This window comes from Apodemus sylvaticus, chromosome 6 (genome assembly GCF_947179515.1).
Source record: "Apodemus sylvaticus chromosome 6, mApoSyl1.1, whole genome shotgun sequence".
Taxonomy (NCBI): Eukaryota; Metazoa; Chordata; class Mammalia; order Rodentia; family Muridae; genus Apodemus; species Apodemus sylvaticus.
In genome coordinates, this window is record NC_067477.1 from 88,531,546 (window position 1) to 88,819,903 (window position 288,358).

Genomic DNA, 288,358 nt, shown 5'->3' on the forward strand with positions numbered 1-288,358 from the left:
GTGTCTGGCTTTATGTGGAGGTCCTTGATCCATTTGGATTTGAGCTTAGTACAAGGAGACAACCAACAAATTGGGAAAAGATCTTCTCCAATCCTACATCAGATAGAGGGCTAATATCCAATTATATAAAGAACTCAAGAAGTTAGACTCCAGAAAACCAAACAACCCTATTAAAAAATGGGGTACAGAGTTAAAGAATTCTCACATGAAGAACGTCGGATGGCAGAGAAACATCTTAAAAAACGCTCAACTTCATTAGTCATTAGGGAAATGCAAATCAAAACAACCCTGAGATTTCACCTTATACCAGTCAGAATGGCTAAGATTAAAAATTCAGGAGACAGCAGGTGTTGGCGAGGATGTGGAGAAAGAGGAACACTCCTCCATTGCTGGTGGGGTTGCAAATTGGTACAACCACTCTGGAAATCAGTCTGGCGGTTCCTCCAAAAACTGGGCACCTCACTTCCAGAATATCCTGCTATACCACTCCTGGGCATATACCCAGAGGATTCCCCACCATGTAATAAGGATACATGCTCTACTATGTTCATAGCAGCCCTATTTATAATTGCCAGAAGTTGGAAAGAACCCAGGTATCCCTCAACAGAAGAGTGGATGCAAAAAATGTGGTATATATACACAATGGAGTACTATTCAGCCATTAGAAACAACGAATTCATGAAATTCTTAGGCAAATGGATGGAGCTGGAGAACATCATACTAAGTGAGGTAACCCAGACTCAAAAGATGAATCATGGTACGCACTCACTAATAAGTGGATATTAACCTAGAAAACTGGAATACCCAAAACATAATCCACACATCAAATGAAGTACAAGAAGAATGGAGGAGGGGCCCCTTGTTCTGAAAAGACTCAGTGAAGCAGTATAGAGCAAAATCAGGGAAGTGGGAAGGGTTGGGTGGGAAAACAGGGGGAGGGAAGGGGACTGATGGGACTTTCGGGGAGTGGGGGGGGTCCAGAAAAGGGGAAATCATTTGAAATGTAAATAAATACATCAATAAATTTAAAAAAAAAGAAAAAAAGAAAAAAAAGAAAAAAAGGAAGACAATGATCTTTCATAAATTAAAAAAAAGAAAGAAAGAATAACTAGGAAAATGATTTAAAAGAGAATCAAAAATGAGAGTTTGTGTTTTGAAGAGATAGGGGAAATTTATAAAACTTTATTTAAAGTTATAAATAAGGTGAAGAGATTCAGACAGAGATAAGTATAAGCAAGAGAGGTGTCACTGCTTTTGTCATTTGATGGTACAGCAGAGAGCATTGTGAGCAATTTAACACCAATGGGAACACTCAGGGGATAAGCTCCTCGGGACAGACCTGCCAAGAACACAGCAAGGAGACATGGAAGATTTGAGCAGACAGATAATAAATAAGAAAATTGAAATGTTAACTAAAGATATCACAGTAAAGTAAAACACATGGCTTCACTGATAACTTGCAAAACAATCTTATTTTTTTTATTTGTGTGTATGTTTGTGTGAGTGTGTGTGTGTGTGTGTGTGTGTGTGTGTGTGTGTGTGTGTGTCCATCATATATGTACAGTGCCCATGAAGACCAGAAAAGGCCATTAGGTCTCCTGAAACTGGAGTTACAGGGATTGTGAGCTGCTTGGTATGGGGACCGAGAATCTAACGGATGTATAGCTGGAATGAGGAGTGGAAGGGATTTAGGGTTAGTCACTATAGCCCAGACCTGGACTAGTTCCACAAGACTGTAGCATGCCCAGGATTGCTTCTAGCTCTGAAACATGATGGCCTCTATAAATGATAGGTGGTAAACATTTGTAAGACATTTTAACAATCTTCTCTACCTCCCGCCCCAGAGCTAGGGCACTGGCAGGTTAGGGTGCCAGGGTGAGAGCTCCCAAGGCAGGGTGACAATCAAGCTGACACGTCCCTTCCTGTTAGTACTGTAAAGGACCCCATCCTCAGCATTCCTTTAAATTCTTAGCAAAACAAATATCATTTTGAAGTTAATCACTGAACTTAAAGGTCTGTACACTATAGGAAACAAAAGCAATTAGATTAAACGCAATTTAACCAGTTCATGGTCACTTCATTTTTTTATTCAAACTAAAATAAAAAATAAGTCCTTCTTACCTTTAAACCCATTGGGGGTGGGGAGTGTTCTCATCTTATAACTCCTTTATTGCACCTTATCTACTACAGATAAAAGCCTGTAGTGGATGATGAAAGCACTTGGTTGTATTCATAAAGAAACAATTTTCACAAAATAGTAATACAAAGAAGCCACGTGTTCTTTAATTCTTATCTAAAAAAGATGGCGGCTGCTCTGCTGCCAACTAAAGGTCACACACCCCTTCCATGCACCATGGGCACTGTGCACTCCAGGCTCTGGAGAACCGGAAGTCAGAGACTGCAGCCAATGCCAAGATTGCTGACTTCTCCTGAGACCACCTTTGGAAGGATGCTATAATTAATGACATCATTCAGCTTCTGAGCCTGGAAAAAGTAGGCACTAAATTTAACTCTCTGGTTTTCCAACTCCCCACTCCTCACCATGGAGTCTATCATGCAAATCAAAGCTCATCTCTGCATCCCACACTTCCACTGATGACTACCTCAAAAACCAAGCTGTGATGATAAAAAAAAATGGTGTCTTGCTAAATATGAATCAAGGTGATGATAGTTATAAAACTTTATTATAGTGAGAGGGCCTTTACATATTCTCAACCACAAAATCAAAGAACAAAACAGAGAAAAGAAAGGTCATTGTATAAGATGATGGGTAGTTTGGTTAGCTGGACTGCCCAAATCATTTCATGTTAAATGTGCATAAACAAACCTCACACTGTATGTCTTGAATATATAAAATTTATATTTTAAGTATTCTTTAATAAATGGATGAAGAGAAAGTAATGTCCTTAATATTTAAATCATACATGTTTTATCTGTGCAGCTGACATGAATCAGCAAGAATTTGGACTCTGTTTCATGGCAGTAAAGTGGCTCTGAAGATGTGAAAATGACTTTGAGCTAGGGAAGGAGAAGACAAAGGTCTTGGTCCTGCCACAGTCCTCTTCATTGTCTCACCACAAGCTCATGGTTCACATGTCTTCCCGACTCAGCACCAGGAAGGTCAGGTTTATAGCTTATACCAGATATGCTCATGGGGGAAGTAGTTATACCACAAAGCCTGAAAAGCTTCCAGTCAGGATCAGGGCTTGGTTTTGATTTTCTTTGGTTCTTTCCTTACCCTTCGAACAATCGTTCAGCACTGAGCAGTACACTATTGGGAGAGGGAGCAGGTGAGCATATGAAGGCGTGAAGCGATTCCTGAACACATGAAATATGCAGAAGGAGTGAGCTACATAGGTAATGCTAACAGTATTCTAGGAATCATTAGTGTTTTCTTAGGACACTAAGAAAACTCCACTGAGTCACAGAAGAGTCCAAAAGTTAATTGAACCCTACTAAACTGACTTTACTGATGACTATGCAAAGTACCAGAGCTGAGTGATCTAAATATGGTTGAGGGTTCCAGGCAGTTGTGTTCAAAAACTCTTGAGAGAAGAAAAGTTAATTACTGACTTACTCCAATACTCACTTCATAGATTCAAAGGAAGGCTTCCACAATAAACTTGGTTTTAAATCACCCTTTAGTCCTAAAATATAGACGTGAAAGAATACATATATGTGAAATCAAGTTCATGTCATGTTTTAGCCATATACATATCGCTGTTTGAATCACCCAAAGAAAAACCTTCAAACATTCCTATCTAACACTCCTGACCTCTGTAATTATTCTCTCCAATCAAAGATCAAAGCTTTTTTCAACACTGAAGAACTTAAGCTAAATAGGGTAGAGTGGCATAAAGAATCACAAGAAAGCAAAGGACTGTCATAAAGTTTCCGTGTTCCCAGTGGAAAACTCTTCAGGCTGGCCGAACTCATGTTACATCCTAAAGCTATATTAAATTTGACATCACTCACTACTGAAACTATAAACTTCCTGGTAAATAGCTCAGGGCAAGAGACAGGCATTTGGTTTATTTCCTCTCGTGGATGCAAAACCCAAAAGTCATTGCCTCAGTTTTCCAGGTTCCTCTAAGAAAATTTCATATGAATTCCTGTAACAGAAATAGTCATGTCAAATAGTCAAGAAGAACTACTAACCAAAATAGAGATTGAATTTGCAATGCCCACATTTTTTTCTATAGATTTTTGTCTTGTTTTGTTTTTGGTAAAAATTCCCTATTATAATATAAGATGTGAGTTTAAAATGAAGTATTTAGAGATATACAAGGCTGTTCTTTATTTGGGTTTTTCTTTTGTTTAATATGCCACTTTCTAGTATCATGGCTTTGGACAGGATACTCAAAAGGTTTTTCATTTGCTTAATAATGTCTGGCCCTATTAGAGGACCAGTGCTCACAATCAATTCAGTTAGTGACTATCAAAAGTGCTAACAAGAATAAACCCTTAGCCATCATGGCTCTCCCAGTGAGTTTTCTATAACTGGGTCACCATATTGAGAGTGACTGTCTTTACCTCCTGGGATACAAATCATCGGAGTACTGTTGATCTCTGGTACACAGGCATACATCTATTCCTGCTAACTACAGAAAAGATACAATCTTTGTTCCTGAATCTGGGACTTGACTCATACTGAGATCATAAACACTTTTGATGAACTGCAGTTATACCTATCTACATTTAAGTAATAGACCAGAGTCAAAATTCTAAATCTCTAGGCTCTCTGAAAAATTGCTTCTTGTTTAATATATTTATGTTCTCTATAAAATCAATTAAATTCACAGTTCATAAATGATGGGTTGGAAAATACCATTTCTACATTTGATCATATTCAAGAGACAAAAAGGCAAAGAAAATACCATTTCTATAAAAACTAAAATGGATGAGTATAAATAAATCTTAAGAAATGTTTATAATGAGAAGCCACTAGAAAATTTCAATGCTAATATAAAGGTAATGAAGAGTTACTGAAAATAAGATAGAATGGTGTGTGTGTGTGTGTGTGTGTGTGTGTGTGTGTGTCTGTGTGTGTGTCTCTGTGTGTGTGTCTGAGTGTCTGTGTGTCTGAGTGTCTGTCTGTGTGTGTGTGTGTGTCTAAAATATGATTGCATTGATAATTGAATCTATCTTGGTGGGTAAAGGGGGGCGTGTTGATCAAAGGACAGGGCTTAGTTCTATGCCATTAGGCAGATTACATGACCTCTGCTCTAAAATGGGGATGTACATCAAACTCTGAAGGCCTAAGTTTAGATCTCAGTATTTTAGGGCCTTTTCTAACTCAGCTCGAACTGGTTTTCATAACAAGTAGGAAGACCTGCAAAGAGCAAAGAAAACTTAACACCTCCTACAGATGGGGCAATGACAAGTCTAAGCACTCAGAGGGGCTCATTTGACGGTATTAACATGGCAACAATTCCCAGGACATGCACCACTCTTTTGGGGCAGGGCTGAGGCCGAGCTCAGACTTGTGAGCTTGTGAGGTGTCCTGCTTCCTTACCTTTCAATTCCACATCATTATAGAGAACCTATATAACTCATGGAAATCTAGAGTTGATTCTTGTCTAATTTAATAAAAAAAAAATCTACATTAATGAGCTGCTGGGGACACGAATCTATAGTCTCAAGGTAAGCCAAGTCCCAGATTCAGTAGCAAAGCTTGATGATTTTTTGTCTTGCTAATACAACACATTCAAAAGAAAATGTTTTCAAATCCCTGCAAGGCCTTGACACAAGCACCCTCCTTTTCTGGCTTTGTCTCATTGTATAATAATCATTGGAAAAGAACAGCTTTTTATAATGTGACATTATAGCCATTTGCCGGAGATAATCATCTAGTCCCATTAACCAGATCCTCAAGGCCCTGGGCAACCGCCAATAAAATGAAATGAGATTCATCAAGATCAATTTGTTAATTGTTAATGAGGCTTCAAAATGTCCCAGTAAATTACTTGATCGCTTTAAGAATGCACTGATGCTTTTTCTCTCATCCTTTCTGTACATGAAAAAGTTAATTTATTTTTAATCATTTCCATTTCTTCTTTCATCCCCCCTGGAGGCTACAATAATTCTCCGCTATTACCACCACTAATCAAAGCAGCCCATAAAATTGAAGACCAAGCGTAATGAAAGAACACTTAAATAGCATGACAGGATCTTCAAAGCAACCATATTATTTCATTCCATTTACAAAATGGTGAAGATAATAGTAACTCACAGCTTTACCATAAAGAGCTACCATGTGGTAGGGCCCCACTTTTGGAAATGATGGACTGAGCTGTTCAGGATGTTCCTGAACATGCTAGCAGGCTACAAATGTATTATACCACATACAAGACATCCTTTTAATTGCTTGTATTGACTAATTAGCAAAACTTGGCAGGAAGCCTAGCTCAATTATGAGAAAACACTTAGAACTGAGCTATTGACAAAGTGATGTACGTCTACCATTCTTTCGCTGGGTAGTCCATGACTGTGCAGTACAGGCATACAGAGGTGATCAAAACTATCTGCCGCATAGAATGCATTTTTTTATAACTCAAAATAATTAAAATCAGATCTTTTGCCAATTCTACATTAGTAAATTAAGGACTTGAAAAAATATTTTCACACACACACACACAAAGCCACTTTAAGGGACCATGCAGGACACCTTGCAAAAATTATCACAAGATCCCTATATAAATTCACAAGGATGGAGGTCAGCACCTATCTGTTCATCAATTTTCCTAGCAACCAAGATCCATAGAGAAGCTGGATTCTAATTCCTCTATATCTGTCTCAATAGTGTAGCATGAAAGTTTTTCTGAGTTTGGTTTCCCTACTCCACAAAAAAATAATGCCTGTCTCATAGAGTACTGTGATGATGCATACCCAGTGTGGATGGCAGGGAAGAGAAAATTTTTAATTCAAAGGTATAAATCATTACTGTAAATATCTGTCTGTTCTAAAAAAAAAAAGTGTGTATGCTCATCTCTTGATCCTATAGTCTATACCTATAGAATCCTATAGTCAGGCTGATATAGACACATATCAACAAAATCTGCCTTCACATAAGTAGGCTAGAAGAATAGGTGAGCATGTGGAGATTTTTTTTTTATTTGATATAATTTATTTACATTTCAAATGATTTCCGCTTTTCTAGCCCCCCCCCCACTCCCCGAAAGTCCCGTAAGCCCCCTTCTCTTCCCCTGTCCTCCCTCCCACCCCTTCCCAGTTCCCCGTTCTGGTTTTGCCAAATACTGTTTCACTGAGTCTTTCCAGAACCAGGGACCACTCCTGCTTTCTTCTTGTATCTCATTTGATGTGTGGATTATGTTTTGGGTATTCCAGTTTTCTAGGTTAATAACCACTTATTAGTGAGTGCATACCATGATTCACCTTTTGAGTCTGGGTTACCTCACTTAGTATGATGTTCTCTAGCTCCATCCATTTGCCTAAGAATTTCATGAATTCATTGTTTCTAATGGCTGAATAGTACTCCATTGTGTAGATATACCACATTTTTTGTATCCACTCTTCTGTTGAGGGATACCTGGGTTCTTTCCAGCATCTGGCAATTATAAATAGGGCTGCTATGAACATAGTAGAGCATGTATCCTTATTACATGGTGGGGAATCCTCTGGGTATATGCCCAGGAGTGGTATAGCAGGATCTTCTGGAAGTGAGGTGCCCAGTTTTCGGAGGAACCGCCAGACTGCTTTCCAGAGTGGTTGTACCAATTTGCAACCCCACCAGCAGTGGAGGAGTGTTCCTCTTTCTCCGCACCCTCTCCAACACCTGCTGTCTCCTGAATTTTTAATCTTAGCCATTCTGACTGGTGTAAGATGAAATCTTAGGGTTGTTTTGATTTGCATTTCCCTAATGACTAATGAAGTGGAGCATTTTTTAAGATGCTTCTCCGCCATCCGAAGTTCTTCAGGTGAGAATTCTTTGTTTAACTCTGTACCCCATTTTTTAATAGGGTTGTTCGGTTTTCTGGAGTCTAACTTCTTGAGTTCTTTATATATATTGGATATTAGCCCTCTATCTGATGTAGGATTGGTGAAGATCTTTTCCCAATTTGTTGGTTGCCGATCTGTCCTCTTGATGGTGTCCTTTGCCTTACAGAAACTCTGTAACTTTATGAGGTCCCATTTGTCAATTCTTGCTCTTAGAGCATACGCTATTGGTGTTCTGTTCAGAAACTTTCTCCCTGTACCGATGTCCTCAAGGGTCTTCCCCAGTTTCTTTTCTATTAGCTTCAGAGTGTCTGGCTTTATGTGGAGGTCCTTGATCCATTTGGATTTGAGCTTAGTACAAGGAGACAAGGATGGATCAATTCGCATTCTTCTGCATGCTGACCTCCAGTTGAACCAGCACCATTTGTTGAAAAGGCTATCTTTTTTCCATTGGATGTTTTCAGCCTCTTTGTCGAGGATCAAGTGGCCATAGGTGTGTGGGTTCATTTCTGGATCTTCAATCCTGTTCCATTGATCCTCCTGCCTGTCACTGTACCAATACCATGCAGTTTTTAACACTATTGCTCTGTAGTATTGCTTGAGGTCAGGGATACTGATTCCCCCAGATTTTCTTTTGTTGCTGAGAATAGTTTTAGCTATCCTGGGTTTTTTGTTGTTCCAGATGAATTTGATAATTGCTCTTTCTAACTCTGTGAAGAATTGAGTTGGGATTTTGATGGGTATTGCATTGAATCTGTATAGTGCTTTAGGCAAAATGGCCATTTTAACTATATTGATTCTACCGATCCATGAGCATGGGAGGTTTTCCCATTTTTTGAGGTCTTCTTCCATTTCCTTCTTCAGAGTCTTGAAGTTCTTGCCATACAGATCTTTCGCATGTTTGGTAAGAGTCACCCCAAGATACTTTATACTGTTTGTGGCTATTGTGAAGGGGGTCATTTCCCTAATTTCTTTCTCAGCCTGCTTATCCTTTGAGTATAGGAAGGCCACTGATTTGCTTGAGTTGATTTTGTAACCTGCCACTTTGCTGAAGTTGTTTATCAGCTGTAGGAGCTCTCTAGTGGAGTTCTTTGGGTCACTTAGGTAGACGATCATGTCGTCTGCAAATAATGATAGTTTGACTTCCTCCTTTCCAATTTGTATTCCTTTGACCTCCTTATGTTGTCGAATTGCCCGAGCTAGTACCTCAAGTACAATATTGAAAAGATAAGGAGAAAGGGGGCAGCCTTGTCTGGTCCCTGATTTCAGTGGGATTGCTTCAAGTTTCTCTCCGTTTAGTTTGATGCTGGCTACCGGTTTGCTGTATATTGCTTTTACTATGTTTAGGTATGGGCCTTGAATTCCTGTTCTCTCCAAGACTTTAAGCATGAAAGGATGCTGAATTTTGTCAAATGCTTTTTCAGCATCCAATGAAATGACCATGTGGTTTTGTTCTTTGAGTTTGTTTATGTAGTGGATTGTATTGATGGATTTCCGTATATTGAACCAACCCTGCATTCCCGGGATAAAGCCTACTTGATCATGGTGGATGATCGTTTTGATGTGTTCTTGGATTCGGTTGGCAAGAATTTTGTTGAGTATTTTTGCATCGATGTTCATAAGGGAAATTGGTCTGAAGTTCTCTTTCTTTGTTGGATCTTTGTGTGGCTTTGGTATCAGCGTAATTGTGGCTTCGTAGAAGGAATTGGGTAGTGTTCCTTCTGTTTCTATTTTGTGGAATAGTTTGAAGAGTATTGGTGTTAACTCTTCTTTGAAGGTCTGGTAGAATTCTGCACTGAAACCATCTGGTCCTGTGCTTTTTTTGGTTGGAAGACTTTCTATGACTCCTTCTATTTCTTTAGGCTTTATGGGACTGTTTAGATGGTCTAGTTGGTCCTGATTTAATTTTGGTATTTGGTATCTGTCAAGGAAATTGTCCATTTCCTCCAGATTCTCCAGTTGTGTTGAGTACAGGCTCTTGTAGTAGGATCTGATGATTTTTTGGATTTCCTCAGTTTCCGTTGTTATGTCTCCCTTTTCATTTCTAAGTTTGTTAATTTGGATACTTTCTCTGTGCCCTTTGGTCAGTCTGGCTAAGGGTTTATCTATCTTGTTGATTTTCTCAAAGAACCAGCTCCTAGTTTTGTTGATTTTTTGTATGGTTCTCTTTGTTTCTACTTGATTGATTTCGGCCCTGAGTTTGATGATTTCCTGCCTTCTACTCCTCCTGGGTGAAATAGCTTCTTTTTGTTCTAGGGCTTTCAGGTGTGTCATTAAGTTGGTAATGTATGCTCTCTCCATTTTCTTTTTGGAGGCACTCAGGGCTATGAGTTTTCCTCTTAGCACTGCTTTCATTGTGTCCCATAGATTTGGGTATGTTGTGTTTTCATTTTCATTGTGTTCTAAAAAGTCTTTAATTTCTTTCTTTATTTCTTCCTTGACCAAGGTGTCATTGAGTAGAGTATTGTTCAATCTCCACGTGTTTGTGGGTTTTCTGTTGTTTCTGTTGCTATTGAAGACCACTTTTATTCCATAGTGATCAGATAGGAGGCATGGGATTAGTTCTATCTTTTTATATTTGTTGAGGTCTGTCTTGTGACCAATTATATGGTCGATTTTGGAGAAGGTACCATGAGGTGCTGAAAAAAAGGTATATTCTTTTGTTTTAGGATAGAATGTTCTATATATATCAGTTAAATCTAATTGGTCCAAAGCTTCAATTAGTTTCATTGTGTCCTTGTTTAGTTTCTGTTTTCCTGATCTGTCCATTGAGGAAAGTGCAGTGTTGAAGTCACCCACAATTATTGTGTTAGGTGCAATGTGTGCTTTGAGTTTTAATAAAGTTTCTTTGATGAAAGAGGGTGCCCTTGCATTTGGAGCACAGATGTTCAGGATTGAGAGTTCTTCTTGTTGTATTTTTCCTTTGACCAGCAAGAAGTGTCCCTCAGAGTCTCTTTTGATGACTTTGGGTTGAAAGTCAATTTTATCTGATATTAAAATGGCTACTCCAGCTTGTTTCCTGAGACCATTTGCTTGTAAAATTGTCTTCCAGCCTTTTACTCTAAGGTAGTGTTTGTCTTTGACCCTGAGGTGTGTTTCCTGTAAGCAGCAAAATGTAGGGTCCTGTTTACGTATCCAGTCAGTTAGTCTGTGTCTTTTTATTGGGGCATTGAGTCCATTGATGTTAAGAGATATTAAGGAATAGTGATTGTTACTTCCTATCATTTTTGACGTTATTTTTTTAAATTTGATTGTTTAACTTATTTGGGTTTGATGAAAGGTTACTATCTTGCTTTTTTCAGGGTGGAGTTTCCCTCCTTGTATTGGCGTTGTCCTCCTATTATCCTTTTTAGGGCTGGGTTTGTGGATAGATATTGGGTGAACTTGGTTTTGTCGTGAAATATCTTAGTTTCTCCATCTATGGTGATTGAGAGTTTTGCTGGATATAGTAGTTTTGGTTGGCATTTGTGTTCTCTTAGAGTCTGCATGAGATCTGCCCAGGACCTTCTAGCCTTCATAGTCTCAGGTGAAAAGTCTGCTGTGATTCTGATAGGTCTTCCTTTATATGTTACTTGGCCTTTTTCTCTTACTGCCTTTAGTATTCTTTCTTTGTTTAGAACATTTGGTGTTTTGATTATTATGTGACGGGAAGTATTTCTGTTCTGGTCCAGTCTGTTTGGAGTTCTGTAGGCTTCTTGTATATTCATGGGCATCTCTCTCTTTAGGTTAGGGAAGTTTTCTTCCATAATTTTATTGAAGATATTTGCTGGCCCTTTAAGTTGTAAATCTTCACTCTCATCTATGCCTATAATCCTTAGGTTTGGTCTTCTCATTGTGTCCTGGATTTCCTGGATATTTTGGGTTACAAGCTTTTTGCACTTTGCATTTTCTTTAACTGTTGAGTCCATGGTTTCTATGGAATCTTCAGCATCTGAGATTCTTTCTTCTATCTCTTGTATTCTGTTGTTGATATTTGCATCTCTGTCCCCTGATTTCTTCCCAAGGCTTTCTATCTCCAAAGTTGTCTCCCTTTGAGTTTTCTTAGTTGTTTCTACTTCTGATTTTAGATCCTGGATGGTTTTGCTTAGCTCCCTCCCTTGCATGTTTGTGTTTTCCTGTAATTCTTTAAGAGATTTTTGTGTTTCCTCTTTCATGAGCTCAGCCTGTTGACCAAAGTTCTCCTGTATTTCTTTAAGAGATTTTTGTGTTTCGTCTTTCATGACCTCAGCCTGTTGAGCAAAGTTCTCCTGTATTTCTTTAAGTGTTTTTTGCATTTCCTCCTTGTTGGCTTTTGTATTCTCCTGGATTTCTTTCAATGATTTTTGTGTTTCCCTTGCAAGGGCTTCTAACTTTTGATCCATTTTCTCCTCAATGTCCTTCATGTGTTCCTGTACCAGCATCATGACCAGTGATTTTAAATCCAAATCTTGTTTTACTGGTGTGATGGGGTATCCAGGACTTGCTGGTAGAGGAGAATTTGGTTCAGATGTTGCCATATTGCCTTGATTTCTGTTAGTGACGTTTCTGCGTTTGCCTTTTGCCATCTAGCTCTCACTGGTGTTACTTGGTCTTGTCAGTGCTGGACTCACCAGTGCAAGCTGCCCCTTCCCCGTTGGCCTCTGGTGCACAGCTTACACTCTGCACTGCCTATAGACAGGGTGCTGTTGTCCAGGCTGTTCAGATCCCGAAGCAGGCACCTGAAGGCTCCCGCTGGGGCCCGCAGGATTTATTGGAGCACACTGACTTCTCCCAGCTGGCCGCCCGGAAGCCCCCACTAGCCTCTTGAGGGACCTGGAGATGTGGCGGCCACCCAGGCTGATCTGAAGCGGAGAGAGTTGAGCTGGGGGCTTCTGCCTGAGGCCTTGCCCCAGATTGTGTCTGTGGACCAGGTGGAACCCGTGTGCACCCCCAGGGAGCTCCGAAGGTGAATGTTGCTGTGACCTCCCCTGTGCTCCGCTCACTCCGCTGGGCAGCCGATTTCCCCAACCGGGCTGGCGCACACTAGGTTAGCCTTGTCGCCCGGGCCCTGAGTCCAGGCAAACGCCTGGGAGGCCAAGGTCCGAGCAAAGTTCCCCTAGGGCTATGTCTGTTATTTGGGTCCGCCAGGTGACCCGGATGGCGGGCGTGCGCGTCCGCGCTCCGCGAAAGCACCGGGAGAGTCTGTTGTGCTAATACCCTCCTGGGCTGGTTGACACACAGATGGCCCACCAAGCCGCCCAGTTCTTGGGGTCAGTCCTGTGCCTTTTGGGGCCTAGACCCCCGTTTTGTTAGCCTCAGGCTACGCTTGTTAGCAGTCTCTGCCCTCCCGAGCACTCTGGCTCCTGTAGGCAAAATGGCGGCGCGTGCACCGGCCGGGGCAAAAAAAAAACTCCTGGCTGGGTTGGCGCCCCGATGGCCACTCGAACAGCCCAGGGCCTGGGTGCAGGCCAACGCCCGTCTGGCTCAGACCCCTGCGGTGTTGGGCCTAGGATTATGTTTGTGTACCTCAGTCTGACCGATCTCTGGAGCCCGGGATCAAGATGGCGGTGAGTCTCTCCTGACTGGCGGGCAGCCGAGTTCTGAAGTGGCTTCCGTGCAGCGAAAGGCTCCGCAGAACCGCAGTTGCTTGCCGCCCGGCTGGTCAGCGAAGGTCAGTGGTCGTGGGCGCAGGGCCTAACTGGACCCTGTGTCGCCTTGGTTCCACTGCTGATGGCCCTTCAGCTGGAGCAGCCACTGCTACCGCCGCCGCCGCCGCCGCCCGGATCCTAGAAATCGCATGTGGAGATTTTAAGCTTGTATGTCTGTATATAGATTTTCATGTATTGTGAAGGGGATTTCTGGCTTTTAAAGTCTTATGAGGGTATGGATCAGAAACCAGAACTTTCTAATCAGTATTACTGAACATCCAAAGTACTAGAGCTATTTTTAATATGATATTATTAAATATTTAATTGATATTTAATATGATATTAAAGTAACATGATATTCTCAAAACAAAAAAATGAATTAGGTGGTGTGTCTGTATGTGTGTGAGCTTGCGAACACGTATGCATGTGTGATATGTATGAAAGCATATTCACTTGCAAGAGTACACACTTAGTGTGCTGCACATGCACCTGTTTATGCATGTGTCTGAATGTGTGATATGTATGAATGCATATTCACTTGCACGAACACACACTGGTGTGTGCACAGCACATGCACCTGCTTATGCATGTGTCTGAATGTGTGATATGTATGAATGCATATTCACTTGCACGAACACACACTGGTGTGTGCAGCACATGCACCTGCTTATGCATGTGTCTGAAGGCCTAAAGCTGACATGTGTTGTCCTCCTCAATTGCTCTTCATTTTTTTGGTTGAGGCAGAGACTCTTACCCAACCTGAAGCTCCCAGATTCTAGGTAGCAAAGTCAGCAAGCTTGCCCTGGGGATCCCGTTTCTGCATCCTGAGTGCTGGAATTAAAGGTGGCTGCCCAACTTTGCCCAGCTTTAATGTGGAATGTAGAGTTCCAAACTCAAGAACCCACATTTGTAAAACAAGTATGTTATCCACTAAGCCAGATCTCCATCCTAAAATTAGTTTTAAAATAAATATGTTTCAATGAGAATTTTTAAAAAGGTGATGTCATGAAACTTCCATAAAAAAAAAAACCACAAAAATTTAAGTCATTTAGTGTGTAGGCACTTAATAGCTTAAAACTGAAAAAATCATTACATTACAGAAACATAGGGAAAGCCAAGTGACAATCACCACAATATGTCCTTATCTAAGGCACAAAGTTCTATTTTCAACAATCAAAAGCATTTTAAGAATAGTAAGCACTGCACTAAGGATGCTGAGGCAGGAGGATCAAGAATTTAAGATCAACCTAGACTACATAGTTCTACATAGTGACATCTCAAGAGAAACAAAAACTTAGAGCAATAAATTCCCGAAGGCAACTTATGACCAAAGTCTATTTTCTAGATAATATGCAACAAAGCTTTGCTTTACATGTGAAAAACCAGTCACCATCACTGAAGTGACAGCCATAGGCGACATACTGCTATGCTGGTCCACAGTTGCTCACCCCACCATAGCCTCAGCTATATTCCCTTCCACCGTGCCACTCAGGATTTCTCTCTGACACACTTTGGATTTCTTCAATAAGCAAGTCATTTGACATCAGTTTTAAAACAGACATTTAGAAAGTCATTTTGAAAGCATGTATACTGAACAAGTCAGGACAATACGAAGCAAATACCTTTTTTATTTCTTTAGTGGCCAGTAAACAGGTGCTTGTGCTGTCCCAACACGGAAACCAAAGTGTCATCTCAGCAGCATCTCAGTGTGACAAGTTGGAAACCAACACACACTGAATGCTGGTTCTGCTCAGAAACTGGCTCACTGCTCTTAATTTTGTGTCAACATATTCACACATATTCATGGCCAGGTTTCAGGGAAGACATGCTCATTTGCTGCAAACTGTGATTCTATGTATCTTAGATCTTTCTTATCAGAGGAGAGAACTTTCTGTTCACATTATGGTTCCAAGAATGTTCCTAACCCATTTTAAAAAAAGGCTGAGATAGCTAAGCCTGTCAGATAATTAAGCCACTTATTCAAATCCTAAATGTCTATCTCTTTCCATGATAACCACACCCACTTGAAAAATTATTGTAAATTCAAGTAAATGCACTGTCCAGCATTTCAAAGTATTGACTTAATAAGTGGTGGCTTTATCAATGCATATTTTAAAAAGAATAACTACTCTTAATCTCTCAAATAGCCTGTTCATTAACAAATAGCCTGAGTCTCTGTTTCACTTTAGTCCTGCCACCCGGGACACAGGAAGATGGTCTTTACCTTCCACATCAGTCCCAGTAATTCCATTTTTCTTAATTGTCCCCCTGTACTCTCGCTAGCACCTTCCCTCCTCTTACTCCAATTTCCTCCTCTCCATAATAACTCTCCACTTTCCTAAAATGTCCTCCACTTTGCTACATTTCCACCAGTAATTTTCACCTACTTGATCTCACATCATCTTTTCAAGTGTGTGGTCTATACCAGTTTCCAGGTTGGTTGGTTGGTTTCTGTCTCATTCATTTTTAGTTAGATGGCTTGTTTGTTTGTTTGTTTGTTTGAACTTGATCCAAATATCAACATATCTGGGAAGAAGGGATTTTTGTTGGAAAAAATACTTACATAATATTGCTTTGTGTGAAAATGAATGTGGGAGGGGCTAACATACTTTGGGCAGTGTCACCACTGGGCAGGTGGTCCTGGAATGTTTAAGAAAGCAGGCTGAGTAAGCCACAAGGAGCAAGCCAGCAAGTCGTGGTCCTCCATGACTTTTGGTCCATTTCCTGCTTCCAGGTTCCTGTAGAGACAACATATTATGTCTGTATGGGTGTGGTACCTGCCAATAATACGTCTGGTAGCCTATGGCTTAGTCAGGAAAATAGAAGGTGGGACATCTTGGAGGCAGAAAAAATTCTGGGATACACCCCGGCGCAGGAGATTCATGCAGGAAGATATGACAAGTTGGACACATGCTACCTGAGGCCAGGTGACCAGCCACATGGTAGAATGTAGATCAGAATAAATGGGCTATATTAAGTTATGATAGTCAGAGAAGAGCCTAGCTATATGGCCAAAGAGACTGTAAATGTAGTTTTGAGTCTGAGTCTTATTTCTGGGAAGATGGAGCAGGGAGGAAGAACCAGACCTAACTTCTACAGGTTCCTGGCCAGATTTACCTCAGTGGTGGACTGTAATATGGAACTGCAAATTGAAATAAACCCTTTCCTCCCAAAGTTGCTTTTAGTCAGGGTGTTTTATCACAGCGATAGAAGCTAAAGTAGGACAGTTAGCATGTAAGTCATGGATTTAATCATTGTTTCCAGTTTTCAACTCTCAAGTACCATGTACTGCTCTACACATGCATTTAATCAGCTCCTAAATGTTAGCAGCCATGCCTCCAGGAGATGACTTCTACTAAAAAAAAGTTATGGGCACAAAAGGAGAGTGGCAAACAACTCTAGTGAGGTCTTGGGTATTCTCTTATACCCGGTGGTATAAGATCTGTAGCTGTTTGCCTGACTAAGCCGTTCCTATTCCCTTGCTTCATCTGTGGAATCAAGACAAGCTCTGTCATATCTACACTATGATTCTCCTTTCCAGATACATGGCATTAAATGCTCCAGATGAATTCACAAACCACATGAAGCTTAAAAAAGAAGACAAAAGTGTGGGTACTTTGGTCCTTCTTAGATAGGGTACAAAATACCCACGGGAGGAAAAATAGGACAGAGTGTGGAGCAGAGACTAAAGGAAAGACCATCCAGAAACTGCCCCACCTGGGGATCCATCCCATATACAGTTCCCAAACACAGACTCTATTGTGGATGGCAACAAGCGCTTACTGACAGGAGCCTGATATAACTGTCTCCTGAGAGGCTCTGCCAGTGCCTGACAAATACAGAGGGGGATGCTCACAGCCAACCATTGAACTGAGCACAGGGTCCCCAATGGAGGAGCTAGAGAAAGGACCCAAGGAGCTGAAGGGGTTTACAGCCCCATAGGAGGAACAACACTATGAACCAACCAGCACCCCCTGCAGAGCTCCCAGGGACTAAAGCACCAACCAAAGAGAACACATGGGAGGGACCCATGACTCCAGCCACATGAGTAGCAGAGGATGGCCTGGTCTGACATGGATGACAGGAGAAGCCCTTGGGCCCATGAAGGCTCATTGTCCCAGGACAAGGGAATGTCAGGTCAGGGAAGCTAGAGTGGGTGGGTTAATGAGCAGGGGAAGGGGCAATGGGATGGGGGTTTTCAGAGGGAAATGAGGAAAGAGGATAACATTTGAAATGTAAATAAAGAAAATATCTAATACAAAAATCCTCCAAATGAACAGAGATCAAGAGTGACTTCGAAGAGCTTTTCACTCACAGCCTGTGTGGCTTCTTACTGGGTACTGCCAGTTGCCCATTTATCCCCATGACCTATTACTCCAACTCCTAGACACATCCACTTAAATATGTATAACCAGGGACTGGAGAGATGGCTCAGTGGTTAAGAGCACTGACTGTTCCTCTGAAGGCCCTGAGTTCAAACCCCAGCAACCACATGGTGGCTCACAACCATCCGTAATGAGATCTGATGCCTTCTGATATAATAATAAATAAATCTTTGGACCAGAGTGAGCAGAGGTCCTGAACTCAATTCCTAGCAACCACATAATGGCTCACAACCAGTGAGTGACAGTATGTACTCATATACATAAAAAAATAAATCTGTAATATGTATAACCAGAATTGAAAACTGCCCAATTGCATTTTCTTCCTCAAAACTATATCATCTGGACTAACTAACCCTGTGTGCTTCCTGCTTGCTAGTTGCTAATTTTAGTGCTCACAAAGGTCAGTGATTTCATTCCTTAAGACAATACTGTAGTGGGTAGTATTATAGATGTGCAGGTCTTAGAGATTCCAGGTGCCTTGCATAAGCCTGTATGTTGAAAGACACTTCAAACCCAAGTCTGTCTAGTCTGGACTGCAAACTTCTGTCACATTTTTTTTCTGTTTAAACTACTACAGGAACAGGCTGGAGAGATGGTTTAGTGGTTAAGAGCACTACTGCTCTTCCAGAGGTCCTGAGTTCAATTCCCAGCAACCACCTGGTGGCTCACAACAATCTGTAAGGGGATCTGATGCCTTCTTATGGTATGTCTGAAGATAGCAACAGTGTACTCATATATATTAAATGAATAAATAAATCTTTAAAAAATACTACAGGAACAAAGAGGCAAAAATAATTCCATGAGGTGGAAACGTGGAGGCATGATCCTACTCCACAGGAAGCCAGGGTATTACAGACATATGGGAAGCTGACTGCACTACCAGCAAAGCTTGAGATGTGAATGGAAGCAAGAACAAGAATGGCTAGGCTGTTGGCTCTGGTTGACCTATGCCCCTGGGCAGCTCCAAGCTGCCACAGGCCACAGGAGACTCTTGTGTCTCCCTTTGTAGCCTGGGCTCCTCTGTGTCTCAGACCCTGGATGTGGGTTGTCCTTCTACAATATCACCACAGCATGATTCTCTGCTTTCCCATCCTGATCTTTTAAACCAGTAATAAAGTATTCCACATCCATTTTACACTAGTCAGTTGCACTGAGACTGAGGAACAACTAATATAGAGTTATATAACAAGACACTGAAGTGAGATGGATCTAGCATGTGCCTTTTAGAGCCTTCTTTGGGTGTTGGGTAGAATTACCAGCTCTGCTTTGACCTCTTTCTAGAAGGCATGATGAATATCTAATTACATTCATGTACCTCTCACAAACACTTCTTGATACCATAATATGTCTTACCAGAGGAACTCAAAGTTCCTTAACCAAAAATTGTTTTTGTGAAAAGCAACTATGTATCTGGACCTGCTCTGGGTAGTGAGGATAGAGACATGAACACACACAAAATGAAATAACAGCCTTCAGAAATCTTACTTGCAAATGTAACTGATTAAAAGTATAACAGCTTAACATCCTGGCAGTCAGCTTTACAGAGAGATAATGGAAAAACAAAAGTTATAACAGTTATAGATAAGATGACTTGGTGAGTAGGTGAGGTGGTTGTAAGTTAGTGTAAATGGCAGAAATGCGTGCAGTAGAAAGAGACATGAGTTTATTAATCTATCAGAGTACTGAAATAATGGAAGCTAAAGGAATGAGTATTTCCCTAGAAATCTCATTCTGAGAGAAGGAAAACAGTACCAGTTTTCCAAGAATTGAGGTTAACACAGAGACCCACAACAGGTCAACATGCAGAGAATAAAAGACTATACAGTGCTAAGGTCTGAATGGGATATCTGTATTACAAATGTATACACACACACACACACACACACACACTGAGGTTCAAGAATCAACCCAGAGGAGGGAAAGAAAGAATATAAGAGACAGGGGTAGTAGGCAACTTCAGAGAAAGACTTTTTCCTAGACACAGCAGGGTCATTACACACATAAACTCACAATGATTTTTGACTGCGTGTGCAAGCACTACACCAGATGAAGGCAGGCAAAATCCCCATAGTCAGGAAAGGGTTCATGAAATCCCAGCATTCACTGAAATGCTACTGGCAATTGATGGCTGCTAGGGGCAGGAACAATCAGTTTTCTTCAAGGATGTGTTTTATGAGAGGCTACCCTTGCCTGATTGTTCTTGCACACACAGTGAGCTTAAAAATTGAACATATGAAGTTGGGAAGGAAAACTGGTGAGGGAGATAGAAAAGGAACTGGAAATAAGAAGAGTGGATTTTATCAAAACATGCTACATGCACATATAAAATTCTCAATCAATAATAAAAATGGTGCTTCTCTCTGGAGGGGACCCAGCTAGGAGCACACAGGGCCTAAGATCAGTGGAGCAGCTGGGACAGAAGTCTTCCCGCCTGCTGCCATTTGCACTGGAGAGCATGGAAACTCCACAGTCTTCTGTGTATAGCCCACCAGGAGAGAGAAATCTCCCAGCAGTGCTTTCACTTTTGAGCTCAGAGCAGTAAGGACACAGGCTTACAGGCCCAGAGGAGGAACAAATTCTAGCCAGAGACAAGAATACCAACTAGTACCAGATGGTGAAATGCAAGCACAAGAACCCTACCAACAGAAAACAAGAATACATAGCAACATCATAACCTAGTTCTCCCACCACAACAACCCAGATACCCCAATACATCAGAAAAGCAAGAGTTGGATTTAAAATCGTATCTCATGATGCTGAGAGAGGGCTTCAAGAAAGACTTAAGTAACTCCCTTAAAAAAAATACAGCAGAACATTGGTCAATAGGTAAAAGCCCTTAAGGAGGAAACACAAAAATCCCTTAAAGAAATACAGGAGATCATGGGTCAATAGGTAAAAGCCCTTAAGGAGGAAACACAAAAATCCCTTAAAGAATTACAGGAGATCATGGGTCAATAGGCAGAAGCCCTTAAAGAAGAAACACAAAAATCCCTTAAAGAATTACAGGAAAACACAAGCAATCAAGTGAAGGAACTGAACAAAACCATCCAGGATCTAAAAGTGGAAGTAGAAAAAATAAAGAAATCACAAAGAGAGATATCTCTGGAGATAGAAAATCTTGGAAAGAATTCAGGAGTCATAGATGCAAGCATCAACAACAGAATACAAGAGATAGAAGAAAGAACTTTAGGTGCTCAAGATACCATAGAAAACATTGACTCAACAGTCAAAGAAAATACAAAATGCATAAAGCTGGTAACCCAAAACATCCAGGAACTACAGGACACAATGAGAAAACCAAACCTAAGAATTATAGGTATATACATGGGCAAGGATTTACATCTTAAAGGCCAGTAAATATCTTCAACAAAATTATAGAGGAAAACTTCCCTAACCTAGAGAAAGAGATGCCCATGAACATACAAGAAGCCTTCAGAACTCCAAACAAACTAGACCAGAACAGAAAATTCTCCTGGCACATAATAATCAAAACACCAAATTCACTAAACAATGAAAGAATATTAAAAGCAGTAAGGAAAAAAGGACAAGTAACTTATAAAGGCAGACCTATCAGAATCACACCAGACTTCTCACCAGAGACCATGAAAGCTAGAAGATCCTGGGCAGACCTCATACAGACCCTAAGAGAACACAAATGCCAGGTCAGGCTACTATACCCAGCAAAACTCTCAATCATCATAGATGGAAAAACCAAGATATTCCATGATTAAAACCAAATTTATACAATATCTGTCCACAAATCCAGCCCTACAAAGGATAATTGATGGGAAAATGCCAACACAAGGAGGGAAGCTACACCCTAGAAAAAGCAAGAAAGTAATCTTCTTCCAACAAACTCAAAAGAAGATACCCACACAAACATAAAAATAATATCAAAAATAACAGGAAGCAACAATCACTATCCCCTAATATCTCTTAACAACAATGGACCCAACTCCCCAATAAAAAGACATAGACTAACGAAATATTTCCGTTGTAAATCTTCAATCTTATCAGAAAATGTTTGTAATTCCCCTTTTAATTAATTTTATAATTTCTTTTATATCTACCATTTTATCTGCATTATTTTTCATAATAATCTTTAATTTTAATGTCTTTTTTATATACTTCCTCTATTTTATCAGAAATGTTTTCAATGTAAATCTTTGATTTTATCACAAATATTTCTAATTCTATCTTCAATTAATTTAGAAAGAGTTTTTACATCAATCATTCTTTATGTAAAATTTTCCATGAAATAGTCAATTTTAACATGTTAGTTATTTATTTCTTGAATTTTACCAGAAATATTTTCCATGTAAATCTTTAATGTTATCTGAAAATGTTTATAATTCCACCTTTAATCAACTTGGAATTATCTTTATGCCTATCATTTTAATCTATATAATTTCCATGATATTTAACTTTAACATGCTTTTCAATATATTTCTACAATTTTATCAGAAATATTTTCCATGTAAATCTTCAAGTTAATCAGAAAATGTTTATAATTACACTTTTAATCAACTTAGGAATACTTTTATGTCTACTATTATTATATCTATATAAAACTTTCCATGATAATCTTCAATTCTAACATGTTTTTCTACATTTTTCTACAATTTTATCAGAAATATTTTCCACGTAAATCTTCAATTCTATCATAAAATGTTTCTATCCCATATTTCAATTAATTTAGCAATTCTTTACATGTCTACCACTTTACTCCTTAATTTTCCATGAAAATTGTCAATTTTAACATGTTTATCTGAAATATTTTCCATGTAAATCTTTAATTTTATAATAAATTGTTTTTACTTCCCTTTACTTCCCTTTTCAATAAATAAAAAATTAAAATAAATAAAAATGGTATCTGGATGAGGTCATGGCTATATTAGTTTGTCACCCCTTATTTCACAGTGTATCTGCATATCAAAATATCACCTTGGTCTCCCTAAACATATGTGATTGTATTTGCCCACTATAACCCCACATGCTTGTCACTTGTGTACAGCGAGAAAGTTCTGTCTTTTAAGTATCACTGTCAGCATGTTATCTTTCCCACAGCAGTCAACTCCCAGAAGTGGGCTTGGATGCTGTCATGGTTGCTGCTTATGTGGTGTGTGTGTGTGTGTGTGTGTGTGTGTGCTTTTTCCAAGGCACAGGACTGTGGCTTTCATCAGATTCTCAGAGCAGTTCCTGATGCCAAGATGTTTTAAATCTCAGTTTCACAAATTGGATGTGCTTGTGGTTTGGAGAATCGAAATTATACAGTTAGACAGGAGCCAAAGAAATCATTTAGAAGCCCAGCAATGGTACATCCAGGAGAGAGAAATAATTATCCTCTTCTGGAAGTGTCTTAGCTGTGACTAAACAGCAGCTTCTATCTGTCAAAAACAGTAGGCTCAAGCTGAGGAAGGCTGTCTGATGAACTGCCTAGACTGCCTCCTCATGGCTTCTGGTGAAGGGAAACAGGAAGGAGGCAACTGGGTAGAACTTTTAAAACTGAACTTGCAGCTATTTACCAGGATGATCTTCATAAATAAAACACACCAAATAGGTGTGTCACATGACAGAGTGAGGAGGGTCTTATAAGTTAACAGCTTGACTGCCTGGGCCATCTCTGAGATCGTGGGGTTCCAGATTCATCTGACAGGGAAGATGGATTCCTGTGTTCAGTACTGTGAGCCACAAACTCATCGCATCACCCCAGTATGGCACAGGGGATTTATGGGGAAAGGAACTATCTTTATCATGAGTATGCATAAGGGACCAGGCAGAAAACAGAGGTGGTCTATTGATGTCTTCACTGCAGAGATTAAAATTCTCTGACTCGAAAAGAGAAATATTTTCTTCAAGGTTCATTAATATGAGTCACAGAACTGAAATTCAAACCAACTCCCTTTAAAAAACAAGATAAAAGCTGTCTTTTAGGCAGTTTTAAGTGTGTGTGTGTGTGTGTGTGTGTGTGTGTGTGTGTATGAGAGAGAGAGACAGAGAGAGAGAGAGAGAGAGAGAGAGAGAGAGAGAGAGAGAGAGAGAGAGAGAGAGAGAGAGGAGAGAGAGGCTAGTTCTCACATCTCCCCAGTCCTCCCACGTACACTTCTGATCTCCATTCCCCCACCCCCACACATGTTCACATGAGACTGATTTCCTTTTTTTCCACAAAAAGCTTCCAGTTACATGGAAGCAGATGGGTTATGTGACTCTCACTTTTAAATAAGATTTATTACTGATTTTTTTTAAAATGTATTGTTGCAAAAAGAATAATGGAAAACTACTTCATTGCTTATTTCTTGTATGTATGCAATGCTTCCCATATGGAATTTTCTTCCAGTTTGGCAACACTATCAAGGCTCAGCCAATAGGATAAAATGACCCTCCTGATGGTCTATCATGTACTGGATCATATTTCTCTGTATATTTTGATATATAAATATGAATATCACTTACTTATATCATTTCTAAACTGTCCTCATCTCAGTAAAGTTCCTTTAAAAGATATCAGATTATCTGGCCTTGCATCAGGTCTAGAGCCACTCAAGTGGGAATACCCAACCTGAAGGGGCAAGAGATACACTAAGACCTTACTAATACTTTACTAAGCATTCAAAAATATGAAAGTATTTGCGGTTTGAGGAAGCGCTAAAGAAGGGTTGAACTGTTCCAACTTCCGTTTCCTCATGTGTAGAACGTGGATGGTGATAAGATCTCCTGCATGGGACTATGTGATGACTGAGCAGGACAGTAGGGGAGAGGCAGGGCCTGGAACCGAGGCTGTCCAGCCCCGCTCCAAGTCCACATCATGGAGCTGTCAGACATTTCCACCTTTAACTGAAAGCGGCAAATGGGCATCTGTAGCTGTGAATGAGGAATGGACCACCTTGAAGGATTTGAGCAAAGCATGTAGGGGTCAGGGTGGACTTCATTATATTTTTCCCTGAGAACCTGCTGTTTGCTCTTTTCTTACAACAATATTATTTCAATTCAAAAGATTAAATCAATGTAAGGCTTCAAGGGGGAAGCAAAACACACTAGCCAGCAAGCAGTGTGCATATAGCCTGTGCTATCTGTTCTACCAGATTAAAATCACTTGGCCAAAATTCACTGGGAGTAGAAGATGAGGGGCTCTCTGCCAAGGTTTGATGAAATCTCACCCCCAAAGTAATACCCTACAGACAGAAAAAGAGGAGAGTCAGAATCCTGGCATGAGGCTGCAAAGTCAAAGATCAATCCCATTTTCAAATGTGCCTGGAGTTGCACAGGGAATTCTCCCCAGATGCTGGAATTCAGCAATGGAAAACTCTTTAAGGTTCATGGGAGCAATTTATTCTTACCCTTTTAGAAGAACATCCTGCTCTTTGAAATATGAATTATGTGTGCCCGCTGTAACTAAATTTCTTTGGTATAAAGTATATGTCCATTGGAATCTGTTTTTCCACTTGCTATATCTAAGAGGGTATACTCTCTCTGATAACTGCTTCTTCCTCTCAAGCTGCCCACCATTTTCTTTTACCAGATGCTGGGGATGGGGCTTTGCTTACAGTATGGAAAAAAGCCAGTGTAGACTTTTTAGACAAGGTTAAATGTGGTCTAGGTTGACCTAAACATTAAATGAACAGAGATTGGTTGTCCGGTTTAACTCTGATATCCTACTCATGCTCTGATAAATAAGCATGGATCTCCCTTGGATCTCCAGAGTTCCACCCACCCCTTTGACAAAATATGTCTCTCCTACTTGAAGTCTAAAGCTTGATAAAATTGTTGATTGCCACATGGACAGTACTAAAATTCCTATAAATTTTTCATCTTTAGTTAACTCTCTGGCATATGATGTATGGTTCTGAATTTTAGAAAAGGCTTCCTCAATGAATTACAGTTTTTATCATCCAGTTGAGGCCTAGGAAAATGGCTCGGTAAGTAAAATGCTTGCCTGTTTAGCCTGAAAATCCAAATTCTGATCTCCAATGCACACATAAAAACTTCTCTGATGCTATCCACCTATAATCTCAGCTAGAATATGGAACCAGGTGCATCCCAGTGTATTTTTGGCACCAGTTTCGCCAGAGCAGTGAACTCCAGGTTTGTTGAGAGAACCTGTGTCAAAGAATAAAGTGGAGAAGTGACTCAGGGAAACAACTCAACATCAATCTTTGGCTTCCACATGCACCTACACTGGCAAACATGTATGCATGTACACACACACACACAGAGATACACACACATAAAAAGGTGGGGGGACATATATCACAGACAAATAAGTAAATGAGTAAAGATACATGAATACATTTAAAATCTAATCAAGCAATGAAAAGGCCATAGTGGCTTAAGAAGTTCTTAAATATTAAAAGAAAAATTCCAAGATGAAATCATCATAGAAAATAAAAAAGAATCACTATATGCCCACATGAAACCAAATGAAAATTTAGACTGACTTCCATTTGAATTTAGAGAGAATAAGCCAATATGCACCGCCTTCCCCTCACCTCACCCACTATTTCCTCCCCTCCTTATCCCTTCCTATCCCTGAGGTGATGGGGAGGAACTATCTTCCACCTGAAATTAATGTGTGTAAAATAACATAACATAACTCAGGCAATTCCAACATAACTTTGCTCTTTTTCAGATAAGTCCCAGCTATGTACTTTGCTGCGCATGGCAGGAGCACATAACTGTGCCCATCTATGATTGTGCTCACCTGCAATTTCTCTTCGTCATTGAGAATGTGTGGTCAAGAACTGGTGATGCAGCCCATTTGACACGACAGATCTCTCACACTACCTGTGGATCTATCTATACCCCTGTCTCCCCTAAACTTCATTTCTGTCCTATACATTACACTGCCCCATGGCCGCTGCTAAGCTGGGAGGCCCATTCACCAGCCAGGATGCAACGCTGAAGCTCTTCTCTTATGTATATTGAGGATTAGATATAATATTCCAATGGCAGACAGGAATCCTTGCAGGCTATTTACATCTATGAGACAGCCTCCAGCATGGTGAGACCACAAGAAATTAAATCCATCACCCACCACACACATCATCACTACAGGAAATGTCTATTTGTACTTCTAAAAGTGCCTTGCTGAACAAGTCTGCCTTATGATGACATCTGCTGGGAGACTCTGGCATTGAGTGGAAACCAAGCCAAATATTTAATGTCAATAATTGCCTAGGGAGGTGGGAGATTTGTGCCAAGATCTGTCTTTTAAAATGGCCTTCAAAGCTAGAAATCATATTGTTAAAAGAATGAACCAAACCTAAGGTGAGCCCGTAACAAATACCAGATGCAGAACTATGAAATGGAATCCCAAATACAAGTTAACACCCTAATGCAGTGCTATTCCACTTTTAAATACTTCATCTAGCATTCAGCGTAGATGGCATTCATCAAATGTATTTCAATACATTTACACTACTACAACACTTCTCACTGCTGAAGGATTCTCATTTTCTTTAACAAACATCAAAGGATTAGTTGAACATAAAGCATCTTTATCTTTTTGGGAATGCTACTATACATTTTTGGCCAGACTTTCATGGCCAATGAGTACATAGATCTACTCCTGTGTTTGAATTCCAGTTGATGATGTAAGCAGCATCTGGAGTAAAAGGACTCCAGCAGAAATGATCTTTCAGTAAGCTACTGTTATTTCCAATGGTATAACCTTCCAGAAGAAAGCAAAAGTAACCTTAGCCATAAAACGTTTCCTAGTATCCTCTACCATGACAAGTAGACATGTGAATAAAATAAGAATTGCAGAAGTTAACAGAACTGAAAATACAAAAGAAATTATGACATGAATAGTCATAATTCATGCTACAATTAACTTAAGTATTGTTAGCACAAAGCCCTGTCTGCAATTGCTGTTCAAGCAAAAGACTTTTGCATTGAAATAGAACATCTCTCTCATTCATTGAGGAAAATTCATATTGTCATGGTTATATTTGAAAATATGATAGACAAGTTATCTTTCTCCCCGTGTTGTTCATAGTAATAATTGAAGCCAATTTTTAACATAGGATTGGAGAGAGATCACAACTACAAAATTCCTGAGGTTATTACAACCTCTGGGAATATTCAAAGAGAACATACATCATATATGTATACATATATACACATACTCATGCACATGCACATACACATACACATATACATATGACAGGACTTCTGAAAAAAGTTCCTTGAACTTTTTTAAACATAAAAGACAAAGAAAAATTTATTTTATCCTTGAGACTACAGCATAGGTCTGTGACAGTCAGATGCAGTTTTGCGTTTAAAGTGTATAAAAAAACTCATTGGCTCTAATCATCCAAAGACTTTGTTTCTAACAAGGCTCAAGTCATGGCAGCAAAGATGGCTCAAGATTAATGCATATGATGAGTTGCCTTATATTTTATAATCTCTTTCACTTCATAAATTGAGATTATTTAGAGGCAAACCTCTACAAGAAGCAACACTACACTCAGCATCCCTAGGTGCTGTGTTCTTGGTGCTAGTCCACAGACTGCCTAAACAATCTCTAAGAGGAGTTTCCATATATCTAACCTTCCATACACCTGTATATCCTACCACTTTATTATCCCACCTCACTCCTACACACACACACACACACACACACACACACACACACACACACACACACACGCTAGACTGGTTCATGCCTTCTTGACTCAAACTTCCTGCCCGATCATTCTGAAATGTTGCTTCCCATGCATTATCCTTTGCTCTCTTCATAGAGCATGTGACTCCAGTTGCCATTTTAATCCCTCCATTCATTTTGTTTTCTCACCTAGAGTGCTCTGTTCCCTATACTCGTCCTCATTCTTCTAGGTTGACTTTAAGCTGTAACTAAGAGCTCTTGTATGTTTCAATTGTTAAAGCTCTCCCCTGCACATCTCACTGGGCTTTCTGAATATCACTAAACATCTATGGATCAAATAAAAAGTAAACATCTTAGCTAAGAAATTTTGATTTCTGTATCAGTGTTATGAATCCATTGGTACGCAATTTCAGTTAATCAATTCTCGTCACCATTAGTACAAAACAGAAAGTCTCAAAATTAGCTGGGGTTTTTTTTTTAATCAACTGAGGCTTATATAAGAATGGAACTTGTACTCTCTTTTTTTTTCTTTTTTTATTTATTTTTTCTCCTGTACTCTTCTTAAGATTATGACTGAGTAGGTTTTCAGAATATGTACTTTCAAGAAGCTCCATGGGTTCTCAGTATCTATCCAGTGCCAGGAAATTATTTTTCCTAAGAGGATTCCATCTGACTACTTCAGCTGACCATGAGGAGTCAAGGAATCCATGCAAACCACAGGAGATTTAGGGATAATCTATAGATTGAACAAAAAACAGGAGTTCTGCCTTCACATGTCGAATCCAGCAGCATCTACATAGTTGATCAAACAATTCATAATGTTTTCATTGTTGCCACGGTTATAAAATGGCAACTAGGGCCAGAATTTCCCAGGTATGACAATATCCAGAACAATCTAGAGGAGAAACAAAGGAGTCAATAAACTGTCATGCCAAAACAGAAACTCAAAGAATGGAATCTGAGTATCTATACTTTTTAAATCTCTAGGTAAGTATTTTAAACAGAAGGGCCTGGAAATATCTTTTCAATATAAATTTGTGGCATATTTGTTGTAGGTAGTGAAGAATGTCATTAGAATATTTTTTATGCCAGTATAGCACATACTTTGAACAGACTCCAGCTTCCTCCCCCTCTCACTGGTCCCATTCATTCTCTTGGACAGCCTATCTTCTACCTTCATAGCACAGATGGGATGGATGGATGCATGCATGCATGGATGGATGCATGGATACATGGATGGGTAGTATGTCTATTTAAAATCTAGAATCCACCAATGACTAAAACAAGCACTATTTGTCCTCTGAGTCTGACTTACTTTTTGTTATAAGTCCTACCCATTTTCCTATAAACATCATTTAGTCCTTTGTGTCACTGAGTCAGGCATTCCAGATTAATACCTGTATCAACCTCTTTGCTAGTCAGAACTTGCCTGGAAAGAAACACTTGGCAAGTTAAGCCTCGACACAATTCTAATAATTTCTCCTTGCCCAAGTCTTTCTACAGCATTCCAGAGGTCAGTACGTGGAACTCAAGTGACATAAGGAAGTAATAAAGGGACTAGAGTGGAATGAGACAAAGCTTGTTTGGGGTTAGTTGATGGTCTTTAATCTTCTCAAAGATCATCACAATGATAACTCAACCAAGTCATTTTATGCATAAGAATTTCTGTGGTTTTATGACTTCCATGAGATATGACTCCAGTGTGGAAGGCATTAGTTTTGCCCACCTAGAATATCCTTTGTGTACAAAGGATAGAAAGCAGTGAATGGCTTACTGTTAGCAAATGATTGGGTAAAAATCTCAGCTGGACACTTACTTCAGGAGCTAGTCTCTCTTTAAATACCCTTGGAGATAATTTTCTTTCAAATGGAAAAAAAAAAAACAAACCTCGTGATGTGTCTTCCTTTTTCATTTTAGCACAGTAGATACTTTGATACCCATCAACCAAAAATAAAAGAGGATATTTGTCAGTTGGGATTTTGCTCTTGTATAAAATTGGAGGTGGAAACTGTGGTTTTGATGAAAACATCGAAATTCCAGTAAGTGGGATTAATCAGACTTTTATGTTCCAAAGTTAGATTACAAATAGCAAGTAAAAGTTCCCTGACCTATCAATGGAAACAAACTTTCTCAAATTAAAATAAAATGGACTGTACAGACATAGCAGAAGCAATGCTATAATGAGTAACATTTGACATTTGGAAGGCTGGAATCTCAGCTCACAACTCTCTCCCACAGGAGATACTTCTCACCGAATAGTTGGCTCACTGTGGGATCTAGCTTTCTTTGAAACACCAAGCTTAGAGTCTTTAGGGAGAAGGAAAATTAATGCAAACCTTTTTGGCTTAGCTCCCATGGCCTGAGAACTGTCACAATCTAGAGTCAACAAGTACAGACTGAAAATGAGTTTTTTTAAGTCCAAGTGTCTGAGAAATGGGAATAATATCAATGGGAATAGACTGTTGACAGGCCTGGGCGCTCCACTGGCCACAGAAACTCACTTAGTACATATCTTGGGACTTTTTTCTTGACATTTTTAATAAAGTCTCCTTGTTTTGGAGTAACATTTGAACGTCCTTATTATTTTATCCACCAGGACAGTTGCCATTTTAAATGCAATGAAATGTTGCCTGACAATGAGAACAGCCAAACAATGAAGCAACTGCTTAAGGGTGAGTCAGGGGTGAGACCCTTCTGCACTGTCACCAGCATCATTCATACAGATAAAGACAGACATCCCAGCAGATAGAGAAATGACATAGGGGAAGTTACTAGAAGTCCTAACAATGAGCTAAAAAATAAGATTTATGTGTGTTCTATGCCCCTCTCAATGCTTCAGAGCTGTGGAGTTCAAATAACCTTGTTGCTTAAGAGCAGATAGAAAATTGACCATGTCCATATTTTTTCTTTAAACAATCTTCGCATCCCAAGCAATCCCTGTTAGAATCTCAGAATCTTCCCATGACTCACACAGAAAAGCCTAGCTTCATTCCACTCTTCACAGCACCTCTTGGTCTGATGAACATAAAGCAATAACATTTAGCAAGCCTTCCACAGCTGTCTGCCTCCTTGACCTACTCGACACAGTGCAGGTGGCATTTGTATCTATTCACAAAATGCCAATGTATAAGGGTCACTGGCACTCTGAGAACCAGGGTTGGCAGATCAACTGAACCAACAATCACCTGGTTTATATCTTTCATAGGCTAATGACAGAATTATCTTCCTAAAGCTCCTGCAAAGAAAATACATGAAATTCAGTCAATATGATTACCCATAAAACACTTTTCTTCTACATTTGACAGGTTCTTTATTATACTATGAGACAACAAACCTAAAGCCACAGAAAGGAATGATCTATGAGTATAATAAACTTGGTCCTTCCTTTATCATCTTTTTCTTAGTCAAATAAGATAATTTGTACATGAAATACTGAAGCCATGACCTAATTGTATGACGCTTAAGCATGACTCTCCAAATCCTTTATCTCTCCTAGTTACACAACCATAACGTCAACAACCATCATCATGGAAATTAGGTGTTCTCTCTAAGGGATTTGACCACAGCCTTCTAAAACTCCCATAGACAAGGCACAGAGACTGGTGGCTTTGCTCCATTGCCTGTTGATAATGTGGTTAGCGTTTTCTCTTATAAAGCTCTTATTTTGGAAGACACCTTTACTGAGCCAAGAAGGAAGAAGGCTACAGTTCTCAAACAAATTACAAACCCAGTTAAAGAAACTAAGAAAAATAGAGGTACCAAATAACCAGATTAATGATGATAGGTAGGGAGAGCTAGTTAAAGCTTGAGATCATCACAAATGTCTTAAGATTTCCCGCGTGCCATTTAAAGCATCACTTAATACAGAAAGCATCCACCATTGTGGCCAATCATGCACTAAAAGTAAGGAGCTGGCCTGCCAGAGTCTGTTCTCCTCAACTGGCCACAATTAGAAATATTAAAAGTTGAATCATACAAATCATATAGGTTATATATGATTAAAGTTTCCAGTTTTATGTGGTTCAATTGAATTCCAGTTTTCATGCATTTCTTGAACTCTTCCAAAATTCCTGTAGAGTCTTCCATTGTCAGGGCTCTGCCCTGGAATTGCATGAAGTCTGTACTAAGAAGATTTTCAGAACAAATAAACAAAAACTTACCTTAGGTCATAACAAGCCTGAAATTCTCCTTCCTCTGTAAGCAACTAGAGGAAGAAATAAAGGAAATAACTATTATTGACATTAAACCAGAGGCAGCAGAGAACTGGGACTCAAAGCAGAAATGAAATTATGCAGTGAATATTGTTCAGGCTTTCATATAAAAGTACTCTATGGCTTTTGGAGCAATTTCTCTTGAAACTTCTGCCTTACTGGGGAGAAGAGACAAGAGCCTGAGGTGCTCTCCTTTGTATGTTCAGAATATCTGAGAAATGGGATTCCACGGAGACACAGCAGAAGTCCACATAAGGCAATGCTACAGTATGTGGCAAACATCATCTGCACTTCAGAGTATTAAAAATCAAGCCAGAGATTATCTTATGAGAAAAGAAAATGTACTAGGGTAGAGGGCTACAGAGGGGTTTCCAGAACTCACTCAAAGTGAGGAAGAGTTCAAGTCCCTACAGTGAGAAACAACTACTCTGTAGGTCCATGCAACAGTCAGAAGAGACCACACAGGCCAGCCTAAATTGAGCTTGTTGGTCTTAAAGGTTATCCTAGATAACAACTCTCTTTAAATGATTCAAACACATGGAGGGGCCCATGGCTCTAGCTGTATATGTAGCAGAGGATGGCCTTGTCGGCGGGAATCAATGGGAGGAGAGGCCCTTGGTCCCGTGAAGGCTCAGTGTCCCAGTGTAGGGCAATGCAAGGGTGGGGAAGAGGGAATGGGTGGGGGAGTCACACCCTCATAGAAGCAGGAGGAGGGGGGATGGAATGGGGGTTTCTGGGGGGTCATCAGGAAAGGGGGTAACAACTGGAATGTAAAAAAAGAAAATATCCAATTAAAAAAAAAAGTTTCAAACAAGTAACCCTGGTTTACAATCTGATCCAAACAAAAAAACACCAGGCATGTGAAGAACTAAAAGGTAATAAATAATAAGCCAAAAGCAATGGAAGCAAATCAATCACTAGAAAAAAAAGATGAAAATATTACAAATGAAATTACAATATAACTAGCTAAAACTTCTGGCAAAGTAGAAAATGTACAAGAAAACATCAGTGAATTTGAATATAGAAGTAGAAATTAGCCAAAATCAAACATGGAAAATTTCCTGGAAAAAATTCATATCCTTAACCTTAATTAAGTATAGTTGTGGATCAAAAAGAAAGAAAGAAAAATTATTTAATAAATCATACTTTAAAATATTCCAGTGTTGAGGAAAATGTTAAATTCACAAAGAGGCTTAGGAAAACCCTATGCAGGAGAAATGAAGAAGGGAGACAGACAGAGAGAATCCATACTAAAGATAGTTTGGCTAAAGAATAACATAATAAAAATCATTCAAAGCCAGCAATAAAGCAAGAAATCTTTGCAAAAACAGAGAAGAAACTGCCACATAAAATACAGAAAAAGGGATAATAACATCACATATTTTTCTTTTAAAAATATATAAGCTGGAAAATAATATACCACAATCTTTGTTTAAAAAAACTGTTAAATATTTGTGTGTGTGTGTGTGTGTGTGTGTGTGTGTATAGTGTGCACATGCATGTGTGTAGGTATGTGTGTGTGTAGTGGAAGGGGTGTGCATGTGTGTACATATGCATATATGTAGATATGTTTTATGTGGGGGGAGGATATGTAGGTGTATGTGTGTGTTCAAGTGCACACAAGCATTCATGTATGCAGAGGATCAAGGATGAGATCTTCCTCCATCTCCATGCTTCTCTATTTTATTTACTGAGGTAGAGAGTCTCTCAATGACCTCAACACTCACCATTTTAACTTGCCTGCTAGAGTCATAGTCTCTGCTTAATATCCACACTGTGATTAGTGGTGACTGAACTGTCCGCTCAGCGGTAACATTAGCAATCTGAACTCTAGCTCTCCTGTTTCCACAGCAAGCCCTTTGCCTGCTGAGCCATCTCTAGCCAAGAACAGAACTGACATACAGTCCAGCGATCTAACTTTCAGACATCTATACAAAATACCTGACATCAGCATCCGTAGAGGATTCTATGGAACATGAGTGACAAAAATCACAAGACATAAGCAACTCACATGTCTACCAGTGGATGAATAAATCCACTAAATGTATTCTGGTTAAGTGGGCTGAATGAATTACGGTTCACACACAGAACATACAACCTAGAAAGAAAGGGAAGCTTCCCACATGCTTCAACATAGACAAACATGGATGCTATTGCCAAATTTAAATAATGACCAATACTGTCTGGCAAGACTTATATGGAATAGAAATAGAAGGTAGAGGACCAGTGCTTGCAGTCAGTAAAGAATGGAATTGTTAGCAGAGGACCCCTGAAGCTTCCTGTATGATTTGTAGTGTAGCTGGCTGGGGCATCCCTACTATCCAGCAGTTGTTACTACTTATATACAATGTGAGAGACATTATAAATCATAGAAATTTTAGAGCTTCCTGATTCTTGTAAACTTTGTTTAGTTCTCGAGACTTACAAGTTTTCATTTGCTTTCTGAGTTTTATGGTCACTGTTCCTTCTCTACAAAAGGGAACTTTTTAATTTTTAAGAAGTAGCCACATAACATGGTGATAGAAGTAAAATCAAACCAAATCAACCAACCACCCAAACAAACAAACAATAACTAATCCAAAAGAAAGTGGAAAAGTAGAAAATGAATAAATAGGGCACATGAATAAATAGTGCAAAAATGGTTACACTTAAAAGTTAACCATACTGCCAATTTCATTAAACATAAATCTTGAAACACTCCAGTGAACAGAATAGAGAATTGAGGTTTATCTCAGTGACAGAGCCATTGCCTCAGCATGCACAAAACCCAGTAGGTAGAGGCATGGCTGCAAATTAACTTTCAACTATACAGTACCAAGAAATTCATCTAAAAAATGATACTAACCCATCACAATGGTATATACACACAATACCAGAACTCGGAGGCTAAGCTAGAGGAATGAGCAGCTCAAGGCAGACAATGTAGACTATATAATAATAATATGTTGCAGAAAAATAAAAAACCCATCATGAGAAAAAGGAAAAGGTAGATTTTCAGTTTACTGACAGATAATAAAATGAGCAACCCTAACCTAATAATGTCTGTCCATAAAACGTTTGCACAAGTTCAAAGATTATTGCATGCTCATGTAGTTATCTTTCCAAGAAATAAGAACTATTATGGAATGAGAACTTAAGAATTAAAACCAGAGGCCTGTAGAAATGGCTCCATGATTGATAGAACTCAGAGAACCCAGGTTCAAATCCCAGCACCAACATGGCAGATCACAACTGTCTATAACTCCAATGTCCTCTTCTGGATTCCATGACACCAGCTATATGTGATACATAGATATACATGCAATACATAAGTAAATTATCCTTTTTGAATTAATTTAAAGGAGCATGATGACATAGATTAATAAACTCAACACATGTACATTCTTTCCTTATTGTATGTATTGAACAAAGTAAAAGCTCACAAACTCACTTGAGACTATGATAAGCAAAATGGATGTGGGTCTGCTGAGAATTTTCAGAAAATACCATAAATCCCTCATTATGGAAATATAGAATGTCCCTTGGCACACTTAGGACCTAATGGAACTCCACTGTTAAGCAACAGTCTGTTTCCCTGTTAAGCTTTCTGGGTTTCTGTCATACATATACTCTGATGCTGCAACAATTCCTTCCAACAGAAGCAGGCCTGTGCTCGTCAGAGCCCACAAACAAAGGACTAGTTTATTCTGCTTACTTCCTTCTTAGAGGAAAGGCCTTCCCTCAGCTGAGGCAAGCAACCCCGTCCCCAAAGCAGTTTTGAGTCTAAGTGATGGTAGTGTGTATTACTGTACACATGGTAGTATACAAAGTAGAGAGCTATGCTTTGAGGGCAACCGTAGCCTGTAATGCTAGATCTCCCAACTGAAGCTTTGTGGGAGGGAGAGTTAGGTTTTGGGTTTCACTCTTTTGGTTTTTCAAGACAGGGTTTCTCTGCGTGTACTTGGCTGTCCTGGAACTCAACTGTGTAGACCAGCTTGACCTTAAACTCACAGAGAGCCACCTTCCAGAGAGGAGCGATTTAAAGCATGGGCCACCACTACCTGGCTACCCTTTCCTTTTTATCCAGGTATGCATTCTTGTACACACACACACACACACACACACACATATCACACAACACAAACACATCACAACACAAACACACACTCATACTCAAAGAGGTGGGAGATGAGAGTTATTTTCAAAAATCGCCATACGAAGAACAAAGGAACTACATGTTTCATATTCAACTTCTGAAAGTGGTGCCATGATTCCTAGTGCTTTCTATGCCTGGTGACAATAACTGAACACACACACACACACACACACACACACACACTGACAAAGAGAAAAGAGAAGTCTTTGGCTGGTCTCCTAGCTTATTCTAACAGTAAATCCAGCATGAGTCAAGGAAGTGCACATTGTTCTCTGTCAGACAACTTGTGGGGGCCAATGATGAGATCAGGGTGCTGGTGACTATACCAGGACAGGCTCTCAAGAACCTCTGACTCAGCTGCACATCAAAGGGACTGGTTATGTAGGCACATGGGCAGATCCCCCTAGAGGCATCTGGGTGGTCAGCTTTCTGGCATCTAGAGCAGGCTTTCCCCAGCACTACAGTCATGGCTGAGGGTAGGGTGAAGAGAAGATGAGGGGATAGAAGGAATGGAGCAGCTGCATCGATGTTTAGGATGAATGTTCAAGTGTTTATTAAAAACCTGATAGCAATCAATACCACATGGGCAGATACAACAGATAAATGCTGAAACCACAGCCTGGGTTTAATCATAATGCTCCCACTTCTGATGATGTAGCTTTCAGGAAATCTACTTAATTTGGTCTAAGTTTCAGTTTTCTCATTTGTAAAATGTTGATAAAAACTATTGCCTATCTCCGAGAACTGCTACATCGGGGCACATGAACATCAAGTGCTTTTGAGCACTGCCAGGCACACAGTGTAAGCTCAGGGTGTGTCAGTGCTCAAAATTGCTATGTGTGCAGTGAGAAGGAAACACTGAGTGCCTGGTATTATGAGGTGTGTACTTTACTGGTGATGACAACAGTCAATAAATAATCAAGGAAATATGATAACAAACAATATTGGAGAAAAGCAAAGGAGAGATTAGGAGTGCTGAAATGACTTGAACCCCACTGCCATTGAGAGCAGGACAGATGAGATCGATAGAAGGCAAGCACTCAGCATTCTCTATCACACCAAATCCCTAGCCTCAAAAAGGAGCAAATCAATCTAGGTAACCTGCCCCCTTCTTTATCATGAAGAATAAAAACTATCTGGAGAGATGCCCCTGCTAACTTCTGGCACCCAGACATGGGAAGTTGCTCTGTTTCCCTCTGAGATTGATATTTAGCATCTTCTAAGGACAAATATTTTGTATCCCAAAGTCCTTGTTCTTTTAACTATAATAATGATAAAAAATTCTAGGACCAGTGTACATATAGTCACCTACCCCAAGCAGCCACATAGAACTCTATTACCTTTAATAGAAGCAGCACGAGAACTCTATTACCTTTGCAAGAAAGAGCATTCTTAAGCTTAAGAGGAAAAGCAGCTGCAAGATGGTACAGAACACAACTCATTTCTCATATCTATACAGTCCTTATACCTTCAAGTGCCTACGAAATGGAATTATCTGTTCAGTAGAAACTTCAAGGAATGGAGAATGCCCAGTCACAATTTTCCTCACCCTTGTATGTGTTGCTTGCTGCTTCCAGTCTGTTTAAAGTCTTGATCCTGTCTTCTGTGTTTGGGCTGTTTTGTAGCCACACATGGAAGTGCTACATATCCACATCAAATGTGACCCATGCCATTTCCCTTGAATTAAGCAATTCGGACCTGGTGAGCATGTGACATTTAAGTATGCAAGGAGTCATCAAGGAAAAGAAATCCTTAATGAGTCCACATGGAGGAGCAGCGACACTGGCAGCTCCTATGTTGCACTTTATCATCACTATTCATCTCCAAAGGAAGAGGAAGAGGAGGAGAAGGAAGAAGAGGAAGAAGAGGAGGAAGAGGAGGAGGAGGAAGAAGAGAAGGAGAAGAGGAGGAGGAAGAGGAGGAGGAGGAAGAAGAGAAGGAGAAGAGGAGGAGGAAGAGGAGGAGGAAGAAGAAGAGAAGGAAAAGAGGAGGAGGAAGAGGAGGAGGAAGAGGAGGAGAAGGAGGAAGAGGAGGAGGAGAAGGAGGAAGAGGAGAAGGAAAAGGAGGAGGAGAAGGAGGAAGAGGAGGAGGAGAAGGAGGAGGAAGAGAAGGAGAGAAGAAGAAGAAGAAGAAGAAGAAGAAGAAGAAGAAGAAGAAGAAGAAGAAGAAGAAGAAGAAGAAGAAGAAGAAGAAGAAGAGGAGGAGGAGGAGGAGGAGGAGGAGGAGGAGGAGGAGGAGGAGGAGGAGGAGGAGGAGGAGGAGGAGGAGGAGGAGGAAGAAGAAGAAGAGGAAGAAGAAGGAGAGGAAGAAGAAGAAGAAGAAAAGAGGGGAAAGGGAGATGGGGGCAAGAGAAGATAAAAAGCATATAATGATTTGTAATATTACTTTACCCAAACCTTATTTTTCTTTCTTCTTTCAAGAGCAGTGAATGACACACTTAACACCCACTAAAAGTTGGAAACCCCAAAGTTCTCTCAGTGCCCTCAGAAAGGGCCAAAAGGATCATTCCCAGATTTCTCTGAAAGACATTGAAGTAATTTCCAGTCACAGGTAAATAACAGACTCAGTTCTTTAAGGTCAAGTCAGTTACCTCTGAACACCTCTAGCTAAGTAGCAAGGACAGTGGAGATGCTCAAGGAATGTGTGCCGTGAATGGACAGGAATGAGCAAATGTCTCTAAAGCAGCATTTTAATGTTTTCCCTGTAATTATGTGTCCAAATGGCAGAGGGGAAAGGCTGTGAGTGCCCAGCTGTGAGGCTTGCTTGCTAATGTTCCACTTAATTGAAATAGTTTCATGTCCTTGGTATTCAGATGGAGTTATGCTGTTCAAGGAAAATAATGAAAAGTTGCCAAAATTCTTGGCCAAATGCATTTCTTATGAAAATACTTAAGATTTGGGACCTCTCCTGAACAGTCATCAGATACTTCAAGCTGCAAGTCATAGATGGCTCTTGAGAAAAGCATGTTCCATTGAATATAATAACCCACTCTTACACTGCTATCAATGCCGTTAGCACACTGCAAATGTGTGCACATACACATACACACCAACACGCATGCACGCACAGCATCAGCAAAGTGATGATTGGAGCTCAGGAACTGTCATTTGCAGGCCCAAAAGAGCTTGGCTCACACAGGGATTACATCTCCTATGCACAGATACAGCCCTGGGGGGTATGGGACTCCATTCCCATCTCCTGACTGTAGTTTGCACTTGCCGGAGCTCTACAGGCAACACCTCAAAGAGGAAGTTTCTCAAGAGCCTTCTCAAAGTGATTCTCAGCTGCCTGAGCACTGAGCCCTACCTAAGCCAGCTATGGAAGCTGTGAAGTTTCATTATTCTGTTTCTTCCCACATGTTTCTGCACTGGGAGTTCCGCCCCTCTTTCAATGTATTACTTTTTCCAACCCTAAAGCTCTTCCTGGCATCGTTTCATAAGCTTGGCTTGCCTCCCTTCTGCTTGTTCAATCTCTGCCTCTGACCTCCCACTCATTGTTTAAAACAGGGCAAACATTCATTCCTTTCTGGAAGTCTGGCCCCTTCCTCAGGGCAGTTGTATTTCCTCAATGAGGAGATGGGCTCTTTTCTTTAGGGCGGCTCTATGATTGTATGAAAATGTGTAGGCAGATAGTCCAGGGGTGGATTTTATCTTTTCCTTACTAGCCCAGGCAAGTGCCTTCATCTGACTGAGTGTCTGTTCCCTGCTGTTCTGTTCGTGGAAATAACTATACATGCCTTAGAGTTCCTGGAAATGACAAGAACTCAGGAATTGATAAACTGAGCCCACAAAGATTAGAAGCCTTGTGATTAGAACACTCGAATTATTTTCTATGAAAAAGAGACTTTTTTTCATACAACATACTTTTATCACAGTTCCCCTCCTCCAGCCCCTCCCACATCCTCTTCACTCCCTCCCCACACAAATCCACACACTTTGGTTCCTTCTTCATTAGAAAAACAAAACAAGCACCTTAAAAATTAACAATGAAAATTAAAAATAAGATAAAATATAAACAAACAACCCTAAATAGAAGAAAACAAAGAAATGGAAAAAAGAGTCAAAGAAAAAGCACAAGAAGACATAGAGAGACACATTTGCACACATAAATGCCTACAAAGACACAAAACCAGAAACCATAGTATATAAAAGACACAAAATTTGAAACCATAGTTTATAAGCAAAAGGCTTGCAGAGTTGAAAACAAAACAAGCAAAAAAGCCCAGGCAAAGAATTATAAGACAAAAAAAAAAAAAAAAAAAAAAAAAAAACCTCCAAAAATTACTGCTGAGTTCACTCTGTATTGACCATCTACTGCTAAGCATGGGACTTGTATACCCAGTGAATCTTCACTGGAGAAAACAAAACAAACTTTTCCTATGTAAGTGGTTACCAATTGTACATAGCTTCTAGCTTATGGTTGGACTAGGCTATGATTGAACTATGGTTGGACTAGGCTAAGGTTGAACTATGCTTCTAGGTTACGCTTGTGTCCACCTCCCCTCTCTGTGCCGGAACTCCATCTGACGTAGACTAGAGTGCAAGCTGCCACTGTCTCTGTGAGTTTCTGTGTGTGTCAGGCCTGCTGTGTCTAAGGGCTTTGTTTCCTTTGTGCTGCTCATCCACAGTGGCTCTTACAATCTTTCTGCCTGCTCTTCCACAGGATTCCCTGAGCCCTGAAAGGAGGAATTTGATGGAGACATTCTACTGAGCACCAACTATTCCAAGGTCTCTCACTTTCTTAAGAAGCAGAGAAAGCTTGTCTTCTGTTACTAGGTCTCCTTTTGAGATTTTTCTTCTCAAAGAATGTAAGACTCTGCTTTTGCTCAAGCCAACCTTTCCTCTTCCTCACACCTATTTACAGGTGAGTCCTCCATCTTCAGAATGGTCCTAGTCAACATGACACAAGCTAGAGTCTCCAGGGGAAAAGGAACCTCAATTCAGTAAATACCTCCATCAGATTCTCTACAGACAATTCCATGGAACATTTTCTTAGTGACTGGTGCAGTAGGGTGCAGTCCACTGCGGGCAGTGCCACCCCTGGGCAGTTAGTTGGTCCTGGATTATATAAGAAAGCAGGCTGAGCAAGCCATAAAGAGCAGGCCAGTAAGCAGCACTCCTCCGTGTCCCTGCTTCAGGCTCTGCTTCCACACTCCTTCCACAGTGTCTGCCCTGACTTCCCTCCTTGATGGATTATGATAAAGTATTGTAAGCCAAAAATCCACTTTCCTCTACAAGTTGTTTTTTGCCAAGGTCTTTATCAGAGCAATATAAATATAACCCATATAGAAACCATTTGTCTTCACAATAGGGTCTGGAACAGTACACTGGCATTATAAGAATTCAGTCATGATGTTCCCTCTTTCCCAACTCCTTCCAGGATTGGTACCCTAGCCATGTAGCCTCCATCATTGGAAACTGGGTAGGGTTATATTGTGAGACAATATGGAGGTACCACCACCCTGACATAGAAAAAGGACAATACAAGAGACCAAGTGTTTCTTGCTGGACTTAACTACTCCCCTCTGCCTATCCCTGATCAACAACAATACTAAAAATCACTGTTGTCATAGCCCACTATGGTCTCCTTTGGAGCCATAACTGCAAGGGATCACAGAGCTTGAGGAGCACTGAGGGTTCTTGATGGGAAGTGTGTAGCAAGTAAAGACCAAGGGAGCATTGCGTGACCCTGTAAACTATGCATGTTAGCGCATCTTTCTGTGTAAAAGGACAACGCCAGCCTCATGGCCAGGTAGCTGCTCTCATGTTACTGAGAGGTTGAAGAGGTGTTGCAAACCCCAATAGCAATCAGTACATGTATACATTACTCAGTACGTCCCAGCTTTTAAGTGTGTGAGTAGTCAGTCAAGACGCACACTGTGAGTCATTCATTACCAACCAGAGTCCTGGAGGTTCCAGAAAATGGCCTTTAAAAACCCGCAAAGATATGTTTGTCCATGCTAGCACGTTGTCCATATTCTTATGTTGTTGTGAGTAGGCAAGAAGGAGGTGGAGTCATGGCCAGCTCCTAAGGGACGGAGTTTAAGCACAATTGCACAAATGGTGTGGGGATGATTTACATATGTGCTACGACACAAAAGCAAGGTTGCACTCACTTGTCTAAACCACAGCCATATTTATAACTTCCACATTGCTGTGAACAGTTGCATATGTGTTCTTGCTGGCCAGACAGTGCACACAGAGAACCAAAGCTGTATTTCCTTCCTCGTGAAACCATTTGGCACAGATGGGGAACAGTTCATGAAGGGCCGTCCATTCAAAGGGCATTGGGGGTCATGCCTAATGATGGTTACATGTAACAAAAAGTTATATGGCAACATGTGGCACGAAGCACTTCATCTATACATTTCTAAGGTATAAATAGAGGGAAGTAATGTAAGAGTTTCCCAATGCATCTCACAGACATCTGAGAATAGAAGGTTTCTTTAAATTATGATCACAGTTGGGATAAAGCATTTGCTATGCAAGTGTGAGAACTAGAGCTTTGGAATCCTAAACCTGCATAAACACCAACAGACATGGAGGCCTGCCTATACTTTCTGCACTCCAGAGACAAAGAATTCCTTAAATGAGCTGCCCACATAGACCAGCCAAATCAGTGTATTACAGAGACTACATGAGGGCCTACATCAATACATGAGGTAAAGAGCAATTGATGAAGACACCTAATATCAACCTCTGGCTTCACATGTGTGTGCATACACATGGACCCACACATATGCAAGCATATGCATACATGCACATACGCCACATACTTGACTAATAGTAGTAGTAGTAGTAGCAGCAGCAGCAGCAGCAGCAGCAGCAGCAGCAGCAGCAGCAGTAGTGGTAGTAGTAGTAGTAGTAAGCATTTCACACTACCAGGAAAGAATTAGCTTTGGTGAATTTGTCCAGATTACAAGAAGTTAGGTTGTGGGCAATATCTAATGATAAGTTTTTTCCATCCTTTGACTCAGGACTTGGGGTGGGAGGTGATGTCTTCACACCAGTGTTTTCTAGAAAGGCGAGTAACAAGAGGAAGGTCCATCCTTCCAATCAGAGACACTGATTTAAATGGGTCCTTTAGGATCCCCTGCATCCCTTAGATCTCTAACTAGAAGCCACTTGGCATGCTCAGAAAGGAGACAACTGAGAGAGTGCACCCTCCCTCAGAATCATTCTGTGAACTTTTGGGGGTATGTGGGGAGCCCCAGAGGGCAATAAGGCTAAGGTCAGAAACATAGTGTGGGCTTGACAGTCTGGGACGCTTAGTGCTTCCCATGGGGGACTGCATGACTGTCAGGGGTTCTTCACAGTCACAACCAAATTAAATAATTGCTCTCTTTTAGTTATGGAGGATGAGGTTTAGAGAATAAATTGTCTAAGTTTGCATATTCTGAATTTAGATCTCCTCAAATTCAAACCCTCTTATTTATAACCACTTACTTTGTCCAAGAATTTTACTTACAGTCAGTAACCGCCTTTGCCTGAAGATCAGGGAAAAGAGGACTCACGGCAATTGGGAGAATCTAAGGATGCAAGAAAAAAAAAGAGATACAGGGTTCATTGTATTGGCCTTTGTACATTTTTTAGAATATTGTGCCATTAATTTTCATTCTTTGTGGGTTCCGTATTTATACATTTGCCTACTGGCTACAACTTATTTGTAACTTTTTAATACGTGGTTGCACATTTCAAGTATCATTTGCTGACATGTGTGGAGCGACAGACTCTGAGATGCTCCAGCAAGCACATTGTTGGCTGAGGGAGAGCCGGGTTAGGCTGGGCCTTCCAGCTTTAGTTCTGGTTTAGGAATGAGTCAAAGATGGAGGCAAACCCCACCGAGGCCATTGTCCTGGGCCAGTTGAACCACCTCAGTTTGAACCTCGGCTCTGGCACCTGTCAGCATAACCTCAGGCAAGTCTCTTAATACTTTCGAATTTATTTTCCATTTTGAAAAATTAAAAAATAGAATCTACTCCAATGAGCAGGCTTTGGAATTTAAGATTGTAATCTATGTAAGATTCCATGTGACTGCAATTACACTTTTTGAAGCTGCCATGACTCTATGCCTTCTAGTTCAGTGTTCACAGCAACTTTACAAAACATGCCAAATACACAGCTATAAGAATGATAAGAATCAGCACGTATAAAAGTTCAATGTTCTGTGTGGGAGGACTCAGGCGTGCATGTGATGTGTGTAATTACATGAGCATAAGGATTGCCGGGGCATAAAAAGATGGTCTGTATCCTCAGGCCTGACAGACAAACTCTAGACAGCAGCATAGTTCAGATCCTCAACTCCAAATTACAGAGAAAGGTCCCATCAAAAATAAAGAAGATGGGAAAAGGTTCTCTCTGACCAAGAGGAGGACACTATTAATGGTACAATTAATGCAGAAGTAACTTTGCCTTCCAGATGTGTGGGAGTTAGCATCCAGGGTGGACTCTGAGCTCTGAGGCTGGAAAAGGACTCCACCAAGGCCTCGAAAGCCAGAGAGCCAGAAAGCCAAGATAGCAAGATTCTGAGCCAAGGACCTCTCCCCTGCCCCCCATCCCCGACTTGAGAGCATCTGCAGTTGTGAGGTTTTATGTTCATCTGAGAGGCAGGATGAGAGGAGACAAACAGAAGGAACCCCTATGCCAACTCCAGAAAGAACAATGCAGCAGACACTGGGGGGGGGGGCAAACTGTGGAAAGGGGGGAGGCTTGAAAAACTGTGATAAGACTTTGCAGCATTGCTAGCACGGGCTCCCATGTGTACTTAGGATGTTTTCTGGGGAGAGGCCATGGTGAAATCCCAAGTCCTCAAGGGTTTTCCTAACCCAGTACAAGGCAAAGAACTTCACACATAAAATGCATAAGATATCTTGTCTTTTTAGTTCCATCACCAGGCCTAGTCAGGATTTGTTATTTTTGTTGTTGTTTTCCTGATCTATTTTTAAATAAAATTGAGACTGTCGTGGGAAATTGCTAAGAGTGGAGCAGTGGGCCATTCCTGTAGCTTTCAGACCCATCATGATGACTGGGCTCAGGTCCTGCTTCCTGCTGTGAGGCTGGGGCACTACAACAGGCAGAACCCTGATCCTGGGACAGAGGTGACTTGGTAAACACTTTCCCGGTGGCTTTTCTGAACCTTTCTCTAGATAGCACAGTGACTGAGAGTGCTGCCACAAGGACACCTCTGTCTCTCCTTAAAGTGCCTCCGGATCTGAAGGCCTCACCCTGCACTCTCTCATAGGTAGCTCCTCTAATAAAATCCTTACGTGTTTAATCCTGCCTTGGGAGCCGCTTCTCAGATGACCCGGACCAACAAAAGAAGCAGCTTTCTTTTGCATGGTGAGAACAAGAACAACAGAGATTGCTCTCGCTGCCACATGACCCTCTTCCCTTCCAAGACTCAAAGCCACGTGGATTCAGGGCTGGAACAAATTACAGGTTAGTGTATGCTTCTGGCTGTGTGCTTAGCTCAAAACCTTTGGAGCACACACGTAATAGGACTTGAATTTCCAAACAACCAAGACTGTGTCTAAACTAACAAAGGGAGTCTAGGAAGGCATGGCCTCCTCGCCTCTGAGTCAGTTTGCGGTACCCTTCTCCCCCACAATTCCCTGCAGTTTCTACTAGTTCTTTTCCTCCTTGTTTTTGCAAACACCGCTCCAAGTTTTTTCTCTCCCAAAGACAGTGTCCCTATTTCCATGACAAAGGATTACCCAATATTACAGAACAAAGGTCCTGGAGGGAGCTTTGCCAATTGTTTCCTGTTTCCTCCACGGTGATCAAGTGTCACCCCTTTTCTGACTGCCCATCAGTCATCCCCAATGATTCAGAAATGTTGCCCTTCAGGCTGATCAATCATCATGCCAAAACCCCAACCACAGCAGGATAAAGGATGTGTTGTACTCATGGTCTCTTCTGGTCTTTCATCAGCAAAGCAGGACCTTCCAAGAGTCCGCCCCCTTTCTGAGAAAAGTCTACCTTTTCTCCCATTGGTCAGAAACAGTCACATGGCCATTGCAGTCAATCACGGCAAAGGGTAATAGGGTTTCACATTTGGTTGAATCCAATGATTTCGTTTCTTCAGTGGAGTTTTCTTTTCTTTTTTTCTTTTTTCCCCCCATCACAAGAGGTGTATTTTTTTTTCTTTTACAATGTAAGCTCCTCAAGAGCAGGGACAATGTTTTCTGGATCTTTCTTTCAAGATATTACTGTTCCTCCTCCTCCTCACTCCCCGCCTTCCTTCTTAGCACTGACTCAGAGATTGCCCCTTACCCTCCTCTTTCTGCCCCACACTGAGTCATCTCTGGGGAGCCAGGGTGGGGCTCGTTCTTTCCATCACCTGCAACCAAACACATTCAGTAGAGGGTTTGCTAAGCAAATTATGGACTCTCTTGCACATTGAATGCAAAATGCAGTACACATGGGAACTCGATGATACTGAAAATACACATCTTAAGTCAAATATCAGACTAATCTTCCAGGGCTCCCCTGAAAGAGTATGAATTCCATTTCACTTCTCAAGAGCAGGAGGCTTAGGCCAGGAGTAGCTAACCACAGTAGAAGGTTATGAACATCTGATACAGCCCGCGCTTTAAACTCTAGACGATAGTCAGGCCACCACCATGGTCTCCTCCTATTTTGTCATCTCCTCCTGTTCCTCCTCCTCCCCTCCCTTTTCATGTTTTGTTTTGTTTTGAAACAGGATCCTTCTATTTAAAATTGCCTTAAACTTGGAATAATCCTCCTGCCTCAGCCTCCCAAGTGCTGGGATTAACATTCATGTTCCTCGAGGTTTGGCTGCCTCACTGGTTTCCAGATTAGATAGTTTCACACTTAGAGATACAATTATTTAAATAATGACAGTGGAATACATTCTGTACCAAGACATGTTTTCATTAGATAAAACAATTTTTGATAAATTGTATTGGAAAACACAAACAACCATAAGCAAAGGGTTTGATTACACGTGAGATGAACTACATACTAAAAGCCTTCGCACGAAATGTTTTGACTTGAGTTACAAACTAGATCTTTCTGGATTATTTTCATTACACCTTCTTGGGTTTGATCATCTTGTTTTTTGGGGGAGGGGTGTTGTTTTTGTTGGTATTATGTGTTCTTAACCTTCTTTCCCCTTATTCTAGGTCTTTAGAAAAAATAACTCTCCAAATGTCGTGGTTTTGCTGCTGTAAAGAGACACCATGGGGCTGGGAGTTTTTAGGGAGGGGGGAAACTGGGAAAGGTTTTATCATTTGAAATGCAATGAAGATTATATTCAATAAGAGAGAGAGAGAGAGAGGGAGAGAGAGAGAGAGAGAGAGAGAGAGAGAGAGAGAGAGAGAGAGAGAGAGACCATGACCATGACAACTCTTATAGAGGAAAATATTTGGAGGTTGCCCAAAGCTTGAGCAGTTTAGTCCATTCTTTTCATGGTGACGAGTACGGCAGCTTGCAGGCAGACATGGCACTGGAAAAAGAGCTGGGAGTTTTACATCTTGATTCACAGGCAGCAGGAGAGACGGTGTCACACTGGCTAGACTTAAGCTTAAAAGACCTCAAAGTCGAACCCCAGTGATACACTTCCTCCAACAAGACCACACCTACTCTCCAACAAGGCTATATACTTCCTAATAGTACCAGTCCCTATGGCCAAGCATTCCCACACATGAGTCTATGGGGGCCATTCCCATAACACCTCAGATAGTGAGCATGAAAATACATCACTGCGCAAACTCAAGTCATGGTGGGGGAGAGAAAGACATAAAAATAAAAGGAGGGTTGGATTCCTGAGGGTGTGGCGAGCAAGAGGGCACAAGTCCAGTACAAGAGAGAGGCACGTGTGTCTGTCTTAATGAAGCCCGTTATACAGTCAAAGCAATTGAATATAAAAACATCACCCCACAAACTGAAGTGTGCTTCTGCACGGTCTCCTGTTAGACTGCATAGGGACTACCTCCAAAAAGATGAGATGAATATTTCTGTGGCTCCCATTCATGGTGAAACAATGCACCAGTGGAAATCTGAGGTCTGGAAGGATTTGTATGTGGATGACTGTGACCTAAGGGCATCTATAGAGTTTCACAGGTAGTCCAGGCAAGTCACAAACTAACTATCCCCCTTGCTTAGCTTCTCAAGAGCTAGAATTCAAAGACATGTTTCTTTTGTCATTAATCACAATGCACACTGTCAATAATTTATTCAGCTAGAATTTATTTTGTGTCTTCTTAGACCATTCCAAGATGAAGATTTTGTCTTTTACAAAGTACACACACACACACACCTGATACAGTCTTAAAATTTTAATTGTTTATTTTATTTAATCTTTTTTTTTCTTTTTTTATTCAATATAATTTTTTATTTACATTTCAAATGATTTCCCCTTTTCTAGCCCCCCACTCCCCGAAAGTCCCATAAGCCCCTTTCTGTCTGATGATCCAGGTGTAGAACTCTTAGCTCCTGCAGCACCGTGCCCGCTTACACACTGGCATGCTTCCCACCATGATAACAGTGGACTAAACCTCTGGGCTGTTAGTCAGCCCCAATGAAATGTTTTCCTTTATAAGGGTTGCCCTGGCCATGGCATCTCTTCACAGCAATAAAAACCCTTACTACCACTGATCTTACTGCTTTAAGCTGTGCACACAGAAGCAATTTCACACAGTGACCTTCCTTACTCTAGGTATAATGCTGTCCAGCAAAAAACACGTTTTCCCCAATATTCCTCGTTGATCCAGATACAGCTTGCAGTTCCAGGCTTCCTTCTTCGGACATGGTTAGAGAGAGAACCGTTTTGTTCTGATTGCTTTCCGCTGCTGTGATAGAGCATTCTGAGCAAAAATACCTTGGGAGGGAAGGGTTCGAGGCTGTGTTGTCTATGCTTGTTTCTTTCTTTTGCTGCTTCTCATCTGCGTGTTCACTTGGTTTTGGCTTTTACATCCCCACCACAGTCCATCATAGAGGAAAGCTGCGACAGAAACTCAAGCAGGCTAGGAACCTGAAGGCAGAAGCTAAAGCAGCACCAATGCAAAACCATGGCTTACTGGATTGCTCTTCATGAACGGCCCATGATGCTTTCTTGTACAAAACTGGAGCGCCAGGCCCAGGGTTGTGCTACCCATTGTGGGTGGGGCCCCTGTTCGTGCATCGCTACCCCAGAAAATGACCCCACAGACTTGCCTACAATCCAACCTGATGAGAGCGTTTTCTCAGTTGACATTCCCTCCTGTCATATGACATCGACTTGATTCGGGTTGACAATACTAGCCAGTGCAACTTTTCATGTTACATCAGTCATTAATTAAATAGAAATTTGAAGTTACCAAGGATGTGGTCACTGTTGTCTAAGGTTCTGAGCAGCGGTGGCAGCATTTTTAGGAAACTCGATGGCGATTTAGAGTCTCAGATTCTATCCCAGTCTGCCTAAAGCTGTACAACTATGGCTAGCTGACACACAAAGAACTGGAATAATTTACCACACCAAAACAGACAACAGAGAGAAAGAAAATGCTCTCAGACTTGCAAGCCACCCTGAAAGAGTTAGAAAAGGGGACAAAAGAAGTGTTTCAAAAACAAATGTGCTGGAGTGGTGCCTGGGGGGTAGAGGGGAGCACTAGGTCCTGTGCTCAGTCCTGGAAACCGAAAACAAAGTGTTGGGGTGCCGGGTGGCAAGGGCGCTAGCGTCTGTCAGTAGTTTTGTTTTAGTTTATGGTTACCTCAGGGAGTACACACACTGAGTCAGAATGTTTAAAACTTGAAAGAAAAAACTAAGTGAGCACACAACATCATAAGAACAAATATGGAAGGTCGGGTGGGGAGGACAGGATGGGAGAGTGACAAGAAGCTATAATCAGGATCCAGGGATTGTCAGCCAAGTCATTAGCCATAAGGTCCTAAAGTCCAGCACTTATGATTTTCCATAAGACTCTGTGTCCTTGTGTTCGATATGAGCTTCTGGACATGAGTCACTGTTGGGGTCTCTTGCTCAATTTTTTTTTTAATTTTTTTTTTGTTGGGTATTTTATTTATTTACATTTCAAATGCTATCTCCTTTCCCGGTCCACTGTCCCCTCTCCCCAAACCCCCTATCCCATCCCCTCTCCCCTTGATTCCATGAGGGTGTTACCCTACCCACCGACCCACTCCTGCCTCCCCCCTCCAATTCCCCTACTCCAGGGCATCCATCAAGCCTTCACCAGACCAAGAGCCTCTCCTCCCACTGATGCCTGGCAAGGCCATCCTCTGCTACGTGTGCAGCTGGAGCCATGAGTCCCTCCATGTGTACTCCTTAGTTGGCGTCTTAGTCCCTGGGAGCTTTGGGTGTGTGGGGGGTGGGGGTGTCTGGTTGGTTGATATTGTTGATCTTCCTATGGGGCTGCAAACCCTTTCAGTTCCTTGCTCAATTTTTTACCATTCAAACACCTTAGGTATGATAGGCAATCACAGTGAAGTCCTTCGGCTTTATGAATCAGTTTGCCACTAGGTGGCAATGTTGATACATAAATGCTAGAAAGCAAGGCTAACCATGAAAGAAATAAACCCTTTAGTTGTGGCCAGCCAACATCTGTTTTCCAAAAGTCAGAACAAATGACATATTCAGCAAAAACATAACTAAAACATGAAATCACACAAAGTCATCAGTAAGGGATCAGCTGAATAGTTGGAAAGAGACAGGGTTCAGGTGACACACAGAGAGGGCTGAAGAATACAGCAGGCCAAGAGTACCCAGAAACATCAGCCTGGGGGAAAATCCAGCAAGCCTGGACACCTGACCATGGCAGTGCCCCCAGGGAGGCTGGCACCCGAGAGGGCGAGTGTGGTTTGGATATAAAATGTCCTCATAGCCTCAGGTGTTTGCACACTTGGACTCCAGCTGCAGCGACGCCATTTGGGGAGTTTGTGGAACCTTTAAGACTTAGAGAAGGCCTGGGCCAATATGGATGCCGGATAGACCTCCCGGCATTTATTAGACATCTCTGCTTCCAGGTCTGCACCCCAGGAAGGCTGCCACCACTCCTGCCTTGACCTTCGCCCCTTAAGCAGTCTGTCAAAACAAACATTCTCACCTTTTCTCAGAGATGAAGGATGTAGCTCTCACAGGGCTGAGTGCCTCCTGGTGACAAGCCCGTGATTCTCCACAGCTTTCCCAATGTTCCTCCTCTGGCTTCTAAGTCCCATCTACAGGGTCAAGGGGTGTGTGTGAGGGGACTCTGAGTTCCCCCGATTTTGCTGAACTGTGGGTCTCCACTGCCTCATTTAGATTCTGCCTTCTACACAGAATATAACTTGCCTTTCTGGACTCTAAACCCTGCTAAACCCTGAGATGTCTCACTCAGATATCTGAGCAAAGAATCGTCAAATGTTTGGAAGACAAATATAGAGGCATCACACCCATCAATCCCTTCTTGTCAAGAGACGTTCAAAGGATCAGAATAGCAATAGTTAGGATTTGTGAACTCTGGCCACAAAGGTGGGTGGCCTCCTATAATAGAAGCCCCACACACCTGGGGACAGCCAGGGACAAGGTGGAGGCACAGTCAGGAACTCAAAGCAGCAGCTTCTGCAGAGGAGTTGGACACACAGCTGGATGCATATAATGCAAGGATGGATACCAGCTAAACAAGAGAGCAAATCTGCACAAGTAAAGGGACCCAGAAGCCTCGTCTGCGATGCCCAGAGGGACGGCTGGCAACTGAACTGTGAAGACAAGGGTGGATTTGGCTTTTTGTTTGTTTCTTTCTTTCTTTTTATCCTGTTTTAAATTTAAAATAGGATCTCAAAAGGCATGTAAAGGTTTTTTTTTTTCCTTTGTTTGTTTTTAAATTCTGAAACAGACCTGTTTTGTACTGAGTTATTTTGGGGATGAATTTTACTGGCTGCTATTGTGGAGAACGTGGCATTTTTCACCTTTGGCATAATAAAATAGAAATGTGTGTAGGAAAAAAAAAGTCCCTCACAGACTGCTAATGGTTAATTTCAATGATCCTGCAACCTTATCCGAGAGCCCAGGGCCGCCTTTCTACACGCCGTTACTCTTGATGCAGATGCCTTCCTAAGGCCTAGCAAACTGCCTTAGTTCCAAGCTCCACATTGTCATACATCACAGCTCAGGACTATCTATGATCAGGATCGAACACTGAAAATGAGAAGGAAATTTTCCTAGAAACCCAGCAGCATATACCTTCCCAATAGATTAGCCAGAACTGGGTCACCTGCCTAGCCTTCTGAGTTACTCTTGAGAGAACAGAGGCCCCATAAACAGCTTTGACAAGCAGATCTGACTTAGCTGGAAGATGGTGACATGGAGTAAATCAGAGCGTTACTGGCACGCCAGCAAAGCAAGCCCAGAAAGTGCATGTGTGGACCTCAGGGAGTGCTGTGTCTTATTACATTAGATGAATAGAAGAGATCAGAAAACAAGATATCCAGGTCAGGTAGCACCAAGGAATATTCCCTTGCCATGGGACATTTGTTCCAACACACTCACACTCACACTCACACACACACATACACACACACACTCACACACACACACACACACACTGCATCAGCTCATTGGCATAACTGCACTCTGCTGACAGATGCAGCACTGTTTACATGGTTTCTCACAACCAACCAGATGTGGACACAAGGTCATAGATTCACAGATGTGTTCCTCTCGGTCAACAATGGATTGATCCACTGAGAATGTTCCTATTGAGTAGAGAGTGATGCCTCTACTCAGCCATTTTGTAACCGTAGAAATGGTTCTGGCAGCCAAGCTGGGCCAGTCAGACTGACCTCCTCAGAGACTGGGTGGAGGATACTGGCCTTTGCTGTTAGACTGGCCTGTGTAGTTCTGGGAGACAGTGACACTGCTGTTCCAAGGGCCCCACTCAGAGGTGGTAGCTCTAGACAAGTCAAAGGACTCCAAAACGATTCATGGCACCTAGAATAGACACAGAGAACATTTTCTTAATTAGTGACTGGTGCAGTAGGGCCCAGTCCACTGCAGGCAGTGCCATCCCTGGGCAGTTAGTTGGTCCTGGATTACATAAGAAAGCAGGCTGAGCAAGCCATAAAGAGCAGGCCAGTAAGCAGCACTCCTCCGTGTCCCTGCTTCAGGCTCTGCTTCCACACTCCTTCCACAGTGTCTGCCCTGACTTCCCTCCTTGATGGACTAAGATGAAAAAGTATAAGCCCCCAGCCCTCCCCTGCAAAAAAACCACTTTCCTCTCCAAGTTGCTTTGGTCAAGGTCTTTGTCCTGAGGATAGAGATAGGACCGATACAGAAGCCATGCGTCTTCACAATGGGCTCTGACATAGCACATATGCAGAGCTAACCCCCCTCAGTGCTCCTCAAGCTGTGACCCCACTCAGTTACGGCTCCACAGGAGACCAGAGTGGGTCATTACAGCCGTGGGTTTTATTGTTGTTGCTGCTCTGTTTTAGACAGGAGGGGTAGTTAGGCTGTCGAGAAACTCTTGGTCTTTTTTTTTTTTTTATGATTTCTATGACTAAAATTTGTTACATTCCAAAGTTTCCTAAGACCTGACCTGTGCCAACTTGAGTTAATTTCTCTCTATTTAAAAGGTAAAAGACCTCAATGGTTTTCTAACAGTGGAGGAGATCAGGGGGTTATCAATATCTCTTCTCTTATTAGGCCATTAACATTATCAATGTGGGACCCTGTACTGGCTAGTTTCGTGTGTCAACTTGACACAGGCTGGAGTTATCACAGAGAAAGGAGCTTCAGTTGGGGAAGTGCCTCCATGAGATCCAGCTGTGGGGCATTTTCTCAATTAGTGATCAAGGGGGGAGGGCCCCTTGTGGGTGGTTCCACCTTTGGGCTGGTGCTCTTGGGTTCTATAAGAGAGCAGGCTAAGCAAGCCAGGGGAAGCAAGCCAATATGAAACATCCCTCCATGGCCTCTGCATCAGCTCCTGCTTCCTGACCTGCTTGAGTTCCAGTCCTGACTTCCTTTTGTGATAAACTGCAACGTGGAAGTGTAAGCTCAATAAACCCTTTCCTCCCCAACTTGCTTCTTGGTCATGATGTTTGTGCTGGAATAGAGACCCTGACTAAGACAGACCTCTACCTTAATCACCTCCTTAATGTTTTGAAGGGACACAAGCTGGTCCCTAGCATCTACTTTAGAGCCTCTATGATCCTACCTACCTTCCCAAAATGAATCTCAGGGCACATCCTCAAGTTCCCTTTTCATCCACTTTGATAAGTGAATTTACATGGAGAAAACTGCTGCACTCTGACCTACAGATCCTTAGGAGCGCTCCAAAGCTCTGCAAATTGACTGGAACTCTAAACAGTTGCAGGTGCAGGCTAATTTGCTGCTTTCCATAACCCCTATGTGGCATGGTAGACTCAGGTACTCTGGGAACACTGGGAATTTCCAACCTCTACCTGAGACACAAACCAACCATGAGAACTAAGAAAGATGGCTCCGGTTAAATGGAGGTCGCAGTATACTGGTGTCCAGCTTTGTAAGTTCCCATGTTTCCACACATTGACGCCATTGTCCTAGACCAGTGAGAGAAAGGCACAGCCCCTCCCTTCCACTGAATCCATCTGCTCAGGGTTGGCGTGTCCCAGGGACTCCCCAATGCTCTAACAAGACCTTAGCAGCCTTCACAGATAAGTCATACAGACTTATCATACAGGACCTGAGTTTGGTTCTCAGCACCCATGTTGGACAGTTTTTAAGCAAGCCCACCTTAACTTCAGTGCCAGGGTGTTTAATGCTCTCTTCTGACTTCCTTGGGCACCCAAACACATGTGGCAAACACACACAGACACATAAATAAAGCTCTTCAATGTTAAAAACAAAATTAAACTACTCTATTCTATATCTGAAGGGAAGGCACTGCCTTGTGTCCACGGTGTGAGCTGTGCCGTGTTACTAGTACATAGTATTGTCCTGACTTCCTCATGGGCCCAAGATCATGTCTAGCTATATGTATGCTTTATTAACTCATAAAATGTTAAATGGATATTTATCCCAGATAGTATACTAGGCTTTTCTGGAGGGACACAGGCCACACCTGGAAAATGATAAAGGAAAAAAAATATGGAGACATAATGTCAGTACCACGTAATCCGTGGAGCAGCCACAGACAATGCGCTGTGAGGTACACTGAGGTACAAGAGCAGAGAGTCACTGATTAAAATTAATTAAGCAGGTGATATCATCGGGAAGACGATCGCTGAGCTGTACCCACACAAGGATAACCAGGAGTGAGGCAAAGGACTCTGAGCCAAGGCCACTTCAAGTACAGGAGCAGAGGGACTGTGGTTTGGGAAGACACTCCAGAATCACAGTATTGACATGGCAGTGCATCTGTTGGGTCTGCCTGGCTCGCCTCAGGACGCACACTCTGGAGTGAGGACCAAGGGCACCAAGAATGCATGACAGCATCCCCTCACCATCAGTCATCAGGAAAAAAATCATTCTTAGGTACAAAGTAGGTTCCTTGTGTCTAACACACACACACACACACACACACACACACACACACATATACTGGGTGCAATGGGAAACACAAAGCCTCACAGATAATGGGCAGGTGTCTCCCAGGATGCCCAAAATACACTGATACCCACATCAGATTCCCATAACAACCCTGTAATATTCTCAGCAGCCTTGCCTCAGAATCCTCATAAGCCTGTGTCCTTGTTAGACAAAGCTTCCCAGGTAGGTGTCATGTAAAAAACGTGCCCTTTGTGTTGGCCTCATATATTATATCCCAAGGCTTTGGCCATTCCATTCCCAATAGATACTTTACATAAAACATGGGAGGGGCAAGAGTGTTAGAGCTGGGCTGGAGAGATGGCTCAGCAGTTAAGAGGCTGCTCTTCCAGAGGTCCTGAGTTCAATTCCCAGCAACCACATGGTAGCTCACAAGCACCTGTAATGGGACCCAATGCTCTCTTCTGGTACAGTGTACTCACATACACAAAATAAATAAATCTGAAAAGAAAGGAATGTGAGTGCTGTCCCATGCAGTGTCTGTGTCCACATCCTGATGTGAAGTTATTGGCCAGACGAACAGGAGGCAACCAGACACCAGCTTTGTCCCATACTTACCATTAAGCTTTAACATTAAAGATTTAAGTCATTTTTTAAAGATTTATTTCTCTATTTGTATAAGTACACTATCCACTGTCGTTGTCTTCAGACACATCGGAAGAGGGCATCGGATCCCATTACAGATGGTTGTGAGCCAACATGTGGTTGCCGGGAACTGAACTCAGGACCTCTGGAGGAGCAGTCAGTGCTCTTAACTGCTGATCCATCTCTCCGGCCCCAGGTTTAAGTCATTTTTAAGATGTATTTATTTTGAAATCTCTAAGCACAGGTCATTTGTGTGCAGGTAGGGTGCCCTCAGAAGTCAGATGAGGGCTTCTGAAGAGTTACAGGCCATTGTGAGCTGCCCCATGTGTGTGCTGAGAACCAATAACCGGTTTTTTTTTTTTTGAAGAGTAGCAAGTGCTCTTAACCAATGAACCACCGTCTGTCTCCCCAATCCCTTTCGTCAGTTCTCAGTCTCATCAAATGTTCAAAGTTAACATCTGGAAGATTTAATTCTTTAAAAACTGTTATTATATATATATATATATATATATGGAAGGGTTGCCTGAATGTATATCTGTGCGCCGTGAACGTGCCTGGTGTCTCTGGAGGTTAGAATAGGGCATCTGATATCCAGGAACTGGAGTTATCGACAGCTGTGAGCCTCACGCCCATGCTTGGAATTGAACTTTGTTCAACCCAGAAGAACAGCAAGTGCTCCTAACCTCTGAACCATCTCTCCAGCCCCTAAAATCCCGTAGATTATTCTAAGAACGATTCCTGGTCTCCCGCACCATGTTCAATACAAAGCCTGATGTTGTGAAAAACAAACAACTGTCAAATAAAACTATCACTATGCATGAGTGCATGCTCTACAGCGAGGGGACTAATCATAGAGGACAATCCAGAACTACTTAGGCACTGTTTCTTTAGAATGTTTTCAAATGGGAGTTATAAAATGTGAAATCATCGGTTTTAGAGAAAGAAACATTTTTAGAGATACATGGGGGAAATAATATCTTCAAGGTGAGTTTTGCTAATATTTTATTGTTGAAAAGAACAGCAGGCCGCACTCCTTGCTTACAAAAATAGATCATTTGCCACTGCTAAGAGCAAAGAGATGAAAGAAAAGAAAGGGAGCCTTTGGCAGAAGACACTTGCCCATCTCAAAACTTCCTAAATCAGTCATTCTGTCCTTCACTTCACCTGTAAGTCTCTTGGTTTCGCTGGACCAACTGCCTATCTTTCCCACTGCCTCCATTTCTCAGGACGTGCACTAAGGTTCAGATCACGTCCACCTAGGAAATGCCAATAATGAAGCAGAAATTGGAGAGGTTCAGCCTGTGCCCACAAAGTACATTTACAACTCCCTGGAGCAAGACAGGTTGAAGCTAAAAGTATCATTATTTTTATAGTTAGAAAGTTAGAATCCCTCCCCCATCACTATGCCTTTGAAAGAGCTCCTTGTTTTCTGCCTGCTCTCTGGCCCACGGGGGGAAATATTCTATCTTTCAAAGAGTTTCTTTCATAAACAGGTCATTCTTTTTAAGTGGGTCCCACTGACTGTGTTTATTAACATGTAGTCACACTTAAGGAAGGTTTCATTTGGTGCTGGGAATGAAGTGGTGTAGGCACTCAGCCATGCCTTAGCCTAAAAAAGCAATGGTGTGCAGAAAAGGCCTGGGGCATCTAGAGAGGCCAACATAGCGACAGCTTGCTGAGGGGTTCTTGAACCACTCACACCGAGCACTGCACACAATGAGAGGGAAATCCCAGAAGCCCTTCTCCCAGCTGGCCTCAAAGACACTGCCATGATCTCACCTGAGAGACTTCTCTGTCAATACAAGAGAAGCTGAAGATACTCAGATATTTGCTGATAAGCAGCAAACTAATTTAACAAGCCCCTTTATTACGTTTCTCTTCCGGTATGAGGTTACATCCCCTCTGTTTTCTATACAGGACATCCCTACTTTTGATTTACATCCTGACTCAGTTGGCTAGCTCTCCCTGTCATCTTCCTCTGATGTCACACATCACCACTTGTCTTAATTCTTTTGCTCCCCCCTCCCCCAGGGTGGAGGGCACAGAAACAGAAATCCATTACAAGAATGCTATCTCTAGAGATTTCTAGGCTTCAATAAATTTTCCAGCAAGGTCACCCTTGAAATTCTTTACAAAGGTAAAATGAGGTCGAAATGTGTGTACAGAGTAGCCAGTCAGATGGGAGCACTGGCTGACCAGGGGTGGATGGTAAGCAAAGGCCAGGTTACACGGGCTTCTGGAGCACAAACCGAGTTAGAAGCAAAGCAGCCAAGGGTTCTTTCCCCTGTCCCCTCCTCCCGACTAGCAAGGCAAGGGCAAGCAGGCAAGAGCGAAAGCTTCCTTTTCGCATTTCCTTGTATAGACTTCCAGCAGAAAGTGTGGACAGATTAAAACTGTTTTACCACCTCAAGATCTGGATTAAAGAGGTGTGTGTGTGTGTGTGTGTGTGTGTGTGTCTTTTCCCCTCAAAGGTGTCTAAAGGTGGGTTTACCCACTTCAAACCAAACAGAAAATCTCTCACAGGTATGCCCTCCCTTTCTAGATTGTAGCTAATCCCAGATGTTGTCAAGTTGACAACCAAAGTCAGCCATTACGCCACCAAATGACTGTCATTGGTTTGGTTTGATCATAGTAAGGCTCTCTGCTGAAACAGTGGTGTGGAAGGTGCTCCAAAGAGCAGGATTTTCTAGCATGTTAGACACAGAGTCGATGTATTTCTTTATTATTTGTTTCTTGAGCGTGTAAAGTATTTCAAGTGAGGCTTTCTCTTCATCTTAGTGCAATGAGATCTTTCTCAGTCCAGTGGTGTTTTGCCCAAGGACTTAGAATAACAGACACTGGTGGTTATCAAAAGATAGAACCGGGACAGTGACTGGTTAACTGTCTCACATCAATGAGGGGTAGATGGAGGAACAGAGGGAGGGAAGAGGGCTTATGGGACTTGAGGGGAGTGGGGACGCAGAAAAGGGGAAATCATTTGAAATGTAAAGAAAAATATATATCAATAAAAAAATTTTAAAAAAAGAAAAACTGACAAAAAAATGAAGAGACTTACATAAGTATGCAGATCAGAAGAAAGCTTTATTATTAAGGGGACTTACCAAAAGTGATAAATTGAGAAAAAATGAGAGGGTGGCATGGAGACCAAAAAGTGGAAATGGTTGCCAAGAGAGGGAAAATCCATCTTTGTGTGGTTTTTAGAAGAGTATGTCAGAAGCTAGACCAAGATTAGGGTAATAGTCTTGGAATTAGTAAGGATTCTGGGCTATTACAGGCCAAGCCAACTGAGTGTCCACATGCTCTACGCATGTTCCTCTGAACCAACCATGAAGATGATCATGTGCTGATCATAAACAGCCAACTGAAGCAGAGGCTACTGCAATCCATCTATGACTTGTTCTTCATTAGCTTCTGGCCTTGTCTGCTACCTGTTAGTCACCGACAGGTGTTGCTATCCCCTGACCTTTAATGCGTTCAAGTGCTGGTAATTATATTACACTCTGTTTCCACAACAACCAATTCAAGTAAGTACTTGAATCTGTCCTTCATAACCAATTGCCTACAGGATATTCTTGAGTAGAGAATTTCTCAGGAGCCGTTCTTACTTAGTTTAATATTAGCTGTATTTAGAGCATGAATATCTAAAAATGCCTTACACCTGCTCACTAGGGGTAGAAAGTTGAGGAGTCAATATGCCATCGCTGCCATGGCTTCTCAGAGCCTCTGTGTGTCTTCAATCTGATCTGCTTGGCTACTGTAACATGACCAACTATGGGTCTTTGTTTTTGACTCTTGGTATTCCCAAACTCACCATTTTAACCTCCTAATAGTGCTATTCCCTATAACCAAGCATTGAAATACATGAATTTGTGGGGGCCAAACCTACTCAAAACCACCACAGCATATATTATTCAAGGCACAAGAAGCATTTAGAAATAGAAAGGGGAAAAAGACAACATAGAGTTTTCAGGAACTGCAAGAAAAATTACAGGACTTGACAGCTGAATATTTTTTAAGAGTTCAGATTGTACAGGAATTAACACCACAGAAAGATTTATCTCACATGTTTTGAAAGCAATTTTTATCCCAGGGATGAGACACAAAAGGAAGATTTTTAGACAGGGCCCAAAATGGTCAGTTCTGCACTTTATAGAATCGATTTGACTAAGGTTGATAATGAGCAGTGAGCAGGAAGAACTGTTGTGATCTAATTCAACCAAGACAATAAAGAGGTGGTCAGTAGTCTTGAGAAATATTTGCATCCCTTAGGAAAAAGTCACCAGGCTCCTGCTTCTGGACACTTAAATTAGAGAAAAAGGAACATTTCTGAACAATGCAGTCTGCAGGAACTCGGATGTAAAGAGAAATGATTTGCAAAAGCAGAGATACCTTTTCTTCAGTGTGCAGAGGTGGAGGGAGGCTTAATACGAGATTCTAGCTCCAGTCACTCTGTTATCTAGTTGTCTTTACTCAAACCATGAACTTCACAGGTCGATGGGAAATGGCAGTGGTGACACAGAGGGAATGGATTCATATAGCAGCAACTGATTGGATAATGGATGGATATGCCTACAATGATCTTAGATCCCTGCCCTGTATTCTAGAACACAGACGATGAGTGAGTCTAGACTCTGAATCAAAACATCCAGACAGGCTGTTGGTTGTGGCTTCTTTCCTTTTAGAAAGTATGATCTGTTAGACTAGAGAATGTTTTAGTCAAACAACAACCCAAATTGAATGACAACAGAAGATAGCTCAGCAATAAACCTTTAGTCCCTTAAAATAAACCGTGCAGGCAGTCCCTTCTTCGCCTGCCTCATCTTTATTTCTTTCTCTTTCCTAAGAAGAGACAGACTAAGGACAAAGCTCGGGCCCTTGTACATTTCAGGCAAGTGCTATTCCGTTAAGCTAGGTCTCCACCTGCTTCCTCGGCAACCCCAATTTCTGTTCCAGTCAAACATATATTTCCACTAAGAACTGGCCATTTTCTTTTTCTTCTTTTCTTTTTCTTTTCTTTTCTTTCTTTCTTTTTTTTTTTTGGAGTCTTGCTTTTTTTATTCCATATATTTTTTATTTACATTTCAAATGATTTCCCCTTTCCTGGCTCCCCACTCCCCGGAAGTCCCGTAAGCCCTCTTCCCTTCCCCTGTTCCCCCATCCACCCATTCCCACTTCCCTGTTCTGGTATTACCCTATACTGCTGCACTGAGTCTTTCCAGGAGCAGGGGCCACTCCTCCGTTCTTCTTGGGCATCATTTAATATGTGGATTATGTCTTGGGTATTCCAAGTTTCTAGGCTAATATCCACTTATCAGTGAGTGCATACCATGATTGATCTTTTGAGACTGGGTTACCTCACTTAGTATGATGTTCTCCAGCTCCATCCATTTGTCTAAGAATTTCATGAATTCATTGTTTCTAATGGCTGAATAGTACTCCATTGTGTATATATACCACATTTTTTTGCATCTATTCCTTCGTTGAGGGACACCTGGGTTCTTTCCAGCTTCTGGCTATTATAAATAAGACTGCTATGAACATAGTGGAACATGTATCCTTATTACATGCTGGGGAATCCTCTGGGTATATGCCCAGGAGTGGTATAGCAGGATCCTCCGGAAGTGTCGTGCCAAGTTTTCTGAGGAACCAACAGACTGATTTCTAAAGTGGTCGTACCAATTTGCAACCCTACCAGCAGTGGAGGAATGTTCCTCTTTCTCCACATCCTCAAGAACTGGACATTTTCATTAGAGACTGAGAGCTGGAAGATGGCAAAGGAAAACTAAGGTGAGTCAAACCAATGGGCACGGGAGGAATGACAATATAATCCTGTGTGTATTTGTGAGGGTTTTCTGGATTCACAGAGCTTATGGAATGAATCTCTCTCTCTCTCTCTCTCTCTCTCTCTCTCTCTCTCTCTCTCTCTCTCTCTCTCTCCACATCTACATAAAATGACTTTTACAGGCTGCATTCCAACCAATCCAAAAATTGGCAGCTGTGACCAGAGAGTCTAAGAGTCTAGTAGTTACTGCTCAGTACCACAGGCTGGGTGCTTCGGCTGGTCTTTTGTATAAGCTGGAAAACCAAGGCGTGGATGTGTTGGCAAAGTGAGTGCAAGCAGGCAAAGAAGGAACAACCCCTTCCTTCTTGTCCATATATGGGCCCCAGCAAACGGTAGGGCCCAGATTAAGGGTATTCTTCAAGTTCTGGATTAAAAGTGTGTGTCTCTCTGGAGTAAAAGCATATGTCATCACACCTCAAGCTCTGGACCGAAACCTGTGTCTTCCAGCCTCAAGATCCAGATCACAGGCGTGTTGTCTTCTTGCCTGAAGGTCCACATCACAGGTGTGCAGTCCATTTCTGGATTGTTGTTCATTCCAGATATAGTTAAACTGACCACCAAGAACAGCCATCACAGTGTGAGCTGATAGGTTTTTTTTTTTTAAATAATTTAATCAACAAGTTAAAAGTAGAACGATGGGGCTAGATATGGTGACCACAACTGTGGTCCCAGTACTTGAGGACAGAACAAGAGGACAGAGAACATGTAAGTTCACATAAGTTGGAACTCAATCTAGTCTACATGGTGAGTTCAAGGACAGCCAGGTTACATAAGGAGACCATGTCTCAAAAATAAATAAGTAAATAAATAAATATCAAGAAGGAAATGAATGAGCAGGGACGCAAAGGGAGATCAGCAGACAACACCACAGGAGTACAAAGAGGGAACGGGAAGCACTCTCTCTCTCTCTTTTTCTGTTCTATAATTATAACTCTCCTTTTTTACCTCAGAAAATGTCAGTTTAGTATCACTTTATAAGCGGTTCATTGGTGGTGGTAATGGTGGTTTCCTTTAGTTTTGCTGTTGAATTGTAGGTGAGTCGAACATTTTGGATAGTAACTTCTTATCCGATGTATCTTGGCAAGTGCTCTCTCCTATTCTGTTTGCTTCTTTACTTGGTTTGATTAGGTTTCTCTTACCACATGTGCAAGCAAACCTCCTAAAGTCACTCCTGAGGTCCAGAGCAACCGAAGACTACAAATGGCTGGCAAAGGACGGTGCAGACATCACTGAGAATCAAGTGCTGATCTGAGAGGGAGTCACTCCAAGAGATGTGTGCACAGGGAGGGGACCAGGCCATGAGACCTAGGCGCCTCTTACCCATCAGTCTCCACTTGCCACTGATTCCCAGGATGTGTGCACTGCCCTCCAGGGACCTGACACAGCAGGAGCACCTGTCTATGAGAGGTCACCTGGCCCTGTCTCTGGGCCTCCCAGCTCCTAAGGTACAGCCTGATGACTGTGATTTTGTAGGTGGATTGAGAGACTCTGTCTTTGGAATACTGTGCTCTGGATTGCCCTTCTGGTTACTATAGCATTATTATTTGACCAAGCTTCTCTCCCATACACTGTTTCAATTCTAGAGAGTTCTTGGCCACCTATAGGTATCTACCTCTTTGTGAAAGATGAATTAAGGAACACTGCAGACTCCTGTCCTAAAATACAGAATTACTGTGCAAAAATGTATGTACCAGTATAAGTTCAAAGGAGACAGTTCCTTCCACTTCAGTTAGAATATACTGGAGGCGGAATGAAGAAGGAGGCAGGGGAATGCTTAAATGGTACCTACAATCATGTAGTCAGTAACACGATGGAAACTAAACACCAGATCTGGTTTCTAGTCCAACAGCATCACACAACCTCCCAAACTACACTTGTCTGAAGCAGCCTCCGAGAAAACAGCGTTTAGGAAATTCACTAATTAATCCCCTCTACTAAAGGGTAATTGTAAGGAAACATAAACCTTTATTGGTTGTGCTGAGACCCCATCCCTTCCTGAGTGTGGCTGCTACTCACAGTTCACGTAAGCGGTTTCACCAAGTGAGGCAACGCGCCATGGGAGGAACCAAAATTAAAGTATACAGGAGTAAACTCTGCAGCTAACACAGTGGTGGTTATGACCGTGGCCAAGCAGGTGCATAAAAGGGCGTTCAGCATCATTAACTGTCAGGGAAAGGCAAAGCAAACCACAATGACCTCACGCCTGTCAAACAGGCCAACGTCAAAAGTTTACAAGCCCACAGGGGTTGGCAAGGATGTAGAAGCAAAACTGTCCTTCAATGCCATTTCTTGAACAGAAACTTGGATAGCCATTATGGAAACCTATAAGGATTGCAATTAAAGCAGAGCTTTCACACAGATCCTGGTAATCTCAGTGCTGCAATCCATTCACAGGAAATAAAATCACAATCACCAGGAAGTGACTATACTTCCATAGTTGTGGCAATGTTATGCACAGTTAAAATATGGAAATATAAATGAATGCACATATGTGCATGTGTATACAGGTATATAGTTAGGCATATATACACATATATACACGGATGTCTATACATATGTATAAATACAGAATTTGCCTAACATGACTCCAAAGCGTCCAAACTTTTCATTATAAAAGAATAAATGTTGCAGAAGGAGTTAAGAGAAAGGGGTAGGAGGGGGATTTGCTCAACACAGGATATGTACCTGTAAAACTTAAAAAAAAAAAGACAGGGAATCAGTGTAGGTGACCATTGGCAGGTGATAAATTCAAGGAAATATCTATAGACTTGAGATAGACAGACAGACAGACAGACAGACAGAATACGTTCTGAAGGTTTCATGCACAGCACACTGACACGAAAGCAAGCACACAGCCCGTACTTTATATTCTCTAAATCAGAAGCATGAACGAATGTGAGATGATAAATGTGGTAATTAGCTTGGTTAGAGCAATCACTTCACAATGCCTAGCATCAAAACTTCACCTTACAGGCATAATTTGCCAGCAAAATAGCTCGGTGGTGAGGGCACTCGCCACCACCTGAGCTGAATCTCCAGAACCCACGTGGTGGAAGGAGAGGATTGGTTGCTACAAACAGTGACCCCCTGACCTCCATGTGTGTGCACTGTGGCACACATCTAGCCCTCCTCCTCACACATATGCACACGTGTCATACCCACATATAACTCACTACGTAGATAAATTTAAAATAGATTTTGTTGTCTCAACCATAGCTCAACAAAGCCAAAAAAAAAAAAAAAAAAAAAACTAAAGCAGAGAAAAACAACTTGTCAAATATAAGTAGAAGAAAAAGAGCATTCATTCTCTCTCAAGCCTGAGTACTTTCCAGCCAACCCTTTCATGTGACGCACACATGTAAGTTTATAAAATGACCCAAGGCTAAGAAAGGCCAAAATGAACATACGTAATAAATCAAAGAAGGAAAAGCAGCCCTCTGGCGTGGCATCTGCCAGTGAGCGGATTGCAAGCACCGCCCACGGCACTAAATGCCTCCTGGTGGGAAACTAAGCACCTTGCCTTCTGACCTGATGAGTAAGACAGAGATGAGAGCAAGAAAGAAGCAGGTGTATCAAGAGGTCCATCCACCAGGCTGGCCGGCCTCACGACATGCAAGCCTAGAATAAATGCTTACTGAACGGGAAACCTGCCTAGGAAATGGGACATGAGGCATGGGTGCCAACGGCGGATGGTGCTCGTTTATTTATTAAAGGAGGGTGTGAGTTAGGCAGGAATAATCCCTACTGTCTATACTCTATATTCAATTGATTTACTAGTTTCATAACTTTTTAAAATGAAGAAAAAAAGATTGTTCTGTTTCTTGAGATAGTGCGGTGCTATGTACCTAAGGCTGGTCCCCAGCTCGTAATCCTCCCTCATCAGACATTGTGAGTGCTAGACTTCTAAGCACGTGCTATCACAGTTAGCTAACAATAAGACAAACAATATAAGCAAAACAATGGCTCAGCAAGTAAAGGCACAGGGGCTTCCCACAAAGTGGATCTGAGGGACACACATGGTGGAAGAGAGAACCGGCTTCAGAACGCCGTTATCCTCCACCAGTGGGCACGCGCACCGTGTGTGCGCCTTCCCATCCGACCCACACACATACATAAATAGGCGTCAACAACAAAACCTCTTTTTAATGGTCAAGTTAAGTCCCAACCTATCAGAAAGACAGAAATGTTACTTAAGCGACCTTTTACAGCTTGTCACATTCTGCCTGGAGAACAAGTCTGACCCTGGCGCAAGGACCATGATTTCCAGTCACGTGCTTTGATGAGGCTTGCTCTCTGCGCCTCTGGTTCCTCAGTCCCGAAAGCAATGATTCTCAAGTTGGGGGTCACATGCCAGCTATTTATACTAGAATTTATAACAGTAGCAAACTTATAAAAGCAAAGAAATAATTTTATGGTTGGGGGTCAACATGAGGTACTAAAGGGTCGCAGGGTTTGGAAGGCTGAGATCTGCTGCCCTAAAGGAAGCTAACGGTCACATCCCTTCTCTCAGGATCTTCACTTTTCTCTGCTTCCTGCTGTGGGAGTGTGCTTGCAGAGGACAGAGCCACAGCTGATGTTTAGCACATTTTGTGCGGCACATCCAAGATTTAGAAATATAAGAAATACTAGCACTGGGAGCAGTAAGGGGAAAGCGATCGTGACTGTTACCCACTGGGAATGTTCTGGCACTTAAGCTGACGACTATCGGAGGCACTGTGAACTTGTGTTGACAAATCTTTGACAGACCAAGGTGGTTCCAAACTTTAGGTTTCCATTGTGAACAGACCAACCCATCACAGTGAGCTGTATATTTCGATTTGGCCACTAGAGGGTGGTGCTGCTTAACAGTTGGAGTCTTCCGCTCTAAGGCACGGTTTACAGAGCAGGCTGGTTCCCCCAACTGTTTATCCCAGCACAGGCCAACAACTAAGAATCAGCTTAGTTTTCAGTTATGGTGAGCCCCTGTCACTTCGTAAAGAAAATCTGAGCAAAAGGTACTTTTTGTCTTCATTGAAACACATAGAATGAAACCAGCTCCAGTTACGCCACAAATTCTTCCCCACCCTCAAGCCCTCCCTCCACCCCCCTGAAAAGATGGTTATTTAAACAACAGTGTCATCTGCTTAGGGCTGAAGAGGATCTCTGAGAGATGCTCACTGCTTATCTAATGTCTGTTACTGTAATTTTGAAAGCTGTCCTACGTCATAAGAGAGACAATTGGGACAATTACCCAATATGTAAACACTTAAGGTATATTTTATAGAAGAAATGTATATAATAGTTTGGACAAAAGGAAAGCCATTAATTATATAATTAAAGCTTGAAGGATAAAATGATTATTTGGGGACAAAAGGTTTTTGAGTGTCTTCCCTACAGTGTAAATAGCACAGAGGGCCCCTTGCTGGAAGCCCCTAGGAAATGCAACCCGGAGGAGTACAAGCTCACATGAGATGATGCACTCGTGTGACCTGGGTGTCCTCTCTAACTTCTTTATGCCACAAAGTAATTTGAGAATGAATTCTTGAAGAATTCCACTCATTATGAAAGCTAATTCTTGGACAAAATATAATAGTCTCACTAAAGTTTTAAAATTCCTCTCATAATAGCATCAAAGCAAATATGAAAGTTTTAAGTGGAAAAAAATCTGCTAAGGGCTGTGGAGAGAGCTGAGCCAGTAAAGTGCTTGAACAGACATGAGGGCTTGAGTTTGGTCCCCAGTATCCACCTAAAAAGCGGGGTGTGGTAGCAGGTACTTGTAGTCTCAGTGCTGGGAAGGCAGAGAAGGGAGGGGGCCTGGGGTTGCGTGTGCAGCCAGCCTACACGAATTAGTGAGTCCCAGATCTCAGTAAGAAAGTCTGTCTAAAAAACAAAGTGTAAGGCCTGGGGAGATGACTTCAGTGGGTAAGAGCATTCGATGTGCAAACCACAGGACTTGAGGACCTGAGTTCAAATCCCCAGCACACACATTCAAAACAAAACAAAATAAAGAAACAGAAAAAACACCTGGAGGTCAGGGAGATCTTGAGAGATTTCTATAGAGTCAGCTTAGCCAGGTCTGTTGATTTCCACTTTAGTAAGAAACCCTTTCTCAAAGCAGTAACATAGAGAGTGATAAAAAAAAAACCAACAGCTCTCTCTCTCTCTCTCTCTCTCTCTCTCTCTCTCTCTCTCTCTCTCTCTCTCTCTCTCTCTCGTGTGTGCACGTGCACACACACACACACATACACACCACACATATCCCACAAATATATACACATACCATGCCCCACATACAAATAAATAAATTACTTCTTTAAAATGTGTGTGGTTGTGCATGCACACCCACATGCTTGTAGAAAAAAAAAAAGAGGGCACTGGGTTTCCTCTATTGTTCTCCACCTATCCTGTTGAGGCAATATCTCTGAAGAAACCTAAAGTAGTAGGAAGTCTCTTTGTAACCCTGGGGTTGGTTCCTAGTTCCTCAGCTAGCCTAAAAGCCAAAAAACAAAACAAAACAAAAAAACCCAGATCCTCTTGTCTGCACCCCACATAACAGGAATGTACCCGATACTCAGGGATCTGGGTTTCTGCGCTCAAATACTCTGGTATTCAGGGTTGTACAGCAAGAATTTTAACCACTGAGCATTTTCTATCACTCTACAATGTCTTACTTTTAAGTGGTTGACTCTAAAGGAATAGCGCTTAAGATTACCCTCCTGCCTACAAATATGTGTGCCCATGTATTTGAGCACGCATACTCACACACCGAAACACACCATACACACATGCATGCAAAATAAATAAAACCTGCTAGACCTGTGCACTGGAAATTATAACATGCCGTTGAAAGACACGGAGAAAACCTAAAGAAGTAGGAAAGAATCTCAGGTTCACGTGCCGGAAGACATTCGTTAAGATCGTAAAGACCTTTAGGTTTCCTAAGTAGACCTCCAGATTCAACCCTGTTCCTACTCAACTCTCAGTTAGTTATGGCTTTCAGAGGTTCCACGGACATTCAAGGAATGCTTAGTAGCCAGACTGGCCAGAAACAGGACAACAGAGCTGATCATTGCACACTTCCCAATTGTACAGTTCACTGCAAAGCTTCACTGGTCCGCATGCACGGTGTAGGCACAGACACAGCAGGCACAGACACAGATACACAGACACAGCAGGCACAGACACAGATACACAGACACAGCAGGCACAGACACAGATACACAGACACAGGCACAGACACAGCAGACACAGACACAGATACACAGACACAGACACAGGCACAGACACAGATACACAGACACAGCAGGCACAGACACAGATACACAGACACAGGCACAGACACAGATACACAGACACAGCAGGCACAGACACAGATACACAGACACAGGCACAGACACACGCACAGACACAGGCACAGACACACACATAGACACATGCACAGATACATGCACAGATACACGCACAGACAAAATAGAGCGGAGAGTCCAGAAATAAATCTGAGCATTTGTGATTGACTGGTTTATGGCGAGCATGCCAACACGATACAACAGAAGAGGACTTCAGCAAATGGAGCTGGTACAACTGCTGTCCACGGGCAAAAGAATTCTCACATCACAGAAATGTAGCTGAGAATGGATGAGAACACAATAGCTGAATGTACAGGAGGGCAAAACATCTGGCTGGGCAGTGCAGCTGGAAACATCCCAACTTTGAATTAAGTAATAGTTTCTTATGTGTGGCAGAGAAAAGAGGAGGAAGAAACACAAAAATGGCCGTTCGTAAAAATTAAATTAATTTGCACTAGGAAATGAACTATTAGGAAAAAGTTTTAAAAGACTACCTACAGAGTTGGAGACAATATTTAAAATGCATAGATGAGTCTACTACCTAGAATTTATAAAGTCCTAGACATCAGTAGTAAGACAGAAAGCAATGCCGTTTTTGATGCGCAAGAATTTGAAAGCATTGCCAGTGAGCTTGAAAAGACATTCAGTATCCTTACTCATCAGCAGAAATGTAAGTGAGGGACCACTTGTGCCCCCACTAGGATGGTGTGCTAAGGCATACGCGTAGAAAGATGCGCAGAGGAACCAAACCCATACACCGCTGATGGAAAATGTCATATCCTTTACCAAGCAGTTTGCCCACACTGGGGTCAGGGGTGGGGGTGAGGAACTGAACCCAACAATCCTGTTCCTCAGATGCCTGGGGTAACTGATGACTGAGAGTGAATGCGGGATAACTGGAAATAAGCGAATACAAATCCTTGCACGTGAACTTGTATATGAGTGCCCGTGGTGGCACTGTCGTGGTCCCCAGCATTTTTAACTAATCTAAATCCCCACAATGGACATGGAGGCATATGTGGTGAATTAAAAACAGACCCACATAGAGAATTGATGCAAGATATTTCCTATCCATTCACATTGAGGCAGTGAGAGGCCAGTGATTGGAGGGGAGAGAGGAGGAGGAGCTAAGAGGAGGGGCGGAGAGAGGAGCTAAGAGAAGGAGGGGCGGAGAGAGGAGGAGGAGCTAAGAGAAAGAGGGGCGGAGAGAGAGGCAGTGAGAGGCCAGTGTTTGGAGGGGAGAGAGAGGAGGAGCTAAAAGAAGGAGGGGCAGAGAGAGGAGGAGGAGCTAAGAGAAGGAGGGGCGGAGAGAGAGGGAGCCTGGGATCAGCAGGAGGGAGCAGAGGAGGAGACTCAGATCCAGATGGCATCAGATGTGTTTCTGCTGTGCTGGGAGGTTAGAGATATTGGGATAAAACTTTATCATTGTAATTTGGCATTATGTAATTGGGAGTTACATATACATAAATATATTTTGTTAACAACTCAAGTTTAAGAGTCATGCTTTGCGGGGTACTTGGAAGGAGTGGGATTCCAGGCAGGAGAGTGGGGCCCGCCCAGACTTGGAGCAGAGTATATATACTCTGTGGTACTATGTTTTAACAATTCCCCACTACAGAGAATAATTCAAGAGTCAAGCTTTTTAGCATCTATGTAAATTTATATAACTATCCCTACTCATTTTTGTCTTCCCATGAGAAAAGTTACCATTTGGAAGTACTTAAAAAGTTTGTGTGTGTGTGTGTGTGTGTGTGTGTGTATGTGTGTACGCACTATGAGTATAACTGAGTTGATATTTTTTGCTTCATTTTATAGTTCTTATAGACTCTAATATACATAGTAAAGTCCAGTCCCTCAAGCTTGCTAGTATGTAGTGACACAGGCAAATTGCTGTGGAAAAATTAAATAGCAAAAACCCAGTGGAGCAGGCAGAGTACAATTGTCAAACCACAGGGCTCTTGTCAATAATATATTTGTAGGCATCAGTCCGGAAAATAGGGTCAGAGGAATAGATATCTGAGAGATGTTGAGGGCCACAGCATCATCTTCCTTGTCTAAAGCTAAAGAAATTTATAAAACTTCCATATAGCCCAGGTGTTGAAGCAGCAATTCTGCAGAACACTGGCAGCACTGGCTATGAACAGTTCCTCTTCCCCGCTGTGTCTTCATATCCTGCCCGGCAGACTAACAGTGATCGCAAAAGGGGAATGGAGCTGGAACTCAGGTGATGACATCCTCCAGACACAAATGAAATGTCTTGCCAATGCTTAACAACTACCACATCTAGTGCTTCCTCGATAAACAAGGCCTGACCAATGGAGGAGGAGACTCAGTAGCAGCAGTCTACGAGCGGAGGGAAGAAATGAGATCAGAGAAGACAGAATCCCTCTGTCAGTCTACTACATTGGATTGCACGGTATGTTATTATTCAAATAAAGCCAATATAGAAAACCACATATCTTAGAAGTAAGCAGTTTGATGGCCTTTCTCATACTCTCCCATGATTGGTCCAGATGTAGAGCATCCATGTGACACCCAAAGCTTGTCACCACTCCTGCAAAGGCAGCATGTCAGCTCCCTAACATTGTCTATAACTTTTACCTCACTTTTTTTCTTTCTTTTTTTTTCTTTTCTATATTCTTTGTTTACATTCCAAATGATTTTCTCTTCCCCAGTCCCCCCCCCATAAGTCCCAAAAGCTCTCTTCCCTCTGCCCTTTCCCCAATCAACTCCTTCCCACTTCTCTGTCCTGGTAATCCACGACATTGCTGCATCAAGCCTTTCCAGGACCAGGGTCCTCTCCTTCTTTCTTCTTGGGAATGATTTGATATGTTGAGTTGTGTCTTGGGTATTCAGAGCTTCTGGGCTAATATCCACTTATCAGTGACTGCATTCCATGTGTGTTCTTTTGTGAATGAGTTACCTCACTTAGGATGATATTTTCAAGTTCCAACCATTTGCCTAAGAATTTCATTGTTTTTAATTGCTGAGTAGTATTCCATTATGTAAATATTCCACATTTTCTATATCCATTCCTCCATTGAGGGACATCTGGACCTGGTCATTTCATTAGATGATGAAAAAGCATTTGACAAAATTCAGCATCCTTTTATGCTGAAAGGATAAAGGAATTCTTTGGAAAGAACAGGAATTCAAGACCCATATCTAAACATAGTAAAAGCAATATACAGCAAACCAGTAGCCAACATCAGACTAAATAGAGAGAAACTTGAAGCAATCCTACTAAAATCAGGGACTAGAAAAGGTTGCCCCCTCTCTCATATCTTTTCAATATAGTACTTGAAGTTCTAGCTAGAGCAATTAGACAACATAAGGAGGTCAAAGGGATACAAACTGGAAAGGAAGAAGTCAAACTATCACTATTTGCAGATGATATGATAGTATACTTAAGTGACCCAAAAAACTCCACTAGAGAACTCCTACAGCTGATAAACAACTTCAGCAAAGTGGCTGGTTATAAAATCAACTCAAGAAAATCAGTGGCCTTCCTATACTCAAAGGATAAGCAGGCTGAGAAAGAAATTAGGGAAATGACACCCTTTACAATAGCCACAAACAATATAAAGTATTTTACCCTACTTTAAAGTTGAAATGGGGCATCTAGATGTTGCACAGCAACAGAGCACTTGCCTAGCATATGCAGAGGCCACGTTTGATCTCCAGCATAGCGGAAATACACAGAGGCATCTGAGTGTCCTATTTGTATTCGCCACTTTTGTCAAGAACTAAGGTCCCTCCAAATCCATGTACATGGTGAGCAAGGTTGTTGCTATGGACGTGTGGTGCTGCTACCTGTAACCTGAACATCAGGTTTCATGTCCATTCATCTCTCTACAACTCTTCTCAAGGCAGATACAGCGCTACACATTGGTCAACTAAGTAGATTCTGTTGATTACCCTGGGTTCATACATCTTGATTTTTCTCACTTCTCTGTTTTAAGATCTGTTACAGTGTTCACAGAAACACATCAAGGTAATCGTCATAACTAGCAGTGCAAATGTGTTTTGGTTCTAGGATCCAGGGCAATCACTCTTGGCTTGCAAAGGACTTTCTCTTTACAGGAGCCTGGCCCCAGATCCCTCGACTCCAACGTTGCCCTTAGCACATTCCCATTATAACCAGTAGGAAACTAACAGTGTGAGCCCAGGTGATGGTTGAATGAGACAACCTAGAGGGCAAAGCTTGTCCCTATGCCCACACCGTCCATAAACCACCACAGGAACCCTAGCTGCAGAGGTTCTTGGGAAATGCAGTCAGGCTGAGAAGCCATTGAACAGGGGTTGGGGTGAGCAGCTGGCATCTGTCCCTGGGGAGAAGTCGGCTATGGTCAACCATTCTAAAGTGTAGTCACAGGCCAGTCAGCAGCACCGGGTTGTGCCATCAAGTAAGTGCAAGCACAAGCCCTGTTCTGATGCCACCACCCGATGGGGCCACATGGGGCAGGTGTGGGGCTGCATTAGATACACGTGTACGTCAAGTCCCTATGTGCGTAACCTGGTGCGTAGTAGGTCTACAGTACATGCCAGTTTCCTTTCAAACATTTTCTGACCCAGTTTTGATAAATTTTATTTTCCACTCTTCCATGTCCTTCTGTTTGGTGCACAAGGGTATTTTTATGAAAAGCTATGTCTTCTTTTGCTCTGAGATGACACGCATCATTTCCAAGAGTTTATCTTGGGTCCAAACTTTGGTTTTCCTCTTGCAGTCTCCTGTTCAGCATCTTTAAGTACCATCGAGTCCTCTCCAGATGTCAGTTAGGACAAATGCCTGTGCCCCGGGGATCTCTGTCCCCAGGCCCTCCCTACCTCCTGCCTTTCTTGTCTTGTGTCCCTAGTCCTTCCCTGCCACTTTGCGTTCCTTGTGTCCCTCATCTCCTTCTCCTCAGTCACCGTGAAACAGACTCTAACGACAAGATTTCTGATCCAGAGGGTCTTACTATACCGCATTTGCATTTTAATAAGGATCGAGAGTGACCCATAAAATATCTAATTCCATGCTTGGGAAAAGTGGCTTAACTCCTCTGAGAAACAGATCACATAAGGTCTTTATGGCAAAATGATAAGTTCAGTAATAATAATGGCATCTTTCCAGACAAGTAATGGTGGTTAATGAGGTGTTCTCTGGGCTGGGTGTGTATAGTTAAATGGTGCCATTTTATGCTCTAAGCTCTGGGTCAAATCTGAGAGCGACACTGGCCAATGGCCGTGTTGTTTTTAGAGAGAACAGATGCCTATGCACATAAAATTGCATTTATCTTCCCCTGAGTTACCACATTGTACTGACTATTTTGTTTACAGCTAAGATAAACACTTAGTGCCTGCTGGCTTATCCAAAGTCAAACTGAGTACTCTGCAGACAATTCCTGTGTGGTTACATAACTGGTATCTAAGGACTAACATGGCCAGGGGTCATCCCTGTGTGATGCACTAATAATCTACTAGTCTCACCACTTGGGCAAGGGATCATGGAAAAATATCAAGTTCCATGTGCAAATGCACATCTCTGAATTATATATATACATACATATATCATCAGTATCATTATTGAGTCCTTTAACAACTTTTTCATTTAAAAAGAAAAAGAAAAAAGGAAAGTGTTTTTAATTATTTGCTATTAAAACAAAATATAGATCATTAAATAGCATATGGCCATTGTCTTTCTTACCACATAACAACTATACCCCCCCACCCGTCTCCTACTGGAAAGAGAGAGGGAGTAAAGCAAAATAGAAAACCTTGCTTCACCCCACAGCTGGTGTTGACTGCAGAGGAACCCTGGGAGAGCATGGGGCAGGCAGAGCTCCCCCCAGCACCTGTAGCTTTTCACCCAGAGTGACTCACGGTCATTTCAGGCATCATCCCTGCACAGACTCAATCTCAAAAGAACCGGGGAAAGGACAGCAGCAGCAGGGATGAGATTCCAGTGTGGAAGAGACCTTTGTGCTAACACGGTGGGGCAGAACCCAGGGCGAAGACCTTTGGCTATAAATATCCTCCCGAGAGCTCTCTAAGATGCCTATGACAGAATTATTAGTGGCTCTGTTTGATCATCAAATGGAGGGCTGTCAGGAATCATGGAGATAAAAGACAGTTTCATCCAGAAGACTGTGCTGTCCTCAAACATCTGGCCTGCAAAGGATCAGGGGTGAGTGTCACTCAGATGTCCTGCTGGGAAATGGGCTGCTGGACTACAGGTGACATGGGCCAACTGTCAGGGCTCAGGGATTAATGACCAGACAGGAGAGCTAGTGACCCAGGCACACCCTTATCATTCAGTCTGGCTGGTAGAAATCACTTCGGGGTTAGCCCTTTGCCCTGTGTTGCTCTGTATATTAAGCTAATTAAATTTTTCTCCTTAAAAGGAAAAATTATGTTTCCCTCCTCGCTTCATCAGTTTTTAAATTTTAATTATAAAATGCACAGCAGAAGCTTCACCCTCTTATCCACGTCCAGCTGCAGTGCTGAAAGCAGCACTGTGGTGCTTCCTCGGGGAATCAAGAGTGGAATAATCTCTCCACCCCTTAACACGAAGATGAGGCAGGCAAAATAGCCCAGCAGGGTGAAGCAAACAGGAAAGAAGTCTCCGGCTGTGTCTTCATCTACACCTTAGGATCCTGAGCCAACAGCATAAAAGGGCTAAGTTAATCTGTACACACATGCACACATGCATACACATACACACACATACATAAACACACACACATAAACACACAGACATAAATATACACACATAAACACACACATACACCCTATAACACACACACCCTGAAACATATACACACTAAAATACACACACACACACACAAACACACACACACACACGTACATACACATACACCCTAAAACACACAAACCCTGAAACACACACACACACACACACACACACACACACTGTGAAACACACACACACACACATACATACACATACACCTTGAAACATATACACCCTGAAACTCACCCACTAATACACACATATACACATATACCCTGAAACACACACATATATAAATATACACCCTGAAACATACACACCCTGAAACTTACACACTAAAACATACACACATATACCCTGAAATACACACACACATACATACACATACAACCTGAAATATACACACACACACATACATACACATACACCCTGAAACACACACACACATACATACACACATGCAAGCTCCACAGAGCCATGGTTCTGGTCCCCAAAGTATTTTAATTGACATAGGAAATATTACAACCATTGGACACATACAGTAAATTTGGTGATTTAAAACTGATAGAAAACCAATTTAAACAAACAAACAAACGAACAAACAAACAAACAAAAACCTCACAGAAGTAATAGCTGTGTTGAGGGAGACTCCATGAATAAAGTAGCAGTCCCTCCAGGTGCTGTACTGTTTGTATTAAAAAGTAAAAAAGTAGAAAGGCACAGATAGGGGCTGGGGAAATGGCTCGGTGTTCAAGAGTAGCTGTTGCCCATGCAAAGGACCCAAGTGCAGTTCCCAGCAGCCACGCAGTGACTGACAATTATGTGCAACTGCAGTTCTGGGGGAAATGATGCCCTTTTCTGCCCTCTGTGGGAACCAGGCCCAAATGTAATGCACACACATACATGCAGGTAAACATTCATGCACATAAAATAAGACTGGCTAAAAACAGTACATGCAGCATTCTGTCTGTTGTATAAAGTAGATAAAGGTATGGAGAATACATGTTTTGGCTATAAGAAATGCACGAAAGATTAAACTAGAAACTACAAAATCACCACAAATACAGTTCATGGGAACACATCAGTAAAGGTAAAGTTGGAACAAAACTTTTCCAAGTTAAATTTGGTTTTTGGTTTTGACTTTTTTTTTTTTTTTTGGCTTTGACTTTCACAATCAGAAATTTGGTGGAAGGTAAAAATCTAAAGAAAGAAATTATTCTAATCATATATATAATTTAGTAACAATCACACAGAGGAAATAAATCCACACTAGAACATAGTGTTAATTGACAGTGTCAGCACAAAGAGAGCTGTAACACTTGATGCAGTGTTGGTGTCTGTGTCTCTGAAAGGGTAATGTACTGCAACTAGGAACAAAGTAACAAATCTAAGGACACTGTCAAGAAGCAGAAGTTCCAGAGGCTGACAAATGGCTCCTCGGGTGAAGAGGCTGCTGTTTGAGTCCAGAACCCACATTTTTAAATGCCAGACTTGGCAGTGTATGCACACATATGAATCCCCAGCATTCCCCTAAAGACAGACAGAAGAATGGCCTGATATGCAGCTGTGAACTACAAAGGGGAGACCTGTCTCAAGCAAGGAGGAGTATAAGGAGTCATGCCCAAGGTTGCCCTCTGACACCATAAGCCCACTGTGACGTGGGCACTTACACACATACACACATTAGTTAGAAATATCAATGTGGCTGATAACATAGAATCCTAACTTAAAAGGTCTACATCAGTCTCAATTAAAATGAAGCAGCAGTCTGTTTGAATAAATAATTGGTTACCAGATTTGAATCAGTCTTGAACAAAGCATTGTACCAGAAACCAAGTAGCCAACGTTAATGAGGTCCTGATAATAAGACACAGGAACTGGCCACTAAAAAGAATACCAAGTTTAGAGGACACCATGTCTAGACTATCCCAAGGAAACAGTCATCAAGAAGAGTGTGAGGCCAGATAACTGGATATTAGCCCAAAAGTTCAAAATAAACAAGTTACAATTTATAAACCACAGAGAGCTCAAGAAGAAGGAAGACTGAAGTGGGGGTGTCTTGGTTCCTATGAGAAAGGGAACAAAATACAGGAGCAATTATGGAGACAAAGTGTGGAACAGAGACTGAAAGAAAGGCCACCCAGAGACTGTTCTATCTGGGCATTCATCCTATAAACAGTCACCAAACTCCAACACTATTATGGACGACAAAAGTGCATACCAAAAGGAGCCTGTTATGAGTGTCTCCGGAGGGGGCCCTGCCAGAGTCTTACAGATACAGAGGTGAATACTAGCAGCTTACCATTGGACTGAGCGTGGGGTCCCCAATGGAGGAGTTGGAGGGTGGTCCAGAAGAACTGAAGGGGTTTGCAGCCCCATGGGAAGAACACGATGTTGGCCACCCAGACACCCCAGGACTCCCAGGGACTAAGCCATCAACCAAGCGGTACACATGTTTCCAGCCAAAAATGTGGCAGAGGAATGCCTTGTCAGTCATCAGTGGGAGGAGTGGTCCTTGGTCAGGTAAAGGCTCAACAGATATCTCAACAAAAGGGAATCGAAGGGGGGGGTGGGAGTGGGTCAGGTGGAGGGGCATATACTTGGAGGCAGGGCGGTGGGAGGAGGGGTTGGGGGTTTTCAGGGAGGGGGAAAACCAGGAAAGGTTTTAGCATTTGAAATGTAAATGAAGAATATATTCAATAAAAAATATTACTAAAAAATAAAAGAAGAAGAAGAAGAGTGTGAGGAAGCAGATTGTTATAGACTGAGGGAAGACCAGAGAAGTGTGTAAAGGAACAAAGTGATGAACATAAACATAACAAAAATGTCCTTTCCTTTAGAAAGGGTGTGAGTTTACCAAGTTTATTTGATTACTTAGTAAACTCGATACCCTTACCAAGGAAGAAGCATGGCCCCAGAGTCTGAAGTCAATTCTTGGGATACTTACTGTTGTTGGAGAACCCATTCCCCACAAAACAAAAAGACTTTGGTGTGCCATGCTAAAAAACAAGCAAAAAGGGCTGGAGGGGTGGTTGCTTTTCTTCATCTCAGGTCCTGCGTTCAATTCCCAGCAACCACATGGTGGCTCATTGCCTTCTATACTGTGATCTGATTAATGCCCTCTTCTGGCATGCAGGTGTTCATGCAGATACAGTGCTCCCAGATACAAAAACAAATAACTCTTTAAAAAAAAAAAAAGGTACAAAACAAACAAAAAGACTTTTCTGAGGTTTTGAATTACATCAGTGAGGTTATCAGTTCCGGTACAAATTAAACTGGTTTTGATCGTCCAAGAAACCATTTTCCTTCTTAAGTTAAGGGCTCTACACAGGAATTTGTGTGTTTAAAAAGTATCTAGTGGAAAACAGCATGAATTTGCCCTAAGGAGTGGAAAATGGAATTATTGTAAAATGTCTGCCAGGACTGCTGAGTGGTCCCAGCATGGAGACAGCGGGAACCTGTTTGGGCAGAGCATGATACATGCCTATGAACATGTTTGGGCAGAGCATGATACATGCCTGTGAACATGTTTGGGCAGAGCATGATACATGCCTGTGAACATGTTTGGGCAGAGCATGATACATGCCTATGAACATGTTTGGGCAGAGCATGATACATGCCTGTGAACATGTTTGGGCAGAGCATGATACATGCCTGTGAATATGTTTGGGCAGAGCATGATACATGCCTATGAACATGTTTGGGCAGAGCATGATACATGCCTGTGAACATGTTTGGGCAGAGCATGATACATGCCTGTGAACATGTTTGGGCAGAGCATGCTACATGCCTGTGAACCTGTTTGGGCAGAGCATGCTACATGCCTGTGAACCTGTTTGGGCAGAGCATGATACATGCCTATGAACATGTTTGGGCAGAGCATGATACATGCCTGTGAACATGTTTGGGCAGAGCATGATACATGCCTGTGAACATGTTTGGGCAGAGCATGCTACATGCCTGTGAACCTGTTTGGGCAGAGTATGCTACATGCCTGTGAACCTGTTTGGGCAGAGCATGATACATGCCTATGAACATGTTTGGGCAGAGCATGATACATGACTGTGAACCTGTTTGGGCAGAGCATGCTACATGCCCGTGAACCTGTTTGGGCAGAGCATGATACATGCCTGTGAACCTTTTTGGGCAGAGCATGATACATGCTTGTGACGCCTACACTCTGGACACTGAGCCACGAGAGACAAGGATTCCAGGCCAGCCTGGGCTACCCAGAGACAGCATGAGCTGAGGATGCAGCTCAGTGGCAGAACCCCATCTCCCCTTCTTCATCTCAGCAAGAAGAATTTAGCACAAACCCCACCAGCCTCTGGCTTTACCTATGAGCAGATTCTGGATTCTTGCCATAACTTTTGGAGAGCCATTATATGGAAACAGGTGGTCTCCTTTGATCGATTGGTTGGTTGGTTGACTGACAGATTCACAAGCCTGACGATCTTATAGCCTGGAAAGCAAATGAAGGACCTGCTACCCTGATTGGAATTGGCTTTAAAACACAAAGTTGGAGACCAGGAGAGAAAAAGGTCTCCAGTTTCCACCTAGATTTTGTGTTCCGTAACAAAGCTATTAAATAAATGATTAAATGATTTGGTAAATTTTTTAAAAAATCACTCAAAAATTAGGAGTGAGTCCATATGAATGTTACAATAGTGTTCTTGTAACTAAGGGGAAACATGACCTTTCAGTCACGGTGAAGAATCTGGTATTAGTGCCTATAAGTGGCTCTAAGGTGCTATATAAAACAGAGGCTTGATTTAATAATGTTTATTTGATTATTTTCCGGGTTTTAAACATACTTTTCTTTGGGAAATCAAAACACAAAGTGACTATATAAATTTCCCCAGTGTGAACTACAAACCTAGGGTTTTTTAAGTGGGACAGGGAAGGTTGGGAGAACAGATGAGTGATGGGCGCCCCTGAAAGGAAGCCTTTGCTTCACTTCAGGAACTTCAAAGGGGGCGCTGGGAAGCAGGTGGGCTGCCGCTGGGGAAGGTGAGGGGCAGTTGCTCCGTTGGAATGCACATGTGGCCAGGCGGCAAGGAAGGGTCCAGAAGATCAAAAGGAGACCTGAAAATCACAAGTCACCCCAATCTGTCCCTCTCCACTAGGATTACAGCACCAGGCATCTGAAAGCAAGCACCTGATCCTTTCAAGGTCAGGAGCCAGGACTCCAGCGCATCTGTAACGGATGCAAGACAGTCCCGTTTCACCTCTGCCAGGCACAGAATGCAGGGCAGCTGCAGAACTCAGCTCCAAGAGCTTCAGAGTTCAAGAAAGAAACTTGCATTCATTCCAGAGGTTCTGTGCTTGTCGGAAGCATCTCTATAAGTGAAAGGATCCTTTAACTCTGCTCACTCACGGCAACTGCTCAACAGCAGTAACTACCATTTCCCCCAAACTAGGCCTGCTTTGCTTGCTGGCATCCAGGCTGGCACACAGGATGACAAGGGTGACAGCCTTGTGGCCGTCTGCCCTGCAGAATAGTCACACACTGCAATAAACAAACAAACAAAAAACAAATCCTTCCATGCATAAATGCGGTCCAGTTCCAGTATCTTACTTGTTAAGCCCTAGTCTTTTTCCAGACAGACATAGAAAAAGAAAAAGGGGATGAAGGGAGGGAGGAAAAGAAGAAAGAAAGAAGGAAGGGAAGGAGGGAGGGAGGAAGGGAGATACTTTTTTAGGTTGATTTAGATTTAATTTCCCATATGCAGTGTTAGCAGAATCAGGGAGTAAGCAGCCTCTGAGATACAGCAAAGGGCCTGGTGGGAACTATTTCCTTGAACATTATGAAAAGCAAAATAACCTAGTCATTGATTCTGCTAATTACCTCTGTGAATACAAGCAATACATACGATACACTGCACGGTAGGTTTCTCAACTTTCTCGAAGCTTTGAGTCCCAATGGTGCATATGAAAAATGTTGACTAGGTCAACAGAACATCTTAAACGGTGGCTCACAGATTAAAAAGTCAATCAATTTTTTTGCTCATGTGTCGTAATAGATCCCATTTCCAAAATTAAATGTTTGATGGACTTCTACTATTTTTTTTCTTTAAGTACTAACATTGAAAACACATGTAGAATATAGTCACAGTTTGGAATCCCTTGGAGGAAAGCGCCTAATTTTCTTCTAGTTGAAATCATACTTGCATGAGTATTACAAAGACCATTACGTAGGGCTTTTCCTCCTCAGCTAATGCTACAGTGTCTGGACAGGTTAGTCAAAAGCAGGCTTAGTTCTGTGGCTAACGTGTGTGGTTTATTACACGTCCTATCTCATCTTGCATGGCCCAGTGTGTCCGTCAGCAAAATTTCACAAAATAACAAATCCAGTTCAATAAATGTTTAAGTCATGTTCTCTCTGCTGAGGTTCCTAGTAATATTTGTCCATTTGATTTGATTACAAAAGAGCGAATCAATAAAATGCTACTGCCAGAAAATAGCAAGCTGTGCCTACTCAATAAATGTATTCATCCAGTAGTCGGAAAACATGGCAAATCATCTGGCAGAAAATCCATGTTAGCTGACTGTATGGGGCTTGCTACTGAAGCACACCGGAAGAGGAACCAATGGTCCTGTGTCTGAAAACTCTGGTAGGGAAGCTCCAATCACAGGACAGTCAAGTTTTCTGTTGGGGAATGTGTAAAATCCATTATTTAGAAGCTTTAAAGAAAATAGGGTCTATAACTCGGTTATAGAGGTCTCTACACAGAGAGTATAGGTGCCACTGTCTTTTGGTGACTGCCACAAAAGAATAATAATGAAGATTTCATCACTAAGTGGACAAGAGGTGGTGCACTAAGGTGGGGTGAAGGGCTTGGCAGGGACAGCAAAAGTGCAAGGTGGCATGGCGTCACAGAGACATCCTTGCTGGCCATATAGTATCAAGGATATATACAACTTGACTGTCTACTCACTGCTTTCCAGAATTCCCATAGGCTTTGTTAGTCTGCATATGTTTCTGATAGTTGCCATCTCTCCTAAACCACAAGGCTCACTGGTACCCTGACTCCTACAAGTGCAAAATCTGATCAAGGTAGCAATGTACTGGATTGGAATCCAAGGAATGGAAGTGTTGATCAGAGTAGGGGACTAGGAAAGAAAGAAGCAAGAAACCACTGGAAACTGGCTACTTATCTCAAGTGGGACAGCTGCTGACTAAAGAGTTCAGTTTTACAGATTGAAGGACTGAGGCTACATCAGCAGGAAATGAAGAAAATGTATTATGTTGGCCTATCCTGATAACACAGCAGTAGCTGGGGGGCAGGAATCTGGGCAAGATGGTAGCCTGTTTGAAAGCAGAAGATTCTCATTGCTTGGCTGCTGAATGTAATCATATCTGGGTCCCTCTCTGTCAGTGTAAAATCCCATCCTTCACAAGGCATCCTTTTGACTCATCCATGACTTTCTATCAAGTCCATCTCAGTAGAGCACTAAGAAAACCGAGTGCTTGTCTAAGTCCTGGATACATATCATGTCCCTAAAAGGAGCATGTGAGGAGCCCCCATTCTTGGCTCTCTCCTCATAGGAACTAGATTTTTCTTGATTCAAGTTGTGATCCCTGGCATCCAAATGCTGGATGGCCTAGGCATAACCACCCTATCCCTTATTCCTATGGTTCAACCATAGTCACTACCACAGACCCTTGGTGGCCACCTTCCTTTGAATTAGCTTGAAATGTACAATCCCTCAATGCCTGGCCTCAGGCTCCAGCTCACTCTCCTTTTTTTCCTCCAGCTTTTCCATTGTGGTTGAACTGAGAGAAGCCAGGGTCTTCAGTGGTCAAGGGTTTGCATCCTGGAAGTGTTAAGACCAAGCGAGGCAATCTTTTCCTCAGAAATCCTGTTCTAAAGCTTGCTAGCTCATACGGCCTCTCAGAAGCCAGGCCTGTGAGACAGAGCCGTCAGCTGCACTGGTATCAAATGAGAGCATGCTCAGGGTGCCATGCCTTGAACGGTTCTTCCTCGGCAGCATCGTTCCTATTCCTTCACCTCTACTTCTCTGGGATTGTTCTCCCAAATAATGCACTGATAAAATATATGAAACATGGGTTTTGCTGGCTGTATTTTTATCTAGAAGCTAATCTTAAACATCCCTGGTATTTTAAACTATATCATTCCAATCCTCACCTCTTAGATCTCAGCCTTACCTCTTAATTTCCCCCCATATTGAAGACATCCTATACTTAAGGTGTGTCATCTAGCTTGATAGTCACATTGAGGGAGGGTCTAGTCGCTAACCTCTGGTTTTGTTTTGTTTCTCTCTGCCTTGTTCTTGCCAGAGTTGTTCTTCCCTCAGTCTACCTTAAAGTCCAGGATCACCAAAGATGTCACTTCTTTTCATAATGCTCTCCAGTGTTGACAGAGCTCTCCCCTTTCTGGTTCTTGGAAAGCCCTTCAGTATTTACAAAATACCTTTTCAGTCCTGTACCTCTACTTATGCTGACTGACTTTACTCATGGTTTCCCATGACCTCTGAAGCGTGGGTCTCAGAACCCAGAAGAAAGAACATACACACAGAGACATGTGCGAAGCTGGGACCAGATGGGGCTCGTTAGGTACAGCAGAAGAGAGGGTAGGTGGTCTTGGTAGGAGAACTGTGTGGGCACTCTCAGTCTGTAAACATGGAGAGAAGGCTGCTGCACAGCTAGTTTTTGCATACTCTAATACATCATTCATACATCCAACACTCATAGTGAGCCTGCTGGCCTCTCTACAGCCTGACTGATACTGTCAATGGCTTTTGTGATCTAGTTGGTTGTTTTATAATGCATGTACTTTTGCCATGGGGAGATGGCTGAATGAAAAGCCAGCCGTATATAATGATGCCAAGTTCCCACATTCTAGTATTATGGCCTGTCTTAGGGTTTCTACTGCTGTGATGAAATACTATCACAAAGTGTCACTTGGGGAGGAAAGGATTTATTCAGTTATGTTTCCATACCCACTCTACAGGAACTCAAGAAGGGCAGGAACATGGAGGTAGGAACTGCTGTGGAGGCCCACAGAGGAGTACTGTTTACTGGCTTGCTCCTCGTGACTTGCTGAACCTGATTTCACATAGAACCCAAGACCAACAGCCCAGGAGTCTGGGCCCTCCCCTATAGATCACTAGCTAAGAAAATTGCCTAGAGCCCAATCCTATGGAGGCATTTTCTCAACTGAGGCTTCCTCCTCTCTGATGACTCTAGCTTGTGTTAAATTGACATAAAAGTAGTTAGCAGAGGGCCACTGTGGAAGATCCTGCTTAAAGCTAGTCTGAGCTCTACGTAGAAAATATAAGGTCTGGGCACACAGCTCAGCATCCATGTGCGTACCTGTCACTCACATAGGCCTGGGTTTGATCCCCAGCACTAGAAGGCAACAATGAAGCCCTTATTCTGCTTCAAGTCTTCTGTGCCAGAGACGACCACAGTCCCAGAAGTCAGCCTGTGCTTGCCTAGATCCTGTCTGAGGCTGTCACAGTGATCTTACAGTTACTTATTAACACAATGGTAATAATGATGTAACCAGGGTGCAGGCGACTAAGGTCCAGATAGCACTGCTCTTCCCCACCTTACCTTCAGATCCTAGAATCCAAGGATATAGAAGGGCAGAGGAGGGCACAGAGATGTTGAGTGTGCTCTTAGCCACTCATTCTATGTATTTCTTGCATTTGAGCAAAGTGATGTCCATAGCCAATGAGGCAATGAGAGATTGCCTTGTTGAGAGGTTTGCATCAGACTAAAGATACACTGCAGGTAAATTATCAAGAATAAACCTCTCCTCTACAGTAGAAACCTATGTCTATCCCCCGACTAGGCTGTGGCTAAGAGCACACCCTGCAGGTAGATTGTCAAGAATAAACCTCTCCTCTACAGGGGAAGACTATGCCTATCCCAGACTAGGCTGTTGAGGAGAGCGAGTGAAACATTTACATGTAAAATAAGCACAGAGATTATCCAAAGCAATTCATCAACAATTAATTTATGACATGATTGATATGAAAAAATCACATATGGACTCACAGTGTTTATCTCAGGATATCTGTATCACTGCCAGGGACTTCAGTTCTCCGTATCAGTGCCAATAAGACAGTTGCATATTCTGGCTTTTCGAGAACAGAAACCAACTGTTATACTGCCTTGATGGGTGAAAGCTGGGGCTATGGTCACACTAGTTATAATATATATATGCATATCCCACTTGATAATAATATATGCATAAATTGGTACAACCACTATGGAAATCAGTCTGGCAGTTCCTCCGAAAACTGGGCACCTCACTTCCAGAAGATCCAGCTATACCACTCCTGGGCATATACCCAGAGGATTCCCCACCATGTAATAAGGATACATGCTCTACTATGTTCCTAGGAGCCCTATTTATAATTGCCAGAAGTTGGAAAGAACCCAGGTATCCCTCAATAGAAGAGTGGATGCAAAAAATGTGGTATATCTACACAATGGAGTACTATTCAGCCATTAGAAACAATGAATTCATGAAATTCTTAGGCAAATGGATGGAGCTAGAGAATATCATACTAAGTGAGGTAACCCAGACTCAAAAGGTGAATCATGGTATGCACTCACTAATAATTGGATATTAACCTAGAAAACTGGAATACCCAAAACATAATCCACACATCAAATGAGGTACAAGAAGAACGGAGGAGTGGTCCCTGGTTCTGGAAAGACTCAGTGAAACAGTATTCGGCAAAACCAGAACGGGGAAGTGGGAAGGGGTGGGAGGGAGGACAGGGGGAGAGAAGGGGGCTTACGGGACTTTCGGGGAGTGGGGGGCTAGAAAAGGGGAAATCATTTGAAATGTAAATAAAAAATATATCGAAAAAATATATTCATAATCGCACTCTCCTCAGTGAGGACAGTGGGGTTTGTGAATTTGATTGTCTCAAAAACAAGGGAGCCGTGCTGACATTCAGGGAGAACAGGGATTCCAGGTAAGCTAACAATACATAAAGATGTTCCACGTTCCTCAGAATGCAAATAGTGATCCATTTCCACCAATAAGCAACTACTACCCTACCTTGCAACTGTCTATGAACACTCAACATGGGATCTACTCATTTTTGAATTATAAACTCCAGTGAATATCAACATACTTCTCTGAAAACTCAGAATCTTGGGAGGCTATGTGCTCACTGCAGGGGGAACACTTCAGCATTTTAACAGTTGCTAGGTCCAGACTGGTCCAGACCAGCTAAGGCTCTCAACGCATTCCTCTGCTTTGTCAGTGTGTCAAGGGGTCTCTGCCTCCCGTCCTTTGCTCTGGTGTTCAGAATATAAAGCTGTAGTACTGAACTTACAAAGGCCTTTCTGTGTGGATCTTAACACCTCACTTTGCAGTAGATGTGATAATTAGGAAGCAATCAGAGATTTTTACTCTCTCAGACTCGCAAAGCTTTCAGGATAATGAATTTGTATCATAGCCCCTAACTTGCAATTAAATTGTCATTTCTTTTAATACTAATTCCTATCAGAGTAACTGGATCACAGAGATCACATTTCCTGTCAGAAGGATAATTATCAGAGGCAGGGCTATATGTTTATTTTAAACTTTTATCATTTAATTAAAATTGAAATTTTCATTTGAATATGAAAGTATGTTTTCCATAATAGCTAACTATACTATAAATTTTTATATTTTGTGTATGCATGTATATATGAATTCACATAGGTATATATGGTCTATTATGAGTTATATATGTACATGCTACAGTGTGAAGGTCAGAGACCACCATGCAGGAATCAATTCTCTCCTTCCACCATGCATGTTCCAGGGAAAGGACTCATGTAATCAGTTTGGTAGCAAACTCCATCTACGCTGAGCCATCTTCGCGATCCAATATACTATACCATATATACTTTTAAAACCCAAAATGTAATATATAGGTTGTTCTCAAAATTTTATACCTCAATAAATTATGTAAAAGAGCTGAGTATTCCCTAGCAATGGTCACTTCAGAAGGCACCATGGTCTGTCCAGGGATCCTCAGACATCCATTTTTGTCCCTCTGTATTGCTATAGCACTTCTGTGGCACTCATGGTGACATTGTTCCAACATCAAGTGGAAAGTGGACAGTCCTTACTTGTGTCAGCCTATTCAAGCAATGTGGTGATCTCAGGACACACTTCCATGAGCAATGCTTTTACTGTCTGGAGCCCCATCTCAGGATGGCAATGAACCCTCAACCCCAGCCATATGCAAAAGGCTCAGGTGCACCCTTGTTTCTTTTCTTGACAGTTGAGTGGCCTGTGCTATCTATAAGAATTATTAAAACACAATCTGACAATTTTTTATGAAAAATAAAGATCTCATTCTAAATAGGCAGGCATCCTTAAAGCCTAGATAGGTTTCTAATCCTGTGTCTCAGTATTCTTCTCTTTGCAACACATGACCAAGTGAAGAATTCTCATCCTATGTTTAATGGCACAGAGGTGCAACATTCAAAGGAAACTCTCTGAATTCTGTTGGCAAACGTGGAAGCTTTTTATCAGGTTTGGTTAGCTTACAACAAGAGGGAAATTACAACGGCAGAAGCTTGAGGAGTTGACTATATCATATCCATAAGAATCAATGAATACATCAGCTTGCTTCCTCAACTGTTACACAGCTCATCATCCCCTTGCTATCCATGGAGCGAGTGAGTTTTCCACCTCAATTTTTAAAAACAATCAGTGTTTCACTCATGCAATAGACTTTATCTAGACAACTCTCTATCAGGCTGACAAGGAATCCCTTTATTTTGACAAAATATTTTTTTTATTAGATACTATTAAGGGTTTTATTCTGTCACCACTTGCTAAGACTGCTAGAAGTATACGATAGAATGGTTTGGTTCCTAACGTTGACCTTTTCGACACAGAGACCATCTCCTCTGCCTCTCAGGCCTAACCCCAGGCCATGGCCAACACAGTCAACACAAATACCAAATCCTGCACACCATGGACCCTGTGCATCCAGGGGGCCCTCTGGGGCGTGTGAAAACAAAACCAAACAGGTTTGAAGTAATTTGCATGCCTGTGCTTTTTAAGGAAAGTTTAATTCTCATGTTTGTCAAGTCCTCCAATTATAAGGGCAGAGGTGATAACAGGCAGACAGGTTACACTGTGCGCAAATCCCCCTGGAATTGCAAATGTTGTTTGGCTATTTATGGATATCCCAAAAGAATTTTAATACTGTCTGTGGGGAGGAAAATATCTCTGAAAATAGAATATAAGTTCACACATAGGAAAAGGCACTTAGATGTGGATTGAGAGTATTAAACATATTTTTATAGTTAAATGCCTCATCGCTTGGTAGGAGCTTTATTCAGGATGGTTTCTGAATCCTCCCTAACAGCCCCCTTATCCAGGAATGATAATTTGCCCTTTTCTGTTATTTCTGCACATCAAGCAAGCATTTCTCTTGCGGTACAGTGTTACTTTGCAATGCTCCTTTTGCAGTGTTACTGGAACTGGGGCCACCCCGTGCTGGGGTTGCAGTTTGCAGCACCATACCTGGTGAAGCAGGCTGTGTTTCAGAGGAAATTTCCTTCCACCTCGTTTCATTTTGAGGTCAACTTTTGCTTCTCTGTCTTGAGTGTGCATACCCAACAGGAAAGCAGAAAATTCTGAATGGTTTTAGCCTACAGTGGTGGCCTCTGAAATGGCGAGCCTTTCTGTCACTAAGCTCTCCTTGGGCATTTTCATGTGTGTGTTACAAAGCCTAGTGAAGCTTACAGAATAGATTATATTATTGTTATTATTATTTTGCTTCAGAATAATTTTGGAATTGCAAGGCAACTGAAGGACAGCAACTAATACAGTATGATGTCATATATGTTAAATAAAATCATAAACACCACAATCATCATTTGTACAGGCCTTTATACACTGTGTCTTTAGAAAAGTTTCCAAAAAATTTTGCCCATAGGCTTCCCAGCATCTTAAAGTCTGGGACAAATACCTATCACTGAGCTACATCCCAACCCTCTGCAGTTTTAACTTTGAGACACTAAATTAGCCAGGCAGGCCTTGATGTATACCCTCTTCTTCATTAGATCTTTTGTAAGAATTAGTCTTGTAGGACACAGGGACAGAGGGATGTGTTGATTTGATTTATAACCTTCAAGAGGAATGTTAGTGGTTTCTCTGCTTCAGGTACAACGGTGAATGGCAGGAATTTATAAAGCTGACAACAGGTGTATATGACACCATGTATTAATAGTAACCCCACCTGCAATTTATGTAAAACTGCCCAAGTATATCTTTACATGCAGGTCTAGAATTATGACCCCTTTAGCTCTCAGAACATCCAAGTATACATTAATAATTTGGTTCATACTTAGGGTAAATATATTTAAAACTTCCTATTATCATAATTGATTTACTCTGAGGAAGGAAAAGTCATGGTGTAGAACGGTAATACCACTACTTGGAAGGCTGAGACAGAAAGGTCTGGCGTTCAGGAACAGCCTGGTTAACATAGTGATTGTGTCCTACAAACACATGGGACATATGTTAGTATAACATTAAAGCCAGAACATGTTTTGAGTCCCTGAGATAAACATGCTTCTTCATGAGCCCTGCTCTGGAATCTCCACACAATGTCACAAGGTATTCAACTCCCTGCCCACACCAGCCTGCTGCCCTCCGAGAGTTTTCCAAAGGCCAGGGTGAGCGCAGCTTCCCCTTGAGCTCTGTGGTCAGTGCCCTGCATACAGAGACCCACCAGTGACCACCAGATTCTCTAGCCTCACCCCACCTAGAAGGAGGAAGTCCTATGGTGTTCTGTTTTTGAGTCAGTACACTGGGAATGCAGTCAAGGTGTCTGATGCTTCAGTGGGGTCATCCAATGATTCTATCAATGTGTCATCATGTGTCAAAGTATCTAGACCAGTACCCCAGGACATGTCCTCTGTGATGGATTGGGAATTTCTAGGTCCTCAGCATCAGTCTGCCTCTGTATCCTCAGACTACCCCTCAATAAAATGGTAAACCAGAGCAATGTATATTAGAATTCAGGCTCCCCATCAGGTTTAAGGACATAGATCATCATGAGCATCACAAATACTCTGGTCAGAATCCAGGCTTTACAGCTGATGACTGCTTTTGAGTCCGGATTCATCATTAGCATGATGTCATGAATAAATACTGGTCCTTCAGCCATTAAATGGATGCATTATCTATTGCATGGTATTAATTCTTTTAATAGTCAATTTTACTGAGATTTAGTTACATATGATGCATTTAAAAATACAGTTTAAGCCCTGTAAACTGGCTCAGTACACAGAGACACTGACATGCTGACCTGACAGTATGAATTAAGTTACCAGGCCCCACAAGGTGGCAGGCAGGAGAGAACCAATTCTTGAGATCTGCCCTCTGACCTTGAGTGTGCACTTTGACATATAAATGTGTGCCTGCTCCAGTACTCAACTTCACCCACAGACTCACTCAATGAGCTGAAGAAAGTTTCTCAACATTTTCAGACTAAGAATTGATAATCTGGAGTTTGGGATTGAACTATTACAATAATGCATATAACTTTGTGTCGTACCATCAATTTCAATTTTATAGCACAATAGTAAGGCTTAAAGCTTTAAACATCTCCTTTTCTGTAGTATCTCAAAGCAGCATTATAATATTAACATAATTGTGTCAACACCAGGCTTGGGGTTAGAAATACAGTTCCCTGACCTCCACATAAGTTAGGATGAAAACCATAGATGAGCACGGTGCTGAAGAGTTACAAAGTGACTGCACCTCAATAAAGCCAGCAACGTAAACTCTGGAACCTACTAGTCCTGTCTCCTCGGGACTGGTTTATGATGTTATAGAAAACCCGTGGCTTACATTTTAAAGAACTTGAAACTGACCAATTCCCTTAAGGCCTTATACTTGAACACCAGAGTCATCCACCCAGGGGACCATTCCTTAAGATGCTGCTGCTGATTGCAGTGCAATCCCAAAGCAAGTTCATTAAAATGCAGCTTCCAGAGCCTGGCCTCCCACTGAAAGGATCCCTGCTGGTGCACTTTCTGAGCAGCTCTTCTCTGGAAAGGAAGAAAGCATAGGAGGTTATTGCCTCACCATGGGGCTCACTTTGCCCCAGTAAGGAAATAACATCTCCCTTCAACTTCTCAGGGTTGGCACCTCAACATCATAAAGACAGATTGTGTCGATTGTGTCGTGATTTTCTCAGGGAAATAAATTCTGCTCATCACAGACAAGAGGCCATGATGAGAGCAAAGCAATTATGGGGGAAATTTTTATCAGAAGTGGGCTGGTTAAAAAAAAAAAACATTCTCCCAATGAAACACACCATGAGAAACTACTAGACACCCTCATTGGGCTAAGGAGCAAGGTGAGGATGTATACCACACATCCTGTCTAGTTTCAGGAATACCAAGGAATTCTCTTTTTTTCTGGTGCTCCTAAGGTTTCTTTACAATGTGACTTTATAGAGTACTTTAAGATTGTCATGACATACATGTGGGACATAAACAGGCCTACTTATGACAACTCGCATTGTTGACTTGCCTCCTTCCTCTGTCCCCTGCTCCCCACCTCCAGTTCGAGATGCCTTTTCTTGTGAAGTAAACAAATTTCAGTCCAGTCATGGCCTCATTTTATTTCAAGGGAGGGTTTTGGTTGTTTTTTGTTTTTTTTTTAAATTTCTGAAGCACCCTGAGGTTTTTGCAGTCAACTATCATTTTATCCCTTGAGATAAACTCATGGTGTACTGCGCTTTTACCAACTTTCCCTATCAGCCTGGAAAAGTCACAGAAGTGCCCTTATACCATGCTTTCACCAGAAACAGACTTCGAGAAATATTTTCCTGGCCAAGTGATCGGACCTCTCTCCGGATGACTTTCACATTTGTATTTTACCTTAATTCTATAGGTAGCTGGCCTTTTGGAAAATAGCAGTAATAAGAATCTGGACTAAATTTTCTGTGTGTGGCTTGGAGAAGAAAGTCTAGATGGCCTCTTGAGGTTCTGCTTTATAATGGTACAAAGGCAAGAGGTGTTCAACAGAAAGCAAGCTGGGACATTTGACACTGGGCCTCTTTCCTGTATAGCAATATGCAGTACATGGTAATGCTGGGTGGCAGTACAAGCCACGCCCACAAGTCAGTCTCAGTCACAGTGACTGTACTGGTTGGTTTTGTGTGTCAACTTGACACAGGTTGGAGTTATCACAGAGAAAGAAGATTCAGTTGGGGAAGTGCCTCCATGAGATCCAGCTGTGGGGCATTTTCTAAATTAGTGATCAAGAGGGGAGGGCCCCTTGTGGGTGGCCTGACCATGTTTTGGAGAGGACTGTAGAAGGACTTTGGAACTTTGGGCTAGATGATCCATTCGGTATTAAGAGCTCAGTGGAAAGTTCTGTAGGAGCTTGGAAGACAATGTTAAGAACAGTGCAGAAGATGGAGGCTTGGCTTGTGAAATTTCAGAGGGAAGATTAAAGACTCTTACAGTGGCCATGTTTTGATTGTGAAGATTCTGTGGTTTTGGTTAGCTGGGGCTGAAGAATCAGCTGTGATTAACAAGACATCAGAACCACTAAAGCAACCCTTTGTGTTACTGGGACTATGGATGCTGGTTAGCTGGAGCTAAGAAATTAGTGGTGATTAAGAAGAGACCAGCAAAAAAAAAAAAAAAAAAAAGAAAGAAAAAAGAAAAGAAAAGAAACCAGCATCACTGAGGTGAAATCTTCTGGGAAGTGTTTTCTGAGAGCACAGAGAGTGTGTTCCAGAGATAGCCACAGTTGTATTTTGTGCTGTGGCTGGACTTGGTACTGTGTAAGAGTCACCCAGATGGTACTGGTTTTGAAGGCATGAAGGGGTCATGAAGAGCAGCTGAGGCTCTTGGCACAGTGAGAAGCCACAGAAGGCCATTGGTGAAGGTGCAGCCTCAGTTGCAATTGATGGAGTCATGCATCAAAGTTGGACTTGAAGGGGTCATGCATAGGAGAAGAGGCCTGTCACCATGAAGAGAGCCTATGAGAGGCTATTGGTGAAGCCTAATTACAGTGGAAGATAGCAGTGTTTTAGAGATGCCTGTACCATGCGATGACCACCAAGAACAGCAGCAGCAGTGGAGTACAGGCAGCTAGAGCCTAGAAGACAAGCTGTGTGCTACAAAGGGCAGAGATGGAGAAGTGATCCAAGCCCTTGGAGGAGCCCAGAAGATCGTGAGTTGGATCCCAGACATTGAACCATTGGAGTTTGAGTTTTGCCTTTGATTGTGATTTTGATTGTGCCCTGATATGTTTCCCTCTTGAAGGAAGAAAGTATTTTAGTGGAGCCCACAATTAAGAGACTGAATTTTTTTTTTTTTTTTTTGATTTGGTTTTTTTGAGAGAGGGTTTCTCTGTATAGCCCTGGCTGTCCTGGAACTCACTCTGTAGACCAGGCTGGCCTCGAACTCAGAAATCTGCCTGCCTCTGCCTCCCAGAGTGCTGGGATTACAGGCGTGCACCACCACCACCCGGCTTTTTTCTTTTTTCTTTCTTTCTTTCTTTCTTTCTTTCTTTCTTTCTTTCTTTCTTTCTTTCTTTCTTTCTTTCTTTCTTTCTTTCTTTCTTTCTTTTTTTGAGACTAAATTTTTAAAAGACTTTGAATTTTAAAGATATTGGACATTTTAAAGTGATTGAACTCTTAATATGTAAAGACTGTGCAACTTTTAAAGTAATTTAGATCTTGGGGATGAATAAGAAAGTAAGGGTTGAGGCTTAATAGTGATGTGTTTGTGTGTCAAGTTGACAAGGGGTCAATTGTACTCGTTGGTTTTGTGTGTCAACTTGACACAGGTTGGAGTTATCACAGAGAAAGGAGCTTCAGTTGGGGAAGTGTCTCCATGAGATCCAGCTGTGGAGCATTTTCTAAATTAGTGATCAAGAGGGGAGGGTCCCTTGTGGGTGGTACCATCTCTGCTCTGGTATTTTTGGGTTCTATAAGACAGCAGGCTGAGCAAGCCAGGGGAAGCAAGCCAGTAAGGAACATCTCTCCATGGCCTCTGCATCAGCTCCTGCTTCCTGACCTGCTTGAGTTCCAGTCCTGACTTACTTTTGTGATGAACAGCAATGCAGAAGTGTAAGCTGAATAAACCCTTTCCTCCCCAACTTGCTTCTTGGTCATGATGTTTGTGCAGGAATACAAATCCTGACTAAGACAGTGACCAACACCCTGCACAGTGGTTACATCAGTGTCTGGATGTGAATTGAGCACATTCTCAGCTCACAGTGACTTCAACTTAGAATGTGTTTAAGGACACGATCCATACTATCTCTGTTCGTCTCTATCTACCTGGCCTTGTAGGAAAGCTCAACACTCAAAGCAATCTTTTTAAATACCTAAGTATGTACATCACATTCTCCAAAAAGTCCACCAAAATTACAACTTCAGAATGTTCCCATATTCTCTAAAAAGTCCACCAAAATTACAGCTTCAGAAGCAGGAGGAGGTCATGAAGGCTACTCTAATCAAAGTCAATTTCATATTACAAAGGAGAGCGATGTAACACAGTATGAGAACTTGCTAGCATTACAAGGTCCTGGGTTCAATTATAGAAACGGAGGGAGGGAAGGAACAGAGGAGGGAGGATAGAGCATGACTACTCACACTGTGAAGCTCATCATGGGCCACTCGTTGACCCAATGTTCCTTTAAAGTCCTTTATAAACCTCTGTTTGAATACAATAATCATCCTGAGATTTTGAGCTTTGCACAGTACACAAAAGATCCACAATCACAAGTTACCAGTAAAGGGATGAGGCACTGTTCTTGCTGGTCCTCAGTCTTGATGTAATGTGGCCAGAGCTCTTTGCTTAATCCCTGAGCCATGTCAAGCTTCAACATCACCAGCTGCAGTGAGAGATTGTGTGTGTGTGTGTGTGTGTGTGTGTGTGTGTGTGCATGTGCTAGTTCTCACACACATATGTGTGCATCCTCCCCCCTCTGCCTCCCTTTCCCTACCCCCACCCTCTCAGGCTGGGCAGCTGGGAAGACAGGCAGCCACAAACAAATTAAGTTAAAAGGTGTAAAATTTGATCAAAGAAAAAAAAAAAAACCAAAAAACAAAAACAGGTGCCAAAGGGCTTTTGCACACAACTCCCCAGTTGCAGTTTTTGTGTGTAACTAACAGCTTGGCTACAGCAGGGCACATTTCATGCTGATTTGCTCTTTTGATCTCCTGGAAAGAAGAAACAGCACCTGCTGCTGCTGAGTCTTCCAAGACAATCTCCAATGCAACTGTTCACTAGGCAGAGTCCTGGATACTGGTCTTTCAGAAGCTCTTCAACAAAGATGGTTGAACTATGTAATGGTGCCCCTTACTGTGACATATTGACTTGTGAGGTGAATATCTAAACCCTTAGCTTTCCATTAGAAAGCTGTAAGCTTTCCACGACCAAGCATTGACTGGCTTGTCACAATCCAGTAGTCTCTAAGATGTTCTGATGATCCATAAATTCTGAGCCCACTCTGAAGACAATAGCACTTCAATTGCTTCCTATGCTCTTAGGCACTGGCCATGTCACCTGCACAATTCCAATGTTGCTGTCTGGCTGTTGTCAGGACTGGAAGCTTTAGTTATGCCTCAATTCTCCCGGAATTGGTCTAATGTCTGGAACCCTTCCTTCCTCACCTGCTCAGGCTTGCTGCATTCATTGTGTTAGCTGCCACCCATGGAATGTCCACCATGACTGCCCAGGATCTTTCTATCCTTCCTACACCTTATAAACTCTGGGTCAAAGGGCTGTCTCTTTGTGCTAGCATTCTAATTTCTGACACCATTTGTTCTCAGCATGCTGGAATGACTTGTTTTGACCTATCCTGGCACAAAAGCCTTCACCTTTTGGATTCAGAGTAGGATTTAAAATAATCTAATGAGCATCAGGTATGCCACTCTTCTCTTAGAAATCTACCAGGCTGTCCTCTTCCTTCTCACGGGGCACACTGCATTCCAGAAGGCTCTCAGTCCATGCTGGGAGTACAGCTCTGGCGTGCCTACTCACTCATTCAGTCCTCAGTTCAGCAGACCCAAACCAAACATTGCTGGTCTTCTCTTCACAGCTATCCAAGATGTGCCTGTACAGCAATCCTGCTGGTGAGAATTTATTTTGGCCCCATCTCTGGGCAGCACAGCTCCTAAATAATTGTCCTGTGAGTAAGATTTTATAGTTTGAAAAAGTCTGTCCAAAACAATGCCCCCCATTATTTCTTCATCTGAGCAATGTGGTTTGGCAGACACTCCCTCACTTGCCTTAGGGATTTCTCTTGTAAGAATTCTAGTAACCTGCCTGAGAATAATTTTGGTCAGTGACCAGAGAACTCACTGTTAGCCTTGACAGTCTGACTACTCCATTGTCCTTTTATAGTGCCAGATGCCTCACTGGGTGAAACAACTTATGTGAATTGTGAATAGCAGCCACAGTTAGGAAGGGACAGGGTCTCAGTACTAATAAAGGATTATCTTTCTCTGGAATGACTCTCAGCAGAGATTAGTGAATTCTTAAAAGCTTTTTCTTCTTCTTCTTTTCTTCCCAGCTCTGCTTTGGCATCTGAGGATAGGAAAGCACATATACCTCCCAAGTTTACCAATGCAACCCTTCAGCCCTGGTCTATTCATCATCTGGGGTTAGAGACCCTGACCTCACTTCATCCTTAGCTCTGGAGTTAGCCATCTGAGGTTGAGGCTGGGAGTATACTCATACTTTAGCAACAATTCCCAGTCACCATTTAAGGTGTGGAAGTCCATCCTGCCTGATTCTGGCCCACATACCACACGGCCCTACTAGCCCAGGGCCTCACCCAATCTCACCCAGCTCCTGTTCCTGTCCCTCATGCCATCCTTTTGCTTTGCTTCTGCCACTGTCCCTCCTGCCTGCTGTGCCTCTAGTTCCTATCTAGCAAATGAATACTATTTAGTCTTTCTAGCAACTGGTACTAATTCTTTCTCTTTTCTAATTTTTTTAATTCACAGTCACAATAAGTGCTATATTATATAATATTCAATTATATAACATAATATAACCTTAGAAAGTTAATTGGGAATTGCTCTTTAAATAAGAAATTTGGAAACCTTACCCTGAGGATTTGTTAAAAACTAGCATATGCATGTCCATAGACTTGTACATGAGTATTTATTCTGATATCATTTGATTTTATGCTAACATGACAGCAAGTCTCCTACTCCACAGGCTTAAAACATAATCCAAACAAGACTTATCTTTATGTCTGATACCAGTTTTACTTGTCAGTGAACAGGTCACTGGAAGTGTGGATCAACTGAAATAAATCCTATAGGGTTTCTCCTCAGGGGCTTTGAAAGTTCAATAGAGTGAATTCAGAATTCAGGAAAACGCTTTGCCTAGGACTGCAGTATTACTATAATGGAAACAATTAAAGCTAACCAAAGAAAGAGGTGATCTTGGAGGTTGTGCAACACAGAATTCCAGGGGACTTTCTGTGGAGTCAGGTTTGATGATGGGTAAAGGAAATACAGCAAAGTCCATACGTGCTAAGATTTTCCACCACCAAACTGAAACCAAAGCTGTTTGCTTCTGAGAGTTGACCTTCACAGAGATGAGGAAATAGCTAAATCTAGTGAAGCCAACAAGATTCTGTTTATATTTTATAAAAATGTCCACCCCATTGCTTCTTGTCTAGTCTTCCTTCTGCTTTTTTGCTGCTTATAAACCCCTTGCTCTCTGCAGTTCACCGACACTCCTTCTGATTTTGAAGACAGGATGCTGCCTAATTCACAGGCCATTTTAAAAAGCCAACTCAATCTTAGAAACTAAATTTGCTGGCATTTTGTTCTTTGTATCCATTTTCACATGTAATGTGCTCGGAATCATACAATCATGCTGGTCTATCCAGACTCCTTTTGGAGTTTCATTTCCCTGTCACAGTTGATTGGTCGTGACTGAAGGGCAACCTTCATCTCTTTTTCATGGATGACCTTTCTGGAGAGTAGCTCCATCCTAAGTCATCTCTGGATTTTTTTTTAAATTTATTTATCTACATTCCAAATGTTGCCCTCCCTTCCTGATCTCCGCTCCAAGAGTTCTTCACTTCATCCTCCCTCCTCTTTGCCTCTGTGAGATTTTATTAACAGAATACTCTTAATACCCAGGAAAACTTACAGAATAGAATCCCTTCTAAGACTTGTGACAGTGTTGTTAACAATCACCAAAAACCTTAAAATAACTCAATTTTCCTTCAACTGGGTAAACGGATAAACTGTGATGCATCCAAATAATATGAATTTATTAACAATAAAAATATAACAATATAGATGAATTTCAATAATTCATTAAAAAGGATGTCAGTATGCACCATCTTATAATTTCTAACTGCAGAGGAATAATTATCTTTTACAAAGCCCTGATTCAGGTCAGTTTTCATAACATCAGAACAACTGTGTAGGCCAGCTTGTTCTTTATGGTAAGGAGCTATAGAAAGTTAAGAAACATCTGTAGCCTCTATCCATTAAAATACAAGTAGCACCTTCTCCAGTTATGACTACCAAAAATGTCTACTTAATACAAACTCCAGAGGCAATTACAGAATACTTCCTTTTGCATTTTTGACCTCAGAGAACTCACAGTCTATCCCTCTCCCCCCTCGTCCCCCCACACCAATATAGTTGCCATTATTCTATGTTGCCTCTAGGATGAGATACAACCCTACTGCTGACATACCACATACTCTGGTCACAGGACATAGAGAAATCAAGCAGGAGCTGATCTGGAAACTTCTCCGATAGCTTTTATAGTGTTATCGACCGCGTAGGGGTCTGCTGCGGGGGGAACCAGGGTTTCTTGGTCCAGGAAGACACAGGTCCGGTGGAAACATGACAAACTGACATGACTACAGAGGTGGTTTAAAATTTGAGTGTATTTCTTGGGTATCTCTCAAAGTTCAGTCAAGTTAACATCTCAAATTAAGCATCATATACATTTGTAAAAGGCTAGCTAGGCTTTCTCGGGCAATACAGGATATTTACCCAAAGTCTAGGGCCCATGCGGCTAAACTGTTTCTTCATCTTGGTCTTGATGTCGCAGCGGCTCGGGAGCTGAAGAAGGATGGTTTCCGTGCCTAGTCTCCTGGTGAAAATGGCGGCAGTGCAGAACTTGGGAAGTTGTCTTGCTTGTGCTGTCTTTAAGAGTCCTTTTGCCTAGTCTGCCAGTTGCATTCTTCTCTGTGCCATGCTTGGGGCCATAGTAGGCCCCGAGCCCAGGGCCATCATGGGACCTGGGCAATCAGCTCCAATGATTAGCTCTGGTAGCAGTCTCTAGCCTCTAGCCTGGTGAAGCTAACTAACTGGCTGTAGCTTGATGCATTAACTAACTCATTCCTCCTGGGAGTGACTCTCTCTCAGGTAGAGAGAATCTATTGCCTCTCTGTAAATCAAAAGTATCTACTGTCTCTCTGTCTGAGACTCTCTTTTTCTTTCTCTCTCTCTGAGTTAATAAGTATAAACTGTATCCTGAATCACTGAATCACACCTGGATAAGCTAAGAAAAGTTGTTTTCCTTAAAGGCTCCCTGCATGAGGCCTGTAACACAAAAGGCCAGTTCCTCATAAAGCTTTCCTTGCTATTCGGGTGAGCCTGAGATAGCCTGTCTTGTAAACAAAATCAAGAGTCAACAGGAGGAACTAGATTAACTTGTGAGGGGAGGTAGTAAGGGACCAACTCAAATGTAAATTCTTTCTACCTTGCCCGATACTCATCTGTAAGCAGGGACCTCATAAGATTTTTCAGATGTAAATATTCTTAGTCTGGGCTATTATTTGGAAAACCATCTGCCCTGAAAGGTAGTGACTAGAACTTGTGACTGGAATTTCTGGAATGCCTTTTCTACTATAATAACATAAATGGTTGAAGCAAAGCAGATTTTTTTTGTTATAAGATAGATTCTAATATATCTATATTTGCTTGGTTAGGCCATGTCTCAGCTATAAGCAAATAGGAGAGTTTAAGAAATTGCCAAGTGAGATTTATCTGCTTCTAAATATACGGGGAGGTCCATTATTCCCAGGAGATATTTTTTTCTTTCGCCTCTGTCTGTAAAGTATCATTTTTCAGACTTTCACTGGGCCACCGTGGCATTATAGTGCTCAAAGGTGCTATACAGACTAATGGGAAATTCATTCATCGTGTTAGAAAACTGTGAGCCCTGAAAGTATATTAAACTGCCAGGAAGGATGTGCCCATTGTGCAATAGCTGCCATGACTACTAAAGGGGTAACCAATTGCTTCCTTGTAGAATTCCAGGCATGCTCCACACAAGGGAATTCATACCTGGTACTGCTAATCTCATCAAAACCCCATGCATAGCTGGGAAGGTCATAGGCCCTAGATAGAACCTGCTACTGTTATTTTGCTAAATGGACAGGTAAAACTGGCTTCTAAACACTTAAGTTTTTACCTACAGATTGGTGCTGTGCTCAGCCTTGGTCAGAGAAGTGCTTCTTGTAGCTGGCTGTGGTTAATATACACACTTATAACTGGTGATACTGAGAAGGACTGCTCAGTGCTCAGACCTAAATGTGACATCTGTATTGTCTCCTTCAGTGCTCAGGGAACATCACAGAAGAGGAGGCTGAAAATATTTAAGAGCCAGAGGATGGGGGAAAGGGTGCTATGAAAAGCTGTCTTGTTCACAATGCCTGCTGCATTCATGAACTCAGTGCAGCAGTAGTTACTTGTGCAAGGTATACAGTGTAGTCCCATTAATACTACCATGGAAGTGGGTCTAATAAAGCCCCACCCACCTCTTCTAAGGAGCTACAGGCAAGGTAATGGTTACTGGGGAACTGGGATGTTCATCACTGGAAGCTGCTGGTTAGGTTGTCCTTGCTCAGGGAAGTAAAACCCATCCATATGCCAAGTGACCCTATTTAAATGCAGAAAAGCCATGAGAGATGAAGAGGGAGGTATCTGAAAGAAAAGGGGGCTGCCAGGAGTAGGAAGGAGAAGGACATCTCAGATTATATATATGCACACATGTATTCAAGAAATAGTGGGTCTAGAGGTATTCTCAAATATTCTGTTGGGATGGATGAATTATCTTCCAGCTTGGAAGAAAGAATATATATATATATATATGTATATATATATATATATATAAAATATTATCAGAACCTTAAAATCCTTTGGGGATGCAAACAAAAGAACCTTCTTTGTACCACTTAATCAGAGTTAGAAGGTCAGTACTCAAATTGGGCTTTCCAGCACAAAAACATAACAAAGTTTTACATGATTAGAAAGTTTAATATTGCTATTCATGGTTATTTTAAATAAATATTATCAAACATATATAATTTATCCAAATATTCTGTTTAGTATTACCTAAGCTTCTTCAATATTTACATATCAACTTACAAACACTTCACCTTTTATTTTAAAACCAAATGTATTAGCATTCTTCTTGCAGTTATTTGATAATATATTTATCATGACTCCTGGTAATCCAGCCAGTGAGGCCATTACTTTAAACTCCTTTCCCCACCCACTTTCACTGCCAGAGTTGAGTTGCCATAAATACAAGCAAACTTACCCAGTCCTGTTTTTGTTGAGTACTAAAAATTATTTGGTTCTCTTAAATTTGCAGCAATCCCACTTAATGTGGCTTATGTCAATTTGTCTTCACTAAATTTAAGACGACCTATTGAGTGTGGTGATACACACTTGTAAGAATGCACAGAGGCTGTGGAGAGGCTGCCTGAATCATACAGTGAGAATCTATCTCAAATATTTCATATTCATGTGATAGTTTTACCCAAGCCTCAAGATACTGGTATGTGTAGTGATGGGCTGCTTCCGTATTTCAGTATTTATGTATGTTTTTCTGGTTAACAATAAACATCTGCCCATCATCTGGCCGTCTGCTAAATGGAACTTTTTTCAAAACTAAAGTCAAGCTTCTCAATGAGCTACAGGTTGCTACGAAGTCACCAAGTTCCACATAAGCTGGAAGCAGTCTTGCAAATGAGCCAGCTCATTTCAGATCACATATTCATTCTCACTGGAGAATGAACACTATAAAAACCAGGGAAAACTGTCTGAACTCTTCAAAACCACAGGAAACAAATTTCATTGTTTCCACAAATCACTATATGCTTTTCCCCCATTTAATAGTCTATCTTTTCATATCAGTTTTTGCACCTCATTGAGAGGCTGAGAGATGAAGAGTTTATGCCAACCGCAAAAACAAGGACTACAGTCACACTTGTAAAGACTACACTTCCAAGAACAAAAAATAAATTTATATTCACACACACGCACACACGCACGCACGCACTCACACACACACCACACACAATGTGAGCTCACATGCACAAACTGCTTTTACACCTGCATCCATAAATCAAAAATTGAAGAACTTACCAATTTGTTGTAGGTCACAGCTTTCTTCCCAGGAAGCACAAAGAATGCTTTTCTTGACCAGTTTTTTAAAGCTCACAATACTTCGTAAATAAGACAAACACAGACCATTTTACCACTTATAGATAAAGGCTGAAACACGACCACCTGCAAGTGAGACCAGCTGTTCTCTGAGAGCCCTGAGTGCCCAAGGCAGGCAGAGGAACAGATAGACAAGAGTGCTGGCTGGAGGCTCAAGCTACAGAAACTGACTTCTAAATGCTGCTTCTATCCATTAGGGGAAAATCAGAACCAAGTTTACCAGGACCTAGGGCTGAGGGGACAATAAACAGAGGCAGCATGGCACAGGACCATGACTGGAGGTCAGGTGTTCCTGGGGGCCAATGAGGAGCATTCTGTAGCACCACCTAGCATCTTAGTAGGATAGCTACCTGCCAAAAGAAAACTCTTGGGAAATGTGTTTTTAAGTTCACCTTCATGTGAATCTTATCTGCCATGTTTCTAATTGAAGGTGTAGATGCTCTAACACTGAAAATTACAGCAAAGTAATTTCCAGGCTTTAGAAGGACAGACTCAAAAAAAAAGGATACTAGATATTTGAAAGAGACATGTCTTTTGTAAATGCCACTGTTAGTCAGTTAAATAAGCAGGTAACCTAGGAAACAAATTATTAATTTTCTCATATAATTATTTGTCTCAACCTTCATGTACCTTGAAAAAAACCTATTTTCTTTATTTCTGTAAATCCAGTTGTGGAGTGGTTATGACCTGAAGGGAAGCACAAAAGCTTGTTTCTCTCTGCCTTTCCCCCACCCTAAAGCAGGTAGGAATTCACTTACCTTTTCTTAGGGAAATCACAAGCTTGTCAGGTCTTTCCTCTTTGAGCAAAAACACCGTTTTGTTGTCAGGATGGCTGCCACATGTACAAAACAGCACAAAATGTCAAGTGTCTGTGTGGAGAAGCCAGACCATCTGGGGTGGTTGTTTTAGTACTTCTCAGTTGTGAAACTTTGGGGATCCAAGTCCTATCTATCAACTGGAGTAGGCTAAATAGCACCTAGAGCTCTTGAGGCTGCTGAGACCATCAGTGAACTGTTCAGTCAGGTAATCTTTATTAGAAATGCATGTCATCCTTCCCAGTGCTTGCATTGCAACAGACATTAACTATTGAACATTCTCTCTGCTCACATTCATGTACATCTCTCCTGGCAAGTTTCTACTCAAGGGTATAGATGTTCCAACACTGTACTGCTTCCTATGCCTTCCTTGGAACAGCTGTGCAAAAGATGACATAGATAGAGCTGGCCTGGCTGTTGCCCTATAATAGGGCTGCTGTTAGCTTGGCCCAGTGCTCAGCTGTCTGAGAACTTTGTTCCAACCAGTAGGATAGCTCAGTAAACCTAGACTGTATAAAAACCATGGTTCATACAGAGTATGTTTCCTTTGACTCTCGACTTTTAGTAAAAGCCAGGAGGCCATGGAAGAGGGATTCAAAGATTCTGCTATCAATGAAGTTTAGGAAGTAGGTAAGCTGTTTCAAAGACTTTGGAACAATGTTTTGGACTGTTACCATTGTGGCATTCTGGGTAATACTACTGACAGTTTTGTCAAAGCACATCTTAAAGGACATCTTAAAGCACAACAACAACACATCTTAAAGGGGCTGATATTTACAGTAGCATTCTAAGAAACAGTATGCCAGTTCTTAGTAAAGTAACAGGTATTGATTTGATGTTTGAGCAGTTTCTGGATGTAGACTAAGAAAGCTATACATATTTTGGCCAACCTAGGCTATTACTGAATGTCAAAGCAACTGTCTTTTACAACAGAACATGTCTAAAATATCAGGAAAATGTGAACTGCAAATGACATCAAATAAAGCTTGCTACGTTCTAGCTCTTTGTCTTTCAGAAAAACCACTACATAATTTTATGTGACAATAAAATATAAAATTTATTTAAGACTGTGGTAGCCAGTGGTTTACCCCATTAAATGCAGCTAGTTCTAATTATTCTGCAGCTCATCTATAATCTTAGAACTTGACTGCTCAAATTCTAAATCAAAATGAAAATTACTCAGAGATTATAAAAACAACACTATTGACCAAGCAATTTTAAAAATACATATTAAAAAATAATACATATTGCCAAGTAAACTCATCAGAGTTGTTTGTTAATACTTTATTAGTATTTTCTAACAGACAGAAATAACACAAACCAAATAAAAATTTTAATTTCTGTAGTTAATAAAAATAACTGACATTCTGATTCTTTCCCCTTGGTTAGAGGGGAGCATTGATAGAGCGGTTAGGCACGATTGACACTTATGTACAGTGATATGCACAAGGTAATGTTTAACAATTAAAATCCTAAAATGTGCTCTTTAGTTTTCCCTTATAATACAGGAGCCATGCTCCCATAAGCAAAATTTTTCTACTAAGAAAAGAATTTTACAAGGAGTGACAAAAAGACTTTTAAAACAAGTCCTTAATTAAGGTGCAGCAACAACAGAATGAAGTTGTTGGGTTAAGAATACAGTTAAATTAGATCTCAAAACATTAAAAATGTGTTATTTTACAATTACTTAAACATGCATTAAATGAAAATATTGCACAAAATTAAAATGGTAGATTTTGAAAATTATGTTGTTCTTAGTTTCTTAAAAAAAAAAAAAAAAAGGTACACTTTCATTGCACTTAACTGTTTTTTTTTCCCCAAACACCTGCAGCAAACTTGTAGTGATCAAACTGATATATTCAAGAATTTTTTTTTTTTTTAAATTAAGGCTAACAAAGTGCATCCATCCACCGGTCAATGGCACAACTGTCTCTAGCAACTACATGGAACACTTGAATTATAGGAAATGCTCATCTAAGGGTTACGTTTAAGTCATACACTTAAACTTTAGGTGAAGAAGCTGTGATGGTTTCTTTGTAGTTTTACACTACCTGAAAAAATATCAGAAAACCCCAAAGAATGATTAATTTTGACGCTCTTGCCTAAAGGCACCACTGACTTAAAGCATTCAGCAAAGGACATAAAGCCTCTTTGTGTCTATGTTCATCTGAGCAACAAATGCACAAAATATAGTAATTTTATTAAATGTAGAACACTGTACTTTACTTATGGGTTAAATACTCTGCGCAGTGGGTCCGAGCCTAGGTTATCTGTAGCTACAGCACGACCACACTCTTTGTTGTAGAATACAGATGTGCAGAGACCCGTGGCCATTTGACATTTCTGCTCCTGAAATATAAATGCTTCTCAACAAAAATTCCCTTTAAAAAACTATTTCTTCAAATAGTTTTGGTTTTGCTCTCTGTTTTGTTTCGGTGTGGTTGCAGTTGTCTTGCAGGGCTGTTAGAAGAATCTGCATTTTACATGACCTCTTTCCCCTGGTTGACAGTTTTTTCACTTTATATAGAAAAACTTTTCACATGTACACACTGGGCTCTTGCATAAATCCTTCTGTATATACTTAAATGTATTTATGTAAAAAATATGACTGAAACGGGAGGCTATGTATGAAATTATTGCACTTGTGGCCATGCTGAGGCTTCCTACAGACTTGAGGCATCCAATTTTAAGCCTGGGGCCAAGGAAGGGCTGGCAGAGCAGGGCAGGGAGGGGCAGGGCAGGGCAGGGCTGGAGCTTATGCTGAGTACAGGAAACATTTCTTCTGACAGAAAAACAGAATCTTTCCTCACTTGCAAGTTTTGAAAAGGGGTTTTACTTATGTAACTCTGAAAGACATGCAGCACATGCTGAGTGTGTGCACACGACACCTATGCACACAGCACTGATAACGTCATAAAGCTTCACAGGATGGCCTCCCTCTTATTACAGGGCTTCACTGGGTAAGGAGGATCTGGCTGAAAGTAAGACAAAAGTCCCATTCCAATTTCCAAGCTCCCAAATAACTGGATTATCAATACTCTGTCCCTTTACAACAAGCACCCAAACGTTCTTTAAATATCAGGATACTGGCTCAGTGGTCTAAAAAGTAGTTTCACTATTTTAAGGTTTTAGTGTTAAATATTTTTTAAACAAAAAGAGCTGATATATCCAAACCTTTAGTCATAGGAAGTATTTAAAAGTACAGAAATCCTGCATATATGGGATATGAAGACTTCCTAATGGACAAAATGGAGAGAACACTAGGAAATGCAAAGGCTTCACAACTGGAAAAGGTATTTTGTCTCACTGATATAAAATATTAGGGCGTAAATGTATACACCAAAGGGGTTTGTGTACTAGCTTTATTTAGAATTTTACATTATGCGAAATATAAATAAAAGCATATTTTTAAAAATAGTACAGTTCTGTTTTCATTATTTATTTTCATATATGTACACATAGTAGAATTAGGCATCTGTATGTTTACATAGGACTATAAGCTCATTAATCCTTTGATTTGCTATATTGGTAGTTACCTAAGGCATGTCTAGATCATACAATTTAAAGTTATCATATGGTAACTTTCAATAGAGTACTGTTTTAATTTCCAATTTTTAGAAGGACAATGTATTTGGCAGTTCTTACAATAAATAATTTCCCTTCTATATAATCAGTAATCTGTTAAAAGATTAAAAAAAATTTGAACTCATAAGAGAGCTACCACATGCTTCTTCTGCACAGAACGCCAAAGGAGAAATGGAGAGTTGAGCACTGTAGAGCAAAGCCGAGCCCTACGGCGCACAGAAAGGAAGATCAAGAAACATTTCTATCAATGAGTAATAAATCCAATCAAATTCTGGTTTTGATTGGTTTTATTTTATAGTGCTTTACTTTACACAAGACAGTAATTTGGGAAGGGCTTTTCCTACACTAAGGGCATTCTTTCTCTCACTTTGCCCAGGCCTCCTTGAAACAATTGAACAATTGTTCTAAAGATCATTCACCTGCTAACCCACATGATAGCAAAATGCTGACGACCCACAAGATCCTTGAGTGAAACAAATTTCTCCAAGTATGCGCTGCGGTCTGCAGTTACTACACTAGTTAGCTAAGTTACCTAGGACCAGCTGCTTTGTGCTTCCCTCAGCTCTCACACAAACATACACACACACACACACACACACACACACACACACACACACACGCACGCACGCACGCACGCACACACGCTCTGGCACTGGGAGAGAACGCTGATTAGTTTGGAACAGAAGAGACCAACTCCATTCTTGAACGAGATGGGGCAGTATCCTCTCAATGTTGCAAATTATGCACCAAATCATGTAAGACACAGGAATCTCTCTTGGTAGTGGCTGGATTACAGTTGAGAATGAGAAGAACCAGTCTTACGATGTACTAGTAATCTGTTTTGAGACATGGAAAGACTGGTGCAGACACGACAGTATGTGAGTTACACCCGGAAGATCTGTCCACACCGTTAGTCCTGGACAAAATGAACACCAGCTTCATAAGTTGGAGTGTCACCTTTTTTGTAAAGAAGGCGCTTGAGTACTTTGAAGTTTTTGTTTATATTTCTGCATTTGCTTTGACCTTGAATGAAGTTTGTTGAAAAGTTCACGAAATTTATACTGTGGAAACAGGGTTTCTAAAAAGCCTTCTAAGAAGACATACACCATTCTCCTATTTAGCTGGTTGTGCTGAAACATTTCAAAAACACGAAGAATACCTTTCCGTGTTGTCTCAGCTCCAATAATGTGCTTCAGTTCATCTGAATGAAGTAGAGAAAAATACAAACATTCATTCCTCAGAAGAAGGATGGACATCATAAATAGAGAATCAACAGCATACAGCAGAGTAACTCATAAGCAGTAGGTATACAGTTAACAAGCTCTGTATAACTGAGTCTTAACGCCTACCTAAACTATACAGAGAGAGAAGATAGCACAAGAAAGTTAGTACCAGCCAAGCAGTGGTGGTACATGCCTTTAATCCCAGCACTTGGGAGGCAGAGGCAAGGCGTTCGAGGACAACCTGGTCTACAGAGTGAGGTCCAGGACAGCCAGGGCTAGACAGAGAAACTCTGTCTCAAAAAATAAAAGAAATAAAAATATTCATAGGTTACAGATTACAGTCACAATTCTCTCTTAAATCCCATGTGGTACTCAACTTTCTTTCTCCCACTACTGAATGGAGATTTCTAATATCCTTACAGATTTGTAAGATTTTAGTAAGATGCAGAAGCAATGACTGTAGCCAATTTTGTTACATGGACAGGCTGAGGATAGATACAAGGAAATGAAGGATTATTCCCACTCACCAGAATATCAATAACCAAATGGAAAGTATACAAAAAGTGGTAAGAACTGAGGTAGAGAATCAACTGATATTTAGAATGCCTATTAGAGAAGGTAAAAGACAGAGACATTGCCGGACTATGAGGGCAAGCTAGTGTGGCGCTTACGTGGACAAGCCAAAATCATCATAGAGATAACACCAGAGAGGCACACAGAACTGTCCTGGAATCATTCACATGGGCCCCCAAACCAAAGCCACTATTCTGCTATGTTAGGAAGAGCAAAATGTGTAAGTTTACAGATGTAAAATGTATCATATTAAATAAGCAAGGTCACACAGTCTCAGAAAAAAAAATCACGTTCTCCCTCATCTATGGAATTGACTCAATAATGTAAGTATATATGTAAACATGTCAGTACTGTGAAAAATGTAAAACAATAACGGCCAAATACTAGATGAGGACAGCCGAAAGCAGGCAATGTACGTGAGTTAGGAAAGATGATGTATAGCTATTGTTCTAATACAGCTAGTTCTAATCCTCTTGTGGAGTTTTCATTTTTTGGTGGTAAATAAATACACAAAAATATATTCAATAATTAAAGAATGATTTTTTAACTGTATAGAAATTCACTCAAGTTTATAGACTCTGTATCTAGTTAATTTTGGTGAATGCATTGTTTATTGGCAAATTTTTTGGATTTTTTAATGGTTATTTTATTTATTTACATTTAAAATGTTATCCCCCTTCCCAGTTTCGCCTCCACAAGCCCTTTATACCCTCCTCCCTCCCCAATGCCTATATGAGGGTGCTCCCCACCCACCAAGCCACCTACTCCTGCCTCAATGGCCAAGCATTCCCCTATCGTAGGTCATCAAGCCTCCAAAGGACCAAGGGGCTTCCTTCCCAGTGATGCCAGATAAGGCCATGCTCTGCTACATATGTGGCTGGAGCCATGGCTAGTCCCTGTGTACTCTTTGGTTGGTAGTTTAGTCCCTGGGAGCTTTGGGGGTCTGGTTGGTTGATATTGTTGTTCTTCCTATGAGGCTGCAAGCCCCTTCAGCTCCTACAGTACTTGGCCTAACTTCCCCATTGGGGTCCCTGCGCTCAGTCCAATGGTTGGCTGTGTGCATCTGCATCTGAATTGGTCAGGCTCTGGCAAAGCCTCTCAGGAGACAGCTATATTAGACTCCTGTCAGCAAGTACTTCTTGGCATCAGCAATAATGTATGGGTTTGGTGTTAGTAGATGGGATGGATCTGGGAGGGGGAACTGGGGTAGCCACTAGATAGTCCCAGATGTCAGGGACCAAAGAAGTTCCCAGGAGCCAACAAGGAAGACATTAGTCAAAATACCCAACAAAGAGAAGACAGAACATGTAGAAACCATAGCCAGTGGAAAGGGCCACCCACCCACCTCAAAAATATTAATCCAGAATTCCTCCAGACAAAAGGAAATGCAGGGACAAAGAGTGGAGCAGAGACTGGAGGAAAGGCCATCCAAAGACTGCCCCACCTGGGATCCATCCCATTAGCTATTTGCAAATTTTTAATAAAAAAAAAAAATTTAAAACATCAACTTCTTTCAGTCTTCTTCGCAGCAAGAACTTCTCTGGCAATTCTCTCTATAGCTGGAACTCATGAAACACAACTTCTCTTCCCCCTGCACTACTGTTTTCTTTAGAACTGACTACTCTCATGCTAAGCATTCTCTGCCTGCTTTGTTTGTTGTTCCCTCTAAAATAATATAAGCTTTAGGAAAGTACAGCAACATGCATGAAAGAGTAGCACGCAGCTCCATACTTCTCAGATATGGATCTATGTGATTGAAGAGCTCCTGCAGCTCTGTTGGCCACAGTGCAGTCTCCTTTATAATAAAGGTGCATGGGAAATAGGCTAAGTTATGGTTTCTTTTAATTTTTCTGAAGTGTCATTTCATTATGCCACTAAATTTAAGCACATATGGGGAGAAAGTGGCAGATTTCTAATTTAAGATGGAAAACCAAAACACTGAAAATCTAATTGAAACTGTAAGAAAAGTCAGGCACACTGGCTTTTACTCAAGTCTACAATCCTGGAACATCGGAGGCTGAAGTAGGACTTCACTGAGTTTAGAACAGCCTGGGCTACACAATAAGCATCAGACCAGCCTGAGCTACAGCATGAGATACCATCTAAAAATTAATAAGAAAAAGAAGAAAAGAGTAAGATTGCAAGAAAATAGATAAAAACAGATGAAAGAGTTTATATATTCATCTTATCCATTTTCTTTTTTTTCCTTTTTTTTTATTCGATATATTTTTTGTTTACATTTCAAATGATTTCCCATTTTCTAGCCCCCCACTCCCCAAAGTCCTGTAAGCCCCCTTCTCTCCCCCCTGTCCTCCCACTCATCCCTTCCGACATCCCCGTTCTGATTTTGCCGAATACTGCTTCACTGAGTCTTTCCAGAACCAGGGGCCACTCCTCCTTTCTTCTTGTACCTCATTTGATGTGTGGATTATGTTTTGGGTATCCCAGTTTTCTAGGTTAATAACCACTTATTAGTGAGTGAATACCATGATTCACCTTTTGAGTCAGGGTTACCTCACTTAGTATGATGTTCTCTAGCTCCATCCATTTGCCTAAGAATTTCATGAATTCATTGTTTCTAATGGCTGAATAGTACTCCATTGTGTAGATATACCACATTATTTTGCTTCCACTCTTCTGTTGAGGGATACCTGGGTTCTTTCCAGCATCTGGCAATTATAAATAGGGCTGCTATGAACATAGTAGAGCATGTATCCTTATTAAATGGTGGGGAATCCTCTGGGTATATGCCCAGGAGTGGTATAGCAGGATCTTCTGGAAGTGAGGTGCCCAGTTTTCTGAGGAACCACGAGACTAATTTCCAGAGTGGTTGTACCAATTTGCAACCCCACCAGCAGTGGAGGAGTGTTCCTCCTTCTCCACACCCTCTCCAACACCTGCTGTTTCCCGAATTTTTAATCTTAGCCATTCTGACTGGTGTAAGATGAAATCTCAGGGTTGTTTTGATTTGCATTTCCCTAATGACTAATGAAGTTGAGCATTTTTAACTTCTCCGCCATCCGAAGTTCTTCAGGTGAGAATTCTTTGTTTAACTCTGTACCCCATTTTTTAATAGGGTTGTTTGGGTTTCTGGAGTCTAACTTCTTGAGTTCTTTATATATATTGGATATTAGCCCTCTATCTGATGTAGGATTGGTGAAGATCTTTTCCCAATTTGTTGGTTGCCGATTTGTCCTCTTGATGGTGTCCTTTGCCTTACAGAAACTTTGTAATTGTATGAGGTCCCATTTGTCAATTCTTGCTCTTAGAGCATATGCTATTGGTGTTCTGTTCAGAAACTTTCTCCCTGTACCGATGTCCTCAAGGGTCTTCCCCAGTTTCTTTTCTATTAGCTTCAGAGTGTCTGGCTTTATGTGGAGGTCCTTGATCCATTTGGGTTTGAGCTTAGTACAAGGAGACAAGGATGGATCAATTCGAATTCTTCTGCATGCTGACCTCCAGTTGAACCAGCACCATTTGTTGAAAAGGCTATCTTTTTTCCATTGGATGTTTTCAGCCTCTTTGTCGAGGATCAAGTGGCCATAGGTGTGTGGGTTCATTTCTGGATCTTCAATCCTGTTCCATTGATCCTCCTGCCTGTCACTGTACCAATACCATGCAGTTTTTAACACTATTGCTCTGTAGTATTGCTTGAGGTCAGGGATACTGATTCCCCCAGACTTTCTTTTTTTGCTGAGAATAGTTTTAGCTATCCTGGGTTTTTTGTTTTTCCAGATGAATTTGATAATTGCTCTTTCTAACTCTGTGAAGAATTGAGTTGGGATTTTGATGGGTATTGCATTGAATCTGTATATTGCTTTTGGCAAAATGGCCATTTTAACTATATTGATTCTACCGATCCATGAGCATGGGAGGTTTTCCCATTTTTTGAGGTCTTCTTCCATTTCCTTCTTCAGAGTCTTGAAGTTCTTGTCATACAGATCTTTCACATGTTTGGTAAGAGTCACCCCAAGATACTTTATACTGTTTGTGGCTATTGTGAAGGGGGTCATTTCCCTAATTTCTTTCTCAGCCTGCTTATCCTTTGAGTATAGGAAGGCCACTGATTTGCTTGAGTTGATTTTATAACATGCCACTTTGCTGAAGTTGTTTAGCAGCTGTAGGAGTTCTCTAGTGGAGTTTTTGGGTCACTTAGGTAGACGATCATGTCATCTGCAAATAATGATAGTTTGACTTCTTCCTTTCCAATTTGTATCCCTTTGACCTCCTTATGTTGTCGAATTGCCCAAGCTAGTACCTCAAGTACAATATTGAAAAGATGAGAAAGGGGGCAGCCCTGTCTAGTCCCTGATTTTAGTGGGATTGCTTCAAGTTTCTCTCCATTTAGTTTGATGCTGGCTACCGGTTTGCTGTATATTGCTTTTACTATGTTTAGGTACGGGCCTTGAATTCCTGTTCTTTCCAAGACTTTAAGAATGAAAGGATGCTGAATTTTGTCAAATGCTTTTTCAGCATCCAATGAAATGACCATGTGGTTTTGTTCTTTGAGTTTGTTTATGTAGTGGATTGCATTGATGGATTTCCGTATATTGAACCAACCCTGCATTCCCGGGATAAAGCCTACTTGATCATGGTGGATGATCGTTTTGATGTGTTCTTGGATTCGGTTGGCAAGAACTTTATTGAGTATTTTTGCATCGAAGTTCATAAGGGAAATTGGTCTGAAGTTCTCTTTCTTTGTTGGATCTTTGTGTGGTTTTGGTATCAGCGTAATTGTGGCTTCGTAGAAGGAATTGGGTAGTGTTTCTTCTGTTTCTATTTTGTGGAATAGTTTGAAGAGTATTGGTGTTAACTCTTCTTTGAAGGTCTGATAGAATTCTGCACTGAAACCATCTGGTCCTGTACTTTTTTTGGTTGGAAGACTTTCTAGGACTCCTTCTATTTCTTTAGGCATTATGGGACTGTTTAGATGATCTATTTGGTCCTGATTTAATTTTGGTATTTGGTATCTTTCAAGGAAATTGTCCATTTCCTCCAGATTCTCCAGTTGTGTTGAGTACAGGCTCTTGTAGTAGGATCTGATGATTTCTTGGATTTCCTCAGTTTCCGTTGTTATATCTCCCTTTTTATTTCTAAGTTTGTTAATTTGGATACTTTCTCTGTGCCCTTTGGTCATTCTGTCTAAGGGTTTATCCATCTTTTTGATTTTCTCAAAGAACCAGTTCCTGGTTTTGTTGATTCTTTGTATGGTTCTCTTTGTTTCTACTTGATTGATTTCAGCCCTGAGTTTGATGATTTCCTGCCTTCTACTCCTCCTGGGTGAAATACCTTCTTTTTCTTCCAGGGCTTTCAGGTGTGTCATTAAGCTGGTAATGTATGCTCTCTCCATTTTCTTTTTGGAGGCACTCAGGGCTATGAGTTTTCCTCTTAGCACTGCTTTTATTGTGTCCCATAGATTTTGGTATGTTGTGTCTTCATTTTCATTGTGTTTTAAAAAGTCTTTAATTTCTTTCTTTATTTCTTCCTTGACCAAGTTATCATTGAGTAGAATATTGTTCAGTTTCCATGTGTTATGTGGGTTTTCTGTTGTTTTTGTTGCTATTGAAGACCACTTTTACTCCATAGTGATCTGATAGGAGGCGTGGGATTAGTTCGATCTTCTTATATTTGTTGAGGTCTGTCTTGTGACCAATTATATGGTCGATTTTGGAGAAGGTACCATGAGGTGCTGAGAAAAAGGTATACTCTTTTGATTTAGGATAGAATGTTCTATATATATATCTGTTAAATCTAATTGGTCCAAATCTTCAATTAGTTTCATTGTGTCCCTGTTTAGTTTCTCTTTTCCTGATCGGTCCATTGAGGAAAGTGCAGTGTTGAAGTCACCCACAATTATTGTGTTAGGTGCAATGTGTGCTTTGAGCTTTAATAAAGTTTCGTTTACGAAAGAGGGTGCCCTTACATTTAGAGCATAGATGTTCAGGATTGAGAGTTCTTCTTGTTGTATTTTTCCTTTGACCAGCAATAAGTGTCCCTCAGAGTCTCTTTTGATGACTTTGGGTTGAAAGTCAATTTTATCTCATATTAAAATAGCTACTCCAACTTGTTTCCTGAGACCATTTGCTTGTAAAATTGTCTTCCAGCCTTTTACTCTAAGGTAGTGTTTGTCTTTGACCCTTAGGTGTGTTTCCTGTAAGCAGCAAAATGTAGAGTCCTGTTTACGTATCCAGTCAGTTAGTCTATGTCTTTTTATTGGGGCATTGAGTCCATTGATGTTAAGAGATATTAAGGAATAGTGATTGTTACTTCCTGTCATTTTTGACGTTATTTTTTAAATTTGATTAGTTAACTTCTTTTGGGTTTGATGAAAGGTTACTATCTTGCTTTTTCCAGGGTGAAATTTCCCTCCTTGTATTGGTGTTTTCCTCCTATTATCCTTTGTAGGGCTGGGTTTGTGGATAGATATTGGGTAAACTTGGTTTTGTCATGGAATATCTTAGTTTCTCCCTCTATGGTGATTGAGAGTTTTGCTGGATATAGTAGTTTTGGCTGGCATTTGTGTTCTCTTAGAGTCTGCATGAGATCTGCCCAGGGTCTTCTAGCCTTCATAGTCTCAGGTGAAAAGTCTGCTGTGATTCTGATAGGTCTTCCTTTATATGTTACTTGGCCTTTTTCTCTTACTGCCTTTAATATTCTTTTTTTGTTTAGTATATTTGGTGTTTTGATTATTATGTGACAGGAAGTATTTCTGTTGTGTTCCAGTCTGTTTGGAGTTCTGTAGGCTTTTTGTATATTCATGGGCATCTCTCTCTTTAGGTTAGGGAAGTTTTCTTCCTTAATTTTATTGAAGATATTTGCTGGCCCTTTAAGTTGTAAATCTTCACTCTCATCTATGCCTATAATCCTTAGGTTTGGTCTTCTCATTGTGTCCTGGATTTCCTGGATATTTTGGGTTACAAGCTTTTTGCATTTTGCATTTTCTTTAACTGTTGAGTCCATGGATTCTATGGTATCTTCAGCATCTGAGATTATTTCTTCTATCTCTTGTATTCTGTTATTGATATTTGCATCTATGTCCCCTGGTTTCTTCCCAAGGCTTTCTATCTCCAAAGTTGTCTCCCTTTGAGTTTTCTTAGTTGTTTCTACTTCTGATTTTAGATCCTGGATGGTTTTGCTTAGCTCCTTCACTTGCTTGTTTGTGCTTTCCTGTAATTCTTTAAGAGATTTTTGTGTTTCCTCTTTCATGACCTCAGCCTGTTGACCAAAGTTCTCCTGTATTTCTTTAAGTGTTTTTTGTGTTTCCTCATTATTGGCGTTTGTATTCTCCTGGATTTCTTTCAATGATTTTTGTGTTTCCCTTGCAAGGGCTTCTAACTTTTGATCCATTTTCTCCTGAATTTCTTTAAGTATGTCCTTCATGTGTTCCTGTACCAGCATCATGACCAGTGATTTTAAATCCAAATCTTGTTTTACTGGTGTGATGGGGTATCCAGGACATGCTGGTAAAGGAGAATTGGGTTCAGATGTTGTCATATTGCCTTGATTTCTGTTAGTGACGTTCCTGCGTTTGCCTTTTGCCATCTAGTTCTCACTGGTGTTAGTTGGTCTTGTCAATGCTGGACTCACCAGTGCAAGCTGCCCCTTCCCAGGTGGCCTCTGGTGCACAGCTTACCTCCTGCACTGCCTGGAGACCGAGTGCAGTGGCCCAGGCTGTTCAGATCCCAAAGCAGGCACATGAAGGCTCCTGTTGGGGCCCACTGGATTCACAGGAGCACACAGACTTATCCCTGCTGGCCACCCGGAAGCCCCTCTTGCCTCTTGCAGGACCTGGAGATGTGGTGTTGCCGTCCAGGCTGATCTGGTTCCGGAAGCGGAGAGGTCTGAGCGCTACAGCCAGAGGCCTCGGGACTGAAGCCTAAGCTCCTTGCCACAGGATCAAGCTGTGCTGTGAGCTCCCAGACTGCCTCTGGGTGCACACCAGGTCTCCCGCACTTCCTGGAGACTGAGTGCTGTGGCCCAGGCTGTTCAGATCCCAAAGCAGGCACATGAAGGCTCCTGTTGGGGCCCACTGGATTCACAGGAGCACACAGACTTATCCCTGCTGGCCACCCGGAAGCCCCTCTTGCCTCTTGCAGGACCTGGAGATGTGGTGTTGCCGCCCAGGCTGATCTGGATCTGGAAGCGGAGAGGTCTTAGGGCTACTGCCAGAGGCCTCAGGACTGAAGCCTAAGCTCCTTGCCACAGGAGCAAGCTGTGCTGTGAGCTCCCAGACTGCCTCTGGGTGCACACCAGGTCTCCCGCACTTCCTGGAGACTGAGTGCTGTGGCCCAGGCTGTTCAGATCCCAAAGCAGGCACCTGAAGGCTCCTGCTAGGGCCTGCTGGATTCACCGGAGCACACAGACTTCTCCCCCGCTGGCCGCCCGGAAGCCCCTCTTGCCTCTTGCCATCTTATCCATTTTCTACATCCACAATTAACCCAGAAGAATATATCTAGGCATTGGTTAATAGTTATGCATTCTTAAAGATACTTGTGAGCTAGCGACAGACCTACCCTCATCATCTCCTAGCCTGAAAAGCTCACTGGTCACATGCTCTCTTTCTCAAAGGAAAAAGAGAAGACAAATAAATCTATATTGATGACACAGGAGTATCACAAGTAAATATTCAAATAAGAACAACAGAGTGCTCATTTAAGAATTATGCTTTAATAAGGATTAATTATGATCAGTTAGTGATCTGTACATAAATGGACTTGAATACTCTTTCTTAAAATTCATACTTTTTGCTGTTTGTTTGTTTGTTTGTTTGTTTCAGTTAGAAGACTAACGTAAAGCAGGCTGGTCAAGTGCCAGGGTTAAGGGCAGTGCCGTGAGGCTCACTGTATGCTGGCTAGGGACCTATAGCCTCAGCTCCACTCACATCTGTCCTTCTTAAAAAGGGAGGGAGGGAACGAGAGAGGGAGGAGGAAAGGAAAGAAGGAAAGAATGAAATCACTATTTTAAAGTTAAAATAGTGACTTGTTTCAAAGGACTTGTTAGGATTTGTTAGAATATATGAGAAACACCTACATAGTCCTTGGTGGTCATTACAATAATAAAAATGAACTAACTAGCATTGTATCAATGTCAAAAGTCAAAAGAAATACAAATAAGTCAAATTTTAATCAAATGTGTTCACTCACCTGGCATAATTGCAAATAATTTTGTTTTTCCTGCAATTCTTGTTCTCATTCGAATAGCTTTATCTCTGCATGGAACAGTCTCTGCTAAAATACCATTGGGCCAAAATGCATCTCTATTTAAGAAAATGAAATGATGTTTGTGAGCAATTTCATTTGTCTAATGATAGTAGTTGATAACAAACTGCTAAAAAATAAAATTTTCAAACAGAGACAGCATTTCTAAAATTTCATTTACACAAATAAACATCCTACAGCAGGGTTCATTTAGGAGTGAAAAAGTATACACACAAAAAAGTAGCAGACAAATTCTGCCCCTGGCACTTCACAGACACTAGTAAAATGTGATTATATGGATCCAAGCATGATGGACATTTAAACTCAAAAGTGGAGACCTATGAAGTGAATGTCTTTTCCAGATCCACCCACAGCACCCTGAAAATGGAGCTCTTCTCTCTTGGCTATACCATTCCATTCTAATCCTCTCTAATTCAGCCAGAGAATGTCAAGTTGATGTTTACAGTGTATCCCACCCAATCAATTCATTCTCCTGGGCTCCGATCCTGCTTCTTATGGTTTGGTTCACGAGTACCTATACTGAACAGGTCTGCAGGAATGAGGCTCTATGGGCCACCAGAGGGGTCCAACCTTTGGGGACAAAGATGTCATCTCAATACTGTCATCTACAGATGTGCAAAGCTCCTTCCATTGCTACCTGGTTGGACATGCCTGCAGAGAAATCATCTTAACGTGCCCTAGAAACACTTTGGGTATCAGGAAATAAAACCACCTATTGTGCAGACCTTCTACCTGTTAAAACAACCCAATCATCTCTGGAGAAAGGATCCACACAGAGTTACATTTCCCAGTTGAGTCCAATCTACAGTCAAGGCTGAGAATCACTGCTACAGAATTCAACTGCCCCAAATGAAATGAACAGGCCAGGGCAGCTAGTCCGACTTTTGGAAACAATATAGTCTAAAAGGGAGAAACTTTGCTTCTAGACAGAAAATCAGATTGCCCTCTTCCTGTCACCAGAGCCTTTGGGCAAACTGCTTTTCTTTCCTAACCCACTGCTGCCTCAGAACCAAATAAAGATAAGCTGCTTCCCAGAGGAAAGCACACCCGGCTCAGGGAGAAGCCAGTTAGTGCACTGCTGACAGCCCAAGTTCCGAGGCATGCTCATCCTCACATTTACAGAAGGGTTTACTTCTCTACTGACTAGCTGTGCTTTAGCTTCTGATCCTCTTCCCTCCACCCTACGCTCCACCATTCCCAGCTAACTATCTAATACTAAGTCAATAATTTTGAAGATATTCTATGGGATAAAAATCCAGTCTGTCATTTTAGAAATGCTTTCTTTGTGCCTTTGCTAGTCTAGTTTAGGGAGAAAAAAAATCAACAGTTCTACAGAACAAGTGCTTATGTATTTGTAATTACCATGTGTGTACATGCACAGTGAATATATTTGTGTATGTGGGGGGTATGTGGGCCACAGGGTATGCGTGGAGATCAGAGGACAACTGTATAGGAGCTGATTCTCTCCTTCCACCTTTAGGTGGATTTTGGGATCAAACTTAGGTTGCAAGGTTGGTATGCCAAGTGCCTTTACTCTCTGAAGTTTCTCAACAGCCACAGATACTTCTGATTCTCAAGAGTCTTTGCTCATCACACCCAATGTTAAGGCCAGTAAGTACAAGCCGCCTAGGTACAGCAGTGCTAGACTCTGCACTACATGAAGAAGTGACTGTCTTTAGATATACCTGAAACGCTTCACCGAGTCTGCTACTTGTTCTGGTGAGGTCATCCAGTCAACATGGTCAACTATTTTCCTGAAAATAAAGGATTTTGAATGAAGCTTAAAGTCTTTAAGGCAAATAAAACTGAAAATAAAAAGTTTCAGAGTAACACTTTCATTGAGGATAACCTGCTTCTGAGAAAAGAGCTAATGATCTTTAAAAGCCCAGAGGAAAAAAGTCCGTAATAAAGGCCTAGGAAGTCATTTACAGAATTAACCTCTTCTCATCACTGGGCCTGAAGCAGACGAACAGGAGACACAGTTACCTGTTAATAGTATCACCATATGTAGCTCGAATAAGCTGCTGGAGTAAATTCTTGATATTCCTTCTCAACCACTGATTTCTCTCTTTTAAGTCAAACACCTCATCCATTAGAAGCAGCATTACCCTAAGTGGAATGTTGTCATCCACCTGAAAAAAGGAAAAAAAATTAGGATAACTGTAGTTAGCTTTATATTGTGAATGGCTGCTTCTTTTGAATAAACAGCACCACTGAAAGAAATCAGACAATGTGACATTAAAGCCCCCAAAAGCTTGCATTACAAGTATTTCTAACAGCCACTTTTTTTTTTTAAATGGGATCCAGAATTATACAATTCTACAATATTAACTAAGTTCTTAGGCTGTAGTTTACAAAAAGCTTCTCAAGTCTTAGAGAAATATGATTCAGGTCTATTTAGCAGTCTGGTAATGAAATGCTAAAATTGAGAATTATTTTCTGGAAGCATGTTTTCATTAGAATAACATTATTTAGGTGGGTGGTGTTGGTACATGTCTTTATCCCCTCCGTTCAGAAGGCAGAGGCAGAGTTTGAAGCTGCGCTGATCTACAGAAGTTCCAGGGCAGCCAGGGATACACAGAGAAACTCTGTCTCAAAAAAAAAAAAAAAAAAAAAAAAGAATAAAAATATCCTTGTTATCTATATTTAACAGATGAAACAGTGAAAAACGTTTTAATTAAGATATATATGTATACAACTATATACACATATATAACTCTTCAGAAAAAATAAGCTATACTACAACCCAGTAAAAAAATTAAACTAACATTATAGAGCATGTATTTCTATGAAAACTTTATGCTTTAATTGGTGTAATTAATATTATTCATATTAGTATACTTGATAAATTGAGTTATTTAATGACTAGAAACTTGAGTCATTTAATTTAACTAATTTATTTAACTAATAAATTATTTAACTAATAAATTTAAATAATTTAATTAATATACCTAATTATATTCAGCATACAAACTAATAAACTAATACACGTTACATAGACTTTTTGTCTCATATTGCTCTGTTGGGGCACTTTTTCTCTTACTGGCCTTTTCCTCTATATTATGGTTTCCAATTTTGTATTTTTATGATTTGGAGGTTTTGTGCATGTGTATCTTTCTTGAGTATTTTCTCATTTTAAAAATAGTTTATACCAGAAACCTGGGAGGTAAGAGACTCTCAGAACTCAAAGGAGAAACCTTAGATAAAGCCAAAAAGTAGGGAAAGGGAGCTTACGGAGCCCACCACCAGCAGGAAGACAGGGCATCAAAGGAGGGAGGGGGCATCCCAGAGTCACAACTCTGACCCATAACTGTTCCTGTCTGAAAAAACTGCAGGGATGGAAATGAAGCCTGAGGAAAGTGGGATCCAGCTCAAGGGGAGGCACCAAGGCCTGACACTATTAATGAGGCTATGGAGCGCTCACAAAAACGGCTCTATCATGACTGCCCTTATGAAAGACCCAATAAGCAGCTGAAAGAGTCAGATGCAGATATTTGCACAAAACCAATGGACCCCTATCGTTGAATTAGGGAAAAGCTGGAAGAAGCTGAGGAGGAGGGCTACTTTGTAGGAGAACAAGCAGTTTCAATTAACCTGGACCCCTGAGATCTCTCAGACACTGAACCACCAACCAGGCAGCATACACCAGCTGATATGAGGCCCCCAACACATATATGTTTTCTAAAGAAGAGGGAAGCGGGCTGTGGAGCTGGGTGAGTAGGATGTGCGGAGGACCTGGGACAGGATAGGGGAAGGAAATGCATGATCAGAATATATTATATGGAAGGTTTTTAATCAATTAAAACAGAGAAAATAAATTAAAATACTTTAATTGTGAAAGCCTTCAGTCAATAATAGAATAGAAAAATAATAGAAAATAATAGAAATATACAAAATAATAGAAAAAAACTGCTAAAAGACTTTTATGTGAAAAATTATGCATGCCAAAAAATAAGTTACTGATTTAGAATTATATATAAAAGTTATCATTTTATGATTTCCAATAGTTTAATGCTTACTTTCTAATTAATGCTATAACTTAAAAGATAAGAAAAGGCCTGGGTTTTAGTTTTCCATAACTATGTTCTAAATACTGGATTAATATTTATGCCATGAATGTACAATTTATAACTTAAAGAGTCCAAAGGGCAGAGAAACTCGTCTCAGTTGTGTGGTGAAATAAATACTGCTCAATTATCTGATATAGTAACAGTAGTTTAATGATACAAGACATTAAAAAAAAGTAACTATAAAATCCAGAGTGAAAGAAGTTACAGATATTATACATTAAACTCATGAAGTATTCTAAAATGATCTTGAAGGAGGAAAATATATACATATGTGAAACTTCATTAACAAATTTATCTGGAAACTGAAAACAGAAAATTATAAATTTAAGATCAATCTGCTTAAGAGCCCAGAGCCCAGAAACAGATTCAAAAACATTCAAGAATAGAAGCATACATATATGGTAAGGAAAGAAACAGCAAATGGGGAAAGATGGATTTTGAGTAAATGGAGATGAACTCTTTCTTACTCACTCTATACATATAATTAATCACAGATGAAGTGCAAATTTAAATGATGTATTTATCAAAAGGTTGGCTGAAATAGAGCGAAAATTCAAGTCTCAACCTCAGAGGATGTCAGCAGTTAAAGTAAGGGCATTAATTGGCAAAGAATGGGATCCTATAACTCGGAATGGGGATGTGTGGGAAGACCCTGTTGAAATTGAGAATTTTGAATCTTCAGATTTTCAAGGATTTGCTCCACCTGAAGAAGTAGTACCCTCAGTCCCACCCCTTGAAATAATGCCTTCTCCACTTGAGGAAATTAATCCCTCAGAGTCTGATAAACCAGCAGTGACTTTTGCTGACAATACTGATGTTTCTCAGGGCCCACCAATGGTTTCTTCTAGACCTATAACCAGACTCAAGGCAAAACAGGCCCCTAGAGGAGAGGTAGAAAGTGTAGTCCATGAGGAAATACACTATACTACTAAGGAGCTTAATGAGTTTGCTAATTCAGAAGTCAGGGGAATATGCGTGGGGATGGATTTTAAGGGTGTGGGATAATGGTGGAAGGAACAGTTAAAAAAGGTGTCAAAAGTTTATTTGATTGGTTGGCTGAAGTATTTATCAAAAGATGGCCTACTGAAAAGGAGTTGGAGATGCCTGATATCCCTTGGCTTAGTGCTGATGAAGGGATTTTAAGGCTTAGAGAAATTGCAATGCTAGAGTGGATACATCATGTAAAACCTAATCCTCCACAATTGGAAGGTCCAGAAGATATGCCCTTCACCAGTCCTATAAGACACAAACTGGTGAGAGGGGCACCAGCACATTTAAAGAGTTTTGTTCTTGCCCTTTTCCTTGGGCCAGACCTTAGGGTTGGAGATGCTGTTGCTCAATTAGATTCAATTAAATTCAATGGGTTTAATTGGGCCCCGAGTTAACAAGGGCCAGGTGGCAGCATTGAATTGCCAGAGACAAGGTGATTGTAGTTATTATAACGGACAGCGTAGACAAAAGAATGTTTATAATGACATACCCTGTAAGAGGCAGAGAGGTGGAATTTATAATGGTATGATTCGTTTGGACCTTTGGTACTAGCTAATCAATCATGGTGCTTGCAGGGATGAAATACATAAGAAACCTACTGCATAGCTGTTTGATCTGTATAAGCAGAAAAATCCTCAAACAAATGATAGAAAGGCTGCACTGGATCATAGCAAAAGGCAATCTCAACCAGTGAATCAATTTCCAGACTTAATCCAGTTTACAGATCCAGAACCCCTGAGGAAGGATCTTGATAAGACACCTAAAAGTTTTGCTGTTAGTCTTTCTCCAATTCTTCCCCAGAGGGACCTATGGCCTTTTACAAGGGTAACTGTACACTGGGGGAAAGGAAATAATCAGACTTTCTGGGGTCTATTGGATACTGGTTCCGAATTGACACTGATCCCAGGAGATCCTAAGAAACACTGTGGCCCTCCAATTAAGAGTAGGGGCTTATGGAGGACAGGTTATTAATGGAGTTTTGACTGATGTCCGACTCACAGTAGGTCCAGTGGGTCCCCAAACACATCCTGTGGTCATTTCCTCAGTTCCAGAATTTATAATTGGGATAGGTAAATATACTCAGAAATTGGCAGAATTCTCACATTGGTTCTCTGACCTGTGGAGTGAGGGCTATTATGGTTGGAAAGGCAAAATGGAAGCCTTTAGAGTTGCCTCTGCCAAAGAAAATAGTGAATCAAAAACAGTACTCCTGGAGGAATTGCAGAAATTACTGTCACGATCAAGGACTTGAAAGATGCAGGGGTGGTGGTTCCCACCACATCTCCCTTTAACTCTCTCATCTGGCCAATGCAGAAGACAGATGGATCATGGAAGATGACAGTTGACTATCGAAAATTAAATCAGGTAGTAACTCCAATTGCAACTGCTGTACCAGATGTAGTTTTGCTACTTTAGCAAATTAACACATCTCCTGGAACCTGGTATGCAGCTATTGATCTGGCAAATGCCTTCTTCTCAGTACCTGTCCATAAGGACCACCAGAAGCAATCTGCTTTCAGTTGGCAAGGCCAGCAGTATTCCTTTACAGTTTTGCCTCAAGGATATATTAACTCTCCTGCCGTGTGTCATAACTTAGTTAGAAGGGATCTGTGGACTCACAGAATGCCTTATCTATCGTCATGGTATTCCACACAGTATTGCTTCTGACCAAGGAACTCATTTCACAGCCAGAGAAGTGCGACAGTGGGTCCACGATTATGGAATTCACTGGTCTTATCATGTTCCCTCCCCATCATCCTGAAGCAGCTGGTCTGACAGAAAGATGGAATGGCCTTTTGAAGGCAGTTACAGCGCCAATTAGGTGGCAACAGCATGGAGGGCTGAGGCAGAGTTCTTCAGAAGGCAGTATATGCTTTGAATCAGCGTTCAATATATGGTACAGTTTCTCCCATAGCCAGGATCCATGGGTCCAGGAATCAAGGGGTGGAAAAGGGAATAGTTCCACTCACTATAACTCCTAGTGACCCTCTAGGAAATGTTTTGCTTCCTGTCCCCACAACTTTAGGTTCTGCCTAGAAGTTTTGGTTCCAGAGGGGGGAGTGCTCCTACCGGGAGCCACAACAAACATTCCATTGAACTGTAAGCTTAGATTTCCCCCTAAACATTTTGGGCTTCTAATGTCCTTAAACCATCAGGCTAAGAAAGGAATAACAGTGTTAGGAGGGGTGATAGATCCAGATTACCATGGGGAAATTGGATTGCCTCTCCACAATGGAGGTAAGCAGGATTATATCTGGAGTGCAGGAGATCCCTTAGGGGATCTTAGAGTCTCTTAGTACTACCATGTCCTGTGATTAAAGTCAATGGGAAACTACAACAGCCTAATCCAAGCAGGATGACAAAGGACACAGACTCATCAGGAATGAAGGTATGGGTCACTCCTCCAGGAAAAGAGCCAAGACCTGCTGAGGTGCTTGCCGAAGGTGAAGGAAATACAGAATGGGTAGCAGAGGAAGGTAGTTATAAATACCAGCTAAGGCCACATAACCAGTTGCAGAAACGAGGATTATAAGTAATATGAATGCTTCTATCTTATTTTGTTAAGGATATATTTGTCTTTCTTCCAATTCCTTTAACATCAATTGGTATTGAGACACTAAAAGAATGTTCTCAAGGGACATTACCCCATTGTAAATTTACAAATGCTTTTGCAATTGTACAAGGAATAGTTATATCATGTTAGGCGCATTCACAACTTTGTTATTGTTTCATGTGGACATGAGATATTATTTGTGTCAAGTTGACAAGGGGTGGATTGTAGTGGCTATTCCTGGTTGTCAACTTGACTATATCTGGAATGAACTATAATCAAGAATTAGAAGGCTCACCTATGATTCTAATCTGGAGGTTCAGAAATATAAGTTTCTGACCTGGATCTTGGCATGGAGATCTTGAAGCATAGTGGCTATGAATTCCAGAAGATTAAGACAAGAAGATCTCTGAGTTCAAGATCATCCAGGATTAAGGGCATGGTGGCACATGCTTTTAATCTGGGCCACACCCTCTGCTGGAGATCTGTATAAGGACATTGGAAGAAGGAAAACTTACTCATTCTTCCTTGCCTGCTTGCCTCATGGGACTGAGCAACTGCTAGATCCACAGCTGCTGTTGACCATTGTTGGGGAGTTGGACTACAGATTGTAAGTCATCGACAAATTCCCTAACTACATAGAGACTGCCCATACGTTCTGTGACTCTAGAGAACCCAGACTAATACACAAGGCAAAGCAAGAATTGTAAAAAAAAAAAAAAAAAAAAAAAAAAAAATCACATGGCAACAAAAGCAACAGAGAGCAGGTGGGGAGGTATTTCAGAAATACATGATATATATCATATATATGACACCTCATATTCAGATTATATTCAGCACCCAAATTAATAAAACACAAAAAACAAACACAGCTGAGTCAATAGAAAAATGAGGAAATGATTTAGACAACCATAAGACATGACACTGAATGGCTTTCATATATGAATCTGCAGAGAGATAAATACTGACTCTAGCCAGGATATAGAATATTAAAACTCATATTGTGCTAGTAGTAATACCAATGGTATAGTTTGGAAAATTATTTAGAAGCACAGACTTCACCTTAAGTAAAAGAATATATATTTATCTTTTTCACTTTTACAATATGAATAAAAATATTCAGAGTTCTGTGCATAATCCAATATACAAATTTAAAAGACTAAATACAAATACTGCAGACTTACAAGTACAAAACCAAACAACAGATGCAAGGGAGGATATACTTTAAGTTTCATTTAAAAGTATAAAGTATAAAACCAGGATAGAAGCGAGGAGAGCAGTAACCCATGGTGAGGCGAAGGCTATGACAGCAAACGAAGATAGTGGGTATCGTGGCCCTGGTGACTGTTTGTGTGTTTGCTTAAATTAAAATGTTGAAGTCAGGAACATGTGCAGTCTGTAACAATTTACCATGTTTTACATAAAATGGAAATCTGAGTGAATGAAACATATGCACATTTATTAAAATAATCTGCCAAAGGTGATTTGAATTACAATTTAAGTAAAATCATAGAATAAAGTTAACTCACATTATCATCAAGCTGAGCTGAGACTCGACAATGTTCAGGATCTGAATCAGTCTTTGTAATTAAAGGAGGGACCTAGACATTTAAAGAAATAAAAAGGGAACATAGTCACACAGCAAAATATCTTACCACCACCCTAACCTAAAACAAACCCCAGAATTTGACTTGATTATGGGTGCAATGTGTTAACAAAGTGTAATGTTCTATATTCTGAACTTAGCACACCAGGGAACAGAACTCCAATCTTCTTTTAAGATCTCTTCCAAGTATGCTAATCCATTTAAGCAATTAACCATTATTTGATAAGGAAAAGAAGGAAAGAGAAACTGCAACCAGACGAAAGCTCCTGCAACACAGGAAAGCCTCCTTCCCAGGAGGCCTGGGAAGGTCAGTGGCTTCTCTGGGAAGGGTCACATGAGTGGCTGGCAGCAGGAGCAGTGCTGACACTCACATCAATGTTCACTTTCACAATCACAGCTAGGGACAAGCAGCCCTGAACCAGTCATGGTAAACAGAAAAGGAACTGCCTCCACAAACAGGAAAATCTGTCTTCAGTGAGAGTGTCTGGGACATTCAGATTCAGATGGAATTAGTTATGACATTTCCCTACAACTCAAGTGTTAGGGTTATGGTGGGTCATTTACAGCTTTGCAAATTCTTGCAAATCAAAAAAAAAAAACTATATCCAATTTATTTTACAAGTGTAAGTTAGAAATGCAATAAAAGTCTTTAGTCTAATCCCTTTAAGAAATCAAATAAGAATGTGTCCTGGAAACTTCTGCAGCACCCAGAGGTGTGCGCATTAAGAGCAGATGGAAACACTGACCAGGTGAAGGGCTTCTTACTTGGGTGTCATGAGCCTTTACCATTTGAATAAGGAGAAATTAGACTTTATATTTCAGTGTATGTTAAGTATAATTCATTTGCAAATATAACTCACTATTTGCAAAGGAATCTATACCATTAAAGAATCAAAACAGCCAAGTGAAATAAATTGATAAAAATATTAACCTTGCTAATTTTAAATATGTATTGTGAATGAATTTTTTATATTCTACTACAACAAAGACTGATGAGTGAAAGGCTTTCTTAGTATCAGTTTCTGACATAATTTTGGCCTTTTAACTTTTCTTTTTTATGAAGATAAGTCTGAAAATTTTGGAGAAAACACTCAATATATCTTAGGTGAAAGACAGTTTGCTTTAGAGGCCACTGGAGGTAGCGTTTTTACCTTAAAAAACGACTGCTTTATGTCTTGCCCCAATCTCTCTGACATTCTGCCCACGTTGTCTGACATTTTTGTCACTCCTTCTGCCAAACTATCAGGAAGGGATTTGACTGCATTTGAAACATTCCTCATAGAGTTGCGAAGTGGATTTACAAAAGTATCCATCTAAAGCGGAAAAAGAAATTTTACTCAGATCAGTTACATTAACTCAGAAGCCTAAGAAAATATAGAGTACAACCATGAGAAGATGAAATGATTTTCCAGTCAGTAATATGCCATTGCCTTAAAAACAAAACAAAACAAAAACCTGTTGACATGGTACACCTTAAAAACACATCTTAATACACACATAGATGATTTAAATTTTTACTGAGGAAGATACTATTAGGTTAGTTAAGCCTTCACTGCTTATTTATTAAATTCTGAATACCTTCCCAAACAAAACTTGATACAAATAGAATTAACTATTCCATACTTTCACCATAATTCAAAGTAATGGTGAGACATTTGCCAGAGCATGAGACATCTGCCTAAAAGCTACAAAGACGGGGGTACTAGCCAGGAGAGAGCAGTTTGCTGCAAACCTCAGTCAGCAAAGGGTGGCACCATGAGCCTTTGACATCAGACATGGAAGTAGAGCTATGAAAGGCAGCTTTCTGGCTGGATTGTGGGTGTGCTTTGGTCCAGTATTTCCTCACTAGGCCTCTAATTCTCCCTTTTAGAATGGTAATGTATATTCTGTGAAGCTGTATGTTAGAAGTATGATATCTGCTTTTCATTTTACAGAGGATTACAGTTAAGAGGTTTTGTACTTTGGGGCTGGCTTGGTAGTGACCAGCCAGCGGGAACTTAGCAGGCTGGGTGGAGAGATTTGGGGACCTCCTGGTCAGAGAGTCTGCTGAGATGAGAAGCCCTGGCTGCTGCCATGTGGCCCACCAGTGTTTGGTGTAGCATGGGACATTGCCATTCTTTTTAATATTCCCGCAACAGTCTAGAGACTCAGAATAGACTCTGGATGACATTGAAGTAGGCTAAATGCATCATGTGTTATGTGTGGCCACAAGCCTATAGCAATCAGAGAGTAGGATATAGTGGCCTGAGTGAGAACAGGCCTTATTCTTGAATACTTGGTCCCCAGTTGGTGGAGCTGTTAGGGAAGAATTAGGAGCTATGAACTGAAGGATAGAGAAAATTGCAACTCTCAAATATAATATAATATTCACTAAGGAGAAGTCCACAAGCACAGGAACACGTTTTGAAGTTTAAAAAGAGTGACACCATTCAGTATGCTATCTGCAAACTACTTGCAGATCAAATATAAGCTCTCAGCTCCTGATGCCATGGACTCTAGCAACCTGAAACCACATGCTACAAATAAACTCTTTCATATAAAAGTTGCATTGGTCATGGTGTTTTATCACAATAGAAGGGTAACTGAGATAGCCAACCAATAAAGCAGGTATGTATATTTTAGTCAAGAACACACAAAGAGAATTCATTTGTTTGTTTCTTTTGTTTTTCAAGAATAGGTTTCTTTGTGTAGTCTTGGCTATACTGGAACTCTCTCTGTACACCACATTGAGCCTGGAATTTAGAGATCTGCCTATCTCTGCTTCCTAAATGCGGGAATTTAAGGGCCTGCACCATTATGCCCAGCTCAGCATGCAGGATTCTAAGAAATACCTTATGACTCTATATATGAAATATCTATCACATTTAAAACATGCAACTATAGAGAAAACTGAAACTCTCAAGTATAACAAGTAAACATAATATTCACTAAACAGAACCTCACAAGCATGAGAGACTGTTCTACATTACTTCTACAAATATAGGATTTGTTTTAAAAAAAAGACTAGAAAGGGTTCTGAAAACAGACAGAAAAGAAACAAACTTTAAAACTATGAGGCACAGTAGTAAGTCACGGAGGGCTAGCACAAGAACACATCATTTATATAGGTGCTGTCTATATAAGTTACCAGCTCTATTCAGTTCTCTGTTCTAGTAATGTAGCATTCAAATCAAATTTTAACTTAACACCTATGGCTAAGAATGATTTCAAACCACAACATAGGTAGACTCCAGATAACCCCATTAAAAATGGGGTACAGAGCTAAACAAAGAATTTTCACCTGAGGAATATTGAATGGCGGAGAAGCACCTAAAGAAATGTTCAACATCCTTAGTCATCAGGGAAATGCAAATCAAAACAACCCTAAGATTTCACCTCATACCAGTCACAAAGGGTAAGATCAAAAACTCAGGAGAAAACAGATGCTGTTGAGGATGTGGAGAAAGAGGAACACTCCTCCACTACTGGTGGGGTTGAAAGCTGGTACAACCACTCTGGAAATCAGTCTGGCAGTTACTCAGAAAACTGGGCATGATACTTCCAGAGGAACCCGCTATACCACTCCTGGGCATACCCAGAGGATTCCCCAGCATGTAATAAGGACATGTGTTCCACTATATTCATAGCAGCCTTATTTATAATAGCCAAAAGCTGGCAAGAACCCAGATATCCCTCAACGAAGGGATGGATACAGAAAATGTGGTAATTACACAATGGAGTACTATTCAGCCATTAAAAACAACAAATTCCTGAAATTCTTAGACAAATGGATGGAACTGGAGAATATCATCCTAAGTGAGGTAACCCAATTACAAAAGAACACTCATGGTATGTACTCACTGATAAGTGGATATTAGCCTAGAAGCTTGGAATACCCAAGACACAATTTACATATCAAGCAATGCTCAAGAAGAAGGAAGGAGTGGCCCCTGGTTCTGGAAAGGCTCAGTGCAGCAATGTAGGGGAATACCAGGACAGGGAAGTGGGAAGGGTTTGATTGGGGAACAGGAGGAGGGAAGCTGGTTTATGGGACTTTCAGGGTGGGGGGATGCAGGAAAAGGGAAATTATTTGAAATGTGAATAAAGAATATATCGAATAAAAAAAATAAGTTTGTTTCCTTGTTTTCTTTCTTTCAAGCTCTACTAGATCATAATGTAAGCTTCTATATAAAATATGATGAATCAGCCTGTCCCCATTTTTGGCTTAAAAGCCATTTTATACTAAGATAAACTAGGTTCATTCTTGCTGGTTATTAAATCTGTTTTTCAAAAATTGGGCTATTACCTTGCCCATAACCTTAACTACAAATGGTTTGTACTGTGGTTCCAGAAAATGACAGCTATGTCTTTGTTTCAAAAACTTATTACAACCATCTTGCAACTGTATCTCCGTTTTTATGTTTTTTTATCTTTGTTTTAATCTTGTATGATTACCTATTTTTGTAACTCCCTATTGCTATGCCTATCTTATGAATACCTTGCAGTCATGTCCTTGTTTCAAAAGGCCCTCCCTTATAGCTAACTTGTTACACTTATCTGCTCCTGTATCCCTGCCTAATTTGCCTGCCAAATCCTCCATTTGGTAACCCTCAGCAATAAAAACCTTCTTCACATCCAATGTTGATCTCCTGAACCCCACTTTTAGAGAAGTAGCCTGTGTACACACATTTTAAGAAGCATGCTTTAATTAATTACTTGAATGAATTAACGTGGCCATGATGATTTGGGTCAGTGGTCTTTCATTTGCATATTTAGTATTAACAGATTGTCCAGGCAACAGCACACCAAGCCAACATGACACTAATATATTTTAAAATATATGTAAAACTTTATTTTCCTTTATCAAAAAATAAGAAAGATCTTAAAAGAAAATTCAATAATATGCTTACCTTTCGAGCAAAATCACCCTTCCCTTTACTGTAGGCTTTGTTCTCAAGGAAATCATAGACACAGTGAGCCAATGCTGGGGATGCCTTCATCATTTCAGGAGTCAAGAGTAACTAATAGGGAAAAGAAGAAATATTAAGATGGTAAGATAGCATTGATTATAATTCCACTTTATAAAATGTCTGGCTCTACAGCTTAGCCATATTAGGAACTGTACTGTTGATATACTGCTAAAGTTTAAGAGTAATGAACACAGGATTTTATGATATATATAAATAGAAACTTTCAAGTGTTATAAAAAAGGTCCAAAACATATTGCTTTCACAAATGCAAGTGAACTTAATATAGTTGCTTCTAAGCCAAAAGTGGTGACATACTGAGTGCAGGAGCTAGAAGTACAAGAGAGCCAGTCACCCTTAGAAATAAACTTACAGTGGCACAATTGGGAAAAGTCATTTTATCAATTGTACAAACATTAACTGTTAGGGATCTTAATAAAACTAAAACTCAGTAATTTTGAAGTGTTTAACAAGTTTTATAAATGGGCTGGAGAGATAGCTCAGCAGTTAAGAGCACCAACTGCTCTTCTGAAAGTCCTGAGTTCAAATCCCAGCAACCTCATGGTGGCTCACAACCATCTGTAAAAAGATCTGACTCCCTCTTATGGAGTGTCTGAAGACAGCTACAGTATACTTACATATAATACATAAATAAATCTTTAAAAAAAAAAACCAAGTTTTATAAATGCAGCAGTTTCCAGCTACGTAAAAATGAAGTGACAGCCAGCTGTTCTTCCTTCTTCTGGCCTTTCAATATACAGAAGCAAATTACAACTATTACAATTGTTCAAATCTGCTTTGTTAGAAAAAGAAAACAAAAACAAACAAAAAACCCAGCTACCAACCACAGATATAAATCCATGGTCTCAACAGGTGGCTTCCTGCTGCAGTCTGCTGATGACTTCTGCAGAATACAGGAAGCTAAAGTATGGACCACTGTGAACTGGGATGACATCTTTCTAAATTATGCAAAAACATTATAGACCACTAACTGGGATGAACTGAAAAGGTTCACTACTCTACCTGGGTTTTGGGTATTCAGGTGTAAACTGCATCTCTAGGCATTTGACTAGCCTACACAATATGTAAATTGTAAAATATGTTCTTTCCTCTGAGAAAATTTTATGACTAAGATGATGAACCCAGGAAATATCTTCAGCTTCATTTCTCTCTTGAACTATTCTGCGAACAAAATTGTGCTAGGTTCTGTGGTAACCTAAAAAGCTGTTTATTATGTATTAAATTATAAGCATTTAACTGCTGGGTACACCATACTATGTAACTAGTTATAATAATCTGAAACACATATTACGCATAGTCATCTAAACACAAGCAAAAGTCTTGAATACTTAGTCCAAGTTTAACATTAAATACAGAAACAATAAACTACTTAAAAGACTACATGTCACATTTGATCCACTACTAAAAGTTATTCATTCACAATTACAACTAACCACAATGTTCAGTTGTATTGTTCTCACTGCTAATAAGGCTAGATATGGTGGTACAGGGCCACAGGCATGCCACATGCATGCTGCACCAAACAATAATTCAATAAAGACATCTACTCTACTCATGTGCTGTGATAAATGAACTCTACAGGCAATACTCAAACGACCTTACCTGCAAATAGGCATTTAAATCCTTTTTCCTCTTTTCTAAAAAATCTCTATCCATATTGTTAAACGTCTTTTTACCAGGAAGCTTCAATATGCTTGATAGATTTTCAAACTAGAAGACAAAATACATTCAATACTTCTCTTTTTAAGAGAAATAATCTCCACATAACAATTTCTCTACATGTCGAAGTATCTTCAGATAATTTGGGACTATATTTTCTTAACAATATATATTAAACAAAATATCACAATTACATTGCCTATAAAGGCCAAACTACAGTTACCCCTTTTTATCATAAAAAAAAAAACTGGCAATGGAGAATAAAGGTGGATATCTGATGAAAATGGGCATTGAGCCATATTGAGTTTCATTTTGGTGTTCTAATTTTCAGATTAATTGAAGTTCTTAGTAAAGCAGTTATACTTTTCTAGCAATCATTTCATTAAGAGAGTATTAAGAAAAATTTTAATCAAAGTTCAGACATCATGGCTTATCTAAGAGACTATTTTACTATTAGTGACTATAAAATAATCACTGTAATATATATCTTTAAAAAGCAAACAGACAAATTACCAATTATAGGCAGGAGCTGCATTACAACTCTGCATATACTTAAAATAAATATTAATAACCTTTCCTAACAATCATAAGAAGAGTAAAATCATAAATTACACTATGAAAAAGACCCAAGAGTCATAGTCATATTATTTTTTTTTCTGTGTAATGTAAAAAATACAGAGCAATATAGCTGTCTAGACTTTGCAGACTTAACATTAGGTGCAACCATGATAGTAATCTATTATACCTTCTCAAGCACAAGGTGTTACTATATCTATTGCTAGAATGACCTAGCATAAGGCCTGGCCAACAGTCAGTACCTGAAACTTTAGGCAGTCTCTTCCCTCTTTTCATATTACATATACTGAGGCAAGCAAAGTTTGTCTTTTTTTAAATCCTGTCTTTAAAATACACTATGTCTATGAAGAAGACCAATTCCTGCTACAGATAACAGAGAGAGGAAGATGGAGAGAGAGGGAAAGAGAGGGAAAGAATATATGAGGCTCAGAATCATTTCCATCCCAAACTGGAAGATTCTGACAATTAAATGCAGTGAAAAATCTAATGGTTGTTCAGAATGAAAACGTGAACAAATTCATTACACAGCATATATATAGAATAATATTCTGCTTCAATCATTATCAAGAAGAAAAAGCAGATGGGGCAAAACATTGAAATTATTTAGTAGTGATAACTCACAAACTCACTATAAATAAAATAAATAAAGCCAGAAGGCACAGTCTTCATTGAATACAGTATGCAAAATTGTTTCTGGGACATTTATGAAAACCTAAAAAAAATTACCCTTTGTGGAAGTCAACATTCTATGTTGTTTCCAAAGATACATGCTTTCCTAAAATATTACTTATGCATATGACTCTAAAAATGACCACTCATTTTTTTTTTCAGAGTGCACAGTATATCCTTTCTTACCAAAGAACAGGGATCTGAACTGCATTTCTCCAAATTCACATGTGGAAGGCCTTACTTTATACTGTAAGATTATTTAAGGGTCTTTTAAAAAGTAATTAAATTAATCCAAGGGTTTTGGGTTAGGCTGTCAGTCAGCCTGACTCTGTGCTACACCAGGAATGCATACATACAGGTAAGAGGCCATTTTCTTGTCTCAAACAACTGAGAAGCCTTTGAGAAGCCAAACTTTTAACACCTGATTTTAAGACTTTCAGCTTTTGGCATTGCATCAAGTTTAGTTTCTTAATAATCCACTAAAACTTTGATGAAGTAGGTTTGAAATTATGTTAAGAAAAATTCAAAATGTGTTAATACTCAAACACATAAGATTCTTATTCATTTGAATCATGAATATTTAATATCATCATTGGCATCAGTGTGTTTGTGCACTTATATCAACTTTAAAAAGGGAAACAGAAATGTACAGTATCCACACAAATGTATGTATAGTCTGCCTATACTGGTATACTGTTATTTTCCTAGAACTGAGAAGAGTCAGGCACACAGGAAAAACTTAATAATAAAAATTTTCAAAGAAATGATTGGGCAGTTCAGGCCATTTTAAAATGCATAGACACATCTTGTATTTAATCATTTTAATGCTATTAGTTTATCTTACTCTGGCTGCAGAATATTTTAATGAGATTATCATGATACTAACCATATTTTTCTGAATATAGTAAGTGAAAAGGATATTTTCTGATTTCTACAGTATATGTCATTGAAATCTAATCATGTGGTATCTTTTTTTAGTAACTTGATACCACTTATACAACTAGAATTTTGAATCAATCAAGACTTTCAAGAGTAAATATAAGCTTAACAGATTACCTTTCCCATCTTATCTGCTTTTGTTTTCTTCTAAGGAGAAGAAAAACGTTCTCATCAAAAATAGAAACAATTTCTTTTCATTTAATTTAAAAAATCTTTATACTTACTTCTATAAAACAAGATTGAATTCAGTAAGAATTTAAAACAGTATTTGGTTAGTGTCAGGTGCCTTTTAGACTGTGGTTCAAAATAACTCAAGCAAAGGGTCCAGGTTTAACAACACTGCTGGATGGAAATATCATTCAAAATAACCAGAGCTTTGACTTATGCCTCCAAAACCCACCACTGTGTTCAGATGAGATAGAGCAGGCTCCTTACCTGCTGCAAAGCAACTCCTCAAAGCACAGCCTCTCCCTCCATTCCCCTCCACCCACTTTTTTCTCACAGATCAGAAATATACATTCATTTAACTTTTCCAATTGAATTACCATTGGTGGTTTGTTGTTACTCCACAATGAATTAGACTGATTCAAGTTTCCACATCTCATTTAGTGGATCACTGCTCAAAATCATGCCCCCAATTATGCCAAATACATAAAATATCAACACCTTTATATAATGTGAGCATCCTTAGAGAAATGTAGACTCAAAGCTGAAGCAAGACACAGTGTAAAGGCCACAGCTTGGCCATGAGCTTTACAAACCTCATTACCTGCTCAGTGATTCTCATGTGGAAGTCATGGAAGTCACTGTACCGCCGATAGGTCTTCCACATCTCCTCAGTGTTTAGGTTGCGCCGGTGTACAGTGATGGCATACAGTGCGTATGTCTTGCCATGATCATTACAAACGCCTGCCACAGCATATGGGTCATAGTCAGCATATACTAGTCATTTCAAACAAAATGAAGAGGAACAAGACACAAAAAGGAAGGAGATGAAGAACAAAAACAAACAAACAAAAAAAAAGACAACATGAAATGAAGAATTTGAAATGACAGACTAAGACAAAAGAACAGCAGCAAAGGATAAAACAGATTCCTACCCTCTGTGCACACATGCTTATGGCGTTACAAATGACGACTACAACATAAAACATCCCACCCCATGAATTAGTGTCTGCATCGGATTCTCTTTCCAAGAGCTTTTATTCATTATCAAGGATGCTGCCACAGTACTATTCAGAATGAAACAGTACAGTCTCCTAAATTTCATATACCAGGAACCCCAGAAACCAAACAATAAGCTTTTACCATTCCTTTATATTTAACTAAGACCTGTTCAACTAAACAACAACAAAACAGCCACAGGGTGAAGTTTATCTCCTGGTAATTCTGTTCTCAGATAACACAGAACAATTCACAAGTGTACTTTATGCTGGATTTAGCAACAGCAGGAGAAAAAAAAGTTTTTCCACACACCATACAAGCCAGGGAGCCTTTTAAAAGTGAAATCTGTTCTGTTTCTGATCTTGCTATTCTTAGATAAAGAAAAGAACTCTGAATTATGGTTCTTGTCTTTGTAAGTAATTTCACTCTTCGTAACTGTAATTCTGGTACATTATGTAAATATCTAATATGCAGAATATCTGATACTTGACTCCTGTTGGCACTGTGACCCACAGGTTGAGAACCACTGCTCCAGGTGTCCAAAACCTTGTTGCTTCCTTTTTATATCTACCAAGTGGGCATATGCATGTAGAGGAGCAAGCATGTGAGCATGTGTGTATATGTATGTAGAGGAACAAGCATGTGAGCATGTGTGTATATGCATGTAGAGGAACAAGCATGTGAGCATGTGTGTATATGCATGTAGAGGAGCAAGCATGTGAGCATGTGTGTATATGCAGGTAGAATAACACAACATTCCCAGTCTCTCAACAGAACCTGTAGGTATCCACACAGAATTAACTAGACTAGCTAACTAGCAAGCCTCAGGGCACTCCTGTCTCTACCTGCCCTGGTTTACAGGGGCAGGCTGAAGAGCTGGAACCGTACGTGGATGCTGGGGATCTCAATTCGGACACTACCAACTGAGATATCACGCTTCCTTAAAGCTGAGGGCACCTACATACTTCGTCCTTCAGCCACTTGACCCTCCTGCCATGTGTGGCAGACATCATGGCGCTTAACCCCTCAAGGTCCTAAATCAGGCATTCACTTCAATCACTGTAGTTTTTTTATTTTACATTTTTATTGGTTCTTTCCATGTTTGTCTTAGAATTTATTCTTCTAATTTTCAACATCTTTCATACTATTAAGATTGTCATTTTTGAGAAATCAGAAATGATTTCTCAACTTTCCCTTACTGTAACTCTTATTTCTTCCTGAAGCTTTCTCAAATTCACTTTCCACCTTAGCCATTTGAGTGTTCTGTACTTATGAAAGGACACACCAGGACCGCTGTTCCTACTGTATGCATTTTTCACACAGTCAGTTCTCCTAGAATCAGCCAACTGAGTGAGCATCAAAAGGCAGGTGTAACACACATTTATCTATCCACAGTGGATTCAATAAAGTACACTTGATAGCCACCAAAAAAAAAGTAGTTTTAAATGTGCTTGTACTAATATAATATATACAAACTCTTTTTTTTTCTTTTCTTATTCTCTAGTTAATATATATTCCCTAGTCATCAGTTGTTTATACAATATCTCATTGCATTGGATTATATAACCATTCAAGAGATGATTCAAAGTATATGGGAAGATATGCATAGGTCACATATACTCCATTACTTTATGTAAAAAAAAAAATAGCACTTTTGCTATCTGAAGAGGTTTGCAAATTCATAGCCCATTACTTCTGAAGAGAAATTGTACTACATGTCTGGATTGAGACCATGGGTTACATTATAACTAGGGACAGTAAACTTCAGTTACACTCAGTAGACACAAACTGAGGTTTGCCTTTCTGTGGATATTGGATACAGTTCCCTACTGTGGTCCTCATAGTCCTAGGTCTTTACATCTGAATCTAAAAGTTTCCTAGCTCTTGCCTCAGAGCAACCTGTCCTTTATGATACTAAGTTATAAGAAAAGAACACAGTTCTGCTTTTTCTAAACCTGACTGCAAGAGAGTGGTCTTCCTGTTTCCTAGAGGAAGGCCTCTAGGCTTCACTGCTCCTTCACTTCCCAGAGCTTGCTTCTCCTCATGACCTATGGTGCCTGGATACTGCGTCAGCTATTTTATAACACTGCCGTGTGGGAGGCACTGTGGCAGCTTAGACTATTATATTAGCCAAAAGTCTAAAAATGATACCATGATTGCAATGATCTATAATTGTAAACACAAAACGAGAAAAGGAGAGGTTTTAGAGCTAAATGTTGTTCTGTCTCCCAGTCACCCAGCAAAGCAGTTTCTATGTGCCGTCTTAGTAAATTATTTCAGTAACATAAAAAGTAGATGTCTATTTTTGTTTGGCCAATGATAATTATACTGATGATAATATTAGTAGTAAAAATACTTTGTTAATAATATTCTACACACACATTTTAGCTCTATTCACTGCTAACATTTTACCGGCAACTCTTTCATACAGAGTCAAGCAGAAAGAATTATACACACATTTTTATAAAGTTAAAAATTTAGCTTTTCTAAACATAGTTGACAGATCAATAAAGAAATGGCTTTATCAATTTTGATCAAGACATGTTTGGAAAAGGTAATATAGAAGCCAATTAAGTAGATCACCTAACTACTAATTAATAAGAACAAGGAGAATAACCAAGGAATAGAGATGAGACAGAGAATATATATTAATGTACTTTAAAAAAGAATCACCCAGATCTGTCACAAGTTGCTAGGGGAGGAGCCTCCCAGGTACATGTCCAACAGGAAAAGAAGGGAAGAGAATGTTTTCAAGTGCAGATAAAATTGACCTGATTTTAAACGAAGACAAGAAACTAATGTGCGTTATAAATTTTAAGAAGATTAAAAGACAGAACTGGAATATTTGTTTTAATAAGGCCAATGTTATTCTCAGAAGCCATATACGCATGGCTATGTAAAGAATTAATTTAACAATTTGAATCAACTTCAACTTCATCATGCTAATCACATATAGTTAGTCAATTATTTTTTAATGATGATTTTTTTTTTTTTATGAAAGAAGACACTAGAGATCATGGACCAATTTTGGACCCTCAGGGCACTGGACTATAGTTTTCATCTTCAGTAACAGAAATGTTAAGGGCATGAAATCATGAATCACTGTCTAGTTAGAAAAATTTTTAATAAGTACCCATATATGATGCCTGTCATACATAAGTAATTGCCAGTGCAATTAGATAGACCTATAGCTATCCCACAAGAAAGGCATTTTTAACCAGGTTCCTCTTGACAAATGAAGGAATTCTAGTAGGAACTTCACAGGAATTCATCTAACTGAAGCTACAGAGTAAGCGCTTGAAGACCAGTCATCTGTGTTCTTTACCCTACTATATGATGTTGCTTCCCCAGATTTTCTGTATGCTTGAATGAAAGAAAAGGCAACTTCATAAAAAAAAAAAAAAAACATTTTGCATTCTGCTTTCATGTCTTTAAAGAATAGTATATTGTTAAAAAATGAACAATAAAACAACTAGAAAATCAGAACTGCCTAAAAAGAGAAATATTAATACAAGAGACATGGACATGAATGACTTCTTCTACGTATAAAATTTAATATTCTTAAGAAATAAAGATTAATATATGATTATCTAATCCTTAAAATTAGAAGAAAAGCCACCAAAGAATGTGGAGACTTTTTCAAATCTTTAAAATTTATGGATGGAAAAAGTAAGCAATTACATCAAAAATTAAAGGGAAATTAAAGACCTCTCTACTTTAGTTGACAATGTGCTCTTGGGAGACTTCTCAAAGGAGAATAATAGGCATAGTCACTAAATTTAGAAGATGAAGAAACAACCAACAGATAACTTAGTCCAGAAGTCCAGCAGACAGAAGAGTGCAAGTTGCATCTCTAGCACCTTTGAGAATCACAAGAAAACAAAGCCGCTTTTAAAAATGCACATTATTTTAATACGTTTAATATTTTAATAAACTTATATATCAAAATCTCTTTTCACTACCTAAAATGTAAACTACGTGAAATTTAATTGATGCATGTAGCTATATAATTCAGCAAAAACAATTCTACACTCTGAGAACAGTGAGAGGCCAGGGAAGAAAACTGTAATTTCTTCTTTTTTTTTTTTAATTTTTTAAATTTATTTTCTATATTCTTTGTTTACATTCTAGAAGCCTTCCCTTTTCCCAGTTCCCACCCACCCCCCCCATATATTCCATAAGTCCTCTTCTCTCCATCCATTCTCCTGTCTTTCCCCCTCCCTTTTCTCTGTCCTAGTACTCCCCTACTATGCTGGATCAAGCCTTTCCAGGATTAGGGCCCTCTTCTTCCTTCTTCATGGGAATCATTTGATATGCTAATTGTATCTTCAGTATTCAGAGCTTCAGGGCTAATTAATATCCACTTATCAATGATTGCATTCCATGTGTATTCTTTTGTGAGTGCTTTACCTTGCTTAGGATATTTTCCAGTTCTATCCATTTGCCTAAAAAATTCATGAATTCATTGTTTTTAACTGCTGAATAGTACACCATTGTGTATATATACCACATTTTCTGTATCCATTCCTCCATTGAGGGATATCTGGGTTCTTTCCAGCTTCTGGCTATTATAAATAAGGCTGCTATGAACATAGTGTAGCATGTGTCCTTACTGCATGCTGGGGAATCCTCTGGGTATATACCCAGGAGAGGTATAGCAGGGTCTTCCAGAAGTGTCATGCCCGAAAACTGTAATTTCTAATACTCATTAACATTATTAAGTTGATGACCATGTTAATGATATTTTACATACTTATTTTTAATGATCTATCTATCTATCTATCTATCTATCTATCTATCTATCTATCTTTGCCTAGTGCAGAGAGTCCTAGGTTGCTCAATCCATTAAAATATAGGTGAGATTCTGAGAGGAATGTGTCCAATTACATCTACCCTTGGTATCTATGCCAACTCTTGAGTGCATGAAATCAAACACAAATCAAAGATCTCCATAAAAAAAAAGAGGTGGGAATTAGGAAATTGATTATCAGCAACATTCAAGCACAAAGAGGAAAAGACTGGCTTATAGAAGCATTTTTCAAATGTTAACAGGGGCAACCTTACAAAAGAAAAAAATCCCAATATACAAGCAACCAAACATTACAGGACTTAATGAAGAATATGACTCAAGAAAATGAAAAAAGAGAAAATATAATCATAAAACAAACAGAATGCAATAATGAATAAACGTAAAAATAACAGGGATACTACAACCCATATTTAGAAGTAGTGTTTTCTACAAAGTCTCTTACCAGTGTCTGAAATGTAGGCATGAAGTTGTACAGAATCATCAGAAGTCACACTTGAAAGGTCATCTAAAGACTATAAGAAAAAAATCAGGGAACAAAGTATTACAGGAAAAGTATTAAGAATTATAGCCAACATGTCCACAGTCATAGCGCTTCACACACCTTGTGAGTATGTGTCAACCACCCACCCTTTACTATGATGCTCTCATTACAGAGGGAGATCGGTAAGGAAGCCACATTCCTGGGGTCCTGGCACTTAGGAACCTTAGCACAGAGATATTATCTACTTTACATGCACATGTCTCATTATCTTGTCTCAGACCCCTAATACAATACTGAAAGTTATTAGTGTGACATCACTGAGTTAAATACAGTCATCTATTCGACACAAAGTCATTTTAATAGCCAATACATTCCACAAAGAAAACTAAAACAAGCATTTACTGACAACTAAAAAACACAAAGATAGCAAGATAAAATGGCATTAATACCAATTTCACAGACTTCAAGTCACTGACTTCCAATATGACTTTGATCTAGAGATTTCTGGATCTCTATTGTAAAAGCTCCTACTTCAGAGATGGAGCAAAAATCATATTTTACAGTTTAAACATTTGTATTAATACTATAAATATGAATATTACAATATTTATAAAGTTGGAATATTTAAAATATTGGTATATGATTCTATATATAAACAATTTCTTCCTAACAGTATTTTAGGAGATAACTTATTCAATGACAAGAGCAGATATGTAAGAGAAATAATGTGTTCATTATTGAACCCAACATCAATTATTACCAGTGGAGTTTATAGGCTAAAATCCTATCATTCTTAATTTTTAATCTAAATAATAAGATATTGCTATAAAATCCTGAATACAAATATTTTTTGTAATGACCAAAATTGTTTTGATGCATACTTTAAATACATATGTGGCAGTTTGAATAAGAATGTCCCCATGCACATATGCTTGTATGTTTAGCACCCAGTGGGTAAACTGTTTGGGAAGGAGCAGGAGGTGTGGCCTTACTAGAGGAAGTGTGTCTTTGGGGTAGGCTCCTAGGTTTCCAAAGCCCACAGCAGTCTCTTTGTCTGCAGACCAAGTTGTAGTCCTCAGCTACTTCTCCAGCACCACGTCTGCTTGTCTGATGCCCCAATTCCCCTCCATAATGCTAATGGACTAAACCAATGAAGCTAGCTAGAACCAAGCCCTCAAATGTTTTCTTCTTAGAGTTGACTTGATCATGGTGTTTCTTCATAGCAACACAACAGTACCTAAATTGAAAGCTATCCTAACAACTTAATATGTCTTTTGAAAGTAAAAGAGTGATTAAATTTTCAAAGATAATAAATGTATGAACATAATATATAAAAATGAGAAATTAAATTTCTTTTTTTTTTCTTTTAAAGATCTGGTCTCACTATCTAGGCATAGCTGGCAGGAAACTCACTATGTATATATTAAGCTGGCCTTGAGATCATAGAGATGCCCTGTGTCTGCCTCCAAAGTGCTAGGGTAAAGAAATCAATTCCTTACAAAATGTAATGCAGCTATGCAGGGGTGATCTAATCATATTTCTTAAAAATGAAAATTCAAAGTCACATATGCCTTATAAAGTTTATATTTCTTTAAAAGACACAACACTGTCTTTTCATTCTAAGGAATAAAAAGGTGTCTAATATCATTTATTTACATATATCAAAAACCTGTCAAATTATTTTCAACTTACTTTACCAATTAAAGTACCCATAACTAATACTTACCAAATTTATGCTTCCTGTAGGAGATCCATTAAAAGATTCTATAAAAGAAAACTACAACTTAATACATAGAAGCCAAAACAAAATCTAACAAATTGTATAAAGCTGTTGTTTAATGTAAAGTTTAAAAATCAATAACACAGGTCACGTATAATTAGAGCAACAGAATATAACTATTTTCCACTTATAAATATCTAACCTCTTAAATCTCCAAGCCAATTAGGCATTTAAATAAAAATATGCATATACCTGACAGGTGAAAACAAACTTATATTCAAGTACTAAGTAACAATGAGTAATCATTTTCACACTTCTTCTCATGTTCCATGACAGTGTTTAATGCAAGCAGCACAAGGCAAGAACTCAGAGGTGAAACCCTTTAGGTAACTGCAGAGACTAAGAAATGATATAAATAGTATCAGGCTTCAGTATGAGATACAAATACACTGGTTTTTAAAGTATCTAATAGTCTATTATTTCCTCAATGGGCTATTAGATTTGGCATAAAAACACTGAAGTCTAGATTCTGAAATTATTTGTATGCAATGTCACTTAATTAAGCAATAATGACAGGAAAACAGTTTTCTTGTCTTTTGTTTTTTTAACGAATGTTAGGAAAGTAGTTAGGCCTGAAGACGGGTGCTTGTAAAGAGACAGAGACATAATCCGATATAGAAAAGAAGGAAAACAAGTGCAAGATGCCATGGGACTCACTGCTTTGTAAGGTAATGTTAAAAACAACAACAACCAAAAAATCAAAGATAAAACAAAAAAGCCCTATTTTAAGCCTTGGGGGAAAATGTAAATGCTAGAGTAAGAGCAAAAAATACATAAATAAACATTAGTAAAGCAAGCAAATAAAAGATTATTAACAAGCAGTAATCTGCTTTTCTTTCCCCTTAGGTTGTATTATATATCTAAGCAAATTAAACTTTCAATTAAGGTGTTTCTGCTTAAAAAAAAAAAAAAAGAAAAAGCTATGTTAAAACACTATACACATATAGTTTAAAGTTAATGTACCTTTTCCAGATCTTAATAAATTTATAAATTTAATTTTTTAAATGAATCTTGAAAAAGACTGAATTACTAGTACAATTCTGAAAGGAGTAGCTAGTTTAGCCTTTAATTCTAAATAACATGTTATACAAAGAGCACATCTTAGTACCCCAAACCTCTGACCACAAAAAACAGAGAGAAAATTTCATCTAGAAATTTCAGCTTTGGTTTATAAGCAAAGAATTCTTAAGGTGAATAAATAGTTTGATTGTCCTTATGGAACTAAATGTTTCCGACCTATTCTGTGGTCTGGCAACCTCTCAAGCCTTGCCAGCAAAATAAAGTTTCAAAAATGAGTAGTAGTATCAAGAGAACTAAGCAGAAAGAAGACAAGTTGAGATGCTAGACCTGTGGGCTAGAATCTAAACATAAAACCCATAAAGCTGACAATCATCCCATATCAGACTGTTTCTCTAATATAATGTGGCTTTCACAACTGATTATTTTCTATGTGTATAATGTATAAAAAGATAGTAAAGTATTAGAAAGAAATAAAACATTATCCTAAAATGTGGGCAACTAGATGTCTTAGCAGATTAGGGGTGAAGGCTACAAGTTGAAAGGAGAGAACTGATCTGCCAAGTAGTACTCTGACCTTAATATGTGTCTCTTGCACACACACACACACACACACACACACACACACACACACACACGAGAGAGAGAGAGAGAGAGAGAGAGAGAGAGAGAGAGAGAGAATATAATTACAAACTACAATCAGTGATTTAATGTGAAGTCACTCAATGAAGGATACATGAGAGAAGTGCATATACTTTACAACAAAGGCAAGAAAGTTTGGATTGAAAGGCTAGAAAAGTGAACTGAACCAATAAGCCAACTTCATACACACAGAATATACAGGTACTATCAGAATCTTAAAACACATAGCACTTAGGTTATTTGACCATGACTCAAGTTATCTTGTTCCATTCTAGATAACACAACAAATCCACGTCAAAATTAACAATAACCACAAAAATTCCAAATGAGTGAAATTAATACAAATAAATACGTTACAATAGTTATTTTAGCACAGTACATTGACACGTGCTTTTTCAAACTTCATAGAACAGCTAACATTTTCCAGCAGCGATAAAAAATATGAAAAAACATGCTAAAATCAAAGATTAGCATGAAAAATGATATAGATATAATGGTAGACATAAAAAAATTACTAAATTAATTGAAAGAGGAATTACAAAAAATTTTCTGATAAAATTGAAGATTTACATGAAAAATATTTCTGTTAGTCTATATCTTTTTATTGGGGAATTGAGTCTATTGATCTTAAGAGATATTAAGGAATAGTGATTTTTGTTTCCTATTATTTTTGATGTTATTTTTATGTTTGTGTGGTTATCTTCTTTTGGGTTTGTTGGAAGAAGATTACTTTCTTACTTTTTCTAGGGTGTTGTTTCCCTCCTTGTATTGGCATTTTCCTTTTATTATCCTTTGTAGGGCTGGATTTGTGTGACAATATTGTATAAATTTGGTTGTATCATAAAATATCTTAATTTCTCTATCTATGGTGATTAAGAGTTTTGCTGGGTGTTTTTCTATATATTTCTTCTATTTTATTAGAAACGTTTTCCATATAAATCTCTGAATTTATCACAAAATGTTTCTAATTCTACCTTCAATTAATTTAGAAAGGTTTTTTATGTCTACCATTTTATCTGTATAATTTCTTCATGAAATAGTCAATTTCAATGTTTTTCTATATTTCTTGAATTTTATCAGAAATATTTTCCATGTAAACCTTCAACTTTATCAGAAAATGTTTATAATTCCACTTTCAAACAACTTAGTAATAATACTTTTATGCCTACCATTATTATATCTAAATAAAATTTTCCATGATAATCTTCAATTTTAACATGTTTTTCTACACTTTTCTACAATTTTATCAGAAATATTTTCCACATAAATCTTCAATTCTATCATAAAATGTTTCTACTTCCTTTTTCAATTAATTTAGCAATTTTTATGTCTTCCATTTTACTCTTCCATTTTCCATGAAAATTATCAATTTTAACATGTTTTTCTATATATCTCTTCTATTTTATCAGAAATATTTTCCGTGTAAATCTTAAATTTTATCATAAAATGGTTTTACTTCCTTTTTCAATAAAAAAAACATGGCTTTTCAAAAAATAAAGGGAGAAAAAACTAAAGAGTTATCTCTCTATATTGATGAAAAGCCCTTGAACTCATTTCCATTGTAAAGAAATAAGTAATTGTCATGTTTAAAAAAAAAAGAAAAGAAATACAGGCACCTCATGATTACTTATTAGCAAAAGGGAAATCATCATAAAATTAGTTTGGCTGACTTTATTAAAAGAACATTCTTACTCTGACATTCATTTATATACTTTAAAATATATAGCGATTTATATTTAGGGTGTAAACATCACCTTTCATCATATTTCAAAGGTGATTTGCTTGGTAATGGGAATGGACACCGAGCATATACACATTGTCTACCTTACCTCCATCCCCATCATCTGATCCGCGGAAACTAGGATCTTTTAACATGTCAAGCTCAGCTAGCATTCGCACATAGAGCGCATTCTGCCTAAAGGAAGGGTAAAATCTTTCATCTCGTAGCATCAATTCATATACCTGTTAAAATAATTTAGGTATTCAAAAATTAATGCAAATCAATTAATACTTTTACTACATAAAGGATTGTAAAAGCTTCACTGATTTTTTTCCATAATGTATCTTTATTTTAAAAGTGTCAACAATGAGATAATATAACAACTAATGATATAACATTCTGTACCTTCCAGTAACTAAAAGGGCCCTACCTTAATGTAAGTTATGTGAAATTACACCATTTTTATGCTCTATAGAGAAGTATTTTCTAAGAAACAAATACCTATTTTGAAGACTTATATTAAGATGAGGTTTTGAGGAATGTTTATATATACACACACATATCTAATTACTGAATTCTAAGACTACTCACTATCTGGCTCTTCAGACTCAAACAAAGCAACTCAAAGATTTTTCTCATTGGCCATTCAAGGAAATAAAAATGTCATCTACATTTCTATAATTAAGTTACTACTCCCCTAACATCATTTTACTAATGATACTACTTTTCAAAAAAAACCTGTCAAACAAATATTTTATCAAGAAACAAACTATTAGTACCTTTCTTTGAATGTCATCAAAGATTTCTGGAGTTGGATCTTCATGATTCAAAGTATCTGCTAATTTTGCTACTAAACAGTCATCAACAATAACTCTTGGAGATGCCTAAAGAAAAAAAAATGTTATTTGTAATTTCTAAATATAAGTAAGCACTAAAAGGAGTTAATAACAGAATCATGTTATTTAATGTAACCAGCAGATCAGAATCACTGGTTTCTACATTACACTTCAATGTTTAAGAAAGCTAAAAGACAGCTAGGGTGGTTTGTCCATTCTGTATGTCGTAGGAACTGGCAAAGAGTTTTTTTCTTTTTTAAGAGTTATTTACTTTAAGTGTCTAAGAATTCTTTTGTTCTGCGTATCACAGATGATCCTTGTTTCTAGAGAGTTCAGAAGAGGGTGTTGTACCCCTTGAACTGGCCTTACAGGAAGTTGTGGGCTGGCCTATGGATGCTGTGGATAGATCTAGGCTCCCTAGAAAGTAGCCAGTGCTCCTACGTCCTAAGCCATCTCTCCAGCCCTCATAGGAAGGCAGATTTAACTCTTGATTTTTATTAAGCAAATTTCCTCTTATTAGGCCTTACTCCCCAATTTGAAAAAATAGAGATAATTTTACTTAAGGTTATTCAAGATCCCTATTAAGGATTTATAAGGATTTACTTAAAACATACTGGTAGAGTTTGGCACACAGGATACACTGTCACCAGGAGTTAAAGTTAAGAATGTAAGAATTATAGACTCGGGCTGGAGAGATGGTTCAGCGGTTAAGAGCACTGATTGCTCTTCTAGAGGTCCTGAGTTCAAATCCCAGCAACCACATGATGGCTCACAACTATCTGTAATAAGATCAGATGCCCTCTTCTGGTGTGTCTGAAGACAGCTACCGTGTACTTACATATAATAAATAAATCTTTAAAAAAAAAAAAGAATTATAGTCTCATTTGTATGACAACAGGTAACCCTTCCGAATGATTACAGCTACCTGAAATTTGTTTCAGTAACCAACATTGCATTAAGTTCCAATGTGATATGGGAACAAACTAAATCTGAAAGAGTAATCTGTTACTAGAACTTTCATTTCAAAACATGCTACAAATGCAGATACAAAATTTTGCCTTTCTTTTTCTATGGTATTGAGACTGAACTGCAGGCTGTGCACTCTGGACTGGAGCTGTGTGCTAAGGTCCATCTGCAGCTCTCTCCTGCTAGCTTTCCCATGTCCTATTGTGTCTATTCATTTCCATCCATCAGGTCCTTGGATCTCGACTGACTACCAGTCTTGACTTATTTAGTATTTCCATGAACTTGGACATACTTACCTGATTTTATAGACATTGGATTCCTCTCTTGAGCAATGAAAATAAAAATACGCAGCAAGATTATCCTTAGGATTAAACAAGGAAAGGTGCCTGAAGCCATCATGCCCAGTATACTAAGTATCACACAAATTATTATGATACTACCAAAGATAGAAAATGGTGGCCATAATGAACCCTTACCTTTTCAGATAAATACTGTTCATAAATTCCAACAGCTGCTGCTCTTAAAAGACCTTTGGTTTGGTTGGTCTGCTGTTTGCCATCTCTCTGACGACTTGACAGAACCTCTAGCTGCTGCTGGGCTGTAACCCGGTATCCTTCTACTGTCATCCAAAAGAAGAGATGTGCTTGGCCTCCAGTTTGCTGCATATAATCTACCACACAGAAGCCATAGCAAGACAGTTACTAATGTCATACCTCTAGGTTCATGTTACTGCATGGCAAAAAAGAAGGGTACAATTTCCTATATCTAGAACTCTACATTTCACATACTGAAGGGGAACAGAGAAAGCCCAGGTGTCCTAAGCTTACACAAAGAACTACAGGCAATTAAGAAAAGCTGAGATGGGGAGAAACAGTCTTCCCCATGGAAGAGCATATCACCTGGTCAACCAATACCAAATGGTCAGCCCTGAAATCACCTACAAGTAACATTATACAAACAGATCAGGCTGTATTGTATATTAAGGAATATATATGTATGTACATATAGACATGTAACAACAGTTTAAGAAAAAAGGAGGTCAGTGATTTGAAGTACAAGGTGGGGCACATGAGAAGGTTTTAGAAGAAGAAAAATGATAGAATATTATTAATCTCAAAGAATAAAAGAAACAATCAAAAGCAATTAAGTCTCTGATGTCCAAAGGTAATGTTAAAATGTAACTGTAAATTGGTTAAACTAAACAGTTACATAGGAAACAGGAAAATGCTTTTTCTGTTTGTTTTTGGAAAAAAAAATCTCACTAGTAATCCAGGCTGCCTTGCAACTCAAGATCTTTCTCAATCTTTCTGAGTCTAGGCACAAGTCACTGTGCTTGTCCTAAAGCTCTTTAGTATCACATCTTGATGACAAAATTTCTAGTGCACATGCTTCATGAGACTTTACATAACTAACTACTTCATCTGCATTCGATATCTAATCTGAATGAAAATAAATATTAACATGAAATTTTCTAGATATATTAAGATTAAGATTAGCATTTTATGAAACTACATATACTTTGATCAAACAAAAGATGACTCAAGGATTTTTACTAGAAATGTCTACCATATAAAAATAATTTTAATGTGATATTAAATAATAAGCAAGTGCTATAAAATCAGCATAAAAACGAATCTCTCATTCACAAATATATATAATTTGACATATTATGTGTTCCCAATAAAGTAATATTTTTGTATCTTTCTTTAGAGATAGGAACTCATGTAGCTCAGGCTGGCCATGGAACCACTGTGTAGCTGACAACCTTGTTCTACTCCACCTGCTTCCATTTACCAATTACTAGGCCAATAAAGTAATGTTTCTCAATGAATTTTAAAGCATACTAGGATCTAGAATGTTTTATATTATGCACACTAGAATGGTCTATTCTAGTTTCCCAAATGTTCAATAGTTAAGAAAAGCATTTTTTATTTCAAAACAAATATCTACCTCCATTGTTTCTAAAGAAAAAGAAAAAAATGAGCTCAAATTGGAATGTAAAATAATCATCCAAAATTTACTAATACTTTAAATTATTAAACTACATGCAAGGTAGCAGAACAGGAAGTCAACTCTATGATAAAGTCCTAGCAGGCCTGACAGAACTCTAAAGGAAGCCTGAGGAGAGTGAACTAGCTAAAATGTAAGAAAGAACAGTCACTGAAAAAAAATTTAGCGGGTCTTCAAAAAATAGTACACAAACTTGATATGAGTCACTAGTTCCACTTATTGTTATATACCTAACAGAGCTGAAAGAAGTATCTTAAAAAGCTACTTTACAGCTTTTATACACTGCAACCTGACTCACAGCAACTAAACTACAGAAGCAACCCAAGAATCCTGTGAGGATATGTGGACATGCAAAGGGGACTGAGGGACAGGGAAGGTGAGCACACACATGTGTGTTTGTGTATGTGACAGCTACAGCATGGAAGAATCCTGAGGATTTGCTAAGGAAGTAAATCAATCGCTTTCTTAAGTAGGAAGTCTTGCCTTATAACAGAAGAACCAGTTAAGAGAGAGAGAAAATGCTTGTACCTCAACCATGCATTTAATATCACTTAAAACTATTTCATATATACTTAAAGCTATTAAGTTTTAGAGTTTTACTTTTTTTAAAAAGTTTAAAGTCCAAAACAATTCAGAGTCTCAATTAATTAAATAGTTTTACCTACCCATAAAAAATTGTAGTGCAACATTGTCTACAAGAATGCTGTCCAGTGGGACTGTACAAAGTTTCCCAAAGTTTGCTGCTAGCTTCACAGTATTTATTTCCTACAAACACAAGTGAACACAAGTAAAGACTTCAGTCAGCAATCATTAGTGTAGGATGTTTATATGAATATAAGAAAATGTAATAATTATATCGAAATGTGACAAAAACAAAGATTTCCATCCTTGTATATGATGGTTCCCAATAAAATACTCTGTTCAGTAACTCTAAATGCCTATTCATTTTAAGAAATAGTTAGCATATAATCATTTAAAATATAACAAACATTCATTTCCTCCAATAAAAATAATCTCTATCACTGCATTTTCATGTATTCTCTATTTCTACATATTCCACAATAAAACAAACATTACAGGAAATAAAAGCGAAAGACTGTGTTTGAATGTTTTCTAAAAGTCCATAATAAACCGCATTAACTTTTCATTTTAATTAGCATTTATCTAATAGGAAGAAATACATTCAAAAAAGCAATGTGGCTTTTTATACAGTAAAACCTCTGTTACTACTAAACTATATATTTCTTTCACACTATAAACAGTAAAATATAATCAAAGCAATACATTAAGATAACTACCCACAAAGAGAAGTAGAGAAAAGGCTCAAAATGTAAAGAGCATTTGGTGCTAGGCACTACCCTGGATGCATTCCACATTACTTCTTTTAAACTGTATGGCAATCCTGTTGGTTACTATCAACTGACTTTTCAGACAGGGAAAACAAACACCAGAAAGGTTAGTTATTGTCTAAACTGATTATGCATGTGGGCCCACATAATCATAGCCCCCTGTGGGTGGCAAGAGCACTAGATGGCTTGAGTCTATGCTGTATAAGAAACTAGCATTGTGAACCAAAGAGTAAGTCCATATGCAGTACTCTTTCATAGTTTGCACTCCAATTCCTACCCTGACTTCTCTTAATTATGGATGGTGACCTAAAAGTGTGAGATGAAATCCTTCCTTCTCGAAGTTGTTTTTGATCAGTGTGATCCCAGGAAAGAACAGCACTTTTCACACATGTGACAGTGCAAGTGAACCATCCACACATTCATCTCTAGTCATCTCCAACTGGGCTTCAGATCTTGTTCATACCAACTTACTAAAACATTGTGGGCTAGCAGCAGACCAATATAATATGCTGTACCATTACCTACTAGGACAATTTGCACATCAGATGTTGGTAGTGCATGTGCAGATGCTATACTGATTACCATATCACTCTCTATATGCTCATAGCAGTTTCAGAAATTAAATCTCTGCTTCTAACAACCATCATCAATATTTGGGTGTTTTGTACTTATTTTTGTCCTGATTCACCAAGTGTTTCTGAAACAGCTGTCAAATTTATCTTATCTTCACATAAATTGCACTAAATATTGGTTAAAGAAAATGTTATTCTTGACAACTTTAACAAACCCCATCCTATAAAACTGAAACCTCTCTCTATAGCTTAACGGAGATCAGCAGAGCCCAGCAGCACTGCAAAAGGGAACCTTTTAAGCAGTGTTAAAATCAATCTTCCTGAATGCTTTAGAAAGTGTAATACTGTATCATATAAAGTTATTGTTTTGGGGCTAAAAATACACTCAGTTGGCAAAGTGCTTATTGTGCAAGCTTGAAGATCTGAGTTCAGATCCCTAGAACTTATACAAAAAAGCCAGCCACAGAGGTTTGTTTCTACATCCCAAGTACCAGAGTATGACAGGGGAGAGGCAGCTCATTCCCAGAGTACAGTGGCCAACCTCTGTAGTTATCAGGGGAGTTCCAGGGTCACTGAAAGATCCCATCTCAAAAGAAGGTAGAAAACAACCATGAAAGACACTTCTAGTATACACACACACACACACACACATACACGCATGCACACATGCCTGAGCAGCACAGGCACACACATGCATGTGCCCCTTTTAAGTCCTGTTGTAAATAGCTCCATTAATCAATATCCTATGTTTTGCCACAAAACATCCTATGTTTTGCCACATTGTTAATCACAATGAAGTATTTACAACTAGGCATTATTTTACAAGTATGTTATACTTACTTTGCCTGACTGTAACCTCTGTATTCTTGAGTCACATACTTTCTTTACAAATAATAAGCTATTTATTTGATTTTTGATAGTGTTAATATCTGAAAGAAAAAAGGCAAATTTATTATAAGCTAAAAATGATTGATGTATTTCAGAAATACTTTCAATATATTTTCAATATATTTAATGTAATTCAACAAAATATTCAATATGGCAATTCAATAAAAAACAATATACTGTTTCATGAAATTAATTTAATCAAACCTGTTATCAGTATGTTAGGGAAAACTGCAATATCATCACCCTCACATTTAGAAAACAATGTTTTTACTCTAAGAACATGTTAATACAGCAAGGAATGCTTAATTTGAGTATTAAAAAGTAGATGTTTGTGATTACACTTATGTAAATTAAAAGTTTTATTTTGCTAGGGTAATCTTTGAAGAGAATCACTTACCATCACCGGCTGTATCTAAAGATCTAAGGTACTGTAGCTCTTCTGCTGCCTTATCTCTGACTGCCTCTAACTCTCCAATATTGTCACTTAATTTAATAATGTTCATAAAGGCCTCATAGTTGCAATTTGAATCGCGGATCTGAAAATAAAGTTTTAAAGAACAGGTAGGCAAGGGGTTGCTTACTAAGAGAAAAATTCAATATGAAACCACAGGTACACACCACTCACTACAAATTAGGTGTGTATACCAAAAGGAAAAAGCAGTGTGCAAGCCAAACACTATAAACAAAACAGAAGTCACATATAATATATACTGAAAAGCACAGAACGATGCTCAGAATGACTGAGGGCAGCAAGGAAATCGAGGTGGCTAAACCAAAGACCTCAAAACCAGAAGATGAGATCAACAGGAATAGAGTAAAACTTCTTTAGTATTGTAAGGGGTTGAGCTCTCACTGTGAAAGAAATCAAGTGAACTAGGGTTAGACACTCATCTGTATTCTTACTCTGCCTTGTATTCTTGGTATTCTTGTTGTTTTTATATTTCCATTACTTCTACCTTTAAAACACCACTGTCTTGGTGGTGTAGGGGAAACTTTTCCTGGGATACCCAAAATGTTTATGTCTACTCACTCCAGAAAGGGAACCCATGGCAGACCAAAGTTGAACAAACCAATAAATTATTATTGGAACTACAAATGGGAATGTGGACAGGGGTTTCTTATATGGAGCAGGGATGATTTAAAATTAGCTACATAACTGAATAACCTTCACCACCATGGATAATGACATAGAAAAGATGCAGGCCTTAGTGGTAGCTGTGTAAGTTTATGAGGTTTCATGGCTTGGGCTGGTATTAGTAATCCCAGTAATAATTCATTGTTTGTTCGGTGCCATTATTGCTTTGGTCTGTCATGTGTTACCTTTCTTAAATAAGTAGACATACATCTTGAGTGTACCAGGAAGAGTCCCATACAGCACCAAGGCAGGTTTATTATTAATTATTATTATTATTAATATTATTATAAGGTGGAAGTAATGGAAATATAAAAACAAGAAAAATGCCAAGAGTACAAGCCAGAGAAAGAATACAGATAGGATGAGTACTCGTCTAGGAACGTATAATGAGGGAAGATCTCCCTATCACAGGCACATTCAGCAACTAAAAGAGAGGATTATGTTAGACTTAATCGTGGCTTTGTTATCACATGGTGAGTAACTGAATATTTAATATCTACACAATAATCTCTAATCACTGTGTTGGATAAAACACTTTCAACTAGGCAAACAACAGAGCTTTGGCGAGGCAGTACAAAGTCTATGACTCTCAGCAGAAAGCCAAAGAAATGAAGATTGCAAAGGCTCAGAACCACAAATACAGACACAGTCATGATACTGACACTTGCCTTTCATTACAAACAAGGAAAGCAAGACCAACTTATTTTTCCAATCAAACATCTTTAAAAGTACTCATATAAAACAAACACTCTAGAGAAAACAGGAATATGATGGAACCTGATAGCAAACATATTTCCCAATAAGCAAAGGCTCAGTGAGTCTGATGCCATTGTCGCCATCAAGCTTAAAAAGTATACGACTCCTACAAGAAACTGTTCAGAATAAAAGAAAATAAGAACAAATTCAAAAGTATAAGAAAAATGTGGATCACTAAAAATGATACATGTAGACTGGTACTCAGAAGTTTTATTTTTCCTAAGTTTTTTTTTTTTTTAAGAAACTATGATATAAAAAGCCTGATTAAATTAATTATATGTATAGATATATAAGATATCTATGACATGAGCCCACAAGACAAGGGTTGAAATGATCCTGTGGGCAAGGCTCAGACTGGATATGTGACAGTGACACACTGTTCTATGCATATGCTGTTGAAGCAGCTCATTCTTTTTATAACAACCACTGGAATTGAAATAGTTACAAAAGAGAAGGAAGAAATATTAGCTGAAAACTCATATGACCTACTAAAATGAAATACTAAATATTAATTATACAATTAACTAAAAAGAAAAAGAAAAAATGTACCTTGAAGGCCAGAGTATTAAATACATAACACGCTTACTATGGGGCCAAGCAAGACATTTCAGATAGGTAATATGTGACAGGTAGGAGCATTGTTAACATTCTCTCTAGAGGCTGAAAACATCCAATGGAAAAAAGATAGCCTTTTCAACAAATGGTGCTGGTTCAACTGGAGGTCAGCATGCAGAAGAATGCGAATTGATCCATCCTTGTCTCCTTGTACTAAGCTCAAATCCAAATGGATCAAGGACCTCCACATAAAGCCAGACACTCTGAAGCTAATAGAAAAAAAAACTGGGGAAGACCCTTGAGGACATCGGTACAGGGAGAAAGTTTCTGAACAGAACACCAATAGCGTATGCTCTAAGAGCAAGAATTGACAAATGGGACCTCATAAAATTACAAAGTTTCTGTAAGGCAAAGGACACCATCAAGAGGACAAATCGGCAACCAACAAATTGGGAAAAGATCTTCACCAATCCTACATCAGATAGAGGGCTAATATCCAATATATATAAAGAACTCAAGAAGTTAGACTCCAGAAAACCAAACAACCCTATTAAAAAATGGGGTACAGAGTTAAACAAAGAATTCTCACCTGAAGAACTTCGGATGGCGGAGAAGCATCTTAAAAAATGCTCAACTTCATTAGTCATTAGGGAAATGCAAATCAAAACAACCCTAAGATTTCATCTTACACCAGTCAGAATGGCTAAGATTAAAAATTCAGGAGACAGCAGGTGTTGGAGAGGGTGTGGAGAAAGAGGAACACTCCTCCACTGCTGGTGGGGTTGCAAATTGGTACAACCACTCTGGAAATCAGTCTGGCGGTTCCTCCGAAAACTGGGCACCTTACTTCCAGAAGATCCTGCTATACCACTCCTGGGCATATACCCAGAAGACTCCCCACCATGTAATAAGGATACATGTTCTACTATGTTCATAGCAGCCCTATTTGTAATTGCCAGATGCTGGAAAGAACCCAGGTATCCCTCAACAGAAGAGTGGATGCAAAAAATGTGGTATATCTACACAATGGAGTACTATTCAGCCATTAGAAACAATGAATTCATGAAATTCTTAGGCAAATGGATGGAGCTAGAGAATATCATACTAAGTGAGGTAACCCAGACTCAAAAGGTGAATCATGGTATGCACTCACTAATAAGTGGATATTAACCTAGAAAACTGGAATACCCAAACATAATCCACACATCAAATGAGGTACAAGAAGAAAGGAGGAGTGGCCCCTGGTTCTGGAAAGACTCAGTGAAACAGTATTCAGCAAAACCAGAACGGGGAAGTGGGAAGGGGTGGGTGGGAGGACAGGGGAAGAGAAGGGGGCTTGCGGGACTTTCGGGGAGTGGGGGGGCTAGAAAAGGGGAAATCATTTGAAATGTAAATAAATTATATCGAATAATAAAAAAAAAAAAAAACATTCTCTCTAGATAACACAGGCAGTAAAAGACATTACTTTAAATAGTAGCAACACCATAATAGTAAGGAAGGTACTAGAAAATGTAGAGACTAATTTAAAAAATTCCTTTTATTTAATTTTTCATATACTATTAGTTAATCACTTTGATCTTTAGACAATATTTTTACTCCTAAATGCCTATTTTAAATACTCAAATAAAAGTCACAATATTAAAAGGTACTTACCATCCATATGACATATTGATTAATATAATCAGGATCACTGAGTTGATTTATTAATGGAAGAAGAATTCCTCGTGCAAGGATTTCCTAAAATTAAATTTAAAATATACAGCTGAATTTAACATCTTCTCAAATCTAATAGTGGTTTCCTGAAACAACAGTAAAAGCTGTAATACACATGAAACACGGAATCACTGCAGCCTTATAAAAAGGTGAGCTACCAAGCTAGAGAGATGGCTCAGCCATTAGACTCAAACCAAAATATAAAAGGTGAACTACCACCTCCACATCAAAATAAATTAGACAAACTTATCCATATCAATTTAAACACATCTCTAAGACAATTAGAAGGGAATTATTTTTAAAAAACACAATAAAAGGACACCTCTGGTATAACAGTATTTATGTGAATTTCTAAAAGACAAAATATTAGAATAAAGGTGTTTTTAGACTCAAGAACATACATTAGGAATATTTAAAAATAAAAAGGAAAAGATACACATCAACTTGAGATTATGTTTACTTTAAGTGATGAGATGGAACAAGCAGAGTGTAGTATCAGCAGTAGATAAGTCTGCATAACTGAGACACAGGTGTCTCCTGTACCTAAGTATTTTCACAATAAAAAACAATGTGAGAAATAAATAATAAAATCTACCCATACTGTCCACAGTCCCACGCCTTGCAGCTTTATGCCCTCCAAGAATCAATGATCCTGTAAGTGTGCCCTGGGCCTTCCAGTGGAACTTTTTTCACTTGTGAGTTTAAAACCCAACTATGCATGTAGTTCCAGTATTTGTCTTAGCATTATTCTTATTTTATGTCTTACATTTCTCTGATACAATAGCACTGCCTAGGAACCTCCATGTATAAATGTAATTCTTCAACTAACCCAGTTATTTACTTATCTTTAAATATATTTACCCACTCCTGTAAGCTATTTAGGTTCAACATGGGTATTTATTTACACGAGTAGAAATGAGGTCATAAGATTTTAGAACAGATACTACTATCAGACTTTTAAAGCAGGTTTTAGCCATACTTTAATGCCTGTGATATATAAAATTATAAAAATTCATCCTTGACTAATACAATATTTACGTAACTAAGTAAAAGACTGATTCTCTTAAAAGACTATTTTGCTTGTGTGTGTGTTTGTGTATATAACATATGAATTCGGCAGTCTTTTTTTAAAGAAATATTATATAATCCTGCATTTGCAGATATTGTCTCCAACAAACATTATCCCATACTAAATCAGTAGTTTTAACAAACAACAATGTAGGCATCAGTAACTTCTAGACAGCTACTAAGATTCTTGACAGTTCTAGATTATAAGGAATTGATCCTTTCAAAGTAAGCTATAGCTTCTAACTTTTTATTTCTTTGTTTTACTCCTGAGACAGGGTCTCTGGTAACAGAAACTGGCCTCAAACTTTTTATGGATGTAAGGATGTCTTTGAATACTTAACCCTCCTGCCTCAGCCTCCTAGTTTTTAAGATTATAGGCACATATATGTCTTTAAAAATATATTTATATATGAAATTCCTTTCTTCAATCTCTGTGTCTGACCCACATGTTCGAAATTTAAAATATACTTTATAAGGAAAAATTTCAATCCCCAAAATCAATTTTCTAGTTTCTTTTCAAAATGAAAAAAAAAAAACAGATTGGAAATAAATGTCATTTTATGTTTATTATTTGACATAATCAGTGAATCTGTCTTAGAAAATTACTCTGGTCTTCTAGTTCTCCTCATTAAATGTCTGGCTAAACAAAGGTTTGTCACAGGATTATACTGCATCCCTGTAGTCCAGAGATGCACAATAACATGCCTCTGGCTTGCAATTCTTCCTGTAAGACCTCCCAACCTTTTCCCACTTTTTATTACACGGCAGAGGGGGGAACACAGCTCAGCACATGAGGTCAGAGGAAAACGTGAATGGTCTCCTCTTCTATTATGTGGGTTCTGGAAACTGAACTCAGGTCATCAGGCTTGGTGAAGAGAGATGCCTTTACCCCCTGGACCTTCTTCCTGGTCCAAGACCTCAATTTTCTAAGAGATTGCACCAAATGCCAACTTAAGTTACTGAATCCATGAATCCTTCAGTTAAAAAGTCACAGTGATAGAAAGTAAAAATAGTTAAATAGCAATTACTTTGGACAATTACTGTATTTATACAATCTATGCATCAACAAGAACAAAGCCATACTCCAGAAAGACCTCTTTATTATTTAATCTATACAAAATGACTCTTGTGAAAATTTGAATTTAAATAAAGGAAATTGATAAAGGGCTATAAGTGACATGAACAAAATGGACTTGTTGAAATCAGCAATGTACTGAAGTAAATTTGACCAAAAAGAATGAAATATGTCCTAAAGCAATCTACAGCAAGACAAATATGTTGCCTACCTTTTTGTGTGTTTCTTAAACAATAATGTCATTTCACAAAGCACATCTTCATTCTCGCCTCTGCAATGGCACGTGCCACAACCACCAAGAGGACCATGAGCTTCATCTTTCATCACAAGACAATCACTGGTTTGGTATGGGCTATACATCACACACTGAGCTAACCACTAGACTCACAACAATATAAACACTGCTTGGTATGGACTCAGTCCCCAATCCATTATGGAGAAAAACATGATTTTGTAAACATAAAAACCAATTTATCACTTTAAAGACAGTAAATACTATGAAGGAAGAGAACTTGGCATTGCTTCAGTACTGGGTAAACCTGAGTATGATCTAGCTAAGAGAGAAATAAGTCATTGTGAATGAGAACAGAGAAGCATGAGACTACTGTCAGTGAGTGAAAGAGAAAATGGTGCGTCTGCGGGAGAAACAGGTCTGACTACAGCTGACTGGTGGCAGCTTTCTCTTCAGCCCAAGTCTAGTTACTTACAGCCTCTTCCAATTAGAACTCAACCTGTTTTCATCATTGTAGCAAATATTTTAGCAAGAATCCAACCAAGGGTGCTTACCTAGAAGGCCTCAATTTCTAATCAAATTTCTCTTCCTCACCTTGCTATCTGATCATCCTGGCCTACCACTAGCAAGAATCCTAATGAGGGTGTGTAACCTATGGCCATCCCCTATCTTTCATCTGTCATAGTTAGCTTCAACTATCAACTTGATAAAAAGTTAAGAGTCAATAGGGAAGCTTAAATAAAAAACTATCCAAATCAAACTGGCCTGTGGCCATATCTGTAGCACATTTCTTAATTACTAACTGATGTGGGAGGGAACAGCCACCAAGGTCAGTGCTATCATTACACAGGTTGGCCTGACCTATAAAACTAAAGTGAGTTGGCACGCTGGTGAGGACGCCGGGTAAAGGGAACATTCACCCACTGCTGGTGGGAGTGCAGTCTTGTACAGTCACTATGTAAATCAGTGTGGCTCCTCCGGAGGCTAGGAATACAATTACCTCAGGAGCCAACTATATCACTCCTGGGCAAACACCCAAGGGACCCTATATCCTACTACAGAGAAACTAGCTCATCTATGTTCACTGCTGCTCTAGTCAAAATAGCCAGAAATGAACAGACTAGATACCCATCAATAGAAGAATGGATAATAAAAATTTAATGTTCAACTCACTGATCATCCCCCTATTCCTTGGCTATAAATATCCATTTCTTTTTCCCATACTCATTAGTTATAGTTCTATAATGAAGCTTTCTTTCCCCCATTTGAACCATTCCTGAATATAATCCCTTTTTGGATCTTTACTACACAAACCAGAGAGGATTCCTGTTGCAGTAGAATGAAATTAGCAGAGACACGCAACTTCAAAGAGTGTGACTCTTTGGCACACTCAGTCCTAAAAGTGATATTTTCACCAAACCCCTCCTCACAGGGTTCCAGAAAATATGTAAAGGAAGATGCAAGAGGAAATTTAAGAGGCAAAGGTGATGTAGGACTTCAAGGAAACACTACAATCCAGCCACAACAGGACTCACATATGATCTCAAAAACTGTAGCCACATACACAAATCTTGTACAGTTTCAAGACAGACAGGGTCCCAGCACTGAGACAGGCAAGTAGACACAGAGTCCCACCTGTCACCAAGTGTTATCTATAATTGATGCTACTGGCAAAGAGGAAAATGAACTTTTTCCCATGGAGTCTCATTGGGTTTATCAACCACACTTCAGGGAAGGTCCCAGCCCAGGAGTAGCTGGCCAACACAAAATGATATCTTGTACAATTTCAAAACCCAATGATATCTTGTGGACTTCATGGTTTGTTTTATTTTGTCTTACTGTATTTCTGTTAGTGTGTTGTGACATTTTTCTGTGTTTCTTGATTTTTGTTTTGTTTTGTTTTTGAGAGAGACACAAAATAGGAACATGAAGCAGGGTGGTAGGGAGATGTCAGAGAAGAAACATGACAAAAATGTATTGTATGGATATTTTTTCAACTAAAAAAAAGGTTTATGTATTATAACCAAAGATTAAAGAACCTAACTCTAAGGCAGTTCTCAAATGTATTGGTCAATGACCTCTGGAGAATTCAGAAAAAGTCCCCAAGGTCAATTCTCCTGTTGAAATACTAACCAGGCCCAACCTTGCTTAGCTCATGAGGTCAGACAAGATTGGTGAGCTCAGGGTAATACAGCCATATATCCAAAAGTTTTTCTCAAAGAATGAAACTTTATCTACTTTTCATTCTCAGTCTCTAACAAACATATAGTAAGACTTTAAAAGAACAAGATGGCATATCAGTGATCTATGAGCTAATGGAGTACATACTTACATACTCATGATTTAAAATTTTGTTTTGGTATTTTATAATACATATATAGAATAGATGAAGAATCACATTTTTTAAAAAAAACTCATTGATATTTCAGTAATTATGAAGTTTATCTGGGTCTTGCGGCCAAAGATTTTGAGAACTATTGCGCTAAGTTCCTTTATGTCATTATTTGGTATGAATTTAGGCTTACCCTGACAAAGTATCGCATGATCTTGCTCTGAAAATCTCCAGGAGGTAGCAATAAATATAATAAAACCTCACACAAATCCCTTAGGAATCCTAAAAACAGAAAAAGTAGCTATAATAACATTAGAAAATCTAGAGTCTCTATTCTTAATATAAAAAACATTTTAAAGATGGTTCATGTTTATAACAGCTTCCTACTTTACTACTTACATGTGTTCACTACATTGTCTTCACTGTTCTTCAAATATGACTGTCCATTAATAAAAGTCCTATCAGTTTGAACCAGTCTTATTAACCATGAGAAATTTTAATGACAAAATTGTTTTTCTCTAAGACAGTTTTAAGTTTACAATGTACTTTTGACTTCTATTATGTATTAATTATCCTTGCATACTAAGACTATTTGTGCATGTAAAGATAACCTAGAAATTATTTCAGGAATGTAGCACTTCTACACTTTCAGCATGTAAAACCAATGTAGCCATAAGCTTGTCTAGTATACTGGTTTAAGAAAGCTCACCTCAGATGCATACTTCAAACCACTGCAAGTACTTGTTACTTAACTACTACTCACACAATGTTTATGAACTGGCAGTGAAAACTGAACTTAATAACAAGTATAAACAGGAAAAAAACGGGAAAGAATAAAATAATTGTAAAGGCAAGAAAAGTTTAGTATATTCTTAAAACTGAAGAAAATCACTTCCAGAACTACCTATTCTTCTTTATTGTTGTTCTCACATGCAAATCTCCTGGGAAACAATTCAACAGCTAATCCACTGGTAAAAATACATGCCAAATAGAAAACGCCTAATCATGAGACTAAACTGAAATTTAAAAAAAAAAAATCTCTACCAAAATTTGTCTAACTTCTAAATTTTAATTTCCTTCTAAAGAGGAAATTTTTTTGAACACCAAGAAACATTTATTCCAATATCTAGTCAAATAAATAAAACAGCATATAGCAATCTAAACATTTTATTTGAAATTAATTAGAAACAATTTTAGGATAACAGGTATACTCTTAAGGTAGAGATAATAAATTGAAGTTACTATTTTAAGGGTTCAGTTATTTAAAGATAACTTCAGGATGGGAAAAGAATGCAGAAGATATTTGAAAGGCTTACAATTAAACAGTGTTTTCTTTACAAAGCTATCCTGTGCAAGAAAACTGCCACCTTAGAATTGCTCTGCCACCTTTGTCTCCATCCTGTGACTGAACTCAAAAGGGTTATAATAAAAGTAAAACCTTCTTCATCTTTGGGAGACGTGCATACGAGATCCCGGCAAACATCCTTTTCCATTTCAACTTCAACTTCAAAAAAGGTTTCTACCAGATCCTCTGCTGTACCTAGAACAACAAGGAATAACTGAGAATACACAAAGAAATAAGATTTTTTAAATCTTGACTTTCAAATGAAATAAAGTCAGTACCTTTTACTTGATCATCTTTCTCTGTCACTCTCTGTTGGGCCTTTCTGAATACTCGTAGGTGAGTGCCAAAATCATCTACAAGGCGTGTAGTAAAATAAGGCTGCCAGTCTATTTCTTTTGACCTTGTAGAAAAAAAAAATTAAATCATTATATAAATGCTTTATAAAACTTTACGTCTACTTTAGTGAAGGTAAGTGTCAGATCCCCCGGAGCGGGAGTCACAGCTGTGCAAACCGCTAGTCATGGGCGTCAAGAAGCAGACGGGGTCCTCTGCAAGAGCTGAAGCGGCTCAGAACCCTGAGCATCCCGTAAGCCCCTCATGTTGACATTGTATTCCCTGATAACTTTTCTATCTCAGAGTTTATTACATAAGATTCTTAAACACATCAGATCTCATTTCACTTTGTCTTCTGACAACATATTTTAATTAATGTCCAAAGGAATAAAAATTCAATTTTAATTCTTAAAATTAGCAAATATAGTAAAACGGTTTCCGTTAGATAAAAAATAAGCCTCCCCATAGGTCCATCATATAATTTCTCAGCCCAGACCTAAAAACACCCAAGAGATTCAGAATGTCTACTTGCTTAAGAGTGTTTCACACATTTCTTGGTATCTTCTGAATCTATTCTAAATTTTCCACTCATTCTTTTATTTATACAACCTACCTTCTGAAACCTACTGTCTATGGTAACTTACTTCTTTTCGTATGTACCGGCACTTAAAACGACAGCCACGAAAGAACAAGACACACAGACCTGCTTGGTTCAAAGACGATGATAAGCATAGCATGTACAAAACCATTTAAAATACAAAATACTGAATACTGAGCCTATGAGATACTCTAGTACAATGTTTCAATAGCAACACACCTCAGGAAACATTTTATTAATTAGCCATAAAATAATAATAGCATATAACTCTGATAAAAACTTTCAGGGTCATTCCTATGGCAAAAAGAAATAAGATGTGGTCATGAAGATGTTGGTCAATGAGAGCCAAGGCCAAGGAGCTCAGGAAAACACACAAACTCACTGAGACCACTGACAATACAGGAGAAATGAGCTCATGTAGATGTTTATGTGATGGCTGCCACTGTGTTTCTTCTCAATTAGAGGCTTTGCATTCTGGCAAATAAACCAGTTTTAATAACAAAGACAAGACACTGACTGAAGAGTCAGATAAGTGGCCAAGAAAGATCTGCCTTTACTGTGGATAGCAAGCTATTGCCAAGCAGGCTGGCAGTCCTGTCAGTAGGCAGCACACAGTAAATGTCCATAAAATCAAATCAGAACAGAACTGCTAAGAGGAAACATTGAAGAGCAGTGATGACATTGAAAAAAGTATGGATTATTTTCCAAAACAAATCTTGCCTATTAATTATAAAGGCACATTTATAGCTTGATAAACAACCCTGACTAGTAACTGTAAAAGCACAGTTATACTTTCACTTAGATGAGAAGGTGGAAATTAAACATAACAGTGTTCCGATCTTTAGGAGTTGAGAAAGAATCAACAGTCTCAAAATAAAACCACATGTTTAAGCATGCAAAGGAACCTGGCAGCAATATTATGACTCAATATAAAATATGAAATAAAAAAATGTAAACCTTCTCCTATGCCTTATTAAAAAACAAAACAAAACAACCGAGTCTGTCATGTTGACACACAAGCACTCAAAGCAAGCAGCATCTAAAGGATCGCAAATCAAAAGTGAGTCTAGGGACACACACTGAACTGAAGACGTGCCTTGGCTACACAGTGATACTCTGGTTTTAAGAATCATTTCAGTCACAGATTATGTGAGCAGCAATCAGTTTTATAATTTAAAGGCCATTAGGTAAATCATTCCAGAAAAGGTTCGATCTAACAAGTTTGGAAGAAAAAATATACTAGTTCATAGTTGGTTTTTTTTTTTTTTTTTGTAAGACAATGCCTTGTCTTTTTGTAAGAAAAAGCAAGATAGTTACCTTCTTTCATCAAACCCAAAAGAAGATAACCACTCAAATATAAAAAATTCATGACTGAATTTTTCAAATGATATAAAATTTGCCAAATATAAGACATTTTAAACCCATCTCAATTAATCAGAACATCTCACATTTAAATTAATAAAAACCACCAAATAGTGCTATTATTTAATATAGACGATTCAATGCTAATCTAGATTTCTATTTCTCAAAATAGAAATAAAAGGGTGAAAAAAGTATACTCCCTCTATTTTGACTTTCTTAAAATTATATGCAAATCAACAGAAATTTGAACTCCAAAGAATTTCCTACACTAAGAAGAACAACCACACTATTGTTTTTCATTTCTACTAGGAGAATACACTAAAAATGTTTAATATCTACCTTGACAAAAGCAGAAAGTTAAATAATGAAGTACTTTATAAAATGGCACATGATAAATATGTAGGGAATGAGATGATTCTGAATAGAAACCACTCAACTACACATTCCCAACAGAGATTCCTATGAGACTCTTAATATCAATCACGCTAAAGTTACAACCAAATGCTACATCGCTTTGTTCACATTTTTTACAATACTGCTCCCAATGATATGTACTGTAGTAAAAGCTGCTGGTTATTGCACAAGGAGTCTGACAATTAATACTTCTTGTCATTATTTATGAGGTAATACTCCTTAAACTTAAGGGCATACGTCACCAAAAAAGTAAAAAGGGAAAATCATATACCCTAATCTAATGAAACAAGTATATATGCCCCAAGCAATTTACATGCTTTGACAAAATAACTGCAAAAATAAGAAAATTAGCTACCCTTGAAACAAGGTGACGGTATTTTTCTTTAGCACAAGGCTAAACAAATAAAGAAAGACCTATCAGAATCACACCAGACTTCTCACCAGAGACCATGAAAGGTAGAAGATCCTGGGCAGATCTCATGCAGACTCGAAGAGAACACAAATGTCAGCCAAGACTACTATACTCAGCAAAACTCTCAATCACCATAGATGGAGAAACCAAGGTATTCCATGACAAAACCAAATTTACACAATATTTTTCCACAAACGCAGCTTTGCAAAGAATAATAGGAGGAAAACTCCAATACGAGGAGGGAAACTATACCCTAGAAAAAGCAAGATAGTTACCTTCTTTCATCAAACCCAAAAGAAGATAACCACTCAAATATAAAAATAACATGAAAAATAACAGGAAGGAATAATCACTATTCCTTAACATCTCTTAACATCAATGGACTCAATTCCCCAATAATAACAGTCTGGATAAGGAAACAGGACCCTACATTTTGCTGCATACAAGAGACACACCTCAGGGTCAAAGACAAAAACTACCTTAGAGTAAAAGGCTGGAAGACAATTTCACAAGCCAATGGTCTCTGGAAATGAGCCGGAGTAGCCATTCTAATATCAGATAAAATTGACTATCAACCTAAAGTCATCAAAAGAGACACAGAAGTACACTTCTTGCTGGTCAAAGGAAAAATCCACCAAGAAGAACTTTCAATTCTGAACATCTATGCACCAAATGCAAGGGAACCCTCATTCGTAAAAGAAACTTTACTAAAGCTCAAAGCACACATTGCACCTAACACAATAATTGTGGGTGACTTCAACACTCCACTCTCCTCAAAGGACCGATCAGGAAAACAGAAACTAAACAGGGACACAATAAAACTAATTGAAGCTTTAGACCAATTTGATTTGACTGATATTTATAGAACATTTCACCCTAAAGCAAAAGAATATACCTTTTTCTCAGCACCTCATAGTACCTTCTCCAAAATCGACCATATAATTGGTCACAAGACAGACCTCAACAAACATAAGAAGATCGAACTAATCCCATGCCTCCTATCAGATCACTATGGTGTAAGAGTGGTCTTCAATAGCAACAAAAACAACAGAAAGCCCACATACACATTGAAGCTGAACAATACTCTACTCAATGACACCGTGGCCAAAGAAGAAATAAAGAAAGAAATAGAGACTTTTTAAAATTTAATGAAAATGAAGGCACAACATACCCAAATCTTTGGGACACAATGAAAACAGTGCTAAGAGGAAAACTCATAGCCCAGAGTGCCTCCAAAAAGAAAATGGAGAGAGCATACACAAGCAGCTTAACAACACACCTGAAAGCCCTGGAACAAAAAAAAAAGCCAATTCACTCAAGAGGAATAGAAGACAGGAAATCATCAAACTCAGGGCTGAAATCAATCAAGTGGAAACAAAGAGAACCATACAAAGAATCAAGAAATCCAGGAGCTGGTTCTTTGAGAAAATCAACAACATAGATAAACCCTTAGACAGAGTGACCAAAGGACACAGAGAAAGTATCCAAATTAACAAAATTAGAAATGAAAAGGGAATATAAAAAAAGAAACTGAGGAAATCCAAAAAATCATCAGATTCTACTACAAAAGCCTATACTCAATACAACTGGAGAATCTGGAAGAAATGGACAATTTCCTAGACAGATACCAAACACCAAAATTAAATCAGGACCAAATAGATAGTCTAAATAGTCCCATGACCCCTAAAGAAATAGAAGGGGTCATAGAAAGGCTTCCAACCAAAAAAAGCACAGGACTAGATGGTTTCAGTACAGAATACTATCGGACCTTCAAAGAAGACCTAACACCAATACTCTCCATTTAGTGAGAGAGTACTCTTCAAACTATTCCACAAAATAGAAACAGAAGGATCACTACTCAATTCCTTCTATGAAGGAATACTCTTCAAACTATTCCACAAAATAGAAACAGAAGGATCACTACTCAATTCCTTCTATGAAGCCACAATTACGCTGATACCAAAACCACACAAAGATCCAACAAAGAAAGAGAACTTCAGACCAATTTCCCTTATTAACATCGATGGAAAAATACTCAATAAAATTCTTGCCAACTGAATCCAAGAACACATAAAAATGATCATCCACCATGATCAAGTAGGCTTTATCCCAGGGATGAGGGTTGGTTCAATATATGGAAATCCATCAATGCAATCCACTACATAAACAAACTCAAAGAAAAAAACTACATGGTCATTTCATTGGATGCTGAAAAAGCATTTGACAAAATTCAGCATTCTTTCATGCTTAAAGTCTTAGAAAGAACAAGAATTCAAGGCCCATGCCTAAACATAGTAAAAGCAATATACAGCAAACCAGTAGCCAGCATCAAACTAAATGGAGAGAAACTTAAAGCAATCCTACTAAAATCAGAGACTAGACAGGGCTGCCCACTTTCTCCTTATCTTTTCATATTGTACTTGAGGTACTAGCTTGGGCAATTAGACAACATAAGGAGGTCAAAGGGATACAAATTGGAAAGGAAGAAGTCAAACTATCATTATTTGCAGATGATATGATAGTCTACCTAAGTGACCCAAAAAACTCCACTAGAGAACTCCTACAGCTGATAAACAACTTCAGCAAAGTGACAGGTTATAAAATCAACTCAAGCAAATCAGTAGCCTTCCTATACTCAAAGGATAAGCAGGCAGAAAAAGAAATTAGGGAAATGACACCCTTCACAATAGCCACAAACAGTATAAAGTACCTTGGGGTGACTCTTACCAAACATGTGAAAGATCTGAATGACAAGAACTTCAAGACTCTGAAAAAGGAAATGGAAGAAGACCTCAAAAAATGGAAAAACCTCCCATGCTCATGGATCGGCAGGATTAATATAGTTAAAATGGCCATTTTGCCAAAAGCAATATACAGATTCAATGCAATACCCATCAAAATCCCAACTCAATTCTTCATAGAGTTAAATTCTCAAATTCATCTGGAATAACAAAAAACCCAGGATAGCTAAAACTATTCTCAAAAACAAAAGAAATTCTGGGGGAATCAGTATTCCTGACCTCAAGCAATACTACAGAGCAATAGTGTTAAAAACTGCATGGTATTGGTACAGTGACAGGCAGAAGGATCAATGGAACAGGATTGAAGATCCAGAAATGAACCCACACACCTATGGTCACTTGATCCTTGACAAAGGGGCTGAAAACATCCAATTGAAAGAAGATAGCCTTTTCAACAAATGGTGCTGGTTCAACTGGAGGTCAGCATGCAGATGAATGGGAATTGATCCATCCTTGTCTCCTTGTACTAAGCTCAACTCCAAATGGATCATGGACCTTCACATAAAGCCAGACACTCTGAAGCTAATAGAAAAGAAACTGGGGAAGACCCTGGAGGACATCGGTACAGGGGGAAAGTTCCTAAACAGATCACCAATAGCTTATGCTCTAAGATCAAGAATTGACAAATGGGACCTCATAAAATTACAAAGTTTCTATAAGGCAAAGGACACCATCAAAAGGACAAATCAACAAACAACAAACAAATTGGGAATAGATCATCACCAACCCTACATCAGATAGAGGGCTAATATCCAATATATACAAAGAACTCAAGAAGTTAGACCCCAGAAAACCAAATAACCCTATTAAAAATGGGGTACAGAGTTAAACAAAGAATTTTCACCTGAACAACTTCGGATGGCAGAGAAACATCTTAAAAAAAGCTCAACTTCATTAGTCATTAGGGAAATGCAAATCAAAACAACCCTGAGATTTCACCTTACACCAGTCAGAATGGCTAAGATTAAAAATTCAGGAGACAGCAGGTGTTGGTGAGGGTGCGGAGAAAGAGGAACACTCCTCCACTGCTGGTGGGGTTGCAAATTGGTACAACCACTCTGGAAATCAGTCTGGCGGTTCCTCAGAAAACTGGGCACCTCACTTCCAGAAGATCCTGCTATACCACTCCTGGGCATATACCCAGAGGATTCCCCAGCATGTAATAAGGATACATGCTCCACTATGGTCAGAGCAGCCCTATTTATAATAGCCAGAACCTGGAAAGAACCCAGGTATCCCTCAATGGAAGAATGGATGCAAAAAATGTGGTATATCTACACAATGGAGTACTATTCAGCCATTAGAAACAATGAATTCATGAAATTCTTAGGCAAATGGATAGAGCTGAGGAACATCATACTAAGTGAGGTAACCCAGTCTCAAAAGATCAGTCATGGTATGCACTCACTAATAAGTGGATATTAACCTAGAAAACTGGAATACCCAAAACATGATCCACACATCAAATGAGGTACAAGAAGAACGGAGGAGTGGCCTGGTTCTGGAAAGACTCAGTGAAGCAGTATAGGGCAAAACCAGAACAGGGAAGTGAGAAGGGGTGGTTGGGAGAACAGGGGGAGGGAAGGGGACTTATGGGACTTTTGGGGAGTGGGGGGCCAGAAAAGGGGAAATCATTTAAAAGGTAAATAAAAAATATATCGAATAAAAAAAGTAAATAAAAAAATACATATATACTATATATATACACACACACACATACACACACTCATTCATGTACACATGCGCGCACATCCACAGGCTCATACATTAAATAAAAATGCAACCTAAATTAGACATCTGCCTCACCCCCTCTTGCTCCAAAACTACGGGATCATTAAAGCGAGAGGAGAGCAATCATAAAATCAAAAAGAAGGGAAGGTCTGCAACAACAGTATTTGCCAGGCAAGTCAAGTAGGTACACACATGGACCCGGAGCCACAGGAACTGCACATTCAGGACCTGTCAAAATCAAGCCAGCTACAATTTTGTTTTTAATTTTACAGGAGGATAGGAGAACATAAAAAGTCATCTTGGATATCTTTATTACTAATTATTATGTTTTATTGCCTATCTATGGCTGTAAAGCGAAATACACAATTTATAAAATGCCAATTTTCCTTAAATTTCTGTTATTAACTATACTCAGCCATAAACTGAAAGTCCAAAAATCACTGTTAGTAGTTGCTGTACAAATATATCTACAAAAGTAGGTAAAATGATACAGCATATACTACATTGATACATTTCATATATACTTAATGTTTCTTAAAAGACTTCATGGAAGAGCTGGAGAGACAGCTCAGCAGTTCAGAGCACTACCACTCTTTTGGAGGACCAGAGTTCAATCCTAGCACCTGCACAGCCGCTCCCAATGGTCTGGAACCCCAGCTTTAAGCAGACCTGACACTCTCTTTTAGCCTTGCTAGGCTCCACGCACATGGTACATATACGTAAATGTAGGCAAAATACCTACAATATAAAACAATTTTAAAAAAAAAATTAAATGATGACCAAGACATATAAAAAGAATTTTACTGAATACCCTTCTCCTTTGTCACAGCCAGGCAGGTTTATCAGAAGACTACAAAGACTGAGAGAAGTACAGACAAATGAGTATTAACCACTCAAAGGAGACAGGCTTTCTAGGTCTACCAGGCGATTCTGCTGCACTGGAACTTGCTAGGTAGACCAGACTGGCCTTGAACTCACAGAGATCATTCTGCTTATGCCTCCTGAGCACTGAGATTATAGATGTGCACAACCATGTCCCATGGGAAAGTATGGCCAATAATAAAGTACAAGTAACCTTATTTTAAAACAGATCAAGGGTAGACAGCTCCTTAGTGTTGATATACAATGGCTAGAAAGCATATGAGAAGATATTCAATGTTAGCTTTCAGAGAAATGCAAAACAAAACTAAAATGAAATGCTATCTCATTCCTACGAGGTAGCTATAATCAAAAATGATAGGCATACAACTGTCAACAAAGAGAGAAAAATATTAAGTTTCACACACTGCTAAAAGAATGTAACAGTGCAAACATTTCTAAGAAATATGCATTTATTCAAAATATTAAATATAACTGAGGTTTTGATTATATTTTAGATATATGCCCAAGAGAAATGAAAATAATTATTCATGCAAATAATGTGATCATTATATTCCATAATAAGTCTACTTTTCTACTTATCTTTTAGTTAAAAAGTCCCTTTCATTTGAAGTTTGTTTCCTGTTGTAATAAGACATATCTGAATTTTTTTCTGTAAAACTATAAGTGGAACTTACCTAGTAGCAAACTGAATAAGTGCATTTTGAAGAGTTTGCCTAATTTCAAGAAGAAATGACTCATCATCGCTTAATGTATAATACCAGTACTGGACATAATCCCTCAAGGAAAACTGGATAACCTACAACAAAATATTAAGGAAAAACAAGCTTTGTAACATTTAAAAACTAACAGCAGCAAAAACAAACAAAAACTAAGACTTATATTTTTCTATACATCTTAAATTGTGATAACAAATTCCTATCTTTACTATAAAAACTTCATAATAAAAGCCATTGGAAAATTGTTTTGAAACCCCAACCAATTCACTTCCAATTTTTAAGCAAATTAAAACATCATCTAAGACTACCTACATTCAGACAGAGAGTTTGAGAAAAAATTTTGGAGTTCTGAAAAAGTTGGAAAACATTTTCAGTCCTATAATACACAGAAGAGTCCAACTCCGTTCAACAGGGTAAGATGTAAACAATGCTAACAGGAAGATGCCCTCATCAGCTCCATTGTAATCTAATTACAAAAACTAACTTAATTCTATACCTCAATGCAGCCAGCGCCATTAGTCCATAACATCAAGATTTCTACAAGTCATGTAAGTTAATGATGGGGTCATTTATAAACTATTAAAAGTTTAAAGTATAGATTATTTAAAATGATTATATAATTCAAACATCATCAAAAATATCTGTTAGGGGATATCATTATCTAATTCTAATTATCATTTTTTACCAAATAAGAGATAGCAATTTTAAGGAATAAAAATAACTCAAAAGTCTAATTTACCTAACCAATGGGATTGCTCAACAAGACTGACCTATTAATATTTTAAATTATAAAATGAAAAATATTAGATAACAGTAATTTTTTTCTAATCTAGAATTAACCCATAATAGCTATTTCATTAAATAAATCACCTCATTATAGGTACCTATTAAGTAGAATTATTAAGTACAAAATTAAAAAATAGCATTATTATATAATTTCAGGACATTGCTTAAATACCTAAGAGGTGTACCTTAGCATTTGCAAAAGAAACATACATAAAATAACAATAGATGGAATTGAAATACCACATACTGAAACTCACTTGCTGGAGAGGTTCATCAATTATATTGGCACCAGTCAATCTTCTGTCAATCTTTATAGTCCTGGCTTCTCGTTTCATTTCTTCTAAGCACTTAAAGGGAAACCATGATCTGTTACTGAATATCTCCTTGATTTCAGATCTCTCCAATTTTTTCAAATTGATTTGTTATTAAAACCTTCCCATATTTTCCAGCCATTAAATAATTTAATAAAATAAGTATAAGCCAAATTCGATTTCTCGGGGCAATAAAATTAGATGTCTAGGGGGAAAATGCTATTTTTATGTTACATTAGCAAAGGTGATTTAAATTAAAAAAGGTGTGGAAACAGAAAAGAATGCTAACTGCCATTATTCAACCAAACCTTCAAACTATGCAATTAATATTTATGATCTATCAATTTACTGTCTTTATTCTCTAAATTTTCCTTCCTTTTCTAGCTACCAAGAATAAAATCAAGCAAATTTATTTTAAAGTTGATTTTAATTAGAGATAATTTTAAACAACAAGGAAAACATAGTTCTCTACTTTTTAGCAGTCATCAGAATCATCATTATGCTGGGAATAGGGAAAAATGAACTAGGAGTCTCCTAAATAAAAGAATCAATATATACTTTTTTTTTACATATATTTTTTTTATTCGATATAATTTATTTACATTTCAAATGATTTCCCCTTTTCTAGCCCCCCCCCACTCCCCAAAAGTCCCGTAAGCCCCCTTCTCTTCCCCTGTCCTCCCTCCCACCCCTTCCCAGTTCCCCGTTCTGGTTTTGCCAAATACTGTTTCACTGAGTCTTTCCAGAACCAGGGACCACTCCTGCTTTCTTCTTGTATCTCATTTGATGTGTGAATTATGTTTTGGGTATTCCAGTTTTCTAGGTTAATAACCACTTATTAGTGAGTGCATACCATGATTCACCTTTTGAGTCTGGGTTACCTCACTTAGTATGATGTTCTCTAGCTCCATCCATTTGCCTAAGAATTTCATGAATTCATTGTTTCTAATGGCTGAATAGTACTCCATTGTGTAGATATACCACATTTTTTGTATCCACTCTTCTGTTGAGGGATACCTGGGTTCTTTCCAGCATCTGGCAATTATAAATAGGGCTGCTATGAACATAGTAGAGCATGTATCCTTATTACATGGTGGGGAATCCTCTGGTGGCCTTCCTATACTCAAAGGATAAGCAGGCTGAGAAAGAAATTAGGGAAATGACCCCCTTCACAATAGCCACAAACAGTATAAAGTATCTTGGGGTGACTCTTACCAAACATGCGAAAGATCTGTATGACAAGAACTTCAAGACTCTGAAGAAGGAAATGGAAGAAGACCTCAAAAAATGGAAAAACCTCCCATGCTCATGGATCGGTAGAATCAATATAGTTAAAATGGCCATTTTGCCTAAAGCACTATACAGATTCAATGCAATACCCATCAAAATCCCAACTCAATTCTTCACAGAGTTAGAAAGAGCAATTATCAAATTCATCTGGAACAACAAAAAACCCAGGATAGCTAAAACTATTCTCAGCAACAAAAGAAAATCTGGGGGAATCAGTATCCCTGACCTCAAGCAATACTACAGAGCAATAGTGTTAAAAACTGCATGGTATTGGTACAGTGACAGGCAGGAGGATCAATGGAACAGGATTGAAGATCCAGAAATGAACCCACACACCTATGGCCACTTGATCCTCGACAAAGAGGCTGAAAACATCCAATGGAAAAAAGATAGCCCTTTCAACAAATGGTGCTGGTTCAACTGGAGGTCAGCATGCAGAAGAATGCGAATTGATCCATCCTTGTCTCCTTGTACTAAGCTCAAATCCAAATGGATCAAGGACCTCCACATAAAGCCAGACACTCTGAAGCTAATAGAAAAGAAATTGGGGAAGACCCTTGAGGACATCGGTACAGGGAGAAAGTTTCTGAACAGAACAACAATAGCGTATGCTCTAAGAGCAAGAATTGACAAATGGGACCTCATAAGGTTACAGAGTTTCTGTAAGGCAAAGGACACCATCAAGAGGACAGATCGGCAACCAACAAATTGGGAAAACATCTTCACCAATCCTACATCAGATAGAGGGCTAATATCCAATATATATATAAAGAACTCAAGAAGTTAGACTCCAGAAAACCGAACAACCCTATTAAAAAATGGGGTACAGAGTTAAACAAAGAATTCTCACCTGAAGAACTTCGGATGGCGGAGAAGCATCTTAAAAAATGCTCAACTTCATTAGTCATTAGGGAAATGCAAATCAAAACAACCCTAAGATTTCATCTTACACCAGTCAGAATGGCTAAGATTAAAAATTCAGGAGACAGCAGGTGTTGGAGAGGGTGTGGAGAAAGAGGAACACTCCTCCACTGCTGGTGGGGTTGCAAATTGGTACAACCACTCTGGAAATCAGTCTGGCGGTTCCTCAGAAAACTGGGCACCTCACTTCCAGAATCAATATATACTAATACACCAAATAACTCTTCAGTAACTAAGGGCCAAGCAGCTGAGAAATTCCTATCACCAGTGAAGAAGCAAAGGAAAAGGAAACTACTACAGATGACATGAAAGTGAAACACACACACACACACACACACACACACACACGGGTGACAATTTACAGCTTAAGGTTTAGCAGAAGTTTTATATACTTCTACAAGCTCCCTTAAAAAACTTGAAAGCAAAAACCCTAATACTTAAATGGTTTTATTAGACCACTTTTCTTGCTTGCTTGCTTGCTTGCTTGCTTGCTTGCTTGCTTGCTTTGTGTTTTGTGTTATTTGGGATAGGATCTCACTATATCATCTTGCCTAGCCTAGAACTCACCATGTAGGTCAAACTGTCCTCAAACACAAATATCCACCTTCTTGTGCCTCCCAAATGCTGAGATTAAAGACAATTAAAGGAATGTCCCATCACAAAAAGGTTAGACCACAATTTCTTTGCTTCTCTTCAGTTTAGATAATGCCAATACTTACCATGACAATAGGGTGGTCAGAGTATTTAGTGCAGAAACACACTAAGCAGTGAGTTGTCTAGAGCAAGATTACCTACCCTAGGCAGGCAATAGGTTATACCATTTAGGTTTGCTTCTGCACATTCTATGATATTCAAACTAAAAAAATCCCTTAGAAATATACTGTTTAGACTACAAACTTACTGTTAAAGAATGTACAACTATATTTAAAACACATTTTTAAGTATAATATGGACCAATAAGGATTTCTTCATAGACTATATTTACAAATCACACATTTAAATAAAAAGTTAAACTCTATAAAATTGATAAAATTTATAAAAAAATTTATAAAATTTATAAAAATATAACTATCTTGACTTTATCATCATATAAAATCTTAAAATGTTTCTATTCTTTGTTATGTGCCTTCTAAATGAATGAAAACTATAGACAGCTAAGAAAAAAAGGCCTAATTCCTTAGAGTTTTGAAGGATATATATAGTGATAAAAGTTCTAAAGGAACAGAAAACAAGAAGCTCAGGTACTTAAGAAAGTTGAGAGAATTACATGTAGCTGTACCACTCCAACATATTGATCTTTGGAAAGTTAAGTCAATATTCAGAGATAGGTGCTCAGCCATGTTTACTGCAGCACTACCCACAAGATCCAGCCAAAGTGATCCCAAAGATGAGCAAGTCAGAACAGGCATGCAAGGAGGTGTCACTGTGCCGGGAGGGTAAAAGCAGGCCACAGGCAGGAAAATGCACATATCTTGAAGACAATGTATAAGCAAAATAAACCAAACAATAAATGACAAAGGTTTCACAGTTTATCTCATACCTAGACAGCAACAAACAACCTGAGAGTGTAGAGGGACTGTGAGGATAAGGATGGAACTGGGGAGGAGGGAAAGACAAAAAAAGTAGGCCAAAGGGTGAATGTGATCAAAGCATGTTCATAAAGGAATTTTATACTGAACCCACTAATGTGTATAATTAATATATACTAATAACAATAAACAGCATGAAGAAAACAGTTGTAAAATGTATAAATGACACAATCAGCTGATGAATATAAAACAGAATGGTGTGGAATCTTTCATTTCTATAACCTAATACTGTACATTACTTACTTATTCATCTACATTTTAGTATTAAAGTGACTACAAGGTTAAATGATTGGCATTAATTTCAAACCATTTGCCTCTCCACATAAAATGAGACCCAAATCACACAAAATTTGAAGGTACAAGCAACTATGAAATATATGTTCCCACAGAACTCAACATCTACTTTATTTATAAAACCTATTTGTAGCAGCCCTGTTTGTAGTAGCCAGAAGCTGGAAACAACTCAGGTGTCTCTCAACAAAGGAATGGATGCAAAAAATGTGGTATATTTACACAATGGAGCACTATTCAGCCATTAGAAACAATGAATTCATGAAATTCGTAGACAAATGGATGGAGCTGGAGAACATCATACTAAGTGAGGTAACCCAGTCTCAAAAGATCAATCATGGTGTACACTCAGTGATAAGAGGATATTAACCTAGAAACTTGGAATACCCAAGAAATAATCCACATACTAAATGATGTCCAAAAAGAACAAAGGAGTGGCCCCTCTGTTCTGGAAAGACTCAATGCAACAGTATAGGGGAATACCAGAACAGGGAAGTGGGAAGGAGTAGATGGAGGAACAGGGGGAGAGAAGAGGGCTCATGGGACTTGCGGGGAGTGGGGACCCAGAAAAGGGGAAATCATTTGATATGTAAATAAAGAATACATCGAATAAAATAAATAAATAAATAAATAAATATTTCCAGCCCTGTAAAGGGACAGCACACACAAAAAAAAAGAAAAAGAAAAAAAAAAGAAAATAGCATTATTCAGAATGATAGCTTAAATGTAAACTATGCTTTTCAAAGCAATTTCAAAGCAAAAAATGTACATTTTTCTGTGATTCCTATTCAATTTATTTCACTCAAACCAAATAGTCATTGACATCAAACCATTACAAATGGTACGAATGAGTTTAATATTAAAACAGGAAAACAAATTAAGCTAACAAAATTCCATCTTTTCCTCACATTTGCATTCCCATTTGTTTACATATAACACTAAGAAAGTTCTCAAACTGATGTTTAAGATCTCAGTAAGTTCTCAGTAAGATCAAGCAGCTTACTTGTGAATGATGGACTTGCTTGGTCATCCAGATGGTTACACTGATTGCTGCAAAGAAGTGTACTGTGGGTTTCACATTCCTTTACATGACCTACCTTAGGAACCCCAGATGATGTTGGAGGAAGAAATGAGTGTTCACACTGCTCTAGGTATTTTTCTGAGTTAGTTTTCCCATACAGAAGCGTAACCACTAAACCCCTATGGGGGGAAAAAGTAATTACAGATTAAAAAACAAAGTATTTCTAAATGTTATCATATTTATTACTAAATATACTTCTCGGGCTTTATGGCTTAGCATTTCTTAAAACTTAAGTCTTGATATTTGCAGATTTTTGTTAGTCTCTGAAACTCAGAACAGCTAGTATTCAGTGAATTACAAAGTATTTTTCAAAGTTCTACTCAAATAACTTAAAAAAAAAAAAAACAACAAAAAAAAAAAACCTTGCGTCCTAAGAATAATGGAGTATGCCTTGATTCCTAGCACTCAGAAGAGAGAAGGGCAAGCAGACCTCTGTGCTTCTAAGACCAGCCAGGGTAATGTAGAGACCCTGTGTCACAAGACCAAAACCAAAGCAAGGCAAGGGGGAAAGGGAGGAAGGTCAGCACAGGAGGGAGGAACAGGAAAATATCACTGGTGATGTCTAAAAAGCCATATTATTATTTATTTGCCTGAAATTACATAAAATACATATAAACATCTGTCTCTGTGTGTGTGTGTGTGTGTGTCTACAGAATTTGCTATACATATCACCCTTGTGTTTTGGTCCTATGTATCAGTTTAATTTGATTATTAGGAACACTTAAAAATACAATAAAGTAATTATTTAAACTTGTACTCTTAAGATCATGACTGATAAAACACTAATCTTAGCCTATAATGCAACAGTAAGAAAGCAAATTTAAAGAACACCTGTAATTATAAACAACTATTTAATCATTTAGCTGATGCTTAAGTACAACAAGAAGATACAACTGGCTAGAGAATAGCTGAAGCATTAAGGGTTTGACTCACAATCAAATTCTAGGGACTTCAAATTATTAAATAATCCATCTAACTGGGCATGGTGGTACATGTCTTTAATCCCAAGCACTTGGGAGGCAAGTTCAAGACCAGCCTGATCTACAAGCAAATTCCAGTATAGCCAAGGTTACACAGAGAAACCCTGTCTTAGGAGAAAAAAAAATGATAGGTAAATGAATAAACAAATACCCACACAATAAATACAGCAAATGTTCTGAAATAATACTGTAATGCTGGCATTATCCTATGATTTAACGCCAACCACCCTTGTGCTTCCGAACCCTGTCAAAGTGGTTTTCTTAAGATTGCAAATAAATGATTAGCTTTAATTGTAAGAAAAAAAAGTCAATATCATCATCATTTTAGATGAATACACTACAGAACACTTTAAAACTTAAGTTCTTATATCAAAGAGCCAGATGGGTTGTTCACAGAAAAATATATTCCTTTCAAATGTACACTTTAAGTGAATAATAATACATTTTTAAAATTTTAAGAAAAAGCACAAAGCCAAGCTAGCAATTGACTTTGAATTCATAAAATATCATCACTTGACTCTAAATAAAAACTTTTTTTGTTGCTTAAATTTACAATACATTGAATGATACAAAGTTTCACTAAAGGGACAGTCAGTCCACATAATCAAGGTCACAAAAAGAGAAGATACAATTCAGATAATTACAACCTTGTTGGCCACAAGGAAACATTCTGAGAATGTCTCTTCAACTGGGTTACAGGGGCAACAAAAGACCCTTATTATGTCAGGGAGTCCCAACTGGGTCAGTGGGCTAGTACAGAATCACACTAATTCACAGTACAGCATTAGTTTGGAATCTCACACTCCATCCTACAACTATAAACATTATTTAAAGAGGTTTTATTAACTTCACCACACTTTCCAATAATTTATCTTTATTTAAAACCTTTATAGAATTCTAAGTATCCAAACCATTTTTTGGAAATTATTCCTTGATAAATTAGCAAAATCAGCAAAAGGTCAATAAAACTTGTAGTAACTCTGTAGTGAGCAGATGGTTGTTCTTCCTTTTATCAAATTCTGTATGTAAATTACTGTTAAGAAATCCTTCTCAACTGGGACAGTAGTGGGACACGCATTTAATACTAGTATTCCAGTGGCAGAGACAGGCAGATCTCTGAGTTCAAGGCCAGCCTGTTAAGAGTTCCAGGACAAGCAGGGCTACATAGAAACCCTGTCTCAGAAACCAAAAGAGGGGGAAGAGAAAAGAGAGGAGAGAGAAGAGAGAAGAGGGGGGAAGGGAGTGAGGGAGAAGAGAAGAGAGAGAAGAGAGAGAGAGAGGGAGAGGGAGAGGGAGAGAGAGAGACAGACAGAGAGAGAGAGAGAGAGAGAGAGAGAGAGAGAGAGAGAGAGAGCCTGCTTATTGTCTAAGAATGCTCACCTTTGTCTCTAAGGCTACAATTTCCTCTCTTTCCAAAGTAGTAGGAAATATTTTTAAATACTTTTCTAATTTTAATTATGAAATTAGTAGAATCTACCTTTCAGACTCTTAAAGTTTAGAAAAGCACCTCTTTATGAAAAGTAATCTTTCCAGTCAGTAAAAGCAGCCTTGACCCTGTGGCGTAAAGTGCAACCATTCAACTCAGTGTAGTTAGAGATCTCTTCTGGCTTTGGACTGGCACATTTGGTTTTAGACATCCTATACCAATGTTCTCAATAAAGATATTCTGAACTCTGTGTCACCTGACTCCTGTGGCTGAAATAGATTTAAATATTTCAGTTCAAGATACTGCATCTAGGTAATTACTAAGAAAATATTGAATCTAACAAATTATAGTTTTGTGGCAGAACTGCTCCCTAGCAAGCAGCCACACACACCTGTCAGTATATACACATGCACACTGCAAGCCCACCCCAAGGAGGGGCAGTAGGCATGCTCAGGAGCCAGCCACATCCCTGCCTCATCTCACAGACCCTATGTCCTGGTTTATATGCTCAGCTAATCCGCTAAAGGCCTCCTGAAATTGCATGTTCAAAATCCATCCCAATGGAGCTTTCAAAAATGTTTTCAAAAAGTATAAGGAAGTGTACACTGTATACTAATTACATAAAATGGACTTGATAAACACTAGCACAAGGCAACAACCAAATCCTCATTCTGGCTGAGCTGCGTGGACGGTGTCTCTCTCACAGGCAGTCCACCATAGAGGCTTTCCTTAGAACTCTATGTCTAATACCAACTGTTATGTGCACAAAGAGGTAATATAGTTTGGCTGGAACCCTCTTTGTAAATGTTTATAATTTAAGGGAAATTAAAACACTATAAATCAAGTAATCATGAAGAGAGAACGATGAAAGCAAGTATTTATCTGAACTGTCTGGACCAAAGTATTAATATTCATCTGAAGGTACAATGATTATTTGACATCTAACCAATGAAATAGTATCTCCTTTAATGTAAAACTCGATGTGTTATTTCAGCTGATCAGTTTCCCAATAGATAATAAAACCCTAACTTTAAACCAAGAACATTAATTTTTACATTATAAAAGATATTCTCATGTTTATTAAAACATCATTTTAAAAGATAATCACCACAAACAAAAAAGTATCTTAATATCTTTTGAATTTACTTGATTTTTTAAATAAACTTTGGTAAACAAAATTTGAAAAACAGCATGCACAAAAAAATCATACTCCTAGTTCTCATAGATAATTTGTTTCTATTTTAATAAAATATCACATGCATAAAATTATAAAGTTTTCATTGCACATACTTACCCTCCCACAAAGCAGAGGATATAAAATGCCAAATAAAATATTACAAAGGGTCCAAAGGTTATTAGAAAAAGGACAATGCCGAGGCTTCCCCATCCCCATATGGATAGACTGGCCTGAAATAAAGCACAGGAACAAAAGGGGGAACGTAAATAAAATCAAAACAAAGAATTCTTCATATAAATTAGAATAAAAACTTTTCAGTAGTTTTTAATTTCTGCTTTTAAACACCAATGATTTAAATATTTTCATTTTATATATTTACAGTATATTTTAGTAAGCATTGAAGTATATACTTTTGGAAATGTAATATAACCTTTGCCTTCATTTCCAAGAAACAATCCTCAAGAAATTTATAGAGATCATCAATAAATACTGAGGGAAAAAATGGTAATACAAAGTTGCAGTAAGAGATAGTTATACAAATTACTGAATGAAAACCTGTATAAGAAATAAAGTATTTATATGATAACTGAATATTTATATTTGTAAACATATACAGAAAAGTATTAGGATAACTGACTAGTTTATAAAGTTATTATTTATAGTACTTTAAAATTAAATCTCAAGAACTATTAACATAAACATTTTTAATTAAAATTTCAATGTAGATTATCTTACTGAAAATTAGATTTTTATTGTATCCACGAATTACACAGACACTCAAGAAAATATACTTGAGAAAACTCCAATTTCCATCACCAAAGTTAGCCACAAGTTTAACAAAGTATGTCCAAAATCTCCATCTTTTAAAAGGGAAAACATAGTTACAGAGAAACACACTGTTCCATACAGTAAAAGTATTCCTTTGTTAAAGGCAAACTGAATTTCAGCAATTTAAGTCAATGAATAAATATATTCAATTCAAATATTTTCTCCATAAAATTGCTATGCATTGTGACATATACAAAGATGGAATTTGTCTCAGTCCTGTTACCAAGAACAGAGAAGACTGTCTTATAAGACAAAACAAGGGAGGGAGGGAAAGGAGAGGGGGAGGGAGGGAGGGAGGGAGGGAGGGAGGGAGGGAGGGAGGGAGAGAGAGAGAGAGAAGGAAGCATGCATTACAAGATGTTACACTAAACAAAATTAATGCCAAAATAAACTATAGCCTAGATAATACATATTGTGAGAGTTTTCTGTAGTCCTTCACCAGTCACTGACTCCGTGTGCAGGTAAGCACCGTTCAAGGTGCTGACATTCTAAGTAGCAAAGCACAACCTTGTAAAGAAACACAGGCATACATGTTTACATGACTCCTCATGTTTACATGCTCAAGAGAGCAAACACAAACTAGTGAAAATAGTTCATCAGATAGACAGCTCCTCTAGAGAAAACAAGCCCAGCAGTCTCAATTAACCTGGACCCCCCTCCCCAGAGTTCTCTTAGACACTGGACCACGAACCAAGCATCATACACCAGCTGATATAGGGCCCCCAACACATATACAGCAGAGGACTGCTTGATCTGGCCTCAGTGAGAGAAGATGCACTTAACCCTCAAGAAACTTGAAGCTCCAGGGAGTGGGAAGGCCTGCTAGGGTGAGAGTGGGGTGGGGATATCCTCTTGGAGAAGGAGGAGGAGGAATGAGATGAGGAGGAACTGTCAGAGGACAAGGACGAATCAAGAGGGGGAACACCACATTACTGAAAAAAAAAATACTCAAGAATAATAAGACAAAGAGAAAAGAAAAAAATCTTTCAAAGGTCTCACCCTACATCTGACTGAGGGCTAATATACAATATATACAAAGAACTCAAGAAGTTAGACTCCAGAAAAACAATAACCCTAATGAAAAATGGGGTACAGAGCTAAACAATGAATTTTCACCTGAAGAACTTCAAATGGCTGAGAAGCACCTTAAGAAATGTTCAGCATCATTAGTCATTAGAGAAATGCAAATCAAAACAACCCTGAGATTTCACCTCACACCAGTCAGAATGGCTAAGATTAAAACCTTAGGAGACAGCATATCTTGGCGAGGATGTGGAGAAAGAGGAACACTCCTCCACTGCTGGTAGGGTTGCAAGCTGGTACAACCACTCTGGAAATCAGTCTGGCAGTTCCTCAGAAAACTGGACATGACACTTTCCGGAGGACCCTGCTATACCTCTCCTGGGCATATACCCAGAGGATTCCCCAGCATGCAATAAGGACACATGCTCCACTACGTTCACAGCAGCCCTATTTATAATAGCCAGAAGCTGGAAAGAACCCAAATGTCCCTCAATGGAGGAATGGATACAGAAAATGTGGTGTATTTACACAATGGAATAATATTCAGCAATTAAAAACAATGAATTCATGAAATTCTTAGGCAAATGGCTGGAACTGGAAAATATCATCCTAAGTGAGGAAACCCAATCACAAAAGAACACACATGGAATGAATTCACTGATAAGTGGATATTAGCCCAGAAGCTCTGAACACCCAAGACGCAATTCACATATCAAATGAAGGAAGGAAGGAGAGGGCCCTGGTCCTGGAAAGGCTTGATGCAGCAATGTAGAAGACTACCAGGACAGAGAAGTGGGAGGGGTTTGATCAGGGAATGGGCAGAGGGAAGAGAGCTTAAGGCACTTATGGGGGGGGGGGACCTGTAAAGGGGAAAACATTTGTAATGTAAACAAAGAATGTAGAAAATAAAAGAAAAAAAGCATTGAAATAGAATAAAAAGGATCATAGCAAATAGAAATAATTCATCTTTTGATACTTTGTCTATCAAAGCAAATTTGAAGTTCATATATACAGCCAATACTAGAAACTATGTATTTCTATAAAATTTTCAAAGAAATCATCTCTCAAGTCAGTCTGACTATTGATGATTGTAACTAAGCAGAATTGTTCATAAATGTACTGCATATTCTATTATAGTCAGTCGTAAAACACCCTGGCATGTAAGAAGCAGGGCCAAGTGAAAACTGGCCCTGCTGGTTTTGATCAGCAAATGAACAAGCTGTCAGAATTCCCATATGAAGTACTTTGGGCTCCCATTTGAGTTACTACATGAGATAAACTACTCTCAAAGCTATAAAAACCAAGTACACTCTTTAAATTTTTATTCATTTATTTTATGGGTGTTTAGCCTTTGTGGGCATCATGTGTGTACCTGGTGTTCACAGAGATCAGATGAGGCTGTCAGATTCCCTAAAACTGGAGTTATAATTAAGAGCTGCCATGTGGTTGCTATGAATCAAATCCAGATCCTCTGCAAGAGCAGACAGTGTTACCTGAGTCATCACCTTGCCAATTCCCAAGTATATTTTAATATACATGGCCAAACAAATGGGGCCAGGAATCAAAGCTTATACAAATTTAATGCCAGCCCAAGAAATTATATATAGTTCAACAACCAAAGCAGCCCTAAGAGTGGCATTATCACAAGTCTAGCCTGTCTTCCTCCCACATGACTCTATCTATAATAAGCTGGAAGCTATTCTCTAGGGATTTCAATTGAATGTTATCTTAACAAGAGACCCAAGCCTCATCTAAGACTAAAATATAAGCAAGGTCTGGCATGCCAATTGACTATAGTAATCCATTTAGTAGCTAAAAAGGAAAAATAGAAAGAGACTAGAGGTGAGAGAAATAAAGGGCAGGATAAGGGGAAAGAATGTAAAAAGCAATGCTAAGTGGAAGTGCACCTCTCCACCTGACCAGATGGCTTCAAGCATCACGTGGTCAGGCCAGTACAACCCATGCCAACACCCTACTCTCCAAAACAAAACCAATTCAGAACTCCATCCTCCTTCTCCCCAGGGAATAACATAAAAATAGTAGCAAGCTCTTGGCTAATTCCACATACTCTGGCATGATCTATCTAGTCATCATTTGCAGGAGCAGCCACACGAGCATCTGAATTATCAATGTTGAGGTAAGGACTCAACCTTCACTTTTCATGCTCAGTAACAGAAGAACAGAAGAATCACCCAATTCAAAGTACCTAATGTACTTCTTGGAGGATGCCTAAACATGGTGACAAGGTCCAAGTTTTCAATACAGCTGTTGAGTAGACAAGGACAGAGGACTTGTAAGGACAGACATTTCAGTCAGGCACTTGGCCAGCAGGAAAACCTGATTACAAGGGAATACCCTCAGAGATTCTCCTTCCTGTTATAACTGTAAGGGAATTCCAGAACAGGGAAATGGGAAGGGGTGGATGGAAGAACAGGGAGACGGAAGAGGGCTTATGGGACTTGCGGGGAGTAGGGACCCAGAAAAAGGGAAATCATTTGAAATGTAAATAAAAATCTATCAGTTAAAAAAAAAGAAAAAAAGGAAAAAAAATAACTGGAAGGTAACCACAATAACTAAGTTATATACATACATATTGGTTCTTTGGTAATAGAACTTTCTCCTTTATACTTTCTAAGACAATAATTTGCAAATGTGTAGATGACTTCCAAACAAATCCTTAACATTTTTATTAAAGTAATAGTAATAAACTATCTCTCACAAGCCAAGAGAACCCCAAGAATCTAATAATAAAGAAAACACGTGGAAACAAGTTACTATGAATTCACTGGGTTTTACAAGTGTATTTATTATTAATGCATGTATACCTGCTGTGCACATGCACAGGGTCAGAGGACAACTCTGTGGAGGTCACACTTTCCTTCCCCTTTTGTGTGAGTTCTGGCAATAAACTCAAGTTTGTACAGCAGTATCTTTACCAGAGAACCATCTTGTATGCTCAAATCTGTGTTTTTAACAAGAGTTTATCAATTTGGGAATACTTACACAAAGTATAAAGTAATAGCAGGCAAAAAATTAATATACACTATTTATTCAGAATACAAACTATATTAAGCTGCTTTCTTCTTTCTTGATTCCATAATGCAAACAGTAGAATCAATGAATTAGGGATCAGAAACAACTAGTTTTAAAATTAAATTTAAAAAATCATTACTTCCTAAATGCTCTCTCTAATGCAGAAAGAAGATGAAGACTACATAAAATACTGATGGGGAGTAAGCAATCCTAGCAACTTTCCACAAACACTCAAAAACAAAAAATGCACAACTAGTTTGCTACAATTTTCTGGATTTCTGACAAGAGGTTTAGCAGACAGTAAGGTAGGAAACAGACAAATCAAGAAACTACTGGAAACCTATTTCTTATAATAACTGTCAATAAAGAGTTTCAAAAAATAAAATTTTAACACTCAAAAGCTTTTTAGGGTTTTTTTGGTCAGGTTTGTTTTATTTGTTTGTTTGTTTGTTTGTTTAAATGAACCTGAGGGTGGGAGAGATGGCTCAGAAGTTAAAGGCACTCACTGACTGCTCTATCAGAGAAGCTGGTCTGATTCCCAGCACCCACACAGTAAGTGGGTATAACTCTAATTTCAAAATGTATAACTCTAATTTCAAAAATTCTGACACCCTCTGGCTTCTCTGATAAAAAACCAGGTATGCGAATACTGCAGACATATATACAGGCCAAACATCAACACCCATAAAAAGTAAATAATCCTTACTTTTTAAAATAATTCATTTTTACTTGATGTACAACTGCATATTACCTGCATGTATGTCTGTGTGAGGGTATCAGACCCCTGAAACTGGAATTACAGGTGTGAGCTGCCATATGGGTGCTGGAAAACCCAGGTCCATTGGAAGAGATACATTATGCCACAAAAAACATTAGTTAGAACATGCTATTAAGGAATGCTTACTTCAAGGAGGGGAGGATGGTAATCTTATGACAGAATTTTCACTATTTAGAAAACATGTTGGTTTTTATTAACATTTTTTCCTTTGCCAGATTAAGGTCAATTTTAAACTCTTTAGCAATAACATTGATGTATATCTTATTCAAAAACTGTCTTAAAAATAACTGAAAGTAAGACAATTGTAAGCAAAAATTTAAATATACCAAAGATTAAGACACTTAAATTTATACTGAGTTATGTGTTAACATAATTCATCCACCCCCCAAAAAAAACCAATCCTATTTATTTGGAATAACCTTTTTCTATCAGCATATTTATTCTAATTATTTTCGCTAAATAAAATTGTATACTGTTAAAATTGCACAGTTATCTGAGAAAATTGTAATGCTCCCTTTTTAAAGGAAATGACAGGTAGGTTCTGTCAGGCAGCGGGATACAGGGGATGGGTGAGAGCTATGTATTTCTAAAAATACCTTATTCTATATATGACCCTCAAACAGTATAAATATTTTTACATAATTATGAAAACTACACTTAGTGAAAATAACCACATATAGAGAAACTTCTTCCAGTATTTTCACAATATGGCAAAAGAATGGTGGATCTTTACTGGAAAATGACCTAAGAATAGCAGCCAAAATACTTCTATCACTTTAAAGAGCTTTAAGTATTTTATCTTTCCGTAAAAAGCAATGCTGGCATATATAAACACATCAAGACTAACTGGAAGAATGACTGATCTGAATCAGGAGCAGAAATGTTCTCAGGATAAACCCTCAAGCACCAGATAGTGGCCCACTTACACTAGGAGCATTCCAAGGACATCCAGCTCCCCGCCCATGGTCAGAGCAATGGCTATGATGGACTGACCTGACTCTGCAAAAAGTCCCAGTGATCTCTTCTACAGACTGACAAACCATCCTGTCATTCTTCTTAAAGGTAAGAGAGAATTAAACATCCACCAAATCATCAGTGTTGACAAAAATAAAGGTTGTTAAGAAGTATTTCATATGATGATGTATGTATTGCAATTCTTAATGAATTACATGTCTATATAATCTAGCTGCTAATCCTTGAACGAAAAAGTAACAGAAACAGATGCCTCATGGAATACTGCTATATAAACAGCAGTATCTATGGATTGTGCTGCTGGGAAAAATAAAATTAAACGTGAACCTTACTTTAAAAATGCAGAAAACTGAGAAAATGTTATAAATGCCATGGAGATGAATTAAGCAGAATTCATATGGTGGAAAACCCCAGAGGGTAAAAAGCAAAAGGAAACAAAGGTTCTTTAAAAAGTTTAATTCAAGAGGAAAAAAAAAAAAACCTAGCCCTAACTCTAAAGTTGGCATGCTGGTTTGTGCAGGAATCCCAACATTAAGGAGCTAGATGCAGAAGGATCCAGTCTGTGGCCTGAATGTCCTGGAGAAAAAAGGGGATGGGGAAGGCAGCCACATGCTCAGCAGACTAAAGACCTCTGTACACACTTGGTAACCTATGGACAGGAGACACTATACTCCAAGCCTCCTCACACATGCACTGTATCACACACACACACACACACACACACACACCGATAAATTGTTTAAAGAATGAGGAATTTTTTTTTTAAATATGTTAGTACTTCCAGACCTGAAGCAGTTCTCAGATTCCTTTTAAACTGTTTTCAAAAGATAGTCGTATGGCCTGGGAATATGTATCAGAATGGAGTGTATACCTAGTCTACACAAGAAAACCCACAGAAAAAGCCACAGCCTTAGTTCCCAGTATCAAAAATAAAGCCAACACAAATGACACTTTTGCAGCCTGGACAAAAAAAAAAAAAAAAAGTCTTATTAGTGTTGTTTTGCTAAATGGACATGTTGTCAAGCTGCCTTCTAAATAGTTATGCTTATCCACATAGATAGTTCTGCTCTCAGTCTTAGCCAGAGACTCTTCTTTGTGCAGTGGGCAGCAGTTAAAGCAGTGACTCATAAGCAGTCAAAGCGCTGACAGTAAGGTAACATTCAGGGTTCAGCCCTAAACAGAATATCTACAACAGCACCCTATTCACCCAATCAAAGCACAGAGAACATCACAGAAGTGGTGCAAAAATATGTAAGATCCAGATTCTGAAATGTTGTCTGCTAGATATGAGGTAGCCATATTCAAACAGTCACTGCACAAGATCAGGCCAGCTTAGCCAGTCAGCATTCGAGCAGGTTGAACTAATGAATCCTCAGAATTACAAAAGGAGAAGATGAAGAGAAGACAAAATATGAGGGAGAAAGGAGGAGATGCTGAGGATTACCTGAGAGAGCAGAAAGGGGAATTGAAGATGGTATTATCAAAATAAATCAAAGAATAAACCAAAGATATGAAAGAACATCATCTCTTCCAGGAATTCAGCCCATCTCCTTTTCTACTACTGTCAAGAATACTGCAAGATGCTGTAGTAGATGCTACTGCCTTGTGCTTATTACAAAGAACCTAAAAACTGAGAAAGGGTTCAGAAAGTCAGCCCATTTCATTTGTCCAACATATATGTTTTTCTTCCCTAATATTCTAGGTTCTAAATGAATATTTAAAAATCGTTATGAATTGAAGTTTCTGACTTTTAAAAAAAAATCAGAAAATTCTGGCTGGGATCAACAAACTTAAGATCTTAACAAAGTTATAATCAGATAAAGAAAGTCCAGTAGTGGTACCAAGCCTGAAAATGAACATGATATGCATTAGAGCCATGGTCTCCACACATGCTATAAAGTGCCTTGATGATGAGTCTAATTTTGTTTGAAAAATGGCCTCTCACTAGGTTATCCTTTCTGGTCTTGAATTCCTAGCCTCAAGTTAACACCCTCATCAGTCTTAGGAGTAGCCGTCAAGCTGCAAAGATAAAATTTTACTCCTGATTAATTAAAAAGACAACTGTCTATACCTAAGTCACTATCAAAGTGAGACAACATAAGACTAATACATTCTTTCACCCTAGTTTAAATTCAGAATGAATCAATTACCTCAGGAATAATTAACTCAGTGGAGAAAGGGAGGAAAAAATCAGAAATTACAAAAGGGGGTTGCACATAGAAAATGTCTATATGATAAGAGTGAGAAAAGGGATCAAGAAAAATAAAAATTACTTTCTAAGTATACCTGTGATTATTTCTAAACACAAGAAAACATATAATCCTCAGGGTTAGCCTTACAATTATGCACACAATACTCAAATATTCTCGGTTTTCTAATCCATCACCTTTTCTGAACATATAACACCAAGTTCTAGAATCTTACATTCAACTACATTCTATTTATGCCTGAACTTTTCATGGGTACTATAAACTCATCATGTACAAAATTAAATTCACTGTATTCACCAAATATCTCTTTTATTCCTTCCCTTAAAGAGACTAATGCCTCCTCGATTATTAAAACAAACACCAGAACTAGGTTAAACCCTCCTCTTGGAACTTGCTCCTCCTATGAGTGAGCACATCTTGTTCATGTTTATTCTTTATATTTCCTGGAATCTCTCCTATTTACTATCAAAGCCTTAAGCAAACCCTTCACTGTAGCTACCTGACTGATGGTCTGGATAATAATGGGCCCATGTGCTCATATATTTGAACGTTTAACTCACAGTTGGTGGACTGTAGGTAGGGTTAAGATTAGGATATGTGACTTTGTTAGAAGTGTGCCACTGGTGGTAGGTCTTGAGGTTTCGAAAGCCCACACCAGGTTCAGTCTCAAGATGTCTCCCTGCCTCCATCTTAGGGATCAGATGTAAGCTCTCTGAGCACTCCAATGCCATGCCTGCCTGCTTGACACCCATGCTTCTGCCATGGTGATGATGGAGTAACCTGAAACTGTAAGCAAGCTCCCAATTAAATGCTTTCTTTTATAAATTGCCGTGGGCATGATGTCTCTTCAGAGAAATAGAATAGCAACTAATACACTGACTCTCCTACACTCACTCTCCTTAGTGTCAAACAATCTTTGATAAAAATTAAAAATACTTTTCCATGAGTAAGACCAGTTAATTCTCTTACTTCTGTCTGCTAGGATAGAATACTTTTCCACTCCACAAAGATTCTGTCTCTCTAGCAAGTTCTATCCAAGAGCCAGAAGAGTGTTCTCTTTCATGAAGCAAACCTTTCCTTTTAAACATCTGTTTTGGACAGTGTTATGTCATCTTGACATGAGTAAAATTATCTGAAAGGAGAAAATCTCAATTGAGAAAATGCCTCCATAAAATCTGACTCCAATTTTCTTAATTTATCATTGATGGGGAAGGGCACAGCCCATTATGCATGATACTATCCCTGGGCTGGTGGTCTGGGTTCTCTAATACCACACAGGCTAAGCAAGACATGGGGAACAAGCCAGTAATTTGTATCTTTCCATCAGTTCCTGCTTCCAGGTTCCTGTCCTATTTGGTTTCCTGCCCTGACTTCCTTCGATGATGAACAGTGATATGAAGTATAAAGCAAATAAACCCTTTCTCTCCAAGTCGCTTTGTCATGGAGTTTCATTAAAGCAGTAGTAACCCACACTTAGACAGCTCTCTTAAATCCTTAATTTTAAAAGAGTCTAATATTTTTTCATAATGTAGTATGTGTGTAGAAAGTTCCAAGAGAGTGAAGTAAGTCCTGGGTGATATGTATTTTGACATGGGCATAGACTGTTGAGGACTCCAAGACCAGCTGGCCCATGGGAAATTGGCCAAGTATTCATTACCCATATGGCTAGGCTGAAGAGAAAAGACAAAGCTGCCCTCTGGAGTCCAGGATGAGTGTTTATGAATGACGGGTCACTGTGTGAAAAGACTAACAACTGCAGGGGCCTCCTACCTGATGCTGACACCCTGAGACTGCTAGTCTACAGAGCCACTCTACTGAAACTTGCCAACCCTCCCACATCCTGTACCTAATAAATCTGCTGAGATCCCAAGTAGCTTTGGAGACTCCACCTGATCTGTTTCATTGTGCACATCTGTTTGTCTGTCTTTTCTTTAATGTTACCACCCAAGCCAAGGGGGAAAAGAACATATAACAACAAGTAATGAAAAACAGAAGGCATGAATTTTAGAGGAAGCAAGGATGAGTATATAGGAGGATTTAAAAAGAAAATAGGGAAGGGGGATGATATAACTATATTAATCTCAAAAATTTAAAAAAAACAAAATTTAAGGCAAAAATGCATCCAAACTGGTCTGTAGATCTCTACTTTTTAAAACCAAACTGAAAAAAATTTTGTTCAAAGTGTCTATTCCAATTTTTTCCTGTATTATATAAAAAAGATACTATTATTTTCAGTAAACACAGCATGAAGATCCTACAAAGTGGTATAATAATATATAGGTATTTTTTAAGAAACAAGAATGATGCAATATAAATCTATATTTCCCCTTTATTTCTATATTTATATATACTTCTATTAATGGGATCATACAATACACACTAAATATCTGACCATGAATAGGCCATTTAGCAAAATATTAATAATGCAAATCATATGCTAAAATTAGTCTATTAGTCAAACTATAGACAAAGACAGAAATTAAAAAATCTAACCTCTACTGGAAATACTTAAAGTAATAGTAATTTTAAAATAGAGACTCTAAAAGAAAGGTTGGATTAAATTACTTACTGGCCTCTTTTCCATTACTGACTTTCCAGGCTTCGAGGGTTGTAGACTCATTGATTACTGATTTCTGTGCTTGGTATGGCACTTAGTACTCATCCTATCAGAGCAGATAAGTCTGCACGGAAAGCTCAGGTGGGCCACACGAATGAGCGAGCCTTAGCATCCTGCTTTCCTAAAGCTAATGCCTACAGCAAATCCACCTTTGGATATAGTCCAATATTGCAAATAATGACCTGAGTCACCAGAAAATAACACCATATAGTGTAACATAAAAGATATGGAGCCTAGAAAGTTTTAGCAAATGGTGTCACCTGTCACAGCCAAAGAAAAATCTTAGTTAGTACTTCTACAAACATTCTGAATCCATAGCTATAAACCTAAAACTGCACAGCGAACCCCCTAGAGACTTAAGAGAAATGACTTGCTAGCCAGAGTTCTCTAAGAAACAACCTCCAAGATTTTAGGAAGTGAGGAAAATCCATATCCACCTGAGCCTCAGATAAATGAAAGTAATGCAAGGAAAGCAAACGTAATTGCTCCTCAGGTTCCATCCTGTATGTAAGGATACCTAAAACTGTGAATACAAAAACCCCATACAAAAGCACATCCCAGACCACCTCTAACAGTATACTTTTGACACTTCATTACACAACCCAAGCTTCATCTACTTGACATTACAGTCTTAGCAAGTTATTCTGAGTTTCATAATTCAAATACATATGAAATTAAGTAAATATATACAAGATCATTTAAATTTTAAAAAACAGGGCCAGTTAAATGACTCAGTAAGCTAAAGCACTTGCCACCAAGCTTATGGACTTGAGTTTGCTTCCTGGACAAACTGTGTGGAAAAAGAAAAACTGACTGCCAAATTCCGCTACGCTCCAACACATAGCATGCACGTGTGCACACACACAAAATAATTGTAATAAAAGTTTTAAATTGTGAAATATAACATGTGTTCTGCTTAGCAAATGGGTTTTAATTACTAGTTAACATGGTAATACTATAATTATGTGCAAGTTGTATTTTCACAGAGTACTATTTTCTTATTTCTCCTATAAGCTATCAGCAAATTTGTTTTACAGTTCACCTAATTCTGACTAAAAACTTACTGAAATTGTATGAAAATATTTTCAGTAAAGTCTTTATTCATACTCATCATATTTACCCAGGTCCATTCTTCAAGTCTGGAAGTATTGAACTTCTAGAAGTTTTCATTTTTAAAAGAAATTGAAGCAATCTACTGACAGTCATGTCTTAAGTCTCTTATTTTCAAGTTCAATTAAAAAACAAAAATTACTTGTAAATTTAGCAACATATGTTGACTGATAAGTTTGGTGGGACGTGCCTATAATTCATGCACTCCAGAGTGTGGTCAAATTCTAAACTTACCCTGGGCTGCATGGAGTGGCAAGCCAGCATAGGGGCTCTGCCAAACACATAAGTTACAGATAAGTTGAATTTCTTTTAGCAATATGAATCAGTATCAATCACAAATTTTCAGTCCCATGTAGGTTTTCCTTGAGACTAAGGTAGTTTCTTTATAAAAGGTTTTTCAAACTACCATACATAAAATCCTAATGCAGAAGTAAGGGAAGGTGGCCTAAATAGGTAGGATTGCTTTCCATTCTGACTTAAATCCATGCTGGTATACACTGAAACTAGTAAAATCTATCAAGTCTGGGACTGCACAATGTAAACTACTCCTGAAAGGCAGCATATATAAAAGCAAAAGCACACTCTAACCTTTGTAGTTCACTGCCAGGTACATACAGAGCATACATCCGCACCCAAAGCAGCACAAAAGGGCAAAACTTAGGGCTAGGCTAAGAGGTTCTGGAGCCTTGCTGGTCCACATCGGAACAAGCAACATATAACCACTGTACTCACTAAGGAAACTATAGAACACCACCACAGACTTTGGGTATCTCCTTATATCCCACAGAATAAATCCAAACCCTCTAAAGAGGACACAGCCCTACAACCTTTAAGAGCTCAATACATCAAAGTTTTAGTTAGACTTGCCCGAGGACTCTTCATCCAATATCCAATTATAGCCCACCACAGGATTGGTCAACATAGGCTTAGACTATTTCTGAACCTCTGAGCCCTGTTATCATGAAGCAATACCATGACTATCAGTCCCGTTCTAACCACAGTACTTCTCTTTACCCAGTTTCCCACTTTTCCCTCCTTCCTAAAGCTTCCCTTTAGACCCACACTGTTCTAGTAAAAGGAAGCACTCCCATAAAGCCAAAAGTTTCACTGTATAAGGAAAGGCCACCTGCCCTGCAGCCTTCTCCAAGACTGATTAGTCTTTCATTTTTTAATTATTATCATATTTGGTATTTATCATTACTATCTCATCATCTAGTCAAAAGTCATGAGCAATTTTCTACAACAACAGAAACTAGTAATATTCCTGCTCTTGAACAAGTCTTATACACTAGGGAATATATCAGGAAGGGAAGGGAAGAAATAATTTTAATGTTCTACTACCAGGATATGCCATTGCCAAGTAAAAGATCTGTATGACAAGAACTTAAAGTCTCTGAAAAAAGAAACTGAAGATCTCAGAAAATGGAAAGATCGCCCATGCTCATGGATTGACAGGGTTAATATAGTAAAAATAGCCATCTTGCCTAAAGCAATCTACAGATTCAATGCAATCCCCATAAAAATTCCAACTCAATTCTTCATAGAGTTAGAAAGAGAAATTTCCAAATTTATCTAGAATAACAAAAAAACCCAGGATAGCAAAAACTATTCTCAACAATAAAAGAACCTCTGGTGGAATCACCACCCCTGACCTCAAGCTATACTACAGAGCAATAGTGATAAAAAGCTGCATGGTATTGGTACAGTAACAGGTAGGCAGATCAATGGAATAGAATTGAAGATCTAGAAAAGAACCCACACACCTATCACTTGATCTTTGACAAAGGAGCTAAAACCATCCAGTAGAAAAAAGACAGCATTTTCAACAAATGGTGCTGGATCAGCTGGTAGTCAACATGTAGAATGATGCAAATTGATCCATTCTTATCTCCCTGTACAAAGCTCAAGTGGATCAAGGACCTCCACATAAAACTAGATAACACTGAATCTAATAGAAGAGAAAGCAGGGAAGAACCTGGAGCATATGGAAACATGGGAAATTTTCCTTAACAAAACACCAATAGCTTATGCTATAAGATCAAGAATTGACAAAGGGGACCTCATAAAATTGCAAAGCTTCTGTAAGGCAAAGGACACTGACAATAGGACAAAACTGCAACCAATAGACTGGGAAAAGATCTTTACCAATCCTACATCCAATAGAGGGCTAATAGCCAGCATATGCAAAGAACTCAAGAAGTTAGACTCCAGAGAACCAAATAATCCTATTTTAAAAAATGGCGTACAGAACTAAACAAAGAATTCTCAACTGAGGAATACTGGATGGCTGAGAAACACCTAAAGAAATGTTCAACATCCTTAATCAAATGGTAAATGTAAATCAAAACAACACTGAGATTCCACCTCATACCAGTCAGAATAGCTAAGATCAAAAAACTCAGGGGACAGCAGATACTGGAGAGGATGTGGAGAAAGAGAAACACTCCTCTACTGCTGGTGGGATTGCAAGCTGGTAAAACCACTCTGGAAATCAGTTTGGCAGTTCTTCAGAAAATTAGAAATAGTACTCCCTGAGGACCCAGCTATACCACTCCTAGGCATATACCCAGAAGATACTCCAACATGTAATAAAGACACATGCTCCATTATGTTTATAGCACCCTTATTTATAATAGCCAGAAGCTGGAAAGAATCCAGATGTCTCTCAACAGAGGAATGGATACAGAAAATGTGGTATGTTTACACAGTGGAGTACTATTCAGCTATTAAAAACAATGAATTCATGAAATTCTTAGGCAAATGGATGGAGCTAGAAAATACCATCCTGAGTAAGGTAACCCAATCACAAAAATAACACACAAGGTATGTACTCATCGATAAGTGGATATTAGCCCAAAAGCTCAGAATACCCAGGATACAACTCAAAGACTGCATGAAGCTCAAGAAGTAAGACCAAAGTGTAGATAGTTTGATCCTTCTTGGAAGGTAGATCAAAATACCCATGGCTCATAGCCAACCAATAGACTGAGCATAGGATCCCCAATAGAGCAGCTAGAGAAAGGACCCAAGGAGCTGAAGAGGTTTGCAGCCCTACAGGAGGAACAATAATATGTACCAAACAGTACCCCCACAGCTCCCAGGGACTAAACCACCAACCAAAGAGTATATACATGGAGGGACCAATGGCTCCATCTACATAGGTAGCAGAGGATGGCCATTTCAGACATCAATGAGAGGAGAGGCCACTGGTCCTATGAAGGCTTGATGCCCCAGTGTAAGGGAATACCAGATCAGGAAAGTGGGGTGGGAGGGGTTGTAGTAAACAGGGGGAGGGGTATGGGGGATGGGATAGGGGTTTGGGGGGGTTAATGAGGAAAGGGGATACTATCTGAAATGTAAAGTAAATATCTAATAAAATATTTTAAATATTTTAGAATAAAAGTATTTTTTTTAAAAAAGGATATGTTGTTTATAAATTGCATCAGAAGAACCAAGGATGGAAATCTTAGCATCACGATTTCCAAATGTGCAGCACATGGAAGGACATTGGCAATTTACAAAATTCTCCATTGATAGAAATCTGCAGGCACATTAAAAAGAACTAATTCCCAAAGCAAAGCTAGGCTTTCAGTGCATATGGATACATGGAATCCAACACTCTTTTTATTCCACTTACTAGATATCCTGAGTCATCTCAAAATACACATGGACAATCTACCTCATACTCTTTTAAAAGCCTTTCTGTTCATGTTGTATGGCTGATGTGGCATAGAGTAGACTCCTAAAATATGTACTGAGTAAGTACAAGCATAACTAAAGACAGCTCTGATAAGCCATTCACAGCTAAGGCCTTGGAAATCCAGATTCTCTTCCTCCAATTCCCAAGGATACACCCTCACCCACTGCACTTCCCTTTCTGAGGATTTGCTGACTTCATTCTATTTGTCCTTGAATTCTGTGTTAAATCAGTTTACTAAGAAACTACTTTTTACTGAACAGGAGTATTAACAATAAACAAAAACTACTTAGAAATTAAATGATAATTATCAAAGAAGATAATTCACAGCATTATACTGAGTAATTTTTCTAAATTTAATGAAGTCTTTCATATGCATATACATAAGAAAAAACATAAAAAGAGATCATTTAAGATAGATAAGTTAGGAGCTAGGGAGAAAGCTCAGGTAAGCTGCTTGTTATACAAGCATAAGAACTTGACTTCAGATCCCCAGGACCCACAGAAAAAGCTGGGCATAGCACATGCGTTTCCAGTTTCAGAAAACAGGCAGATCTGAGGGCTTACTGAGCAGCCAGTCTTGCCAAAAGATGTACTATAGATGCAGTGATAGATCTGATCTCAAAAGAGACTGAAACAGGATGGAATTTGGCTTAGTAGTGACAATTTGGCCTTGTATGAATTGGCCCTGAGTTGAATCCTGAGTACTACAAAGATAAAAAATTAAGTTGGAGAATTATAGAGAAGATACCCAATGTTGAACTCTGGTATCCACAAACACACACACATGCCTCCGTCACCCATGCTCATAAACACACATACACAACACACTCACACACACACACAAAAACAAAATACAAGAAAAAGAAAAAATGGAAAAATAATATTTCTATACCTCTTAATTAATCAAGTAGTACGTAATTTTGAAAAAAAAACAAAAAACACTGTAATCAGTATTATTTTCCAGTGGAGAGGTCATCTTCCAATTAAAATACATCATAAGTAATATTTCCTATCTTCAAAAAAATGGAAAAATAATATTTCTATACCTCTTAATTAATCAAGTAGTACGAAATTTTGAAAAAAAATCAAAAAAGTAGCCATTCTAATATCAGATAAAATTGACTTTCAACCTAAAGTCATCAAAAAAGACACTGAGGGACACTTCTTGCTGGTCAAAGGAAAAATCCACCAAGAAGAACTTTCAATTCTGAACATCTATGCTCCAAATACAAGGGCACCCTCATTCGTAAAAGAAACTTTACTAAAGCTCAAAGCACACATTGCACCTAACACAATAATTGTGGGGGACTTCAACACTCCACTCTCCTCAATGGACCGATCAGGAAAACAATCAATGTCTTAATAAGAAAGAAACCCAAGACTACAGCAAGAATGTAAATTTTCATTTCTGTGATAAAGATGAAAACCTTTAAATCAAGACTTAGGGTTTTTTTTTTCTAATTTATTCTTTAACCACATCCCATACCTCTACTTCCTCCTCCTCCTCCTCCTCCTCCTCCACCTTCACCACTACCACCACCACTCACTCTCCTGTCTCCAAGAGGACGCCCCTATCCCCATCACCCTACCAGACCTCCCCACTCCCTGGGGTATCAAGTCTCTTGAGGGTCAGGTGAATCTTTGACTAAGTCTAGACCCCGGCAGTCCTCTGCTGAATGTGTTGGGAGCCTCATATCATCTGGTATATGCTGCCTGGTTGCTGGCTCAGTGTCTGAGGGATCTGGGACCCCAGGTTAGTTGAGACTGCTGGTCCTCCTACAGGGTTGCCCTCCTCCTCAGCAGCTTCCAGCTTTCCCCTAATTCAACCACAGGGGTCACCAGCTTCTGTCCACTGGTTAAGTGCAAATATCTGTACCTGACTCTTTAAGCTGCTTGTTAGACCTTTCAGAGATCAGTCATGATAGGTCCCTGTTTTTAGGTACACCAGAGCATCAGTAATAGTGTCAGGACTTGGAGCCTTCCCTGAGCTGGATCCCAATTTCGGCCTGTCACTGGACCTCCTTTTCCTCAGGCTCTTCTCTGTTTTTGTCTCTGCAGTTCTTTCAGACAGGAGCAATTCTGGGTCAGAGTTTTTGACTGTGGGATGGCAACCCCATCCCTCCACTTGATGCCCTATCTTTCTATTGGAGGTAGGCTCTACAAGTTACCTTTCCCTGCTGTAGGGCATGTCATCTAAGGTCTATCCCTTTGAGTCCTGAGAGTCTCTCACCTCTCCCAGGTCTCTGGTACACTCTAGAGGGTCCCCATACCTCCTACCTACTGAAGTTGCCTGTTTCCATTCTTCCTGCTGGTCCTCAGGGCTTCACTCCTGTTCCTCCACCACCACCCAATACCTGATCATGTTCCCCTCTTCCCCTCCATGTCCCCTTTCCCACCCAGGTCCCTCCCTCCCACACCCTCCTTCCTGGGATTGCTTTCTTCTCCCTCCCAAGTGTGATTGAGGCATCCTCACTTGAGCCCTTCAGCTTGTTAACTTTTTTGAGTTCTGTGGACTGTGTCCTGGATATTCTGTACTTTTTTGGCTAATATCCACTTATTAGTGAGTATATACCATGCATGTCTTTTTGGGTCTGAGTTACCTCACTCAGGATGATATTTTCTAGTGATATTTTCTAGTACCGGCCATTTGCCTGCAAAACTCAGGATGTCCTCGTTCTTAATAACTGAGTAGTATTGCACTGTATAAAAGAACCATATTTTCTGTATCCATTCTTCTATTGTGGTACATCTGTGTTGTTTCCAGTTTCTGGCTAACACAAACAAGGCCGCTATGAACATAGTAGAACACTTGCCCCTGTGGCATGGTGGGGCACTTTTGGGTATATGCCCAATAGTGGTATAGCTGAGCTAATTCCAATTTTCTGAGGAACCTCCAGATTGATTCCCTGAGTGGTTGTACCAGTTTGCAATTCCTCCAGCAATGGAGGAGTGTTCCTCTCTCTCCACATCTTTGTCAACTTCTGCTGTCACCTGAGGTTTTGATCTTAGCCATTCTGATTGGTATAGGTGGAATTTCGGGGTTGTTTTGATTTGCATTTCCTTTAGGTGCTTCTCAGCCATTCAAGATTCCTCTGTTGTAAATTCTCTGTTTAGTTCTATACCCCATTTTCTGATTGGGATTGTTTGGTTTCTTTGTGGTTAGCTTGTTGAGTTCTTTGTATATTTTGGATATTAGCCCTCTACTCAATGTGAGTTACTCAAGATTTTTTCACAATCTGTAGGCTGCTGATTTGTCCTATTGATTGTCCAAATATGTCCTTTGACTTGCAGAAAGCTTTGCAGCTTCAACCCAGACACAAAACCATAGACACACAATATCTGTCCTGCTTTCACGATGTACAGACTTAAAAGATAGAACAGAATCTGAGGGAAGGCCCAAACAATGTTTGGCACAGCTTGAGATCTATGTCATAAGAGGGAGCCCAGTCCTGACACTATTAATGATATTCTTCTACACTTGCAGACAGAAGCCCAGCATACCCGTCATCAGAGAGGCTTTACTGATGGAAATAGATGCAGAGACCCATAGCCAAACAGTAGCCAGAGCTTGGGGAATCCTGTGGAAGAGTGGGAGGAAAAATTGCAGGAGTCAGGAGGGTCAAGGACACCACAAGAAAACCTACAGAATCAACTAACCTAGGCCCACAGGGGCTCAGAGACTGCCAACCAGAGAGCATGCATGGGACTGACCTGGGCCCTCTGCACATATGTCACAGTTGTGCAGCTGGGTCTTCCTGTGGTATTCCTAAAGTGTGAGCAGGGTCTGTCTGTGACTACACTGCCTGCCTCTGAATCCCTTTCCTCTAACTGGGATGAATTGTCTAGCCTCAGCAGAAGATTGTTGTGGATGGCCCTGTTGTATGATGGACCTAATCTTACTGCAACTTGATATGCCAAGTTTGGTTGATATCCTTGAGAAACTAAGTCAATTTGTGATATGTATAGAGTATCTTAGCTACTTTCTATTGTGACAAAACACCACAGTCAAGGCAACTTAATTGGGCCTATGGTTTCAGAAGGTTAGGGTCCATGATGGCAAAACTAAAGCAAGGTGTCAGGAACAGCTCAGAACTTATATCTAGAACCAGGAGCAGGAGGCAGAGAGCGCAATGAAACATTACACATTTTGAAACATTAAAGCCTACCCCCTAGTGACACACTTTCTCCAAAAAGGCCAACCCTGCTAGTTCTTCCCAAACTATTCTATTAACTGGGGACCAAGTATTCAAACATATGAGTTTACAGGAGTCAATCTCATTCAAACCACCGCAAAGTATTAGAGGCCCCATATTAACATAATAACATATAACATTCATATATATGTTTTACATTAATTTTATTATTTAACTTTTTTAAAGTATTGGACATTCATTCTGGAGGATTTCATGATTGTAAAATGAACTTTAATAAATCATGAAAATAACCTCAAAGTCCATTTTTAAAACCTGTATGTAATTAATCCCCACTAATTTCTAAAGTCTATTATTTAGTTTTGTATATTTTATGTATTCTTTTTTTTATGTTTTCTCTAATCTCCCTCTAGCCAAGTTCTTTCTAATAGGATCAGATGACTGCAGTGTTTTGTGTTGAACAGTTAGGTTTTAGATTAGAAAGATTGGAAAGGAAGGAAGGAAGGAAGGAAGGAAGGAAGGAAGGAAGGAAGGAAGGAAGGAAGGAAGAAAGAAAGAGAGAGAGAGAGAGAGAGAGAGAGAGAAAGAAAGAAAGAAAGAAAGAAAGAAAGAAAGAAAGAAAGAAAGAAAGAAAGAAAGAAAGAAAGAAGAAAAAAGAAAGATAGATGTGTGTGTGTGTATATATATATATATATACACATATACATATAAAGGTAATACATAAAAACTGATAATTCTAAAACAGTTGCAGTCTGATTAAACACTAATATTGTTTGTCATTTAAAAAAGAAAAAGGTTTATTTCAAATTCAGAAGCAGAAGTTAAGAATGAATTACAATGTATATTATGGCTTAAAGAAACACTGGGTAATATATATCATCATATCTTGAAGTTGCATCATTACCTTATAAAATGTACACAGTAACAAACACACTGAAACTTCTGTTTCAGTTATTTCTCCCATTGGAACATTACCACTTCAATCCATTTTATAACCTCCAAACCTCAAGAGATGCTGACCTGAAAGGCTATTTTTTGCATATGTTGGTCGTCAAATAACAAAGAAAAAAACTTGAAAACTCACAATGCAAAGGATTACATATCTAGCTTGTTCCAAACCACAAACCGGCTCAATCTTTCAGGAATAAAACCAATTCAAGATTAAACAAAGCAACATCCAAGGACTTTTCAAATATGAGATTCAGGTCAAGGATTAAGCTCAAGGAGCCAAGATTCATTTTAGGATTTTCAGAAAGGCATGAGCGTTGAGGGAAACTGGAGAAAACAGTGCTACAAAGTTAACAATGACTATCTCAGTTGACACATAATTGCTTCTCATGCTACAAAATATGCTATGTAAATCACTAGTTTAAACATCTGAACAGGGCAGAAATGGGTTATTAACAGCAAACTATCCTGAAACATATTACTTCTGTAAACAATGGATGGATAGATGGACAAAATGACCCAGTAGTATTCTGTGTAACTAAGAAGTATTTTTAATTCAGAGAATCAGGTAGGACCTGAACATTTTGACAATGTTCCCTGCCCCTAATTTTCCAGCTCTGAAATCAATGATAACATTTTTTATTCATACGTACTTGTAAATTTTTACAGGATCATTAAAAGTCATCAAACTGAAACATTCAACAAAGTACCATGAAAATCAGCTGTTTTGTACTATCATAAGCAATCATATTAAGTTATTTTTCACTTGTCTTAATTTTTCTTGAGGGGACTGTTTAAGATTCCTTCTATCAACACATACTTTAGTGTGAAGTCCCCAGTTTAACGTTCTGTTTCAGACTGTGGGAATGCAACTTTAATCATCACCCTCAAGAACAAACACTGGTATGAAAAAAATAAAATAAGTAAATATCAAGTATACAGCAATCAGACCTGGGTGCAAGTATTATTTTCACTAGGCTAATGGGATTTGGCAGTCTGTCAGTAAAATATGATATACTACTCTAAGAATATGCAAATCTTTCAAAAAACAAAGAACAGACTCAAAGGTCTTACAGGTTTTGTTTAGTGACAGAGCATCTGCCTATAGCATGAATGCCATAGACTCCCAACACCCATGGAAGAAAAAAAACAAGATTCACAGACTTTCTACCTAGCCTTCTGGTTTCTTTTCTAGAGCAACTGCAGGTGTTCAGGAAGTGAGGACAGTGTTGCTGTTAGAAGCTGAATCAGGACAGCCAGCTCATCCAAACGCAGTAATAGCTTCGCCTGGAGTTGTATGGCTAAGCCAAGTCAGATTCAACTTTGAAACACATTTTCCAACCTTCTTTTCCTCTTAATTTTACTCTTTAATCAGATAATTTGTCTCATTCTGGCAAAGGAATTTAAGACCTCAGTTTGACAAAGTATGGCAAAGAACTATATTTAGCTGTGACACTGAGGCGTCTGAGCACAGGTTTCTTGGTCTGACTCACCGCATCACCAGATCTTATTAGCATGTGCCTAACACAAAGTAGCCACAGTCACATTTGATAAACAAATCTACCTCCAGTACAATTTTAACTAAAGCCTTATAAATATTATTTATAATAACATGTTTCAATTTTCTTTTCACAGATTTTCCAAGGTTGTTATTATCTCATTTTTTACTCATAAGAAAACTAATGGTTACAAAGTTCAAAGGACTATTTCATTATCCCATCATTAAACAGGGATTGTGATTCATTCCTTATAATCTCAGCATATAAGCTGATTTGTATGTTGTCTCACTCCTGTAATAATATTAGCAACAGACTTAAGTATACACCACCATTATTCAAACATACGCATTTACTCAATCACAATATTTTTTAAAATATTTAAAGTAATTTAAAAGCTATCATTTGCTGTAATTCAAAGTTCTCTCTACTGAATATTGGGGACATTATATTATCAAAATAAAACCTGACTCTAAAATAGAAACTTAATTCTAGAGTATTGCCATGTGAGAAATACATGACAATCTGTGAAATCACAAATTTTAAAATCCATAATCTGAGAAGCTTGCTCTTCATCGGCCAGCACTGGGGACTCTCAGGACAGAGCCATTTTTTGTTCTCTAGTTCATGCTCCCCATTTTTCACTGCTACTTGGTTATTCAGCTTTGTTGACTCACCTATCTCAATCTACTTCAAATATCCCCTCAAACCTTTCAATGTAAACTAGAAATAACACAAATGCTCAGTAAATGTGAGTACTACACTTAGCAATATGATTACATTAAAACATACAGCCTTTTATTATCTGCGAAAGTTTGCATGTAAGCGCTGGTACTGTTTACAGTAAGAGATGTACAGCATAACATTTTGCAATGACCATATGATTTATAAAGGCCTGAAATCTTGAAGTTATTTCCCAAATCCACTCCAACGTTTAACTTATTTCCCCCAAATAAATGATAAAAAAATGTGTAAATATATACCAGTGTCACAGAGCTTCTCATCATAACCTAATAGTATACCAATTATACAATCCTCTATCAACTTCTGTGAAAAACTGATCATCAAACTATTTGGCGTGTAAGGTCACTGATGGAGCATACCACTTCCATAGCATGTGAAAGGCCTTCAGTTGTAGGTGTTAACTAAAATATCTATCACCTTTTTTAGCTTTTGTTTGCAATCATAACACCTCCTTATAGACAGGAGGCATGGTGACACAAATCTGTAACTCTAGTTCTCAAAAGAATAAGACTGGACGATCTAAAGTCTAAGGCCTATTTGTGTTACACAGTAAAATCCTATTGCAACAGAAAGAAATAAAAAAGAGAATAAGGACATGAATCAAAAATAATAAAAATAAAAATAATCACATCATTTTGATGTTCAACCTCTGAAAACTTGAAAAAAAATACAGAAGTCAAGCCCCTTAAATTTCTTGAAAATATATATACCATTATTTAAAAATTAAAAATAAATCCTTTTAAAATTTTTGTGCACAGGATGGAGGAAAGAGAACACTTCTAGTCTGTATCCAAGGACAACTTTGTGAAATCAGTTTTCTCTGTCCACCTTCATGTGAAGTCTAGAGATTATAAACTCAGGTCACCAGGCTAGTACACAAATGACTTTATATGCTGGACCCATTGAGGCCCCAAATTAAAGTTCTGGGATGGGAAGTTCAAATGACCTGCACCAGCATAGATTATGTACTGAGCAGCAGAAATCTAGTATCTATTACAACTCTGCCAGGGAGGACAGACACAGAGTAAATACAGGGGGCTTACTGGCTAACAAGCCTAGCACAATCAGTGGGGTCTAGGTTCACTGAGAGATCCTATCTCAAAAATGAAGCAAGCACTAGAGAAGGACACCCTCCCAAAACTCCTGGCTTCTACACACACACACACACACACACACACACACACAGAGAGAGAGAGAGAGAGAGACTGAGAGAGACAGAGAGAGACAGTGAGACAGAGAGAGATCGAGAGAGAGAGAGAGAGAGAGAGAGAGAGAGAGAGAGACTGAGAGAGACACTGAGAGAGAGAGACACTGAGAGAGACAGAGAGACAGTGAGACAGAGAGCAAGAGAGAGAGAGAGAGAGAGAGAGAGAGAGAGAGAGAGACGGTAAGTAAAGTTTAAAGATTAAAAACTCACATAATGGTAGAAAATACTTATAACTATAACTGTGGTAGGGTTTACTGTTCACAACATATAAGGGATTCTAACCTTTCAATTTAAGAAAACCAATACCCCATTTTAATGATAAGCAAAAGGCCAACATAGAAATGAAAAACTGTTCACTATCAGGAAAATGCAAATTAAGGCTACAATGAAGATATTATTTCATATCTACCTATTAGAGTAGCTATTATCAAAAAGCTGAAAGATACCAACAGTAGCACAGAAATGAGTATAGCAGTCATGGAAAAGGATACATAGCCATTCTTCAAATACACTGAAGCAGAAAAAGCTATATCATCCCACAATACAAACTTTGGATACACATCTAAAGGGATATGTGCACAGTACATTACAACACTTTTCACAACATTCAAATAGCTAATCAGCTTAAAGAGTCCATCAGGATGAAGAGAGGGAGCATTTAATTCAAGATGGGTGAGCATGCAATTCATTATGGTAAATGAAGTAAACCAAGCAAAGAAACACTTCACAATCTCACATACAAACTGCAAAATGAACTCATATATAAATGAAGAATGGGCATTATCAGAGTTCATCTGGTAGAGATGGCAATGGTTGGTCAAAGGCTACAACATTTCAAATAGGGAGAAATTTATAAACAAACTAAACAGAGGGACTAGTACCAAAGTATTTATTTAAAAAAACTAAGTAACATTCATTTTAAAAAGGATGACTGTAGAAGCTGGAAAGGCTGTAACTGCTATTAATACTCAACAACATGCTGCTTTTATTGAGGTACGAGTATGTGTCAAATTATATTGATATAATTTGTTCTTTTAGAGGTTTAAACTGTGCTTTCAACTCAGGAAAGATGTATCCCAATTTACTGTGGTAAAATGATAATACCCAAAAATTAACAGTCACATTGGGCTAGAAATAGTAAACAATTTTTCCACTTGCACAGAGAAATGCGCTGTATTAAATATGTAAAGTCCTACCTACAATAATTTTATTACAGAAAGGAATCAAGAATTCTCTAAATAATGAAAGAAAAGTGAGGTGATGGATTATGTTATTTAGCTTTACTGAATTATTTCAAACTATATACATTAATTCAAAATACCACACTGTACTCTATTAAACATACAAGATTGTGAAAATAAAACATTCATTTAATTTTTTTTTTGATGGTTTTTCTAGACAGGGTGGGATGATGGTAATGAACGTTTCTTTTTTTTTTTTCTATGAACTTGATACAAAACTATCCAATACAATAAGACAAACAACAGTAATAAAAACAAGTGAACAAAACAAAAAGCCTACAAAAAGCATAAATAGCACTTTGTACTCCTAGACATGAGGTCTTCCCCAAAATGTGGTTAATACACCCAGTAACACTCCATTGAAAAATACTGAACATTGACACCAAGTAGATATTAATGACAAAGAGGTTCTTGGTTAAGGATGGAATTCTTTGTCTAGTTCCCCTTTTCAGTGCTAGAATTTTGTCTAGTTTCAACTTGTACAGGTCCAAAGCATGCTGTCATAGTCTCTGTGAGTTCATGTCTGATAGTTCCCGGTGTCTGTTAGGTTCTGTCTCCTAGAGTCATCCACCATGTGTCACTCTTACAGTCACTTTGCTCCTATTCCCCAGAGATAGAGAAGCCATAAAGGGAGAGATTTGATTTTCTTTTTAATTTCATTTAGAGCTGAATACGGTAATGAACGTTTCTGATCCCAGCACTTGGAAGCCAGAGTCAAGGGGGAATCTCAGTGAATTCAAAGTAAGCTGGTCTACAGAGCAAGTTGCAGGTTAGCTAGGGCTATACAGGGAAACCCCATCTAAAGAAAAAAAATTTAATAAAATAAAAAAATTAAATTAAAAAATAGTAACATTCAGTTATATGTGGTAGCACATGCCTTTCATCCTAGCACTGGAGAGGCAGAGGCAGGCAGACAAGACCAGCCTGTTCTATGTAGAATTCAAGAACAGTGAGGGCTACATGAGACCCTTTTTCAACAAAATAAAATACTATTCAGCTTAGCTCTTCTAAACATGCCAAACAAGGAAAGTGTACACTAGCAAGACAGGGTCATTCCAGTGAAAACCTTCCACTCCCTTTGCAAAGTCCTTTTCACACCTCTTCACATGCCTTGAATACCAATAAGCCTCCGAAGTTCTTGTTCTGGTTAGCAGCCTTTATAATGCCATTAATAAATAATTAAAGAAGCAGCTCATATAGTTTAAGAATTAATCGATCCCAAGAGTATTTCCACCATAAACACACTAATCAATAAAAACCTGCCATAATATTTTACATAGTACTTACAGTCAAGTGTATGTGTACAGTTATGTACTAAAGGGTCCCTAGAAGCTCAGCCCTTTCCGTGATGCACAACCATCCACTAAGTCTTAAGCTTAACCACATAAAGCACAAGCATTTCTGGAAATCTCCATGGTCACATAACTTTGCAATAAGCTATAACTATATCACTTTCTTTCTGAGCCAATCACCCAAAGAAAGCAATGAGCAGTCCTCCAGAGAGGAAACTGATTTCATTTTCCTTGAACAAGTATCCTCCTAATTCATCTGAACCACAAAGCCTTTTAATTTCTTAACAAGCTGGGACTACTAAAAGTCCTACAATTAAGGTCATTTCCATCTGTTTCATATCTGTTAACCTTGAAATAAAAAACCAGTGTACATATCTAAAAATCAATAAAGCTGGATGAAGTGCTTTAACACAGATAGAAACTATTTTATTTAAAATTCACTCAGTGCTCCACATATACAGGTCTAGGCACTTCTATCTCTGCCTCTCACTGCATCTCTCATTCTCTTTTTCGGCTGCTGTCTGTTTCTGAAGCAGGGTCTCACGCAGCCCAGACTGGCTTACCAGCCAGATGTTGGCCTGGCTCCACTTGCTCCCACTTCCCAGTGCCACAATTGCAGGTCTGAACCATCCTGCCTGTTCATTGTTTGTCCAGGCACAGAAATGGCAAATGACTGACAACTGATTACACAAAACAGCCTTGTGCCGCATTACCACAATCAACTCAGCACATTTTCCTCCATATCCTAGTACTTTTACTTAGCTGTCATAAACTATTTCCAGAATTATAATAGCTTGTGAATCAGTAGAGCTTCTGAAAGAAAGAAAACTTTAAAAGTTTACTAATGAAATTCAGTGATATTTAACAATATTTAACAATACTGAGAAAATTCACACTAATTAAAACTAACTCTTGACGATAAAAAAGCTCCAGTTTTGAGATGAAAAGTTCACTATTCATAAGCAGAAAGCCAGAAAATATTAAGCAAATAACTATCAAATATTTCAAATAAATTTCTGCAAATGTTATAAGAGAAGCATTAAAAATATTAACTCTTATAGTGACAAAAATCAGAGGAAGAAATCTTAACTGAATATTAAAAGTACCTGTCTCTCATCCATGATGGAAAATATAAAGATATACAAATATACAAAATATATAGAGAATCTTCCAAATAATTCAGATGCACTAAAAAAAAAAAAAAATACTTTAAGGCAAAAAAGTAAGCCAAAAAGTTAAAAATGAGAACTGCCAAACTAGTCAAACTAGTCCTATACTTTCATTCACACTAGTGTCTTTTACAGGTTTCAAAGTTTAATGTAGATACTAGTTTGCTTAACTGAGTAATTTTCCTTTTTACCTTATTTAAAATACCTCTTAATGAATAACTCATGTTATCTCATTCCTGAAGTTTCAATTAAATACATAATTTGATAAATGCAAGTGAATATTTTCATATGAATCATTATTATTGATATTATGATCATATATGTACCTTACTTTACTTTATTAAGACTAGCATAGTGACAATATCAAAAGTGGAAACAAACTAAAAAGGACAGGAATGGAAGAAAGGAGGAGAAAGGAAAAAGGGAGAGAAAAGGGAGGAGGAGGGATCTCACACTGTGTGGGAGGTCACCACACACCACGGAACTTTAAATAAGACTTAAGTGTGACTCTTATTCTGTGGTTTCTAATCAAGTTATTTTCACCTTCTCGATCTGTTTTGTCACACAGCTAATAGTGACAATATATCACCTAACTCACTGCCTTCTGACCAGGGAAAATGCCTGTTGAACATGACTAATAAAAAAAAGTAAGAAACCCTTTCATGATGCAGGGCATCTCATTAGATTTTGAGATCTAACAATTAAATCATAGCCCCTAAGTCCTAAGACCTGCTGAGTGGTGTAAGCTATCACTTGCAGACACACAAAGTCATTTATCTACAGTATTTCAAAATGGAACTGTTTATGGGGCTTAAAAAAAAAAAAAGACAAACTAAGTTCAGCAAAACTCTTAAGTAATGAATTGTTTGCTGCTCAACTAATGACAATATTCAGATGAGGAAGTAAGATGGTCAAGAAAGCTGAAAGGCAGCTGAGCAAAGTGGTTGGTTTCTGAGCTGAGTCAGGAGATGCGATTTCTAGTGTCAACTATTTCACTAATAACTGTTTGACCTTGGACAAGTCTCTGGGCTTCAGTCTGCTTATCTATAAAATGTCTATGGAAAATCAGAGATGAGATCAAAGTACAATTTAATCCGAGTCTTACTTTAGAGCAGCAGCCCCAAGTACTGCTTGATAAAATAGCTCTACAGGAACTGCCAGCATTTGCACACTGGCTCTGCCACCAACAAGATTGTGTGATGTACACACAGCATAAGGACAGCTTACTACCATCGCTGACCCGTTTAAAATGCTTCACTGAAACATGAAGTCATATTAAAATGCAGACGTTTAGAATCCTCGGGGTATCCAAATCAAGGCAGTATCCTTGTATTAACACACTACTTTCATGGGAAAAGATCAAAACTCTATGAAAAGTTTTTATCAAAAGAACATTTCATGCAATATATTATAGACACCACTGAAAAGTTATTAATTCTGATATAAGAACAGTTTCTCACTGAAATCTCAGAGTAAACTAAACTGAAATGCTATTTGCATTTTTAAATCTACAACTAATGACAACTTATAACCATAGTCTGTGACAATGAAAGTAACTTCAGAAATATGTAGAATTAGGAAACCTAAAGTGAATGTCTAACTCCTAGAAATTCGTAGTTCATAAGCTAACAATCAACCAATAGGGATTTCCCAGGCACGTGGTGTATGCCAGATTCTGGGCACAGATGAAAACAAATACTAAAGTACAAGGCTTCTTAGCTAGACAAGTTCCCTAAACTTGGAAAAGTCCAGTGTGTCCTATTGCACTACCGCTCTTCACAGTAAAATCCACTGTGTCGAATGTTTGATGTCCTTTTTGGCCCCGTGTAGGACTGTTTCCCAATGACCATCAACGCTGTTTATTACCCTTACATCAGCTCACAAAGATGTTTAAACCAGTCCCTAACATCAGGATCCTTACAGAACCTAAGAGAGCAGCTTCTGGGATTTAATCAAATCTACAAGCGTCAGATATCCACACCTGCAACAGACCTTTCGCACAGCTATGTCACCTCTGGTCATTAAACTAGTTGCACCGACTAAGTTCTTCCCCTTAAAGTATTGCTAGTGCAGGCAAACACTACTTCTTCAAAAGTCTGGACAGTGGGTACTAAGGAAGGGGAAACTGATTGGTTCATCCTTGTTGCCCTACTTCCATTTCAGGTCAAATGAGGAAAAACTGTTCCACAGCGAGAAGTAAGGGGGCCAACCGCAGGTCCTGAAGGTGGATGCCAAACTGAACTTTGGGATCAGGGGACTGAAGGAACGTGACGGGATGTGGGGGCAGGGGAGGAGGGCACGAGGCCAGCGAGTGTGGCTGGAGGAACCTGGCTCACTTCGCGGAGCAGCCAGTGTAGGGGTGAAAGGCAGAATCGCTCAGGCCGGCTGCCACGGCCAGGAGAGTGAGCCAGCCGGGAGGGGAAGGGCTCCCGCAACCCGGGCACGCAACCCGGGCACGACAAGGGCCAGCACCAGGACGGGGAAAGCACGACCGCCTCGGGGCAGCGGAGCGGACTCCACCAAGGAGCGACAGCTCGGGCGAAGGGGAGCGGCGGCAGGAGGAGGTGGAACTCTGCCGAGTCAGCACCGCGCCCACTCGGTGGCACTTGTAGGAACCCGGCGGCTGCCCGGCCGGGCCTCGGCTCCGGTCGGGCCCAGCGCCGGGAACGGCGTCTGTGAAGGGCTGGCGCCGGCCGCTCACCCGCCTCTCAGGTAAACACTGGGCGCCGCTTACCTCTGTTAACATCATTACACCCCGAGGGAGTGAGGTCCTCCCTAGCCTCGCCGCATGGCAACAGCCGTAGCAGCAGCGGAAACTGCCCGGGCCGCCGCCAACGGCGGCAACTGCTGCTTCAGTCCTGTCCCGGGCGGCGGCTTTACTCGGCTTCGCTGGCTTCCCCCCGGCCCGGCTGCTCGCGACGGACGCGCCGCCATCTTGGAAGAGCGACGTCCGCGTCTCCCCGCGACGTGCGCTCCCATTGGCTGGCGCGCCGGGCGCGAGCGTCTTGTGACTGTCTCCATGGCGCCGGCGCGCGCAGGGACGGCGGCGGGGGCTGGGCCACGCGCGACCCGGGTCCTCGGCTGCTGGCTGGATCGCGGACCACCGTGGTGGCCGGTTTGCGGGCTGGTGGCACAGCGGAGGCTGCGTGCCGGCGGAGAAACTTCCACCTCGCATCTCCCCGACCCTGTGGAGACCGTAGAGTGCTCGGGACACTCGGCTGCCGTCCCCTCCGTCGCGAGGTGACCTGAAACTGCCGCCCGCGCCGCGCCTCATTCCAAAACTTTGGCCGAAACTTGCCTCTGATGCTCCCAGCGCTCAGTAAGTCTTGTGCTGGGTGCGCGACAGGTTGTAGATGTGATCAGGGCAGATCGCCTTCACCCCGATCCTGGCAGAGTTAAAGGCTACTGCTTTTCTGATTGGCCAGAACCTGCAAGCTTGAAGGCTTGGTGATTCTTTCATAGTCTTAAAACTCAATCAGCTTTTGCCCGGTAGCTGTAGTCTCCACAGCTTTATTGAGTTTTATTTTTTAAATACTTATTTTTAGATATAAGAGTGAACGCATTTCAACATATGTCTCTGTAAGTACTTAGGAATGAAATGAGACTGAACTCTGAAATTCTGTGACTAGAACTGCTGATACCATGACACCTATCCCAGTCCACTTCTACAGGAATGATAGTAAAAATCACCTGCTTCTTCCTAAATTGCTGTGAAGTAGTTTTCTTGAAAAGCCTCTGCTGTTACAATCCATTTTACAAGGAAACTGAGAAGTGTTTGGACTTGAAAAATAAAACACTTGTATCGCATTCTTACAAAAAAAAAAAAGTTTATAAAAGGGATTGTGGAAAACTAAAGGCAGCAGTTACTTCCTCTGTACTGGAATCTTTGCCCTTAACAGTGGTACTATTGTGGTAAATGTAATTTAAGGAGGTACTCATAAATTCTCACGACAGTGAATAAAGCAAATGCATTACAAACCCTGTGTTACCTGTATTCTGTTGTGTCCCTCAAAGGAAAATTTGATTTAAGGATATCATACAGACTTTAAAGAAAAGCCCTCACTGCTCCATTCAGTGAGTTTATAGCAAAACTGTTTTTTGTTTTTACTGGGCAATTTAATATCTGATTTTTCTGTTACTGGAACAAGAACATCCTAACTTCTACAATATAACAAAATATAACTGTAGTGTTGGCAGATTAATCTATAAATAGAAAACAAGGTTGAAAAATGCAAACTATTAATATTAAGAGAAACCAAGAGGAGACAACAAGGAACCTGAAAGAAGATACTGTTCCATCCTGTAACTAAGAATGCAGAAGGTTCATTAATGTTTAAAATACCAACTATTGAATTAAAACTGTAATTTAGGTGGCCTCCCTGGGTATTTTGTTCCACTTTTTCCATCAATTTCCTTTTGTATAAGCAAGATATTTTCTCTTTTTAAAGGGTGACAAATTAGGTGCCCTGTCTGAACATACACAGAGCTCTGCATTAAATCCCCGGTACCACTTAAGTCAGGTATAGCAAAATGCCTGTCATCCCAGCTCCTGAGCTGTAAAGCCTGGAGAATTAGAAATTCATGGTTATTGTCAGTTTAGAAATAAGTAAGCAAAACAAGTTCAAAGCCATCCCTGGCTAAGGGAGACGCTGTGTGAAAGGGAAGAGGAATGGAAATGTATTTACACACAAACCTGTGCCGTGATGTGGGTGTGCCTTTAGCATTCAGAACTTTGTGAGCCTGGGAACAAATCAAGATTCCTAGCCCTTCCAATCAAATTTCCCAGCCAGAATCTTTTAATGTGACCTAAAAAAATACCCTGTGCGATGATTTCCTACACACACACAAACATACACACACACCCCGCGTGCCTTCCAACACCCTCCACACAACTTATTTCGACTACACAGTTTGTTCTAACAACTTCAGCCCACTCCAGTGGGCTCCTGTGATCACTGGACAGCCTACTGTCCTGAGACAGTAATTAGCACAGCTAGACAGTCGGAGTTAGCACACTAAGCTCTATTCAGAAGAATTCTCACCAATACCAGCAAGGAAACCTGCCCTGGGCTCCTGTTTACGGTGTTGCTCCTCACCTACCATCTTCTCTATGTGCCGTGTTCTCCTCTTCATAGTTACACTTGCTGGTTTCCCTTCTAATTTTCTGTCTTTTGGTAGAGTGCAAGCTTTGTGAAATCAGGAATTCCATGTATGCAGCTATGTCTCCTCAGTGCCCCCCAAACCCTGGACCAGTATGTGGCACCGAGTGGATGGTCAATGTTTCTTACATGAATAGTGAGCCATTTCCTAAGAGACCTCGGGAAAATACCCTAATGAAAGCTAGAAACAAATCCTTGGGGTTGGAAATTAAAATAGTTAAAAATTAATGTTGCATAGTCTTACTTTGTAATTATGGGACGATCACTTTGGTCTCTGCAGAGCTAGAGGATATCAGGACTGACTGTGAGCTTTGTATTTTCCTGGTGGCACTAGGAATGAACCTGGGCCTCATCGCTGCTAGAATAGAGCTCTACCAATGAACTATAGCTCTGGATTTCTTGTTACTCTTTGTTTTTACATAGAGGCTCAATGTGTTCTGCCAGCTGACCGTGAACTCACTGTAACTCAGGAGGGACTTGAGTTTTCAATCCTGCCTCAGTGCCTGAGCAGCTAGGATTATTGGCCTAGTTTCTCTTGACCATCTTACAATGTTGTACAAAAGTATTGCAATGTTGGATATATGTCAGTCTGCTACCTAAAGCAATAAAGTAAAATGTGCCTTTGCAGAAAGTTATAGAAACTGAGTTCTATAGCTGGAGAAGAAAATGCTTACACAAGCAAGTAAGTCTAAAAGTCAAAGTAAGCCCCCAATTTAGAAAGGGTCACAACTCCATTCCCTGTGACCTTGAGGATGTCCTATTCCTGCCAGTTGGTTTAGAGGAAATCTGAGATAGGAGGCTGCTGGACTACCGATAAGAAATTTAAAACAAACCAAGCTTTCTTTCAAAGCACATGATACTAGAAAGGCTTTGCTCCTTCCTAACAGCTGTGTGTTTCAGCCTGAGGAACACAGAGAGGATGATCCAGAAGAGGTAATGGGCAAAAGTTAGGCCTAGATACTTAGGATCAGCTCACAGATGATATTGATGTCTAAGTCAGCCTCCAAAGACTGAATATTTATTGACAATTTCTTTGGTTTTGAAACAAAAAGGTTTTCTGACATATTCTTCTTTCCACAAAATGGGTCTAATTCCATTCTGAGAAACTGAAAAAGTATGTGTCCTTAACTCCCCAAATTGCATCTATCCAGTAATGTTCATATTTAAATTTGTGTGCAAGAGGCCAATCTTAGTTTTATTTGTAAATCATGACTAAGATTCACAGTGTCACCATATACTCAGTTTATATCAAATGAGGAAATGTAAATATTTTATCATCTTTATGATGAAAACTTCCAAATCCTCACTTTTAGCAAATATGAAACAAGCCATCTGCTGCTGATGTACCCTGTTCTAGACTGAGCATTAAGCATCACACTTTTATTAACAAGGTCCAGAGCCAAACCTGTAAAACAAGATTGAAATAACATACTGACCGCAGACATACATTCTAAGAATAGACAACAGTGTATCCCCATTTGGAGAGACGTTAGTAGGATAATTCCAGTCTCAGAGCTGTAAAGTCAAGCTTTGACTAGCCCAGCATATCCTTTCTTCACTTACATGGCCCTTTATTGAGGCTCTACTGACCCAATTTAACACTAAGACAGACAAATAACTTGGAGCTTCTGCTGGTAGCATAGAGAGCCACAAAATGATAATGTTCATATAGCTCTTCAATAATAGCTCTAAAACAAAATTACACTAAGACCTATATAGGAGTATATTACAAATATGTAATAGCCTGATACTTTAATAGTAGAGTAAGTTAATAGTGCTCCAATCAGTAGTTTTAAAAACCAATACTTTGGGCTGGGAGATGGCTCAATGGATAATGCTTGATACATACATATATATGTATGTATATATTTGTACTTATATATACTGAGAGTTCAGATCCCTAGAACACATCAAAAGCTGATCTAGGTAGGTCAGACCCCTAACCCTACTGCTCCCACAGGGGGAAGTTTGAAGGCCAGCGTGCCTGGTATCAGCAACAGGAAGAACAAAAATGACCTCGCCTCAACCAAAGCAGACAACTAGCCCCTATGGTTGTCCCCAGACCATACATAGGCCATAGCATGTGCATGCCTCATACACACACATACAAATACAGGCTTCTTTTCTTCTTTTGAGTATTTAAAACCACAGAAACTAGATGCAGACTACTTTTAAACATGTTATTCTTGATCATAGAAACAAGTTGTGCCTTTTACTGTGGCGTCATAGGCAGGCATTTGAAAGAGGCCTTACAGATCCATGACAGGCTTCTCAGGTCACCTGCTTACAGCCTCACTGGTCGTGATGTTTGTCACTGTGAGGTGCTTCCCTCCTCCGTGCTCTACTAGAAAGAAAGTCACAAAGGGCAGGCTGTTCCTAGAAAATGGAAACGTGTGCTGCCCTTCTCTGGGGACAGTGCATTAGCAAACTGCTTGGAAGTCTTTCCCAGGAGAGGTTTGTCCCTTCTCTATTTTGAGAAACATGTTTATTTGACAGTTTCATACAAACAATAATAAATCCAATCACTTACCATCTTGTTTCATACTTCCCTTCCCGACCTCCCCAGCAAGCCCTCTCTCCACACATGTCTGGTTTTTGTGTCTGACACTCCAAGTTTAATAGCAGTGCTTTGCCCAATCTTAAGTGCTAGGGAGGGAGGAGGTTACCTATTGGAACATAAGAAACAGAAGCGTCAAATCACTCATACAGATATGGAGATATAGGTACTTCTTTATACAAGTAGTTGTTGTACAGCACTAGTTTGTTGATCTCATTCTCTGCTTTTTATCCAGTGATGTGCTAGATGTGTTCTGGTCAGTGTGGGATGAGTTTTGTTGTTGTTGTTGTTGTTGTTGTTGTTGGGGGGGGGGTTGATGGATGTTGGACTTTTGTTTGTTTTGTTTTCCTTTTGACTACTTCCTTTACTTCTGGTTGCTGTAACTGGCCCTTTCTTGGCCAGGCCTAAAATCAGCCATTTCTCAAAGAAACCTCGGTTCCATTCATTGAGAAATAATCTTAGAGACAAGACTGGAAAGAAATAATCTTAGAGACAAGACTGGACTCTAGAAGGGCTGTTTGCTACTTGAACTTTTTTTCATTTGGGGCCATTAGAGCTAACAGAGCCAAGAAACTGCCTGAGTTACTTTTCTTATAGCTGCGAGAAAAGCCCCTATAAGAGTCATTGACAGATTAATTTTGGATCAATTTCAGGAAATACATCCCATGGCTTTTTTGGCAACAACAGATTGCAGCTTATTCACCACAACCAACCAGGAATAGCGGCCACCTTTAAGACCTACCCCCAAGCCAATTTCTGTCAGCCATTGCACACAGTCCTAAAGATTCCACAACCTTCCAAAACAGTGCCACTTGAGTGTCCCCAAGTGTTTAAGCATGAGCATCTATTGAGGACACTTTGCATTCAAACAGAACAGAAATGCATGTATGTACAGCTATCTACAAGTATGTTTGTACATAGCCATCTATCTATATTAAGCTAAACATAGCTGGTCGTGCTAGTTCAACCCAATAGTCCCACTGATTGGGAGGCTGAGGCAGAATTCAAGGCTAGCCTGGGATATATGAATCAATATAAACAAATTCATATCAAAAATATCAAAATAAACAAAAGTATATACAAATTTCTCCAAATCTAACATATTATCAGAAAGCTCATTCTAGCCGTCTCTCCTTATGTACAATTCATACTTCACCAGTAAGAAACTGGCTTTCTATCATCTGTATATATTTATTTAATTGTTCCTTTCAATATATATAGAGAGAGGAACCAAAGAACGAGTTCACTCAGTAAAGTGCTTATTTTGAAAGCATAAGTTTGATCCTCAGAACTCATGTAAAATTTCTGGACATTATGGTGCACACTTGTAATCCTGGCCTTGGGGAGGCAGGCACAGCCCACTGGCCAGCAACCCCAGCCAAGGATGAACTCCAGGGCAAACAAGACCCTGAAAGGAGGCTGACAGCATTCCTGAGGATTGCACCATAGCTAATGTTGCCTTCTAGTACACACATGAGATCATGTGCATGCATGCCCACACACCCCCAGAGGCACATACAAAAACATCCACACACATGCATTTATAAATTATCAGACTTCTTAGCATCTACTCTCATGGGAAACATTTATTACCCAGAATACAGAGCTTATGCCTGCAGAATCATTGGTTTTACAGACTCAGACATTGCAAAGTTACTTGGTATAGCACCTCTTTGCCAGTAACCTTCAGTGAGACTGTTTCAGTGTATTTATAATACAGTTGGATTCCTGGTGGCCGTTAGCTTTCATTCCTACATCAACAAGACCTAAATGACTTGCTTTTCTTTTTCTTTGTGAATGTTACCTCACTGCCTGTGCTGTGAAGTTACATGAGTCTTCACAAACTCAGAATGTCATGTTCTCACCTTCGTATCCCACAGAATGGTCTCATGACCCTAAAATACAAGGGAAGATGACACAGTTGCTTTTACATGTTCATCTGTAGATCCATCCGAACAACCAATGACTTTACTGAATAAGCATATTCTCTATAATACCTAACCAGCTAATGTTTACTAAGCTTGTACTGTGTGCCAGGTTCTAAGTGCTTTCACAACAACCCCTTAAGATAATAGCTTTTATTACTCCCATCTTACAAAGAAGAAAACTAAAGCCAGAGGGTAAAAGTTATTTTGCCCAAGTTATACAAAAATATAATAGGACAATCAATATTTTAAAAAGTATATATACAGAGGTACGTTTACAATACTTACATATATATACACATATATAGTCTTCTATAGACACGTGTGTATATCGTGTAGAGTTATATGGTTAGTAATTATTATGTCTGTCTTTTTATTCAGATGCATTCAGGTAAACCTTAAAACTAAATCATTTCATCACACATCTCTGTCTTCGATTTAACACGCATCACGAGTGCGAATGGACTCTGACCTCCTGTTTTTGCCTTCAAAGGAGGAAATGAGAAACGGAATCAGTTCTAGACCAAGCCTAATATGTCTCCTTATGTAAGGCTTACCTCAGCTACTTCCATGTTTACAGAGGAAGGGTGAAATCAAAGACTGCCATTATATTGCTTCCTGTCTTACTGGCCTAACAACTCAGGCTGTTGGCATGTTGAATAGTTTGCTCTAAGAACCCGGGTCCGCTGTTCCATGGCGGTGTGTTAGTGGGCTTGGGGTTAGGCCAGCATGCCTTCACCATTTCATCAGGGATATTTTGTTTTCAGTGAAAATTTGAAGCTGAAAACTACTTGTAGTAAATATATAAACAGCTAAATGGAAGAGAAATTACACATGTGCCCTGGATAATTATTGCCTATGGAATAAAAATAAAGCTGAGAACAGAATGAATGTTTGCAGTGTGGCCCTGCCTCTTGATATTAATAGAACAAAATCCTTGAAGTGAAAAATCACCAGTTAGGTTGTAGTTTCTTTTTCTGTAAAGGTAGATTGAAATGTATAGTTAGGTTAGCCCTGCTCTATGGCCCGTAACACAGCAGGTTAGCTTAATCACCTGGCAAAGCCTGTGCAGCAAATCAAAAGCGTCTCAGGGTTCCTTCTCCTTTAAAACTTTGATACTCACTGACAACAAGCAAGTTGCAGTTTCCTTCCCTATCACATTTCTTCAACAAACACATTCATCACCTTCCACCTCAGACAGTGCCTCACTGCTGAGGGCAACACAGGCTGCTGTGAACTGTTTTGCGTATGGTAATGAATTTGCATTGTCACCTCCCTCTCCCCCCCCCCACACCTCCTGCTTTGAAAAGCATATGTGCAAATGATCAGAAATCAGGAGAAATGGGGAAGGAAAAACAAAACAACAGCCAAAACCCTGTTGCCATATAAGAGCAGAGCAAAGCATTAGATAAGGAATGTGTGAGTGTATGTTCTTGAATCTGTGAATCTGTAGGGACCTTTCAGATGGGTAAGATTTATAATTTGTCTTGTTCATTAAATCAGCAAAATGCTGAGGGTTTCACATTTTATTTTTAAAAATAGATGTCCTTTTCAGGCTTTCCTGTTGCTGGGGAAGCGTTCTTTCCGTTGCTAACCGAAAGCCAAATGTTCTGCTTTGAATGGGACCTGTTTGCTTATATTGATAGAAATGCTACATGGATGGATGAATGAAGGAATATGTGTGTGTGTGCGCGCATTTTTTCGACTTTTATAAGAAAATCACCTGCTTTGAAATATATGAATGCTAGAGGGCTAATATCCAAAATATACAAGTAACTCAAGAAGTTAGACGAAATAACCAAATAACCCAGTTAAAAATGATGTACAGAGCTAAACAATTTTCAACTGAGGTAACTCGAATAGCCAAGAATCACCTAAAGAAAATGTTCATCATCCTTAATCATCAGGGAAATGCAAATCAAAAAGACCCTAAGATTCCACCTTACACCAATAAGAATAGTTAAGATCTAAAATGCAGGCCACAGCAGATACTGACAAGGATGTGGAGAAAGAGGAACACTCCTCCATTGCTGCTGAGACTACAAATTGGTACAACAATTCTGGAAATCAATCTGGCAGTTCCTCAGAAAATGGGACATAGTTCTACCTGAAGACCTAGCTATTCTACTACTGGGCATATACCCAAAAGATGCTCCAACATATAACAAGGACACATGTTCCACTATGTTCATATTTATTTATAACAGCATTATTTATAATAGCTAGAAGCTGGAAACAATCCAGATGTCCCTCAATGGAAGAATGGATACAAAAAGTGTGGTACATTTACACAGTGGTATTACTACTTAGGTATTAAAAAGTGACTTTGTAGGCAAATGGTTGGAACTAGAAAATATCCTCCTGAGTGGGGTAACTCAGACCCCAGAGGACATACATGGTATATACTCACAGAATACTCACGATACAACTCACAGACCATATGAAGTTTAACAAGAAGGAAGGCCAAAGTGATCATGCTTCAGTCCCACTTAGAAGGGGGAACATATAGTCATGGGAGGCAAAGAGAGGAAGGGATCTAGGTGGGAGAGGGGAGAGGGAGGGAGAAAAGGAGACGGGATCAAGTATAGGGGGAAGGAGGAGAGAAGCTTGGTGTCCAGAGACACCAAACCCTGATGCCAAGATGTGCTTGCAGACAGGAGTCTGGTATGGCTGCCCTCTGAGAGGCTCTGCTGGCACCTGACTAAGACAAATGCAGATACAGCCAACCATTGGACTGTACCTGGGAACTCAATGAAAGAGTTAGGGGAAGGGCTGAAGGAGCTGAAGGGGATTGCAACCCCATAGGAAGAACAACAGTATCAATTAACCAGACCCCTCAGAGCTCTCAGGGACTAAGCCACCAACCAAAGTAGACCTGGACTGGTCCAAAGCTCATGCTACATATGTAGCAGAGGACTGACTTATCTGGCATCAGTGGGAGAGGAGGTGCTTGGTTCCATGGAAACTTGATGCTCCAGAAAAGGGGGATGCTAGAGGGTAAGTCTGGAGTGTGTGTGGGGGGCGGGGATGTACCCTCTTGAAGGCAAAGGGGAGGGGTATGGGATGGGTTCATAGAGGGGAAACCAGGAAGGGGGATAACATTTGAAATGTAAACAAAATGATTAATAACAAATTAAAAGAAATATACGATTGGCTATTTACAAGGTAATTCTTTAATAGAATCGGAATTTGCTCTTTTGTTTACACATTGTTTCTGATTTAACCTTAAAGTGGGCTGTCTATTCAAATGTAAAGATTACAGATGGCTGTGGAATTCATTCTGGAAACACTTAGTATCACTCACAGCCTAGTGATTAGGGGTTTCAAAGAATGTGTTTCTGCTCTTCACATTTTTGCCCAACATAATTTAGCCTGGAATAAGAGGAAAGAAATAGATGGACTCTGGCTCTCCCATCAAATCATCCTATGGTCACAGTGGTCACAATTAAAATGCAGTGTGATTCTCCGTGTCTTAGTTTCTTTTCCTGTTGCTATGATAAGATATCCTGACAAAGCAGCTAGGATTTATTGTAGCTCACAGCGCAAGTACAGTTCATCATAACAAGGAAGTCTCATCATCCGGAGCTTTAATAACTGGTCACGTCATAGCCACCATCAGCAAACTGGAAGGGAAGGATGCATAAGCTACTCAGCCCCCTGTCTCCATTTATACAGTCAAGGATCTCCAGTCAAGGGAATGGTGCCACCCACAGCAGGCAGGCTTCCCACCACCATTAATGTAGTCAATATGATCCCCACAAGCAAGCTAAGAGGCCAGTCTCCCAGATAAGTCTACATTTGGTTAATAAGCCACCAATACTAACCACCACACTCTATTTAAGGACAGCTTACAGGGAAACATCACTAACAATATAATGCAATGTCTATGTATACCCAGTGCTAGCAGCTGTGGGAAAACCCACTAGGAACTATAGTACAAGACTGGAGTCAGGGTGGACATCGAGGTAGGAAGATTACAAGTTAGAGAGCAACTTGGGCACATAGTCTGAGGCCAGCCTAAGACACATAGGGAATAGTGTGTAAACACAACAAGCTGTGTGCAGTTGTGTGGTGCACTGTGGAGACTGAGATTGGTGGATCACTGGAGTCTGAAGACGTTCTGGGTTACAACTGTGGATTAGAGGTCAACCTGGGCTACATAGTGACATAATGAGACCCTTCTCAAAAATCAAAAATAAATGAAAAGGAAAGAAAAGACTATTTGATCATCCTGTGCTTAAGATACGACCTAAGGCATGTTGGTGGTGGTCTTTAAACCCAACACTAAGAGGCAGAGACAGGCAGATCTCTGGGTTCGAGGACAGCCTGTAAAGTTAAATTCTGTATTATTGTGTTATTGTGGTCTTAAGTATGTACCTGTGAAAGACTTTTCCTATTTCTAGAATTTTAAAGTTGTGTGTATGTGTGTGTGTGTAGGGCAAACTCAAGAGCTGCATTGACTGCATTTTCTTTAACTTTCCTCTACTAGGAGTCTAGCCTTTTCTACTTTCCCAGACCAATAGCATTCCCCTCCAGTCACCTGATAATCAACCACATTAATAAATCTGTCCTTTGGCCAACCCACATTCTTTCAATTTAGGCTACTCCTGAATTCCTAAACCATCCTCTATACCCAGGAACTCAGGCTCCATCAGAGTACGGAAAGATGACCCAGTGATATGACACCAGGAAGAACAAGACTCAAAGTACATGAACGTATATTCTATTATATACATAAACTGATCGTGCTAATTTTCTCTTATTAGTTTATTAAACTCTTTTAGTTTTAAACCAGGCACCTAGAAAGATTTTTGTTATATAGATCAGGCTGGTCTCAAACCGACTGCTTCTGCTTTCCGGGTGCTAAGATTTAAAAGTGTTAGCTGGCCTTAGAAACTTTTGAATGCCTTTGTTTCTCTTATAATTCTGTAGTTTGGTCTCGTCATTTTCTTTGATTATTTTAAGGAATGAAAACGGAGTTTGATGCTGCCTGCCTGTCAGACTTGAGTGCATGTCAGAGTACATGTCTGCACTCACCGTAATACCAGGTAAAGTAATTACCAAATGATGTAGCACTACACAGCTTCCAAATTCACTTATTGTAAGATTTATTTGTTTCTTCTGTCTCTCAAAGCTTGTACAAGTTTGAATAACAAGAAAGCCACCAATGAAGAGACTTGTTTTCCTTGCTAAATACATAAAATAAATATCAAATGTTTCTCAGTGTAATTTCTGTCAGTCTTAAAAAAAGAAAAAAAAAGCTAGTCCATTCAAGCTAAACAGCATGATGTCCAGACTGTCCCCTGACACTGTGCCTCTCACAGTTGTCCAGAAGATGGCTAGAAAAGAGACAGACTCAAATCACAAAACAAAGAATCAGAAGTCATTTTTAATCATACACACCAACTACAAAGCAAGAAAGGCTTTCAGAGAATTTGATGTCTCCTTTTTCAGTGAAGCTATAAAAGGCTAGAAATAACATGTTTTATAAAAGCAATACAAAAAGCTTTTTTATCATTTATACTAATAAAAGAAAAAATGAATTTGAAAAATCCCAAAATAGTGAATACTCTATAATCCATCAAATCCTAAAGTAAAGTTATTCAAATGAGATACTCTTAACATAGAACCTACATAAATATGGTTTGAGGAATCTGTTTTCCCAGCAAAACCTCGGCAGAGAGAGCACCACCGTGGCAGCTCTCTAACTGAGGAACAATTGTTAAAGTTATTTCTTTACTGGCGTTTTCCTCTTTAGGATCATGCAAGCCATCTGCTAAGACTGGGTTGAACCAGCTCCCAGGAGCAATTGTTCAACTCGTATTACTTTTCTAGATGTTTAAAAGTTAAAGTATATAAACCAGGTGTAGCAGTGAACAGCTGTCATCTGGGAGGTGAAAAAAAAGTCAGAACATGAGGGGTTAGTTTAAAGCCAGCCTTGGCCACACTAGCAAGTTGAAGACCAACCTGGGCTACAAGAGACTCATTTTTTTAAAAAAAACCAACAAAAAAGGAAAGAATAACTATTAAAGTATATAAACTTGCAATTAATAAGTTACATATAAATGTAGCAAACATTGGGGGAAAAAACCTCCATAATTACTTTACTGCTCTGTGATGTTAGATGGAGTTCACTGATGCCTGTTACACAAGGAAGTACTCAGAGAAGTGTGCTGGAGTGGAAAACAAAGATTAAAATACTGTTTTCTGGATTCAGCAGAGTTAAGGAAGAGATCAGGAAAGCATGGTGAAGTTAAAAGATGCCATGACTAGGTTTTTTTTTTTAATTTTTTTATTCGATATAATTTATTTACATTTCAAATGATTTCCCTTTTCTAGCCTCCCCACTCCCCGAAAGTCCCGTAAGCCCCCTTCTCTTCCCCTGTCCTCCCACCCACCCCTTCCCACTTCCCCGTTCTGGTTTTGCCGAATACTGTTTCACTGAGTCTTTCCAGAACCAGGGGCTACTCCTCCTTTCTTCTTGTACCTCATTTGATGTGTGGATTATGTTTTGGGTATTCCAGTTTTCTAGGTTAATATCCACTTATTAGTGAGTGCATACCATGATTCACCTTTTGAGTCTGGGTTACCTCACTTAGTATGATATTCTCTAGCTCCATCCATTTGCCTAAGAATTTCATGAATTCATTGTTTCTAATGGCTGAATAGTACTCCGTTGTGTAGATATACCACATTTTTTGCATCCACTCTTCTGTTGAGGGATACCTGGGTTCTTTCCAGCATCTGGCAATTATAAATAGGGCTGCTATGAACATAGTAGAACATGTATCCTTATTACATGGTGGGGAGTCTTCTGGGTATATGCCCAGGAGTGGTATAGCAGGATCTTCTGGAAGTGAGGAGCCCAGTTTTCGGAGGAACCGCCAGACTGCTTTCCAGAGTGGTTGTACCAATTTGCAACCCCACCAGCAGTGGAGGAGTGTTCCTCTTTCTCCACACCCTCTCCAACACCTGCTGTCTCCATGACTAGGTTTTACATCACGAATGTCACCAAAACTTGAACCAGACTTCAAGTATCAGCAGCGACTCCGCAATTCAGCAAAGATGTTGCCCACACTATTGACAAACGAGGGGAGCCCCGACAGTTTGCTTGCTAATGAGAAAGGAAAGAGCAGGTAGCATTCACCTTTGTCAAACACTATTTGTCCATTTTAGCTCCCTATTAAGGATACAGAAGTTCAACAGAAGTGTTAGAAGTCACAAAACAATAAACCTCATCTTATTTTGTTTGCTACTTGTTATAAGAATAAAATACATTTTAAAATTCTATGCACACATGTACATGTCACATGCATCTTATGCACACTTTCTGCGTACCCCCCAGGAGGCCGGTTTATCTACTCAGTACTGCTACCCTAACTCCTCCCTTCACACAGCCTCAGCTTACCCACTGGTTGTCAAAATGTCCAAAAATGTCTGTTCATTGTCTCCTTCGAAAAGTTCTCTTCAAGACAAGAAAGAATTCCTTGCCTGTTATCTCAGCTGTCTCAGAGCCCAGATTCAAGAGCCCTGAGATGTTGACTACAAAATTTTAAGAGGTTAGTTTTCCTTCCAGTTACAGACTCTGCCTGCCTCAGAGGTCATACAACTCCAACTGGATTAGTGTTGGAGGCAGTAAATAGAGGCTAGCAGGCCTCAGTGGAGAAGGCCTCTGTCTCTGTGTTTGATGGATAGACGTTCTGTCTGGCCTTGCAAAACTGAATCTGTTGGCAAGTATGTTTTCTACCAGGTGAAAATATGTCTCTGGAAAAAAAAATGAGGTCATTACACTCAACCAAGAGGAGCAGGCGTGAACAGCAGATAGTTTCCTTCTCTCTCTCTCTCTCTCTCTCTCTCTCTCTCTCTCTCTCTCTCTCTCTCTCTCTCTCACAGGCTGCCGTCACTACTCACTGTCTCCCCAGCCTGAAGAATCACTGTACTCTCATACTCAAAGATGAATCTTTGCCTCATGACAACATGAACAGACTCTCCCCTAGCTGCAGTGAGTTCTGTGTAGTCGGACATGCCTTGTGTGTCTACAAACTTCCTGAAACGGTACAACACTTTGCGTGATTGTTTTTAAGTGCAGTTTTGCCCTGGAGCAGGGTTCATGGCTATCATCAGATTCATGAAAGGACCATAAATCCATAAACCAACATTCTCATGAATCAAAATAGCCAAATAAATAGCTCTGTGTGCTAGAATTGGCTCAGCATCTTTTGCTCCCGTCCAGCAGTAACAACAGCACCTGAGGGTGATCTGAGTTTGCCTTCACCTGATTTTTTAACCTAGATTTGAGGCCTTCCTCAAAGTTTTAAATCCCTGAAGAACATTAGCTTTTCATTTGATCGTCTTTGCTTTCTTCATATCCTAGCCTATTTGTGTATGTGTGATATTTTTAGCACATCTCCCAAGAGATTCTAAAATAGGCATTTTTTCTATTCTCTGGATTTATGAAATTTTAAGGAAGATGAGCATGTAATAAGAAACCAGTGTCTTCATTCTATCAAAACTTTAAAAAGTGGCTTCTGTACATCCTTAGAAATAGCTTGAAATGATATTAGGTATTAAAGTCCAGTTAGAAGTCAGATGCAGTGACACACCTCTGCTATCCTAGCACACTGAAAATGGAGACAGGAGGATGGCAGCCTGGGGCTAGCCTGTGTGTGCTATGCAATGACACAAGTCTCGGTGATCTTCCGCCCATTTTCTAGATATTTTCGTATTACTTGAAAACAGGCTTCTGTGCATAGAGGCCGAGTTATGAAATAGGAAGAATCATTATTGAAGAAAAATTAAAACTGGACTCAGTATGAGTGAGAAAACGGCAAAAAAACAACAAAAAAAGAACCTATCTTGTTCTCTTGTGATGCCGGCTCTCCAGCAGAAAAATAATTGAACTTGAAAAAGCAAAATAACGTGTTCCCAACACTACGCACTCAATACCTTTACTTCAGGAAAAGCTAAAGCAATTTCAGAGGGCGATTTTTGTCTGAAAAGTAATTTATTGCTTGGGTAAGCATGACACACAGAGCTTTGTGTGCCCTGCTCACCTGACTGGAGCAATATTATGTCAGCCTTTGTAGTTTGGGTTCACTGTGTCTACCTCACGAAAAAGAATTCTTTGACTCTCCCTTGGAATATAATGCACACAATAGTATATAATAGAGTGCTTTCATTGAAAGTAAATTTGGTTTGGAATTTAAGTTTTTTGGAATTAAAACTCTACCTCCTCAGACCCAAGAGACAAGATTATAAATATCCTAAAGTGAGCCTGAAATTCTTAAGGCTTACACACAAGACAACTAGACTAAAATACCAGGCTAATAAGCACAGCTCCTGATAACCACATGGAGGCTAAAGATTGTAGACCAACTGGCCTGTTTTATGAAGAAATTTACTACTTTCAATGTGTATGCCGGGCAGTGGTGGCGCTCGCCTGTAATCCCAGCACTTGAGAAGCAGAGGCAGGCAGATTTCTGAGTTCGAGGCCAGCCTGGTCTACAGAGTGAGTTCCAGGACAGCCAGGGCTACACAGAGAAACCCTGTCTCAAAAAACAAAACAAAACAAAAAGAATCAATGTGTATTAGTTGAAACTTAGTGCTGCCTCTTTAAAAAAAAAAAATCACATACTCCATTAAGTTGCCATCTGACAAGCGCTAATTGCCACAAAGAAAGAAATTTTATCTTCAAGTCTATGACTGAAGCTTGTTCATGCGGGTCTGACTTTTAAGGCGCTACTTTTTTTGGAGTATATTTGTCTTCATGAATCTCACTCTAGTAGCTACTTTAAGTGTTTATAGCATGGCTGGTAGATACGCATAACAATGAAACCGTATTGAAACGTAGATGAAAGACACACACACACATCCAGAGGAGAGAGAGAGAGAGAGAGAGAGAGAGAGAGAGAGAGAGAGAATGAGGCCCTTGGGTGTGTGGGCACAGCAAGGTGAAGGAATTGCTCCCTTAGCATTCCTTTCAGTACTCAGATCTTCCTCGCGGATCTTTATGATAGATTTGAGAAGTAGCATGCTATCAGGACTTCAGCTCTTGAAAGGGAAAGTTAGATCCCGTGAAACTCAGTTTAGAGTAGTGCTATGTAAGTCGCTGATTGTATTCGATACTCACTTGTAATTTTCTTCTACAAAATACCTTATGGTGACATCAGTCTTGTCCGAAACAATGAAGTGTAAAACTGAGCTGAAGACTGTAGGTGTCAGCGGGGGCTCACATGCTCACCTAAAAAGAGAGAAGGGGTGCTTAGAGAATGTGGCACGGTGGTGTGGGGGAGGGAGGTGCCCATGCCCAAGCACCTCTTCCCCCTGAGGGACTACAGGCACACAGACATGGTATAAAATAGACTTTATTCAGGGCAGAGGATGGGAGTTAGAGAGAGAGAGAGAGAGAGAGAGAGAGAGAGAGAGAGAGAATAGAGAAGTGGGAGGCCCATGCCCAAGCACCTCTTCCCCCTGAGGGACTACAGGCACACAGACATGGTATAAAATAGACTTTATTCAGGGCAGAGGATGGGGGAGAGAGAGAGAGAGAGAGAGAGAGAGAGAGAGAGAGAGAGAGAGAATAGAGAAGTGGGAGGCCCGCCATGACCACGTGGAGAGAGGAGGGAAGGGGAGGAGAGCCCAAGAGGGCCAGAGAGGTGGGAGTGCGATGGGAAGACCGAGAAGAGGAGAGAGGAGGGCCAAGTAGCCCCTTTTATAGTGGGCCAGATCTACAGGGCGGGGCATACGTGGGTGTTGCCAGGTAAGTGTGGGGAGGAGCTTAGACAGAATACCAACATCTACACTGGCTCCTCTGCATATATGTTATGGCTGTTAATGTTTCTGTGGGACTAACAGAGCGGGTGTATCCCTGACTCTTCGGCCTGCCTTTGGGACTCCTTCCCTCCTATAGGGTTACCTTGTCCCGACTCAATAGAAAGGTTTTTGCCTTGTCTTACTGTATCTTGTTTTGTCCTGTTTGACTGTCATCTCTTAGAGACCAGCTGTTTTCTGAAGGGGAAATGGGTTTGAGGGTGTGGAAAGTTAGGGAGGGGGGACTAGGAAGGGTGGAGGAAGGGGAAGGTCGGGGTGTAAAAACAAAAGTTATAAAACAAAAACAAAAACACTGAGTTTGTTACCAGTTAGGTCATTTTTCTCTCTGATATGCAGATGGAGTTTGGGAGCAAACAATGGGCAGATCTGTGTGGCAACTCATCAGCCAGGGCTTTATGAGTACGGAGGAGCCTGTGAAACACACGCAGATAACCCAGGAAAGAACACTGTCACCTTTGGACTGCAGCAGAGAAAATGGTGAACAAATGACACACACAGTTTGCCAGGCTTAGCACAGTTTCCCAAGAGGAGGGAAATATCAACAAAGAGGGAAGTGTGACCAGGCATAGTTGAACATGCCTGTAATCCCTTCACTGGGTCGGAAGAGTTGAGAGAATGGCTCTGTGAGCTCAGGGGCAGTTGGTCTACATAGCCTGTTCCAGGCTATTCAGAAATACGTAAAGACTCCTGTATAAAGCAAAACCAAGCAAAAGGAAAACTAATAACAAAGAAAGAAAGAAAGAAAGAAAGAAAGAAAGAAAGAAAGAAAGAAAGAAAGAAAGAAAGAAAGAAAGAAAGAAAGAAAGAAAGAAGGAAAGAAGGAAAGAAGGAAAGAAGGAAAGAAAGAAGGAAGGAAAGAAAAAAGAAAAGAGAAGGGAAAAGAAAGGGATGGAGGAAGAAAGGAAAAAGAAAAACATCAACCATATCTTTTCTCACTAACCTTCAAATTTGAGTTTCTTTCAATCACCTTCAAAATGAATGCAGGCAATACAAAGTAATGAAAGCCAATAGGCACTAAGAAGAGAAGTATGCACATCAAGGTCAGATTGGAATAGGTTTAAAACATTTAAAAAGGAAATTATTTAATTAAAAAAACCCAAACAAATCTTTGCTTTCGATTTTTTTTTTTTTTTTTTTGGAGGTGGGGGAATCTGTTTTGTAAGTAGCTGATTGGTCTTTGATCATAAAATCATTAAAAATCTCCAAATGAATCATTTTTTTCTTACTATAAACCATACATAGAAGCAAGGTAGGAGACAGGACAAGGGGTTTAGATTTATTTTTTAATGTGTACATGAATGTACATTTTCACATGTATGTATGTATGTATGTATGGGCTGTGGATGCACATGAGTGCATATGAGTGGGAAGGAAATAGCTAACCTGAGTATTTCACAGGGTCTGCCCCCCTTGCTTTCTGAAGTTGCTCATGGAGATGTGGGGTTCAACTCTCTAACACGGGGATAACAAACCATCAAGCCTGGCTTTGTTTTATGTGGTGCTAGTAATCACACCAGGTTCTCACACTTGGGTAGTAAAGCACTTTTCCAAGGAAGCTACCCCCCCATCCCAGTAAATTTATAATCATACTTATATATCATAATAATTTAAACTAGTGTAGACAGTACCTATTAATGAAAGCCAGTTTTGAATTATTTATAAAGCAAAAGATGATAGATTTATAGGATGCAGTTATAGAAGGAGTACATTGCGGATTCAACTTCAGGTAGAGATGCTACTGACCACATTACTTGCCACTCAGAGCCATTGCATGAGCGCCATTGCTTTGAGGGCTTTGCCCTCTGTCAAAACGAACTTCCCAACTGAAAGGCCTGTCTTTTTTTTTTAATTGAATATAATCTTCATTTACATTTCAAATGCTAAAACCTTTCCTGGTTTCCCCCCTCTCTGAAAACCCCCAACCCCTCCTCCCACCCCCTGCCTCCAAGTATATGCCCCTCCACCCAACTCACTCCCACCTGCTCCCCTCGATTTCCCTTTGTTGGAGCATCTATTGAGCCTTTACCTGATCAAGGACATTCCTCCCACTGATGCCCAACAAGGCATTGCTCTGCCACATTTTTGCCTGGAACCCTGTGTGCCCCTTGGTTGACGGTTTAGTCCCTGGGAGTCCTGGGCATCTGGGTGGCTGACATCATTGTTCTTCAGCTCCTCTGGACCACCCTCCAACTCCTCCATTGGGGACCCCATGCCCAGTCCAATGGTTAGCTGCTAGCATCTGCCTCTGTATGTATAAAGGCCTCTCTTTATATGCAGAGATCCTACACAAAATGCAATGAGATAAATATTTGTGCAGTTGGTTAATTTACTGTTGAACAACAAGGAACAGCTCTTAGGTAAAAAGTTACCTTTGAATCACTTCTGAAGGTTCATATAAAACACATTTACAATCCTCACCCCCAAGTCTACACACTAGATTCTTAAAGTTCTACAAATCTGGAAACCATAGTACAATGTGTCTATATTAGACATAAAGAGTCCCCGAAAGCAATGTTGGCAATGCCAGGAACAAGGCAAGGATGGGAATGAGCTTCACAGCCACTCAGCGAGAATTGGAGTATTTAGAGAATTCAATCAAAACAGAGAAAATAACAAGGATAAGACCTGGAAAAGAGCGAAACTCTAGTTACAAATACTCCATGGGTAATTTAGAACATAAGATGATACTAAGGCTAGCAAAACTTTTAAAAAGGAAATAAAGATTAGATTTACCTAAAAATGGATAGTTTGCACAGATAGAAACAATAACTACTTAAGTTATGTAATTTAAGAAAAAAACTAATGAGGACAGAAATGAAGACTTTAGCAATCTTAAGGGGGAAAATGTGCTAAATTTACATAAGGAAATGCTTTGAAACATTCTCATATTCTGCAAGTATACCTGAAAGAGTTGAAAGACATTCCTAGTTTAAGGAAAGAAAAAACTCAAAACACAATAGACAAATTTCTTCAAAGTTAATAGGTTTAAAATAATCTGAAATTATTATTATTTAACATAGCAGATTAATCATAACATTCATATAGAAAAATACAAATATTCTAAATAAAGAAAATCTAATGAGTTGAGGCTGGCTTTATATGATATAATTATACCATAAAATTTCTATAATTAAAAAATGTGCAATGTGGATGCGTGAATGGAGAGACCAGTGGAACAGAATGTCAAATCCAGAAATAGGTCCAAGTACATATAGAATGTAGGAAATGAAAAACCATGCCAACTTAAATAAGTTGAAGAAATGATGGATTTTTTAGAAAAATATATTTAAAATGTAGAATTTTAGAAAAAAGACAAATTTAGCCTCATACTTCATCCATACAAAAGAGAGATCCCTAGATACATCTGCTATCTGACTGTGAAAAATGAAATCACACAAAAGCTCAAGGCAAACTTGAGTAAAATTTATTTAAAACATGAATGTAAGTGAAGCTTTTCTAATAAGACTTCAGATTTCTAATAATTCACAGAAAATATTTATCTTTGTGGTCCTTATTGCTGAAGCCTGGGTCTGTTCTCACCAGAACCAGAAAAGCCAGCAAAAGGTCTGTAGGGTAAACCATGACATCAACTACAGGACTAGCTAGTTGAGTGTCCAAAAGGACCAGGCACTGCTATCCGTGAGTACAACCTACTCTGACCCTGATACTGTGACAAATACCTATAATCATCAACCTTGTGAAGAGAAAAGGTTTGTTTTCACTCACAGGTTTGAAGGTTTCAATCTATGGGAAAAACCTTTCCTGCTACTGTTTGGATATCAAAAGGAAGCAAGAGAAGAAACTAGGGCCCCTTAATCCCTTTAGGGGCATACTGCAGTGTCCTAAAACCTCCCGGTAAGCTCCATTTCTTAAGTTTGCACCATGTCCTAATAGTGCTAAGCTAGAAAATATACATTTACTCTGTGGACCTTAAAGTCTTGGAAAGAACAGGAATTCAAGGCCCATACCTAAACATAGTAAAAGCAATATACAGCAAACCGGTAGCCAGCATCAAACTAAATGGAGAGAAACTTGAAGCAATCCCACTAAAATCAGGGACTAGACAGGGCTGCCCCCTCTCTCCTTATCTTTTCAATATTGTACTTGAGGTACTAGCTCGGGCAATTAGACAACATAAGGAGGTCAAAGGGATACAAATTGGAAAGGAAGAAGTCAAACTATCATTATTTGCAGATGACATGATAGTCTACCTAAGTGACCCAAAAAACTCCACTAGAGAACTCCTACAGCTGATAAACAACTTCAGCAAAGTGGCAGGATATAAAATCAACACAAGCAAATCAGTGGCCTTCCTATACTCAAAGGATAAGCAGGCTGAGAAAGAAATTAGGGAAATGACCCCCTTCACAATAGCCACAAACAGTATAAAGTATCTTGGGGTGACTCTTACCAAACATGTGAAAGATCTTTACGACAAGAACTTCAAGACTCTGAAGAAGGAAATGGAAGAAGACCTCAAAAAATGGGAAAACCTCCCATGCTCATGGATCGGCAGAATCAATATAGTTAAAATGGCCATTTTGCCAAAAGCAATATACAGATTCAATACAATACCCATCAAAATCCCAACTCAATTCTTCACAGAGTTAGAAAAAGCAATTAACAAATTCATCTGGAATAATTCTAAATCAAAACTATAAGAGAAATGGATAAAAGTAGCGTTGAGTAAAACACATGCACACACAATATTATCTAGGTAAAATTTTCACCAAAGTGTAATATATTTCACAGATCACACAGATGGTTTCATAGAACAGTAGAAAAAAAGAAACTCCTCACAGTTGTTTCAGCCTGTGAAACCTTGTCAGCCCATACCATTGAGCCACTCCTGACCGGCATGGGCCTTTATATTAAGTGTGCACTCTTATAAAAGGAGTGAGGATATACAATACGTTTGAGGTTAATTTAATAATTACATAAAAAAATTATGTTATATTTTTAATCATATACTTTGCAAATAGAGAAAATTTTCACTCATATTCGAAAATAAAATATTTGAATAACTATTAAAATAAACTATTATTTTAATAACTATTAATAACTAATAATAACTATTAAGATAAACTATGTGAATAAACATTTGAAAATAAATGTTTTAAGAAATTAAATTTTCAAACATTACATATATGTGTGTGTTTATATGTGTGTTAATATTTATTTTCTTTTTTATTCAATATAATAATTATTAAATTAACCTCAATCTTATTGTATGTCCTCACTTTTTATAAAAACATTGAGTTCATTAAAAGTATTGGAATTTTCTGTCAACTGCTAAATAACTTCTTTTGCTAAAGGTTTAGTATTTATTTTACTATTACTTAGTATATACAGATGTGATAATTATTATTCTTACTTTATATTTTTCTTGCAAATATATGGTTTGGTTTATTTATTTAAGATATTTTTCATACTAATATTGTCACCATCTCCTCTGACATATTAATTACTTTCTTGTATACTTTACTAAATAAGTGTCTTCCAAATAAAAAGATCGGTTTTATTTGTATACAAACAAAAAAAAATGTGTACTTTTTTTGCTGGGAGGAAACTCCTGACAAAAGCAACTAAAAGAGTATTTATTTTGGCTCATAGTTGGAGGGCATACAGTCCATCGTGGTGGAGAAGGCACGGCATAGGAGCCTGAGATGGCTGCTCACAGCATATAGTCAGGAAGCAGAGAGGGGAATATTAGCACTCAGCCTGATCTCTTCCTTTGTTTGGTTTGGGACATTAGTCCTCCAAATGGTCCCTCCCACTTTTACGGTGGGTCCTTCTCAATTGTCTCTAGGAATGCCCTCACAGGGACTCCCAGAAGTGTCCCCTGTGTGATTCCAACCCAGTCCCTTGACAGTGAAGATACCATCACGTTGAGCAATGAGCGTACACTGTTTAACATTACTATATATTCTCTCCTGACTGATGTATAGATCATCTTTATTCTCTAAGCAGAAAATTATTTCTGGAGTCACTATGTTGTGCTAGTCTTTAGTGCTAGGGAATATGGAGAGAAAAAACAGTTCTGTTTCTCCCAACATTGCAATAGAGTCCTTGTGTCACAATATACTGTCAGATCCAGGAGGCAATGTGAGTAATAAAAAAGAGAGCCTAAATGAGGTGTGGGGAGCAGGTTAAGGCAAGGCTTCTAACATACAAGTACAAATTAGCTAGAAAAATCAGGGGCTGGGGAAGGCAGGGCAGTCGGGCAGTGAGAACATGAAATGTGAAGTTCAGACTCAGAAGGCACAGGATGCCCTGATGACTCACCGATATATAACAATATACAGATTAGTATTTTGATTTGTTGTTTGTTGAAGCTGGGGCTAGGAGGCAGGAAGTCAGTTCAAATACAAGCGAGCTCGTGACGTAAGGCAACATTATCGTTTAATTTTTCTGTGTCCTGTTTACCCACGCTTAAAGATGAAAGCGCTGACCTGCTTCACACAGATGTCATCGAAAGGACACTTAGAGTGCTCTGGAAACACCAAGGCCTTTGCAGGCCTGAAACAGCAGCCCAACTTTCTTGGGAACCAGGCTGAAGAAAGGCAGCATGGTTTTTAAACCTTCAGGCGTGAGGCAGTGTAAAGAGGAGGCTCTTCTCTCCTGACATCCTGAAGGAATATCTACTGATGTGTCTTTAATGATCTCAGTCAAAAGGGACTGGAAAAGGTATCATGGCTCCATGGGAAGAAGAGATTCTTCACAGAGGACACAAAAATATTGAAAGCCAATGACACGGGAGGAAATAAATACAAGGATATCTTATTTCACTCTTTCAAATTTCAATGCTAATGGTAATGGTGGCCGTGGTATCTGAAAAGATCCATTAGAAAAGCAGAGTTGGTCCTATGTTTAATTTCCTGAGGAACCACCAAATTGATTTCCAGAGTGGTATTAACAGCTTGCAATCCTAGGAATGGAGGAGTGTTTCTCTTACTCCACATCCTCTCCAGCACCTGCTGTCCCCTGAGTTTTTGACCTTAGCCATTTTGACTGGTGTGAGGTGGAATCTCAGGATTGTTTTGATTTGCATTTACCTGATGATTAAGGATGTTGAACATTTCTTTAGGTGTTTCTCAGCCATCCTGTATTCCTCAGTAGAGAATGTGGAATTTACTTGTTTACCTGTGTACCCCATTTTTAATAGGGTTATTTGTTTCTCTGGAGTCTAACTTTTTGAGTACATTGTATATATTGGATATTAGCCCTCTATCAGATGTATGATTGGTAAAGATCTTTTCCCAATCTGTTGGTTGCTATTTTGTCCTATTGACAGTGTCCTTTGCCTTACAGAGGCTTTGAAATTTTATGAGGTCCCATTTGTCAGTTTTTGGCATAGAACTACCTGAGGACCCAGCTATACCACTCCTGGGCATATACCCAGAAGATGCTCCAACATGTGATAAGGACACATGCTCCACTATGTTCATAGCAGCCTTATTTATAATAGCCAGGAGCTGAAAAGAACCCAGATCTCCCTCAACAGAGGAATGGATACAGAAAATGTGGTATATTTACACTATGGAATACTACTCAGCTATTAAAAACAATGAATTATGAAATTCTTAGGCAAACAGATGGAACTAGAAAATACCATCCTGAGTGAGGTAACCCAATCACAAAAGAACACACATGGTATATACTTGTTGATAAGTGGATATCAGCCCAAAAGCTTGGAATACCCAAGATACAACTCAGAGACGGCATGAAGCTCAAGAAGTAAGACCAAAGTGTAGCTACTTTGGTCCTTCTTAAAAGGGGGATCAAAATACTCATGGCTCACAGCCAACCAATGGACTGAGCATTTGGTCCCCAATAGAGCAGCTAGAGAAAGGACCCAAGGAGCTGAAGAGGTTTGCAGTCCCACAGGAGGAGCAATAATATGTATCAACCAGATGCCCCAGAGCATCCAGGGACTAAACCACCAACCAAAGAGTACACATGGAGGGACCCATGGCTCCAGCTGCATATGTAGCAGAGGATGGCCTTTTCAGACATCAATGAGAGGACGGCCATTGGTCCTGTGAAGGCTTGATGCCCCAGTGTAGGGGAATGCCAGGTCAGGAAAGTGGGATTGGCGGGGAGGGTTGATGAGCAGGAGGAGGGGGGATGGGATAGGCGGTTTCAGAGGGGAAATGAGGAAAGGAGATGACATTTGAAATGTAAATAAAGCCAAGTAGAGACTGCTCAGCGGTTAAGAGCACTGACTGCTCTTCCAAATATCCTGAGTTCAATTCCCAGCAACCACATGGTAGCTCACAACTATTTGTAATAGGATCTGATGCCCTCTTCTGGTGTGTCTATAAGCAGCTACAGTGTACTCATATAAATATAATAAAAATCTTTTTTAAATTAATTATTTATTTTTTACACTCCATATTTCATTCTGCCCCTAACCTCTCCACCCCACCTCCCCTGTGTACCCTTTGACTCTTCCACATCCTGTACCCACACTCCTGTCTCCATGTGGATGTCTGTCCCCTCCCTGCCCCCATCCATTCTGACCTCTAAACTTTCAGGACTCAAAGTGTGTGTGGGAGGACCTTAGATAAAATGACCAACACTGGGGAGAGGGAACTTATAGAGCCCACCTCCAGCAGGAAGACAGGGCATCATGTGAGGGAGAGTGGGGGCATCCCACAGTTACAACTGTGACCTGTAATTGTGCCTCTCTGAAAGAATTACAGGGATGGAGGTGGAGAGGAGCCTGAGGAAAAGAAGGTCTAGAGACGCCCAAAGTGGGATCCAACTCAAGGGGAGGTCCCAAGTCCTGACACTATTACTGAGGCTATGGAGCACTCACAAAAAGGGACTGAGCATGACTGAACTCCAGAAGACCCAACAAGCAGCTGAAAGAGTCAGATGCAGATATTTGCACCCAACCAATGGACAGAAGCAGCTGACCCCTAGTGTTGAATTAGGGAAGGCTGAAAGAAGCTGAAGAGAAGGGCGAACCGGGAGGAGGACCTGTAGTCTCATTTAATCAGGACTCCTGAGATCTCTCAGATACTGGACCACCAATCAGGCACCGTACCCCAGCTGATATGAGGCCCCCAACACACATACAGTAGAGGATTGTGGGGTCTGTGTTCATTCAGAGATGATGCACCTAGCCCTCAAGAGACTGAAGGTCCCAGGGAGTTTAATACATAAATCTTAAAAAAAAAAAAAAAAAAGCAGTTATGTCTACTTCCTAAGTGGGCATGTCCTATTAAATGTTTTACATGCAATACTAGTCACATTTAAAGATTTTAGTTTTACTTTTAATTATGTATAAATATATGTATATGTATGTGGGTCTGTGCCTATGAGTTCAGTCCAGAAGAAGGCGTCAGATGCCTTAGAGTTTGAGTCATAGGCTATATAAACCACCTGATAGGAGTAATAAAAATCAAAGTTGAGTTTTCTACAAGAGCAGTACACTCTTAACTGCTGACCCAACTCTCTAGCCCTCCTAGTCACATTCTTAACAGTCCAGTCATAGACACATCTGTAGGGCAGTCGTGAGAATGGTAGATGATGTTTATAGAGCATTTACCACATGCCTATCACGAGGCTAGGCATTCGCTTTTCATCATCTCATTGGATCTTCACATTCATGACTCATGATATATCCATGATAGCACTTACGTGCTAATTGATTCCTTAATTGAAAGACAGCAAATTGTAAGTGTATATTTTCCTTTTTGTATGTATAAACGGGACAGCCGTCCTACTGGTATGATTTTATGAAGACTGAAGATTTTATCTAATCATGCTGTATTGACATGAAATTTACTTATCATCTGCTTCCAATAGAAAATAGCCTTTGACCTCTATAGATGAACTTATCTTAGGTTCTAACAAAAAAATTTCGTCTAATAGTGAGAAGAGTAGATGTGGTCAAGAGTCAGGAAATATCAGAATGAGAAATTGGGCCGGGTGGTGGTGGTGCACAACTTTAATCCCAGCACTTTGGGAGGCAGAGGCAGGCAGATTTCTGAGTTCGAGGCCAGCCTGGTCTACAAAGTGAGTTCCAGGACAGCCAGGGCTACACAGAGAAACCCTGTCTGGGGGTGGGGGGAGAAAGAGAGAGAGAGAGAGAGAAAGAGAGAGAGAGAGAGAGAGAGAGAGAGAGAGAGAGAGAGAGAGAGAGAGAGAGAGAGAGAGAGAGAAATTGGGAGAGATTAAACAGGGAAAGGGCAGGGCCCAGAGTTCAGCATCTTTATCAGTTCAAATGGCAGTCAACCAAAGCTGTGATTGGGTTAGAAAAGACATAGAAATTGGGAATAAAAGAAGAGAAAGTCATAGAAAATGAAAAGATTCACCCCGCATTGAATCATGACACTGGTTAGAGGAAGAAAAGGAAACACAGGTGGCCAGGAACCACACAAGTTATAGAATCTAGGATATAAATGAAAACCCAGATTCATTTTTCCCTTTTAATTCCTTTTTTTCTTTGTGTGTAAAATCACATGCATATGTGTGGAGGACAAAAAAAAAAAATCAACCTTAGATGACATTTCTCAGGAGCCATTCACCTTGTGTTTGAGATCAGGCCTCTTGGCACTCTGGAGCCCACCAATTCGTGGGGCTGGCTGGTTAGCAAGTCCTAGGGATTTGCAAGGCAAACACTTTATTATTATTATTATTATTGGTTTTGGTTTTTTTGAGACAGGGTTTCTCTGTATAGCCCTGGTTGTCCTGGAACTCACTCTGTAGACCAGGCTGGCCTTGAACTCAGAAATCTACCTGCCTCTGCCTCCCAAGTGCTGGGATTACAGGTGTGTGCCACCACTGCCCAGCAAGCACTTTACTGATGGTATCTCCTAGCCCTGAAATCCCAGATTTCCTAATCCACAGCCTTCTTGGCATCTCTCATCTTTGCAGTGATGCAATCTGAGTGCTTGGTGCTTTGTTACCAGCCCTGGTTGGGCCTGCTTTCCAGAATCCTTACAGAGCACCCTTGATCTAGGCTTGCTTATGGTTTTTTTGATTTTGTTTTGTTTTGCTTTGCTTTGTTTTGTTTTGAGATTTATGGCTGAAAAGAAAGGCTAGGGTGACTGCAGAGGCCTGGAAGCAGCGTTGCCGGGTAAGTGCTCTGCTCTGGAGTATTTGTTGAGTTCACATTCCAACCTCATTGCTCCTTGACTATGCACTTTTGGGAAATGACTCAAACTCTGTTCACAGGTTTCTTTATCTGTAGGATAGAAATTATAAGATCTTGCTCTGGGAACTTTTAATTTTTAAAGATGAAATGACATAGAACTGTAAGCGTGTGGGCTATTGCCTCTCACACAGTAAGTATCCATGCCAGGTTGTACTATTTCATCATAAACGACCGGAAACTGCTCAGATCAGATATGATGTCTTAAAGGCAACAGGGTAAGGAACGAAACCTGTAAGACAGACAAACAGCTTAGTGAAGGAGAAATGAGGCGCTTGTAGGTCAGCTGACTTAATGAATGAGGCACAATAGCCAAGGATATGGAGCAAGTGAAGGCAGTGTAGCCATGTAGGAATACCTGGGGAATCAGGGTGTCTGTTTTGCTTGTGTTCTTCTGGGTTTTGAGGCAGTTGTAATACTGGAGTTTTACAAATGGTGAAAACTTTGGAAGGACACTTGGGGGAACCTTAGGAGAGATAAGGGCAAGGGAAAGGCGTGGTCCACCTTCTTCTTCTCTGCTCTTTGGTCCTTGACAAACCACAACAGGAACGGGAAGCAGCAGGGGTGGGGCAGCAGCGTCTCTGGACTCTGGCATTTTTATACACTCTAAAGAGTCCTCAGAATTCCAAACATGAACAGCCTCCAGTTGGCAGAATCACACCCTTGCGAGGGCACCGGACAAATCATAGATAGCGGCTGTGGATAATCTGAAGCAGTTCCATGGTCCCCACCTGGGATTAAAACAAAAACATATGCACATAACATATGTAAGGGCAAGGGAAAGACACAGCATGTGTCTTCTCAAATAGAGAATATAGATGTAAGCATATGATGTAAAAACTACATGGGTGAAGGGATGGCCTGCTACTGGGATTAAAGAAGGGGGAACCGGAGGGAGGGGGAGGGGAGACAAGGGTCAAGAGAGTGAATAAGTGTAAACTTATTACACTGTAAATACTGCTGATTTACATGTATGAAATTCCTGTAATTAAACCATTATTTTGTATTCTAACTAAAATAAAGGGGTGGGGAACCAGGCTGGACATAATTCTGCTCCCTGGCCATTGGTCATTGATCTATGGAGATACTAATGGAGAGAGGGGAAAGGAATGTTGAGAGTTTTATGGTAGAGAATGAGTCTAATAAACTTGTGGGTGGAGGGCATGAAAATGAGGAAGTAGTCAGGTAGGGGGAAGAAACAGGCCATTACAGGAGGCATAAAACGCCAACAAGCCGTTTGTTTCCCTGTCCCTGGCAGCCTTATAGAGATCATTCAGGTGCATGGTCAGAGTGAAAGGCGACCCAGGCGGCAGACATGCCCTCCTCCGGATTCTGTAATTCACGCTGGAGGAAGTAGCTGACTGCTACTTCTCAGCTCAGACCCTCTTGGCTTGATCTCCAAATCAAAGCACCTTACACCTAGAGAATGGTGAGGCTGGGCTCACAGGCCCGTGGGAGGTAAGAAGCAGGAAGATTTCCACGCTGTGATTAGATAAACGTTTGGGGGTGGACACGTAGCTGTTCACGGTTTGTCAAGCCATGTGTATTTTCTTCTGGTCGCCATGCTAATTTTAGGGGCTCAACTAAGGGTGTGTTTTTAGAGAAAGCTAGATAAGGGAGTGAGGTATCAGCTGTTCAGACCTTAGCACTTAGTTAAAACTGACCCGTACATCGATTGGGACAGCGATCCCATCATGCCCTGGAAGTGTCTGGTGTGCGAATGTGAGAAAGAGCAAAACCAACAACAGAGCATGCGGAAAATTTTCCAGGGATTTATACCGTGAACCGTCCCAGCTAACCTGACCTCTGGTGTAGCATCTTTATTTGTTAGTATTTAAACAATTACCCAGAGATTATTGTTAAAAACGTAACCGATAAATCATAGCATTTTGACTCTCATAGTCCCGTACCTTTTTAGTAGAACTTCAAACCTATAGAGACATAGGCTCTATAGATACAGGGCAGATCGACTGCAGAGTGAAGGACTTCCGAGCATATGTTAAATATGAGCTGGATGAGCCAGAGACCCCTCAGGCTGATCGGCTGGCCTTGATACTTGGTGCTGAGCTGAATTCCTATCTCAACTCTAGGTGGCAGTTTACTCCATCATTTCTTAAGCTATTTAGACAGGCAATAGATTCATTCACAGTTTTTTCCATGAATGCATAATTTTGTGTAAAAATTAGTTCCTGGCTCTCGGGATCTGTTAAAAATAGATCTGATTTTCAGAATAAAATCATGGCTGGAGGTACAGGTTTTCCATGTATCTTGCCATTCTTGGTTTCATCCACCGAATAGGATAAAGCAGAAAAGAACAGATAGAGATGAAGGTTTTAACATCTTTTTTTTTTTTTTTGGAAGATGTAATCCGCTTAAGCATGGCAACGGTTGTCTGTCAAAGTTGTGCTCTCACCATGCAGAAGAGGAGTCTGAATGATCCCTCCGTGAATACGTAATGATCACAAATTCAAGGTTAGGCAGGACTCTCAGTGTTCGGAGACTATTTAGGAGATAGATTTAATTGATGGAAAACTGTTCTACAAACAGACAAACCAAACTGAAAACCACTTATATCTGTGTTTCTTTGCATCTTTTTTACTTACATAGTCAAAGTTAGAGTTTAGATAATAATGATTCCAAAGAGTGGTGCTACCCCTTTCAAAACAATGCTTCCTTACAGAGCTTACAGCTTACACCTAGACACACTGGCATGGGATGTACTGTTTTATTTTTATAAGTGACTTAAAAATAGGATATGCTAGAAGATAACTCTTTAGCACTTTTAGGAGAAAATGCAAGCGTGGCGCACCACGCTCCTGAGTGTGCCCAGAGATCAGAGCACTGAATTCTGAAGCAGCACAAGTAGCCCATACCTGACCCGCAGATGAGCCTGCACTCTCCACATCTCCTGTTATGAGCTTGTCCACATGGAGACCCTTGTGGTATAAGCGCTCCCTGTCTAATGCAAGGTAATAGGATAGATAACCAATACAGTCCACAGGCTTCCACTCTGAAATGTAATGTGAATGTAAAATGAGTTTTGAGAACAAAACTCATGTTCTGTTTACATGAATAAAGTAGATGCTGTTCCCTAAACCTCTCTGGAGTGCTTTGTCTCCTTTACCAACCCAGGGGCATTGTGGTCTGGTCCCAGGAGCTCCAGTAATGCTGGCAAGCAGTTGTCACAAAAACTTTTCACTTTAGACTTCTTTCATTTTTAGTATCAGCAGAAGAAAAAAAAATGCATAAAGGATTTAAACTTTGCCTTAAAGATAGGATTTCTTTAAAAAGAAGCTAAAAATACAATCCTGTGTCTTTTTGAGTGAGAAACAAGATTATGTTTGTGCACAGGGCCTGGTACATGGCATCCTGCAGTTTTTACTGTTATGCATTTTATAAATGGTCCAATGAGAACCTCAAAGACCCCGCCTGGCTAATGTGTCAAATTCCTCAGATGCTGTTATTTGGAATTTGCCAAATAACATATGACAAATAACATATAACATATTCCTATGCCCTCCTCCGATTTTAGGAACACTAAGAAGCTTATATCACAGTGCACCATCATTTGAATGGAGAGACATCGTACAGAATGAGAAAAAATATTTACAAGCAAGATACCTGTCAGACTATACAAATATACAAAACACTGAGAAAACCCTATTCACCAAGAAAACGAACAACTGAATTAAAAAACAGGATACAGAACTAAACAGAAAGTTCTCAAAAGATGAAACACAAATGGCCAGGAAACATTTTTTAAAATGTTCAATATTCTTAGGCGTCACTGTACCTGGGTCCTGTCACTGATGTGGAAAAGGGGAATACCTATTCGCTGCTGTTGGGGGGTGTAAACTGTTGGTGCCACTATGGAAATCAAAAAGAAGATTTCTTAAAAAGTTGAAAATAGATCTATCATATGATCAAGCTGTACCACTCTTAGGTAGACACCCAAAAGACTCTTTCCCCATGTCCACTGCTGCTTTATTCACTATAACCGTACTCTGGGCTACTTTACTGGGTTCTTTTCCCTACCACCCTTCTCCACTCCCCTTCCAACACCCCAACAGTAGGTAGGAGAAAAAGAAGGTTAGAGGGGAAAGGAGGCATCAATCTTGTTAGACTTCTTTCTGCTGACTAGTGTCACATTTCTTGGGGGCAAGTCCAATCTTCAGTGTCAAGAGAACTACTTTCTTCTTTGCTCTTCAGTCATGGCCACTTGACAAACCACAACAGGAATGAGAAGCAGGAGAGGGGTGGCAGTAGCCTCTCCGAACTCTGGCAGTTTTATACCCTCTAAAGAATCCTCAGAATTCTGAACATGAACTGCTTCCAGTTGGCAGAATCACACCCTTGCCAGAGCACCAGACAAATCACAGGTAACTGCTGTGGATAATCTGAAGCAGCCCCATATTCCACACCTGGGATTAAAACAAAAACATATGCACATAACACAGCTAGGCTTTTAAAAGAAAACAAAATTCTCATTGCAGTTCACAATATATAGGAGATGGAAATAGCCAAGATATCTATCAACTGATAAATGTCAAGAAAATGTGGTACACTTATACAATGGAATATATTCAGCTATTAAAAATGGGATTATGAAAGTCACAGACAAATTAATGGAGCTAGAAATTGTTATTCTGAGTGAAGTAATCTAGACCCAGAAGGATAAACGTGTGTTTTCTTCTCATTTGTAGATATTGGCTTCAGTCATGCGTTTTCCATCTGGAGGTCAAGAAGTTAGTAAGGGGCTATGTATGTGGAACCTCTTAGGAAGAGAGAAGAAGCTGGGTGGTGGTGGCACATGCCTTTAATCCCAGCACTTGGGAGGCAGAGGCAGGCGTATTTCTGAGTTCGAGGCCAATCTGGTCTACAGCGTGAGTTCCAGGACAGCCAGGGCTACACAGAAAAACCCTGTCTTGGGGGCTGGGTGGGGGGAAGGAAGAGAGAACACACTAGTAGTGAATGTTAAAGGGGGAATAATAAAACAGAAAGGGAGAAATGAGGTGGGGCCTGGAAGGACACCATAAAGTAGAAAATATGTCTAGGGATAATTTGCACTGAAGACATTTCTAAAAAGTCAACTAGAAACATATTACTGTAAAAGTTTCCTGCAATATTTACATACATATACAAAGAGCTTAAATGGAGTTACCCTAAAACGAGGGTAGCAATGCTCCTACTAGATAAAACAGTCTAGCAAATAACTGAGCCAATGTAAGGGATTGGTTACCTCTTTTGGAGTTGGTGACCATTGAGGGTCTCTAGATTCCTCTAAAAATTGCAGGCCACTGTAACCTATAGAGGCTATAATTATAGCCTACAGAACTTGATGTTGGGACCCTTTTGTTGAAGATGCCACATACATCACAGAACACAGAGAAATCAGGCCTGAAACCCACCTGGAAGCTTCGTATTGAATGACTAGCTTTCATAATGTTGGAAGGTGCCAAGCATGTTACCAGAGGAGAAAACTACCACCACTCTTACCGAGCTGTGAAGCTTACAAACTACAACAGTAACCTGCCTGGCAAGATATTCCCATTGGTGTGACAGTGACATGAATGCTGTGGAATAACTAGCAACTTGCTGATTACTTTCAGCCCTCTCTACAGGATGAACCTTCTACCTGGTACCAATTTGAAGCCAAGATGCTATAGCTAGACAGACCCTAGGCCCTAGGGGAGAAGCTACTATTATTACTCTGCTAAATGGGCACAATGTCAAGCCAACTCCCATTGACTTATACTGATAGATCAATGCATCTATAAAACCCCCATCAGAAGAGATTTTTTTTTAAGTAAATGGCAATTAACACAGACTCACCACTGACTCTCACATCTTTTCTTTCAAAGGTTAAGGCGTCATTTTAGAAGAGGGTTCAGGAGCACTATAAGAGCTGGAGACCTAGGATGGTTACAAGAAAATGGTGTGTTTTCTGGGCTCAGCAGGTCAATTGAATTTAGGAATTCATAGAAGTACAGACAGCTGACATAAGGCCTATAAAAGTAAGTGTCAAGATGTGGGCACAAGTTCCCAGCTCTAACTGAGGAGTTAGTGGCATCTGAGAGATGAAGACAAGTTTTCTTTAAGAGTGGGATCCTGGTGGTTTGAGAACAATTCCAGTAGAAGACCACACAGTCCCCGGGGAATTTTGCAAGTACCAACTGGGGTAAGTTGGATGGGGGAACAAGGCTACAAAACTGGGTGGGTAGGGAAGTAGGGTAGATTGGTGCAGAGTTGGAGGAAGATGGGAATATGATAAGAATTCATTGTACAAAAATTTCAAAGAACTACTTTAAAAACTGTGAAGACAATGAAATAAGGAGGCAGGGCAACAGCTATGCTAGGGTTCTAGAGTAGGAGGTATGCTCTGGGGTATAAAGTTTGGGCAAATGGAGAAGGCTGAAGTTCGGTGTTGAACAGCCAAGGAGAAAACCCAAAAACCATCAGAGGAAGCCTACAAAAAACCAGGCAGGCAGAGCACTAGAGGTATACTAAGGAATACTTGGGAATTTGGCCCAACCAGGGGGCTTTTAAGGACATTTGGAATTTTCAGCCTGTCTTATCGGTTGCCCAAGGCACACTGCCTTGGACAGACAGCACTCCTAAGATTCTTAGGAGGATTTACTACACAGTGTTTTACCAAGTCCTCTATCCAACTCTTAGGGGCTCCTTCTCCATCTCTTTCTGCTTCTCTTGCTCTTCAAGGATATCAGATGTCTCATGATACCCTTACTATTATCCAACTGTCTACCACCCTTGTTCTCTGTGAAGCACCTCACAGTGAATGACAAGTCTCTCAGCAGCACCTTTAAAGGGTCTTCCATCATTCCTGACTGCAGACTCTCAACTCTGGGCCAATTTCACAATTTGTCTGTTGCTGTTATTTTTCTTCTAGTTAAAACCACAGCTGCAAACTATTTCCTGACTATATAGCATGAACCCATTCCAAATGTAAACGTGATAGTCTCATTCAGCCTGTCAGTACTGTTTTGTGTTTAAATTTTTAAAAATCTCTCTGTCTTTCTCTCTGTCTCTCTGTCTCTGTCTCTCTCTCTCATGTGTGTGTGTGTGTGTGTGTGTGTGTGTGTGTGTGTGTGTGCAAGTACAGATTTATAAGACCCCCCCTCCCCCTGAAGCTAGCCTTAGAGGAAATTGAGAGATGATTGGTGTGCTAGAGGTGGGAAGAACTGAACTTTGGTCCTCTATAAGATCAGTACATGGTTTTGATCTCTGAACCATATATCTAGCCTTTCTTTTGTATGTTTCTACTAGTACACTTTAATTTTCAAAATTATAATGTAGTTATGTCACTTCCACCATCTCTTTCCTTCCTTCAACTCTTCCTATGCACACATAATCACTCTCTCTAAAACTCATGGGCTCACTTTCGTTTAATTATTATTATAAGTACACACACACAAATACATACACAATGTGTGTATATGCATGTATATGCATGTATATGCATATACATATATATTCTTAAATATATAAATAAAACCTGTTATATCTGTATGCTACCTGTATGTATATGACTTCAATTCTAAGCACTTGACATGGGTAACCAGTTGGAGGGCTCATCCCTGCAAAAGACTGTTTCACCCACTCTTGGGAATTCTTAGTTGCCTATAGAATTGTGGGTTCTAGAGCTGAGGTCTGGAGAGCTTTCTTCCTTCCATGTTAGCATTACTAATGGTTTCATCATGGTTGCTTTGTTTCAGCTGATATATCTACAGCACAATTCCTGTACCTAAGGCTCAGGTTTCATTGTGGAAGGGGGAAGGCAAAAGATTTTAAGATCCCTGCTATACCACTCCTGCACATATACCCAAAGGATTCCTCGGCAGGTAATAAGGATACATGCTCCACTATGTTCATAGCAGCCCTATTTATAATAGCCAGATGCTGGAAAGAACCCAGGTATCCCTCAACAGAAGAGTGGATGCAAAAAATGTGGTATATATACATAATGGAGTACTATTCAGCCATTAGAAACAATAAATTCATGAAATTCTTAGGCAAATGGGTGGAGCTGGAGAACATCATACTAAGTGAGGTAACCCAGACTCAAAAGATGAATCATGGTATGCACTCACTGATAAGTGAATATTAACCTAGAAAACTGGAATACCCAAAATATAATCCACACATCAAATGAGGTACAAGAAGAAAGGAGGAGTGGCCCCTTGTTCTGGAAAGACTCAGTGTAGCAGTATAGGGCAAAACCAGAACAGGGAAGTGGGAAGGGGTGGATGGGAAAAAAGGGGGAGGGAAGAGGGCTTATGTGACTTTCGGGGAATGGGGGACCAGAAAAGGGGAAATCATTTGAAATGTAAATAAAAAATATATCGAATAAAAAAAAAAGATCCAGAGGAGCAGGAGGTTTGTTGTGAAATCGTGTCTCCTAGAAATGTCAGAGGCTATACCCATGAAGTCTCATCAACAGTGCTCAACTAAGCCCTCTGTACGTTTAACTTCTCTCTCTAGTAACTCTTCCCTCATAGGCTCTGAAGGCAATCAAATCTTCCAATACTTTCACTATTCTCTTTCTTTTGTTTTTGTTTTTGTTTTTGTTTTTTTGAGACAGGGTTTCTCTGTATAGCCCTGGCTATCCTGGAACTCACTCAGTAGACCAGGCTGGCCTCAAACTCAGAAATCCACCTGCCTCTGCCTCCCGAGTGCTGGGATTAAAGGCGTGCGCCACCACTGCCAGACTCACTATTCACTTTCATAGCCAAGCTTCACGGACGAGTATTAAGCATCTCTCATTTCAGCCCTTGTGATTGTGAGGTCCACGAGGCTAGAGCACGTATCTGCTCTGTTTGATGTTCTACCAACTCACCCTTCCACGCTAGGCAGAATGCCTAGTGCAACAGGCATTTGTTACAGTCTTCCAAAGTTATTGAAGGGAAGCATGTGTGGGATAAAAAGTATTTTGCAGGGCTGCAGAGATGGTTCAGCAGTTAAAAGCATTGGCTGTTCATCTAGAGGACTTAGGGTCCGTCCCCAGGACCCAAATTGCAGCTCACATCTGTCTGTAACTCCATTTCCAGAGCATCTGACATCTTTACACAGATATTCATGCATGCAAAACACCTAAGAATATAAAATAAAAAGAAATTATCTATTAAAAAAGGAATGATTTTGACCAATATGTTTTGAAAGGTTCAGCAGTCCTGCTTGATATAAATGAACACTCACCATTCCTTTACATCATGTCTTCTATAGTAGCTTTCCCCTTGTGAGTATGCACATAAGAGATGTGTATACATATACAGCAATCATGAGGTAAAACGTTTATATCAAACAAGCATCGCTTGTGAAATGTACTGACAAAAGTGTTAGCATTTGTCATCTACTCTTCTTCTCCAGGACAGAAGTTCACCTTGCCTATGGATGAAATCTAGGGTAAGGCACGATTCTCTGTTTATTTTTCGTGACTAGCTTTATCACATTTCTGGTCTCCCTGAGCTCATCTAAAACCTTCATTTTACAAAAACGATTCTCTCCTAAAGGGAGGGTATCACATTCCAGCACGGTGGTAAAATTCCTGCTTTATATACACATGACAGAGGAGACTTTATTTGGGCTCATCTTTTCAAACATTTAAGCCCATAGTCACTGACTCTGGTGCTTTTATGATTTGACAAGGCAGACCATCTCAGTGCGGATCATGTAGCAGAAGACCACTGTCTACCTCACAGTGACAAGGAACCAAAGAGAGAAAGGAGAACCCTGGATCCCAATCTTAGGGCCACACCTCTTGTGTCCATTTGCATCCCAGGAGGCCTCATTTCTCTTAAGCTCTCACCACACTTCACAAGCACCTCAGTCAAGCAACAATTTTAGGCAGGTCTTCCTACTCCTTCCCATAATGCTGATGGGCTTTCTAGTCAGTCCTTGAATTTGCATGCCTCTGGGGAATATCCAAAAGTCATTTAGACTGGGGCTGGAGAGATGGCTCAGAGGTTAAGAGCACTGGCTGCCCTTCCAGAGATCCTGAGTTCAATTTTCAGCAACCACGGGGTGGCTCATAAACATCTTTAATGACGGCTGATGTCCTCTTCTGGTCTTCAGGCATATGTGCAGGAGAATGCTGTATGCATAATAAATAAATAAATCTTTAAAAAAAAGTCATTTAGACCAATTTAAACCAAGAGAATTTAGACCGACTCTGTGTATATGTGTGTGACCTATGTTTATATGCACATATGATAAATAGATTCAAGTTAAATTCAACTGTCATATAAATGGTATATAAAGTTGATACACATATATGCATATATAAATTTCATGTTGTCATATTCTAGTTTCCTTGTTGTTTCTCAGATTCCCTCATACCAAGCCTTGTTTTTTTCTCTTGGCCCAGTCTTTCTGAATTCATGTCTTTTAATGTGGAATTCTCTGCAAGACAGTTTTTAATTGTCTCTCTTGCTCAGTGCATGCAAGTCTATCAGCCCGTTCCAGTCTGAGGACTCAGATCATCCTTGAAAGAAAGGGTGCAATTTCCACCCACTTGGGAGTGCTTTAAGGGAAGGCATCATATCCTCTCATTCTCTGAAAATGGTACTATCCTCCTGGCATCCCAACACTGCTCTCATCTTACACAAGTTCCTTAAGACCCAGTAGAATACAGAATCCTTAGATGTCAAGCCATGCATTTTGAGTATAAAATGTTAGACATGTGAAATATTGGGCTGAACTCAGATAATAAAATATCTGGTTATATATCCTATCATCTCTAGATGGAAATGTCACAGATCCAGTATCAAAATGTGCGATAATCAAACTCTTGAGAGTTTCAGTATTACAATTTGAGGCAGTTCTGCCCGCCCCTTTCCTTAACACCCACTGATGGGCTTTCTTGTTACTCATTGATCATGGCCGCCCCCATCTATTTGACCCTCCTGCCATTCACTTTTTGGCGTGAGTAACTCAGCCTCTGTTTGTGCTTAGGTTCATTATGTGGCAGCTGTTTTCATTACCATCTCATTATGTCACTGAGGGGGAGAGGTTTCCATGGTGATGCTGAACTGCATAAATAGAGATTTTACTACATTGAGATTTTATCTACTTGGGGTAGCAGTTAGAGGGGAGTTGGGTTAGAACCTTTCCAACAGGAAAAGAGCTTGTAAATCTCCCTTCTGTTTCCTGAGTCTTTGCTTTATTCAATGAAGGTATACTGTTATTATGAATTCTTCACAGATAGAAGATGAGAAAGAAAGCAATAGTTATCTTTTATATTTATTTGACCTTCTGCTAGGTACATGGAACTTTCTAAACTAACATTGCGTAGGAAAATTACTGGATCTACAGATTTTTACAATAGTTCCACAAGAAAAAGAGACTCTGCATCCCAGGGGAAAAAAATCAGGATGGGAGTTAACCCAACCACTAATGTAATTATTGCTTATGCTTGGTAGCTTCCTAAGTTGTCATTGCCTGGGGAAATGAAGGTCATAACAACATTCAAGTGATTAGATCATATTTTCTCTACTCATGAATGAATGATACTCAATTTTCATTAATTGCTTTGTGTTTAATCCTGCATGTGCAGGAGGATTTTGTTAATAAATTTACCCTGGTGGTAAGCCTTCATTAATTTGATCTTCCCCGAAAGCAAATCTATCCATGAGAGAGATTTTTTTTTTCACCATTCACTTTAAGACTTTTTAGTCAAGGCAAACCATATTTGTTTAACACCTTTAAGTTCTTTAAGGATTTGAAATTTTATTTGATACTGCAACATTGTACTACCTAATATTCAACAGCAACAAAAAATTTTAAAAAATAAGTAGATTTTTTACATTAAACAATTATTAAGTATGCTTTTAAGCAGCTGGACCAATGAGGTCCGTCACCATAGTTGTTAGATCAACTATGGCATGGAATTCAGTATGCCATGGTTTGGATATAAAACATCCAATCTTGGGCTGGAGAGATGGCTCAGCAGTTAAGAGCACTGACCCGCTCTTCCGAAGGTCCTGAGTTCAAATCCCAGCAACCACATGGTGGCTCACAACTATCCAGAATGAGATCTGATGCCCTCTTCTGGATGTCTGAAGACAGCTACAGTGTAATTACATATAATAAATAAATAACTCTTTAAAAAAATGTCCAGTCTAACTCAAGTGTTTCAACACTGGTACTCAGGTGACCATGCTGTTTTGGGAGACTGGCTGTGAAACCTTTGGGAGAAGGAGCTCTAGCTGGAGGAACTCTGACTCTGGAGGAGACTGGCCCCCAAGGTTCGGACCCTGGCCCACCTCCTGTCCTGTTCTTCTTGACCTTGGAGATGTAGGCAAGCAGCTGTCCCAGGTTCCTACAACCATGGGGGTCAGGTATTTGATTACTGTGCTTGTTATTTTTAAATGTCAAGTTGCCATAACCTAGAATCACCTGAGAAGGAAGTCTCAAATGGGGGATTATCTAGATCAGGTTGGCCTGTAGGGGATTGTCTGTGTTGTTAATTGAAGTAGGAAGACACATGCTTAAGGAGCAGTCCCATTTCCTGGGCTGGTCGCTGAACCATACCAATGAAGATATCTAGCCGAGAAAAACAAAACAAAACAGAAAGCAAGCAGGGAACATAGATACATTTAAGCCTCTCTGCTCCTGATTGTGGATGTAGTGTGACTAGCTGCTTTTGTTCCTGCCTTGACCCCCCTAATAATAGAACAGAAGCTGGAATTGTAAGACAAATGAGCCTTTTCCTCTGTTATGCTGCTTTTGGTCAGGATATCCGATGACAGTGGCAGAATGAAAAAAGGACAGTCACAAAGATGACCCAAACCAGTGGATTTTGATGATCAAAATATTGTTTTCATTTTTGTAGTGAAATTTTACTATTAGCAGTGTAGAGATTCTCCTACCATGGTAAATCTTTAACAACTTTTAACTTTTAGCAGGTTGTCTTAGGGTTTTATTGCTGTGAAGAGACACCATGATCAAGAAAATTCTTATAAAGAAAAACATTTAATTAGGGCTGGGTTATATAGTTTCAGAGGCTTAGTCCATTATTATTATGGTAGCGTGAAGGTAGACATGGTGTTAGAGAAGGAGCTGAGAGTTCTACATCTGGATTGGTAGGCAGAAAAAGAGACATTGCTACACTGAGCCTGGTGTGAACTTCTGAAATCTCAAAGCCTACCCCAAGTGACATACTTTCTCCAACAAAACCACACCTACTCCAACATGGCCATACCTACTCCCACAAGGCTGTACCTCCCAATAGTGTCAGTTCCTATGAGCCTGACCGCCACATTCCACTCCTGGCACCCGTGTGCTTCTGTCTCTATCATAGTGCAAAATGCATTTAGTTCAACTTCAAAAGTCCTCATAGCCTATCACAGTCTCACCATTGTTTTAAAGTTCAAAGTCTTTTCTTAGACTCATGCAATCTCTTAACTGTAATCACCCTGTAAAGTCAAAATGTAGAAAAGCAGATCACATACTTCCAACATACAATGGCTCAGGATATATATTACCTGTCCAAAGGGAGCATAGTGAAGAAATACTGGATCAAAGCAAGACCAAAATCCTGCAGGACAAACTCCAAACTGTGTCTCCCTGTCAAAGGGCTATTCAGATCTCTAACTCCATTCAGCTTTGTTGACTGCAACCCACTTCTTTGCCTTGGGCTGGCTTTCCTTGGTGTCTCCAACATTTTGGGGTCTCCAAGGCAATCAATTCTTCATCTTCACAGGCTCACACAATGGCCTTTTGAGACCTCCATGCAGGGACACCCCTGACACATGCCTGGCCACAGTGGCTTTCCTTAGTCATGGAGAGAGAGTCCATAATCATTCTCTTTCATCCTTGACTCTAAAGCCAGAATCATGTGACTAAAGCTGCCAAGTTCTGTTGCTTGCTGGGGCAGAAACATAACCCCCTCATTCAACTGCATAGCCATTGACTTTCTGTGTTTGATGGTTTCCTCCACTGCCTACGGTTTACTATCCTGAAACTCAATCTGTAGATATGGCTGGCCTCAAACTCAGAGATCTGCCTGCTTCTGCCTCAAGAGTGCCAGGATTAAAGGCACCACTATACTGGCCCTAAGATTTTCTTTAATTTCTTTTCTCAAGTTGGAAGCTTAGTTGGGTGGGGTCTTACCTTGCTGTCACCATTTCCTTTATTTCATTTAATATCAGGTTTTTCTTTAATTTTTTAAATTTAATTTTTTAGACTCATGCAATCTCTTAACTGTAATCACCCTGTAAAGTCAAAATGTAGAAAAGCAGATCACATACTTCCAACATACAATGGCTCAGGATATATATTACCTGTCCAAAGGGAGCATAGTGAAGAAATACTGGATCAAAGCAATACCAAAATCCTTGAACACAGGATTTAGGACTATTCTACTTGCTAGTATTCCTTTTTTTCTCCTTGAACTGTCCATTTTATATACTTCCTTGTTCAGTTTGCTAGTTTTCATTGAAGATCTTCATAAGAGTAAATATTAATAACCACCTGACAGAGTTAATACTAGGCTACTTTGAAATTTCCTTTGCCTATATCATAAATCTCAGACTCTTCAATTTAGCCTCAGGCTAATTTATTTATTTATTTTTTTTGGACAAGGGCAAAGAGCAGCCATATTTTTAACCAAAATATCACTAGAACAGTCTCTAGTCTACATATTAATATTCTTCGCCTCTGAAACATCTTGAGTCAGGCACCTACAGTTCAAATCACCACCAGCACCACTGTCTTCCATGATCCTACTAGTTTAGAACATTAAGCACCACTTATTCAACTGCTTTTCTAATCCAAAATCCAAAAAGTCCACATTCCTGCAAACCAAAGCACAGTCAGGCCTGTCACAGCAATATCCAAGACCTGGTACACACTTCTGTCTTTGTTAGGGTTTTACTGTTGTGAATAGTCAGGACAAGACCAAAGCAACTCTAATAAAAAAAAAAACATGCTAAAGCTGGTTTATAATTTCAAAGGTTTAGCTCATTACCATCATGGTGGGAAACATGGTAGTGTCCAGGAAGACATGGTGTTGGAGAGGAAGCTGAGAGTGCTACATATGGATTGGCAGGCAGCAGGAAGAGACATCACCCCATTGGTCCTAGTTTGAGCATCTGAGTCCTCAAAGCCCTCATCCAGTGACACACTTCCTCCACACCTTCCCATAGCACCAGTTTCTATGAGCTTACATGACCACTTTCATTCAAACTATGACAAAACTGGAACAGAATTAGATATGTGGACACTTCTTGGGGGAGGGACTACTATATGTTAGAGTTGTCAGTCAATTATTTCCTGTGTCTCATCACTTAGTCTTCACAAAAACATGGCATGGATACTACTGTTGAGATTAAGTAACTCACCAGATGTCACACACTTGATTGGTATTAGTATTAGAACTGGGATGTTCTAGTTTATTGTTCTGACACACCACCAGGAGGAGTACAGGAATCTTTGTTATTGTCAGTCTGTAGAGAAAGCAGGGAAGCGTAGTGTAGGTCCTCTCTGAACAACTCTAGTGTACAGCCGCAAAGGATTGAACCCAAAAATATAGCACAAAAGTCTGTTCTTATGAAGAATTTTACATATTAGTAGATAGCATTCTGTTATATTTGAGGCAAAGAAATCACATGCTAAATGGAAAAGTAGACCAAGTACATAGGATCTATTTTAGTGGTAAGTTCAGGTTTTTCCTCTCCAAAAGACTGCATCTCAAAGTGCCCCAGGTGTCTTCATTACTATTTTTCTTAAGCAGCTTCTATTTCAAACAAGTCCCACTTGCAGGGAAATAACATAGTGTTTTCATGAACTGTAACTCAGTATTCAGATAAAAGACACGGGGCACAAGAATTTTCCATTTATAGTCAAGTATTGATTCAAGACAGGATGGTCAGTCTTGCCTTATATGTCAGTTTGCATTTGAATTTCAAGTTCTTTTAACTCCCACCCACATTAAAGTCTCTTTTTGCTTATAGCAATGTTTTGTTTACATTCCTCATTTCCCCTCCACCAAAGGATAAAGGGAAATAGTGAGCTGGGGGTAAGGTGAAGAGAAGTGAGAAGCGTAGTCTCATAAGTTGATCAGAATCCTCTGGCCAGTATATTTTCAAACCATAGAAGATGGACTAGAATAAGCAGAATATTTAGTCAAGTGTTTATGGAACTGAGTCCTTTGAAAGTTGCAATTATAGACAAAGCAGAGGTCCATTTGACTGCTGGCCAAATATCACCTGGCACTATTTTTGTGTAGTATATTATTACCAAGCAATGTCTTCCCACAGAGAGAAAGTATAATGGCCTTTTTGTCCTATATCTGCAGATAAGAGCTCAATGTCAAAATGCATCTCTATGCCTCACCACATAGCTAGAAAGAAAATTAATCAACATTTTATGTGTGCAGATGGAAATGCTTAAGCCGATTTTACAAACCAATTACTGTTTGGTTCTCAAAATATGAAACTTGTTCAAGATTTAAAACACACTGAACAGCCTCAGAACTCCTTGAAGAATAATAATTCAAACTTAATGTAGGATGGAAGCTGACTCCTATATTCTTTAGCTTCTGTGTTTTTTTTTCTTTTTTTTTTTTTTTCAGGAAAGGTAAGTTATAATTCAGGGCCATGCAGGAGATGGCTGTATAAAATATGCTTTCTGCTGATTGGCCCTTTTAAGAAAGACTTATGCAGCATATTTCTGGCAATGTAGTAGTGCTGCTATTAGGGCTCTGATTCTGCATTCCTTGTTCAAAAATAAATGTCCTGAGGATTTCTGGATAAAGATAGCTTAGTTTAAGATCAAGAAGCAAGGTTTTATGGTAGCTTTTTCATGGCTTAACCTTCAAAATTATAACCAAAAGTTAAATTCTGCTGGATTTTTATTGATTTTTTCTAAGTTTTTGATACTTAGGTTAAAAAATACTTTTAAAGTTATATTTTATTTATTCTGGACTATAAATAATATATGTTTGGGGTATACAAATAAGAAAAAGGATAAACTAAAATCAAAAATCACTCACAATTGTACCACCTACAGATAATCTCATTAATGTTTCAGTCTTTGATGTTTATAATATGGCCTCATTAGTACATTTAAATAATTGATATGACAATAATATTAATGTGTTAAAATTTATCACTTTCGCCTAGACTTTAAACCGTGATGCATCACACTGTAACTTATTTAGTAAGCAGTATATCTTTCATGTTCTCTGTGCTTTCAATAAGCATTAGTCCTAAGAATGCTGAACACCCAAGTAGAAATTGTTTCAATATATGGATCTTCATTTTTTGTTTATTATTCCCTTAAAATGCTTTGAAAAATTTATATATCCATTACTAATTTTAAGTCAACGTTTAAATTTTCATTATTAGTTTCACAGTTTACAAAGCTTGCCATTTCCACAGTATTAAAATATTAACATTTTAAATTAAAACAGTTTACTGTGCTTTTAAATATATGCTATCTTTGCTATATATGCTAAAGGGATTTAGCTTCATGATTTGCATTTGAAATAGTTGGTCATTTTTTTATAACATCTTCTGCTACTATTAGCAAGTTCTACCAGACATCGATGGTAAAATTTTGTTACCAGTGAAGTCCTCTTCAAAGAAAACTTCAAACTTATGTTATCAGTAATATTTCTTGCAATTTTAGTGAACATAATTTTCTTGTGTTAAAAAATTAACAGCTCACCAATTTACCTTTAACACTGTCCTTTCTACTCAAACTTGAGATATGCAAAAGAGGTATAGACAGATTTTTGACTAGCTAATATTTTCTGAAGCCATTTTCTTAACTACCAACCAACCAACCAACCAACCAATAGTGTCTTACCTAAAAGAGATTTCACAGATACCAAATATTTGAATTCCTGTTGGCTAGCATCTAGCCTGAGGAGTGGAGCCTTAGAAAGCTGTGGCTTCTGTTAGGTAAAATGAACAAAAGTTTTGGGCAAAGGCAAAGGTCAGAAAAGCACACATGTCATCAGGACACAGGCAGACACATTCATAGGAGCATTGTTTTTTAGGAGGAAAAGTAATTTTTGGAAACAAAACAAAACTCTGAGTCAGGCAGTGGTGGCACATGCCTTTAATCCCAGCATTTGGAAAACAAAGGCAGGCAGATTTCTAAGTTCAAGGCCTAGCCTGGTCTACAGAGTGAGTTTCAGGACAGCCAGGGCTACACCACAAAGAAACCCTGTCTCGAAAAATCTGAAAATTGAGTTTTTGAAAACTCTCTCAGTATTTGTATTCCCTATGGTGCCTCTTCAAATTTCTTCAAAGATACTGAGTTTTGTGTGGTCTATCATTGGTATGCTGATTATTTAGCAATTAAACATTAATCGGGATATGTTGGCTTATGTGATGAGTATTGAACTCTTTGATTATTTTGAATTTTTATTTATTTTGGATATTTACATATATATTGTTGTGTCCATGCACGTTTGTGTGGTGGGTACTGGGGGAGGCTGATAGGTAAGGATGAGGCTGTCACTGGAGACTTCAGGTCGTCTCATCAGTAAGGAGCTCAATAAGGACACATCTTTTTGTAGCATGTTGCTGTGTCATTACTAATACTGTCTTCTATTCAGAGTCATTTTGTTCTTTATAGAACATGACATAGCTGGGCATGACAACTGGGCATGTCTGCAATTTCAGCTGATAAAGGAGGATTATCATGATTTTGAGGAAACTGTGGGTTATAGTTTGAGAATCTTTGTTGTTGCCAACAAAAACAAACAAACAAACCAAAAAAAAAAAAAACCCAAACCAAACCAAAACTATCCCATGAATGAATAAAGCATCATATTGTGATCATCCAAGCATAATCATATTCTTCTATATCCCTTTCATGTAACAATTACTAAAGGATTTTGCACATTGTACCCAACTAACTTTAAAAAAAGAATCACAGTGCCTGTAGTTAATTCCTCCAAATTATGATTTAACTGGTATGAAATGTTTCTTGGGCTTTGGAAAATTTTTCTTCAGATGACATATTTGGGAAGCATAATGAACTATCTCACAGTGGCAATGACTAGACACACAATTTATTTAATGTATCTTGACATATCTTCAGTTGTTAGTTTCACTGTTAGGAACAACATTATCAAGAATTTCCTTTCAGGCTGCAGAGATGGCTCTGTGTTTAGGAGCACTTGCTCCTCTTCCAGAGGTCCTGAGTTCAATTCTCAGCAACCACACAGTGGCTCACAACCATCTATAATGGGATCAAATGTTCTCTTCTGTCATGCATGCATACATGCAGACGTGGCACTCATATGCATAAAATATATAATCTAGATGTGATGGCACTCTGGCTCTGACACCTGTCATCCCATTGAGTCACTCGGTTGATATGGTTTGGCTGGATAGACAGATCAACATCGTCTTCCTCCCTCATTTCTTTCCTCACTTCATACTTAGTTGAAGAAGGCTACCTCCTCCGATGGAAAGGGATCATTATGTGGTCAAGGGTGCATCGGTACCTACATTCCTCTGATAAAACTTCCAAACAAGATCTTAAGAACCTGTTTTTCCTTCCTAACTAGCATTGTATATTGATTTCCCTTTCCTGCCTTGGTGAGAACGAATAGTGTGTTTTAACACACTGCTGTGTGTTACTTAAGTTTGATTCTTCCCCACTCAGTTTATTTTGCCTCGTTATTTCTTCTTCTTCTATGAGTTAACACCATGTGTTTGTTCTACTCTCTCCATGGCAATCATCTGTTTAATTTCTCTTCAACCACTAAAGCTATGGTTACAGAGACTTCATCAGATGTTGTACATATAGTCAAGTTTAGCACTTGCCTTTTCTTATTTTACTTTTCTTTGCAGATTTCTTAAGAAGTCAAAATGGTCAATATTTAAAATTCAATATTTATTTATTTGTTTGTTTATTTATTTATTTATTTATTTATTTTGGTGCTGAAGATAAAATTTTTTGATCAGCAACTGAGCCAAGTCTCCAACCTCCTTTTCTACTTTTGGAGAGAGGGGTGCCATTTTATTACAGAACAAAGAAAAGCCCAGACAAATGAATAATAAACAGCCAACAAACATTACAATCAGTTTTCAAGCTTCAGAAATAACCTTTATTAAGATTCTAAATACCTATCTTTTTAATGGAAAAAAGAAAATCGGCTATTGTGGTATACTATTGTCTCACAGAAAAATGAAACCTTAAGCAATGTAACTATGCAGTTGGTCCACTATGCCAAGCTTTCCAGAGGTAAAGCTAAAAAAGCACTAAGTGCCTAGAAGAATTTAACCTCACCAAATAGTTTCCCTTTGACAGCACCACAGTCAACAAAACACAGGGAGCTAGCTGCATTTACTAACACTGAGGGAGATGACCATGGCAGAAGACATCAGATGACCATCTTGCTATTTTCTCCCACAATCAACTCCTAAATTTGCACAGTTAAGAACCAAGTTAGTTCTCCACCCTGTACCTGGCATTTGTGTCAGTCTGTCATGTAAGCCATGGAGCTCTCAAGTTCTGTGGAAAGTTAGCATTGAATTACTGGCTAATGTTACTCTAGAAAAACTCTGAACCAACTCACACATCCTTACATTCGTCCTTCAGTTTATGATGCTGAACGTATAGGGCTCTGGCTTACAAGAGAATGAAGGCAAAGATGAGATTGCCTTGTAGTCTCATTTAGACAGTTAATTTTATCTTTGTTTTCTTCCATTGTGTTTCTCGATGGTGCAAAACTAATTGGCTCTTATCACAGTTACATTACCTTCAAAGGCAGATAAAATTAATGCAAAGTAAAAGATCACTATAATCAGAGATATCTGGTCGAAATGGAGACAGCCTCACTTAAAGTGGCTGCACAATCCACAGAGGACTCCGGCAGAATAATAAATCATGGCTTTCTCCAGGTTATCATCCTGCGCTCCAGTTCATTATTTTGTATCATTTGTTTTAACCTTGGGTTGTCCCCTCAGCATCTGCTCTGCTGTGATTAATTCTGCTGATGGAAATAAACTGTCGAAGGGCGACACCGTGCTGCATGACTAATTAGCAGACCGAATTATGTCCATAAATTAACATTTTGTTTTTATTCATTTAAATAAATCAAAGTTGTCCAAAATTATTATGGGTAGACCGCTTTAATATCAATTTAGGTTTGTAACCTTTAGCTGGGTCAGTTTGCATTCTTTTTGTGTGCCTGTTAGCCAACTAATTCTTAAAGGGCTTCCAGCCTTAACTTTCCTGAAACTCTCTCAGCCAGGCTGTTGCTTCTGCTTACTCAGGGGGCTTTTGCAGTTACAGGTTCCACAGGTTCTCCACTTTAGCCCCATCTTCCCCAGCTCCCTCCTGCCCAATTCCTAGCCCCAGCTCCTCATTCTCTCTTTTTATTGGTCATGTGGAAATGAGTGTTATTGCAAACATCAAAAAGTTTCTTCAAAAACAAAACAAAACGTCTTTGAAGACCGCTACCAAAAGAAATGTCTAACTGAAGACAGGGCCAAGACACTCTTCTTAAAAAATTCTTATAGTTTTCATTTGAGACACGTGAGTAAGTGACTGTGCATGTACTTGCCAGAAGCACACGTGGAGACCAAAGGTTGACATCCTGTGAGCCTGTTTAGGCTAGGCCTGCTGTCCAGGGACCTTTCACAATCCACCTGCCTGTCTCCCTAGCGCTGCTGTTACAGATGTGTGGCAAAACACCCTGCTTTTGTGTGGGAGCTGGGGATCAGACTTAGGTTCTTACCTGCTGAAACATCTTCAGCCACTATTTTTAAAAGGCCTTGAATAGTAGTAGTGGGTCTCAGTAAATGTTAAAAATTTGCACAGGAATTCCACATGCATGGATATAATTATAAAACCACGATTATTTCATCATCAGGAAAAAGGGTCAGGAAATGTGTATATTCTGCCACACTGGTTGGTTGCTTCTAGAGACAGTTTGTGCAACATGACTCAGCCTTCCTGGAATACTGTTTCACTGGCCTTATTTTTCAGGAAGAGACTTGCAGTAAAACTGAATAACCTAAGCAGTTACAAGTCTGCAAGTTCATTGCAGGCAATTGTCTATATGGCTGTCATTACCATGTATACTGGGCTGTATATGAGATCTGTGCATTGGGCCTGTATATTGGAGCTGTATATGGGACTGTATATGAGAGCTGTATATAGGGGCTATATATAAGTACTGTATAATGGACCTGTATATGAGCAGTATATGGGGGCTGTATATGGGGACTGTACATGGGGGCTGTATATAGGAACTGTACATGGGGGATATGTATAGGGACTGTACATGGGGGATGTATATAGGGACTGTATATGGGGGATGTATATGGGGGCTGTATATGGGGGATGTATATGGGGGCTGTATATAGGGGCCGTATATAAGGGCTGTGCTGGAGTAGGCTTCTCCCTGTTTCAGTCACGCTTTGTTTCTCCCAGTGGACTTATACTGACTGGCAGCTTGTTTGACAGTGAGAGCATTCTCCCCATAGAAAACTGCATTGCTAAAATAAAGACTTTTGGCTTCTTGACAGCTGGTTATTAAACATTCACATCATCCCATATAATATAGTGCCTCTCATATCAAAATCTCAGTTGGTTCATGGCAAAGGGTCTGTACCCTCCTCTGCCTTGTTCTTTCTTTCACTCTCTCTCAGTCACCACTGCCTGTTTGAAATACATGCCATAGACATTACTGTTTGTAATAAATGCCTAAGTTGAGTGTATAGGTGCACACCTTTAATCTTAGCACTTGGGGGGGGGGCAGAAGCAGGAGGATCCTGTGAATTTTAGCCCAGCCTGGTCTTCATAGTGAGTTCCAGAACATCCAAAGCTATGGAGTGAGACACTCTCTCTAACAAAAAGAAAATTAAAAAACTAAGGAATAAAGAAAATGCTAGAAAATCTTCCTGAGTGAAATATCATGAAACAGTTATTGAGCCACCTCAATTCACCCAGACCAAGCACTGTGCCAGTTACAGCCTCATCATGTCTGATGCTTAGACAGTCTTAAAAGACCTAGCCTGAGATGGGTTGTGTAGAAGCATCAACATGAGCAGATGTGTCCTGTGAATAAATCATGTCCAATTGGAAACTCAGAGGAAAGTTAATTGGATAGATTATGAGAGCTTCTTAAATGCCGAGCAAAAGCTATTAAATGTAATAGACAATAGTTACCTATCATGGACTGAGAATCCTTGATCAAAAAATATGAAATCCAGTGTTCCCAAATCTAAAACTTTTATTGCCAACATAGTATTAAAGTGGAAAGTTTTCATCGGACTTCTGTGATATTTATAGCAAAAGTTCAGGTGCACTAAAATTATTCTATAAAATTCTATATAATGGTTGCTTAACAATTTTCTAATTATTTTTTTCCTGGAAGGAAGGGTAAAGCTTATGAGACCCAGGGAGTAAACAATTCACTAGTCTCAGAAAGTTTCTGAGGCTAGCAAGACTCATAAGACTCCTTTCCTAGGTTACAGAAGCAGTGAAGAACTCCTGGGAGAGGAGACCCTCCTTCCTATCATCAGCTGTGTGACCTGAAGAAAACTTTGACTTGTTGAATTGCTTACATGTTACTCAGAGAGCTCCAGGATTATAGCTTTCATGAGCTGTCCCCAGTGTTGGGGTGGGCTTATCAGCGTGCAACTGCCTTTGCTTCTATGCTGACTGCTTCTGTAAGTGAGCCTTCATTTATAGTTCTGGAAGTAATATCAGTAAGCCCATTGGTCCACTTAACAAATTGAGTGATATTGTTACTTTGGTCTGTAACTGTTTTCCTATTTGGGATAAGTGAACATCCCAAATAGGATGCTTGAATGTCCTTAGGGAAAGTATTACATAACAAAATCCAGATGAAACACACATAAATTTCATGTTAAGACCCGGGTTCCATCCCCTTCCACCACCTCTTTCTCCCTGTGTATGTCGGTATGAAACTATTGTAAAATCTGAAAAAAAAATACTTGCCAAACTCCAAAAATATTTCTGGTATTAAACATTTCAGATAATGGATACTTAGCTTGCCTTGGGCATTCTAGTGTTGGAAAGATGTTATTAAAAGGGTGACCTAGAGGGGCTAGAAAGATGGCTAAGTGCTTCAGAGTATTTGCTGCTCTTGTAGAGGAGTGAGGTTTAGTTCCCAGCTCCCACACAGAAGCTCATACAATCTGTAACTCCAGGTCCAAGAGAACAGATACCTCATGTACATGTGGCACAGAAATACACTCATGCATATAAAACAGAAATAAAAAATAAGTAAGTAAAGGGAATCTATTTGAAGATTTATCTTGTCAGTATTATTTCACAGAGGAATTTCATCCAGTAACATGGCTGCTCTGGCTGGAATACAAACACACTCTTAGTGTACACCTTTAGTCCCAAACAATTTCATGTTTGGCAAGATTAGTTTGTAGAAGGAAGCAGCTATGTTTGAAAAGGATGTCTAATTGAGGGGTAGACAAAGTGATGAATCAGAGAAAGATTTGACTGAATGATTCAGAGAAAGGATTTGCCCAGCTCTCAGGAGAACAGACAGGAAAGGGAGGCTGTAAAGACCAGCTCAGGAAGAGAGCAGGAGTCAGTTCAGCTGGGTTGACTTCCCACAATGCACTCAGTCAGTTCAGTCCAGTCAGTTGAGTTTAAATCATTCAGTTCAGTGTAGTTCAGAGTTAAGTCAGTTGGGAGTCAATACAGCAAGTGCAATGGTTTGAAGTTCGTCATGAGTTCATGTTGTTCAGGGCAGGCCAGCAGAGACTGTTGAAGCCAGATAATTAGAAGGAGCCAGAAGATTAGAACAGATTGGCAGAGTTAGTTTGAGGACAAGCAGAACAGTTCAGTGAAAAGCTGAGAGAAGTCATATTGAACCAGTTATCTTGGAAAGGCATTTGGGCCAGAACAGCTAAGTTGAAACAGCCAGTCAGAGTTCAGAAAGAACTGAAGGGTGAGCTTATTCAACAGTAAGCTTCCGAGATGGCAATTATAGCAGGTGAATAAAAGTTACTAAGTGAGGGGTGGGGGTGGATGATGGTTTTAGGAATACAAGTATAGGTAATAGGTGAGCTTTGTTAGAAAATACCTGGGAATTCATTAGGAAGCAGATCAAAGCAAGGACTAGTGCAGAGATGCTCCCTGAGGTGGAGGCTGGGGTCTAAGGGAAGAAAGGATGAGCCCAGGAGCTCTGATGAAATAATACAGAAAAGATTGGAATCAGAGGAAAAACCTGGACTCACGGCTAATGTAGGGATGGATATGTCAGAGTGCCAAGGGGTGCCCAGGAACCAGAAGCTTGATCTGTAGAGTTGACTTTAGGTTGAGCCACATTTTTGTAAGGGAGATACTGTGGATAGCTGTGGTGTTCTGTAACTAACTCTAAGCTTAGGTAAGACTGCAGGCTCAAACTTGTCAGGATTGGCTGCACGGCTAGCAAATTCCTATGAGAGTGTAGCTGAGGAAGTGGAAGACACAAAAGAGGAGCTAGGAGCTGAGGAGGCACCTATATGGCTAAATGCTTACTTTTTGACACAAGGAACTGAATTTGATCCCAGAACCCATAGGGGGGCGGGGAAGAAAAGCTGAGCATGGTAGTGCAGACCTGTGAGCCCAGTGCTGGTGTGGGCAGAGACAAGTGGTTACCGTGTGCTTACTGGCCTAGCAGTCCTAGAAAACTACAGACCAGTGAGAGAACTTGTCTCTAAAAAGGTGAAAATACCTGAGGAATAACACCTGAAACTATCCTCTGGAACACACATGCATGCATACACGTACACAGACACACACACACAAACACACACACAAATACACACACACACAAATACAAACAAACAAATACACACACACAGTGGGGAGGGGGCAAGGAGCGGACTGCAGTAATAGAGATCGTCAGTTTACTATTTCACTTTCTCTGATAGTTCAACTTACTGATGCATGGGTTTTCCTCTTAGGGAAGCTCTTAAATTTGGAGTAGAACAGACAAATAATTAACATTCAATTTCAGTACACTTTGAATAGTTGTCAGGTTTCAGGATGGAATTCTTATATACTCACTTAGATAGATGATTATGTGATTTATTTGAGACTTTGGGGGGCATAAATTGTTTTTGTTCTTTTCTTAGTCTGGTTTACCATTCCTGCTTCTTTGATAATATAGTTGATGTAGGTCTGTATTTCTTCATCAGTTGACGATTAAACAGAATCCACAGTCAGTACTCTACTGAAGGCTTAGCAACTCTGTTTCAGGGCATCCTTTATTTAGCTCATGGATGTATATTTGCACACACACACACACACACACAAAGTACTAATTTCAGTCATTTTCTAAATTTTTCCATATGAGTTCATATATTGTACTAATGATATTGAGGAACCTATTTAAATTGGAAGGTCCATGAGTCCAATGCTTTTCCTACAAACCTGTATCATACATACACGTAAAAAGATTAATCTAGGATTTTGCTTATTTTAACACTTATTAGCTATTTAAATGTGGATAAATATAAATGTAGAGTATTCCTTAAAATTTTCGTGCCACATTTTCCAAATTCTGTTACCAATTAGAGAAACAAGAGGTAGAAATTCATCAAAGCAAATTTTTTAACTGCAAGAGCTATGTTATGTATAAAGGAAAGGAAAAAAATCTAAAGTTTATTTCACATATAAATCATGTACCAAAATGGTTGAAGCTGTTCTATATAATATTGAAATTATTTACTAAATAAACCCATGTCATATTCTCAAGATAAAAATGTCCTGTATTTTGTCTACATTATTTCTGGCTGCATATTCCGAAGAATCAAAACCAGGTACTATATAGATACCCTTACACATTGTGCATGGCCACAGAGCCAATAATCATCTCAGATAATCAATCTCTCCAACAACATGTGGACAAGCACAACTGTGAAATATATGTACAATGGAAGTTCTATATATCCATGAAGAATACAGTTATATCATTTGCAGAGAACTAGGCAGAACCGGGTACTATTATGTTAACAGAGCTACAGTAGATTCAGAAAGACCAATATCAGTGTTTTGCCTATATGGACTTAAAGGGGAAATGACCTGAAGTTAGAATGAATATTGTGTATGTGGAAAGGGAAAAGGGCCAGAGGGGATTAGAACAATAATTGGGGGCTGACTATGGCCAAAGTATCTTCTAAACAGGTGTGGGAATGTCTTAGAGAAATCTCAGCCTTTGCACAGTTTATGCAAAAGCTAAATGGGTCTTAAACTTCAGAGTGGGAAGAAAGCGCTTCTTAAACAAATAATAAGGAATATTTTGTCTTAATTATGGACACACAAAAAATCAGAGGTTCAAAAACATATTAATTGGTTAGGAATACAGTTAGCTATCAAGATTAATATAGGTGTAGGAGCCAGCTCTCTGACACTACTTAGGGAAACGCACCCTTTGTGAAAACTGCGTATTGCTCACACATTACAGTGAGAATCGAGGCAGAGTCTAAAGTGCTGGGGAAGACAAATGAGAAGCCTTGTAACTGGGTATGCCGTAGCAAAGCTAGACAGGTAAGAAGAGGGGGCAGTTCATGTGCATGAATATCTTTATCTTACCTGCAGCTGTGTCTGTAGATCACATGCTTATAGTACCAACAGAGACCAGAAAATGTATTTCAATCCCTTGGAACTGTTGTGAGCCTCTACATGAGTTCTGGGAAGCAAACACGGTTTCCCTTTAAGAGCAGCCAGTGTGTTAAACCACTGAGCCATCTTTCTAGCTTCTTGTTTGTTTTTTTTTAAACATTCATTTATTTTATTTTGTATGTATTTTGTACACATGCATTCTGGTGGTTGTAGAGACCAGAAGAGGTTGACAGATCCCCTGGAACTATAGCCACAGGTAGTTGTAAGCCACTTGGTATAGGTTTGAGGACGTGATCCTGGGTCCTCTGAAATAGCAGATGCTATTATCTGCTGAGCCATCTCTCCACTTCCTAGTATAATCTAATTATAGCAGATTAAGTAAGATATCGTCAACAGAAGCCTCCACCTGTTTCAGGAAGCCACCTCAGACTACCCCAAAGACATGGAGCTAAGTATGATGTTTTAAAAGAAAGATTGCAGCTACTTATTGGTGTCTGTGGGAGAGTTAACTCTCTACCATGGCAAAGCCACAAGCTATTATGTAAATGTTAGAACAAAGACAGTTTAGGATAATTAACAGTATTTGAGGTAGCTGAGAGGTCAGAGGATGTAACACTAGCCAGTGACTAACAGCCAGAAGACAGGATCAGTGGCTCACAAAGCACAGGAGATGGACAGAAAAGGCTGCAACTATCCCCACCTGGGTGGACAGGTTATGAACTATACGTGCCTATACACAGCTAGACTGTGAAACAACCCATTATACCCAAGAGCCCTACAACAAAATTAAAGTCTATTTGATTTTTTAAAGGCCATTTTATTTTGGTTTTCCTTCGCTCTTTGTAATTGCATCTGTGTATAAAAACTTTTAGGCAAGAAGTGGTGAAATTTTTTGTAGAAACTCCAATTCCGATATATAATCTATCTATCTATCTATCTATCTATCTATCTATCTGAATAAATAAAATAAATTTGATCCTATAGATTAACCCCAAACATTAATACATTTTAAAGTAATAACAATAATGCAATATTTTCCAACTAACAATTACAGAAAAAGAACCCATTGTGTATGGATAGCCTTGCAAGAAAGATGGAATTTAAATGTCATCTCCCCTGGCCAGTCATAGAAGTGAGCAGTGGATGCTGGACCCTGAGATGGAGAAGCAATCTGAGGTTAAGTTTATAGTGAGCAGGAAAGAGGCTTGGGGCTTGTTGGAGATGAAGGCTGTGGTAATGAGGAGGAGAGGCAGCTTATGCATTGTACTGGGGCAGAGACACCTCAAATTTTAGCAAATTAGAATCCTACAATCATGATCAAGACTATCTCTGAACTCACATTTTTCTCTATTAATCTCACTTTTGGGGCTGGGGATCATATAACCTTAGTGAATCATAAGAATTCTTGAGGGGACTTGTTGAAAAGTATTGTTGACCATGCCTTGTTCTTAGAGGTTTAGGTGGTGAACAGCAGTGACCAGTATTTCATAGTTATCAAGTTTTAGAATATCTGAGTTCCCCAGAAAGCCTCTATGAAGGAGAAGCATGAACTTTCTAGTCTTCAGTTTCAATCTTCTTAATAATGATGGCCATCTGTAGGCTATAAATGCATATATACATATATATATATATATATATATATATATATATATATATATATATATATATATATATATATGATATTTGTATGTTGATGGTGATCAATAATCAGAGAGCCTGAATACATTGCAGCTTGTTTCCCTTACCTTTATTTTTCTGACTTAATTTTATTGTACTCTTTTTTTTTCTTTACTTCAAGCCAGTCTTCTTTTTGTTAGTGTGCATGTGTGTATATGTGAGTGTGTATAAAATTCTGATGAGAAATGGTCCCCAAAACTCCTTCTTGAGAGGTGATTGGAACATGAGCTCTAAATTCAACAATGAATTGGTTGCCTTGATGAATTCATAGCTGAATGAACTTTTAGAAAGTGTGACCTGGTTAGAGTAGGAAGAGATAGGTCTCCGGGAATATGGCCTTAGAACATAGACCTTGTTTCTGTTCTCTCTGTCTCTGTCTCTGTGTCTCTCTCTCTCCCTGTGCCTCCTTCCTTCTCCTCCCTTCTTGCCTCCTTCCCCTCCCTCCTTCCTTCCCTCCCCCCTCTCTACAGCTCTAATGCTTGATGGGGTTTGAGAGTCATTCCACAGCTCATGTCACTCAGACAAGGATGCTTTATTGAATGCACACCCTAATACTGATCAGACCAGAGACAGAGCTCAGAATTATCTGAACTACAACAACAAACATTTCTCAGCTTCTAAAGGAGAAAACCCACAGAACCCACAATGAGTGCATACACAGGCCTAGGAAGTGAGCCCAGGAGTCAGCTCCAACTCAAGCCATTTTAGACATAACAGTTCACACTGACCTTTAACTTGATGGGTTCTACGTAAAGCTTATGTAGAATTATTAAGATTCTATGTAGAATTCTTAAGATTCTATGTAGAATTTCTTAAGATTAACAAACCTCAGAACCTACAGAATATAAGGGATGCACTCAACATGGCCCTGCTCTGAGAGAAGTTATTTTTCCGTGTCAATGACTGGCAGGCATATTACAGCAACAATATGAAGTAGCTGACAGGCATGGAACAAAATGTCTACAGCTATGCCAGGGGGGCAGGCTTCAACAATGCTGGCTCTTGCTGTTCTACTCTCTTGCTCTCTCTGTCTCCCCTCTCTCTTTCTTTGGTGCCTTTTCCCATCCTTGTCATGATGTCCTACTTTGCAGAAACACAGACTCTAAGCAACACATTGGTGAACCAGGCGAACACATCTGAACCTTTCCTCCTCTGAGTTGCCTCAGGTATTTTGCCACAGCAGTGAAACGTTGATGACCAAATTATGTATGTTCCTACCTCAAAGTCTTCACAGCTGCCGCCTCTTCTTCTTCTTCTTCTTTTTTTTAATATTTTTATTTTCTATATTCTTTGTTTACATTCCAAATGATTTCCCCTTTCCCGGATCCCCCCTCTCCATATGTCCCACAAACCTTCTTCTCTCCATCCCTTCTCCAATCACCTCCCTCCTTTTTTTCTCTGTCCTTATATTCCCCTCCCATGCTAGATCAATCCTTTCCAGGATCAGGACCCTCTCCATACTTCTTCATGGGAGTCATTTGTTATGCGATTTGTGCCTTGGGTATTCAGGGCTTCTGGACCACCCCTTCTTCTTCTGCATCTTACGCTATTTCCCAAGTGCTCAGAACCCGTTTTCTTAATCTTTCTGTAAAAGGTAAGGCTGGCTGTTCAGTAGAAAAGAAGCCAACTGGTAAACAAGGAGGAACTGCGTAATTTCTGCCTATAAAACAGATACTATTCAATGCTTACTTCCAAACCAGAGATTATTTAAAATTGCAAAAGAGAAGTAGGTCTTTTTCCTTTGCGTGAAATGATGAGTTATCCCAGGTATTACATAGCGTACACAATTAAATAAGGCTTAATAATTAATGGATTTCCTGGAAAAGAAGAAAACAGGATGACGAGCACAAAAGCCACCGACAAAGTCACTAGTTGCATAACAACTACTCTGGGTAAAATGTATTATTTAAAGCTATTCAATCACTGCCTTATCTTTTCTAATTCTTGCAGGATGCCTCCAAGTACAATTATCTGACTGCATCTCTGAAACAGCATTAGGATTTGGGAAGCATGTTAACGAACACTAACTGCAGCCACTCTGAAGAAAACACCATTAATCATGTCATCTGATAAGAGATACGTCAGGTGCGCTTAGACATTTATACTCATGCCAGGTTCCTGTAAACACTCCTTCCTGCATTAGGGATTACGCATCTTTATTGTAAATGAGAGATGTATATTGTTTAGTCTGATCTCTCAAAATACAACCTACCCAAGATGCTTTGGTTTCTAGTTGTAGATGCTGTCCAGGGCAATTTTCTTTGTTCATTGAGCTCAGTTGCCCCCAAATGTAAAATTTCTATTTCATCAGTCACCTACTGGAAATAGATAAAGCAAGCAAGTGAAAACAAGCAAGCAAACAAACAGAAACAACCTACAAGAGGGACCCCTTAGTTTTTTTTAATACATGATAAACATTGTTAGAGTGTTATCTAACAATCTAATGTCTTAGATTGTTATCTAAGAAATTATTAGATTTATCCTTCCTTAGGCAGTTTTCTATCAACTTAAAACCATCAGCAGAAACATGATAGCTTAGACTCTAAGGTTCTATTGCCTTTTCACAGTTCCTGCCTCTTCTGAGATGACTGAGTGTATTCATGAATCACATACTTAATTTCTTCTGCAAAAGGTTATCCAGACATGGCCTGGGGCTTTGATTCAGAGCCACGGCTTACCAATAATAAGTTTTTCTTTTCATTTTTTCATCGTTTACAAATCTAGCTAGGCTGAAAACATACAGTGATTGGGTCCTGGCTCCTGGCTCTTTTTGCTGGGTTGTCTCTTTCATACATTTGCAGTATGTTCTCTTATATGATTGTAAGTAGGAAGGGGAATAAAACTGTATCTACAACATTTAGGCTGAAATCTCTTAAGCCAAAAGATGCCCAAGTTCACCACTTACAGATTGTTTTCTGTTCAAAGTAGAACACAATTTAACTGTTTTCTGCCATCTTATAACAAGCATAGACATTTTTCTAGATTACAATAATCTATTGACCATTTTGTTTTGAGGTCTCACCAGGAATACATTTACTATTTATAGTTTGCTAGTAATCTGCTTTTTTGTGACATCCACATCCACACATGCTCTTTAACACAGACATACACCCACTCACACTCAAACACCTATGCATCCAACATTCATGCATGCACTCATGCATGCACACTCATGTACTTTCACAATACCACATACACACTCACATATATGTGCACTCATTCATATCACACACACACACACACACACACACACACACACACACACACATGCACACAAACACTTCAAAGCAATCTAACAGTTTTCTTTTAATGTCTTTTTGCCTACATGTATGTCTGTGCACCATGTGTGTGCTAGGTGCCCCCAGAGACCAGAAGAAGATCAGTCTGGAGTCACTTTGTATTCTAGAGGAAATTTGTCTCAAATAATGGGTTGTTTGAAGCTGGCACACTTCCTTTAAATAGGGGAATCATGTTAAAATGAGTGTTAGAGTCTTAAAGTTACACTGTAGTCTATATTACGTATGTGCAAATGCACAATCAAGGAATTTGCATATTTTCTTCAGGGATGCAGAAAGATTAGAGCATTATGAAGCTATTGATACAACATGAAGACACCATATGCATTGCTATGCTCTGGATAAATGAACGAATGTATAAAGTCCACTAAAAAATATGGGGAGACACTCATTCTCCACTTGGGAGAATGTGAGCAGTTTATAGAGATGGATGCCAAGGCAAGGGATGAGGAAAGCATCCATACCATGGGTGAGTCTCCGTAGGAACCCACGGTAATGATTACTCTGAAAACTTGATACGTTATGTGCCTCCTTCCCCTAACACAACCAGCTGCTCCATTAAATGGGGCATGTGACTGAGATTCCTGTAAGTTTACATGGGTGTTTCTCGAGAATTGAACCCCTGCAGCATTGTGTGTATATGCCTCATTCTACTGCTGTAGCTTTATTGTACTGTAACAAAATACAGCCTCAAAAGGTCCTTGATGAATTTTGCTTGCCTTTTTCCAGATGAACTTTGAGAAAAGCCTGTCAAGTCTGCTTTATGAAAAAAATTCCTATAAGGATTTTAATTGGGTTTGTGCTAACTAGATAATTTGAAGCTGTCAGGACGCGATTTCATTCTTCCAATTCAGGTCTCTAGTACACTCAATTTAGGCATTTTTTGTCTTCCTGAGCAAATGTTTTGTATGTTTGCATGGGGGTTTATTACTAGTGATAGGTTTTATTGCTTTAGGTTGTGGATATATATAATTTGTATGTATGTATATATGTATGTATGTATGTATATGTATGTATGTATATTGTGATAGGGTCTTACCATGTATCTTAGGTTCTCTGGTCTGGAACTCACTATGTAGAATAAGATAACTCTCAACTCTCAGTTCTCCCTACTTGACTTCCCAAATTCTGAGTTTTTAGTAAACTCAAGCAATATTTTTTGAAAGGAACCAAAATGGTAAAATTTCTTAATCTTTTAATACTAAAGAAGATTTATAAATGCCTTAATACTGCCTTCAAATTTGAATACAAAAATTAAGTCTTAAAATATTTTTTTAGAAGTACAAAGACATTATTCCATCCCATTTATTACCTGGTAATTCAAATGAGAAGTCAGATAACACTTTGAATATTGCTTCTTTAAATCTGCCTTGATTTTGTTTTATTCTTTAGAAATTCTTGGGGCTTTTTTCTATTTTTCTGGAGATGAGAAACTTCACACAATCTTTTTGGCCACGCACTTCTACACACACAGACACTGCATTGGCTTTCCTTAAAAGAAAACATCATCTCAAAATACAAAGCTAAGGTCTTTGGGAAGGCCAGTCTCCTACCGGTGAAAGATGAGGCACAAACTAGCCGGAAGGCTCTGCAGCGCCACCTAGACTCTACCATATTGCTAGCAGGCAGCTACAGCAAAATAAAGTTATATTACAGATCACACACATCATTGATAGGTACGAGAGACATTGTTTTCAACAAGACTGTGGTCTATTGAACAGTTGAACCCAGTTGCTTATTTGCCCAGGAAGAGGATGCCTGGGACAGCTAACGCGAGAAGAGGATGTAGGATTAAGACTCTAAGGTGAGTCTCCAAATGGATAGTCACCGTCGTTTTTCTCAAAGAACACTAGCTGCACTTTGCTATGTAGTCTCGTTGAGCTCAATGGTGGCTTAAACTGGAAGCTGCCATTTCCTTCCAGTGAATTTAGAATACAGGAGAGTGGTTAAGAAAGCTCCAGGTGCTTGTTGAAGTTTGCCATGGACTCTGGTGAACTTGGGGCATGTGACTGTGTGTGTCTTAGATTAAGTGGTTTTGTAGCTAGCTCATTTGTCCTTTGGTAGTTCGATGCAGTATGCTGCAAGATCAGAAAACCTTGTGGCAATGGGGCTTTGTGAAACTTCAAAGCTCACAAAATCAAAGAAGCTAGAATGAAATAACCATGCGAGGAAATCCACAACCCCCTATCTACTGAGGCTATGGTGGACCCAACTGGGTTTCTGATAGAACATTTAATCAAATGCAGAAGCAAAAAAAAAAAAAAGGAACAGGGTTTATTTTTATTTTATCTTAGTGTATTTAAATTTTGTGTCATTCTGTTACAAGGGAACATGACTGAATAGGTAGGAAACAGATTCTCCATTATGGGTTCTCCGGATGGCTTCAGCAAGAATCATGGAGATGTCAATCACCTGGATTTTGCTACACTGATTCATCTTGTCTTCTTGAGGTATGGTGTTAGTGACCACCACTGCTTCAAAGCAGGCACCATTGATGCGAGCAATGGCTGGACCAGAAAAGATCCCATGAGTCAAGATCGCATAAACTCTGGTAGCTCCCTCTGAGAGAAGTTTGTCGGCCGCGAAACAGATTGTACCACAAGTATCAGCCATGTCATCTACAAGGATAGCCACCCGATCCTTCACATCACCCACAAGCACCATGCGGTCCACTTCATTGGCTTTCTTCCGTTCTTTATGAATCAAGGCAAAATCCACATTCAAATGGTCCGCGATGGAAGTAACCCTCTTGGCTCCGCCAGCATCGGGAGAGACAATCGTGCAGTTCCTCCAGTCAGAAATATTCTCCTTTATCCATTTCAGGACAGCTGGCTCTGCATACAAATTGTCTACCGGGATGTCAAAAAACCCCTGAATCTGAGAAGCATGTAGGTCCATGGTGATAATGTGGTCGGCACCCGCTATAGACAGCATATTTGCTACGAGCTTCGCAGAGATGGGAGCCCGGCTCTTATCCTTTTTATCCTGCCGAGCGTAAGGAAAGCATGGGATGACTGCAGTCACCCGGCTGGCTGAAGCAATCTTGCAGGCATTAATCATGATCAAAAGTTCCATTAGACTGTCGTTGATCTCGCCACAACCGCTCTGAACGATGTAGACATCTTCTCCACGCACACTCTCACCGATCTCCACGCAGGTCTCCTGGTTGCTGAACTTTTTAGTTACCACCTTGCTGAGCTCGAGGCCCAGGCGCTCGGTGATCTTTTGGGATAAGTCCTGGTGGGAGCTGCCGCTGAAGATTTTGATGTTTGGCATCTTGGCCGGAGATCCTAGACACAAAACTTCCTTCTTGGAAGAGAAATTGGACCACAGACTAACAGTTTCCGGGCATTGCACGGAGGGTGGTTACAAAGCCGTTACTGCCCCTTCCCCTAACGGTTGCGCTGATCTGACCTCAAGCTTTTAGAAAGAAAAAAGAGAGAAAGAGAGAAAACAATATAAAACAAAAATAAGCTTGGCTGGCATCTACTGCACAATTTTAAATTAAGAAGACTTTATAGTTCATAGGAATTTCTTATTGTTATTAATTTTTCTTGTTTTATTTCCCAGATAGGGTTTTCCCTGGCTTTCCTAGAATCAGTTCCATGATTAGGCTGGCCTTGAACCCTTTAATTCCTCTCAATTGCTGGAGAGGAAGGTATTGCTGGCCAATAAAGGTATGGCTAATCGTTATTAACTTTTTTGAAATTTTAAATTTGAATACATGGAAAAACAAACCAGGGTTCTAAGCAAGTTTAAAAGTTTGAAGCTGGAGGAGTTATTTGCAGAGTGTTGTTTTGTCTATTTCTTCAACAAAGTGAAAATACAAAAGGTTGGAAAATGGTATAGATGGGATTCTATTCCAGAGTATTTGCAAGTACCTCCAGGATCCAGGATACATAGTGGAGGGGTTACTGCATATTCTGGAGAGCAACTCCCTTGTGCCAGTTGTTTTACCTCCTGCAAATGTATCAGAATGTGCCTCCCATAGGCCTCTGGTGGGGTTTAAGATGATAAGTAGGAACTAGCAAGTAACCTAGATATTTAAAGAAACTGAGTCTGGGATTCAGCAAGTAGTCATCAATAAGCAAATTATTAAAGCATTTATTATATACAATGAAGTCTGAGAAACATATTACTTGGTTACAGACTTTTATTTTTACATGTTGACTGAGATAGTATTATAAAGACACATAAACAACTAACAATGTTTGTGTTAAAAACGCTACATCAATAAAGCATGGTAATGGTCTGAGTGCATCCCTCTTGACATGAAAATACCTCTCTTTCCTCTGCAGTTCATGTTCTTTGTGGTTGACAACCCATGTCAACTGCTTCCTGTTCACGGCTCTTCATTCATGTTCTTCTCTTCAAAACAAATCCGACAGAAACACCTGTGCCATGTAATTCATCCCAAATGAGCTATATCCAGTGATTTGTACAGAAAATCCTGTAGCTTAATTTAGAAGCACTAAAAGTACTTGCAGCCTCAATTAAATTGATTTTTCTTTTAGTATTCTCAGTATGGCACACATTTTCGGTTTTTAATGAAAAACAAAACAGATTTTTAAATAGATTTAATATTACCTAAATAGGACTGAATACTAATGTAAACATTTAAACCCCGTGGTTGGTTATATTTTTTCTCAAGTTGTTAAGTAGAAGCCATTTTTGTCTCGCTGTTATTTTTGTTCCAAGATCTGGCTGCTGCTGTACCTTGGATTTGTCTAGAATCATAATATGTTAAGGATGGAAATGGTCTCAGAGGCCATGCAGCCATATTAATAACCTAGTTTACAGCCAGGAAACTGAGTTACCAAAGAAACAAGCTACCCATGATCGTCTGACTCACTACAGCTCAGTGTGTACCAGGATGCAGGCTTCCTGGATTTCCAAGCATAGCTTTCAATGCTCTGTCCTGTTAGGCCCCTTCTAAGCCCCACCCTGAAGTTAGTTAGGATGACAGGAAAAAGTGTGCAGAAATACTTGCACATGTACCAAGTACTTAGCAAGTTACTACAACAAAGAACAAATATGAGCCCAAATATCATGTTGCTCAAACCAACCTTTAAAACTTCCAGAAAGAAACAAACCACTAGTGTGATACACTGTTCTTCTGACATGTTTTCCACTTGGATGCATCATCTAGGGATTTCACATTTGTCCTCTTTGTTCTATAGGTTGAGGGAGAAAACAATGATGGACTGCTTATGGAAAAAGATACATACAGGGATGATGCACATTGTATAATACATCTCTTTGCTGAGGTGTTCCTTCTTAGTGACTTGCTCTAGAACTCTGAATGGTGAAGGGGACAAAGGGCCTCATCTTCTCCCCTTCCCCAAACAAGAGTGTTTAAATGTCATGTGCTGAGATCCGTGAGAACTGTTGCACCTTGAAGGTCTTTTGAGTCAATAACCAGAACGCACACATTTCTTTGGTAATCCTATCTTGCTTTACTGATTGTTTCTTTACCCTTCACAATCCCAACATAAATAATTCAAAGACAGCTCTGATGTGGTTTGATCAGCTAAGGAGAAAAGAAATCCAGGCAGTCATTTCAGAGAGTGAGGAAAATGGTTGTGTTTTAAGTTAAATAAATGCTTTCACTAAACACGCTTACAGTTGACAAAATGCTAGATGTTTAGGTGGCAATTATAGTTCTTTGATAAACTGTCAAATCTTGTCACAACACATGTTACAAACAAGGACAGATTTAGATGTCCTTTCTGACAGCTTTGTGTAGGTTGGGAACGTGTGGCAGTTAATTTCAAGCAAGGAACATATTTTTCTTTCCAGCAGTTATCTTCTTGTTGATTAGGGAGACTTTCTTTGTGCCTTTAATCTTCCTCATTGACTCACAGTCCTAGAGCATACCACTGCCTCAGCTCATCTATTTTATTCATAATCATCAACCTCAATACTTGGAGAGAACACTTTCCCACTGAGGTTCACGCTCTGTACAAATGCTGTAAAGTTGTTCTGTGATTATTTACAATTGGAGTTGATGACTATATGTGTTTATCAAGCTTTTTGTTGGAATCTGTCATCTTACATAATAGATGTGTAGATAACAGTGAGGTAAACAAGGCAGAGAGAAACAAACAGGAGCCCGGGAGGAAGTTTCGTGGTTCAGAAACAGGGCTTTGATTGTATGTGTTGTGTTAACACTCAGGAAGGTGTTTCTGTAGTGTTCATTGGAGTTTCTTTTAAAAGTCCAGAAAACCAGACAATCTTAGTATGAAATAGTAATCATAGAATAAGGATGAGATTCCAGGAGCTAAATAATATACCGTTATACTGACAGACAAAGCAATATATAGAGGGATTCTAGAATTAGCACATTGCAAATAAGAAAATCTGTCTCTTATAGCTCTGTGAAATAATTTGGGAGTGTTTCAAAGCAGATTCTGGACTGATCATTGCTTTTTCTTGTATAATCAAAGATCTTTTGCAATCGAAAGTACTTGTGTACTTTCACACCAGTAATAAAAAGCTATGTTAATGAACTTTAAGAACACACAGCTTCCATTTATGATACACAAGTCTTTTTTTAAAAAATATACTCTTGTAGCACTCAGGAGGCAGGGTTAGGTGGAACTCTGTGAGTTCAAGGCTGGCCTGGTCAATATAGCAAGTTCTAGCCCAACCAAGATTACATTATGAAACCCTGTCTCAAAATAAATAAATAAATAAATAAATAAATAAATAAATAAATAAATAAATAAATAAATAAATAAAAGTGTACCTTTTTGATGCTTTGAAGGGCAAAGGAGAAACATATCTGTGGTGGTTTAAAGAAGAATGGCCTCTGTAGGCTCATATATTTTGAATGCCGAGTCATCAGGGAGTGGAACTGCATGAGAAGGCAGAAAGGGATTAGGAGGTGTGGCCTTTTTGGAGACAGTGTGTCACTGTTGGCAGGCTTTGCCTATGCTTCATTTTAAGAGAAGTATGATCATTGGCAATTCAGTGATGCCACTTGTCCCATGCTACTCTGGGACCCAAGATTAAATTCATTGCATTTAATTTTTTCAACTAAACAACCCTGTGCACTGGAAGATTTGTCATCAGAGGGATCAGTATGGCATCATCTACATACACTTCTGATCCATGAAGTCCACATTGTAGGAAGAAACCTGAAGGAATATTTTCCTGTGGCCTTTCAGATTGTCTCTCTAGGTGGAATAAACAACTTATTTTGTGGAAGGCAGAGAAGCAGGGATCAAGGAAGACCAGATAAGCATGCTTACTCGAAGGATGAATACATCTCCCCCAGTATTACTATAATTTCTGATCAGTTAATAAACAGAAAATTGAAGATACATTTCACCCCTTTTCCTCCTCGATAGTGGCCAGCTACTGAGAAGAATAACTTTTCAAAAAAGTACAGACACCAGCTATACATTCCCATAAGTAAAAATCACCTGTGGTGTGTCAAGGGTACTTATGCATCCAACAATTCCAGAGAGATCAGGACTATTGGGGAAATTTGTGGGGCATCATATTCTCCGACTCCATCCCCAGGGCTTGTAATCAGTGTTTCTTGGATGGGGTACAATGAGAGAGGGGTCTGCAGTTGTGTTTCTAACCAGATGCCCATTGATGCCAGTGCTACCAACCTATTCAACATGTCTCTGTGATTTAGTTTCATCTGAATTGTCAAAATGTGTTGGTTAGGTTTTTTTTTTTTAACTTTTTTTTATTTTTATTTACTTCTTATTTCATGCATTCACTAATGCTCTCTTCAGACACACCAGAAGGCTTCAGACCCCATTGCAGATGGTTGTGAGCCACCATGTGGTTGCTGGGAATTGAACTCAGGACCTCTGGAAGAGCAGTCAGTGCTCTTAACCACTGAGCCATCTCTCCAGTCCTAGTTTGTTTATTTTTTTCACGTTGACGAGCACAAGGAACATTTTCTTGATTGCTAGTTAGTAGAGGAGGGCCTAGTTCACTGTGGACAGTATCAACCCTGGGAAAGGTAGCTGAGAAAGCAAGGCAGGAAGCAGCACTCCTGCCTGGTCTCCGCTTCTGTTCTTGACTCCATGGCCCTCCCTTGGCTTCCTTCAACGACAGATCATCATGTAAGAAGAAATAAATGTTTTCCTTTCCAAGTTAGTTTTGTTCAGAGTTTCATCAGAGCAAAAGAAAGCAAATTAGAAATATATGGCTGGAAGCTTTCCATGGCATCTGATTCTGTGTTGTTTTATCTCCAGTCTTTAGTGTACTTACTTACCTTTGTCACTGTTGACATTAGATGGCAATCCTCCTGCAGCAGCCTGCTGAGTTCTGGGATTCCATGAAAGAGCTGCTTTGAGATGTCCTTTCGTACATGTTCTGATACTTTTTCCCAAGCTGGTCTTGAGTTCTGTGGGTCATCTCTCCTGTTGTCTCAGTCTCTTGAGTGCTAGGGAACCGGAAGGAGCTTTTACCACTGTGTTTCCAGATAAATGTTATATATAGTGTTTTTGCAGTATTTCTTTCTTGTTCAGGTAAAACTAGTTTTCAGTTTTGCTGGTGATTTCTTCTGTGTTTAGGAGTTTAACTGTGTCTTGTCTCCTACTCTGTTTTTGCTCACCTCTCATCTCCTTGCCTTTTTTTTTCTTTGACCAGAAGTCTCAAGATATACATAGATTACTTTAAAACTGGGGACTTCTTTTGCTTTTGTCCCTAAGTACTGGGATCACAGCCTTAGGCCAGTATGCCTGTCCATTATGACTTTTCTTTTTCTTTTTAAAAAAAGATTATTATTTATAACATTGGTGTATATGTGTCTGTGTTTGGATATGCACATATGATTACACATGTTCATATTAACTCTTAACCACCAACCCATCTCTCCAGACTCTCATCCTTATTCTTAAGAGATATTTTTGCTAGGTATACAATCCTAGCCTGTCAGTTTTATTTTCAACTATTGAAGCCACCATGTTTACTCGTTGGGATTATAGAATCCCAACGGTTATATAGAACGCAGCCTCCTTTGAAGGTCACCATTTTCCCTCTTGCTTGCTTTTAAAGATTTTCCTTTCTTTTCCCCTCTCCCTTTCTTTCCTAACATCTCTCTTGCTTTGTAGATTCAATGTTATTTGTCTGGGTGTCTATCTCTTTTAAGTAATTAAGTATGGTTTTCTTGAATCTGTGCATTAGTTGTTTTAATCAGGTTTGGAAAGTCCTCTTGAGTTATCTCTTCAATTATTTTCTCTGAGTCTTCTATTGAAACTCTGATGACACATGACACATCTTTAGATTCTATTTTCTTTTTTAATTGAATTTATTCTTCATTGACATTTAAAAGGTTATACCCCTCCCTGGTTTCCCCCCTCCCTGAAAAACCCTCAACCCATCCTCCCACCCCCTGCCTCCAAGAATATGCTCCTGTGCCAAACCCATTCTCACGACCCCCCCACTTGACTTCCCCACACTGGGGCCTCTATTGAGCCTTCACAGGACTAAGGACCTCTCCTCCCAATGATGCCCAACAAGGCATTCCTCTGCCACTCTTTTGGCTGGAACCATGTGTACCCCTTGGTTGATGGCTTAGTCCCTGGTTGGATGACATCGTTGTTCTTCCCATTGGGGTGCAAACCATCCCCCCCTGCTCCCACCCCTCCAGTCTGCCCTCCCAATCCTCCATTGTGAACCCATGCTCAGTACAATGGTATTTGTACTAGTATTTGCCTCTGTTAGATTCTATTGCCTAACAATCTGTTTCTCATTGATTTTTTTTATCCCACTGTAATTTGTATCCTCTACTCTAAGATCTGCTTTAAGTTTACTTATACTCTTCTTCTCCTCCTTCTCTTCCTCCCCTCTTCTTCATCATTGTGTGTGGTGTGCGTGTGTGTGTGTGTGTGTGTGTGTGTGTGTGTGTGTGTGTGTTCTGTGTGACTGCAGGTGAGTGGAGGCGACAAGACAATTTTATGGAGTTAGTTCCAGGGATCAAACTCAGGTTGCCAGGCCTGTGTGGCAACCACCTTTTCCCTCTAATCCATCTCACGGGCCTCTTATTCTTTCTCACTTGGAGCTACTATGCTCTCAACCTACTCACTTTTAAATGTTAGTTATTGCAGTTTTCTTTTGGAAGGCACTCGAATGAGTTCCTTTGCACTGTTGCTGGGGTGGGGGGTATTTTTTAAATATTAGGGTTACTATTGCTGTGATCAAATATCAGAACCAAAAGAAAGTTAGCGAGAAAGTGTTTATTTAATTTATATTCTCTGTTTATCACTGAAGGGAGTCAGGACAGGAGGTAAGATCAGGAACCTTGAGG

The 288,358-nt window shown here is 39.4% G+C and overlaps 2 protein-coding genes across 4 annotated transcripts; both read right to left on the reverse strand.

Annotated features, from left to right (window-relative positions):
* Nucleotides 1-106,466: 106,466 nt before the first annotated feature.
* Nucleotides 106,467-216,922, reverse strand: Snx13 (sorting nexin 13). Of its 3 annotated transcripts, none has more exons than XM_052185934.1 (26): nt 216,624-216,922; nt 185,488-185,600; nt 181,804-181,906; nt 176,562-176,651; nt 175,477-175,598; nt 166,548-166,669; nt 166,363-166,464; nt 165,118-165,206; nt 160,158-160,241; nt 156,456-156,594; nt 156,011-156,099; nt 153,915-154,014; nt 151,716-151,909; nt 150,217-150,321; nt 149,547-149,679; nt 146,005-146,042; nt 144,240-144,309; nt 138,593-138,765; nt 135,583-135,690; nt 133,903-134,013; nt 130,165-130,326; nt 128,937-129,008; nt 121,783-121,928; nt 121,482-121,550; nt 119,722-119,834; nt 106,467-109,983 (listed from the first exon to the last, which is right to left on the reverse strand). In XM_052185934.1, the coding sequence occupies exons 1-26, from the start codon at nt 216,636-216,638 to the stop codon at nt 109,736-109,738; spliced, it is 2,910 nt and encodes a 969-aa protein (XP_052041894.1). In that variant the 5' UTR covers nt 216,639-216,922; the 3' UTR covers nt 106,467-109,735. The 3 variants fall into 3 exon arrangements, with proteins under 3 accessions (XP_052041894.1, XP_052041895.1, XP_052041896.1); XM_052185935.1 differs by having other exon boundaries at nt 138,593-138,732; nt 216,624-216,896; XM_052185936.1 differs by lacking the exons at nt 181,804-181,906; nt 216,624-216,922 and having other exon boundaries at nt 185,488-185,586.
* A 63,479-nt stretch (nt 216,923-280,401) lies between these two features.
* Prps1l1 (phosphoribosyl pyrophosphate synthetase 1 like 1) lies at nt 280,402-281,420 on the reverse strand. The gene has a single exon (XM_052184737.1). The coding sequence runs from the start codon at nt 281,356-281,358 to the stop codon at nt 280,402-280,404; it is 957 nt and encodes a 318-aa protein (XP_052040697.1). The 5' UTR covers nt 281,359-281,420.
* Nucleotides 281,421-288,358: the final 6,938 nt, after the last annotated feature.

Bases quoted from the DNA above. Each gene is read 5' to 3' on its own strand.
- Snx13 (XM_052185934.1), bottom strand. The intron at 149,680-150,216 runs GTACTAATAGTT...TTATTTTAACAG, and splicing joins TTGATGACATTCAAAGAAAG to GTATATGAATTGATGCTACG. The intron at 138,766-144,239 runs GTAAGAGACTTT...TGAAATGACTAG, and splicing joins TGCCTACATTTCAGACACTG to TATATGCTGACTATGACCCA.
- Prps1l1 (XM_052184737.1), bottom strand. From the start codon at position 281,358: ATGCCAAACATCAAAATCTTCAGCGGCAGCTCCCACCAGGACTTATCC.